Here is a 288,358-nt window from a genome sequence, read left to right on the forward strand (position 1 = left end):
GGAGCCAACAAAGTGTGTGCCAAGTGCCTGAGGCAGAGACATTGGGACCTCTAGGAGATGGGAGCAGCCCAGATGTGAAAAGAGCACAGCGGATAATGTATGGTTTTTGAGGCTGCTGAATGTGGGGAGGCCATTAACATTTTTTGAGGAGGGGTACGGTGTATATTTTAAGACCATCATGGCTGCTGCTGGAAAAAGGAGGGGCAAGGAGTTGGAAGAAGGGTTAGGGTGGACCTGGAAGGGGAGGACTCCCTCAAAACCATGCCATGAGGGTATTTTAAGAACAAGGGAGAGGTTGAGTGTGTTAATTGCCATAAGAAGCTTCCAAAGCAGCTCTTGAACCTGACAACGCGGGGCCAGTGATGACCCCACAGGGTTTGGGATGGAAACTAGTTGGGGAGAGTTGACATGGAGACCTTACTTGCAGACCTGCTTAATAAGAATGCAGTTGTCAAGGGAATGGGAAAGATGGAGAGGGTGTTGTATGGTCTGAATGTTTGTGTGCCTCCTTAACTCATTTGTAGAAATCCTAACCCCCAAGGTGATAATATTAAAAGGTGGGGTCTTTGGGAGGTGCTTAGGTCGCAAGGGAAAGCCCTTGAGTGGGACTAGTAACCTTATAAAATAGGCCCAAGGCAACTTGTTCGTCCATTCCACCCTGTGTGCTAGCAGTGAGAAGATGGCGGTCTGTGAACCAGGAAGCAGGTCCTCGCCAGACACCGAGGCATCTGCCTGTGCCCTGATCTTGGACCTCCCACCCTCCAGAACTGTGAGTTTCTGTTGTTTATAAGCCACCCAAGTCTAGGATATTTTGATTTTTGTTTGTTTGTTTGTTTTGAGATGGAGTTTCCCTCTTGTTGCCCAGGCTGGAGTGTAATGGCACAATCTCCGCTCACTGCAACTTCCACCCCTTGGGTTCAAGCAATTCTCCTGCCTCAGCCTCCCCAGTAGCTGGGATTACAGGTGCCCACCACCACGCCTAGCTAATTTTTTTTTTTTTTTTTTTTTTTTTTTGTACTTTGAGTAGAGACAGGGTTTCACCATGTTGGCCAGGCTGGTCTCAAACTCCTGACCTCAGGCGATCCACCCGCCTCAGCCTCCCAAAGTACTGAGATTACAGGTGTGAGCCACCACACCCGGCTTTGGGATATTTTGTTATAGCAGCCTGAACAGACTAAAGACGGGGTGTACATAGGGCAGGGAATTGAAGGAAAGTGTTTTGTCATTGTTTTTGTTTTTGTTTTGAGATGAGGTCTTGCTCTGTTGCTCAGACTGGAGTGCAATGGCACCATCATGGCTCACTGCAGCCTCAACCTCCAGGACTCATGTGATTCTCCCACCTTAGCCTCCCGAGTAGCTGGGAACACAGGTGTGTGCCACCACACCTGGCTAAGTTTTTGGTTTTATTTATTTTTTGTAGAGACGGGATCTCCCTGTGGTGCCCAGCCTGACTTTGAACTCCTGGGCTTAAGCTGTCCTCCCACCTCAGCCTCCTAACGTGTTGGGATTACAGGCCTGAGCCACCATGCTTGGCCTGAAGGGACGATCTTGAAAGTGGAGCATACTAAAGTATCTGCGCACACTAATGAAAGTCATTCATCAGTGAAAGAGAGATTGATGATGGTGGTGGTAGGTAAGAGAAAGAATCTCACAGACATACACTGTCAGCTAATCAAAGAAGGAAAGCCGTGGGCAGTCACAAGAACATGTGGCCAGAATGCATGTGGAGCATTTTATACTGTTTCATGCTGCTCCTGGGATAAGAGAGACACTTCCGTTGTGGTAACAAGAGGGAAAGGCAGAGAAGATGGGTTTACAGATTTGGTTTGGGAGGATGAAGACGTTTCATTCCAATTGGTGGTTTTTTCTCCTCCTTTAGGAAGCATGAAGTGGGGTCAGAGTGAAGGGCAAGAGGAGAGCTGGGGTTGGGCAGACTGAGGCTGTCTGGAGAGATGATATGGCCTTAGTGTGGAGATGAAGAGAAAGCTTGCTAGGCAGTGTCCTTGGAAATGGGTGAGGATGATCTTGACACGAGTCCCTGTGCTGGGTATTTTTCCTCAGTAGCATTTAGCTGTGCAGTGTGTGGGGTTCATCTAGTTTTGGAAGACTGTTGGAAGAGTTATTGGTTGATTCAGATGATTAATAACTGAGTTGGACATGCTTTCCAAAATGCTTACGATTTCTATCAAAATATTCAAAGTGAATATGATGCCACAAGGGGAACCCCTGAAATCCATAGCACTTCCACAGCACTGACACGGCCTTCCCAGCTTCTGTATTTCTTTTGTTGGGAGCAAAGGCAGAGATGGAGACAAAGAACTGGAATTTAGACATTGGAGATTTCGTTTCTGGCTGCTACATTCCAGTGCAGTGTTACATGGTTCAGAAGGCTGGTAAGTAAAGTACAGTGAGTCCCATGACCAGTTTAGAAGTGTACCTCTCTGGAACTCACCTTCGTCTCAGAGCACAGAGCTGCAGGAAGCTCACGGAGTCACTCTCAGGTCACTTCTCGGAGTTAAAGTGGAACCACCTGCCCACCCCTTGCCCACACACACCTTCCTTCCTTAACCCTGCACCCCTCCGGTTTTCTTATCTCTTTCTTTCCTTCACAGCAGGCCTTCTACTTCTTCTGCCTCTCTCTTTCTTCCCTCTCCGTGAACTCTTCGGCGCCTTAAATGCCAGCATCTACCTCTCTGCAGCTGCACTCCCCAGGCTCTCAAATGACCTTCTGGTGGCTACAGCCGGTGGAAACTCTCCAACTGCCATCTTACTTGATTTGTCCTGTATTATTTCCACTGTGCTGTCTCCTGCTTAGTGAATTCTATGGGCTTATTCTCTCCTTAGTTTCCCACCTATCTCAATGGCAAATTCTTCTTGGTCTCTTTTGTGGGTTCCTCTTCCTCCTCTCACTCCTAAAACATCATAGGTCCCTCAAAACTTTGTCCTGAGTCAAATTGATGTCTCCAGCCAGGCTGACACTGAGGGCTATTCCTGTCCAACTAGGCAGCTCCATGTGTCTGTGTTCTATAAAGGCCTCAAACTTCATATGTTCAAAGTTGACCTCATCATCTTCTGCTGAACTGTTTTTGCAAATGTCACTGCTGTTCACCAGGTTCCTCAAGTCAGAAACCAATGGATCATTGTCAACTTCTCCTTTTATGTTTTCCTGTACCTCTAATTAATCACAAAGCCTCATCCAGTGTATATCTTAAACACCGCTCTCTGTTTGCTTCCCACAACACAACTGCCATCATTCTAGTACAGGGGCTTCTACCTCTCACCTGAAACATTAGTAACACTCTCCTTTCCTTCCCTCCCGTTTCTAGATACCTCTACATAATCTACCCACAACAGTGTCAATAGAATCACCTTTCTAGCATGCAAATTGTCTTGTCACCTCTTTGCAAGGAATTCTTCGGTGACTCTGTCTCACCTACAGCATATAATTTTTACCCTTTTAGAAGGACACAGAGGAATCTTTACAACCAGGCCTACACTTTAGACATAGGTCTTGGAGCCCTTGCCAATGAAGCATTTGGATCTACTTCTCAATAACCACGATCTTGCATGCCTCTTGGTCTCTGCATATGCTGTTCCCTTCCCCCAGCATATCCTCCCATGCTTGTCTGTCACATTAGGTGAAACATGTGCCATTTTCCTGGCTCAGTACCTGGAGGTCCAAAATGGAGGCTAGAGAAACAATAAGTACCAGAAACTGCCTACATTTAGAGCCAGACACTCCATCAAGGATTACTAAAGAGTCTGCACAATTTCCTTACAACCCTCAGCCATGACTCTTATCTTTCCCTGTGTTCCCAAGGATGGTAGAGAGAGGGAATCATTGGAGTCAGTAGTCACTGGCCTGGTGAGGGAATGCATGGCTTTTCCACTTCCTCACCATGGGGTAAGGAGGGCTGTTTCCCTTAAAGCCAAGTGTGTGTGGTGAGCAGCAAGAGAATCACCTGTAGAGATGAATCACAAAAAGGGAAGGCTGGTGTCACATTCCCTGACTGCACGCCCATGAAGCTGGAAACCTATTGGTCCACCCTTGTGCTGCCAAAGAGCAGAGGAGAACCTGGGGAAGGGATTCCAGGGGGAGCCTGACATGCGTCCTGGGAGTTTAGGAGTACACATGTATGTAAGTAGAAATGGATGCCTCCTCTGCCTGGAACTCTAGGGCAAGAGCCTTTCTGGAATACCCCTTGCCAGGAGAGGGAGTAAGAAACACACAGTTTAGTGTGCTTTATCAAGCTTGTCCAACCCATGGGCCACATGTGGACTAGGACAGGTTTGCATGTAGCCCAACACAAATTCATAAATTCTCTTAAAACATTATGAGATTTGCTCATCATCTATCGTTAGTGTTAGCATATCTTATGTGTGGCCCAAGACAATTTCTTCCAATGTGGCCCAGGGAAGTCAAAAGATTGGACACCCCTGCTTTAAATGAAGAGGTGATCTCATTTCAATTCTCTTTTTCCTCGGGGTATGTGGAAAAGGACTTCAGTGACTTCTGTGGGTATTGAGCAGAGAAGTTAGGTGAGAAACAGAGAGTAATTAGGAGACATCTGAGGCAAAAGCAGGCCCAACTTCAAGAGGAGATTGAGAGCATGGGCCACTGTCAGAACTAGACACGTGGCTGCCCCTTTCTGAAGGGGTCATCAAGGATGGGGGAGGCAGAGGTGAGCCTGAACTCACCCCCTAAAACCACACATGCTGCGTTTGTAGAGACCACCATATCAGTAGAGGGCACCAGCGTCAGATTGAACCAGAGTGGACCAGAGGTGCATCCCATCACCATCACTAGTGGGACAATGGATGCTCAGCATAGCCTCAGGTTTCCTGTATGTTTCCTTCAGTCTTCATTCCTGCCAGAGGCAGACTCAGGAGAGGGAGGAGAAGCAGGTGTTCCAGGACTAGATCACAGTCTTCGGTCCAAGTCAAGGTGCTGGCATGGGAGGGTACAGAATGGAAGGAGAGATTTAAATTGCACATGTGTGCGTGTGCCCTACACCCATACAAACACACATAGAGAGTTTTAGGCATCAAGAAAGGACTTGGAAAAATAAAATTAAATGATTCCGGTGCTTGAGAGTCTCTATAGGCCAACCTATCTTAGGTTTTCTTAAATCAGAACATACTGATATGATAAAATGATACAAAATTGGCAAGGACACACAGGATATTTTGCAAACTTAGACTAATGTAGTGAAATATTGGCTCACTGACTAGTTAATTCCTCTAAGAAATCATTCCAAATGTATTCATATTTGTGTTAGTTCTTTCAGGCTGCTATGATAGAATACCATAAACTGGGCAGCTTATAAACAAGAGAAATATATTTCTCAGAGTTCTTGGGACTGGGAATTCCAAGATCAAGGCACCAGCAGATTCTTGTCTAATGAGGGCTTGCGTTTATCTAATGAGGATGATAGACAACACCATCTAGCTGTGTCCTAAATTGGTCCAAGGAGTGAATGAGCTCCCTCGGGCCTATCTTACAAGGCTACTAATCCCATTTATGAAGACTCTGCTTTCATAACTGATCACCTCCCAAAAGGCCTCTCTCCCAATTACCTTGGAGGTTAGGATTTTAACATAAAAATTTGGGGGGAACATGAACATTCAGACCGTAGCAATATCCATTTAAACATAAGAGATATTAAAGGAAGAATAACCTATCAAAATGGTTGAAATTTTGAACAAGATATGTAATATGAATCAATGATCATCAAATCAAAATCAAGATGTACCTCAAGGCAATAGTAAATTAAGAAACATTTATATTCATCAGTAAGCAGATGGAAAGCCATGGATTCGTGCATAAGCCAGTCACTCTCAGTGATTCCCAGTATTTTCTGATGAATCGCAGCGTTTTTTAAAGCCAGGCTGTCAAGAATTAAGAAACACCAACTTTATAATGCAGTTAAATATTTTTCTTATACTTATACTTTAAATGCCTTCTAGAGAAAATAAAAATAGCATAAGATTTTTGCTTTGTTTTGGTGGAATTTTGAAAAATAAGGAGCTGTACTATTCTGTGAGATACCCTCTGTGAACCATTGTGTGGTTTAGAGCACTGATTACCCACATTGTGGTCCAAACAATGGGTTTGGGATGTTGCTTCAAAATCTTAGTCAGATGTTTTAATGAAGAAATCAGAGAGTTAAATATTAAATAGTATGGACTTTTAAACTGAAAGTGAGTAGCAACTTACTAAATCTTCCCCAATGTGTTGAGAGACGGAAAATAGGGATTTGAGAGAGAGTACAGTTGAATCCATAGATTGGAGAAAAATATAAAATGATTTACATTTTGACCACCCCCCAAGTTAATACTTCTAAACAAACCAGTTATTTAACACCGTTTTTCAGTAGTTTTTTAGTTAACTGAATTTCTTGTTGTTCAAGATTTCTGTTCTTTGCTTTTTCCTTTATATTAGTTTTCTATCGCTGTGTAACTAATCACCCAAAATTTGGCAGTTTAAAACAACATTATTATCTCATGGTTTCTGAGAGTCAAGAATTTGGATGCAGCTCAGCTGAGATTCTAGGATTCCAGGCCTTGCATGAGTTTATGGTCAAAGTGCCAGCTTGGGCTGCAGTCTTATCTGAAGACTCAAGTGAAGGGAGATCTCTTCCAGGCTCCCTCATGTGGTTGTTGGCAGGATTCAGTTCCTCATGGGTTGTTGGGCTGAGGGCCTCAGCTCCAAGCTGACTGTTGGCTAAAGGTCTCCCTCTATAATAAGTGGGCCTCTCTACAGGGCAGCTCACAACATTGTGGCTAGCTTCCTTCAGAATGAGTGAGTGAGAAAGTGTTAAAGAGAGAAGTCACATTTTTTTATAATCTAATCTCAAAAAGGACATCCCATCACTCCTACCATGTTCTGTTCATTAGAAGTGAGTTAGTACATCCAACCCACACTCAAGGGGAGGAGATTGCACAAATTCATGAATAACAGGAGGTGGGGATCACTGCAGGTCATCCTAGTGGCTACTAAATCCTCTCTCCCATACCACTCCTTTCCCTCTACATTTTTCTCCATAACTCCCAGTCTCACCCAGTGACCTGGCTTCCTATTCTTTAAGAAAATAGATGGTAAGGTTTTCTTTTATCTTTTTCCAACTAAGTCTCAAATCTTCTTCATCTTCAGCCATTATCTTCTTTCCTGCTGTTATCACTGACAAATCGCTCTTCTTCTTGCCCTCCCCTGTCACAAATAAAAATGTCCCTAGGCCTCCTTGTTCTCCGTAAGCTATCATCTCATTATTCTGCTCTCTTGTACGTAAACCTCTTTGAACAAGTTGCCTTTACATGTTCTCTCAACACCTCAATTCTCATTCACTCATTGGCCTTAAACATGCTTCTGCCTCATTACTTTATTGAAATTGTTTTTTTCAAGATCACCAACGATTTCTATGTTGCTATATCCAAAGAGCATTCCTCTGTCCTTGATGACATTCAACATGGTTGGCCATTTCTTTCCTTCTCTCTTGGTTTCCATGACACCACACTTATGTGGTTACATATTTTTTTTCTAACCACTCTGGTCACTCCCTTCTAGGCTCTTTTGTTGGCTTCCCTTCTATCCAGGTTCTAAATGTTGGTATTTTCCAGGGCTCAGCCTGTGTCTTCCCTTTTTCCACAAGTGACCTCATTCATTTCTGGGGTTATAAGAACCACTTAGCTGTGGGTGAACCTGAAGTTAACTTATTCAGCCAATACATCCTCTGAACTATAGAATGGGTTCTTTAACCATTTACTTGATAACTCCATTTGGATATCTGAAAGGGACCTCAGGCTGAATGTGTATAATAGAACTTCTGGGTTTTCTAACTTCCCTCTCCCTAACTTGTTTCTCTCTAGAATTCCCTGCCTCCATAAATGGAGCTAGCAGCCAACCTGTTTGCTCAAGTATAAATCTTTGGTTCCTCCTCTTCCTCAATCTTCCTTTCCAATCTATCCACCAAGTCCTGTAATTTCCCTATTTTCTAAATATATGTCCAGTATATTCCACTATTTCCATCCTAATCTAAGCCATCTTCTGTCACCTGGCTCACTAGAGTAGCTCTCCATTGACATTCCTCTGCAAAGAAGCCAATTAAAATAATCTATTGACTTATATTTCACTTGGTGAAAACCCTTGGGTGCTATCCCTCTATCCTTTGAAAATCTAAATTTCTCAAGGTCACATATGATATGTCTCTTGCTGATCATCCCAGCCTCAGATCACCCCATTCACCGTGCACTTACTATGTGCTAGCTATGTTAGCTTTCAGCTGTTCTGAAGCCCACCAAGTCTCTGTCATTCCAGGCCTTTGCACATGCTATTCCTTCAGCTTGAAATGCGTTGCCTCATTATTTCCCCATGGCTGGCTCATGCGTTTACCAAAATAAGTAATGATAGATTTACTCATTGTCCATTTATTGCTTACCTCATTAGACTGTAAAGCCCATAAAGACAGAGACCAAGCCTGCTCTGTTCACACTTGTATACCCAGCAACAAGCACTTAAAAAGTATTCAAAAAATATTTTGGTAAACAAACAATCTCACAGTCTCACATTCATGCTCCAGGTCTCAATTCAAATCTGCCTCTTTAACAACCTTCCCAGCCCAGGAAGCCTTCCCAGATTCCTTCAGACTGACCCGCGGATTCCCCTCTCCTATATGTTATTTATGTATTTTACGTGCCTTCACTGGAGCAGTTGCTGTGGTGTTGAGAGTTCCTTGCACGTCCATCTCCATGATAGCCCATAAACTCGTTGAGGTCAGGGACCTTATCTTTTCATCTCTAAAACCCCAAGCCTGCTTTATAGTGCCTGGGGTCCACCCAGCAGGTGCTCCACGCACGTTTGCCTAATGGTGTTCTGAGGGTCCTTGACAGCAGCCCTCTTCTGGCCCTTGGATGAGAAGAAGGAAACTTTTTTCCTGGCTCAGTCATGAAACCCAGGCCCCTGACTGCTGCCAGCTGCCTCCCTCTGGAACCTGCAGCAACCTGAAGCCAAGTCCGAGCTTCTCTGGGAAGTGCCCCTTTGAGGCCCTGAGATTTTGCTGAGTGAAACATACTTACAGTAGGAAAGAACATAATCTTGCAAAGAATGTTTCTTGAGTGCCTCTGCTAAAAGGTAAGAGAAAATGACCTAGGGCAAAGGTAATTATTGCAAATGGTTAACATGGAGCACACACTTTACTAACCTTGTAAGTGATAATAACATCACTTTATTAATTGGATTCAAGCAGCATCTTTCTTTCCCTTTGGTTCATTTCAGATGACAGGGACAGACCCCACTCTTTCCTTAGCAAAGTGTGCCCTGGTGACGGCAGCCCCATCCTTCTGGCATCGTCTGGAAGAGCTCCTTTTTACCAACGCTGGGGAGTCTGAATTTGAAGCAGGTGTATGAATGCATTTGAAAGAATCTCTTCCAGATGCCAGAAGATTCAGTTCTGGAGAAGGACGTGAAGGAAAATTATGAGAACAAGTGTCCTATTCACATGCTAGGAAAATAAATGTTTTACTAATCCTTAAATAACATTTTACTCTGAGGTGTATTGGCAAATTTTAGTTTTATTTTGGTATGAGAGTCTCATTTTTGGGAGTGTGATTTATACACATTTAAGCAGCAGAGGTGATTGCTAAAATTAGCTTCTGTCATCCCATGCTAATGTCCGTATAGGAAGAGAATAATATAATTTTAAAGTCCTGACATTTTCATTATGTTTAGTGGATAATTTACTATTTATTATCATTGGATACAATGTAGTTTAATCATTAAAAATGCACATACTTTCCTATGTTTCTCAGCCTTCTCGTGGTAGAGAAAGTATGCCATCAGAAAGATGGCCTATGTGTTCTGTTTCTCTACTCAAGGCTTAATGAATAAAATTCCATCATTAAACAAATATTTGTTTAGCACCTTTTCGTGTGCCAGGCACTGTGCTATGTGCTGGGATACAACAGAGCTTACAGTCTGGATTTTTGGCTAGGTGGAAAGTGGGGTGTGGTGGATTCTCACCTGTGCAAATCAGACTGGATATCTGGGGAGTGACTTAAAAGTTAGCTATGTGTTACCTGTTCTACCCCATTCACTTGTTTATAGAGTAAACTCACAAGCCTCTATAGGAAATTTGGGGAAATAATACCATCTAAGAGCCCAAACAGTAGTTTCTATTTATATGGAATATACCATATGGATCTTATTGGAGTAGATTTGGCATATTTAATGCATTTGAATCAAGTAAAAGGAAAAATCAGCATGTACTCATCAGTGCAGAGAAATAGTGACTGCATTCATTACATAGTCATTAGACAAAACTGTCCTGGAGCTAAAATTTTACTGCAATTAATAATATGATCTGTAGATAGTAAATTCTCCCTAGACAGTAAATTATCTGGGTATTTAGAAGTTGATTCCAGGGAAGCCCTCTCATCCCTGAGGGCCTGACTCCCCTCTCCCACCAAGAGACACCTGGGGACCTGGGGAAGGCCCTTCTGTCTCTTCAGGCAGCACCAGCAGGAATCAGCGGGAACCCCAACCGCAGCAGAAAAACCAAGCAGACCAAGATAACCACACAAAGCCTCTGGAAATTAACTTGCCTTTGGAACCATCACCCACAAAATTAGGCCAGGACCTGCATGCTGAACCTAAACAGGACAACTTCCTGATAAAATACAATATGTAAATAGAACTCAGAGACTGTTAGCATAATAGACAAAACATCCAGGATACAATAAAACATCACCTTCTTACCAAGAACCAAAACTTCCCAACTTAAATGAGTAAAGACAATCAACTGTCCACATCATTAAGTCATCAAGGAAATGCGAATTAAAACAACAGTGAGACACTACTACATCCCTGTTAGAATGGCCAAAATTCAAACAATGACAACGCCAAAAGCTGGTGAGGACACGGAACAACAGGAACTCTTACTTATTGCTGTCAACCGCTTTGGCAGACAGTTTGATGGTTTCTTACAAAACTAAACATTCTCCTACCATATGATCTAGCAATCACACTTCCTGGTATTTATCCAAAGGTGCTGAAAATTTATATCCACACAAAAACTTGCACACAGATGTTTATAGCAGCTTTATTCATAACTGACAAAACTTGGAGTCAATCAAGATGTCCTTCACTAGATAAATGAATAAATAAACTATGGTACATCCAAACAATGAAATATTATTCAGTGCTAAAAAAAATGAGCTATCAAGCCATGAAAAGACATGGAGGAAACTTAAATGCATATTACTAAGTGAAAGAAGCCAATCTGAAAAGAATACACACTGTATTGTTCCAACTAGATGACCTTCTGGAAAGGCAAAATTATGGAGACAATAAAAAGATCAGTGGTTGCCAGATGGTGGAGAGGAGGGAAGGGTGAATGGGTGGAGAACAGAGAATTTTTAGAGCAGTGAAACTACTCTGTGTTATACTACGGTGGTGGATACATATCATTACACATTTGTCCAAATCCATAGAATGTCCAACACCAAGAATAAACCCTAATGTAAACTATGGCCATTAGATGATTATGATGTGTCAGTGTAGGTTAATCAGTTGTAACAAATGTGCCATTCTGGTGCAGGATGTTGATAATGGAAGAGGGTATACATGTAGGGGAGGCAGGCAGTATGTGGGAACTCTCTGCACTTCCTCTCAGTTTTTCTATAAACATAAATGCTCTAAAGAATACAGTTTAAAAAAAGACAATCAACTGACAGCAACACCAAGAACAATCAGATGTAGGCATTATCCCACATTATCCAAATCATCAGGAATTTTAATGCAGCTGTCATAAAAATGCTTCCACATTTAATTACAAATTGTCTTCAAACAAATGAAAAAGGAGAAAATCTCAGCAAAGAAACAGAAGCGATTAAAAAACAAATGGAAATTATAGAACTGAAAAAAATATAATTACAGAAGGAAAAAAATCTTCTGGATAGGCTGAACCGTAGAGTGGGACAACAAAGAACATAATCAGTGCACTTCAGAACATATCAATAGAATTCGTCCATTCCGAAAAACACAGAGAAAATAGATGGTAGGCGCAGTGTGTGTTGAGGGGAATCAATAGAAACTCAGGAATGTAGAACAATAACACAAGATGTAACAATTTACCATCAGAATCTCAGGAGGAGAGGAGCAAGAGAATCAGACTCAAAAAATGTTTGAAGAAATAATGACTGAAAACTCTCCACATTTTTTGAAAAAAACACACGTATATGTTCAGGAAGCTAAGCAAATCCCAAACAAAATACACCCAAAGAAATCCATGTGAAGACATGTCGTAATTAAACTTCTGGGAACTAAAAGTAAAGAAGTCTTGAAAGCAGCCAGGGAGAAACAATTCATTACTTCCCTGGGGAAAAACAATTAGAATGATGGTAGATTTCTCATCTGAAACCATGGAGGCCAAACAAAGTGGCACAACATTTTCAAGAACTGAAAGAAAAGAACTGTCAACTGCAAATTCTATATCCAGTGAAGCTATCTTTCAAGAATGAAGAGAAATAAACTAATTCTTAGACAAAAGAAAATTAAAAGATGTTGTTGCTAGTGTACCTATGCTTAAAGAATGACTAAAGGGAGTTCTTCAACCAGAAAGAAAATGATAAAAGAAAGACTCTTGGAGCATCAGGAAGGAAGGAGGAAGAATTTAAAGAGCAGAAATATTGGTACATACAATCGAATATGAATTTCCTCATGAGTTTTAGAAATCATATTTAGGCCAGGTATGATGGCTCATGCCTGTAATCCCAGTACTTTAGGAAGCCAAGTTTGGGCAAATCACCTGAGCCCAGGAGTTTGAAACCAGCCTGGGCAACATGGCAAAACCCCATCTCTACAACAAATACAAAAATTAGACAGGTGTGGCGGTGCATGCCTGTAGTCTCAGCTAGTAGGGAGGCTGAGGTGGGAGGATAGCTTGAGCCTGGGAGGTTGAGGCTGCAGTGAGCCATGAGCATGCCACTGCACTGCAGCCTGAGCAACAGAGAGAGACCCTGTCTCAAAAAAAAAAAAAAAAAAAAAAAACTCATATTTGATGGTTGAAACAAAAATATAATACCATCTTATATGTAAGACAATGAGATAATAATATTTAATAGTGGGAAAGTAAAGGGAACTAAGTGAATTGAACCTCAACTGAAGTAGAAATATGTTGATACCAATAGACTGTGATAAGTCACAAATGTATATTTTAGTAACCTGAGCAACCAGTATGAAAGCTATACAAAAAGATAACTAAAAAATGCTATCAATCAATCAATCAATCAATCAAGGTGGAATCCTAAAAACAACGTGCAAGTAACCTACAGGAAGGCAAGAAAAGTTGACACTAAATTTAACATCTTTATGTAATCCCATAATTTTTAGTTAAAAATGAGTTATGGAAAAACTCAACACTAAGTGGCATGAGACAATGTGTAAGGAAATAGTAAATTGGGAGCTAAGAAGCTTGTCTTTGGTAATAATTGATGTAATATAGATTAATAAATTAAATCCTGAGTAAAAACTTAGTGATATAATTTTGTCCTTACTAATCTAATTGGAATAAAGGCATGTATTAATTTTGTTTTGTTTTGTTTTTTTGAGACAGAATCTCACTCTTGTTGCCCAGGCTGGAGTGCAATGGTGCGATCTCAGCTCACTGTAACCTCCACCTCCCAGGTTTCAGCAATTCTCCTGCCTCAGCCTCCCAGGTAGCTGGGATTATAGGTGCCCACCACCACACCTGGCTAATTTTTTAAATTTTAGTAGAGATGGGGTTTCACCATGTTGGCCAGGCTGGTCTTGAATTCCTGATCTCAGGTGATCTGCCCGCCTCAGCCTCCCAAAGTGCTGGTATTACAGGCGTGAGCCACCACGCCTGGCCCAGGCATGTATTACTTTCTACAGCAAAGAAGGTAACTGAGCTTTAATTATTACATCCTAAGATTAAAGCTACAAGAATGCTTTTTTAAAAAATTAGCTTTAATTTTAGCATAATTTTAAATCTACAGAGAAATTGCAAAGATAGTACAGACAGTTCCTGTATGTCTTACACCCAGTGTCTCCTATTATTATAACACGACATTTTATGTCATAATTAATGAATCAACATTAACATATTATTACTAAGTAAACTCCATACTTTATTTCAATTCTATAAGCTTTTTCTTAAAGTTCTTATTTTTGCTTCAATAACTCATCCAGGATACCGTATTTATAGGAGTCCTTTGAAAATGAATACTTAATGGCTAAACTTCCTATCTTGGAAGAAATTTTATATTCAGAGATGGAGCTATTATGTTACTACATAGGGAACCTTGTGGGAAGGCTATTAGGAGACTTGTCTTGAAGCTGTTCTTTCCCAGCAAGCCCTCTGAATGTTTATTATGAGTATTATGAGAGGGTTTTGTAGTGTGGTGCTGATGCCAAAGCTTTTCCAGGCCACTTTTTTGGCATGGTCAGCATATTAACCCACAAACATTAGGGCATGAACACGATCTTCCTCAGCCATAGTAAATTCACACTACTACCCCCGGCTTTGTGCAGTGGGAGGGACCTACACGGAGAATTTGTTGCATGGCTTGTTTTTCCATGCAACGTGCACATCCTCATATCATCTGGGTTTGCCTTCAAATGTGTCCAGAATCCAACTACTTTTCTCTACCTTCACTGTTTCCATATGAGGTCCCCTACGAGCCGTTATCATTTTTTGTCTGAGCATAAACAGTTTCCTGACTAGTGTCCCTGATTCTGCCCTGGCAACTCCATAGTCTGTTCTCAACATGGTGGCCTGAGAGACTCTTAAAATTTAAGTTGGCTCCTGTCACTTCTCGCTTGAAACCATCTAACAGCGTTCCCATCTCACGCTTGTTTGTTGTTGTTCTCATACTGACTTTTTTAAACCAAAGTTTTTATTGCAAAGTAACACACGTATAGAAAGCATACAGAGTCTCCGTGTAGCACTCACGAAATGATTACAATGGACTACACCTGTCTAACCACCACCCAGGTAAGGAAATAGACCAACTGTTGGGAAACCCCACGTGCTGTCATTCGATCAATTCTCCCACTCTTCTCTCCAAAGGGAACAACTACACTCTCTTCTAGATTAGGTAAGCCTGTTTTTGAATTTTATGCAAACAGAATTACAGTATGTGTTTTTTCTTATCTGGCTTCTTTTCCTCACTGTTATGTTTGTGAGATTTTTCCATGTTGTGCCATCTCACGTTTATTTAAAAGCTCAAACCTTCTCCAAGGTGTCCAGTGTCCAGAACCCTGCAGCACCTTGGCCCCAATTCCCACCCTCCTTGGCTTTCTGATCCAATTTCCTACTGTTATTCCCGCTCATGTCCTCTGTTTTAGCCTCACTGGCCTTCTTGTTCTTCTCAAACTCACCAGGCATGACCCTGCCACAGAGCCTTTGCACTTACCATTTCTACTGCCGAGAGAGCTCTGTCTGCAGGGATCCCCATGGCTGGCTCCACTGACCTTGTCAGGTCTCTGCTCAAGAACCGTCTTCTCTGTCAGGAAGTGACGCCTTACCTGACCATCCACACACTCCCTAGCCCCCTCCCCTCTTTGAATTTTCTCCGCAGCACTTATCACCCTACTATATTTGTGTTAGTTTCCCATTGTTGCCAAAACAAAATATCACACATTTAGTGGCTTAAAACAACACAAGTTCATTGTCACAGGGTCCCACAGATTGGAAGTCCAGTAGGCTAGGCTCCCTTCTTCATTCTGGGTCTCACCAGGCTGACATCAAGGTGTCACCTGCCCTGGCTCTTAACTGGAGGCTCTGAGTACGAATCTGCTTCTAGGTTTATTCAGGTTGTTGAGAGAATTCAGAATTAAGATTGGGGTTGCTGTTTTCTTGCTGGCTTCTAGAGGTTGCCTGAATTCCCTGGCGTATGGCCTCTTCCCCTTCAAAACCAGGTTCAAAAATCATAAGGACCAACATCCTGCCTACCACAGTATACTTTCCTAGTTACTTTGTTTACTATCCATTTCGCCATCTAGAATCTATGTGCGCAAGGATTTCTGTTTGGTATCCCAAAACCTAGACCCCTGCCTGGCACATAGGCATGGAAAGATGTGTTGAATGAAGATTGGGTAATTAGCCTTTCTCTTCTTTTCAAAAAGCTGTCAGTGACTTTCATTTTAACCTGATTTTACCACCAGTGTGGTTTTCCCTGGCTCCATGTGCCACAGGTTATGGCTTTGCTAGTTAAGGGGATTGCTAACAGGATAATGTTATATTTTCAGGTTACCTCCTAGTGACACAGAGACACATCCACGACAGGAGGTACAGAGTGGGGTCACAAGATGGACTGAAGCTCTGAGGCCAGCACAGGCCAGGGAGCCTTATGCACCCCAGTTGACCTAAGTGTCCAATCATTTCTTGGAATAAAGCTCTTCAGGGACAGTAAAACTAGTCATGGAAATGTGTTAAGCATTGTTTTGCTCAGAAAAAAAAAAAATGAAGACTTAGTCTGCACATGTTAATTACTCAATGAAAATTTCACAAATGATTTAATCATCTGGATGTCTCAAAATATTCCATTGCTTAATATTGTGTAGACAGCCTAAATCCTAGGATCATAGAGATCTGAGCTTGTGTGAAAAGTTTGAAACACGTACAAGTAACAGATTTGCTATTTGTGTTACAGTGTGGAAAAAAATCTCTGGAAACAGATTTATGTATTAGTTTTTCACTTTGCCACCAGATGTCCTTCATGAGTAGGAAAATATGATGACTTGAATGATATTTTGAAGTGTGAATGCCCAGCATTTTTGAGTAGACAGTGAAAGCGGAGTGTGACTGAATGTAAATGTTACCACAGACTTTTGGATGAGACATGGCTTTTGAAGGCTGTCTTACAGGTGTAGCTTTCAGAAGCAATACTTATTTCACTCGCAAATTTTCATTTCTCGTACTCTGCAACCATTTACCTATTTCCACTCAAAACTAAATCAATATTTTAAAAATTTGATCAAATTATTATATTTTGAAATTAACATTAAGAAGTATTCAGGTCCTTATGCTAATAGTAAAGATAAAAAGTTGGTCTTTTGAGTGGAACTTCTCAAGAATTCATAAGGCTTGACCTCAGTCTTGTAAACATGACAGCCACACAGTTTAAATGATTTTTTTTTTTTTTTGAGACAGGGTCTCGCTCTATCACCCAGGCTGGAGTGCAGTGGCGTGATCTGGTGATCTGGGCTCACTGTAACCTCCACCCCCCTGGCTCAAGCGATCCTTCCACCTCAACCTCCTGAGGAGCTGGGACTACAGGCGTGCACCACCATACCCGGCTAATTTTATTTATTTATTTTTTTTGGTAGAAACGACGTCTTACTATGTTCCCAGGCTGATCTCGAACTCCTGGGCTCAAGTGATCTGCTCACCTCAGCCTCCTAAAGTGTTGCTATTACAGGCATGAGGCACCATGCCTGGCCAAGATATTTTTATTAAGTTAATTCTGAAAGGAGCAACTTACATCTTCAGGAAGTGCAGTTGAAAGGGGCCAATGTAAAATTTAATATAAAACCCAAGACTGAAGTTGCAGTTTATTGCTAATACTATAATATAGAATATGTGTTTAATATGTCAAATTAATAAACAGCATGTTTACAAAATAGAAACTATTTGGTCAAGTGTGTTATAAATGTATAACAGAAACCCTCATAATATATAAGGAACAAGGACAACTACAGGTTTAAAGGATTTGTTGTGTGAATTACATGGTGCCTTAATAAACACTTGAAGACAAAATTCCCATCCTATTCCCGCTATCACTGGAAGTATGGGATGAACCTGTGCTTTTCGGTGAGGGTTCCTCATTTCTTCATTAAGTGGGGCAGGGAGATGGGACAGGAAACCTATTGCCAGAAAACTGAAGGCCATCTGCATGAAATGTCAGCCAAGCAACCAGATGTTTGATGTGGATTGGCTCCCACATCCGGCTTCTTGATCGAATTCCTCCTCTTTCCACCCAGATGTTTTAGAAACACTCACAGAGAACTTAATGAAGCTTGTCCCAGGCCCACAGAGGAAGGGGCGGTAATATTTTGGTGTCCTGCAGGGGGCGAAGTTACCTCTAATTTTAACAAGTCGGTTCATACATTCCAGCGGACTTCAAAGCCAGATCTGTTTCTGTCCCTCCAACTCCACCCACCACGTCTCCTCCTCTTGAATCACGTGTGGACGTTGTCTAGCTCCCTGTCCTGAGGCTTCCAGGGGAGCACTGGGGGTGTCTAATGGGGAAGGGTCTCAGAAGCAGGGAGTAGACAAGGTGTACTTTAGGGGATTTTTATCCACCTGGAGATCTAATTGGCTTGGAGAAACAGTAGTCCCAATTTTGAGGCTATTAAAATCCTAGAACTGTATCTCTTTTCCTGTCCCCTTTTTCCCAATGGATACAAGGGCTTGCCTGCATGTGTTCCGCAAACATGATGCGCACATGTTGCGAGTCATAGTGGAGAGAAGAGGAGCACATCCTTAGTTGGATGTCACTGTCCTTGTGATCATTATAATGTCTCACTACACATCTTTTTTGGGGGCTTCTTCTGGCTCTTAAGGGAGATGTGTGTTCTCATGTTCATCACCTGGAAGCACCCTCAACACCTCCTCATTCTAGCCCTATTCGACAGAAACTGAGGGTCCATCTTGGTGGGGTAGGAAGCCTGCGACAGACCTGAATCAGAGTTGCTGCTCAGATGTTTAGTTGATAGTCACTTTAGACTCACGTCATACGAACCCATCTACTTCTAAGTGTCTAAGGAAAGGGAGAGATTGCGTGTGTGTGTGTGTGTGTATGTGTGTGTGTGTGTTCTGCACTAGGTCCACCCCATAGATGCATATACAAGTTGAGTATCCCTTATCCAAAATGCGTGGGACCAGAAGTATTTCAAATTTCAGATTTTTAGATTTTGGAATATTTGCATATACATAATGAGACACCTTAGGGATGGGATCCAAGTCTAAACATGAAATTCATTTATGTTCCATATATATCTCATATACATGGCCTGAAGGTAATTTAATACAATATTTCAAATAATTTTGTGGATGAAAATTTTGACTGTGTTTTGACCACGTCCCATCCTATGAGGTCAGGTGTGGAATTTTCCATCTGAGGCATCATGTCAGCTCTCATAAATCTTTAGATTTTGGAGCATTTCGGATGTCAGATTTTTGGGTTACGGATGCTCAACCTCTACAATAGGTCGGTCACACCTTGATTTTGTGTTTGAAATGACATAGCCCCACCAAGGTGCCCTCATCCATGTCTGAAATGTTGAGTTTCCTGTGTCTTCCCCACTGCCCTCATAGGTGGAAAGTCTTTTACTCAGCCTGCATCTCACCAGAAGTCTTATGAAGAAGGTGCAACTAGGTTTTAAAAAAGGAGGCTCTTGGCAGGAAGCCTAGGTGTATTTGCTGGAATTTCAGACCTTCTGAGCAGAGCTCTTGGCTGCTGTGGGGCACTGCAGTGAATTTATGTCCCTAACATGTTCCATACAGAAAAAAGAAGTGACAGGGCTCTTGAATTCTGAGGATCCTGACATCCCAGACGAAGTATCGTATTATCTTTTCAGATGGAAGAAATCCCTGTAGAGGTGGTTAAAGACTGGCATTCAGGGGTGCTCAGTTTTGTGACCTGAAATTAATAGCTATCAGATATTTGTAGAAATAAAGACTCTTCTAAATGACCACTTGTGTCTGGGCCAAGACAGAACTAGAAAGAAGGACTCAGTGGGTGGTTGGAGGTAAAGACTTTTACCCATAAGAAATAGATTCTTGGAAATAGGATAGGAATGCTTATAAGATTTGGACCAGCAGAAAGCCTATGATGTCATAAATTCATGAATCCCACAGTCTATAATCTATTTGACTTCACTCTCAAATGCCTAGGACCATTTGGACTAAGGCTGGCAAGTCAGAAAACTGCAGTTTTTATTTTCTACGCCACACGATTTTCACCAGGTAAAAAACCTTAATGTTTTATGTGAATTTGCTTCCACGATCCATAGACGGCTGGATGTTCTTGGGCGGGTAAAGGCAAATGAATTTGCGTCCTCACTGGCAAATGGTGTTGTTGGTGGTGTTATCTTGCCTAAAGTCCGCAGCAACCTGTGTTTCAGGACCCTATCTATTGTCCTGACCATTCAGAGTGCATGCCAAGCCCCTGCTCTTCCTGGAGTTATCTTTATCACCTCTCCTCAAGTTTTATCTTGCACCATATAAGTCACATTGTATTTCAATATTAAAATGCAACATTAATAGATAAGCTGGAGAAGCACTGAGTCATTTCCAAGAAGACAGGGGACGATTTTTCTAATATATTGTCTGAATACACCCTCTTTCTCTTGGGTGTAGCTTAAGAAGCCAAACCAAAGCCCAAATGAACAGATAAGTCAACACATGCGACCCCAAACCCTCAGGACGCTGGCTTGGGTTACATGTGGCCCTCTCTGTGGTCAGTTTGTGAGTAGCCTTCCCAGAGGGTGTGTCCCAACTTCCAGCAGCTGCCGTGGAAAGCCACGTGTCCGCTAAACGCCTACATTACATCAATAAGAGAAACTAAGGAAGGGATGGAAAAGCTATCATTTTTCTTTTCTTCCTCAATTCTGGCAGTATGGTGATTTAATCGCTGTTATTATTTTTATTTAGTTAAAGCATCAACTTAGGCCTTTTAAACGATGGTAAAAGAGAAAGTTTCAGATCGGGGGGTATTGGTCAGATCATTCTTACTAGCGACGACCTCTTAGCCTTTGACACCTCGCGGCTCTCCGCTTGCCTCCAAGAATTCCCGGGTCTTGAAACCTACGCGCGGCGGAGGCGACGCCTCTCGGGAGAGGGAGGGTGAAAGAAGGGGCGGAGCTATTTAAATAGCCCGCGAGCTTCGGGTCCCGATTGGCTGCTAGCCTGTCGGTTACCGCGGGGCGGGGAGTCCCGGGGCTGGAGTGCGGTACCTGAGCGCGGCGCGCCGCAGAAAGCCCACGTTGGCCGCTGCGGGAAGCGCGGCGTGGAGAAGCTGGAGACTGCGAATTCCAGCGCCTCCGCCGCGGCTGCTGCTGGGTGCACTGGCCCCCTTCCTTCCCATCCCTTCTGCGAGCGGGTTTGCTGGGCAGCCGGGCGAGCGCCGAACGGAAAGCAAGATCCTCGCCGCCTCCACTTGAGGCGTGCGGCGCGCGGAGATTTTGAGGGGGAGCGACGGTGACCGAGGGCTCAGGGGCGCGGAGTTCGTGAGCAAGAACGAAGTTAAACCTCACGGAATAGACTGGCATTTGGGGACGCCTTGTCGCCGCAGCGTGGGCCCTGCGCCGGGGTAAACTTCACAGTGGCCCTGCAATCCAGGGAGGGGCGTGCGCCACGGTGATGCCGGGCATCTCCCGCAGCTAGTGAGCCGCCCCGCTACCCCGCCGCCCCGGGTCCCACTCAGCCGCCAGGGAGGGCGCGGGGCAGCGCACGTGAGCGGCCAGCGAGGCCCAGAGTGACCGCGCCGCGACCCGCCCAGGAGCCAGGGCGCAGACTGCAGCGCAGCCCGGACTCGGACGCACCTGGCCTGTACCGCGCGCCTCTAGAGACCTGCGCGGGGCTGTGGGGCTCCCCTTCCTCCCCTCCAAGCGGTTCTCCCGGTGATCGCCCCTTCGCCACCCCTCTATCCTGGGCAACTGGGGGCGCCCCGGACGACCATGAGAGATAAGGACTGAGGTCCAGGAAGGGGAAGCGAGCCCGCCGAGAGGTGGCGGGGGCTGCTCACGCCAAGGGCCACAGCGGCCGTGCTCCAGCCTCGCTCCGCCGCTCCACGCCTCGCGGGATCCGCGGGGGCAGCCCGGCCGGGCGGGGATGCCGGGGCTGGGGCGGAGGGCGCAGTGGCTGTGCTGGTGGTGGGGGCTGTTGTGCAGCTGCTGCGGGCCCCCGCCGCTGCGGCCGCCCCTGCCCGCTGCCGCGGCCGCCGCCGCCGGGGGCCAGCTGCTGGGGGACGGCGGGAGCCCCGGCCGCACGGAGCAGCCGCCGCCGTCGCCGCAATCCTCCTCGGGCTTCCTCTACCGGCGGCTCAAGACGCACGAGAAGCGGGAGATGCAGAAGGAGATCTTGTCGGTGCTGGGGCTCCCACACCGGCCCCGGCCCCTGCACGGCCTCCAACAGCCGCAGCCCCCGGCGCTCCCGCAGCAGCAGCAGCAGCAGCAGCAGCAGCAGCCGCCTCGCGGAGAGCCCCCTCCCGGGCGGCTGAAGTCCGCGCCCCTCTTCATGCTGGATCTGTACAACGCCCTGTCCGCCGATGACGAGGAGGACGGGGCGTCGGAGGGGGAGAGGCAGCAGCCCTGGCCCCACGAAGGAGCCAGCTCGTCCCAGCCTCGGCAGCCGGCCCCGGGCGCCGCGCACCCGCTCAACCGCAAGAGCCTCCTGGCCCCCGGACCTGGCAGCGGCGGCGCGTCCCCACTGACCAGCGCGCAGGACAGCGCCTTCCTCAACGACGCAGACATGGTCATGAGCTTTGTGAACCTGGGTAAGGATTTGGGGTAACCTAATGACGAGAACATTTCCCCCTTTTCAGTCCCGGGCCCAGGGGGTGGAGTGAGGGAGTGGAGGAGCTCCCGGCGCGCGGGTCCCGCCTGGAACTCTAGAGGACGCGGGGACAGGCAGGCTGTGCTCTCGCCACCTGCGCGGCGGTGGGCTGCACATGTGCTCCCCCGCGCAGCGGGCAGGGCTGCACGCCGAGGCCCCGAGAGGCGGCTTGCCGGCCGGGACACGGGACTCCGGGAGCGCTGTCCCCAGCGGGCGTGTCTTTGCGGACTCCCTGAGCACGTTCCGCGCTTTTTTTTTTCACTCTTGCCCAGCTCTGATCAGGTTAACTCAACTGCAGCAGGAAAGTCCAGCCTGAGTGTGGCCAACCTGGTAAGAGGGCTCTTCAGTACGATTATTCCCTCTAAATTGACTTCTTTTGCCCCTTACCTCAGAGTGCAGTTTTCCCACCGAGACTTTTAGGGAATCCGACAGCGGTTGGGAACTTTGAAAACTTGGCATGAGTATGTTTAGAGGTATCCACGGCACTGGGAGAGGTTGCAGAGGAAAGTCCCGAAAGCACCGCAGAAGGCGCTCGGATCCCGCCCGGGCGGGGCTCGCTCCTATTTGGGGCGGGATGAAAGCTCAGCTGGGGTAATCCATCCTGTGCCCCCGCTCACATGCCCTTGGCCATTGTCCCCAAAGGCTGAACCTTTGATCGATGCAGCCTAAGCTGCACGGGCAGAGAAAGGGTGCGGGGTAGGGGCCGGGGTTGGGCGCTGAGCTCCTCTGAACCGGTTGCCAGGCAACAGAATGGAAATTCAAGGGCGGCTAAATCGAGCTCCGCCACAAATGTTCTGTGGCAAACCCGGACCGAGTCACATCGCCCTTTCTCCCCCCTCCCACCCCCTTGAGTTTTCTCATCTGTAAATCAGAAGGGTGCGAAGAAGACTCTTTTCTTCGGAGTGAGCGCCTCCGGTTTGCACTGCTTTTCATTCATAAGCTGACTTAATTTAGCGCAGACATAGGATGGAGGGACGCGCTGTCGGCGGGCAGACCAGGTGTGCAGTGGCTACGCCCGGGATGGGTGCAGCTGCGTGGCGGGGTGGGTATTCGCGGGCCTCCTTCCCATGTGAGACAGTGGCTGTGCCCAGGCCCTGGAGTGGGTGAGCAGACACTCGCCAAAGGAGCACACGCGTCTCCCAGCCACGTCAAAGACGCTCGTCTTTTAACGGCATTACTTACCGGAATGATTCCCGCTTAGACTATCTGGGTGATTTCTTTACCAGCCTATCTATGATTCCCAACTCCGCTGAGCTTTGAGGGAGAGAACGTGGGGGGTAAGAGCCAAGGGGGGGAGGGGAGGATGTGGAGGCAGGACGATTGGCATCCAAGTGGTGCAGAAATCCTCCTGGGAAATTCGTGAAACAGAATCTCACAGGGAGTCCAGGCTCAGGGCCTGCCAATCTGGCAGCTTGCACTGCCCGAGGTTCTGATTGGACAAGAATTTTCACAATTTATTGGAACCAAATCCAAGGTTGAGCCACCTCCAGGAAGCATTCTAAGGAAATTCTCATGCCAGTCAATAAAATTTGTAGTGGGTGGGGGCCAGGGTGGCAGAGGACCAGCGCTGTTCCTTATTCTAACTTTTCTGCTGCTTCTGACTCAGTAAATTCCTCCCCTTGCCCTCTTCCTCTCCTCTCCTCTCCTTCCACCCCCCTCCCCCGCCCCCAGGTTTCCTGGCAGCTTTGGGGAAATGTTTTATTGCCTTTTGGGGGTAGTCCTAACCTGGACAACGGGGAGGAAGACTGGCACTCCTGGCTACTTCACAGAGAATCGTGTTACAGTCCTTGGGAAAACAATTCCTGGGCTTGGACCGAGGTTCTCAGGATTAGCTGCCCTGTAGCATCACCCAGGGGACTTAGAGATCTAGGGTTATTAGGGTCACTACGTAGACTCAGATCAGTTACGTCAGAATCTTTTGAGGATGGGGCACAGGCATCATTTTTTTTAAAGTACCTTAGGTTTTTCTAAAATGCTACCATGGTCAAGAAACACTGGCACAGGAGATCCTCGTGTCTGAAGGAAATGGATACATTATCCCAGTAAGAGATGAAGAGCAAAACTTTCAAACATTGCTACACATTAGAATCACCTGGGTGTTACGTGGGAGGTGGGGGGGAACACCTTAAAAAAATCCAGATGCCCAGGTGTCACTCCATATCAAATCAGAATGTGTGGAGGTGGAAACCAGGTAGCAGTATTTTTTGTACAAAAATAAAGAGTATCTCCTAACGTTGCCCAGGCTGGATTCAAACTCCTGGCCTCGAGCAATCCCCCTTCCTCAGCCTCCTGAGTTGCTGGGAAGATAGGAGTGTGCCACCATGCCCAGCAGTGTCAGTGTTTTGTCAAGATCTCAGGTGATGTCAGTGTTTGGAAACCACTGCCTTAGATGGTATTTGAAATTTCAAGAGCTGGGCCTAAGGCGAGTTTGTAAAGTACAGTCACATTTACTGTATTTAGTGACCCCCAAATTCCCCTTATTCCTTTGCTTCTCTGACACACTGCCTCTGAGTCACACTGCTTAAAGCTGGCTGTCAACTAATCCTGCTAGGGTGATGTTTTAACATATTATCTCCTTAGGGATATTAACATTTTTCATAAAGGATTTTGAAAGATATAAAAAATATCTCCTGAAAAATTTCAAGAGAACTCACCCAGTAGTGCAATTCCGGGCCCCAGGACAGGCTGACATGGAACTGAAAGAGTTCTAGGATGGGAATTCTACCCCAAGCCCCTCATATCCCATCACTGGGCTCCTTGTACAAGTTATAGCTACTGTAGGTCCAGTTCTGGACTCTATACTGATAGTATGAAGAGAAGACCTTTTGCAGGTAAGTAGAATCCAAGCAGCAAGCCATGCCACCTGCCAATGAAGCAATTCTATTTCATCTTAATCCATTTAGCAGCAGGAAAGGGGTATTTCATCATGAGAGGCTAGAATGGGGTAAAATCTGATTGCCATGACTCTGAACATAAGAAGGACAGTTCATTTGAAAAAAGTTATTGCGTACCAATGTTGGATTCTCTATATAGGGATACTGGAGAATTACAGATTTCCTAATTGGTGTCAATGCCATGTTAACTGCCATATTACCTGACTCATCTATTAAAGAATCTACAGAAAGATAAACATTACAGCACTGTGTTTTAAAGTACTCTTATACCTACTAGGTTAAGTAAATTACAAACTGGAAGTACAAGGGAAAGTATTACATAGTTGTAAACATCCGACTTCCCTGGGACTGGGGGAATAATTTACTCATGAAATACATTTGAAACACCCTGAGCCTTGTAAGCCAGCCAGCCAATCAGGAAGTATGAATCAACAGGATAAATTTCTCTCTCATAGCGCAAGTGCTGGTCATCTAACCAGCTCATTGTTGTTTATGTTGACTGTTTCAAACTCTTTCTGGGTGAATAGACTGGGATGTGTCACCTTCTAAATACTAACCGTCTGCTGCCTGGGTTGCTGGTGTGCAGAGTGCCTGGGTGAGCTCGTGAACTTGCATTCACTCAGGGCCACAGATGCCATTTTCTATTTGTTTTCTAATGCTAAAAATGTCTTGGCAGCCTAGTCAGCATCCCTGCCAATTTGGTGACCTTGGAGAGGTATCCTTCAGGTCTTAGCTTAAAATTCACCTAAGAGAGACCTTCTCTGCCACTCTGTATTTTTAAACTGGTCATGCCTCCATCCCACCCACTTCTGTACCATGACAGCGCTCTGCTTATTTCCTTCCTTGTACTTATCACACGTTTTTTTTTTTTTTTTTTCTTGTTAAATTTGCTTACTCATTTGTTTGTCTCCCCCATAGGATGTCAGCCTCTAAAGGCGGAAACCATTCTAACCTACCACAGTAGCCCAAGTGCCTAACATAATGCTGACCCCATGGAAGGTGCTTTGAAAAGACTGAATTAGTGAAAATATAGACGTAGCCCATACTTCAAATTCATATTTCACTGATCTGGAAGATTTGATTATTTAGAAAGGTATACCTGATTTTTGTTGAGGAAAAAGTTTAAAGTGAAGACATTTAGGACAGGAAGGTTCACAGTATTTGAGGTAAATCATCATGCTTTATTAATATACCTTTTTTATTAGTCACCTATAAGTATGTTAATTTGTAATATGCATTACATTTGAGAGTAGTAAAAACATTTAATTAAATATCTGCATTTCAGATTTCACTTGTTTATTTGAATTCACGAGGTATTGATCTCCAAATGCTAGGATTAAATGGAAATTTTAAAAAACTCAAATGATGCTCAGAAAAGGGAATCAGTATATATTAGTACAAGCAGCAAGAAATTTGTGCTAAAAGTAGTGGCAATCTTCTGAACAAAATTACTCTTGGGAAACATAAATGAGAAGAAAAATGGAATACTCCCTACTTGTATTTGTAACTAGATATGCTGCACTATCTCTTTCTCCTAAACATAGCATCAGTAGTACTGTTTTTCGTTTAAGCTACCTGTACTTATGAAGATTTTTGTTAGCAGAAAATAAATCCATGCCTGCAAGCTACTCACAGCAAAAACAGTTTGGAGAATTTGGTTGCAAGAGTGTGATTCAAAGAAGCAGTGGATGTTCTTCTAAAGAGATTACAAAGAGTAAATCTGAAATTCAGTGGCATTTCAACAAAAAAAAAAAGTTGTACAAAGTGTTCTTAAACTAAGATCAAAGGGCAAGCAGATACCATTGTTCAGACCTCAGATGGTGTTTCCTCTGGGTGTCCTTCTAAGAATGGGTATAAATCCTTTTTAAATGTGCTGAATCATGGTTTGTTCCTCTATTTGAGAGCTTACCTCTGATCAGCTTGGAGGAGGGCTACCCTGGGATAAGAATCTGTTTAAGTACAAAAACAATGTTCAGTGCTTTATTTAGCATGTAATAATTTGTTGTCTCCCTGTGTCTTCGGAGAGTTAACTACTTTATATGTTGGATTTCAAATTGATATTTTACTTGACTGTGAATATTGGCTATCAAATGTAGTATAGTATAGCAAACTAAAAGATAGCAGGTCTGCTATCTTTGCCTCATTCTTGTCTATTTATGAAGGTGAGTTAGACAAGGAGAATGAAGAGGGTACAATGTCTTGCATCATTAAGCACCTTTCTGTAACTTTTTCACAAACCAGTCCTTCACTTTCTGCCTCCCATCTTATATCAAAAATGAATTATTCTAGGGAATGACTTTTTTTTTTTTTAAATTTTTGAGACAGAGTCTTGTTCTGTCACCCAGGCTGGAGTGCAGTGGCGAGATCTTGGCTCACTGCAACCTCACTGTCTCCTGGGCTCAATCAATTCTCCTGCTTAGCCTCCCAAGTAGCTGGGATTACAGGTGTCTGCCACCACACCTGGCTAATTTTTTTTTTTTTTTTTTTTGTATTTTTAATGGAGCTGGGGTTTCACCATGATGGCCAGGCTGGTCTCAAACTCCTGACATCAAGTGATCTGCCTGCCTTGGCCACCCAAAGTGCTGGGATTACAGGCTTATGCCACTGCGTCCGGCCAGGAATGACTATTGTTTAACTTAGCACAACGTCATTACAGTTTTAATTTTTCTACTTTGATCTTTATCCTATTTTTCTTTCTCTTCTGATCAGAATTTTAGTCATTTTGCCATCTTTGGTTCTTCTAGTAGTGGGAAGAAAAGTAGACAATATTTTAATTAGACAATTTTGTTTTTTGCTAGGAGTTTTAATAAATATCTGAGTAAAAGGAATAGAAATCACTACAGAAACTCCCTAAGGTAGGAGTAGACAATTTACCAAGTCCGCATTCATGCAAACAGCTGTTACACATTAACCATCCTGTCCCACCCTCCCGAGGCCCACAGCACAACGCAGCCACGTGCCCAGCAGCTGGGCTGCTCCACCGTAGGCTGTCACCTGGGGGGTAGATATAGGGGATGGCTGGCATCTTCTCTTGTCTTCCCCACAAGGAACCAGTGCGTTGTGTTGTTCTTATTTCCCTGTTTTCATCATGACAGTGGAGTTAACTTTGCTCAAATACACTTTCTTTTCTGATCATACTCTTACCTTCTCTTCAACACCCTCACTCCCATCTCTGATCCAGCTTTTACCCACTGGAAACGTGTGAGTCAGAAAACAGCACCAGTCTCTCCTGGAATATATGAAAGTGGTGATAGTTGCATGAAGGGGAAGGAAAGCCATCACCACTTTAGTGAAAATTAGAGTTAACTCTAATTTTTCAGTGCCATTAACCTCAGTGCCATTAACCTCTGAAATTTTGAGAGTACCAGAAGTTCTCAGAACCTGCATTCCCCCTGTTCACCTTTTGCTACAAGCATTAGAAGTCAGTAACACATTGTGGGTCACTGAAGTTTATCAGATTTTTTGTTCAGTCACTAGTGTTTTGAAGATTTTGTTCTCTATACTTTTTTTCCAATGTGACTATATAGTATTTCCACACCCTATGCATAAAGTTAGAGTCTGAAGCCAGGCTGGGAACACAGCTACCATCCCTAACATGGTTTTTCTGGGGACACAGATGCCCCAGCAACAGAAAACCCATTTGGGGTTTATTGGTTAAATGAGTTTGGGATGACTGGTGAATGCATGTTCACCATAGATCATAGAATTTAAAGCTTAAAAAGTTCTTGGATATCATCTAATCTGTTTGTTTGCAGTTAAATCTGTTAGATGTTTTCACCATTTTCTCTTTACTGCTGTTACCTCTTAAGGTTGAGGGACAATCCATGGAAACACACAGAGATCCTAGTGCATCAGAGCAATAGGGCTGTTGGCCAGGCCGGAGTGGATAATGAAGGAGAAATTACAAAAGCAGGCAAGACCCGAGGAAGCCCAAATCTGGAATTGTTGGGGTTTTCTCTTAGTGGATAGCATCTTCTCCAAGAACTCTACTTTTAGAAAAGAAAATGCTATGCATATCTATAAATATCCTCTTGTTTGGTATGCCAAAGGACTGTTGACCCCAAAGAATTGTTTTCTGCTCTGAAATTGAGTTGAAAACCACGTTGCTTTGAGCGGCATTGTTCCACTGATATCCACTGATTCTCTTCCTGCCCTTCCCATCTCCATTATTAAAGAGATCAGGTCCATAATAGAGATGATATCTAAATTATATCAGGTAATTCCTTGATGGGTCCCCACGGTCTCGTTATCTCAAACACAGTCCCAGATGACTGGGTCGAAGAATCTCCTTCAAACATTTTTGCAGGATGAGGTTCTGGTTCCAAGTGGGAGAGCCTTCCTGACTCTCAGATTCATAGGCATACGCCCTTGATGACTGAGCCTCCTGCTGGCCAGGTCAGGATTGTCCTAGGCCTGAACCGTCCTTGCCACACAGTGCCGATTATATGTTCAGATTGTTTTCTCATCACTAAAGAGCTCAGTTGGCGACCAGGAGGAGTGGAGTGGAGTGGATTCACAGCGGGCGGAAAACAGCGCCCCTCGGAGGCAGAGTCCAGGAGCCCGCTCCGCCCTGACCTCCGATATCCGCCGCAGGCCTTATTATCACTCTCCTGCCACTTGCCCTTTCACCGTCCAGAACATCTGCGTTTGTTGATTGTTGTTCCTGTGTTTACAGTCCTGTTGGTTTCCTGTACATGAACATGGGCTGGAAAAAAAATTCTGATTTGTGTCTCAGCAGAGCCTGAGTGAACCATATCATTGGTGAGAGTTGTTTTAAGTGCTGATTAGGCCAGGCGATGTTTTATAATATTAGCCTTGCTTATTCTCTGAGACCAGTTATTTTCCGTCCCTCCTTTTAAATCTATGAATTACATTTAAATAGTCCAAAGACAGAGTTTTGTAAACTACAAAATTAAGGACTAAAAGTTTTTACTTGACTTTGATTTTTATTCAGATTTATTTGTAGACTCTCGTATCAGAGTAAGTTACCAACGGAGAAGCTGTACACTTTTTATAAAGAGAGGGTTTTTTTTTTTAAAGATCGGTTTGAGGTTCACAGCAAAATTGAGCAAAATTTTGCAGAGATGTCCCATGTACCCCCTGCCCCACAGGTGTACAGGCTCTCCCGTTATCGCCCAGCAGAGTTTGGTATCTTTGTTGCAATTGGATGAACTTATGTGGACACATCATTGTCACCTAAAGTCTATAGTTATATCCAAGTTCACTCTTAGTGTTGCAGATACTGTGGATTGGGACAAATGTGTAATGACATTATCCACCACTACAGTACCATGCCGAGGAAACTCCTCTGCCCTACAAATCCTCTGTGGAGAAGCTGTACATGAAGCAAGGAAAAACAAGTCAATGAAAGTATAAAAATTCAAAATACGCAGAGTTTGGAGAAAGAATTATAAAATACCTCAGTTGAAGAATAGTTTGTTTCTGGGGTTTTACTAAAGGGGTCCCTAAAGAAGTAATTTTGATTGTCTATGACCATGTGGGATTTATTTTATAGTGCTTCTATGTGTTGACAACAAATCCATCAGAAATCTTTCTTCTTTTCTTTCTTTCTTTTTAAGTCTAGGAGTTTAAAAATCTTTTTTCCTCCACATAGTTTCACTGAGGTGTCTGTCACCATAGTACCTAGACAATCCCTCAGGCAGAGATATGAGTGATTAAATTTCTCCCTGGCTTGTGCCCTGTTTGATCCATGCTAGGCAGGATTTGGGGGAGTAAAATAAAGAAGGCTGAAGAATGAACAAGAATTACAGGAATTCTGTGCTTGTGAATTATTAAAATTTGGGGGGTTATTAGGGGAGAGGTTAAATATTTTTCCTTCCTTTCTGAAAACTTATATTAAAACTTAATATGACTTTAGAATTGAGAAACTGACAAAAATCTCTTCCTGGCCCCAGAGGCAGGATCAGGGGACTTTAAAAGGCTTCCTCAGGAGAGGCTATTTAGATCAGAGTAAAACTAAATTAATAGAGACGCCATCGATTCAGAGGTCTTTGTAAGTGATATATCGAATAGGCTTATTTGCCTTTAGACTGTTTTCTACGAAAAAGAGCTACACAGGTTAATGGTAAATAAATACGAGAAGACAATAATGGAAACAAGAAATGTGGTAAATGAGGAGCAATTCATTTGAGGGCGATTAGGGGTTTGTGTTTATTCCTTTACAAATATTGTGCAGGTGAGACATTTAGTGAATTCTCTCCATCTCTCTTCACGTCAGTTACTCATTGTAGTGGGGTATTACTGAATTCTAGCTATATTGCCCACCTCTTATCTCCTACCCTAGTCTGCTCCCTTACAGAGGAAACCTCTTAAAAATAGGGAAGAGGGCCAGGCACGGTGGCTCACACCTGTAATCCCAGCACTTTGGGAGGCCAAGGCAGGTAGATCACTTGAGGTCAGGAGTTCAAGACCAGTCTAGCTAACATGGCAAAACCCTGTCTCTACTAAAAATACAAAAATTAGCCAGGTGTGGGCGCACACCTGTAATCCCAGCTACTTGGGAGGCTGAGGCGGGAGAATCGCTCGAACCCAGGAGGCAGAGGTTGCAGGGAACGAAGATGGCACCACTGCACTCTAGCCTGGGTGACAAAGCGAGACTCCATCTCAAAAAAAAAAAAAAAAAAAGGTAAGAGCTTGGGGCCGTGGCAATGTCAATGGGCTTGAGAAATTCAGCCTTGTCTCATAACATCTGACTTAGGATGTGCTGTGGTTTAATACTTCTCTGTGGGAGTTTAATGGAGCAGAAATAGAGGTGATATCTATGGGCAGGACTAAGGTATGAAGGGAAGAGTAAGAAGGCCATAGGTGCCTGGAGCCAAAGATATCTGGAGAGTTGCCTTTCTCCCCAAGGGCCACGGAGCCGGCCTTTGCATTTTTATGGGGTCTGTTTAGGGCAGAGCCTCCTAACACCAACTCTGATTAGTGGAGATCGTTTGACCCTGTCGTTATGCGTGCACATTCCTGTCATCATTGTAGATGATCCCACAGGGCTGCAGGGGTGAAGGTGGTACCCAGTGGATGTTAGCGTCCCTTTCGGTCTTGCTTTCCCTTTTTTTTTGCCTTCTCTTCTTTTCCTCCCGTTAATAAAATTGGCAACTCCATTGCACTCATTTCCACTTTCATATGTGCTCTTACCCATAGTTTTGGAGCCTTTATTATGGATCTAGCAGAGCAGATTATACACGTGCACAGAGTCTGGGAGTTTTCTACCACAGAAATGACTCGTTTTCGCCCACTACAATGGTTAAGTAGCTGGTTTCCTTGACGGTCCTGGAACATGCTTGTGATTGGTTTGTTATAGAGGAATGAGAACTGGATTAAGATCCAGGAGGCTTGATTTTGGCCTCTAGTTCTCAGTATTATTCTTTTTTGGTAATATCTTCTTCTTCTTCTTCTTTTTTTTTCTTTTTTGTAATATCTTGTTCAAACCACTTAATCAAATTTCTACGTCTCTTTCCTTGTCTGGAAACTGTATTGGCTAGATCTGCATTTTCCAAAAAGTTACTACCTTTCCAAAATGTTCTGCAAGAAAAGACTGTAGAAGCACTTTCTATTCTATTCCTCTCTTTGAGGTTTACAAATCTTTCTCCTGTTAATGCCCTGACAAGGCCAGAAGTAAAGACGCCTGCTAACTTGGTTCAACAGAGTTTTGTTTGAACTGACTTTTACTGTTTAATCCCTTTTGGCTGAAACCCCCTTGAGTCAGACCCAGGCCTCTGTGCCCCTACACCCACTCCTGAACCTTCTCCTGTTGTCCTCATAGATCAGGGGAGGGACCCCAGGAGGCTGTGTTTCCAGCTGCTTTGCTCTTCTGTGGCTCCAGCTCTCTCTGGATGGGTCTCCTTTTTCCACCTTATGCTAGGGACCCCTGGGCTCCCCTCTCTCCTTCATGAGAGGGAACGTGGCTTCCTGCAGTTGACAATCCATGGGCTGCCTCACCATGACCTGCTTGGCCGTGTAGCACTCCCGCTTCTGTGCCACCAGATCCCCGTGTTAAATCCCCTCTGTTGTAAACTCTTGCAGAAGGTTCTGTTCGTGGTTGTACTTTAAGAGCTAAGGGCTCTTCATTCCCTGGATCACAGTTGAGAAATCCCAGACTAGGTAATTCCCCAGATGATACTTTAAAAAATTTTTGGTAATACACCTTAATTTGACACATTGACATACAAGGAACTGCTTAAAGTGTACAGTTCGATAAACTTAGACATAGGTAGGCACGGCTGCAACTGTCACTGCAGGGAAAATAGTGAATACATTCTGAGCTACACTTGAAAGAATCTCCTATGCTAGGGAATGAAATCATCACTCCTAATACACAGGAAGTGCTGTGCAAAGTCCCATCTTTCATTGACATTATGGCTCTTCTTGCTTTTCTCCTATGGGCTTTGAACATCCTTAAGAATGGAATTTCCTAAAGATCCTCATGGCTTGTGTTCTTGGATCAGAGAACCATGGGGTCAAATCTTCTTAGGGTCAAGTCTGTTCTTGGCAGCTGGCCTTTACCCTGTATCTCACTTTCCACATTGATTTTGGGAAATAATAATACAAATAGGCAGACCTCTTTTCTAATTTTGAAAGCAAGTGTCTGGGAGTAGTTTTGTGTTGTGGTGATGCTGTCAGCATTTTGTCTCTAAAGACTGAAATTTAAAAGATTTGATCCTGCCGGAACACAACACAAAGATGCTTCCCTGTGTTTCTCTGTTTCTGTTTTAAATTTGGGCAATTTGGGTAGGGCACAAATCCAAGAACTCTAGGAAAGTAGACTCCAATTTACCCCTGACATTTTCCCTATCCTCATCCTTCTGCAAATGTTCTGGAAGCTTAAATAGAAATTGCATTTTTTTTTCTGCACAAAAATACAAGTATTGTATTTCTTTATGGCCTTTTGCCTTAAAGAATGGCTGATGTCACTTGTTATCTTATTATCTCAGCAAGGCAAATACACTTGTATGGCTGCAAATATGCAGTAAGAACTAGTAAATAGTAAGATAGGGGAGAATTTGGAGGTTTTTGGAGAAAATTGATATTTAGAGTAATGTTAACTGAATATTCCAAATAGCACCCAGTCACGCAATAGAACAGTTTTGGGAAATAACTTAACTGTCCCCTACCGGCCCACCATTTGGGGATGTTACTCTTTCCTTCCCACTGTCTCCTCTGCTCTTGTGGTCTGACTTCCATCCCCATCCCTCGGCTGCAAGTGTTTCATTGAAGGCAGCTAATGACTGTGTCCTGAGTCCTCATCCTCCTTTCCAAAAGCCTTGATCATGTTGACTATGCATTTTTCCCTACTGGGCTATTCTTTAGCTCTTCTAAAAAATCCTCTCCTTAGTTTCTACAATACGGCCTGCTCACTCTTGGTTCCTTTCCTGTCTCGAAGATGCTGCTATATTTGGGGATATTTTCTGAAATACAACAAAAGGTTCAGAAGGGTTGGCATGTGGCAGAGACCTGCACACTGGGCTGAGACAGGACACAGGCAGGGAGCTGGGCGTAGGGAGGAGGTCACACCCAGCTGCAGGAGTAAAAAGATAACATGTGGCCAAAGGTCAGGATGATGGGCATGTACCAGGCTCCCAGGTGACCTGCCACCGAGGCTCGGTGGCCTGGTGGTAGCCGTTGTGTTCAGAAAGTGAGATGGATACAGCTGCAGAGATGTCCCCCAGCTGTGAATGCCTCCTCATGTGTCTGCCTTCTCTCTTATGACCCATCTGTTCAGAGCATGCCCCAAGTGTGGTCCCATCCCAGACCCATGCAGCGCAGCTTTTCTCAAACTTTGTGCAAGAACCACTTGGTTTTTCAAATTTTCAAATTTTTGTTTTAATTTAAATTTTGTGGACCCATACTTTTGCTAGAAAAATGACATGAAAAAACCCCGAAATATGTTCAAAATCAAGCCTCGACTTTTAATCATTAGGTTCCATTTGTAGAAAGTTGTCAGTCAACTTGCTATTAAACTGTCTAAACACTCCATTTCTGTACTCTCGTTGCAAGCTGGTAACAAAGTTTGTGGATCAGCACAGATCTATTAACAAACAGCTTCTTGGACCCCACCCCTGACTTGGGGGATTTGGGTGTGGGAATCTGCATTTTAACAAGCAGTGGCTGAGGTTTGGGAACCACAGTGCTAGTTACTCAGGCTTAACTTCAATCTTTGCCCTCATGCCCACATCAAGTCAGTTGCCAGGCTCAGTGATCCTGCTTTTGAAATCTCTTACTCCCGCCTTCCCATCTTCTTTTCCATCTATCCCTAAGTTCCCTGCACAAGGTCTTTATAATCGTTGGCCTTGACTGTTGCAGTGGTCTCTCTGCTGCGAATCCAACCCTGCATCCCTGCTAGGTTGGCTTTTCTGTGGTGCAGGTGTGATCTCTTAGTCCTCCTCCATCACCTTCTCTGGCTCCTGTGGCCGCTAGCTTAAGCTGATGTCTCAGGTCCACCCTGTCCGTCTCCTCTACTCATCTTTTCATATACTGTTATCTAGCCAGCACACTCTGCTCTGTGATTTTGCCTGTTTACCTAGTGAAACTACCCATTGCCATGTTCTCAATTTTGTTTTTTAAGCCCCAGCTCAAATGCCATCTCGTCAAGAAAGGCTTTCTGAAATTTGCTTACCCTCGTGCCATGACTCCTTGGAAGAACAATTGGGGCCAAATGACAGGGGACTTATCCTATGCAGAGAGGCATAGAGCAGCATTCTATTTTATTTTTATTTTTAGTAGAGACGGTCTGTCTCTCACCCAGGGTGGGATGCAGTGGTGCAATTATAGGTCACTGCAACCTTGAACTCTTGGGCTCAAGTGATCCTCCCACCTCAGCCTCTTGAGTAGCTGGGCTACTAGGCATGTACCACCATGCCTGGCTAGTTGTTTTAATTTTTTGTAGAGACGGGTCTCATTATGTTGCCCAGGCTAGTCTCAAACTCCTGGGCTCAAGCGATCCTCCTGCTTTGGCCTCCAAACGTGCTGGGCTTACAGGCATGAACCCCCAGACCCAGCCTAGAGCAGCATTCTAATTTCTGATGTCTGTTTGCAGCTGAGCTCCATGTGGCTTCAACGAAGGAGTTGGGAGCCTGAAGTTCCAGTGTTGGCTCTGCTACCCCTCAGCTGTGGGATTCGTTGAATCACCTTCAACACTGACTTCTCTGATTCCTATCCTATTAAAACGTTTTATTTATCTTTGACACATCCCCCCTCCCCCCAAGTGCCTAACGTGGTGCCTTTCCTTACTTGATACTCGATAGGTGCACACTGGGTAAATGTAGGTCAGTTTCTCAAAAATAAAACCGGTGTATGCCGTCTCCTTCCATTCTCTCATTACAAATAACATCAAGCATTTGAATGAGAGAATTATACACTGTGAAGCATGTGTGCCGTTGTAAGAAATGCTCATCAAGTTCCGTATGCGGCAGTGGTTATAAAAAGGGAAAAGAGAAGTTACCTTCCTCTCGCAGGGTGTATGTTCTGTGACTTTCTAACATTTTTTAAAAGGCTTCGGGAAGAAGAAATATTATTTTCCTTCTATCTGATGTCATTGTGACTTTAATAAGCATGAATACAAGTCAGAAAGACATGCTACTGAGTCTAAATTTAAATTTCCTGGCTGTGCCAGGCAGAAAGCTTCGCGCTTTCGTGCATGCGAGGAGGCACGACTCTTCGCGCAGGTGCCGCTGCAAAACACTTATCTTGTCAACCTCCACTTCAGGCTGGCAGGCTTGGCATACATTGTGAAGGTGTTAGACATTCCGTTTACATAAGGACTGAGGGGTGACATAATGTCTATTGAAGCAAAGTCACTTAGCTCCCCACTAGGCAACAGGGAGCATTTAAAAACTGAAAACTGATCAAAGCTGTGGGCAGGATTGAGATACCTTTACCCAGGGGGCGGGTGGTCTCTTGGTTCGTTGCCCGAAACAGATGTGCATTATTGCCTCACTGTATTTCCAGACTATTGGTGAAATGAATCAGGCAGAATTAAACCCTGAGTGGCCAATCCGGAGAGCCTGCTGAAGTGGGCACAAGTGCGTCCAAATAGGTTGGAAAAAATGTCAAATCAGAGTAGGCACATACAAGATGTGATGTTTCTCTTTTTATGGACTGCTATAAAAGTTGTTTAAAATTAAACAACTCTTCAGTACTTAAATTATGTATAATGAGACAGGTAGGTCCTGGAACAGAGACCTTTCCCTCCCTCTTCTTATCCCACTTAAATTTTGCACTCCCTACCAGAGTATGTGAGATATAAACACTTTCATTTCCAGGATATAGTGGAGTCTTAGGATGGAGCAAAGGGAGAGAGAGATGGCTTGACACAGACCACAGAAGTAGCAAATATGTTTCACGTTTTATTCCATGAACTTCAAGGACGTAGCAAGGGGAAAATGAAAATAATTTCAGATGCATCTGTCCTATCAAGTGGTAATCTTCTGTATTTTTACACTTCCAAAATATTTGTAGATATAGAGGAAAGTGTATTCTATAGTGTATACTCCCTCCCCCCCTCCCAAATAAGTAGTTTATTGTTGTTTTGCTTTTTATTTTGGGGGGCTGTATTTAGGAACAAGAGATTGTATGTAATGTTGCATTATTCAGGATTGACAAGGTTAATGCGTTTTGACAATTGAAATATCTGTGCCCTCTTTTTCCATTTGGCTGGCTTCTGTGAGAATCATTTATCTTGTGCCTGTAGGATGCAATCTAACTAGGGCACTGCTATTCTCCTCTCATTGTTGGATGACATGAGATGCTCTTTTCTGAAGCCAATGGATTGGGCATCTCTGATTTCTTGTTCACCTAGAGGAGTTTGTTTTCAGGGCAGGATAAATGCTTGTTTATTCTCATGCATGCATGCTCTCCCTCCCTCTCTCATTGAGTGTGATGTTTTCGTGGCCGCTTGGTGCTTGAGACCTGGCTCATAGGAAGCTGAACTCAGAATCAAAACTTCTCCTGAGGTGCCACCTAGCATCGCTAACCCCAGAGATGACCGGGGTGGCCCCGTTAACACTACACAAATAAAATATGTCACCAGAACATTTCACTGAGATGAGGAATTTCTTTCCATGATTCTCTAAGGTTCAACTGTAGTACATGCTGCTTTTTCCTACTGGGCAGCAAACATGTTTTACTAAACTCTTACCTAAGTGCTTTCTGTTTACAATTCCACAATGAATTCCTGGCTTCCTTCATGTTGATTTCTACAAATATGGTGATTTACTTCCACACCTTTTTGAGGAAGCAAATTCCAAGTTGTGATGCATCTTTTAACTTTTACCAGCATTTTATTGTGAACAAAATTTCAACATATGGAAAAAGGGGAAGATTGTATAGCAAATATCTGTATCCTCCACTTAGATTCTGTGATTAACATTTACTGTATCTGCTTTATCAGGTATCTATTCTGTTTATCCATCCGTTTTCCCATTCAGCTGTCCATCTTTTTTTTTTTTTTTTTTGATACAATTCAAAGTAAAGTTGCAGACATCACCGGACACGTTTGCTCATGCTTGTAATCCCAGCACTTTGGGAGGCCAAGGTGGGCGGATCACCTGAGGTCAGGAGTTTGGTGTCAAATGTGAAGCCCTGTCTCTACTAAAAATACAAAAATTAGCCTGGTGTGGTGACGTATGCCTGTAGTCCCAGCCACTCAGGAGGCCGAGGCAGGAGAATAACTTGAACCCAGGAGGCTAAGGTTGCAGTGAGCCGAGATTGCACCACTGCACTTCACTCTGGGCAACAGAGTGAGACTCCATCTCAAAAAAAAAAAAAAAAAAAAAAAAGTTGCATACATCAGTACACTGCTTTCTAAATAATTCTGCTTGCCTGCCATTAAAGTTCAATGTTTACAGTTTTTTGAGGTAAAATTTCTATACAATGAAATGTACATTTCTTAAGCATACCATTTGATGAGTTTTGATGTGTGTATACACCAGTGTAACCCACACCTCTGTCAAGATACAGAACATTACTAGAAAGTTCCCTCAGGCTGCTTGTTATCTGCCCTAAGCATGGGTGGTCCAGGAGTCACCCAGAACGTAGGACCATGCCTCTCTTCATCTTTCCTTTCCGAGGTTCCCTTCCTTTCTGGGATGCCCCAAATCTGTTCTCTGATTCTCCAGGCAGAAAGACTGCTGGTTTCCTGTTGGCATTCCTGCTGGCCAGCCTGGTGCAGACCAGGCCCTCCCTTTAAGCCAGAAGTCATGAAATTGGGAAATATATCCCGTGCTGTTTCCTGCTTCCAGTGTCAGTGCTCAGATGTGCCTGGTTTTGGTCAATCTCCAGCATCTTCAGGTAGCCGGGTGTTATTTTTTAAAAATCATTTTTGCCAGAGTTTATGTTTCTAATCTGTGGGCAGGTCAGTCCAATAGGATCTTATTGGCCATTGCCAGACATGGAACTCTGTTCATGGTTTTAATAATGTTTTGTGTGTGGAATGCCCAAAAGACCTATTTATAAAAGGATTTCAAATAGCCTATGGAGGAAAAAGTGTATAGGTCCTGTTGCTGCATTGTGTTATGTTCTGGGAGATGCAGTGACAGTGTGTCTCTAACCAATTGGCATCTGAGGACTCCCTGAACGAAAGGGTTTTTGTTTTGTTTTGTTTGGAGTCAGAGTCTCCATCTGTCACCCAGGCTGGAGTGCAGTGCTGCAATCATGGCTCAAGGCAGCCTCAAACTCCCGGGCTCAGGCGATCCTCCCACCCTAGCCTCCCGAGTAGCTGGGACTACAGGCATATACCACCACACTCAGCTGTTTCTTTTTTTTATATAGACATGGGGTCTCACTCTGTTGCCCAGGCTGGTGTCAGATTCCTGGCCTCAAGTGATCCTCCTACCTTGTCTTTCCAAGGCACTGAGATTACAGGCGTGAGCCACCATGCCCAGGCTTAAATAAAAGGTTTTTTAAACTCAGGGAGTGTCTTCAGTGTTAGACATGACAGAGTTAATTTGGTTGTCCAGTGTTTATTGATCCCTTTCAAGGCACTGCATTGAGCACTGACTGTAGTAGGGAGGGGGCAGGATGAGGATACAAATAACAGGAAGATGTTGCAGCTGACTTGAGGGAAGGAGATGCACAGATGGCTGGCCCAAACAGAGCATGATTGTGTCTATGATAGAGGTAAAAAACAAAAGAGGCCAGGTGCGGTGGTGCACACCTGTAATCCCAGCTACTTGGGAGGCTGAGGCAGGAGAATCACTTGAACCCGGGAGGCGGAGGTTGCAGTGAGCCGAGATTGTGTCACTACCCTCCAGCCTAGGTGACAAGAGTGAAACTGTCTTAAGAAAAAAAAAAGAGAGAGAGAAAGAATATTGACGGAGCACCAAGGAAGGTATGGTTAAGTTCAGGGTACGTGACATTCAGGCTGAGTGTGGAAAGAGAAATTGGATTTCCCTTGGTAGGTATAGAGGCAAAGCCTTTCCCGCCCGAGGAATGCACCAGGGGCAGGGTTGATTCGATGGTGCTCTGGGAGCCGTGAGAGGTCTGAGGTGCCTGGATCCAAGCGTGAGTGGCTACTGGTGGTGGCACAGGACTCGGCAGGGGAAGAGATTGCAAAGGTAGGCTGACGCCAGATGGTGAGGGATAATGAAGCCAGTCTAAGGAGTTTGGACTTTATTTTGTAGGCAATGAGGAACTATTTACAACTTTTTAGTAAGACTGTTGAATGACTGATGTGTGCTTTGGGAGATATTCCTGGCTGCAGTGTGGAAAAGGCCTGAAATGGGAGACCAACTGGGGCATTTTTTGCAATTGTCTAGGTAACAACCCCCCCCTCCGGCCATTTAATCTGTATTTATAGCATTTGAGGGTCTTTTTGAAATTTTAAAATAGTTTACATTTTTTTTCCTTCCTGCAATTAAATGTAGACTGTTTAATCAAAAGGGGCAATTAGGTGACAAATTCGTGAATTGCACCCAAGAGATTAAAACTTGTGGAAAAAGTACTAATTCCAGTAACTAAAATCGGAGAGGTTACAATTTAAATAGACATTTAAATAGACTTAACCTGGTCCTCCTGGAACTCTTTTCCTCATTCCTCCTTACAGTTAAAAACACACATTTGTGAGCTGGTTGCTTAGAATTAGGAGCGTCATCTGCCGTCAGGGTGCAGACAGTATTCCCGTCTTTGAAGCTAGTTGGCCCACGGGGAAATTTCGTCAGCGAGCTGGGCCTTGTTCACAGGTGCTCAGCCACTTGAAATGACCAGATTGAAATCCAGCTTCATTTTCCACCTGGTTTGTCTCTACTCTGTTGGCCACTCACACCTGTTCCAGGTAGCATGCGAGAGCGCTGTCATCTCCTGGGGGTGGGGATTAGTCAGTGCCAGTTCAAACCGGTGACACTCTCCTCCTTTCTACCTCCTGAATGAATCCCATAAGTCCTGACTCTTAAGAAGTTTTATTTACCAAGTACAATCCACAAAACTTCATTACCTCGGTTCCCAAAAACAAGGGCAGCCCTGTATATGGGAGATGATTTAGAGAAGTTTAGATGTTCGATGTCAGTGTTTGCGGTAGGCGGGATTCCAGCCCTGTGGGCTTTGCCTCCTGGTGTTGCATCCGTGAATATACCACCATATATAGCAAAAGGGAATTATGGTTGCTGAGCAGCTGGCCTTAAAATAGGGAGATTATCCTGGATTATTAATCACATAGCCCCTTATAAACGGAGAAGAGGAAGGCAGAAGAATCAGAGGGATTTGATGGAAGAAGAGGCAAGAGGGACCTGAAACATGAGCACCTTTGAAGATGGAGGAAGGGGTCCCAGGCTGAGGAATGCAGTGACCTCTGGAAGCTGGGAATGGCCCTGAGCTGACAGCCAGCAAAGAAATGGGGAGCCCAGCTGTGTACTTGTGAGGAGCTGGATTCTGCCAACAACCTGAATGAGCAAAGGAAACATATCCTCCCTCTTCCCCCCAGAATGGAGCACAGTCCTGCTGACACCTGGATTTTAGCACAGGGAGAACCCTGTTGGACGTTTTTTTCTTTTTCAGACAAGGTCTTGCTCTTTTGCCCAGACCGAAGTGCAGTGGTACAATAACGGCTCACTGTAGCCTCAGCGCCCTGGGCTCAAGCGATCCTCAGCCTCCCCAGTAGCTGAGAGTACAGGCATGCACTACCTTGCCTAGCTAATTTTATTTTATTTTATTTTATTTTATTTTATTTTATTTTATTTTATTATTTTTTTAGAGATGGAGTTTCTCCATGTTGTCCAGGTTGGTCATGAACTCCTGGCCTCAAGCGATCCTCCTGCCTCAGCCTCCCAAAGTGCTGGGATTACAGGCATGAGCCACTGTGCCAGGCTATGGACTTCTAACCTGCAGGCCTGTGAGAGAATACATTTGTGTTGTTCCGAGCTGCTCAGTTTCTGAAGGCAGCAATAAGAAATGAGTACAGTGTTATTCATGCAGGGCTTTGTTCCCTTGGAACCTTTTAAATTGGAGTGATCTGGGATGCTGGCAGTTGATTGGCAGGTGTTGGAGTCAGACTGTGTTTGAATATGGGCCTTACCCCTTGGAGAGTGTTTGGTTTTAGGTGAGTTTTCCTCTCTGCGCTCCAGTTTAGCACTGTGAAATGGAAATAATAACTGCATTGAGTTCTCAGGGTGGTTGGGAGGATTGAGATGATACATGTAAAGAGCCTAGCCCAGTGGTTGGTACCTCTTAAGTACTCAGTAGTTATAAGCTTTTATTAGAATTGTTTGCAATAAGGGGCCATTAAAAAGATCTTCATGTTCCATACCTGTCACACTATTTCAGACATCATCCTCTTATGCTAAGAGCAGGAAACCATCAAAAAGAAAACTGGAACACTTTAGGCAGCACTTATTGGGTTTCTAAGTTCTAGAAAGCACTTATATATGATGGACCCTCTGGCATTTGAGCAGATCATGCTTATGAGAGAAACGTATGAAGGTGAAGCATTATGTCAATGCGGGGTAAAATGAAGTAGGACCCTTGGGGGCTATACCAGTTTGGAGGACCACAAATACCCCATGAATAAGCTCAGTTCCTACAGTCAGCTTCTGACTGGGGTGGAGATGTTTCCAGTTATTAGGCTTACCAAGGTGAAAGATCAAGATTCATTGATAATGTCCAGATAATCATCATGTCCTGAGAAACATTTCCAATTCCTTAGTCGTGCAATTTCAGAATTTAATACTCCCATAATTTCCAGAGTCCTCTAATGTTCTTGCATCTCACGATACCCCCATCTCTAGGATTGTGAATTTCCTGCTGTGTTATGATGATGTTCTAATCCTAGAATCAGTAGAGGATGAATCTGTCAAAGCAAAAAATCTGGAAATCCTGTATTATTTAGCTACATGAGGTGTCTTGGTAAAAGAGGCAAGATCTGTAGTATCACCATTTTGATCTTCCACATTGATGCTACTGGTATTCTACCCTTCAGGACAAGAGCTTAGCACTTTCCTGCAGATTTCCATTGTCCACAGTGTGTTTCATCTACAAAAGGCAATCACTGATGAACCCTTGTACCTCCACTGGGGAGGGATGGAGATCAGGATTCCACGTCACCAATATGCTTTGCAGAGTATGAAGCTGTGCTTAGCTCAGATGGCCAGTATCAGGAAAATTCAGCATTTTTCTAACCAACTGTTGTTTTATCTTATGAATATTGAGACTCTTGTAAATGATCATGTTTCTATATTCTTTGGCCACTATGAAACTCAGAGCAACCTCTCTTTATCATATGATATTTATTATCCTATATTAACAGTATCTTATTTTCTTGCCCCATTTTCCCTTCATTCCTATTTCCACATATGTTCAATGTTTATTCCATAAAATGGTATTTCTATAAGTTGTCTTAGATCTATTTTCAGAACGAGGCAGGGGCAAAACAAATTACTGCTCCAAATCAATAATAAATGGTCAAAGGAACTATAGCCTGTTGTCATGGGATCCAGTAGGTCCCACACCTATCTCTATGGTCGTGCTTTTGGGATCTCCTCTGAGGATGAGCCTACACCCTGTATTATGTCACCATGTGTGTGGGACTGGAGTCTTTTGCCAAGTGGTTGTGTGTCATGCACAGCCCTGAGTGCAGATGGGACACCGTGATATTGCCTGGTTGATTCATTGTGAAGGCATCACTACCAGGTTTGACTTGACTTTAAACTTTCTTAAAGTATGGTTTGTGGATAATGGGCATCAGAATCAATGGAGGGGCTTACTCCCAGAGATTTCAATTCAGTTTGTCTGATCTGGGACCAAGGAATCTGCATTTTAAGAAGCATCCCACATGGTTTTTAATCAAGTGGTTCATGGGCCAGAGTTTGAGAAGTACTGCCTTAAAGGGTGGGTAGGATTTAAAGAGGAAGGGGTATGCACTTCAGAGGATGGAACTGGTGGAAACAGAGGCACAGATTCTGGCCATGTGCACAGGGGGTGAGACAGGATGCTTAAGGGTGGGTGCCGTGAACACTGAGGGTTCTTTTACTCACTGTCAATGCCATTTGTAGATCTACATCAACATTGAAACATTCAACGTCAACATTTGAGTGTGCTAGCTCAAACGTTTTACATGCTGTGTGCCCTTGAACATCTGGGTGCCTACTGTGTGCTGGCTGATTTGCCAGGTGCCAAGGATCCTGAAATACTAAGGCCACATTCGTCTAAGAGCATGCTGTTCCGAAGGAGAGGCTGATGTGTAGATACATGGAACTTCCGAACTACAGAGGTACTATGATAGAGATATGTTTGGGAGAATATCAATGAGGAAATGATAAGGGCAGGATGAGGAAGCAGAGGAGATCTGAAACTGAAAGCTGAGCAGATATTTTTATTCTTTGGAGTTTCTGAAATTGTGCAGTGCAGTGTTTTAGCTTGACATTCTCACAGTGACTTTTGCCATAACAATAACTTTTATTTTTATTGGATGGTTTGCTTGTGTTTTACCTGTCTTTTGGCTGCTTAATTAAATGACCTACATAAATGTAGCAGCCATGACTAGGTGTATCTTGAGATTTTTCCAGCTGGTTTTGGAACTTGAAATTTTTTTAAAAAAATTTAAAGTCCTCTTTGACTTTTTATTCCCTATTCTTAAAAAACAAAATGACCTTTATTTGAAAGACTTAAAATGGTAAGATTCTAAATAACTTGGCTATTTTTCGTTTCTTTTTAAGTCAGGTTTCCATGGTCATCAAACACTTTATGACTAAATATAAGCTAACCTCCTCACACTTGTCCACTTCTGCCCATTCTGAGATGTTTGAGCTGTAATTCTGCCCACCTCGCTTCTTGTCCTGAACTGTATTGGCAGTGATGTTGGATGGATCCATCTCAGGATACAGCTTAAGTGACTAATTTAGAGTGAGAGCTAAAATTCTCAACCTACTTATCCTTGGCTACAACCCAAAGCTTCAAATGTTGTTGGATTACTCTCTTCCCGGCCATATTAAGCTCAGAGCCTTTGATGTAGCTTGAAGGCAGACTTGACCAAGTGGTATTGCCTCCCGCTGATATTTAGGTGGAAGCCAACACCATAAAAATGAACATTTTACTAAGAGTGCTCGCTCTACTACCTGCAAACCCAGCCAGTTGCTCTGCCAAATTGGTCAAAGAAAGAACTGGCTTGAGAATTGCAAAGTGTGTTCCTCTGGCAAAGAAATGGAGCTCACATCAATCTCATGGGGCTCCCTAACTAAAATGTAGTAGACATGTCAAACACTTTAATTGGAAACTTCCAAAAAATACCCATCCCAAACCTTAGTTTATTTTAAAAGCAATTTTGTTAAGAAATGAATAACAAGGATGAATCTTTGACATCTTTTTAAGCCTTACTTTATTCTTCCACTAGCCCATCCACCTGAATTTCTAGCATACAATATCTAACCGTGCAGCAGATATTTCAGAGTATATAATTGGGTTGACACATATATTTTCTGCCTCGGCATTCTCTGTAAGGTTGCAGAAAGATCTGGCAATCTGGATTACACAGAAACATCATTAAATTATATTTACAGATCTCTGTGGAACAACCATAGCAAGTTAAGACTTATAATGGCCACAGAATTAGACATGGCTGCTGTCCAGTGGAGTCACTGCATTGGGCCAATTACAGATGAACTGGCAATTAGAAGATACCTAGGGATCTCCTTAGCGAGCCTAATTTTCTTAGTTAGATTGTAAGATGTTTTCTTTGTTAGTCAAGTGACTATTTTTCAAGAAGTCTAATCTGGACCTCTGAGTAATTGATGACATAAAATGCTGCAGAATCTCAGAAGTGATTTAATGGTGTACCTTTGAATGGTGCATACATCTCCTTCAGCACAGTTCTAAGCCGGGGGTCCTTTCAGAGCTGCTTAAACACTTCCAGCTACAGGAAACTCACTACTTCACAAAGACACTTCATTTGAATTTTGTACTGTGATCATTGATAGCTTTCTGTTCAGTGGAATAATTTTCTACCTCCTTAAAACTTCTTAGTCCTTGGTTATCCTTCTAGAGCAAGGGTTGGAACATTTTTCTTAAAGGGCCAAATGGTAAATATTTTCAGCTTTGCAGGTGTGATCTTTGTCTCAGCTACTCAACTGTGTCGTGGCAGTGCGGAAGCAATACGTCAACAGACAGACATGGCTGTATTCTATTGAAACTTTATTTATAAAACTAGGTGACTGGCGCATGAGCTGTATGTAGCTTGGTGACTCTCATTTTAGACCTGTGTAATCTAGGTCCTGAAAATGAATTACTCAAACTCTTAATTCCAGGTTGGTTCCCTGACATTTAAGAGGCATTTGCTCTCCCTTTGTATGGGCCTGATGAGTGAACTAAGAAAGTTTATCTAATGCCATTCAACTAATCTTATCAAAGTTTTTAAAGTCCTATAGAAATGAATTTGTAACTGGAATTATCTGCGGTTCTAAATATGCACATATTATTATGGAGTTCAATTTTTTGTTTGTTTGTTTTGCTTTTTAAAAGGAGGTCATTTTTTGTGTATGTAATTTTGTGTGTGTGTGCCAGAAAGCCATGCCTTCAGGAAGGTGCTTTTAGTGTTCCATCATTGAGCTTTCTGGGTGGGAGGTGGCCATTTGGAGGTGAGAAAGATACAGGTGAACAAAAATCTTTGCTCTAAAAGTGTAGACTATTTTTATGGTTCTGAATGCAACCCTCCTTTCAGAGCTGTGGATTATCATTTAGATGTCTGCACAGAATAGCTACCTGAAGCATTGCCCATGTGTTTCCCCCCTTTTCTCTTGGCTCTTCTATAGGGCTGTGGTAGTGCCAGCATATTATCTGCTGGGTATAATAAACACCTACACCTAGCTCCAGGGATGAAGAAACTGGGTCAGCCAGGAGTCAGCCTATCATGCTGCAGAAGCTGGTAATATTAAGCCCAGAACCAGCCTCATTTTAAGATTTTACATTATATATGGTAAGAGCCCTGCTGATGTTAAAAAAAAAAAAACTGGTTGGAGTCCAAAGTAATTTTAGACATTAAAGAAAGGTTTCAGAACATTTTAAGTCATGTGTATTAAAGCTAGCCCTGACCTCAATCAAGCACCTGCTACTTAAATTGATCAAATGGTCACTGGTGAGCCCTGTCTCTTCTATAGTGACTTCACCCCAGTCACCCACTGACCTTTGCTCAGCACTTTCTCCAGAGAGGGGAGAGTGAAATGAAAAACTAGATTTGGTGGGAATTGTTGTTCCTGGTTAAAATGAAATGTGTGTATCCCTGCTACTCATATGTGGTCTGTGGACCAGCAGCAGCTGCCTCACTAGGGAATGTGTCAGAAATGCAGCATCCCAGGCACCTTTAGATCGGAGACCTGCATTTACAAGACCCCTAGGTGATTCATAGGCACAGTAAGGTTCAAGAAGCACTGATCCAACCCCACAGCCTTCCTCCTGCACAGAGGTAACCCAGCAGGGCCATCTTTGTTTCAGAAGCACCCATATTACAAAGAGCTTGAGTTATTTTGGGGAGATAAGGTAAAGGAGAGATGTCGTACTTCCAATGACTGTGAAACTTTGCCCAGAAATCTACAAAATGAAATTATTCTGAGTGCTAGAACTGTAAGTACTTTCATCACTCTGCTATACAGACTTTTCTAAGTAAGCATTAAAGGATATACATTTTCGTCTAACATCAATTTTTTTGATATGTTGTGCTTTCTATTTGCATTGAGTTCAAAATATTTTTTAAATTCCCCTCGTGATTTCTTCTTTGACCTGTGGATTATTTAGAAGTATGCTGTTTAATTTCGAAATATTTGGGGATTTACTGATTTCTGGTTTAATTCCGTTGTAGTGAGAGAACACTGTATGACATCAATCATTTTAAATTTCAGTCTTATTTTAAGGCCATAATATGGTTGATCTTGGTGGATGTTTCCTGTGCCCGTCAAAAGAATATGTGCTCTATTGTCATTGGGTAGAGTGTTCAATAAATGGCAGTTAGGTCAAGTTAGTTGATAGTGTTGTTCTTGATTGCCTGCCTTCCTTTCTTCCTTCCTTCCTTCTTCCTTCCTTCCTTCCTTCCTTCCTTCCTTCCTTCCTTCCTTCCTTCCTTCCTTCCTTTTCCTTTCTTTTCTTTTTTCTCTTTTCTGTTCTTTCTCAGCGTCTTAATGTGTCACCCAGGCTGCAGTGCAGTGGTGCACTCATGGCTCACTGCAGTTTCTCCCTCCTGGGCTCAAGTGATCCTCCCACCTCAGCCTCCCAAGTAGCTGGGACTACAGGTATGTGCCACCATGCCCGATTAATTTTTGTGTCTTTGGAAAGATCGGATCTCTCTATGTTGCCTAGGTCTCAAACTCCTGAGCTCAAGTGATCTACCCTCCTCGGCCTCCCAAACCACTGGGATTAGAAGCATGAGCCACCATGCCCAGCCCAAGTCTGTATTGGCTTTCTTTGTACTTGCTCTATCAATTACTGAATGTTGAAATCTCCAACTATAATTCAGGATTTGTCTAGTCTCTTCAGCTCTATCACTTTTTTTTCCTTCCTGTGTTTTGAAGCCCTATTCATGGGCTTCAAAACAATCCACATTTAGGCCTGTTATATCTCTGGATGAACTTGATTATTCAGCACTACATAGTGTCCCTCTTTGTCCTTGATAATAGTCTTTGTTCAGTAGTCATCTTTGTCTGAAATTAATATGACTACTCTAGCCTTCTTTTGATTTGTGTGCACATGGCATAATTTTCTAACCTTTTTAACTTATCTGTGTCTTTAGTCTTTATAAAGTGGGTTTTCATAAATAACATAGAGTTAAGTCTTGTTTATTTCTTGAAGCAATCTAATAATTTCTGCCTTTTAATTGGTGTGTTTAGAATATTTACATTTAACGTGATTATTGATGTATCTGTGTGTAAATCTACCATCTTGCTATTTGTTTTCTGTTTGTCCCATCTGTTCTTTGTTCCCTTCCCCCACCTTTTTCTGCCTTCTTTTGATTGTGTATTTTTTATGATTTTATTTTATTTCCACTGCTGGTTTATACCTTTATGTTTTATTTATTTTTAGTAGTTGCTCTAAGGTTTATAGTATATGTGCTTAACTTACCACAGTCTGTTTGTAAATATTTTACCACTTCGTGTATAATGTAAGAATTTTACAACAGTATACTTCAATTTCCTTCTTCTGTTCTTTGTACTACTGTTTTCATATATTTTATTTGTTTATGTTACAAACCTCATATTATATCAAGTAGTCAATCACATTTTAAATAAATTAAAAATGAGAAAAAAACCTCTTACGTCTAACCACCTATTTATCATTTCTCACACTCTTTATTCCTTTTTGTAGATCAACATTTTTTAAATCTAGAATCATGCTCCTTCTGCTTGAAGAACTTCTGTTAACTTTTCATGTAAGACTGGTCTACTGGTGATAAATCCCCTCAGCTTTTATTTATCTGAAAAAATTCTCTGTCTGTATCGTGGAAAGATTTTCACTGGGTCTATAGTTCGAGATTGACAGTATTTATTTTCCTTTCAGCACTTTAAAGATAGTGTTTTACTGACTTCCACCCTGGATGGCCTGATGACATCTTGGTTCCTCTGTACATAAATTGTCTTCTGGTATCTGGCTGATTTTTAAGATTTTCTCTTTATACTGGTTTTCAGAAATGGTTTTATCATGTGCCCTGGTGTTGTTTTATTTAGGTTTATTCTGCTTGAGGCTCTTTGAGTTTCTATCTGTGAGTTTATAGTTTTATTTAAATTCAGAAAAATTTGGTTATTACTTCTTCAAGTCACTTTTTGGCTTTCCCCTTTTGTCACCTCCTTCTGGGTTTCAAATTACCTGTATGCTGGACTCCTTTATATCTCATGCTTCAGTGTTTTATTTTGTTTTGTTTTGTTTCCTCTCTGTGTTGTCTCATTTGGGCAAGTTTCTATTGCTATGACATCAAGTTCACTAATATTTTCTTTTTCAGTATCTAAACTGCTGTTAATCCCACCTAATGCATTTTTCATTTGACTAAAAGTTTCATTTGCTTATTTTGTATGTCTTGTATTTCCTTCTCATGTTCATGTTTTTCTTTGTATTCTTGAGCATATATTTGTGATTTATAATAGCAATTGTAAGGTCCTTGCCTTACTCATTCTATTACCTCTTATTTCTGAATCTGTTTTTATTGATTGATTTTTCTTTTAGTTATGAGCTATTTTCCTATATCTTCAAATGCTCACTAATTTTTGAGCATGCAAAGATGCTGTGTGCTGGATTTTGTTATATTCCTTTTTAAAAAGTCAGATTTTATTCTTTTGTGCAACGAAGTAACTTGCAGATCAATTCGATCCTTTTGAACTTTGCTCTTAAGCTTTGTTGTGGTGGATTCAGACAGGCCGTTATTTTAGGATTAATTTATCCCCTCCTAAGAGACATTCTTTTAAGAACTCTACCTAATACTCCATATATTATGAGGTGGCTACATTCTGGTTCTCCAGCACACAAACTTTCCCCAGCCTTCTGTAAACTCTGGTAATTTTTTTTCCTACTGTTTTCCCATAGTTCTTTCCCTGCCTTGGAGGTTTTCTTTGTACACAAGCAGTTCAGAACTCAGCCAAAGGTTAGAGAAGACCCCTCTGTAGATCTTTGGAGCTCCCTCTCTATGTAGCACTCTCTTTTCCAGTAGTTAGCCCTGAAAATTTAGATGACTTGACCTCCCCAAACTCCAATCTCTGTCTTCTAAAATCGATGAGATTATTGGACCCTATTTGGTAGCCCTCTCCCTGGGCTGCCACATAAACATATAAGTATCCTTCCATTTGTGAAATACATAGCATGGTGTGTTAGTTTCCTAAATCTGCCACAAGTGGATGACTTTAAACAACGAAGTTTACTCTCTCATAGTTCGGGAGGCTAGAAGTCTGAAATCAAGGTGTCAGCAGGCTGTGCTCCCCCTGAAGACTCCAGGAAGGATTTTGTTCATGCCTTTCTCTTAGCTTCTGGTGTTGCTGGCAATCCTTGGCATTCCTTGTCTTGTAGAAGCATCACTTCCATCTCTACCTCGGTAGGACATTCTCTCTATGCCTGCTTATGTGTCTCTTTTTCTTCCCTTGTAAGGACATCAGTCAGATTGGATTAAGGGCCCACCCTACTCCAGTATGACCTCATCTTAATTATATCCACAAGGATGCTGTTTCCAAATAATGTCACATTCTGAGGTTCTGAGAAGGACATGAATTTTGGGGGGACACTATTCAACCTAGTATGTATGACAACTGTGAGTCCCAAAGTTGCTTTGATCCCTTGATAAGGAAATTCTTTATGCTGAGATAAGACTAGTTTCAGATATGCTGCCTGCATCACTTCCAGACTGCTCTGTCTACGTCTCTGCACCCTACCTGGTAATCTGTCAGTGTTCTTTCATAATTATACAATGTATCCACAGCTTCATCTTCATAGATCAGGTGTGCCTCTGAATGCCCTTCGTAGCTTCAGTCATAACTGCTCATCATCACTCTCTGACCCTGCTAAAATGACCACTCTGAGAGTTTGCGTATTTTAGAATCCTGCCTCTAATTATCTTCACAAGTTTCCTTCGTGGTGCATTTCCCTAGAAGTGGCTCCTTTTCCAGATCGAAGTTCTGCAGATGAGAAACAGAATTACAGTAGATTACTCTTGCTGGTAGAGAAGAATGCCCCTGCATGGGGAAGATGCCAATCAAATATAACATTTTCCGCAAACGTTTTGCATATTGCCTTATGTTATAGCCCAGCTTCTTTCTGGAAAGATGACAGTCCATGCAGCCCCCAGCATCTTTGTGAATTCGTACTGAGAATGTGAATGCAGACTGAGTAGCCACCAGACTTAGACAAGTGATCTCCCAGCTATCCAGGCAAGGAGCTGGATAAAGAGACGATGATGGTCACTCAAGGTTAGAAATAACTGGCAGAATCAGGAATAGATTTAGTGAGTTTTGGCTCAAAACTCACCGCCAGGCATTTTTTTTTTTCAAGACAAAGAAATCCATCGGGGTTTCTGTTGGGTCCTTGCAGGACCTTACTAGATTTGTGTTTGGAAAATTGCCATACCAACAACTACGGTTTGCAACCAAGCCTATTTAAAACAAGATCAACAAAACCCCTCTCTTCCCTACAGTACCTTGTGGTATTTGAGTGTTAATTTTGACTTCTTTTGAATAGCTGTGGTGGCAGTGGCTAAAGGGTGAAGCTTCAAGATGCCTTAGAGGGTCAGTCATAGAAGGCGGCTTGCCAAGCCTGACACCGAAGAAAAACGCAGCCCTTGGGTCCAGCTGTGCCTCGCAATTCTGGCATCCAGTCTTTTCTCTGACCCAACCGCAAACCCCTTCACCCTCTCTCCACCCCCTTCCACATGCTCACATGCACACGAGGTGGAGCCACTGTCCCCTTCTCTGTGTGCTCCCTTGTCCACGGATGCATTTGTGGTTGAAGGGGAATCAGTGCGGCCGTGGGAGAATACAGGTCCTCATGTAAGACTAACATGAGTGGTCTGTTTACTCATCTGTGCTTCCCACTAGACCAAGAGCTCCTAAGAGCAGAGATTGTCTTATTCTTCTTTATATCTTCAGTGTCCAGCACAGTGCCTGCTCAGGACAGCCATTGAATGATCCCCTGAATGGTTACATGGTACAAGGAAGGCTTCCCTTAAAGAATGTCTTGCTACTGTCTTTGGGATTTGACATGCAGTGAATCAGGAGATGATTCTTGAAGTTTCATATCCTTTAAGTTCCTCATTACCATGTATAAGTATGTATGCTTGATACTAGTAATCTTACCAGGAACCTGGTGTCCCCAGGAAGGTCATACATTGCCACAGAATCTTGCCAAATGGTTCCTTGAGCAGTTCTAGGTGGAAGGGACCTCTGCACACATGAGTGGATAAAAAATGCAAGCAATGCTGTTGAAAGTTAGAACTCAGCTTTTTTTTCCCTTGAGGTCCTCAGCCACCACCCAGCTGCTGAAATTCAGAACACTTTGGTTCTAGTCCTGGTTCTAATGCGCTGGTGACCTTCGATTCACTTAACCTTTTGCAGACCCTAGTTTTGCCTCATCAGCAAAACACATGCTCTTTAAAGCCCTTATAACTCTAAACTCTTGCCTTGAACCTGCTTTGAGTTTTAAGTAATGAACACATGAGACTAAACAAATCAGATTTTAAAAGCTTAAGTGAAATAAAATAAAAATTTTTTTAAAAAAGGAAGTGAATATTAAAGACTGATTTCTTTCTTTTTTTTCCTCTTTTTCTTTTGAGACAGAGTCTCGCTCTGTCACCCAGGCTGGAGTGCAGTGGTGCAATCTCGGTTCACTGCAGCCTCTGCCTCCCAGGTTCAAGCAATTCTCCCACCTCAGCCTCCCAAGTAGCTGGGATTACAGGTGCCAGCCACCATACCTGGCTAATTTTTGTATTTTTAGTAGAGATGGCATTTCACCATGTTGGCCAGGCTAGTCTCAAACTCCTGACCTCTGGTCTGGAACTCCTGACCTCAGGTGATCTGCCCACCTCGGCCTCCCAAAGAGCTGGGATTATAGGCGTGAGCCACCATGCCTGGCCTCTTTCTCAATTTTATCTAAGAAACCAGAACCTCACATCTTAATTTTTATTTTTTAACTTTTTTTTTTTTAAGATACAGGATCTTGCTGTCACCCAGGCTAGAGTGTAGTGATTATAGCTTACTGTAGCCTTGAACTCCTGACTTCAAGTAATCCTCCCACCCCAGTCTCCCAAAGTGCTGGGATTGCAGGAATGAGCCAGTGTACCTGGCCTTCAAATATATTTTTTGAGGTGGTATGATAGACTAGTGAAATTGAAACAGGAAATATGAAATTATAATTTATTTGTTCCTTTTCCTGAGTATCTTTGTCAGTCCGCATGTGAATTAAAGTAAATAAATCAGAGTAGAGCGAGGAACACCATCTCTCCACCTTGACTTTGCTGCTCTGGGTGACTTTGGGCAAGTAGTTTAACTCTCTTGGACCATAGTTTTATTTATTTATTTATTTATTTGTTTGTTTGAGACAGAGTCTCACTCTGTCACCTAGGCTGGAATGCAGTGGTGCAATCTCAGCTCTCTGCAAACTTTGCCTCCCGGGTTCAAGTGATTCTCCTGCCTCAGCCTCCCAAGTAACTGGGATTACAGATGCCTGCCACCACGCCCGGCTAATTTTTGTATTTTTAGTAGAGACGGGGTTTCGCCATGTTGGCCAGGCTGGTCTCAAACTCCTGACCTCAGGTGATCTGCCCGCCTTGGCCTCCCAAAGTGCTGGGATTACAGGCATGAGCCACTGTGCCTGGCCAGACCATAGTGTTTTAACGTGTGAAAAGTAGATGTCTGGTGAATAAAAGTCAAAGGAAAGTTTTGAATGCATCACAAACGTCTCTGTGAAATAAGTGTTGTTATCACGCGGGGCCTCCAAAGTGAGTTTTCTTCACCTCGTGCTGTAATTAGTGAGTAGAAAGTCTCCAGTTAATTTTGTAAAATATAAGCCATTGCAGACGTTGTTCTTTCTCCCTGGATTAACAACTCCAGCAGATCTGAATGGCAGTAGCACATGTTATTTGAACGAGGGTCAATTTGGCCTTTGCCTTATATTCGGCATTATCGTTACAATGCAATACAATATCCTCTTCAAGATTCAAGCTTTTTTCTCTTATTTTATGCTTTTCTATGTCACAGTTCTCCAAGACTATCTTTGGATTACTTATACACACAGCTGTTTTATGAGACTCTGTTGGAGCTTATGAGTCAGATTACTGTTACCAAAATGTTTGTGAAATCACTTCTTAAGTCATATATTTGCATCATGTACAACCTGTTTGACAATCAAAACATTATGCCCTTCAGCACTTGGCTGGTTATGATAGTAAGTTTTCCAGTAGAGTGTTCCAGCATAATATAATTGGGCAGTAGACAGAAGGAGCACAGTATATTATTTTAACATAGAATTCCAAGTGCATTTCTCTTCTTGTAAGATTGGGAAGGACACATAATATTCTGTAATAGACTCAGGGTGATCAATTAATAGCATAGAAAAATTCCAGTGCAGCTGGGGCATTACCAAGTGCAGCCCTGGAGCCAACAGGGGTGGATGGAAGGATGGACTGGCTGCAACACAAGACACAGATGTGGCCACTGACACAGCACTGCCTGTCTGTGTTAGTCAGTATTTCAGGCACCTGCTGGCACTGGCTGTTCTTTACTTGCTCTTGGCCAACCTTTAAGGCCCATCTTAAATGGTGGCTCCTTCAAAAAAGCTTCGTTGACATCTTCAGAGTAGACTCAGAGACTCCCTTTCCTCAAAGTCTTCATAGCATTTTCTTTGTACTTTCTGATCGCTCAGTTGTCATTTGTCATTTGTTATCGTCTCATTGCCGCCACTTCTTGTTACTCCTCTTGGATTTATTTTATTTATTTATTTATTTATTTATTTATTTATTTATTTATTTATTTTTGAGATGGAGTCTGGCTCTGTTGCCCAGGCTGGAGTGCAGTGGCATGATCTCAGCTCACTGCAACCTTCACCTCCTGGGCTCAAGCAATTCTCCTGCCTCAGCCTCCCGAGTAGATGGGATTACAGGCACCCACCACCATGTCTGGCTAATTTTTGTATTTTTAGTAGAAATGGGGTTTCACCATGGTGGCCAGGCTGGTCTTGAACTCCTGACCTCAAATGATCCACCTACCTCAGCCTCCCAAAGTGCTGGGATTACAGGTCTGAGCCACCTCACCTGGCCCACCTTGGATTTCCTAAAAGGAAGGAGTTGTATCTTGATTAAAGTGTGAGTGGTCAAGTGTCAATGCAGTTATTATATGTTATTTTTCAAAGGACACATCCAAATTCAGCCAGTGACTTCCTGGGTTGACACTTGAAGGTCTGCTTTAATGATCTTGAAGGTTTGCTTTAATAGTCTTTCACAATAGACTGACTTTTGCTAAGGCATGACGTGGGGGAATTCAAAACTTTTTTGCAGTCAGCCTTGCCCTCTTGGAGTTTATGACATTATAGATATATATATATATATAACATATATACATATGTCCTAAGTGCTAGCTGAATAAAACAGCAAATAAATTCTATAGAAATATAAGCTTCATCCCCAGCTTACTAAATATTCTTTCTAGCTCTGAACATGATTGCATCTGTAACAATGCTTATATTCTGATTTAGTAAAAAGATGCAACTCAGTGTGCATGTCTGAGTGTGTCTCCAAACATTTTAAGTGTTTTTCCAGTGGCCATAATATGTCTTATCAACACATTGTTTTTCTATCCATATTCTCGCAGTTCTTCTCCAGGGGATAGGAGTATGTTGCTAGAGGGGATCTTAATAGTTGGCTTGATGTTTAAGCTGCCGGGCGATGCAGATGTGCAGCCAGCTGAAGTCCGTTTTGCAATGACGGTATCCTGGGAGTCTGGAGGAGAAGCCTCTTAACGACTGTGAGATGTAGCCCCAGCCCATAAAACGTGGCCGTGCGGCAGGGGCCCAGCTTTACACCTGACCTCTAAACTCCTATGCGCCTTTGCATCCTCACACTCTTCTTTGCAGATACTCCTATGAATTCTGCAAGTCTTGGTAAATAGGTTAGCTTTTAGAAACCCGTGTTTTAAAGTACAAAGCATGCATCTCAGAAGTGAGTTTAGAACTTGGAGAAAGTTCTCCAGTGTTTTCAGCCTCCACTGTCTGCAGCCAACCCCAGGGGAGGAATAATATAAAAGAGAACTCAAAGAAACGAAAGCACAAGATACCCCTTTACTTTGAAACAAGAGGCCTGTAAGTACTCATGTAAAAAGTCTTGGTAAAATTCTGTGTTCTTACAGAATGATGATCCTCTTACTTTAAAAGTTATGGGGAGGCACTCTTATGGGAATAAAAAGACACCAAAAACAAAACAAGAAGAAAAAGTGTTTTTCTAAACAGGAAAACTTCAAGAAAACATCCCATTGCCTTTTATGTCCTAGCCTTTTATCCTATTCTTTTAAAACACCAATTAAAAAGAAAGAGGCTGGCGGGTTTCATGCTAAAAGCTATTTGCTACAGGGGACAATTTGCCAGATATGAAAGTGTGGTTTGTGGGTGTTGACATTCAGGTTTGTCCTATCACGGCTGGGCAGAACCTCTGATGGATTCCACTGGGCTATTTACTGGGCTGACCCCTCTGAGAAGTGGGGACACTGTCACTCCATTTTAAGGAAATGGCAGGCTCAGATGGTGAATGCAGGTATGGTCCTTGGCCCCGCTAAAAGGAAAGAAAAAAAATCTGTCTATAGAATGTGGAGCAAATAATACAAGTTTGCCCTCCATGGTGACCTTCTCTCTACCCACCCTCTTGGCTCACACCGATGGCAAGTTATAATTGGACTACAAGGACCAATATATTGTGTAGTCTAGAGGGGAAAATGCCAAAAGAAAAACTCTGTTGGATCAAGCGTATGTGTCCTGCGTTCATTTCTAGGTCTGTAAACAAACACAGCTGTTGAGTGAAGGATCTGTCTTCAGAAATGGTGAAAAAACAGCCATGCCCTGCCAGTGAGAGCGCAGCAGGGGAGAGTTGTTCCAGGGCTTGGGAGGAGCAGGCGGGGCGCAGCAGGGCTGGGACCGTGTGTCTCCTCCGTATTCCAGGAGAGGCCATTCTGTGTTTTCAGCTGAGGCTGGTGGAGCATGGAGAATGATGAGTGTGGGAAGGTTGGGAGGGAAGAGGATTCTGAAATTTCATCTGCTTTCCTCAAATGAAACCTTTGTTTAACATACAAGACCTTGGCTGCCTTTTTCTGGAGGTGGTGGAAGGGAACTTGTATCTTTTTCTCGACTAATTTTAAAATAATCTGCAACTTGGAGTAACAGACATTGGAAACTCATGGGTCCAGCAGCTTGTATTTATATAAATTACTGCTAATTTATATCAATTACTGCTAAGATGAAGTCTTAGGCCTCACTCCTGTCTCTTTTCACTCTCTACAGCTAAAACTTAGGTAGTATCTATATTGTGTAGAGAACGTGCTATTGCGATGGACCTGCCATTTGCACATCAGATGTTCGTTCTGATGGTGCCATATGGAGGTCAGATTTCTGCACCATGATGGACCTCCAGCTTTTGGTTGCCTCCGAGTCCCCGATTCTTTTTATTAAAAAAATTTTTTTAGAGGCAGGGTCTCACTATGTTGCCCATGCTGGATTCAAACTGTTGGACTCAAGACATCTTCCCATCTCAGCCTCTGGAGTAGCTGGGATACAGGTATGAGCCCCCACGCCCGGCTGCCCTTCACATTTTTATTGCCGGAAGTGCAGGTCCCTCAGCAGTAGCTGATGCAGGAGGAGGCCCAAAGGAGAGTAGGGGAGTGAGTCAAGGAGGGATTTACTCTATGCATGGAGATCTTCTTGGCTTGGCAGTTGATGGCTTGAGGGTTTCCTTCATGCCTTCATTTATATAGTAGACATTTACTACATACTTACGGGGTGCAGGTAATTCATTGACTTCCTGGCCAAATTTTTTCTTGATAGTGGGAGGCTGGTCGTAAGTTTGAACTGTGGCTTATTTGCAGTTGTATTCCTCCCTGCTCCCACTTGCAGTGTCGTGTTCAATAAATCACTGCCCAGGCATGGACCATTCCCGAGACTTGTAGGCCTCGAGTTTCCCCATGATTGGTTGATACTTCTGCCTTCTGATTGGTTGGGTGAGTTGGCTGGTGCACGGATGCTAATGAGCCCAGGATTGTGGATTTATTCCCCCAAAAGTTTAAATTAGTTTCCCAGAGAGGGGGAAACCCCAGTTTGACCACATTTATTATTTTATTTGCTGCCTCAGGATTATAGGAGGGACAATGTAATAATGTAATAATCTAATAATTGGAGCAACTCTCAGCAGTACAGGTAAAGAAAAAAAGACTCCCCTCAAAAACAAAGCAATACAAAGCTGGGTCAATTATTGCTTAGTGCAGTTAGGTTACCTTGCCCCGTGACCACACCTGATATTAATAAGGGGTGTGTAAGTGCATCAAGAACACACATTAACCAAGGTACATTTCTCACCATGTCAGCAGCATCATCTCCCAGGGGGAGGGACCACCCCGAGTCCTCCTCTGATTATCACTCATGGGCTTGACCCTCTTTTAGCACATGCTGCTAGACGGCAAGCATGTTTCCTGTGGCTGCTGTCATGAATTACCACAAACCTAGTGGCTTACAACAATGCGCAGTTACTCTCGCACAGCTCTGTAGAGCAGAGGTCCGGCATGAGCCTCACTGGATTAAGATCAAGGTGCTGGCAGGGCTGTGTTCTTTCTGGAGGCTCTAGGGGAGAATCAATTTCCTGGCTGTTTCCAGTTCCTAGGAACCGCTTGCATTCCTTGGCTTGTGACACCCTCCTTCAAGTTCAGATTTCTCTCGGTTACTCCCACTTCCATCACCACATTTCCTTCTCTGACTCTCCTGCCTCCCGTGTTCCCTTTTTGGGCCCATCTGGATAATTCAGGATCCTTTCTTCATCTCAAAATTCTTACCTTAAGCATTCCTGGAACATAGTCACAGCTTCCAGGGATTAGGATGAGGACGTCTTTTTTTGAGGGGTGGGGAAATGGCATTTTTCCATTGGCCACAATAAACGTAATGTCTTTACAATGACTCACAATTTTTAAATGGGAGATTCTTTCTGCATTTAGTGTGTGCTTCTGGTTGTTTTTTGTTTGTTTGTTTTTTATTTGGCAGATGGAAGAAAGATCCTATGAATGTTGAGGACTGTATCTTGTCTTCTGATTTTCTGAGTGGCTTTGCAATCTACCTCTAATAATGAGCTAAATAAAGTGGATTAAAATACATCACTAGGCTGGGTGTGGTGGCTCACACCTGTAAACCCAACATTTTGGGAGGCTGAAGTGGAAGGATTGCTTGAGACCAGGAGTTTGAAAACCAGCCTGGGCAACATAGTGGGACCCTGTCTCTACAAAAAATGTTTTAAAAAAATTAGTCAGATGTGGTGGTGCACACCTGTAGTCCTAGCTACTTGGGAGGCTGAGGCAGGAGAATCACTTGAGCCTGGAAGATCAAGGCTGCAGTGAGCCAAGATCGCACCACTGCACTCCAGCCTGGGCAACAGAGTGAGATCTTGTCTCATAAAAAATAAAATAAATAAATAAAAAGAAATCACTAATTAGAAGGTATATAATTCATAGACTATTTCCTTGCTCCTAAGTGTAGACTTGTTTTAAAGAATAGCCTACATAATTAAATAAAATCAGTTATATATTTTGAAGGCATATCTTTTATGTCTTCATGGTACATGTGAAGACATTTTAGCTATCATCCCTATCCTATTGGTGATTTTATTGCTCCATTTCAAAGACTATTTTTTAAAAAGTCAAACAAAATAAAAAAGCATCAAATACCTTCAGACTTAGGATTGGCCCAGTAAGGTATAAATCAAATGGATATGGAATAGTGTAACATTTTTAAGATGTTTTATGCTTATTGTGCTTTTTATAAAAGATAGCAACAGTCTTCCAATGAAGTCGTTCATTTCTGTTGGTACAGTTAGAATGTGTGTCTCTGGATTGGTCTCTTTGAGTTTCTTTTGGCATAGAGCAGTATTCTCACCCTGCATGATCATCGGAGCACCTAAGGTGTTTTGTAAAGTGTAGGTCTGAGCCCCACCACAGAGATTTGAATGCGGAATGCAGTAGGTTGTGGAGGTGCGGGGGGAGCATGAAGCTTCTCAGGAAGCCTAGTTCTCAGCTGTTTTTCTCCAGATACAAATCTGTAACGTTTTGTATTTATCTTAGGGTGAAGATTTCATACTGTGAGCTCATTCAAGCCAGAGATAATTTCTTATCCAGGAACCAGTTGGCAAATCTTTTGTACCTGCTTATTTTAATTTCCTACTTATTTAGTCCTACTTATTTTAATTTCCTGATTTGATCATTCCAACAGCCCCACTACATCTGAGTCTGCTTTTGGTGCTTGTTCTGTCTCTTGTGTTTTTTGCTTTTAGTGTGCCTTGTAATTTTTGTTGAGAGCTGGACATGATGTCCTCGGTGAAAGGAATGGCTGTAGCTAGGCCTTTGGTCAAGTGGAGGTAATGTGTTGGGGAGGGGAAGCCCTCTGTGGTCTATGATTAGGTCTGGGCCTCTTTAATGAGCCTGTGCCCTGGGCTCAGGTTTTTTCTTTAATGAGCCTGTGCCAGAGACTGAACCTTAACCAACTGCTGTTACTTCCAGTGCCAGAAATGATATATTACAGTCAATAAATGTTGCATAACAGCTCATGCTCAGTGGGTCTTGGGTGGGACAGGATGGCTGGAGGTAAGTATTTTCCTTCAATTCCGGGGAGGCAAGAGCAGGCAGGAAGTGCGCATGTCCCTTCCCCCAGGTGGTTTGGGCTCCGGTTTATTAGTTTCTCCTGAGGGCAGGCCTTGTTAAGAAGAACGGAGCATTCTGGCATGTTGCAAACCATTCCTTTTCCTCTCCCGTTGTGAAGTATGAAAGGATTTTTCTCCCACATTGACTCTGAGGACCTGGTCCAGCTCTTGGAAGTAAAACCTGTGAAAGCATGCCCCTCCCATGACTGGGTGCCCTGGAGTTTTTCACTCCCAGACTTGTCCACGCTGAGCCTCCAGCAATTCGTCACTTAGGATTCGGGGTTTCCCTGGCGTTGGTTCCTATGGAGGTTTCTACTCTGGTAAGTTTGCGTCTCTGTTCGGCCCTGGGCAGAGCTGGGTCCTCTGGGTGTTTCCAGGCCATGGGTTCTGGTCTCTTTGCATCTATGTCCCAAGGCTGTCTTCTGGTATTTGCCACCTGCTTCTGAGCATGGGTCTCGAGCCTCGAAATGGCCTCACCTCAGCTTCCTCAACGTATGTGCTCACCATTCTTTTCCCCCCGTTCTTACTGATTCTAGTAGTGGTTCCTCTGAAAAAAGTCACTCCACCCAGCCTGGCATCTTTTTGTCACTTCTGCCCAGTCTCACAGGGATGTGAGGGGTTTCTGTTTATTTCAACAGCTTTCTAAGAGTGCCGATTTAATCCTGCCTCATTATTTTGAGCGGTAAAGGAATATTTCTCCCTCTCTTGAATTCCTCTAATACTTTGTGGCTTTCTTGTGCTCATCACAGCTTACCATGATCTCTCATATATTATAGTTATTTGTGTCCTTTTCTACCACTTTATAAACTATAAAACCAAGAGGCCAGAGACTGAACCTTAACCAATTGCTGTTACTTCCAGTGCCAGAAATGATATATTGCAGTCAATAAATATTGCATAACAGCTTTACTGTACTGACTAGATACAACAGTTCAAAAGGAATATACACTTCTCCCCAAAACTAAACATATTCATTGCGTATGTGACGTGTTAATATGCTAATGCAGGTAGGAAAAACAAAACCCAAACCAAACAAGTTTTGCAAATGTCCCAGGTAATTTCTAAATGAGACTGGCTAAAGGTAGGGGAATTGAGCGAGCTGTTGAGAAGGACAAAGCGGAACTGCACTGATCAGCTCTTCAGAGCCCAGACTTGCCGGAATGATGAGCAACCTGAGAATTGTTTCCGCTAGTGGCTCCCAAACTTTATGTTAGAATCACCTGGAGAGTTTTTAAAAGCCTGATGCCCAGGTTGCACCCCATCCAAATCAGGATGCCTAGGGGGTGGGAGCTTGGCATCAGCACGTTTAAAAAGCTCCCCAGGTGATTCTAGCATGCAGCAGAGTTTGCTGTCGCCTGACTTTTGCATCAGATGCATTGAGTGGGGGTCAAGTTCTGTACAGGTGTATTTGACCTTACACCCTTGTTAACAAGACCTCTGCAGGGTTTTTGTTTTTCAGCATTTTCTGGCCTTTGGATTTAAAACTTGAAAGACTTAACTGGAAGGATCACGGGTAAATCAAGCATGGAAAAACCCTTATGGTAGTTGCCTTAGGGTTTTGGAATTTCAGGGGGAAGAAACCGTTTAGAAAAACAATTCTTGTTACAATGTGTAAAAATTGTAATTTCACAATTACTTTTAAAAGTCAAACAAGACAGTCTATGATGCAAAGAGGTTGATCTTGAATTTTTGAGTCCTAGCGCATATTTGCAAATGCAGATAGTTTTTCTTTCCATTATTCATAACTCTTGTCTTTCACTGTCTAGGACCTTGTCAAATAGATCATAATGACAACAGGCATCCTTGAAAACCAGTGACTTGTGTAAACAGATTTTCTAATGTTGAATCATTCTTGCATCAATAAACCCTTAGTCATCATATATGATTATTTTAATAGACTACTATTTTAGCATCTTTGGATGTAGTCAAATGAGGTTGCCTATGTCCCCTCCTCTGACATCCCTCCACCCCCTTTTTAAATGCTGCTTGTCGGGTTTTCGTATCACGGTTATATAACCACTTGTAAACTTCAAGAGTGAGCTTGGAAACTGCCTTTTTCCTTTTTTAAAAAAAATGCTGCGGAGCAGTTTAAATAATACAGTATAAGATTTATTTAAATAGGAAAATAAGCCACATCCTGTTTTTAAGCGGTTGAACATACTTTCAAGAGAATTGATATCTAAATGCTTCTTCAGTGATGTGACTACAGCTTACATCATTGTTAACTACTAGGTCCTGGTGGTTTGGTTCAAATAATAGTGAAAGAAAAATCCCTTAAGGAATGACTGGAACCACATGTAACAATTGGTTCTGTCTCTGGGCCTTGTGACCTACTCGGTAAAGATTGCATAGTCTCGGAACTGGGAATTTTTTTCACGCTTTGTCTTCATCTGAGTCCTAGACATAGGTTGGGACTGGAACAAAACCTCAGAGGGAGGGATTCTGGATTAATGGATGTGAATGTGTGTACTTGGAGCCATTGCTGTCAATTTAACATCCCTGTTGGTTTTATCGTATTACCCACACCCTGTCCTAAAAGTGCTCCTTGTTTTCTGAATCTTTTTGATTCTGTACATCACCTGGGGTGCCCGTAAGGCTTCCTGAGCTCCTTTCCAGATTTACTAACTCAGAAGTTCTAGGGAAGGGGGCTGGGGAAATCTGTGCAGTCAGCAGTTATACCAGGTGATCCCTATTATTTGAAATTCATCACAGCAGTGACTCCTAACCTTGCCTTGCATTACAATCTCTGTGGAGCATTAAGAATCTTGATGCCCAGGCCTCCCTTATTGAGTGAATCCATCTCTGTAGGTGGGGCCTGGGCATCAGGATTTTGTAAACATTCTGCCAGCATTGAGAGTCATTAAGTTTCAGCATTCTTAGGAACTGAGTGGTATTATTTGAGATCATTGTCAATTCTTTGGCTCGTTGGAAATTCAAGACTGGGTATAACTGAGTAGACTCTGTGTTTTTGCATAACAGAAATGAGACTGAGATTCTCTTCTCTGATTTTTATTTTTTACCTCCTCGTCTCTCTTGAATTTAATTCTGCTTAAAATCATACTGGTCACCCAGTTAAGCTGCTGCAGAAAAACAGATGTGTACCTGACACATAGTAAATGTGTGATAAACGTTACTTACTGTTACTGGAATCCAGATGTCAGCTGGGCTTGTCCAGCTCCTTAAGCTGATTGCATTGAATCTCCAGTCCATGTCCTCAGAACATCTGCTAAGTTGGGTTTGTGGGACTCCACTGGCCTCTGCCGTGGTGTGTCTGCTGCTGTGCCCACAGTTCTGCACTGAGTTGACCCAGGTGTGAAATCACCCCTCCTTCACACAAAACCCTCATAATAATACCATATGTATATAGCACCCACATCAGGTAACTGCTGTCATCCCCACTTTGCAGATGAGGAAACTGAGGCAGAGAAGTTACATAACATTTTCCTAGATTTTTCAGTAAGTGTGTGGTGGAGCGGACATTGAGCCCAGGCATCTTGGCCCCACAGCCTGTGTTGAGGTTTTGTCGTCATGTTTGCTGGCCTCTCAGCAGCATTCTACTGAAGACTTTGGCAGGGCATGGAGGGGCGTTCCACAGAGAGTGGTGGAGGGCAGGCTGTACAGCAGAAACCCAAAACTGCACACCAGTCGTTCCTTTCCTCAAGTCCTTTTAGGTCAGACGCGGTGGCTCATGCCTGTAATCCCAGCGCTTTGGGAGGCCGAGGCGGGTGGATCACCTGAGGTCAGGAGTTCGAGACCAGCCTGGCCAACATGGCGAAACCCTATCTCTACTAAAAATACAAACATTAGCCGGGCTTGGTGGTGGGTGCCTGTAATCCCAGCACTTTGGGAGGCCGAGGCGGGTGGATTACCTGAGGTCAGGAGTTCGAGACCAGCCTGGCCAACATGGCGAAACCCTGTCTCTACTAAAAATACAAACATTAGCTGGGCTTGGTGGTGGGTGCCTGTAACCCCAGCTACTTGGGAGGCTGAGGCAGAGAGAATTGCTTGAATCTGGGAGGTGGAGGTTGGAGTGAGCCGCGACTGCACCATGGCACTCCAGCCTGGGTGACAGAGCGAGACTCTGTCTCAAAAAAACACTTTTTAGCTGTCATGCCTCACCCTCTTAGGGTCACCCCTGGGAACCCCACACTCCCCTCCCTCTATTTTACAGACCACTCTGCTCTCAATGTGGATAACCAAACTCATCCAGGTCCTCAGCCAACAGAGTGACCTCCAGTTAATGAGACACCCTGTATCGTCCTGTCATTGTTCACAGTGAAGGCATGGTCCTGTTCGTTACTTGTCTTTCTCACATACAGAACTGTACCTGTTGGGATCTTTTCCTTGGTGACTTTAGAGCCTGCCTTAAAGGCCCACAGCCCAATCTGTCAGTAATGAATTTATTTATGATGAAATTATAAGGACTGAGGGGATCAGACCACTCTAGTCAAACAGCCAGAACATTCTCTCCCTGTAGATGGGGCCAAAGCAAGCCAACTCCCAAACTCAGTGCCAGTTTGTTGATTTACAATGAGGATGACAACTGCCAATGGGACCGAGCACCATGCCTTTCTGCCAGTGCGTCCTCTCCCTCCGGGCCAGTGCCACGGGGCTAAAATTATAACCAAGAACTGGTTAGGCAAAACCAGAACCAGGATGCGAGAAGCAATGAGACTTCCAAAATTTGGATTTCTTCTCAGAATCCATGAGGCTAAGTCTCCTCTCCCTCTGGACACTGCTTGGGGAGAACGTGTCCTGTCTTTGTCTCTGGACCCTTCTATCTAAGGTCCCATGGCTGGCAGGTGACAGATTCCCCTTCCCTAGTTGGTGTTCCCATTCTCACATTTCTTCTTTAGCTATTTTACTGAACATTTGATCTGATTGACAGGCCTGGGAACCACTCTATCTCCTTGTGGTGGTTTAATTTGTCTTAATTGAATTCATTATGGGTTGATTTTAAAATGCAGTTTTCTGAAGGCAATTTTCTCTTATTTCCAGAGTCTTGGAGGGGACTCTTCCAAGGCCCTCCAAGGGCCCTGTGTGCCGTTAACAATCAGGAAAATGGCAGAAGAAAAATGCTTAGATGAACGTAGCAGATGCTCTGTTATGAAATTTTGCCCAGCTGATGCCTGATGCTGTTTCTGTGATGCTGTTTCTTGTACCTGCTCCCGAATGGTGCACCTAACACCCCAGTGTGACCCTCCCTCTGCCCTTCATCTCCATGTACACACATGTATACAGCCCAGGAGAACTGGTTCTGTAGATTACGCCATTTTAGGCAAAGCCAGATGAGTTCCCATGTTCCAAAAGGAATTAGGGAAGGGCCGGAAGAGCAGAGAAGACCTGTTGTTAAGTGTTTATTCGCCATGGTGCATTTTCCTAGTGAAGGTGGTTAGGCAGGGTTCTAGGGAGAGACTGGAAGGCAGAGGTCGCTGTGGAGAGTATCCTACAGACCAGATCAGAAATAGGGGAAGGGATGAGTAAGCCAATCTACATCATGCGTAAACATAGGCTCGGAAAGGATATGCAAATGACTCATACAATAGCAGAATGTGCGCAGCAGCTCTGTTTCCATTCAGTGTATTTTCTTTCGGAAAAAGCATCCAAAAGTTTTAAAAGGAATAGCAATAAAGAGACATTTGAACAATGGTTAAATTTAAGCATAGGAGTTAAACATTTAAATATTCTAAGGGAAGCCTTCTAGTTTAACTGAACTATATTCATGGGACCTTTTCAGAAGCAGTTCACTAGATTGCTTGGGATTTCCACGCATTTACTACCTGACTTTTGGTCATCTTGTGTAGGCTAGGGTTAATGGGACAGGTTCTCCGCTTCATTTCTTTCTCTTCTGGGCGATACTGTTTTCCTAGGCTGTTTGGAGTTTTTAGATAATGGCATTTTATCCAGTTGGTCGTTGTTCCTTGGGAATGTATGAAATGTACATTCTTTGAACATCACCTCTGTTATTTATCCAGGGAGACGTGGTCATTCCAGCCTCACCTGTTGGAGGAGGTAGAGTCCTGGGCCAAGGTGGGAGTGGACTGCAGTTAGCAGTGGCACCTGGACTTCACGGAATGGGTCTTAGAGGCTAGAACAAGGTAGTTTTTTGATGAAGAGAGACACATGGTGCTCAATCCACGGCAGGATTTGGGTGGCTCCCTCAGCCTGGGGGCAGAGAAAATTCTCAGTTTGCTTGCTCTCATTCCAGCTCTCTACCTTCCACCCAAGAGAGCATAGCAGGCTGGGTGCGGTGGCTCACACCTGTATCCCAGCACTTTGGGAGGCCAAAGCGGGCAGATCATCTGGGGTCAGGAGTTCCAGACCAGCCTGGCCAACATGGTGAAACCCCATCTCTACTAAAAATACAAAAAATAGGCCAGATGTGGTGGCAGGCACCTGTAATCCCAGCTAATCGGGAGGTTGAGGCTGGAACCCGGGAGTCTGAGGTTGCAATGAGCTGAAATTCCACCACTGCACTCCAGCCTGGGAGATAGAGCAAGACTTCGTCTCAAAAAAAACAAAACAAACAAAAAACGAAAGCATAGCAAAATGCAAGTAGGTGAGTAAGACTGGTGCTAACACAGAATCAGCCTTGAATTCATCTCATTTCTAAAAAAAAAAAAAAAAAAAAAAAAAAGTAAGTCTTTTGCAAACTCCAGTGTTTTATTCCACCTGGTTATGACTCACCGTAGTTGAAAACCACCAGGCTCAAAAGAGGCCCTCAGAAGGGACTGTGAGCTGGGCCATTGCTCAGTAGCAGGCAATCAGAAGCCCAGAGAGGGAGGCAGTTGATGTCAGGGTGGTCACTGGGCATCACCAAGTAAGAGGGGCTGGGAGAAAGCAACAAGCAGCCAACAAGACCCCGTCAAAGGATGCAGGGATATTTGAGTGCTTGTCATGAACCTGGTCCACCAGGCACTCTAGGGTATCTCCTCTCATTTCATCCTGTAACATCCCTGGGTGGTACTAGAATCAACAGGGCCCATGGCAGAAAACTAAAGCTCAGTGTGCTAAAAAACCTCATGTAGATTCATTCAGCTGTCAATGGCCCAGCTGGGATTTAAACCCATTCCTTTTGACTGGAATTCCAGCATTCTTCCCGTCACAGCAGAGCTACCTACTTCCCTGGCGGCAGGGGCAGGAATCCAGCTAAAGGAAGGAAGAATGATGGTTCCCAGGAGTTCTGGAAAGGGAGAGTAGAGGAGGATCTGTCTCAAAAACAATATCAGGGAGGGGCGTGTCTCTGGAAGGGTGTGGGCGTGGCCAGAGGACATGGAGAGAGTGCTTGCTAGTGCTGTCACCAGCCTTCCCCTGGGCAGGAAGTGGGGTAGATGGGCATCCGGCCTTCAGTCCTCAGCTGAGCAGCACACTGCTGCTGTGCCCGTCATTTCTGTGGAGGCTGGGGTGTCTGGGAAGAGGGCTTCTTGGGCTTGCCCTGGGATTCTGTAGAATGAGGGTGATTCAGAAGGAGACTGGAGCTCCTGCTCCCTGCCTGCCAAGGTGTTTGCCTTGTGGACAGAACTTCCTCTGGTTGCTGGAGGCAGCACGTGCAGTAGGCCTGGTGTGCCTTGCTGTGCTGCAGAGGTGGCGAGCTAACAACTCCATCCCCCATGCCCCGCCACAGCCAGCCCCAGCTCTGGATTCGATTTGCGTTTCCCCAATCAGATGTACTAGTGGAAGATTTGAAGTTGGAACCAACTTGGGGGCGGAGAGAGGCAGGTGCTTTTACTCGTTGGTGCTAATCTTGCAAGCCCACTGAGGCTCTGGGGCCAATAGGTCCAGCAGTGGCTGCCTATTTCCCTGGTTGTGCCCTGTGTGGTTCTGGGACCAGTGCTGGGGAGTGCCTTCCAGAGGGTACAGGTAACAATTCCTTTGGCAGGCCAGTTCCTGAATGGTTCTAAGCATTATAACTGGAGGACCAGCCTAGAGTCTGCCCTTTCAGCCCTTCTTCTGATCTCGTAGCCACCTAATTGCCTAAATTAAGATTCATTTTGCTTCAAGTTGCTAGGTTGGGTTTTATCTGCTACTGAACCCTGACTAATACAGATGCTGCTGCATGGTGGTGCCCAAATGTTCTCCCTGCTTGGATCGCAAAGCGAGCAGGGCATTGGTGCTCCTGTGAGGATCTCCCCTTCCTCTCTCCCTCCTCTCCTCCTTCCTCCATTATTATTTTATTTTTTAAAAACTTTTTACTTTGAAATAAGTTTCGACTTTTAGAAAAGCTTAGAAGCCATGTCGTTAAATGGTTTGAACTCTTTGGATGAAAGACTTTATGGCAACAGACATGTTTTGCAACAGCAAAACCCGAAATCTCCACCTTCCTTTCCATCTCTCCCATCATAAGGTGGGAGTCTGCCCCTCACCTTATCCCGTAACAATAGCTCTAGGGTTATAAAAACTAGAGAGAAGGAGCAAAATATGCGCAATAAGTCAGTGCCAGTTACTCTCAGAATTTGGGCAGGAGAGAGGGACACTAAGAAGCATTGAATGTCTCAGCAAACTGTCACAGGAACAGAAAACCAAACACCGCATGTTCTCATAGGTGGAAATTGAACAATGAGATCACTTGGACTTGGGAAGGGGAACATCACACACCGGGTCCTATTATGGGGAGGGGGAAGGGATTGCATTGGGAGTTATACTTGATGTAAAGAACAAGTTGATGGGTGCTGACAAGTTGATGGGTGCAGCACACCAACATGGCACAAGTATACATATGTAACAAACCTGCGTGTTATGCACATGTACCCTAGAACTTACAGTATAATAAAAAAAAAAAGAGAAGAAGCATTGAATGTGTCAGTCTAATTATACGACTCTGGAAGTGGTAGAGATTTGGGGCTTATCAGGTCCAAAGAGGTAGTGACTGGCCTAAGGTCCACAGCTGGCTAGTAGTAGGAACTGGGATAGACCCCAGATCTTCCAACTTCCAGTCTAGGGTTCTTTCCACCTGCTGCCACATGGGAACATATCCTTGGGAGGTTCCTAAGGCATAAGGGATCAACATAGTACATTTGGCAGGGCGTGGTGGCTCACACCTGTAATTCTAGCACTTTGGGAGGCTGAGGCAGGCGGATCACCTGAGGTCAGGAGTTTGAGACCAGCCTGGCCAACACAGCGAAACCCCATCTCTACCAAAAATAGAAAAATTAGCCTTGGTGTGGTGGCTCACACCTGTAATCCCAGCACTCTGGGAGGCTGAGGAGGGTGGATCACTTGAGATCAGGTGTTTGAAACCATCCTGACCAACATGTTGAAGCCCTGTGTCTACTAAAAATACAAAAAGTAGCTGGGCATGGTGCCGGGCACCTGTAATCCCAGATACTCAGAAGGCTGAGGCAGGAGAATTGCTTGAACCCCTGGGAGGCAGAGGTTGCAGTGAGCTGAGATCGTGCCATTGCACTCCAGCCTGGGTGACAGAGGGAGACTCTGTTTCAAAACAAAAATTAGCCAGGCGTGGTGGCACATTCCTTAGTCCCAGCTACTAAAGAGCTTGAAGCCTCTTTTGAACCCAAGAGGCGGAGGTTGCGGTGAGCCCAGATCGTGCCACTGCACTCCAGCCTGGGTGACAGAGTGAGACTCCGTCAAAAAAAAAAAAAGATCAACACAGTACATTTTCCTGGACCCTCAGTGTTCTTTCCTTATTGAAACAAACATGCATATTGCCTTAGTTCCTTTTTTGTTGCTATAACAGAATGCCACAGGCTTGGCAATTCTAAAGAAAAGAAAATTGTTTGACTTACAATTCTGGAGGCTGGGATGTTCAAGGGCATGGCACCATCGTCTGCTTGGCATCTGATGAGGGCCTTCTTGTTGCGTTATTTCATGGCAGAAGGTGGAATGGCAAGAGAGTACTCAAAGGAGAAACAGAGGAAGGGAGCTGAACTTACTCTTTTATCAAGAATCTACTCCTGAGTTCACTAACCTACTCCCACAATAATGGCATTAATCCATTCATGAGGGCAGATCCCTCGTGACCTTATCACCTCTTAAAGGTCCTACCTCTCAACAGTGTTGCGTTGGGGATTCAGTTTCCAACACAGGAACTTTGGGGGGACACCTTCAAACCATAGCAGCTATATGGAGGAATATAATGGAAATTAACATGAATGTTTGAGATAAGGCACAAGGTGTTAACAAACTTGTGGACTTTAGGCTAAGCTGGAGATCTCTAGGACATATAAGTTCTCTCTCCCTTGCTCCAAGGATGATGACCTTGGTAGTGAATGTTGAGGGTCTCAGAGCTGCTGAAGTGGCCCTGAATGGCTGTGGAGACCAAACTTTGATTCTGGAAAGATGCAGAACACCCATGGTGTTCCCCATGAGCTTGGGATTTAAAAAATAATCTCCCATGTGCTCTCAAAGCATCAAGCAGATTTTGATTTTTATCCATAATACATCCCTGTTTATTGTAATGTAAAAATGTTTGTGGATTATCTCCTAGTGATTAAAATAGGAGGAAGATGGGCTCATTAGTCTGTGTCTGCCTGCCTGTTGTCAAGTAATCAAGGGACCAGGTTCATGTCCCCAGTTGTAGGAATGTGGCAAGGTCAGCTCTCTGACTCTGTTACCCTATCCCTTGCTCGCTTCCCAAGTCAAAAATTTCTTTATCTACTTGGCATCTGGGGTCAGGTTCTTCTTGATTGTTGGAGATAAATTTGCTAATGTTCTTCATCAACTCCAATGACTTAGTTCAGTATTTATAATCTGTTTTCTGTGATTCCAAAACTAAACATTTGGGGTAGCAAAGAATATACCATTCTCTGTCTTTTCTTTCCTTTTCTTTTTTTTTTTTTTTTGAGACGGAGTCTCACTCTGTCGCCCAGGCTGGAGTGCAGTGGCGCGATCTCCGCTCACTGCAAGCTCCACCGCCTCCCGGGTTCATGCCATTCTCCTGCCTCAGCCTCCCAAGTAGCTGGGACTACAGGTGCCCGCCACCACACCCAGCTAATTTTTTTGTATTTTTAGTAGAGACAGGGTTTCACCGTGTTCACCAGGATGGTCTCGATCTCCTGATCTCGTGATCACCTGCCTTGGCCTCCCAAAGTGCCGGGATTACAGGCGTGAGCCACTGCGCCCGGCCCATTCTCTGTCTTTTAAGAAGAAATTATATAGTTTTTTCAAATAACTTTACTTTGCACTCGTTCTACTTACATTAGAATGAAACAGCACTTCATCTACGTCCATACCACCCTGAACGCACCCGATCTCGTTAGAATGAAACAGCACTTCAAGTATGTTTTCTGTGCTTTTCTTTAATTAAAACAATTAACTAAAATACTAGATGATGTTTGTCTTATAAGCAAGAGAGAGAATAGAAGGTAAATTTTGCAATGCTTGGAAGTTGTTTGACTTCTTAGGGGCAGTTACCTAAGTTGAAGCAGAAGTTAGAGCTGAGTTAAAGAATTTAGTCACTGAGATAGTTGCCCAAGTTATACATGCAGACATTGAGCTCAGAACTTCCACCACTGCCTCCCTTCCCTCATTTTCTCACTTTGGTCCGAGGGCTTTATCTAGCTGATCCTGGACTGGAACATTTAAAGGGGATTTTATAGAGACTTTGATATAATAAAAGATGAATCAACAGTAACATGAAGCAAAGTTGTCTGGCTTAGATGTATAGCTTTTTTCATGGGTCCCCAGTAAAAATGATGGTGCCCAACAAACCTTTATTTAGTTGGCAAGTCATGTGCCCGTTTCCAGTCTTCCAGGAGGAAGAACCTCATGGTGTCAACCATCTAGTCATTAGTATGACTTCCTCAGAGTCACTGCTTCTCTAAAACTTGTTCCTATGTGTCATTCCCCAACTTTACTATTGGTAGTTGTCAAATTAGAGTATTAGGTACAAATACTGTGTGTGTGTGTGTGTGTGTGTGTATGTATTTTAGAGACAAGGTCTTGCTCTATCACCTAGGCTTGAGTGCAGTGGTACAATCATGGTTCACTGCAACCTTGAACTCCTGGGCTCAAGCAATTTTCCCACCTCAGTGCCCCAACCAGCTGGGATCACAGGCAGGTAGTATATTTTAACATTTTTATTGATATTGGAAGCCACTTAGGTCTGTACCCCAGTTTACCTTACAATAATAGCAATGAAGAGAAGGGGAGAAGATATAAAAGAAGGCATATAGTAGGGTGAGAATTGGATTCTTAGAAATACTGCTCAGTGTGGCTACAACTCAACTATCTACACCCAAATGTTTTCTTTGAAGATCAAGCCACCTACATTACTACAATATGGGGAGGACATAATGAGAAACTTTGTGGTATAGAGCTGAGAATGGCTCCTAAGCCTTCTAAATCACAGCCTTTAGGGCTCCCATGGGGAAGTAGAGTTCATATGCCATGATCTAGGAAGGATATCTCCCGCCTGAGAAGGTCATCCTTGGAACTGGCAGGTGCCTTCTGGATCTGTGCGTGTGGTGAGGGGAAGGAGGTCAGAGGTGCTGGCTGAGTCACTCGGATTAGCCCTAGTGGTGGCAGGTGGCCTTCATGTGTGTTTCAGCTGCCAGACATGCACATACTTTAAACAGGCAGCCTTCAAGGCAAGGGAGAGGGGACTGGATGCAATTTTATGTGCTGTGGTTTTGAAAATGATACAAGTAATACATGAATACTTTCTTCCAAGTGTTCTAAAGCTCCCTCAGAGTGCATCTGTGTCAATGGAATGCCCCCGCTCTGGTTCCAGTATGGGGACTGGGGAATCGCAGGTACAGAGGAAATTGAACTCCCCGGAGGCCAGTTGGGTAAGAAGGAAGTGCCATGTTTCTTAGAAGACTTCTGGTGTTTGCAGATTTGAGAAGGGAGGTGGGAGAGGACCTTAGGTGAATATAAACACATAAACCAGATGAAGACCTCTGTCTTTCCAGCATCACTAGTTTAAAAACGGGAGGAGAAAAAGCTGAAAGTAAAGCATAAAACCCCAGTAAACACATCAGAACTACCAAATTAGTCCTCTGCACAAACACACCTTTATATTTAGAGCTGGAACCACTTTGGGAGTGACCTTTCTCGGAGGTTGCTGGCTTGGGCGGCAGTGGGACTCTCCCAAGTGACAAACACTCTTTAGAGCCCCCGTCCGGGACACCACTGTATACATTAGTTCATGTTTTCTTTGGCTTAAGGAATGTGAAATAGTGATGGCATTGCCCTTCTGTTTTTCCCCCTTTCCCAAAATGAGTGCTAATAACTTTTATATAAGGAACATTACCTGTTAGCTCAGAAGTCTGGTTACATTCTCCCAGGCAGAAGTGCATCTCCCTGGAGAGGGAGACTGTGCCATTTGGAAATTATTTTAAATTACTGTTTACTGACTGTCGGCGACCATCAGAGCACAGTAGGAAACTTTGTAGGGAGAGGTGTGTAATAAAAGGGGTGACATATCTTTTAGACACCCTCCTCTCAAAGCAGTGGGAGTACACAGGATAAATGCACGTTGTAGAGAAAGAAGTGTGTATGGGTGCAGAACTTTAAAACACAAATATTACTAACAGCTCACATGTATTGAGTGTACTCTGTTCCAAACATCGTACTCTGTTCTTTAAAAGTGCTTTCTCATTGAATTTCCTCAATCCTTGAGGTAGTTGCTGTTATTCCTATTTTAGAGATCAGGAGACTGAGGCTTTAAAAAAGTTCAGTGCCTTGCCCAAAGTCACACAACCAGCAGTGGCAGAGTCCACATGTGTCTGACTCCAAATCCCATCCCTTGGTCACAAGAGGATTCGGCCTCTTTGTAACTGAGCACATGTGGGGAGCCGCTTCCCAGACATTGTTTCTGTGGCGGTAAACTTTTAAGTTTCATAAACTGAGGCACAGGGTAAACTTGAAGGAGAAATTGGAACTGTGTCATAATTTTAGGGTTTCAGACCTAGAAAAGAGTTTGGGATTATCTTGTCTTCACCATTCACTGTTTCTGCTGGAGTCTGTATGAAGTGACTTCTGCAAAGTCGCTAAATGAGTCAGCAGCAGAACTTGAATCGCGTCTGGACACCAGACTCCACCTTTCTGCCATTTGGCCTTCATGCTTCCCATTCCAGGAGGGCACTGTCTGTCATTTCTGTTACCTCTTTTCATCATTCGGTGTTTACTCATCTTCTGGCCTCGCTGATTATTTTCTCCTGTATTCCTATCTTATTTCTCCAACAAGATTATACACTGACGACAGGTGCTGTGCAACTTCTTTTTCTCCAGGCTCATAGTCCACTGCCTCAAACAGGTAGGCACTCAAATACGGTGATTTTAGTGTTGCATTAGGTGTGCCATACAACCGGGTCTTTCGGGAAGCAGTGTTTCCAGACTCAGCTCTGGATCCTGAGGGTCTCCCTAAGGAGCCGAGTAGGAGGACCCATTCTTGCCCTGTGGCCCAGGCTATAGCCCAGCAAATATTTGTGGTGAGTGCCCACAATATTTTATTGAAGTGTCCCCAGTGCCAGGCAACCATGGTGCCCTCTGGGGGATGCTCAAGTTATTACCTCCACTCTACACCTGGGTGGATTTAAGCTCTAGTAAGATTTTAATTTGTAAATAGTGTACTTATTTTTTTTAAATTTTTATTTATTGAGATGGAGTCTCGCTCTGTCTATACTGCCCAGGCTGGAATGCAGTGGCGTGATCTTGGCTCACTGCAACCTCTGCCTCCTAGGTTCAAGTGATTCTCCTACCTTAGCCTCCTGAGTAGCTGGGATTACAGGCGCCCACCACCATGCCTGGCTAATTTTTATATATTTGGTAGAGATGGAGTTTCACCACATTGGCCAGATTGGTCTCGAACTCCTGGCCTCACGTGATCTGCATGCCTCGGTCTCCCAAAGTGCTGGGATTACAGGCGTGAGCCACTGCGCCCAACCAATAATGCACTTACTAAGAACGATAATAAAATGCCATTACTCTTACATAGAATGTTCTCTTTGCCCAAGTGTTTTCAGGTGCACTATTTCATTTCATCTGTACTGAGCTCTCATGAGGCCATTATCCTTATTTTAGAGACAAGAAAACCAGTGAAGAGGGAGAGGGGTACTCAAATAGCAAAGAGATGCCATCCGAGGTCAGGAAGGGATTGATGAGAAACAGCCTTTTCCTGGTACCTCCTTGGGGCTTGCTATGTCTTTTCGTGGTGTCTGGTGAGTGTGTTTGGGTGTGTATGGGCTTTCTTCCCTGAAACCACAGGCCACCTTTGGGAAACCAATTTACAGCTCTGGTTCACCTCACTCTACCTTACTTCATGGGCTGTGTGGTTGAGCATGTGTTTGAGTTAAGTAGGCTCTAGATAGCACACACACTCATTTATTTCTGTGCTTCCTTCGCTTCACTGTAGTGCTCATTTGTCCAGGCTTATTCTAGGGAAGTGGGAATAACTGTTCTTGCATTTGTGTTGTGTTTCTGTGACCAGTTTAATTCTGCATCTCCTAGTGGGTGTTAGACTGTTCACCCACCACAGTGGCACTTCTAATTCTTTTAAAAGAGCGAGGGAGGCCAGGCATGGTGGCTCATGCATGTAATCCCAGAACTTTGGAAGGCCAAGGCAGGTGTATTGCCTGAGGTCAGGAGTTCAAGACCAGCCTGGCCAATATGGTGAAACCCCATCTCTACTAAAAATACAAAAAATTAGCCGGATGTGGTGGCTGGCCCCCGTAATCCCAGCTACTCGGAAGGCTGAGGCACAAGAATTGCTTGAACCCGGGAGGGAGGCGGAGGTTGTAGTGAGCTGAGATTGCGCCATTGCACTCCAGCCTGGGCAACAAAAGTGAAATCCCTTCTCAAAAAAAAAAAAAAAAAAAAAAAAAAAAAAAAAAAAAAAGCAAGGGAGACTCTTCAAACTTAGTTTCTTTTAATCCTTGACTTAATATACTTTTTTTTTTTAATGTCCCCCAGACAGCTTCTAATTCAGTAAGGGATCAATATATATTTGTTAAATGTGACATAGATAATTCTAATTTTATTTTATTGTTTATTATTATTTATCATTATTATTTTGAGACAGTTTCACTCTGTTGCCCAGACTGGATCTCCAGGGCTCAAGCCATCCTCCCCGCTCAGCCTCCCAACTAGCTGGGACTACAGGTACCCCCCACCACACCTTGGCCTCCCAAAGTGCTGGGATTACAGGTGTGAGCCACCGCGCCCGGCCAACAACTCTTTTTTCAATCTGTACCTCTTAACAACTTCCTAGTCCGAACAGTACAGTGCATCATGTTACTGTCTTTTATTTGCCCTAACACTATCATTAAAGCTATGTCCATGGTTATTTCTTGTCCCCTCTTATTGAATATTTAGTATTCAGTAGTCAAGAGACTGTTTACATTCTGCTTAATCCTCACCAAATGTCTGCAAAATAAGTAGTATCATTACTTTTATTACCACTTTACAGATGAGGAAGCTGAGGCACAGAAAGATTGAGTAATGTGCTAAAGTTCACATGGCCAGTAAATGGCAAAACCCATGCTCCTTCACACGTACCATACCACTATCTCTGTCAGCTTCAAGGTGTGCTCCTTGGGGATGTGGGCTGAGGCTTAGTGAGCTCGTCTGTTTTTGCTGTATTTGTACAGATTCAGCCTTAATAAGCACACAGCAGGCCTGACTGTGGGAGGCAGTGTGGTTTAGAGCAAAGAGTATGGCCTTTAGCATTTGTTAGATCTGGCTTTGGATTGTACTCTGTCACCCACTGCCTCACCACATTATTTAACTGAGTCTCTCCATTCATTCATTCATTCATTCATTCATTCATTCATCTCAGTGTTCACTGAGTGCCTATTGAGTGTCAGGAACTATGCCCAGTGATACAGTTAAATAAAAAACAGACATGGTTATCAATCGAGTAATTGTAGTACTGAGTATAATGACAAACTGAGTGAAGTTCCCTGAATGAGCAAAAGCCATTAAGGAAGACTGAGAGGTCTGGGAAGGTTTCCTGGAACAAATGGCACTTGGTCAGAGGCCCCATGTCAGTGGGGGAATATGAAACTCTTGGAGAACTGAAAAGATGGGTGGGAAGTGCGAGGTCTTTCAGGCCATATTCAGGGTCTCCACCTTCTTTCCAAGAGCTGTGAGTAGTCATGAAAGTGTTTTAAGCAACTGTAGTGAGGATGGTAGGAGCTGCCTTGGTCACATTTGGAAGGGATGGAGTGGACAGGGGGCCAATTAGGAAGCTTTTTAGTAGCTGGGTTGAGAAATGGTGGTGGCTTGAATGGCAGAGGAGGTGGAGAGAAGCAGATGAACTTGAGAGGTTCACGGGGCTAACTGCCAACAAGACATGGTGATGGATAAGATGTGAAGGAGTGCCAGAGGGAGGCAAGATGCACAGGCTTCCAGCTCGCCAACCTAGAAGGAAGGCACCTTCTTCATTGAGGTAGGGAACTAGATCTAAGAAGGCCCCCACAGGTTGGTGGAGGGAGATTGTAATTGGGGCATGCTCGTGTTGAGTTTGAGGTGTTTTTGAGACATCAGGGGGATTGTTGAGTACACTTTGGTTGATAGAGTTTTGGAGGTGGAAAGAGAGGTGGGGTAGGGATAGGACTTGGTGCTGTGTATGTACAAAGTAACTGAAGCAGGCCAGGCACGGTGGCACACGCCTGTAATCCCAGCACTTTGGAAGGCTGAGGCGGGCAGATTACCTGAGGTTAGAAGTTTGAGATCTGCCTGGTCAACATGGTGAAACTCTATCTTTACTAGCAATACAAAACACGCCAGGTGAGGTGGCACATGCCTGTAGTCCCAGCTACCTGGGAGGCTGAGGCAGGAGAATCGCTTGAACCAGGAGGCAGAGGTTGTAGTGAGCTAAGATTGCGCCACTGTACTCTAGCCTGGGTGACAGAACAAGATTCCATCTCAAAAAGAAAAAAAAAGAAAAAAAACCCAAAGTAACTGAAGCAGTGGGCATAGATGAACTTGCCCAGGAAAGGAGTAGAGAGTAGATGAGACAGCCCAGGACTGAGTTTTCAGAAGAAACTAAAAGGGAGTAGCCAGGGAGGTAAGAGGAAAATGAGGAGTTCTGAGAAAGGCCATGTCAAGAGGAAAGGCAATTAACAGTTTAAAATACTGCTGCTGAGATCTCGGTAAATGAGATCCTAAAATATGAGAACTTGAACTTGGCCATTGAACTTTGCAACGTGGTGGTAACTGACCATCGAGATCCATTTGATAGAGAGATCTAGGCAAGAGTCAAATAGGAATGGGTCAGAGTAAAAATAAGAGATAGGGAAATGCAGACATAGGGTCAAGACAGCTTTTAGGAAATCTGGCTGTGAAGGGGAGGAGAGAGAAAAGGTCTGCACTGGAGAGGATGCACAGCAAAGAAGCATTTGTGGCATTCGTATGATTAGAGAAGGAGAGATCTGAGTGTATGTAAATATTCTCCGGGAAGGATCCAGTGGAGACAGAGGAGCTCACTCTCCAGGAGAGAGAATGGATGATTGAAAATGTAAAATGGAACTATCTTCTTCATAAGACTGTTGTGAAAATGAAATGAGATGCCATGTAAAGTGTCCAGAGCAGTTGCTGTTCCTGTCCTCTATGACGCTATATATTTTTACTGGGTCCTTTCTAAGGTTCCATCTTTCTGGGTCTGAAAAGTCTTAATTATTTTTTATTCCTCTTTGCCACTTAATTTCTTTATATAGAAACATGGTTTTTATTTCTTTTCATTTAATTAGGTCCATTTTAATAAAGGGTATAGGAGTTTACAACTCAAAACAATTCATAAAAACTATTAGACACATACGATAAATCAAGGTGCAAGGGTGCAATAACATAAATCCAATGGTCTGCAAATAAGAGGCATTGCAAAAATTGTTAAGATTAACTGTCATGTTTTCCCCCTCCTTTCTCTTGTTCACAGCCTGAGATTATGTACATATTGTTTTCTGAGGCCTGATGACCTCAATACTCCTTCTGACTGGGGAGACCTCCTCATTCAGTCCATTGCAAATAGTCAGCAGAGGGAGTTCACCTTTTCTTCATGGAATGAGCATGGTCCTTGTCCTTTATTATTTGGTTTCTGTCTCCTAACAAATGACATTAAATATTCCCTCATTCAAAACATCTTGCAGGCCTTGTGGAATTCTGGTCACTGTTGCCCTCCGAATGCCACACACGAGCCCTCAGGATGAGCCCTACAGAGTTTCATCCTTGTGGATAAGAAGATGTGTATTTGGGAATGAGGCTAAAGCCATAGCTGATTTCCCCCAACATGCTTTCTATTTCTATTTTTGTTAATCTTTTTAAGTTCATTTTTTTTTATTATACTTTAAGTTCTAGGGTACATGTGCACAACATGCAGGTTTGTTACATATGTATACATGTGCCATGTTGGTGTGCTGTACCTATCAACTTGTCAGCACCCATCAACTCGTCATTTACATCAAGTATAACTCCCAATACCATCCTTCCCTCCTACCCCCTCCCCACAATAGGCCTTGGTGTGTGATGTTCCCCTTCCCGTGTCCAAGTGATCTCATTATTCAATTCCCACCTATGAGTGAGAACATGTGGTGTTTGGTTTTCTGTTCTTGTGATAGTTTGCTGAGAATGATGGTTTCCAGCTGCATCCATGTCCCTACAAAGGACATGAACTCATCCTTGTTTTATGGCTGCATAGTATTCCATGGTGTTTATGTGCCACATTTTCTTAATCCAGTCTGTCACTGATGGACATTTGGGTTGATTCCAAGTCTTTGCTATTGTGAATAGTGCCGCAATAAACATACGTGTGCATGTGTCTTTATAGCAGCATGATTTATAATCCTTTGGGTATATACCCAGTAATGGGATCACTGGGTCATATGGTATTTCTAGTTCTAGATCCTTGAGATCTCTAGAACTAGAAATTGCCATACTGTTTTCCACAATGGTTGAACTAGTTTACACTCCCACCAACAGTGTAAAAGTGTTCCTATTTCTCCACATCCTCTCCAGCACCTGTTGTTTCCTGACTTTTTAATGATTGCTATTCTAACTGGTGTGAGATGGTATCTCATTGTGGTTTTGATTTGCATTTCTCTGATGGCGAGTGATGATGAGCATTTTTTCATGTGTCTGTTGGCTGTATGAATGTCTTAAGTTCAATTTTTTAAATAATCTAAATGGATCTAAACATTAGCAATTTGCTTAAATCATCTTGTATATTATATAGAAGTGTTAGATGCATTTATTTCTAGCCTGCTTACTCTGTATTTCACATAGGAACCAAAAATAGTCTTTCCTTCCTCCCAGTTTCCTTTTGTGCTTGTTGACATTTTTTTACATTTCATCATTAAATTTATGACTTATCTTCTTGTACCTCTGCCCTGCTTATTATCTAAGTCCATCCTATCTATTTTTAAGGAATGTGAAAGTATGAAAGTCATCGTTAGTGCCAGTTCTTTCCAAATGAATTGACTGTCTTTTCAAAGTTCTCGATGGGACTGTGTGTGCGTCTGAATGTGTGTATGTGTCTGAGTGTGTGTTCGGATCATATGATAATAAAGAGTTCAGAGTGTTATCACAAGTGTTATTGCAAAATAAAGCTTCTCTATGCCAGGATAAATTTTTTAAAAATTCATGTCTCAATTCAGATATGTTTTCCAGAGTTGCTTTTAAAAAAAAATAACACATTTGGCAAAATTCACTTTTTCTTGCAAACTCCTTTGAACTTTAAATGACAATGTTTTATATGAGCAAGGGGGAAGATCAAACACAAAAGAGAAGGAAGTGTAGTAAGTTGATCTTGGACCATACTTTGAAGTGGTCTGTTTTCTCAGTAGGATGCTAACCTACAGCTAATAGGAGCAGCTGAGGGAAGGAGGGACCAGTTGTCCCCATGGAGCTTGGCAGCTTTCTACCTTGGGATTACACAGTCACCTCCTCCTTGCTGGGGCTGCAGAGTTTATGTTGAGGAAGTGAAAGAAGGTTTGGTGTTTATTACAGTTTGAGGTGCACTTTTCACTCCAGGAAGGGGAAGCCCCTAGAACTTTTCCCATGTAGCAAAGGGTAACCAACGCTTGCAAACCGAGAAGTGTAGTCATGGAGATAAGAAAGTTTAGATGAATTCTGATCTCCCAGCCCCAAGCACCTGTTCCAGGTAGCTAGAGGCAGGGGGCCCCTCAAGGTTGAAGGTGTGTGGAAGTACACCAGATAGCTTTTATGGTGGTCTGCTTTTAGCACTTTATAAAAAGTGACTAGTACTTGTCTTCTACCCACTAGTGTCATAAGAAGTAAAGAAGATAGCAGGTCTACTAAGTTGGGTGTTCTTCAAATAGATGATGTTTAAAAATGCAAGGAATTGTTGCTGTAATTAATCAATACAGCTGGGAGTGTGGTGGCTAATTTGCTTGTTTCTCTTAATTTCTTTTCATGTGTCATAACTGAGTGCTTGTTTGTAGCTTCCTTTGTAAATCAGAAGAGTTGTTTGGTGTTAGAAACTCAGAATTGTCAGACACAGTAAGATTAGTTGTGTTTTATTAGTTGTGTTATATTACAGGATTTAATGTCAAGCCTGTCATTCTGAGTGATGAGAAACTGGGGAAGGCGTCCTTCACTTACAGTAAGAGAAGGAGGCACTTTTGTTTTCAACTCCAATTTGTTCTGAAGCTATTAAAGGAATAAATGGAGGTCGTGCAACATGATGACTTTAGACTCTTCCCATGTCTGCTGCTGGAAGGAGAGTGAGGAGCAGCTTAGTATTTTGTTGTGTCTTGCAGACTTCTTTTGCCTTAAAAAAAAAAAAAGTCTGTTTATGGAGGGGGAGGACATGGCTGAAAAAACACTTGTACATAAAACAGCTGTTAAGCGAATCTCCACACACTGAGATCAAGAGAACGTGAAGAAATATGTCCTTCCGAGGACCCTTTTGCCAACTTGGAGCCTCCCTCAGAAAATAAATACAGCCACGCTACAAGTTTCTGGTAACTTAGTTACTGAAAAATAAATTGAGCTACTTAGACCCTTGAACCTTTATTTAAAAAAAAAAAATCTCTGAATTCTATTGCAGTGATGCAAAGGAAGCCAGAGAAACTGCAGAATGTTTCTTTGCCCTTTTATTAACGAATGTGCCCCTAAAGAGTCCTGAAAATGCAGGAGGCCGAAGCCCCGGCCTCCTAGTAGAGGGAGAGCAGGTACACGCGTCTTTGGTCTCTAAGCTCCATCTGCAATAAGGAAAGATTGCCTGATGGCAAAGTTTTCTCTGGATTTTTTTTTCCTTCTTTGTGACTTGCTGTGGTGAAGGACAGTTGTGCTCAGTGGCTTCCAGAAAAGCTGGATGTCCCATCATGATGGCACATCTGGGCACACCATACCTCTTCTTCACACTACTGGGAACACTGGAGAGGACTGACTGCCTGTGGCATATGCTCTGTGCTTGGAGTGTTGTTTGTGAAAGATGAGGTCCCTTTAAAACCTCATACTCACACTTAGAGAATTCTGGTCGTGTGCTACAGATGTTTTACAGTTTATTTCCAAACAGCTGCTTTTCCCTTCTTTAGTCTGTTTTTGTGTGTGTGTGTGTGTTTTTTTTTTTTTTTAAAATAAAATCCCTCTGGAAACCTTTCAGCTCACATCCTTGGCAATGCTTCCTTAGTAAAAGTCCTTGCATTCTATGCCATGACATTCTCCCAACCAGCACCTGTTACTATAGGCAGGTCGTCGATTTAGCAGGTTGCTGTTCTGTGAGTTAGAAGTAATATTGTGTATGTGGATCAGAACTGGAGATTCAATCAGCCTAGAACAGACAGCCCCCAGTGACAAGCAAGCCCTCCCTAGCATTTCGCGAGAATACACAGAAAGCAGAAGGGAAAACTTGACTTATAATGTATGAGTCTCACTCGGAACATCAGGTAGAAACGTCCCAGGCAGGTGATTCAATCCATGGTCAAAGCAGGGAGGGTTTCCCTGAGGGCACAGCAATTTGACACGTTTGTCCCATTTCAAACTTCCCCAGCAGCCAGCTGTCAATAATATCTTTGACCTTCAGAGGTAGGAAGAGCAGGAATAATGAAGATCCACAGATGATCCCCAAATCGTGGCAGTGATTTTCACATCCTTCTTTCTCATGATCCTTTCCCCGAGAGCTGCCTTTTCTCCAAACTAAAGTGACGAGTTTAAGTTCAGCCTCCTTTTGTTTCTTTCCCAATAATCCTCTGATAAAGATATTAGGAAGAAGTGAAAGTCCCATCGAAGAGGGTAATATCAGGGAGGGAACAGAAATAGAGTTTGGGAGATCATTCCTTGAATAACTAAGTGTTGATCGGCTCTTAGGAAAATGTGTTGATTTGTCTTCTGGCCAGTTGTACATATGCAGATACACCATCTGTACTGAAAAATGTGCATGAATTTCTCTGGAAGTGCCTGAGTGAGTCAGTGTCTGAAAAGAAGCTACACCTCTAAAACAGTTATCAAGTATTTAGGGATGAGGTGCTGCAAAGCCAAGAGAGTGAAAACAATCCTTCAAGGCGTGTTTGGCCAGCTCTCAAAAATCTTAGACAGTTGCAACACAGTCCTTGGCTCGGACACTGGATTTTTCCCATTCATGTACTTTTTTGACAGATGAATTGTTGCAGGCTGCAAAAAAAGCTCTAAGAGGAATCTGTTAGACTCCTCACTCAGAGCAGGGATCTATTTGCTCGCAATTCTGTTAGCAAACCAAGGTGCCATTTGCTTTGTGTGGTGTGCTACTTGGCCACTTTTTCTTAGCCGTGGCTGCTCTGTCTGAAAGAGTCATGTTCTCATTCAGCTCTAGCATATTTGCATGTTAGGTTGGAATGAAGATTCTCAATTTAGTAAATACTAGACCCTAGTATAACTTCCCTGAATTCCTGCCTCTCAACTCCTATGGAATGTTTGCGGCTTTCATTATATTAATAACAAGATTTCTTGCACAAAAACTCACTCGATCTTGGCACTTTCTTGCTAGAGCCATCCTTCCTTTTTGCTGATTGGTGGGTTCACATTTATTTTTGGCATGATTTTTTCACCTTCTGGATTGCTGACTATGGTAGATTGATTTTTTTCTTTTAAAGAAAAGCAAGTCATTTTGGTGAAATGATCAACCCAGCCTGATATAACTTTAAGTATAATTTCACACCACATGTAATAAATGTGACCCTTTAGAGATACTAGAAACTGATGATGAATGTTTACTTATAAGAATAGTTTAGACTCTCAGATATGGGCAGTCTTTGCACAACTCTGGAGTATATTTCTCGAATCACTGAAAGAAGATGGAGTCCTTGGAAACACCTTGCCAGGGGCTCAATCAATTACCTTTCCATCTGTAAGTGTTCTTGGCCAAAGTCTGTGTAGTAATTATTTGAGAGCATTAGTGATTGACCACATGTTAAGGCTGTAGCTCAAACCAGGAGTCATCATAAGCATCCAATATGGAAAGAACTGGGGATCATACTTCAGTCTTTCCAGCCAAACTATGTGTGTACCATCACTAACTTAGGAAAAACAGTGTATGCTATTGTGTGCTGGTATACAATGGGGAAAATGACTGGCTGCCTTCAAATACTGTCTTCTGTGTCTAGGCTCAACAACGGTGAACCCCTTCATATGTTTTTATGCCAAGAACTAAAGAATTTTAAAAATAAACTTGGGTAGTTTTAAAAGGTATAATATTCTATGAATTGTAACACTGTATATAAGCTTTAAGTGTATTATCATCAAAGAGTCAAAGTTACGGACTTTTCTCCATACTTGGAAAATGTTCATCATTGTAAAACAAATGGCAGCAAAAGCAGTCCTTATGATGAAGCAAATCAGAAAGGTGACTTTGTTTTTAAAATTTAAGTAAATATGTTAACATGTCTTTTCAAATAATCATCTTGCTTCTGAATTTAGATTCCTAAGATATGTAGATAGAAAAGGCAAGGGCTTTGCAGTGAGTTTGTCACCTGGTAGAAATAAGATCCTTCCTCACCCCTTATTCCATCCTATCTCTTTTTTTTTTTGAGATGGAGTCTCGCTCTGTCGCCCAGGCTGGAGTGCAGTGGCCGGATCTCAGCTCACTGCAAGCTCCGCCTCCCGGGTTTACACCATTCTCCTGCCTCAGGTTCCCGAGTAGGTGGGACTACAGGTGCCTGCCACCTCGCCCAGCTAGTTTTTTGTGTTTTTTCAGTAGAGACGGGGTTTCACCGTGTTAGCCAGGCTGGTCTCGATCTCCTGACCTCGTGATCTGCCCGTCTCGGCCTCCCAAAGTGCTGGGATTACAGGCTTGAGCCACCGCGCCCGGCCTTTTTTTTTTTTGTTTAAAGTGTTCTGTGCTTTGCTCTTCACGGCTCTTTCTCAGGAATGCATTCTCAAATTACTCCTTGTATTTGGCAACCCAAGGAGCTTTTTCCTCCAGCTTTATTGAAGTATAGTTGACAACTAATTGTACATGTTTAAGGTATACAAGTTGATGATTTGTTGTACGTATACATTGTAAAATATCCAGTACAATCAAGTAACATATCCATCACCTCGGTGTTGTTAACCATAGTCAGCATGCTGTATGCTAGACCTTCGGAACTCGTTCATCTTGCACAGCAGGGATTCTGTACCCCTAGCCCTAGGTCTCCCGCAAGGCTTTACTACACTGGTCAGCGAGCTCCAAGATTTGGAAGGGGAAGAGGAAAGGAGAACTGAACAAGCAATCTCAGGCTAATCGGTTTCAGGAAAGAGTTCATATGGAAACAGAGGTTCTGGAAATGTAATCTACTTTTAAGAATCAACCATACCTGTGCCTCCTCCAGAAAATCTTTGTAGTGTGTGACTCTTACCAGGCATATATGTGGAGGAAAAGGTCAAAGAAAAACATTTCCGAAGATACTGTGAGAAATAAAATTGTATTTTATCATAGAATTCTAAAAGGTATAACTGGGGGAGTTTAAACGGGTAGAAAAATGGAAAGAAGAATGAGACCCATGAGATGGTAATTCACGTGGATCGTTGATGTGAAAATATGTGGATGATATTGAGGGGCAGAGAGACGGACAGTCAGGCTGGCAGGTGCTCCTGGAGTCTCATGGAGAAGGGGTCGCTTGCTCCCCAGCAGCCAGTTCCAAAGTGTCGTGACAGCTTCGTTTCTGGAAGTAGTCTGGGCTGGTTAGTAGTCATTTCCCAGCTTATGGGATTTCTGAGACTCTCCCTGGCTGGCCTTTTAAAAATGTATGACCCTCCTATCCTTTCAAGATGAAGCAGGCTCTTTGGGCCCTCTGATGCCCCTTGCCAGCCCACGCTGAGCCTGTGGGACCTGGAGACAGGCAGCTTTTCACACCTTCTGGATTGCTGATTATGGTAGACTGATTTTTAAAAAAAATAAGAGCAAGTCACTTTGATGAAATGATCACCTCAGTCTGATAGAACTGGGTCTGCTGCAGGAGCAGGCTGGCTGAGTTCTCTCTCCGAAGACCTGGCTCTGCTCTGTTGCTGCTCCTCAGGGTTGCCAGTGCTGCTTGGCGCTGTTCGGTGTCTGTGGAGGTGTTGTCTACGGCTGTTCCCTCTGTCCATTTTCTTTAAGCAATACATGCCCCCTGCTCCTTTCCAGAAATCACTTGTATTTTACTAATTGCTACAGTCAGCTTTCTGAACCTGGGCTGCTTATTTTGATGCTAGCTTGAGAACACACACCCAAGGCTGGGTGCAGTGGCTCATGCCTGTAACCCCCGCACTTTGGGATGCGGCAGCAGGTGGATCTCTTTAGCCCGGGAGTTTGAGACCAGCCTGGGCATCGTGGTGAAACTCCATCTCTACCAAAAAATACAGAAATTACCCGGGCATAGTGGCGCACTTCTGTAGTCCCAGCTACTTGGAAGGTTGAGGTGGGGGGATGACTTGGGCCCTAGAGGTGGAGGTTTCAGTGAGCTGAGAACACCCCACTGCATTCCAGCCAGGGTGACACAGTGAGACCCTGCCTCAAAAAAAAAGAAAAAAAAAAAGAGACACACACACAGCTGTTCTTGTTGGGGTGTGTATATATTAAGTTTGTTTTCAAGTAAGCTTCTCTGCCTCCTGCCCTTCTACTGGGTGATAATTTTTCTAGCACCTGGCAGGGACAGCAGGTTGATGGTGTTGGCAGAGTTTGTCCATGGCATCATGGTCCTTGAGGCTTTTGTAGTATAAACAAAACAGAATACCACACAACTACCAGTTCTCTCACTCCACAGGATGCCACCACATGGCCCAATACTCCTTCCTGCAGGTCTGTCCTTGTCACACGGAGGACTCTAACACGATTGACTCTGTTGGGTCAATTTCTACTCCCAGCTCTTCTAGCCTCACAAATCCACTGATCTCCCTTTCCATTTGCATGTTCGAGTCCACCCTTTCTGCAGGCTCCTTCCCGTAAGCCTTTATACACGCTTGAGTCTGTCTTACAGAAATCTCCCTTGGCCTCTTCCCCCTAAAGCACATGTGTTCTCTCCCCTCTCCTCAGACAAAATCCAAAAGTGTTGTCTACACTCATACTTCCCTTCCTTTTCTCTTCTCTTCTGCTGCCCTCGACTCCTTGGCCTCTGGTTTACCCCACCAGAGGGTGGAGGGGGCATGGTCACTTGCGTGAGAGGATGGCAAAGTTCCTTCTTTCTTAAAATATGTGACTTCTACATCATCCCAGAGCAAATCATATCCTGTTCCACTACTTACTTAACTAACGTCAATGACTGTGGACGATCCTAAAGCATTTTCAGTAGACCCGTGAGTCCCTCCTTTGTGTTTGCATCCACTCCCACTGCTTTGGTGAGATGGCTCAGTGACCCTCTCATTGCTACATCTTCTTCCTGTTGGGAGCAGCATCTTCCCCTAGCTTCTGTGCCACCCCATCTCTGTCTGTCACCTCTACAGTCACTGCCTCTGGCCCCTTAAATGTTAGTGTTTTTCAGGCACTGCCCTTGGCCCTCCCTCTCTGCTTCTCCATCTTCATGGCAACCTCACCTCCTCCCAGCGCTTCAGTTGGTCCTTGAGCTGCTGCTGCCCCTTAACCCAGAATTCTGTCTCTGGAACTTTTGACTCTCCTAATGGAGCTCTGAACGTCACTACCTGGAAGTCCCAGAAGCCCCTCAAATTCAGCATGTAGGAAACTTATTTCCTTGTGGCCCTCATGCCTACCCCTCTTTCTGTGTTCCCTCTCCAGCGAATGACATTGCCATGTACTCAGCTTCCTAAGTCAGCAAAAAGGGCTTTATATTAGATTCCTTCCTATCTGTTGTTTTATTCCTAGTTGCAATGGCCAAATCACATCCTTTCTACCTCAATATATTTTCTGTCTGTCTACTTATTTTTATCCTTTCCCACCCTGTGCCTCCTACTTAAGAATCAGAACCCTGGAAGACTTCCTTGACCTCATAAGAACAGGTTAGATTCTTTTATCAGTCAGAGAAACAGGACCAATGGATGGATGGATGGATGGATGGATGGATGGATGGATGGATGGATGGAAGGAAACTTATTTTAAGGAATGAATCGTGAGGCTGACAGTTCAAAATCCATAATTGTGGGAGGAGGGTGCTAATATTTCTGAATCTGTAGGACAGGCTGTAAAGTCAGACAGGAGGTGATGCTTAAGTGTCGAGGTGGAATTTCTTCTTATCTGGGAAACCTCCGTTTTTGCTCTGAAAGCCTTCAACTGGGTGGATAACCCCTACTCACATTATCAAGGGTGGTCTCCTTTGCTTAAAGTTAACTGATTGAGGATGTTAACCTCATCCATAAAACACCTTCACAGCAACACCTAGATTAGTGTTTGATTACATACCTGGGGACTGTAGCCTTGCTCAGTTAACATGTAAAACTGACCCTCACAGTTCTCCCTCTGGGTGGATGTTTCCACACCACACATCTTCTAACAAGTATTTTACTCTATTGAAGTGGGCTGTGTACACATCTGTGTCCCCCACGGGACTGCAGACAGGTATTATGTCTTGTCCACCTAATGGCTGCGTAAAATAAGAATACACACAGATGTACACAGACTCAAACAGATGCAAACACATAGACAGGCACACAGGCATACCCAGATGCGTGTACATATCTGAAAGTGGATGAATGAATGCATGTTCTTAGCCTTCTATTTTTTCGTGGATGGTCTGTAGGAAGCAACATTCTAGTAATGCCAAGCCAGTAACAGAGGACATTTGATGGCAGGGAATGGTTGTCAGATATGAACAATGTTTCAATGGGCCCTACAACCAACATGTCAAAGCTTACTGTAGCCTAGGTCTGGATTCAGCCATAGCAGACAAACTGCAAGAGGGAAACCAAAGGAAAGATGAGCCCCTTTGCAGCTGAATGTTTCACACTCAAGGGTCTAGTAACATAAACTAACTATTGACCACCATGTATCAGATGGACAAATATCCTACATGATTTTTTCCTTGTGTAGCAACTATGCATTTTCATGTCACAAACTTGCAAGAAATAGAATTTCTTTATCATCTTACAAATTGGTTTGTCTTACATGCCCCACTTCTGCCTGATGGGAGAAACTTAATGTAGTTAATGCCAGGAAAACTCAGTTGATTAAGTTTTTTTTCAGTTAAGTCTTAATACTCCTGTAGATGAATGGATAAACAAACTGCACATCCAGATAATGGGCTGTTATTCAGCACTGAAAAGAAATGAGCTTTCAAGCTACAGAGGGATATAGAGTTTGCTCTACATATTATTAACTAAAGAAGCCAAACTGAAAAGGCTACATACTATATAGTTCCAACTGGACAACATTCTGGAAAAGGCAAAACTGTAGGGACAGTTAAAAACATTAGTGGTGGCCAAGGGTTTGGGGGAAGGAGGGCTGAACAGATGCAGCCCACATGATTTTTAGCACAGTGAAAACGCTGTATGATACTGCAATGGTAGATGCATGTCATTATACGGTTGCCCAAACCCATAGACTGTACAACACCGAGAGTGAACTCCACTGTCAACTGTGGACTTTGGGTGATAATGATGTGTCCGTGTAGGTCCACCGATGATAACTAATGTACCACTCCGGTGCAGGATGTTGATATGTGGGAGGCTGTGCTTGGTGGGAGGTGGACAGGGAGCATATGAGAACTCAATATAGCTGTGAACTCAAAAGTGCTCTAAAAGATAAAGTCTATTAAAAAACAAACTATTATTAGTCCTCACTGGGGTTGCATTTCATTTATGAGGAGTTCACATGGATTCAAAGAAGTGAGAGGCGTGTGACCATCCTCAGTGACCATCATTCCAGATATCCACGGGCTGTCAGTCTTCTCATCTTGTCCCCAGGCACCGCCTTCCCTCCACCCTGATGCCTGCTGATGTGTCTGTGTTTCTGCCTGAGCCCCAGCCACCTAGTCCAGGCTCGCATCTGCTGCCATCATACTGCATGGCATTTTCGGAGCTGCCAGCTGCCTATTCCCCAGCACAGGATCCACAGACCTATCTGGGAGTTCTGTTGCTCTCATTCGCAATCTCTGTCCACGGGTAAGGCTCATACTTAGAGGCCCGTGGCACTGATGCTCTTCACTCTTGCTCCTTATTGTCCCTTGCCTTGGAGATTCTTTCTGTGTCTGGGAAGGAGTGGAGGGAGGTACACCTGGCTCAGCGCATTCTGGCAAACCTATTACTTATCAAGGGTCTTGAGTTTTGAAACTAGAAAGCCAAAAGTTGGGCTCTTTGGTTCTCTTGTTCTGCTGTAAGGATTTCTCTCTGGAATAATGGGTTGCTTCATGTCTACTAGCCCAAATGGGAAAGTGTCATGGGGTAAAAACAAGAGTGTACACTTTGGGAGGCCAAGGCAGGAGGATCCCTTGAGCCCAGGGGTTCTAGACCAGCCTGGCAACATAGCGTCTCTACTACAAAATTTTTTAAAAATAGCTGGGTGTGGCGGCTCATGCCACAGAGGCTGAGGCAGAAGGATTGCCTGAGCCCAGAAGTTCCAGGTTGCAGTGAGGTATGATCGTGCCATGGCACTCCAGCCTGGGTGACAGAATGAAATCCTGTCACAAAAGAAAAAAAAAAAAAAAAGAAGAAGAAGAAGAATGTAAAGGATGTGGGAAAGTAATATGTTAGTTGATACCTTACAATAAATTTGCCACATTTACAACCTTAGGAGATCGTATTCTCAGCCCTAGGTTGAAGGTGAGGAAATGTGACGCAGGGAGTTGGAAGAGCCTTCACTTGCCCAGGGTCATAAGTGATAGGACAGGGATTTGGACACACATTGGTCTGACTTCACTGTGCCATACTGCTCATAAGAAGAGAACGTGGAGGAACGATCACTTTCTAAGGGACACCCAACTCTGTGAAAAGACAAGACCCATTTATAGTATTTCTGAATCCTAGAAAGGCTCTCGCTATTCTACAGAGAAATTTTCCAAGACCTCAGGATTCTAATACTATCCATGGGAACACAGGAGTCCTTGACAGGAAACATTTATGTTTTTCCAGTGTTTATTAAACTGCAAAATAACAGCCACCCAGTTAAGGAAGGAAAGCATGTTGACCATCTCTTTGCCAGGCACTGGAGATAAAGCTCCTGCTGTGCGCTGGGTTTTGCAGACATAAAGGAAATGAAGCATAGTCCCCGTGTCTGTAACCTTTCATGGGGAAAAACACAGAGGCAGGCAATTTTCATTCATTCCCACTCAGATTTTGAAAGAGGCATGCGCAAGGGCAGCCAGAACCCCAAGGAAGGACCCTGGCCTGGTCTGAGATGGTCAGTGTGGGTTCTTGAAGGACAGAGTCAAGTCCTAAGAAGAAGAAGGAATTGGCCTAGGAAGATGATCTAGAGTGTGACTGGGGAGTGCTCCAGGCTGAGAGGATGGAGAAACAAAGCAAGGCAGTGGTAAAATAGCCTTGTTAGTTCATGGATTTCATGGATCCCCAAGGCAGAGGGATGTGGCTGGACAGAGAGGCAAGGTCCTGGCTACAAAGGGCTAGTTTGTCATGAAGCCACTTAGATTCAACCCCACAGCTGATGACAAGCCATTGAGGGAGTTTAATCAGGAGTGATGTGACCAGACTTGTGTTTTTAGGGACACTGCTGGGTGGCAACGAAGAGAGTGCATGGGATAGAACTTGGAAAAGGAAGGCCATCACATTGTCCAACAGAGAGATGAGGGCCTGGGCTAAGGTAGAGATGGAACCAATGGAGAGCAGAAGACAAAGCCAGAAAACCCCTGGGAAGTCAAGTGAGTGGGACATAGCGCTGATTGGAAAGGGGAGAACGATGGTAGAGAATGAGGTGTTGAAGATGACTCCTGGGCACCCATCTTGAGTGTATGGGTGGATGGAGGCGCCTCTAAATGAGTTAGAGAGTGAGGAGCAGAAGTAGATTTTGGGGAAAATACGATGAGTTTAGTTTGACGTATGTTGAATTTCAGGTGTCCTTGGGAGATGGCAAGTACAATTGGAGTCAGTCTATCATTTGTAAGAAAGGTGATAGAGATGTAGGATTGGAAGTCTATAGCCTGGAGTAAGAGTTAACACCATAAGGGCAGATGAGATTGCCCAGGGAGAGCACCCAGGGTGAAAATGAAATGGTTCTTGAGATAGACAAAGAAGCAAGCAGTGAAGAGGATCCTGGGGAGGAGGTTGGACACAATCAGACATTTATGGAATCTCAAAAAGGGAGGAGGCCAGTGGGATCAGTAATGTCAAATTCTGCAGATAAGTCCTTAAAAAGAAGAGTGCCATCTGGATTGCCAGAGGGAACACATTGGTGGCCCAAGGGAGGAATGTTTTGGCAGATTTTATGAGAATGAAGCCAAACTGCCACCCTCATGGCCAAGATGGCCTTGATCCTATTGCAGGAAAGTCCCTTCTGTGCTTGGTAGAAAAATATAGTTTTTCACCCTGTTCCCCACACTGTTGCATTAAGCATGCTAAATAGCATCACCCCCTTCCTCATCTATAGAAATATTAATCTTAGGCTTTGTCTTGCTGTCACAATATTTTAACTAATTTTTCCTAAGTTCTTATCAGGTACCTAATGGACATTCTAATGAGAAAAAAACATCCGTATGTCCTAAACCTTAACTCTGAGGGTATCTTCATAGTGAAGAAGTTTCTATTTTGCCAGAAAAGGTGATACTTATAAAATAAATGTTGTTTTCTCTTTTACTACTTAGTAGAACCAATAGATAATGGAATTTTAGTTTCATTTCATACAATGTTTACTCTGTAAGCAAATTAAAGTGACTTTTTTTTTTAAACAAAAGAAGATTGCTATATTCACCATTGAATCAAATCTTTAGATTTCCAAATCAGTGAACTAGTTCTGTGAAATAATCATCTTATCCATAGCTATTCAAATTTTTCTGGATAATTTGTTCTGTTTCCCAGATATCGGCACAGTCGTAGGTTCATAAACAGAACTCCCACGAGTTGTTTCTGTTTCTCTTTGTCGTGTGACTTAGGGTTTATTTTTTGTCAATTTAAATTGTAAGAATCTGGATCTCAGTGTCTTCTTGAAAGAGTACTTTATTATAAAGTACTACCTATTTGTAATATGTTTCAATGTAGACTAACCAACCCAATAATGAGTATTTGGTAAAGCAATAGGAAACTTTGCAGTAACTACAACAAATATACGTCATCATACTCTTTGTGGAGATGACACGCTGGAAATTTCAGGTGGTGCTTATTTTTAAATGTATGCTCTATTTAATGTGTCCCTAAGTTCTCAGTCTCCAAAATAAATCTAGCACGGGCAGCACCCCCCTCCCATCCGCCACACAAAACATGAGCTGTTACACATCCCAAGCAATGAAGTGTATAGTCGTTTCAACTTTCTCTTGGCATCTGAGGCTAAGGAGCTAATATTCTAAGAGGTGATGTATTTTAATCCTAATAAGCACCTAAGAATTCATTGAGTGAAAAGTTAAGGTTAGCAATCAACCTTGGCAAACTGATGCTTATAAATTATACCAATGTGAAATTGTGTTTGAGGTGAGAAACAAGAGTGGGTGCTGAGAGGGAGTAATAAACCATCCAACTGTAAATGGCGACATTTCATCACACCACTGTTCTCATTGGACATTATTCACGAGCATACTTTTGATTTATTTTTCTCAGTGGGTCTGTAAATCTCTTTCTTGGAGTGCAAATTGCATGAGTAGTAAGTTCCATGTGCCAGGAGATGGCTTGGTTCATCTCTTAGACCTTAACTTTATTAATAACAGCAACAAAAAGAAGAGATGGATGCAAGTTTTAGAGAACCTCAAAATGAAAAGCAAATTTATTCTAGATCCTACTTTTTTGTTTTATGTGTATTTTTCTTTTACTAAACAATCTTCTCTGGTAATTTGTTCCATCATGATGCTTTGAGAAATGTAGAAACTGGTTATTGAAAAGATCAGATGTATACATTGGTTTGTCCTTCCCCTAAGATGTGGTGACTTCCACTGCCATTGTGTTGTAGATCTTGTGCTTCTGTCATTCTTTCCCTTAAGCTAAATATGCTCTAGTACTCTCTATGAGTCTAATATTACAGTCTGTTAACTAGTCGACTTGTTTGGTGGGGTGAAGTACCAAGGAAACCAAGTCTTGGACTTGATGATGACAAAAGTCAACCTATATTCCACATATGTCCATATCTCTGCAGAGTCCATTAGGCTTCCTGTATTTGAAGGCCACAGGGTATACTTTTAGGCCACTCAGCCAAGTTCTTGCCATGAGTCACAAAGTAGAACCAGATGTAAGACCAGAGGGTGAGGACTTTGAGCCCAGCGGGGACCACAGGGATGGTCTGGACCACTTTCCTCACCTTCCGGATGTTGCACTGAAGCCAAAAGAGGTCAAGTCCCTGTTCATAGTCATGCAGTCCCTTAGAGTTGGTTCTGGGTGACCACCTTTCCAGTCCAACACTGTTTCTGGTACAGTGTGCATGGGCATCTCAGCAAATATCTCACATCATTTTTGCAAATGAGCAAAACCACACTAATTTAGGGTTCATGTTCTACCTGTTCCCCACAGTCTGCTTCCTACTCCCAATGCCAGTGACATTTCGCCAGTCCCATTCATCTTGGGGACAATCCTCAGATGTTCCTTCCACACTCACTAGGCACTGCTGCATGCCACACACTGTGCTCAGGTTGCAGGAACAAAGACAGACCTCCACCTGTTCATAAAAACCATTTCAAAATAATCCTTGCCACCACACCACATGTAGCATAAGGAAAATTATAAAGTAATTCCCTTAGACTTAGACTTTGTAATAACCAGCTCAGGAACCAGAGAAACCCCTGCTAGGGTTAGAGGTAACTTTATTTCACAGATTCCATGGCCAGACGCCAGAGTGATCCAGAGAAACTCGGAACATGGTCACCAGTGGGCCTTCTGGCAGGCCTAGGGAGATTGGATCATCTTATGACATCATTTTTAATTATTACCTCTTGACCTCACTCACTTTCTCTCAACACATCATGTAGTGGTTTTAATTGGTCAGTAGCTGAAGAGTAACAAGCTTACTCGAACTTTCCAACATAGAGCATGAAAACTTTGGCTACTGCAAATTCTAAGGTTTTGGATGGCAAAAATCTGGCAATGACTCCAAAGGAGGGAGAGAGGAGAGAGCAGCTTGTTCAATGGAATAACCTCATTTTAAGGCCGGAGTGCCAAGCTAATTTGTTGAAATTACTACACTCCATTCTCAATTATCCATCTCAAGGTTTATTTATGTTGTAGATTTGCGATGGTCGCCACATCTCAGCCAATCAAAGTAGGGGACAGGGTCAGGTGCTAAATCAGTAATTCTCTATAAAGTAGAATTCAGAAAAGTGCTAGTCACTTGGATTAATTCAGGGAAGTCCTGTTCAGATTATTGAAAAGATCAAAGTTATGATTTCTTTTTTCAAAGAGGGGCTATTTGATTCCAACTGAATGTTAGTGTGCCAGTTATTGAATTCTCCTGGGCCTTCCTTATGAATAAGGAGTATAGACCATGATCAAATTTAAGGTCTCTTCCAGGCAGACATCCTATAAGAATATAGCTATTACTTTGAAATACCTACAGCAACTGGTAATGAGCTGGCAGAGTCGTCCTCACCACTCAGCTTACTTTAATAAATAAGCAGCCGTGATTTATAGTTGACAAGAGCACCAGCCAAAAACTATTCTCCTTGACTTATATCGTAGTCACACTGTTTATATATTAAAAAAAAAAAAGAGAGAGATAATGTCTCTGGTGCTTAAAAGCATATTATCATAGAGTCTTTAAAACTTGCAAGGATCTTGATTTTATTCCCAACTCTCATTCACAGTTGAGCCTGTGCCCTGACCTAGGTGTCATCTGCATTTGCTTAAGGAATCGATCACTTATTGATAGGTGCAAATGTTGAAGGGTCAGGTGTCATCAATAAGCATACATTCCCAAATCACGAAGTCCTGAATTGATGAAGCTCTGCATGGTTCTTTTGGAGTTGTTTATATTAACTTTATCAGGATATCTTCTCTCATCCAAAAGAGATGAGTGTTATTACGATAAAGGTAGGGGTGTGTGTGTGTGTGTGTGTGAGAGAGATCTAAAAGAAGCCACCCTGGCATATGATTTCTTCCCTCCTCACATACCCACTTCCAAACATGTCAGATTTACTGCAATCCTTTATCTCAGATGCCTGTACTATAAAATGGGATAATCCTTATCTTTCCTACTTCACAGTGAGTAGTGGAGACAAATGAGATAGTAAATAGGAACATTCCTTGAACTCTTAGGGAGAGAGCTTTTATATACAGACTTTAAAAAAGAGATAACTCTAGTGGAAAATTTTGTAGATAATCAATAATGTCCATAAAATGTTACATTAGATCTCACATCTCCTTCACTGAATGGCCTTTGTCTCTATAGCCTGAGTGTCTCACAAAACTTCTAACATTTATATCCTGAAAAAGCTCTTCTTCTGTCCCTCCCCTGCCTGTGGTGTCTGGGAGGCCCAGTCTAAACCATGTCTGGGTGGCAAGGTCCTTTGTTCTCTTCTTATTAAGCTCTGGGGGGTTGATTGTAGCTCTCCCCTACTATAAAAGCAGCTTTCTTTTCCTCTAGGGTTAGGGGATGGATTTATATATTTACTTCTAGTTATCCTGGGGTTCCTTTTATTGTTCCATCTTATTTCCATATGCAGGAGCACAATAGAAGTATTTATTGGACTTTGTTTTACAAACCAACCAATAAATTGATTCAATAAAACTTCATTAATTTAAAGAAATTATATTTAACCCACATTTTCTAGGATTCTAGGGCCAGTGATTTGTCATTTGAACTGGCCAGGGTTAGGTATTCAGGCTGTGGTCATAAAATAAAGCAGAGGGGGGCCGCATGTCCTTGACTTTGGCTCCAGTCAGTCAAGTTGGTCAGTGCCACCATGTGTACTTCTGTGACAGCTTGCCGCAGGTACCTAAGCTTTTCAGAACTGAGACTGTTCTCATCTGGCCACTTAATTTGGAGGAAGATATGTATCTCAGTTCCAGAATCCAGTAACGAAGGCAAAAATGAAGCAAAATATTTCTAAATTGATGATCTCTCCTGCACAATGAATAGTATTCGTTCACTTTGGGTGGCTTGGCATCAACTTTTTAAGACAGCATTTATTAACTTGAACCAAATCCTCTTAAAAATTTTCTTGCATAATTTCCAAACTGCTCTGTTTACTGTTTTCTTGAAGACCAGTCCTCTTGTGTTTTGGCATTGGCTGATACTATTGGACCTCAATCCAGTGCTTCATCGCTGAGCAGTGACGCACTGAGAAACTCGATAGAGAAGCACCTGCAGTGAGTGACGCTTGGGTGGACTCTGCCAGGCTGGATCTGAATAAATCCTTAAGAGCAAACCCAGGTGAACAGGAAATCATTTCCTTCTGGTCAACACTGAGCTCTGAGATCCATAGTGATCAAATGCGGAGGCCCAGGACAATTGGGTGCTGCCAAGTCACGTTTCATCCACAGGCTTGGCATCACCTGTGACCTCAGGGGGTTCTGTGAAATAGCTCAGGGGCTGAAGAAGTCTGTCCAGATAATCGAGTAGTGTCAGAGGAAAATTTCCCCACCACTTTTCCCTCCCCGTCTGGGAGATGTGTGCCAAACTGGGGTGGGTGGGAAGCCGAAGTGGCTCGCAAAAAGCAGCATGAACACACATGCCTTCTGCATCTTTGCAAGGTTTATGGAGAACTGAGACACGGAGGTGCTGCTCATGATTTAGTGGGCTTCTGAGCCACAGTAGACACAACAGATGTTGTTCTTGTTGGCAGAAGCAACAGCCTGACTGATATCAAGCAATTTGGGGTGCAGATGGTCCTATACTACCACTGATGAATCTGGTCAGCTTGCTCTAGGTCAGGGAGACGTAGGCACTGCCCAGAAATTCATAGAAGGCCCCTTCTGTCAGGGAGATGTGGAGCGCCCCCAACCAGACAGAGATCCAGAGGGTACATTCCAAATCTGCTTCCTGAACACAGAGGACCTGCCAACAGGCCATTTAGAAGGCATTTGGTGGAATGCTCAAGAGAAATGCAGCCTGGATGAGAACCTTATGTGAGCCATTTAATTTGCTACCTAACTCAGTTCATCTCTTTGTGTCTGTTATTAAAGAAAAAGCTCTATTGCTTACAGAGATTTTGGATTTAAGAGAAAAGGATGATTGATTATATAACGGAGCCCAATGGGAAGAGTGTCTTATTTGATGTTTTTCCTCATTCAGTCAGTAAATGTTAATTGAGGACCTCTGTGTTCTCAGCACCAGCTATGATGGTAATGAAACAGGTGTGGTCCCTCACCCCTCCCTTGAGGCCCATTCAGTCATATGATGGAGTAGCATTCAGAAACCGATGATGGGCCCAATAGCTGTTCTCTCTTAAACTGTTTCCCAGAGGTTGTAATCCTCACAAGTAAGGGCTCTTTAATAAAGCAGTCAAAATGAATGGAATAGGCACAGTGCTCAGCACAACACTGGATTTGTGGCAGGGTTGAGTGAGGACAACACTATTTGATGGGCTTGCATCAGGGAGGAAGGAAGACAGGGCAGTCACTTGATGAGGAGGGAAGGGTGTTGCCATCAACAACAACCTGTGCACATTCTGAGCAGGTCACTGAAAGGAGAGGGAGGTGGCAGTGTCCTCGGATGGACTGAAACTAGTCCTTGGATTGTCACCTGACAGTGAACGGTTTCCTCATCCCAGAGAGACATTCTTAGGCAATTGCCTTCTTTCCAGATGGTGAGACTGAGTAGGTCTGGGGCCCATCTGGCCTTCTGGCTTAGAGCTGAATATGCGGTAGGGGAGGAGGGGGTCAGACAGTCACTTATTCATCCACCAAATGCTCAGAGAATGCCTGCTCCCTGCAGGTGCTATGGGATACAACAGATGCTAAGAGAGATGTGGTCACTATACCGATGAACCTTTCATTCCAAGGAGGGAGACAAAAGCAAGTCGACCTGGGGAGAAAAGCACTTCAAGCTGTGATGGGTGCTAGGAAGGAAGCCTGCAAAGGCCTTGGTGGGAAGATAGTAGACTTGGGATGGGGTTGGCCAGGGCGGGTCCCTTCTTCCCAAGGAAGAGTGGCGCAGGCAGAAGGAGCAGTGTACATCCATCTCAAGGTAGAGAGACCGTGACTGGCTCAAGCGTGGCTAGACCATCTGTGGTCAAGAGAGGTGGGATAGGTTGCAGAGGGAGGTGACCACCAGATCACTGAGAGTTTTAGCTTTCTTGAAAAAGAGTCCGGATTTGGTCCAACTCGAATCCACTGAAGGGTTGGAGTATAGCTGCGATATCATCCTAGATACTACTACCACGTTAATGGTTTCTGTGGGTGATGATTCAACACTCGAATCTTAGGGGGTTCCCCACTGCCTTCTCATTGGCATCAGCTTGTCTTAATCTTTCATTTCTTCCTATCCTGCCCCTTAAGCTCCAACCTAATGGCAGCCTCTGCTCCCTACACACATTCTACTTCAAGCCTTTGTCCATGCCACTGTCTCTACCTACAGAAAACTCCCCACCCTGCAAGGCCCGGTTCACGTGGCTTCCCCTTCACCGTGCCTCTCTTTTGTAGTTTTCTCGGCCCAGATGTGATTGCTCTTCTCTACCAGCCCTTTGTAACTTATGAATACCACTATATTTCATTGATTTCAAGATGCACATTTTTTTTTCCACATTTAACTCCCGAAATCAGGTCGGGCCTAACAATTGCTAGTGTATTGTCGTTTAATTGGCCATGCTTTTCTTCTCTTAGCAGTGACATAAATGAATGCTGCATTTTACCATCACTGGCATCTTAGATTGGATGAAATATGGTAATTAATTTTTACCAAGTACTACAGTAATCAATATAATTGCATTTTCCCCTCTTGAAATCAGATCTCTGAGCATGGGACCACATGGTCCCCCTTTCTGTATCCCAAGGTAAGCACACTTTTTGACATGCAAAGTTGGTGCCCTCCAATGAATATAAAATGCTAAATGAGAGGAAAATGTGGAGGAAACAATAAGGGATTTGTTCCAGCTGGATCCGACACACTAAATTGGAGCATTATGAGATATGGAAACATCTAGAGAGGGGTGGGTGACCTGTTTAGTAGTGAGCCCAAATGTCAAGCTAAGGAATTCTGATCTCTCAAGGATTATCCCAGACTGTAAATTACAGGCAAAGCCATTGGGTAGGAAATTAAAGCAGAGGTTAAAGTAACTTTTTTTTTTTTTTTAACTCTCACTTAAAACTTACATATTTTAAAAAATTACCTCCTCTTCTCATTAGCCATCTGGCCATGCAAACTGGCTTTCAACACTCCTTTCTTTCTTTCCTTTGCTTTTTTCTTTATTATTCAGTAGAGGTGCTGGTTTTATGCATAGTGATTGTCAGAACAGAGTTTTCAGGCAGCTCGATGACTATTGGGACCAGTCGCCAAAGTCCTTCATTTAAATGACCAATTTCACATTCAGTCTGGACTTCAATGGGGATGAAGATTTTAGAACCCGAAGACACATGGGGAATGCTGGAAGTCTTTTTCTCTTTCCCTATGAATGGAAAATTCATTCATTCATTTAGCAAACATCTGGTGTCTTTTACATGCCAGTCACTGTGCTGGGCTTGAAGAATACACAGATAAAAATATGCTCGGTCCCTTCACACAGCTTCTATTCTAAACACAAAGAGAGTTTGTTACTGGATTATTTATACAGTGTCATGTATAGATGTATATAGACTACCTTCTGTACTGGATTGGTTTAAATTAGATGATTTCCATGATGGGACTAGAGGATTTTAAGAATATCTTCCAACTCTTTGTACAACTGACTTTTTTTTTCTTAGTGTATTAAAAAACACAGCCATTGCACAGAAATAATCTCCCACTTTCCAATCAACCTAATGCTTGTAAACGCCCTGTCAGGTCACACCAGAGGGATGAACTATTTTATAGAAAACAAATTACTATTAAATCCTAAGCAATTTTATTGTTGAAAGTTTAACCCTATTTGTATAATACTGTTGTTGATGTGATGTAAATTTTCTGTGCCCATTTCAATGTTTTGTGCCTAGTCTACAGATTCTGTTAGATCCAATAGACAAGGAGTGACATGAAGGATTATGAATCCTCCCTGAGGTCTTTCCCGTGTAAAAGAGCTTTGTTGGTTGCTCATCTGTCATCTTTTCAGTGGAGCCAGAATAATCGCTGAGCTCACTGTCCATATCTTATACAATATGGACTTCATAAATGTTATCTTTTGGATTACAGAGCTGCACACTGACACACAGGTATGTGAAGAGATCTGTATCTATTCAACACACACACGATTATTATCTTGGTTGTAGTCACCTTAAAAAGTAGAATGAAATTTGTGTTATTTTAATGAGAGACACTGAGATACTGCTATTCTTTGTGGCTTTCTATCAGGTTCATTTAAAGAAGCAAGCCGGTCCTGCTGTCTTATTTTAATGGTTTAGGAGGATGGAATTTTAATTGTGTAGATGCAGCAGATCCTTTGGAAGGAAACCAGATCTACCCCCATTAGAGTTTTGTGGAGGTTTCAAGTAACAGCAATGAATGTGAATCAACCAGCGCCTATTTCGTTATGACTGGGGGAAAACAAACAGTGTCAATATTTGGTACAAGAGCTTTTCCGTTTTAAAAGAGCACCGTGTAAGGGCCATGTACAGCAAAATAAAACCCCACAAAGAGAATTTTGAGGGTCAGTAGATATCATAAAATATTCTAGCACAGAAATCAAAAGACCATTAAAATCTTAAATATGCCATGATTTGAAAAAATGTCCCAGTGAGGCTTCCCACACTAAGCGAGGTCATCGTAGAAGGCACATTTGAATCTGTTTATCTCGGGTTGGAATGACACATGACTGCAGCCACATTCAGGCTCATTACTGCTGAAGTGTGAAGTGTCCACTTTGAAAGAATGCATTCTTTCACACATAAAGATTGCTGCATTCTGAGATGTGGGGTCAGCAATGTGGTTGGATGTTTTTTAGGAGATTAACATCGAACATATTTTCTACAAAGCCTGCTCAACAAGTTAACCACTTGGTGCCAGCCTCCTGGGGGCCCAGGGGACATGGGGCAAGCACTGCTCTGGGGATTTCCAGCATCCTGAGTCTTTCCCTCACCCTCACACATAGCGGATCAGGGTCTTCAAGTGCAGGCGACACATACGTTGTGATCCACCTCAACTTGATGAAATTGATTTCTTAGTACCTATCACTTCTACATGTGAATAGGCAATCTATAAGTTACATTTCCTATGTCCCATTTTTAGGATTACTAACCAGCTTATTGCCTGTGTGAAGACATCTTTATAACTATTTGCATTCTTCTGGTGAGAATTTATGTAGCTCTTCTCATGTGTAAATTGCTAAACTTTTTCTTCCCCTACCTGAAATTTTGACTTACATGCGTATGGCTTTTGTAATCGTATGAATGTATTCTATTGGCTATTGATGGTTTCTGTGATTCTAAGAAACATATACTTCTGATCCTGACAACCAGAAAAAAAAAAAAAAAAAAAGGTGTTTAAACAAAGCAAGTACAAAGTCATTACAGAGATTTTTTTTTTTTTTTTTTTTTGCTATGGACTATTCTTAGTTATCTTTCTTTTCTTGGGTTGGACAATTTTAAATATTTTATACATCCTAATGAAATTAATATTTTCCACTTTAAAATAGCTCATTTTGTTGAACTGTGATTGGATTGCTAACTAATTTTTAAAAGAAAAATATAGTTTAAGATTAAAGTTTCATGCCTTGTCAAGAGGCCAATTAATGTAGCACAGCGAGGCAGGTAGGAAAGAAAAACTTCACCTATCACAAGGTAGGAATGGGTTGGTTGACATTCCCTGTCTTCCATTTAAATCATACCACTGAATTGAAAGTTGTCCCTAGTTTTAATAACCTCCTGACAAGAGGATTCCACTGTTTCTCTGCTATCCCATTTCAATATTTAACAACTTTCTAGAAGTCTAAGCATCTCTTGCTTCAGCTTGTCAATTTTTCTGTTATTGTTAGGAAACAGAGGGTCCTTCTCTTATGTAATACTCTCCTTATGATTGTGGTTGGGGAAGAGAATGGTGCCCCACAGGAATCTTAGACCTCCTGTTCCATCTCCATCCTTTCAATACACACAGGGTTCTCAAAGTGTGGTCTCAAAGTGTGGTCCACAGACCAGCAGCATCAGCATCTCCTGGGACCTTATTTTTTTGTTTGTTTTCGTTTTGTTTTTTGAGACAGAGTTTTGTTCTTGTTGCCCAGGCTGGACTGCAGTGACGTACTCTTGGCTTACTGGAACCTCCATCTTCCAGTTTCAAGTGATTCTCCTGCCTCAGCCTCCAGAGTCACTGGGACCACAGGCCACCACGCTCGGTTAATTTTTGCATTTTTAGTAGAGATGGGGTTTCACCATGTTGGCCAGACTGGTCTCCAACTCGTGACCTCATGATCCGCCTGCCTCGGCATCCCAAAGTGCTGAGATTACAGGCATGAGCCACTGCGCCGGGCCGGGACCTTGTTTAACATGCACATTTTGAGGCCCAATCCCAGACCTACCAATTCAGAAACTCCGGGAGTGGGTCCCACCAATTTGTGTTTTTACTGGCCCTCCAGGTGGTTCTAATGCATGCTAAGTTTGAAAACCCTTGTTATATTGGAGGTTAGAGAGAATCAGTCAGAACGAAGACAACAATTCAACTACCCTAAGAGGAATGGACAGTCTTCACCTTCCATTGTACTTCAGGTACATCTTGACGACAACCGAAGAATGCAGACATAAGTCTGCGAATGCCTATGCCTGCAATTGATCACAGTTCTTTTTGTATTACTAAGGGAAAGTCTTTAAATGTTAAAAGAAAATATGCATATAAAGTGATTGCACTTAAAATTAGTCAGCTTGGACTTTGGTTGGTAGAAAACGAAGTTCTGCAAAATCTGAAGATTTACTGATAGGTGGATGAGGAAGTATTTCTGAAATCTATTAATCACGCATTTCATTTACCAGAAACTACTCAGAGCCTCTTGGGGGGACCATTGCAAACTTAACAAAACCAATTGCCTGAAATTTCTGCATTACAGATAACTTCTTCAGACTGCCAGTTCTGAATTGTCAATTTTAAACTTTGCATTTATTCTTAGGACATGGGAAGTCTAAAGAAGATTTGGATGTTCTCGGAAACGCTTTCCTTCTTCATTTCCAACTAGCACCAAACTTTTGTCCAATTTTATTTACCTTCAAAGTGTAGGCTGGGCACAGTGTCTCATGCCTATAATCCCAGTGCTTTGGGAGGCCAAGGTGTGAGGATTGCTTGAGTACAGGAGTGTGAGACCAGCCTGGGTAACATGATAAGATCATGTCTCAAACAAAAAATTTAAAAATTAGCCCGTGTAATGGCATGCTTTTGTGATCCTTTTGTGATCCTAGCTACTCAGCAGAAGGATTGCTTAAGCCCAGGAGGTGGAGGCTGCAGTGAGCTATGATAGTGAAACTGCATTCCAGCCTGGGCAACAGAACAAGACCCTGTCTCTTAAAAAAAAAAAAAAAAAAAAAAGCAAACTAGGTGAATGTTCAGCTACTCTGATCAGAGGCATCCACTTCTCATTAGCGTTTCTGTGACATGAGAATCCTGAGCAGATGTGATCATGAGGAAAATTTAGGGCTAATTTTTAAAAATATATGGGTTTGGTGAGGGCTCCATTTCTTCCAATGGGTGTATAGTACCCCCCCCAAAAAAAACCCTTATAAAATATGTTGACTGAAAAATGCAAAAGTGATAACTTAAACATTCATCCTTTAAAAACTTTTGGCTTGAGTTTATTTCAGTGGAACTTTCTGGTAGCTTTTTGCAACCTGTAATAAACTCATCGGAATGAGTGGGAAATAGATATCATATGTTTCCTGAGCCTTCCTTGGATCCGTGGCCAGGAAAAAAGCTGCTTTTCAAGGGGTTAATGGTGTCCAAACCTTATTTATATTTGTGTGATTAGGGATGTGCAAAATGTGCCTCTTGCACTCAATCCAGGTTTGTGGAAGATTAGCTGTTCTAAACAGAAATGGAAGAACAGCCCAGAAGAATTGTAAAAAGAATGCGTAGCATGAGCAACAGGATTTTTTTTTTCCTGTGTGTGGCTATGTAGAGGCGGAAAAGGATGAAATGCGGTTTAAAAATTAAATGCAGACTAACTGCTTTCCTCCTCCGAAGAATGCCAGAAAACATTTAATCCAGGAGATACTCCTGACCATTGACCACATTCCACCCACCACCATTCAGTCGGAAGCTTCAGACTCTGTAAACTAGGCTGACATGGTTATTACTGCAAATGCTATTTGTTGATTTTTCAGGGTTGACAGCCCAATGGGTGAACAGTGCATGATTGAGTACGAATTCATACTGCGTTCAACTTGCAAAAAAGACTTGCTACGTACAAAGTAACCTCATCGGTTTGAATGCTTAGGAATTTTTCTAGGGAACAAAACATTATCAAAAACAGCAAAATTAAGGGAAACTGAGTAAGATCATTAAATCCTGTACAGAGACCACTTATTCATATATTTGTTCACTGAGCAAATATTCATTGTTACCTATTATGCACAGCTAGAGAATGTTAGTCCAAAGTTTTCAAACCATTTTTTTAAAACAAATATGTTTATATATCCTCTACAAATTCCTAAAGTTGGATCTTATTTTCTTGGTTAATTGTATGTATTGATGGGGAAAATTTTTTAAAGTCATTATATTCAAATAGATTTCTTTGATTCACTGGAGGATAAGAATTGGACATTTGCTCCAGGCCAACTGTTCATCTTATCCATAAACAGCAAAACAGTGTCACTCAAGTTGTGGGATAACCCCCAACCCACCCTCAAACTTTAAGAAAACAGCTACATAGATATCATTATGGAATTCTTAAAGCTCCAAGGGGTATTAGAAGACATCAGTTCAGTATCTTGAATTTGCAGAAGAGCTCACCGAGGCCCAGTAATCATAGCTCAAGTGACTTCCCCAAGACTCCAGAGGCAGGTGGTGGCAGAGCCAATCCCAGGAGCCGTGGTTGGTCTTTTCTTGTGTTTCCTGCCAGGTCTTCTGCGTGCACTAAACTCTTACCGAGGTACTGACTTGGTTCCAGACAGGTGCATGGGAAGTCCCTGTCCTTGGGTAGCTCACAGTATTCATATTTGTCTTAGATCTTTCTTCCTCGGATATTACGAACTGGAAGCTTATGAAGTGTGAAAATTAACCAAAGGATCTTAGAATCCTTCAGATTATGTTCTGAGTCATTCATTATACTTAATCGTATTCATTGTATTTTACTAAAAGAATGTTTATAAAGCATGACAATACATTTGTTCTTGAGAGAAGGGAACATTCAAAGTATATGCTAGATTTGGCTCTTTCTTATCTTGCTTCTCCACTACCTAGGCCAACACTGATTCTTGGCAATGGGGTCTCTGAGAGGAACTGTCCTTAGCTACACGATCCTGTGGGTATGTCAACAGTGGAGTCAGGTGGGGCTGTGATTCAAACCCTACCACAGCCATACTTTGAAGCCTGAGTCTGAAACTGGGCCCTCATTGAAGTATGTTCAATGTGTAGGGCCTGATAGGTGCCCCCATGTGGCCCCCAGGGCCCCCACCAGGGCCTGATAGGTGCCCCGTTACCTCAGGACAGCTCATGCTTCATTACTGATCAGTCCCACTTAGTAAATCTCAAGGCTCATGCTCAAGGGCATCAAAGGCCAGTGTGTAAATGGGGGCTATTCTCATCTTGAGAAGGCATCCACCTGTCAGTATGTAACAGGCTGCTGACACCCGTCAGCCTACATTCTCAATGACCGTAGCAATGATTCCCAGGTGAACAAAGCTGCTCCCCCAGGCCCCCTTGCTCCTGGCCCCAGAAGTCCAGGACACCTCTCTTAGGTGCATGGCTTCCCAAGCTCCTCTGGGGGTCTTGGGTTGGGAAATACTTGACTGGGGGAGAAAATGGGAGGCTATCTGGAAGGAAGGTCTGATTCGGAGGGATCTAGCGCTGGCGCGGTAACTAGTTGCTATGTCCTCCTTTCCACTGGTTGCTATGGGGATGAGCCCCTGTTCAGGCAAATGTGTGTTCCCGGAGAAAAGCGTTTTCAGTCGGCAATTTCTGACCCACCCTTTGAAACGACTTGATTCGGATACTGTTTATGAAGCACTCTCCGCTCTGAAATGGGGCCTAAGTTCAGGACAGTCTTCTTTTCTGCTGTTTCATTTGACTGTAACGGGAGTTACACAACTAACACAGGGTATAATTTGACCTAATTGATTCCAGGCATCTTCATTGTCTCTCTAACATCTTCCTCCCTTCTTTATTAAATTCACATCAGTTCACATTTCCCTTGGTTAAACTTCCAGTTAAACTCTTGCAGAGATGAGAACGCTTTCTGCAGATAACTTCAGTAATGGAGCACTTAATTTTCTTTTTGGGTGATAAAAAGCCTCTGGTGATGAAAATATTTACTTAAAAAAACTGGGATTCTTAACCAAATGAAAAATGTATATATGAAAATTACTGCTCTGTAAATAGTTAGAACAGGGTAGTGCCTCTGCTCAGAGCTTTGTATCAACATAGGCAGGTGTTCAAATGGAGAGAACAGGGTGGGGGGCCCAAACCGAGGAGACTGAGTTTCCAAATTCAACATTTAGCTGTTTTGGGTTAGGGTTGAGTTAGATCAAGGCTTGTACATTTTATATACTTTGACAGAATTGTGTTATAATTGGATTGAGAAAAATGGAAGGACTTTAGGGAGAGGGAGTAATCAGTGAATCCATCTGCGTGTTCTCAGAACTCAGTGAATTAATTCCACATAGTAACTATTTTAAATTTTCAATCTTAGAAAAAGGTTCCTTTGGTTTGCTTGATGAACACTATCCATTCCAGCTTTTGTGAACATTGGCCTAGACACATTTGAAATTCAGTAGACTTTGGGCAACAGAAATTTACACAATTAAACTACTACAAACTAGAAGAAAATAAAGGTGATGGTTTTCACTGGTCTCTCAATGGGGAAAAGCTTTCTGGCTATAAGTAATAGACTGTATAATGTACGTGTACACATGTAGATATGTTTCTTACACATACAGTATACATAAAGAAATACCTAGATATTAGGTGACATAAAATTTTCAAACTCACGTCAAAATATAAACAAAATTAAACATATACACATTAACCCTTTGATATATTTGTTGCAAATATGATAGACAATAAATATGACAAAGACCTATTCTTACATAAAAAGCCCATATAAATCAAGAAGAAAATCAAGAAGAAAAGTTGAATTTAAAATATGTAGAACACATGAAAAAGAAATGGAGAAAGAATTATAAATGCCTGTGGTGTATTTTCAATGGCTCTGTGAATTTCATTATTGTGTTTCTGAAAGTGCCGTGGGGACCTCACCCACACTATTGATATGATGTCCCATTTGTGAGGACCCACACCAGGATTTCCCTCAGGTCTGGGCTTTTCCTGGGCTACCTTTCTCTGAGTTCTGTAACTGGCTACGTATCTGTGTTTTCAGTGATTTCCGCAAAGGTAAAAAAAACATGCTGGGTCAGGTGTGGTGGCTCACGCCTGTAATTCCAGCACTGGAGGCTGAGGCAGGCGGATCACTTGAGGCCAGGAGTTCAAGACCAGCCTGAGCAACATGGTAAAGTACTGTCTCTACAAAAAAATATAAAAAATTAGCAGGTATGGTGGTAGATAAGGGATCTTCATGACACATAATTTGTATATCTCTGATTGTATTTCTCTTCTCTCTTCTCTAGTTTCTCATTTATTTTTATGATGATATATTATTTGATTTTTATGAAACACCTTCAATACTTTGTGGAATGACATGGGTTTTAAGTAAATCATTACATAAAAATACATTTGAGGCCAGTCGTGATGGCATATACCTGTAATCCCAGCACTTTTGGAGGCCAAGACAAGAGGTTCCTTGACCCTAGGAGTCTGAGACCAGCCTGGGGCAACATAGTGAGACCCCGGTCTCTACAAAAAAAATAAAAACAAAAACAAAACCAACTGTTTAAAAAACTAGCCGGGCATGGTGGCATATGCCTGTAGTCTCAGCTACTAGAGAGGCTGAGGTGGGAGAATCATTTGAGCTCAGGAGTTCAAGGGTGCAGTGAGCTGTGATCACACCACTGCACTCCAGCCCAGGTGACAGAGTGAGACCCTGTTTCAAAAAAAAAAAAAAAAAAAAAAAAAGCCAACAAAACCCAGTATAGAAAATATATATTTGAAAATTTCTATAGCTACTCCATAGCATCTCCCTGCAATTTATCTTGGTAATTCCCTTGATTCTGAATACTTGAGTTGGAAACAGTCACTTGAGGGGTGACGCCCCTCAACCCTACTACCCCATCAGTCACTCCCTTTTCTGATTTCTTCCGTGGAGGGAAAAGCCCAGCTGTTCTTAGATGTTGCGACCACCAGTGGCCAGCTTGGGGGCATCTAGCTAGTCCAGTCCTTCCTCAGGTTGTTGGAAGAATTCAGTTATTGCGGTCATAGGACCGAGGTCCCCCTTTTCTTGCTGACTGTCAGCCAGAGCTGCTCTCAGATCCTAGAAGCTGACTGTATTTCTCACCAAGTGGCCCTTTCCATCTTCATAGCCAGTGACAGCTTATTATGCCTGGGGTCCCTCTGCCCCTCTCATCGGTTACCAGCTAGAGAAACTGTGTGCTTTTAAAGAGCTGCTGAGATTCAATTAGGTCCACATGGGCAATCTCCCTTTTGATTGTACTCAAAGTCAACTGATTAGTAACCTTAATTATATCTGCAGAATCCCTATTGCCATGTCACATAATCAGGACATGACATCTCGTCATGTTTATAGTCCTGGGAATTAGGGCAAGAAATCTTAGGAGTCTATTTCAGGCATTTGCCTAAAACAGCCAGATGTCAAAAACTCTTAGCTTCTCTTCATTCATAAGGTTGCATTTCTTGTACTCCTTCATTTCTGTCTTCCTGTTGTTTGCAAACTTTTGCTTCAGTTTTGGAGTTTTTTTTCTTCTTTCACATACAGCGTACAATATCCTTTTAAATCTTATCCTTTGTTACAGTCTCTGAATTCTTCACTAGTAACTGTAGTAAGTATCTCTCTCTACCTTTCTCTTCCTCTCATTCTCTTTCTTCAAGCCATTGGCAGGAGAAATGTAATGATGTGAGAGTCAGGAGACCCATACTCCAGTTCCTGTTCTGTCCCTACATTGAGTATGTAGCTTGATCTTAGTGTCTTGGTCTCTTCAATCAGTAGTGACTAATAATTCTCTCTGTTTAAATGAAAACACATGGACACAAGGAGCGGCACATCACACACTGGGGCCTGTGAGGGTAGGGCAGGGGAGGGAGAGCATTAGTACAAATACCTAATGCCTGCAGGGCTTAAAGCCTAGATGACAGGTTGTTAGGTGCAGCAAACCACCATGGCACATATTTACCTATGTAACCTGCACGTTCTGCACATGTATCCCAGAACTTAAAGTAAAATAATAATTTTCTCTGTTTAGAGTATAAAATGAGCCTATTTAAATGTCTTTAAAAATATTCAAATTATGTGATGCTAAGTTCCTAAATCACCTCTTGTCAGATTATTCTTCCTTTTCTGGGATCCCTTCTCTCATGATATGCCCAAGAATTCCTGGGACTTAATCAAAGGATCAGCCTTGGTTTCTCTTACCAAGCTATTAGTCATTACTCAAAATACCTCCTGGAAGCTGAGGACTCCAGACCTCTGCCAAGTGCTGTGGCACCTAAACACTGATGAACTTGGAGGTATTTTTGGATGTGCAGCAACTGCCTCTATGGGTGCAGACTAGCAGGGTGACTAAGAGCAAGAACTTCTGAAGAAAAAATATCTGGGCTTGAATCTTGGCTCTGCCACTGATAAGCTTTAAGAATTGGAGCAAGTTTCACGTCAGTAAATTAGGATAATAATGGGAATTGAGAGAAATAAATCAGATGTTTATAAAGAGCTTATCACTATGCTTGGCACATAATAAATGTTTAATAAATAGTACCTACTGTTACTTTTGCTGCTAAGAATTAACATGGCAGTGGCAAAACCTTAGTCTTGGTTGAAATTACAGTATTATGAAAACATTTTGGAGGTTAAAATGATCATAGAAGGATCACACAGTTGAATTGTAAATTCAAAAAGTTTTAAATACTAAAATTTAAAAATACAAAATACCAAATTTTTAAAAATAGAGAACACACACTGTAATTAGACCCCTAAGAAGGGAAGAAAATGGCTTAATTCATTCCTGTTATAATTAACAGTGGGCGTTTAACAGTAAAGATGTGCTTCGTGTTAACATTTTCCTTTGTCTCCAGTTGCTGGACTTCCTCATACAACCCATTTATCCAAAAATAGAGCAAGAGGAAATAGAACATAGTAGCATTGTAGAAATAAATAGTAGTTCTGGCTGGAAACCAAATGGTTGGCAGGGGCATTTTACTAATCACTGGTGTATTGATATGGCTTAAGCTGTGCTTGTTGGCAAAATTGTTACAGTCTGACTTGGTGACTCTTCAGGATGGGATTGCGATTTTATTTTAGAATATTTCACACAGTAAAGGACTAAGGAAGTCTGGCCTCCTAGGTTGCAAAGCCATCGGTTAGTAGGTTAGAAAATTGCTGGAGAGACGTGTGTGCGCACTTTTACACCATTGTTCAGCATTAATTGAGGATGTATTCTGACAAATGGATTAAGAAGGGAACAGGAAATAGTGGAAACAGAGAAATACATAGAAGTAGTTGAAGAGAATGGAGTTTACATTTGTGTAACTTGTAGGTTCTTCATTTAATCCCCTCCATAACCCACAGAATGGATATCCTCCCCATTTTAAAGGTAAGCAACTTGGAGGTCAAAAAAAACTCTTCAAGGTCACACTCATTGATAAGTGGTAGAGCTGGAATATAAACCCAGGTCTGTGTGACCACAAATCCCATGCATTTTCCACTAATTTGACTTTAGATATGAAGCTGAAGTAAAATTGGGAAAGTATCAGTACAGTCAGCCATGGCATCGCTGGTGGGGGAGATGAAGTTAAAGCAAAATTTGAGATAATCCCTTCGGGTGGAAGGGCTGTCAGTTAAATCCCCATCCATAATTGCTTTCTGTTCATGTTGACCTTTATTGTAGACTAATGGTTTGTTTATTAAACTGTGAAAACTAGTTTTACTGGATTACACAGCAGAGTATACTTTGTTTTGGTAGTGATTGTTTTTTCTTTTATTCTTCTTTTTTTTTTTTTTTTTTTTTTTTTTTGAGACGGAGTCTCGCTCTGTCGCCCAGGCTGGAGTGCAGTGGCCGGATCTCAGCTCACTGCAAGCTCCGCCTCCCGGGTTCCCGCCATTCTCCTGCCTCCGCCTCCCGAGTACCTGGGACTACAGGCGCCCGCCACCGCGCCCGGCTAGTTTTTTGTATTTTTTTAGTAGAGACGGGGTTTCACCGTGTGAGCCAGGATGGTCTCGATCTCCTGACCTCGTGATCCGCCCGTCTTGGCCTCCCAAAGTGCTGGGATTACAGGCTTGAGCCACCGCGCCCGGCCTCTTCTTTTATTTTTTAACCCCTTAATGTCAGTTTTCCCTTGCGAGAATAATATTAGATTCAAAAACAACAACACTATGACGTTAGGGGAAAATAGTGTAGAATGCTATGTAAGCAGAAGTTATTACTCTACTGTCTTTAATACGGAGTATTAGCTGGTCGTTCTTTTTTATTGTGGCAATATTTCAATTACTAAGACCAGCTCCTTCAGTTAACCAGGATTGTCTGTTGTTCTGAACTCTACTCGGAAAAGAGAGAGATCAATAAACTCAGAAACAAAGGCAAACAAAGATGCACGCCCTCACCTTCTCATCACCAGTCCACTCGAGAGAAACCAACTTTCAGATAGTTCAGTCTATTTTTTAAATGCCTTGCTTTTTAACTTTACAATTTGCAACATGCTTTTAAGCATGTTAATGAGCTCCTTTGATTCTCACATTGTTTGTATGAGAGAAAAAATAGGCATGTGCTGTTCTTCCCAGGTCTTCTGGTGTTCAAAGTTCTGTCAACTAAACAACACTGGACTTCTTACCTTTTCAGTGGATGCTTATGTGGAGGTGGTGCAGGATGCTCAATTATTAAAAAATGAGGTGCTTATATATTAAGGTCAAAAACTGCCTGATGTTTTAAAGCTGAATTAGATTTAGCCTTTTGCTAACCAGGATATTCGATTATCTAGAACGTCTCCTGTAATTATAGAAACGTGGTGTTGTGATGGGCTTTGGGAATCATCTTGTACAAACGCCTCACATTGCAAAGTGAGAAACTTGAGATTTGTGGATGGCAAGCCATCAGTCAGCGTGTCTGGGTCATCATGTTGCAGGCCCAACAGGTGGGTAAATTTAGATCAGGTCACACATTTTTAAAAACACATTTATAAATGGACTGGATACTTGAAAACTTCTAAAAAGCATAAAATAGACCAAATCCGTGCCTTAGACTGTTTTGTTCTGCCGATTTTTCTCAGAATTTACAAAATACAAAGGATTGCAGCAGATCAAAAATAAGCAAACACAGACGAATTAGGGCCCGAGAAGCTTTCCAGATTTTCTGATCTCATTGCCCTGCAAGTGTGAAAACGCGTTTCTAAACATTTCTTTTTTTAATGTCAAGATGAGCGTGGCAACCTCGTGTTTGTTTTATACTTTTGGGACATTTTATATTCCACTCTGCTAAAGGGGACTTGGGGTGAAAAAATAGAAAAGATTTTGGAATCTTTAATACTCCCTGTAGAAGCATGTTATTTATCTTACAGCCACAACTTGTGGAATATTTCAGCACTTGTAATTCTGATTTGGAAAGTGTTTTTGTTTTCTCCTTCCAACTTGCTAGCAGCTGTAGGCAGTAACTGACGTCTTTATATAAGTTGCACGTTGTCGACACAGATAACTGGACAAATTCTTTAGAGTGGCCTGGCACTTTTAGAGGCTTTTCTTCCTGCTAGACGGTGTTTAATCATGAACCAGCCCCTAGAGGGAAGTGCCTCTAGCTGTCTCCATCACAAACAAAGGCAGCACATCTGCTCAAACCAAGGGGCCTCCTCCAGGGCCTGAGGCCCTGGAGCCTTGCCTTGTAGCCCTTGCTTTCCAAGCGAACAGGGGATGTGTAGCCACTTATGATCTGACACCCCATACAACTGTCAGGTCACATGCCTGATGCCTAGGTCAGAGGCACATCACTTTTAGACACGTTGATACTATCAAAGGAAAAGACCGTCAGGATCTGGGGAAAGGAGATCTTTTTGAGCCAATGATTGCATTTTATAAACACGTGAAATTGGCAAGACATTCTTTCCAGATTTCAGAGAGGGATATCCCATGTCCAACCAGGGTAAGACATGAGTAATTAGAAGGAGAAACATTGTTCATAATGACAAGGTGGAATGTGAAAATTGGCTGGAGCAGAAAGGGGGAAAAAGACAAGCTGCAATGTGAGATTTAGGCACACATACAGGCGTGTGGTGTCTTTGTGTGTGAGTACATATGTGAGTGAGTGTGTGTGTTCATGCGTACATGTGCGACCTCTAGTCTACCATATCATGTGAGGCTTTATTGAAGACATGTTCTATGACAGTAGGGTGACCAATTTGTCCTAGTCTTACCAGTCTGTCCCAGCTTTAGCAGCTGGAGAGGATGATCAGATGAAACTCAAACCTGAGTGTACCGGGTATAATTGCATATATATTTCTTTGTCTCCACAATGAATTTGTATAACTTGTAGGTTACACAAATTGCTGGCTGGTCAATTTATGTGCTAATGTTTTAGGGACTGCATGGCTGATAACTGTATTTTTTTTTTTTTTTTTTTTTTTTTTTTACTATCAGATCCAAAAAACAGTTGAATTTGAATTTGGCAAACTGAAATACACAGGGAGAAGGAGAAGTAAAAAAGGGATGGTAAGGTGAAAGAAAGGAAGAAAGGGAAGGGGAAAAGGCCTCTAAGCCCCATTGGGAAGGTCCTGGTAATGTCACTGAACCAACATGAGCCCAACCACAGGAACCAAGAATCTGCTCTAGAAATCCTGTTTAGTTGTATTTAAGTTTTTTCCCTCCGGTTACCATTTTCTTCCAAAATTCAGCATGTAAGTGAAGATGGTCTTTAAATCCCAAATGTTGTTTTTCCATCTTCCAGCTGGAGTTGAGGTAATACTGTGATATTCAAACAGAAACAGAAGCTGCATTTTTGGGGTTTTTTTTTCTGGTGGCATTACCATAAATTGGACTACAGTGAGTAATCTTTTAATCAGATGGAAAGAGGCATTCCAAATATGTTTCTAGTCATCTGAGAGTATTTAACAACTTCTTTAAGGAATAAAGTTAAGAGTTGGTGAAAGTGGGGATATTGGTGGTCTGTTTAAGTGATACACTTTTAAACGTTTTGTTATAAATAATGTAAGTGTGTTTTATTACAAATAGAATGTATTTATTATGAAGAATTGATAAAATAGAGATAACCACAAATAAGATAATACAAATTATTCATACTCCATCATCCAGCTAACTACAATTTTGTTTCAGCCTTTTAAAAAGTGTGTGTATGTACCTTTTAAAATGTGTGTGCATATACAAATGGCATCACCCCATACATGTGGTTTTGTAAGTAAATTTTTAAAGGTTTGTTCTCTTGTTTTGAGATTGCTTTGGGTATCGCAGCATTCCTAATACAGGACTAAAGCTTTCACCTCAAGATGATAGATTCCATCCCAGGTGTGTTGGTAGTGGTTTAGGAAGCTGCTGGGAAGCTCTGACCAAAACTCCACAGACCTCGTAAATCGAAAGCTCTGAGAAAAGTGTTTTTCTGGCTCTCAGGACGTGCTGATGACTGTGCATAAGCTCTTTTTGCTTCACGTGACCCCTTCTGTCCCCAACAAAGGGAGCTCTGCTTGGTGGTCTTTCTAGCGCTCCAGTTGCCTTGTGGCCTGGGAGCCCTCAGCATCTTTCTGTTTCCCGGTCTGGAGGGAGTCAGGTGGGGACAGTGAACCAGAGCCTGGCCCAGCTGCTCATTCCCCGAGGCAGGTGAGCATGCCCTGGGTGGAAGCCTGCAGCGCATTTTTCTAGGAGCTGAGTTGCTCGTTCTTCATCTTTCCCTTATCCCCTAGCACGTGTGTCTTAGGCAGCAGTCCCAACCTTTTTGACACGAGAGACCAGTTTTGTGGAAGATCATTTTTCCACGGACCAGGTGGGGAGAGGGATGGTTTGGGATGAAACTGTTCCACCTCAGATCACCAGGCATTCGATTCTCATAAGGAGCACACAATCTAGATCCCTTGCGTGCCTGGTTCACAGTAGGGTTTGTGCTCCTATGAGAAGCTAGTGCCCAGGCTAATCGGACAGGAGGTGGAGCTCAGGCGGAAATGCTCATCACCAGCCATGCACCTCCTACTGCGCGGCCCAATGCCTAACCGGCCACAGACCAGTGCCTCCGGTCTGCAGCCCGCGGCGGGGGGTTTGGGGACCCCTCTTCTATGGGACATCATTCTGACTCTTGTGGGCTGTTTCTCCAGTGGTCCCTTTCTTCCAGGGCAACTTCAGCCTTCTTGAGCTGAACATGACACCAGCCTTTTAAAAGCTTTCCACCTTGTTCTTCTATCCAGGTCTGGCAGTTTGACCCAAGGACGGTGGGAATTGGGGCCCTAAAGGACCCTCCTGTCCCCACGCAGGGGTGGCTTCACCTAGGCCGAGTGGCAGAACTGATGTTTGCTTCTGGGTTCTTGCATTGTGCCTATCACTGCTGAGCCTTGGGCCAACTCTTTTGTCATCTCTGCTCTCAGAATTACGCAAGTGAGCTGGTCACGGTTGCTCATACCTGTAATCCCCACACTTTGGGAGGCTGAGGGGGGAGGATCACTTGAGGTCAGGAGGGCAGAATAGTGAGACCCCATCTCTACAAAAAACTGAAAAAATCATAAAAGAAATATTAAAGAATGACTCCTGTAGTTACCTGTAGGCATCGTAGTGTAATGATGACTGTATGAGTTTGGGGTCATGTCCCAGTTCTGCCCTCATCAATCACATGACCTTGAGAAGTTTACTTTCTTCTTTGAGAGTCAGTTTTCTCCCAAACTGCAATGGATGTAGTAATGGTGACTACCATGTGTGGTGATTATAAAGACGCAGGAAGACAGTGCATGTGTGCCACTTTGCAAACCATTTGGCATACTGTCAGGAGTCAATATATTCATTCCTAAGACATTCTCCACCATCTAAGACTGTTCAACACAAGGCACGTTGAAAAAGTCTATACAAAAGGATTTGGCTGTTTGGAATGTGAAGGGGAAAGTTGCAGGGAATGAGATTTAACCTAAAATAGGGCTTAACGGTTATGAATTTTAACTATCCACGTTCCCTCTACCCAGTGAAACCATCAACTGACTGCACATTGCCATGGACTGCGGGAAGGACCTTTGTCTTTTTTTTTTTTTTTTTGAGACAGAGTTTCGCTCTTGTTGCCCAGGCTGGAGTGCAATGACGTGATCTCGGCTCACTGCAACCCCCACCTCCCAGGTTCAAGCGATTCTCCTGCCTCAGCCTCCCGAGTAGCTGGGATTACAGGCATGCACCACTATGCCCAGCTAATTTTGTATTTTTAGTAGAGATGGGGTTTCACCATGTTGGTGAGGCTGGTCTTGAACTCCTGACCTCAGGTGATCTGCCCGCCTCGGCCTCCCAAAGTTTTGGGATTACAGACATGAGCCACCGCACCCGGGAAGGACTTTTAAGCAGCCCCAGCATTTGAAATGGGATGTGGTCCGCAGAAACAGGGTGCATTCTTTTCTCTGTCGTCTTTGTGCAGTTGCCTTTGTGCACTGGATCAGGTCCCTGAAATCTTCTTGCTTCTCTTCCCTCCTCATGCCTGCAGCCCAGTTCCTGAACCACCTTGTCTGGCTCTGATTGCAGCCAGCAGTGGTGCCACCTCACTGTTCTATTTCTGTGGCTTTTATTTCTATCCTGGGAGTGTATGTACAAACACCTTCTTCCCCTCCCTCAAGCCCACCCTGGCTCTGAGGTCTCCATCCTCTTCTTACGGTGCTGTCGAAACCCAGACGCTCTCCTTTTTCTCACTACCTTTTAGATTCTCCATCCTAATTGTTGAGAACAGCAGTACAAAATGAGGCAAAATGGTACAAGTGACCAAAAGGGTGATGAGACTTTCAAAAACCCGAATTCCAGAAGGCACCAGTGCCAGCATTGAGAACGTTTTGGATCTTAAACCACAGTAGCTAGTTCCTCCAGGCCATTCCCTTGTGGAAACCTCAGCAGGACCCCCCATGCTATAGTAGGATTGGTGCTGGTGTGTGTGTGTGTGTGTGTGTGTGTGTGTGTGTGTGTGTGTGTGTGTGTGTGTGTGTGTGTGTGTGTGTGTGTGTGTGTGTGTGTGTGTATGTGCCGGTAAATAGGGCTCCTTTATTTCTAGCCCTGGTCTATTTTGAAGTTTCCGAATTTAGAATGACACATTATAGCAGGCCTGCTTAACATTCTTGTAACATTCTGAACCCCAAGTTTTTCTGTCTTATATTCTCCCAGACCCCTCACTTTCTTTTTCCATGGAAAATGTTCTGAGTTGGGGGATTGCTGTTACCACCACAACACATCCCAAGCAACATTTCCTGAGCATCTCCTGTAGATGATGATGAGGCTGACCGAATTGTGGACTCTGCTTTGTTCCAAGGCAGTGGACAAACAAATCACACCTTCCACTTACAAAATATTGTACTTGATACTTCTTGAAATGCTGGCACGTTTATTACTTTATTTTAGCATTGGACAGCTCCTTGAGGCAGATGAGTCGTTATCACCTCCCTTTAGCCAATGGTGAAAATAAATTTGAGAAGGTTTCTTAAAGAATTATTGACTATCAGCTATGTTGCATACACATGGGATATTAAAAGGCACCACACAAACTTCTTGCACTCATGAAATGTGCATTCTAGTGGAAGAGGTAACAATAAATTAATAAATTCAATATAATGCCAGATAGTGACCAATGCTGTGGAGATGTGTATTTTAAAAAGCAGGCGTTTTAAGAGGATGGAGTATGACCAGACACGCTGTGTTAGGTGGGCAGGGAAGGTCTCTGCGAGGAGATGATATGTGAGCAGAGATGTGAGAAGGGGAGAGAGAACGCTGTGTGGCTGTCTAGGGTAAGAGCATCTGCACTGAGGAAATAGCACTTGCAAAGGTCCTGTGGCAGGCGCCTGGCTGGGGCCTTCAGCATTTCCCTGCTGAGAAGCTGCATCAGTAGAATGAAGCTAGGTCAGAGAGCAAACCAGGGCCCTGCGTTGGATTAGGCTTTGTGCACCACCCTAATGATTGCAAAAAATATCCTGAAAAGGTTTTTACTCTGAGGAGGACTTTTGAGGGTTACCTGCTGGGAATGGTATCATCTGGTTTATATTTCAAAAGGATCATTCTGGCCACTGTGTAGAGAATAGGCTGGAGGGGCAAAGTAGAACCAGAAAGACATGTTAGGTGGCTATTGCAGTGGTTTGGATGACAGATGATGATGGTTTAGTCCACAGTGGTAGTGGTGGAGGTGGTGAGCAGATTGGGTTTGCATAGAATTTGAAGATAGGGCAGGCAGGATTTGCTGGTGTCGTGGAGGCAGGTGTCCAAGAAAGACAGGAGTCAGGGGGACCCTGAGCTCAGAAGAATTCAAGAAGTCGTATAGTCATGTTGTGGTTGGCTGAAGACAGATCTAGACTTCCTGATTGGCCCAGATCTCCTGGCGATCTTTCCAGAGCCACTTTGAGCAAGGGCAGTGAGTAGCAGGGGTCTCCGTCTGGCTTGGCACCTTCTCCTGGAGGCTACTGTGAGTCCTCTAAGAAGGGACTCTGTCTCTGTCAACCCACCTTTGACCACAGACGTTTACTGATCCTTTCTGATTGATAAACAATAGAGGAGGAGGTTGTGTGATCTTTTAATTTATCTCAAGGATATCAAAGGGGAGGGGAAGCCCTAATTGAATATCCAGCTAAATAGGAAGATACCATTACGTCTATTTGTAGTATATTTTAAAGTCTGTTTCATGTGCAACTGTGAACTACACAAAGGTAATCTGATAATCCCAAAAGGGTAATCTGATAATCCCAAAGGGTAATCTGATTATCCTAAAAGCTTATTAACATACCTTGTAGATAATAGATATCCAGTTAGTATTTGTTGCATTTAGTGATTTGTGGTTGAATATGGAGTGTTGCTATTTTCTGGAACCTTGTATTCAATTCTCTGCCCTATATTTGTGGTTAGAGTCACGGGTGGGATGAGTGTCAGTGTTTCCAGTATTTTCCAGATGAGGAAAGTGAGATGGGAAAAGGGGGAAAAGGCATTTAACCAAGGCACTTCACACCACTGGCTCATTGTCGATCAAACAGGCAGAAGAATCTTCCTGCTATATCCCAGGCATTCACTATCAGGATTCACACCCTGCTGTATCAGTGAAAAATGTGTAGACTTCAGCTGGATGAGGTGGCTCATACCTGCAATCCCAGCACTTTGAGAGGCCGAGGCCAGAGGGTTGCTTGAAGCCAGGAGTTCGAGACCAGTCTCGGCAACATTGTGAGACCCCATTTCTACAAAAAATATTTTGAAAACTAGCTGGGTGTGGTGGCCCACACCTGTAGTCCCAGGAGTTCAAGCTTACAGTGAGCTGTAATTGCATCACTGTGCTCCAGTCTGCACAACAGAGCAAGACCCCATCTCTAAAAGGAAAGAAAAAGAGAAAGAAAGAATGAATGAAAATGTATAGACTTTAATTCACACTGACGTTCTAAGTTTTTCTTTGGTTGGCCTTTATTGACATTGTTATGTCACAACAAAATCTGGCCATCTCTGAGAACTTATAAAACTTCCGTGGTTTTTAGGCCAGGTGCAGCGGCTCATGCCTGTAATCCCAGCACTTTGGGAGGCCAAGGCGGGCGGATCACCTGAGGTCAGGAATTCGAGACTAGCTTGACCAACATGGAGAAACCCCATCTCTACTAAAAATACAAAATTAGCTGGGCATGGTGGTGCGTGCCTGTAACCCCAGCTACTCGGGAGGCTGAGGCAGGAGAGTTGCTTACACCCGGGAGGCGGAGGTTGCAGTGAGCGGAGATCCAGCCTGGGCAACAAGAGTGAAACTCAGTCTCAAAAAAAAGAAAAAAAAAAAAAAAAAAAAAAAAAACTTTAGTGGTTTTCAGAGACAAAGTGTTTCCCCAAGTTGTCATTTGAAGTACACACCACTTCTTCCAACCACATGGGCATCAGCAACTCCACTGTGACCGAAAGGCAGCCTGTCTGAGAGAATATTCCCAGCCTTCTTCCCTATCCGCATTTTGAGGCAGGGACACACGACAGCAAAGTCACTCCAGACCCTGATGTAAAATAACTCCTCTGTCCACCACAGTGGCCAATATTTCCTTTTCCTGCCTTGGCCCTGCCTGGTCACATATGCCAGCTCTGCAGCCAGAGGACCCCCAGGGATGAAGTGGGCTCCAGGTACCCTGTGAGTTGAGACCACGGTCCCCCAGAAGCATGCATTGGTGCCTGCGGGCGGTTGGCAGTGATGGCCGGCGGTGTTATGTGTCATTCTCTCTCTGTCTGCGAGTCTGGTTGGGTGGACTTTCTACTTGGTTCAAAAAGCTCTCAGGAATCAGCTTCCTGTTCTCTTACAGGTTGCTTCTAGTCAAGTTTCTTCCGCTGTAGGTTTCACGTTCACTTCTTCCTGTTCTTACTGTCCTCTGTGGCATACACCTTTGATGTACTGATCTCCCAGGTGGCTTCCTAATCCTCAGGATGCAGCAGAGGTCAGAGGAGCAGTGTGACCATGCACCTGGAGGGGCCTGAGGAAGTGCCTTCTGTTAGCCCAGGTTTGAATGACCTGCAGGCTAGTTATGTTATTCAAGACTTACGTTGCACTGGGCTCCTTACTGCCAACTTCTGGGCATTTGAAGGTTATAAAAAGAGAAAAATCAAAACTCAGACCATCAATTGCACTGATTACTAATCCCTTTGGTGGGAGATTTTGCGGGAAAGACGCTAATAGTCAAAGGTGGGTTGAATAATCACCTGTGACTTACCTCATTCCGATTTTTCTTTTGACTGCTTATTGCCAACACCAGATAGGAAGAGCAAAAGGCAGAGCAAAGCGTTTGCCGCAGGTGAATCAAGATGTAGCAGGATCTTGTCCGAAATATGCACAGCCACACAGTCACCTCTCGTGGGAGCACAGTCCTGTGTGTTTGTCTGTCCACGCTGCATGGCTGATTCCTTTCTTGATACATGCTTCCTGTCTTTTGTGGGGGAGGTACTCCTTGGCATCTCCAGACAGACCCCTCTCCGCTCCTCTCCTATCTCTTGTCTTCTTTTTGCCCTATGAGCCATGATGTTTTAGAATTTCCATGCTTCAGTGAGGCTGGAATGTTGGTACAAATCCACCACAGCCCTGCATCAACCTGGAAACCAAGGCAGCTCTTCTTGGGGGCTTCCTGCCCATGTCTACAGCTTTCTTCACTTTCTCCCCAACCTGCGGAAAGGCCTGTTTGCTGATCTCATCAATCTGTGATTTGAGATCTTGAAAGAACCAAGATCTTGTGACTCGGCAGGGGGAGCTACCCGCCATGTAGCCCCACCCTGTGCCCGCCCGACCCCCGTAGCCCCCTGCGCGGACCTGCTGCGCTTCAGGGGAAAACAGAATGTTAAGTGGACAGTTTAGCTTGGACTTAATCCGGAGGCAAATCAAGTAACTTTAGATACTCTCTCCATTGTGTTCCCAGGAAGATGAAGTGAATCACCGGAGCGAAGAATGTGCTCTCTGGTGCTACACCAATAATAAAGTACAATGTTTTGAATTAGAGGAGGGAGAGAGAGTAACTGAGAAACCTTTGGCTGGTCACTTTGTTATTCCTTGTAGCTCCCCCTTCCCTTCTCTCAGATACATGCTTGGATAAGAATTTTCTTCTCCAGCGCAGTATTTCCTAAACTCAATCCTGCAGTAAAATGACAAGGCCGTGTTAGACATGGAAATTATTGCAGAGCAACAAATCCAAGATTGTTATTTCACCAAAGGCCCCAGGAAGTGGAGATGAAGAACTGTGAGAGTGTAAGCCTCCAACTCAACCCAAATATGTTTTTCTTGCCCCACTTGTTAATTAGTAAATCAAAACCAAATGAAAAATGCAAATAAGCGCATGCCACGAATCTGTCATACTTGAATGTTTCCCAGTTTATTTCTGTCTTTCTGACTTTATCTTATCCATCATTCTCGTCATCTGTGAGTAAAAGCACCCGAAAGCACCTTGGTAGAGTGGAGTCAATTTGGGTCTTATAAATAAAACTGCCTGAGAAATGACAGGATTCAGGTGGAGATTATTTAGTTAACTCAGAAGTTAAATGATTTGTATTTTGTAAGAACAGAAAGACGGGAGTGATAAGGCACTATTTTTTCCCACTCTTTTAAGTTTCTTACAGGTGTTTTCTGTTTTTGTTTTTTTTTTCTAAATCATATATTCAAATGCTCGAGCCTGGTGAATTTTTTGTTTGCTTGCTTGTTTTTGGTCAGTTAGGAAACATTGCCTATTCAGATAGACATTTACAATCAAATAGGGCTGAACACACCAGCACAGCTGTTGCTCAAAAGGGACCAGGAGGCCTGGTTGCCCCAGAAAAGGAAAGATATTCTCCAAGAACGGTCCTGGGAGAAGCATTTTGTTGTGTTTTTGCAAGGACGTGGGGATCCAAGTTTTGTCTATTAAAGGAAAGGAATGGCCCGTTCTGTTTGTGTGTTCAGAGCGCACGGCTGTGCTCGGAGACGTTCATGCCCCCCGCGGTGGTATTTTTCCATCCTCTTGTTTCGAACCCCTGGGCATTTATACACATGTCCTGCACACAGCTCAGCATCTGCGATCACATGGTGGTTTAGAACTGAGGTCTTGGTTCTAAACTAAGGAAAGAGTCAAGTGTCTGTCCCTTGCTGCTTCCAGGCCAGGCCAGCCAGCTCTTGAGAAGTGTGGCTCCTTCAGGTCATTCATTCAACAAATACGTACTGGCCACTGCTTTGTGCAGGTACTGTTTCGGGCACTTGGACTGCATGACGAAACAGAACAAAATTCCCTGCCTTCCGTTGTGGGGCATACATTGCAGGGGAGTTTAACCCTCAGCAGGAGCATGCCTGTTTTCTGTCTCACTGGCTACCGTTTCGGTGTTGTTGAGGTAAAGAGGAACAGCCGTGTGCAGATGCCCCCGATTAGGGACGTCTGGCCACGGCTGCCCAGGGCTCAGGCCAGCCTGGGCCCGTCACGCGGACCAGAGGTTGGACAGAACCATGAGAAAGGACTCTCCCCGTGTCCCAGGGCTTGGCACGGTGGTGCTGCGCTGCGAATAATAGGCCGTCTGATGTGGTGTAACTTAATAGGAATATGAATCCCCAGTAACCCTGGGAACCAAAGCAAGGAATTGGCCTCTCAGTTACTTTTAACTTTCAAAACTTCAACGTTTCCTTAAACCAAATAGCTCCATTGTCATGGTCAGAAGTCCACTGTGGAGAAAGGCAGGATTTAGTGTTTATTTAAGCTGCCACCCAATGGGAGAAACTGTTGCCCAGTGGAGTTTGACTCTCAATTTTTCAAGGGATGATCTTCCATCTTGTGGATTTTTTATGCATGTCTTCTCTCTGTCTTTCCTTCCTTCCTTCCCTACCTCCCTCCAGAAATTTTGATGGGAGCAGGAAAATATATTGGCCAGGTAAGGATGTATATGAAGAAAAACCTTGATGGTAGGGATCCTGATAAGTAAGGCTCTTAAAAAGAATGCAGTTAGCCAGGCACAGTGGCTCACACCTCTAACCCCAGCACTTCGGGAGGCTAAGTCAGGAGGGTTGCTTGAGGCTGGGAGTTCAAGACCAGCCTGGGCAATATAGTGAGACCCCATCTCCACAAAAAAATAAAAAGGAAAACATTAGCTGTGCATGGTGGTGTTAGCCTGTAGTCTCAGCTACTCAGGAGGCCAATGCGGGAAGATCGCTTGGGTCCAGGAGGTTGAGGCTGCAGTGATCTGTGATTGCACCACTGCACTCCAGCCTCGGCAACTGAGGGAGACCCTGTCTTAAATAAAAATGCACCATCTGGTGTCATGTAGCACTGTTGGGTGTCTGCAGAGCATTTTGGTCATAGGGTCTTGTTTCTCTCCCACCTCTTCGTATATAGATGTTACTACCCCACAAGTTGAGGGAGATTGGTCACCAAATCAGTAAACATGGGCAAATCCATAGTAAATGGGTTATTGATATTACATTCCATCATACAGTAAGATACTATCATCTTTGTTTCCAGATTTTATGGTCACTCTATAGAAGCTTCAAGGCACTGAAAACAGTTAAGTCATTTGATGCAGTTAAAAAGAGACATTGCTGCCTTTTGAGACATACTGAGCCTGATGGTCCTGTGTTCTTCTCTTCATATTAGACTCCCGACTTTCAAAAAAGAGACAGTCACCATTTGACTAGGGCTTATCACTTTTCAACTTTTCCAGGATTCTTTTGGCAAGAGCATACCCTCTCTCTGTCTCACGTGAGCTCGCTCTCTCCACTCTCTCTCATATCCGTGTTCAATATTCCTCCCCCTGCCCCTCTTCCTACAGTGTTGCCTCTGAGGTATCCTTTTTTCTTTTGACTATCCTCAGTCTACAGACTGTCTATTTCTCCTTCTCTTAGTCTCTCTGTGACTCCCCTGGATTAAGCCTTGTTTCTGCTCAGACTCAGCAAATACTCATTGTGAGCCTACTATGTGCCAGGTGCTGTGCTGGGCTTATCACGCAGTATTCACTGATTCTCCAGCCTCTGTCTGCTCGGAGGTCCTACATAGTTAGCCCTGGAGTGAGGGTGTTTAGCTAATCCCCTTGTGTTTGGGGTGGGCTGTACATGAGCTCTGATGGACCATCTTCAGCCCCTCCAGAATGACCTCTGAGGAATCAGTGGCTGAGAAGGAGAGACGGAGAGTGTATTAATCCATTTTCAAATCGCTGTGAAGAAATATCCAAGACTGGATAATTTACAAAGAAAAAGAGGTTTAATGGACTCACAGTTCCACATGACTGGGGAGGGCTCACAATCATGACGGAAGGCAAAGGAGGAGCAAAGGTACACCTTATATGGCGGCAGGCAAGAGAGAGCATGTGCAGGGGAACTGCCCTTTATGAAACCATCAGATCTCATTGAGACTCACTCTCACAAGAACAGCACGGGAAAACCCACCCCCACAATTCAACTACCCCCCACCAGGTACCTCCCACAGCACATGGGGATTATGGGAGCTACAGTTCAAGATGAGATTTGGGTGGGGACACAGCCAAACCATATCAAAGAGGAAGAGCAGAAGAGAATGGAAGAGGTATATGCCCCCAAAGAACTGAAAACACGTACTCACATACAAGTACATGCATGTTCATAGAAGCACTATTCACAATAGCCAAAAGGTGGAAAGAGTCCAAATGTCCATCAATGGATGAACAGATAAACAAAATGTGGTGTGTATCCACACAATGGAATGTCACTCAGCCATAAATAAGGATGGAATGCTGATACATGCTATAACATGGATGCGCCTTGAAAACATGATGCTAAATGAAGCCAGTCACAAAGGATCACATGTTGTATGATTGTATTCCTGTGAAATATTCAGAACAGACAGATCCAGAGAGGCAGAACACAGAATGATGGTTGTTACCAAGGCCGCAGGGGAGGAGGAAGTGGGGAGCTTTTGCTTCACGGGCTTTCTGTGGAGGCGATGAAAATGTTTTGGAACCATTTAGAGGTACTGGATGCACAACATTATGAATGTACTAAAATGCCACTGAATTGTCCACTTCAAAATGGTTAATTTTATGTTATGTCAATTTTACCTCATTGAAAAGAATGAAAGATGAAGGCATGTGTTAGAGGTCTATTGCTTTGAATTAAGGATGCAATTTAGAAATCTGGCCTGACTTTCCTATGCATGGTGACCTTATGATGTGGCTTGAGTATAATTGAAGTAATTTGAGTGGATTAATTTTCTTCCTTGGCTTCTTAAAATTTAACATGCTTGAAGTTGGCATCCTGAATTTAGCATGCAAAGCAGTATGTGGATTAGTATTCTGGGCCAATAGTGCTGCTGCTTAAAAAAACAAACCCGGACAGATGTGTTGAGCAGGTTCTCCAGCTTAGCTGTTTGCATCTTGGAGAACTGTTCCCGGGTCCTGGGGAAAGATCACTAAGGCTGGGGTCAGAAGCCTGAATTCTGTTCTGCCTCCTTATGCCCATGGGGGATACTGCAGAGCTCAGGAAAAAGCACGAAGCAGGACCCAGTCCCAGCTCATACATGTGTTCAACACACATTCTTGGGCACCATGTACTAAGCCCTCTATGGGGTGTGTGAAGGTGAACATGACATGGACCCTGCCTTTGAGAGACTTGCAGCCCAGCAGGTAAGGTAGACACGCAGACAGCTGATCGTTCTGGTGTAAGGTAGGGGTTTGATGCTGAAGATCTCCATGGGAACTTATAGAGGTCTAGAGTTGAGGATACTAAAACTACCTGGGGGTGAGGTTTGCTGGAAGAAGGCAACTAAGGAAGGCTTCCTGGATTCAGTCTTAAAGAAAGATTTAAAATATTGCTGAATTACTGCAATAAACCAAATGCTGGTTTCCACTCCCCTGCAAATTCGTATCTTGAAACCTAACCCCCAAGGTGGTGGTATTAGAAGGTAGGGCCTTTGGGGGCTGATTAAGCCCTCATTAATGAGATTAGTGCCCTTATTAAAGAGGCCCCAGAGAGCTGCCTCACTGCTTCCACCACGTGAGGGCACAGCGAGAAGACAGCCGTCTATGAACCAGGGAAGAGGCCCTCACCAGCACCTTGATCTTAGACTTCCAGCCCCTAGAACTGTGAGAAATACATTTCTGTTGTTTGTGAGGCACCTACTCTATGATATTTTGTTACAGCAGCCCAAATGGACTAAGACAGTTACCCATTATGTATTGCAAGTAGGTGGTTAGAGTAGTAGCAAAACAGGAACTGTTAAAACTGAGTGAAAACATGCTTACGAAGAGTTTCAGTTTGGTATTTTGCACCAAAGCATGAATAATTATAAGAGAAGTAAGAACACTGATGTACCTACCCTTGTTTTATGGCTTTAATTATTTAGGATGACATAGGAGCACCAAGCCTTTTCAAAATTTGGGTTCTGTGACAGTCTCAATCCAGGAAGTGAGAAGGAAAGGTCACTTCAAGGGCAAGGATATTGTATGAGGAAGGTGCAGTCATGAGGTCCTGGGCAGTGTGGCGGGACAAATAGAGCAATTTAAGACCTTCAAAGGTAGAGTTTAAGGTGGGAAAAGGTGAGGAACAAGGCTGGGAGGTGGCTGTGGGATACAGGCTGAAGGGCTATAGGCAGGCAGGCCTGTTGCAAGTCAGACTTGTGACCCTGGTACTAGCTGCAGTGTGGAGAGTGGATGGACATGGAGCAAAACGCGAGGCAGTGGGACCGAGGCTCTGCATAAGGGCAGTGGTAGTGAAGGTAGTGGGACCCACTGGATTTGAGATACTTCTAGAATGGTGCTGTCCAGTAGAACTCTCTGAGCTGATGGAAGCATCCAACGATGTGCTCTCCAATACCGGAGCCACCAGCCACGTGCGACTCTTGAACACCTTCAACGTGACTGATGTGACAGGAACCAAATTTTACATTTTAATGTATTTAAATAGCTCCCCGTGGCTGTAGCTTCTATATTGGACAGTGTAGTTCTAGAAGGTAAAAGCACCAAGAGTTGATGATTAATTGGGCAATTGAGGGTGGCAGGGTAGACCGAGCTGGAGACAGAGAGGCAGGTTAATTCACGGGGAATGATGAGTACCACTGTGTGCATGTTGGCTCCAAGTGCAAGAGATACCTGGGGGAAGAAGTATGCCCAGCAGTAAGAAAAGCCTCTTTGGAGAATGCTGGGCTGGAGTTAGAACTTTGAGAGCTTTCAGTGTTAAATATGAGAGGTGAGATCATAAAAGTGAGTAGCACAGGGAAGCCACTTCATTACTTTTGGCCTCAGGTTCCTGTTGATTTGATGGCGGTCATAATATTTGCTCTGTCTACCTTCTGGGACTATTCTGAAAAATTCAGATGAGATTACGTGCATGAAAATGCTTTGTAAACTCTTCAGACATTAGGCAGAGTTTACAACATCTTTAGGAGTGGAGAGGAATGTGTCCCACATGTTATTTTCCAAACATGAAAGATAAAACAAAGACTTCAAATTCTGGAAGTATTGCAGAGTAGATCATCTGCAGGGCCTCCTGCTAAAAAACGACAAGATCCAGGATAAACAAAAGCAAACTTGCCTAAAGTATGAGTGTCACGGGCTCAGGGACAGCTTTCAGGACTCCCCTGTGGGGGTTTCCATGAGCAAACAAACATAAAAGTTAGGTTTCTGTGAATGCAAAGACCAACACTACCGCTGATCCTGAGACCAGCTTGGAGGCTGGGACAGGGTAGGGGGAGCTGTCCCTGAGGTTCCCACATTAAGCTGGGACTGTCAAAGGGAGATAAAGTGGTTCTGGCTGGTGGTGTTCCTCACAAAAATAAATGCATATCTTTTTTTTTTTTTTCAGGAAAGAAAAAAAAGTAGCCCAATTTAAACATTCAGGATGAATTTCAATTAAAAACTACCAAAAAATCAAAAATCTTAAAACACACAAGGAAATGTACCACCAACATATATATCCTCAGAGTGATGGGAGAGTAATTTCAGTCCACGAAGAACTTCACATATGGGAGAACAGGCACCAAGTTAGAAAATGCAAGACAATAATATAGAAGTACAGAAAGAATGATAGTATAATAAATAATAGTAAATATATGACAATTTACCATTGAAAATGACAGCGCAAACCAAAGAAAAAGGGAGCAATTTGAATTTTTTTTTTTTTTAATCATTAAGGTGGAAAAACTAGAGTGTGGTGACATGCACCTGTAGTCCCAGCTACTTGGGAGGCTGAGGTAGGATCACGAGCCCAGGAGTTTGAGACCAGCCTGGGCAAAATAGCAAGGCGCCGACTCAAAAAAAAAAATAAGAACAAATGAACAAAACTCACTAATAGATGATTTGAACTACACATTAAACAGTGAAGGAGAGAATTTGTAAACGTATAAATAGAAGATATTATCTAAATCTAGTCCAGAGATCAGGAGATAAATGGTGTAAAATCAGTAGCTAAGAGATGTGAACATTAGAAAGTCTAATGTATATCTAATTGTCATTTTTGAAGGAAACTCTAAAACAGATGGCAGAGAGGCCATAATTGATGAGTGACTGGTTGAGAGTTTTCCAGGACCGATAGGAGCTAGGAACCCACAGACAGATGAACTACGACGGCATCTGAGCAGGGCAGGATGAATAAAAAGAAACACACAAATAGGCACAAAACACTGTAGCAAATGCAGCCTACCAGAAGACAGTGCCATTGTCAGTGGGACCACAGAACCCAGATCCCCCAGGAGGGAATGCTGAGTCTGAAGGGATGAATACAGGCTGAGAGTTCTTCTCTTAGTCGTGGAGGATATTGTGCCGGTTGTTCCTCGGCAGTGGTGTGGGAGGATCTTTCTTTTTCTCTTTAGGCTGGCCCATCTGTGTTTTGACTGGAGAGGTAGCAGTTTTTCTCAAATTTGAAAAAAGGCATGTTGTATAGACTGATTTTTACTAAATGCGGTCTGATTGCTTCTTGAAGGCAGCCCTTGTAAGGGGGCAAAAATGTGGTTATTTGACATTAATGGAACTCTATCAAGGCCGCGATTATTCATTTGAAATCTTTCTTCCTGACGCATGTTTATTGACTTCAGTGCCTGAGTGTGCTCCCTCATAGAAGCCAAGGTCTACTACTAATTTCCATAATGAGACGTGTATAGTGGTAGCTACGAGCATCACCCCAGTTGTTTTTCTTTCTTTTTTTTTTTTTTTTCCCGAGATGGAGTCTCGCTCTGTCACCCAGGCTGGAGTGCAGTGGCGTGATCTCGGCTCATTGCAACCTCTGCCTCCCGGGTTCAAGCGCTTCTCCTGCCTCAGCCTCCGGAGTAGTTGGGACCACAGGCCTGTGCCACCAAGTGCTTCTGGCTAACTTTTGTATTTTTAATAGAGACAAAGTTTCTCCATGTTGGCCAGGCTGGTCTGAAACTCCTGAGCTCAGGTGATCTGCCCGCCTCGGCCTCCCAAAGTGCTGGGATTACCTGTGTGAGCCACTGTGCCCAGCCTATCTCCTCAATTTAAAGTGACATTAGTACCTATATTTGGGTATGAAAATGGTTTTAACTTGATTTTTTAAAAATAATACATACCTGGTTCACACCTGTAATCCCAGCACTTTGGGAGGACGAGGCGGGCGGATCACAAGGTCAGGAGATAGAGACCATCCTGGCTAACATGGTGAAACCCCATCTCTACTAAAAAAAAAAACAAAAACTTAGCCGGGCGTTGTGGTGGGCACCTGTAGTCCTAGCTCCTTGGGAGGCTGAGGCAGGAGAATGGCGTGAACCTGGAGGCGGAGGCGGAGCTTGCAGTGAGCAGAGACCACGGGCCACTACGCTCCAGCCTGGGCGACAGAGCGAGACTCCATCTCAAAAAAAATAAAAAAAAAATATAATAATAATAAATGATTATTAACCCTTTCTACTAATGATATATAGGTGCTTAATGTCCTAAAGCTCTTTACAATACGTGCACTGGATATCTTCTTAAAAAGTCATTTGGAATAAAAGGGTAGCCCCAGAGAGTTTTGTTGTTCTGGATCTGGATTTGGGTGGTGGTAATATGGATCTATACACGGGATAAGGAGTCATAGAATAATACACATACATAGTCAAAAAGTCCTTGTGAAAGCTGGTGAAATCAGAGTGGGTGTGGTCTAGTGAATGTATTGAGCCAATGTCAGTTTCCTGGTTTTGATCTTGTACTTCAGTTATGTAAGATGTTACTATGGAGTGAAACTGGGTGAAGGGTGCATGGGGCTTCTCTACTGTTTTTTCAACTACTTGTGGGACTATAATTATTTACAATAAAAAACTAAAGTTTAAAAATGTCATTTGTAGCATGGCAGCCAGAAAAAATAAATTCTTCTTGATATTTGTGATTCTTATAGAACGTGAATACAAATACTTAGAAATATTTGATGAACCCTGGAAGGTAAAGTCTTTCATTTCACCTTGGTCAAAAGTGATTTGGAAAGTTCAGCTCAGTGTCAGTATTACTATTCAAGGTTATATGCTTGCAACATAAAAGTCAAAAGGCCGCTGTCATTACAACCCTTGGAAGACCAGCCAGAAATGTCCTTGTTGCTTAAAATTAAATAAGCTTGTGCCATAGCATGAAAAATTGCTTACATTAGTCAGTGGAATGACCATGTTTCAAAATAATTTCAAGTTTGGCGTATAACTGTAAATGGAAATGTGAAATATTTGGAAAATGTAGGATTTATTGGAAATTACTGTAAATGTCTTAACTAATCTAGACTAAACCAGAGAGTAAGTCCAGTTAGTGAGAGAATAATGAATATGTGATTACTTTTAGAGTAAATGTATTAAATTGATTGTTCTGTTCTTTTCCCTCTCTGTTGTTCTCCTTTTTATTTTCTCTTTTATGTTTGTAGTTTGAGATAAGCAGTGTCTTTGTTTTTCTCTGGACAATTGTAATTGAAATAATTCAGACTTAGATACCATTCAGAAAATATCTATATTAAAATATCTTTATTAGCATCAAACAAAGCAGTAGTGAGAAAAAGAAAAATCTTTTGACCAAGGAAAAGTGAACGTACAAATTAATATTAGGATGGAAAAGGAGAAACAACCATAGATAGAGCAGAGATTAAATAATGAGAGGATTCTACGAAAAAGTTTATGGTACTAGTTCGCAGCAACCTGGATGGAGTTGGAGACCATTATTCTAAGTGAAGTGACTCAGGAATGGAAAACCAAATGTTGTATGTTCTCACTTATAAGTGGGAGCTAAGCTATGAGGATGCAAAGGCAAAAGAATGACACGATGGACTTCGGGGACTCAGGGGAAAGACTGAGGGGGGCTTAGGCATAAAAGAACATACTGGGTTCAGTGTGTGCTGCTTGGGTGATGCACCAAAATCTCAGAAACCACCACTAAAAACCTTATCCATATAACCAAACCCCACTTGTTCCCCCAAAACTATTGAAATAAAATAAAATTTAAAACAAATTTTGGCAACAAACTTGAAAAATTAAATAAAACCTCTAGAAAACAGACACTGACTTAAAAAGAAACAGATTCAATATTTCTGTGTTGAAAGGAAAATGAGTAATTTAAAATGTCCCCCAATAGAAAACACCAGAATCAAATGATTCTAGAGAGAAGTCTGCCAGATTTTCGGGAAGTATATTCTTGAAAAGAAGGATCAGAAAGGCTCCCCAAATTATTCTAAGAGAAAGTGCAGTAGTTCCCCCTTATCCACGGTTTCAGTATCCATAGTTTCGGTTTCCACAGTATGTTCTTGGGGTTTGAAAACAGTTGAGTATAGTACAGTAGGATATTTTGAGAGAGAGAGAGACCATCTTCATATAACTTTTATTACAGTATATTGTTGTATTTGTTTTATTATTAATTAATTAATGTAAATTTTACATTTATTTTCCTAGGCATGCATGTATAGGAGGAAACATAGTATATATAGGGTTGGCACTATTCACTATTTCAGGCATCCACTGGGGGCCTTGGAAGGTATCTCCCTCAGATAAGAGGGGAAAATTGTATAACTTGAAACCACGCAATGCCGTAGGAGATGAGAACATCACCAGTCTCACTTACGAACTCAAACATAAAAATTCCAAATAGTACATATGAAAGCAACACTCTAAACTTTCTCATTAGGTCCAATGCTTTGCAATATGTCTCTTGTTTTCCTATTATTTAATCTTAACAGTACTGAACTGGACTCTAACATCAGACTGAAAGTCAGAGTCCTTGCCGCTCTCCTGATTGCAAAGGCAGTGATGTGAATGTATCATCATTAAGAATGTCCTTATTATTTTTTTTTAATATAGACTCATTATCAGGCTAATGGAGTTCTTTCTATTCCTAGTTTGCCATAAAAGAGGCTTAAGAAATAGAATAATGAAGTGTCATGAGTGAACACTGTTTGGCTCCTGATTTCAACAAACAAAATTTAGACAGTTGTTTAGATATTTGAGGAAATTGATCACTTTAACAATTTTATTATTATTATTTTACGGAGACAGGGTCTCACTCTGTTGCCCAGGCTGGAGTGCAGTGGTGTAATCATAGCTCACTACAGCCTCGCACTCCTGGGCTCAAGCAGTCCTTTTGCCTCGGCCTCCCAAGTGGCTGAGACTACGGGCAATGCCACTGCACCTGGCTGCTTTAGCAATTTTTAAGTGTACCGTTCAGTGGCATTAAGGACATTCACACTGGTTGTGCCACTATCACCACTTCCTCTCCAGAACTTTTTCCTCTTCCCAAACTGAAACTATGTACTTATTAAACATGAACTTCCCATTCCCCTCTCCCCCAGCCCCTGGTAACTACCATTCTCCTTTCTATCTCTATGGATTTGACTAGGCTTGGTACCTCATATACGTGGAATTATACAGTATTTGTCCTTTTGTGGGTGGCATATTTCACTTCACATAATGTCCTCGAGGTTCATCCATGTGGTGCCATGTGTCAGAATTTCCTTCCGTTTTAAGGTTGAAGAATATTCCATCATAGGTCTGTACCACATTGTGTTTACCCATTCATCCGTCAATGGACATGTGGGGTTACTTCCAGCTTTTGGCTATTATGAATAATTCTGCCATGAACATGGGTATACAAATATCTGTTCAAGGCCCTGCTTTTAATGCCTTTGCGTATATATCCAGAAAGATAATTGCTGGGTCAATGCTAATTTTATGTTTGTTTGAGGAATTGCTACACTATTTGCTACCGTGCTGCGCCATTTTACATTCCCATGAGCAAAGCACAAGGGTTCTAGTTTCTCTAAATCCTTATCAACACTTGTCAGAAAATGCCCATATTTTTAATAGATCTCTATGAAGTATGGCTGAAGAAGGAGAGGAGTTACTGGTCACCATTGCCTGCACAGCAGCCATGCCCGCCTATGACACATAAGCCATTCACCCACTGACAGGCAGACGACCCTCCGCACAGGCTGCCTTGCTCTTAACCATAACTAGGCCTAGGTTTTCCATGTGAGTCTGCCTGTACAACTTCCAGCATGTCTCTAAAAAGGAAATGGAAAGGAGGAGAATGGAACACTGTATGATTTAGTGATACACACATGGTAGTAGAATTGTTAGGTTTTAAAGGGCAAGGGAAGGATAAACATTCCTGGTGTGAGGTGCCTTTGGAGAGAAGCAGTTGGAGAGGATCAGGAAAGAATACAACAGTCTCAGTCACTCTCTGGTTTTCAAGTTGGGTGATGGTTTCCTTGATGCTTTATTATTATGCTTCATTACCTCCATAAATTGCATACATCCTTTTGTATGTATAATTACATAATTTACATTTTAAATCTTAAACCAGCGATTCTTATTCCTTAAGGCTTTTGTTCCTACATGTTGGCCAAAGGTCTAGGACAGATCAGAAATTTCCACTGGTCTAGTCTGAGGCAGAAAGGAGAGAAGGAAGTGGGTTTTATAAAGCCGCATTTGTGCATTATGTCCTCCCTATTTTATTTAGTATTGAGAGGACTTTTAGAAATGCAGTGGTAGAGTTAGAGCATGCAATATGTTGTTTTGTTTTTATTGTCCTTAAAAACAGCAAACAAGAAGCAGATAACCTTGTGTAAGGTGATTACCATTTCAAAAACTGTCTTGACTGGTCCTTGAAATTTAAAAATTCTAGGAATTATTGCCTCAGAGAACACAGCACTGCATTCAGGAGCCACCCACCAAGGCTGATGCTCAGTGAGATTTCACTGACTGCACTTTCACAGAATGCCTCACTCTGATTGAAAAAGCTAATTTAGAGGGAGCAGCCGTCAGCCCTATCTGTAGACTCGTGAATACATTTGGATTACTCAGCAAAGACATACTCCAAGCTCCGAGAACCTGGATTCTCAAATAACAGCCAGTGATGATCATGGCTAACATTGACTGGGCATTGACACCATGGCATTGGCTATTTAGTATAGATTGTCTCACCTAATCTTTAGAAGTGTTATTATTTCCATTTAACTGGTACTGAAATGTTAATATAATTTTAACTCAGCATCATATAGGTAAGAAAAAGAAAAGCTAGAATTCAACACCAGTGTCACAGTTTGACATGTCACCAACACTCTTGACTACGACTTAATTGTGACTACATCTGACCCCATCATCAGTAAGCCAAATGCTAATGGGTGTAAAGTAGGTACTGAGGGCTGAATTTGGAACTCAGCCCTCTCCCTTTCTCTCCCATTGATATTTCTTGAACTGTCTGGCATTTGAGGAGTCTTGACTCATATAGCTTGAATTGCTGAGCTCATTAGAAACATTACTGTTTTACCATTGTGGTGTTCAAGTGCATATATAGGCAGTAACCTAATTGTATTTATTTCTTATATCCCTATGAGACATTAGCAAACGCGCTGTGAAAATTCAAACGCAGGCAAAAAAGTGAGGGGAAGGGAGGAGTTCTGAGCAAACTTCATGAGCAGAGTGAGGAAGGTGGTATAGCTTTGAGGCAAGAGGCACAGGAGCAGCTTAGAAGACCAGAGAGTAATGGGATGGGTGGCAATCAGAGTCTCTTGGATGGCACTAAGGAAGCCATGCATTTTTTTCCAAGAAGGATAAAGGAAAAGAAAGTTCAGAGTGCTTCACGATAACATTATTTTGGTAGAGGAAAAATTGGAAAATCCACATATGAGGCAATGGGTTCTATTTTACGTTCTAATAAAATGAATGCTTTGAACTGTGCTTCTGTTTTCTCATTTTTAGATTCTTTATCTCCTCACATCTTCAAATCTGTGAGCTTTTGCCAAGATTCTTCCTTAGTCGTACATATTGCCTCCCAGCATTGCACAATCGTTATCCTTAAGAGTTGCATGCAATTTATCCCCTTCCTGGCAGGGTTAGACTTCCCTTCTCTCTCCTCCCTCCTCTTGTCCTCCAGTCCCCCTTTCCCTTGTTGTGTTAGTTGCCTATTACTGTGTGACAAGTCACCCAAAACAGCGGTTTAAAACAACAGCAAGTTACCGTCTCTCACAGTCTTGTGGAATGACCAGGTTCAACTAGGTGGTTCTTCAAGGTCTCTTGTGCAGCTGCAGCCAGGTGGTGGCTGGGGCTGAGTCAGGCAAAGGGCATCCAAGATGGCGTCTTCATAACACTTCTGGTGCCTCAGCTGAGGTGCCTGGGGACAGGCAGGACAGCTTGTGTGTTCTGTCTCTCTCTTCTCCCACCCACCCCCCATCTCTGTTCGCCTCTTCCACCCCTCTGTGTAGCTTTGCTACATGGCTAACTTGGGCTTCCTCACAACATGGAAGTTTCAGAGTAGTCACACTTCTTATATGACAGCTGTCTTTCCTCAGACAAGCATTCCAAGAAGCCTAAGTGGAAGGAAGTTCAAAGCTTATGACCCAGCCTTGGAAGTCATTCAGCACCACTGTTGAAGACTTTCGTTCTGTGGGTCCAAAACAGGTCATAGAGCCAGCCACAGAGCCAGCTTAGAGTCACCGAAGGGAGCAGACCACCCACGGGCACGGATGCTGGGAGGAGTGGTTTACGGGGGATGGCATACCTCTCAAAAGACCAGCTACCACATTTCTCCTTTATTAAAAATGTCTGCCCCTTTCTCTGCTCCTTATAACTGAAATATCTTAAAGTTACTGTCTTACATCTTATTTCTTATATTTTTTCTCAAGGTTTATAGTAAGGAAGTTTATTGAAAGACTTCTTTGAGGAATTCTTATACATGCTCTCCAGCGAATTTTAAAATATTATTTTCATTTAGTAATATTACAATTAGGCCTCCAAAAGGCTCTTTGAAGAAAAGCTGTGTGACTGTTTTTAGAAAGTCTCTTTGGAAAATCAGATTTGATTCACTTTTTAACCAACGATGATAACATATCAAACTTAAAAGGCAGATCGGTTTTAGGGAAAAGTGATACACCGTCATGTGTGGGTGTCCTTGGGTGAACTTCCCAACAATATTGCTTTTCATGCGTAGCCACTAATTAGAAAACCTGCTCTCTTGTTGGGGCTAAACTGTGGTTTACTTTTCTGGCTGGACGTCTTTTTGCTTATATTCAAGCTTTTACAGAAGCCAAAGCTTATTCTTTTCTAACCTCAAAATAAAAAAAAGGTCTCGAATCTAAAAAATGTGTTGTGTAATTAATGGCAGTTTCAGAAATTCTTTTTAAAAAATCTTGTACCTATAGATGGCTTAACTTAGCTTCTGCAAATGCCATTGAGGACTTGGATTCTTCTGGGGAGTTATTAGCTTTTCTTTTCTTTCTTTCTTTCCTTTTTTTTTTTTTTTCTTAAAGAAGCTAAATCTCCAAAGCTTTTCTCTGGTAATTATGAAAAACAACATGTGTAAGAGAAAGTGGGAAGTTGGAGGTAGCTAATAATTATTTTTTCTACCCACAAACCTTGGGAAAACTCTGCTAAAAGGATTAATTTGCTCATGCGATTTCACTTTGGTTGTCATTAAGGAAAAACGAACAGAACAGCAAGGCAAAAGTGTTCCTGACTCTGGGGAGAAGAGTCAAGGGTTTATGGTGGGAAGCAGAGCACTCCTTTTTTCCTTTTACAGCAATTATAAGTGAGGCATCTGAAGTTTGATATCACGTTTCTCACACAGGACTTTGTATAGACATCTAAAAGCTGACTGAAAAATCATCAATAATTGCAATTTCTCATTTGTCTTCATGCAGGAAAAAGATTGTATTTTAAAAACGTATTTTTTCTAGCTTCATTGTGATGTAATTGACAAATATTGTATGTATTTAAGGGGTACAATGTGATTTGATATACTGATTATACATTAGGAAGTGATTACCACTATCAAGCTAATTAATGTGTTTATCACCTCACAGAGACACGGCTTTATTTTTTTGTGGTGAGAATGTTAAGATCTGCTCTTTTAGAAATTTTAAGTATACAATACAGTATTATTAACTCTTGTCATCATGCCGTACGTTAGGTCTCCAGACTTCACTCGTTATGCATAACTGAACCTTTGTACTATTTGACCCTTTCCCCGGTACTCCTCCCCTCTCCCAGCTGCTGGTAACCTCCGTTCTATTTTCTGCTTCTGTGAGTTCCACTTTTTCAGATTCTGCATATAAGTGAGATCGTGCAGTGATTGTCTTTCTGTGCTTTGCTTATTTCACATCACATAACATCCTCCAGGTTCATCTATGTTGCAAGTGGCAGAATCTCCCTCTTTTTTAAGACCAAATACAAATGCATTTATGCACATACCACATTTTCTTCATTCATCCTTCACTGCACAATAGGTTGATTCCATATGAAAAAACCTTTTAGAGTCTATCCTTTCCCTGCAGTTTTTTCTTTCTTTCAATGTAAACTGTGAGAAAATGGCAGTGGCTCTGTTGGTGATTTCCTTCCACATCTTCGTGGCATCTACATGCAGATTAAATGGGGTTTCCAGCAACTTCTCGGTGTGGAGAGTCCCCCCCGCTCAGAGGCATGAGGCCTTCAGGATCTACCAGTAGGAGGAAGGCATAAACATTTCCACTGAACAAGCAAAATGTGAAGACCCTTTACACTTCAGGCCGAGGCACAATGCTTTGCCTACCCCCATTCCCCACCCTCAGCCATCCCCACCAACATTCAGCTCAGGGCTGTCCCTGGTTATGTTGACTGCTGATGGTGACACGTGAACCAGCCTGAGGAGGGAAGAGTAGCTGGGAGGAAAGGGGGCCAGGAGGGCATAACGGGGCCAGGATGGGCAGACGGGTTCTTCTTCATTGCTTCATTAATTCTCACACCTTTTCCTGTGAAGTCATATTCTTCCCATTTTTGCAGATGAGAAAACTTTTTAAGCCAAGAATTTTCATAACTCTCTCTATGCAAATTCATTCAAATAAGTATACAAGCGGAAGTATTTAAACTAAATAAAATCTAAGAATTTTGCTTAATCTCGGGTAGCATGAAGGATTTTCATCTCCTCCTCATGGGCCAACCAGTGATCTGTTCACTAGCTGATCCCCCGAATAAGCTGTGGGTAACTGGTAATCCAGGTGTGAAGTCAAACGGGGAAACTGGTGAGGTGAGCCCGTGGCACTTAGTCAAGTAACAATAGTTGTCACTCTCTCTTGTTTAATCTTATAGTGGAGTACGACAAGGAGTTCTCCCCTCGTCAGCGACACCACAAAGAGTTCAAGTTCAACTTATCCCAGATTCCTGAGGGTGAGGCGGTGACGGCTGCAGAATTCCGCATCTACAAGGACTGTGTTATGGGGAGTTTTAAAAACCAAACTTTTCTTATCAGCATTTATCAAGTCTTACAGGAGCATCAGCACAGGTATGAAGGCTCGAGAAAGCCCCAAAGGTGGGGCTGGCCCCCGTTTCCCACCTTTTGTCATGACAATAATCCCGACTGTGTCTGTGCGGGGTGACTTGGAGCTCAGAGGCAGCGTGTGAGTACCATGAGGTGGGTGTTCTAAATGGGAGTGTTTAGGTGGTGAGATCTTTTGCTATTTGATTCTCCAAATGGCTATCTTTTCCTAAGAAAGCTGGCGAATGTATTTATTATAAGCATCCTTTGTGATCAGATAACTCCATCATTTATTAGGGATAAAATGTTTTCACTATTGTTTAGTCCTCATTTGGAATGACAGGTGAGGGTGGCTAAAGTAAATTCATACATTAAAATCATATGATGCTTGTAAGTGGTAATAATTCCAGTGAATACAGGCTTTGTATTTGTGCACATAAGATACACATACACACGTGTATCTTTGAATAAGCTTGTGTGTGATGGATTTTTTTTTTATCATTTGGATACAAGGGAGCAATAGACTTTTTCCATGTCTGTATTATTCTTGTTTCCTGAAACAAGGCCAGACCATTTTACAAAAGAACTGCAGTGAAGCATGTGCATGGAGCTGCCTAGCAATACAGAAAAACTTCCATGGAATGATTGCTGGAGGACTGCAAGGGCTGAGCGATGAAGTTTTAGAGTAGTTAGTATAGAAGAAGTCAATACACAGAAGCCAGTGACCTCGAATTTTGCTTAGTATTTAGGGGTCAGTTTAGTAAGTCAGTGAGAATCAAGGCCTTTATGCACAGTAGATTAGGATTACCATGTAGTTCTTAGTGTGTACAAGGTGGAAATTAAGCAGGTGATGTGATGGTCTGGCAATCATATGGCAGCCACAAGGGTAAAAATGAAGGGAAGTGAACATATAGAGGGAGGGAACTCCACGCTTCCAGACTCCGTAAGGGATTTGTCAGCTTTGGTTTGATAAACCAAGTCTAGGTTCCCGCTCTTGGTCTTATGAGTCTATTGATTTCCCAAGAATTTCCAAAGGCTTAAGAATGACTTTAGTTTTTCCTGAATGTATTGATCTGTGTGTGGGTCTGTCACAAATACACACACTGAACCCATAAGGAACATTAATTTGCCCTGTGAAAGGTTCATTTTCGTTTTGAAAGCACTGCCAGCATCCAACCCTTGCGCATATTTCAATCTGTAATGGGGAAACACGGGAGGAAAGACAGATGCCACGCTTTGGGACATTTCATGGTGTGAACGTACATGCTGCTGGTTATAGGTAATTTATAGCTAGGACAGCTGAATAATGAGTAAAATACAGCCATTGTGGTATCTTTATAATGGGCCACAATTTTGGAATGAAAGGGAAGTCTTCTGATATCTGACTCTCACTCCTAAATAAAAGTATATTCAGTGGCTATACTACTGAAGGCCTCTGTTGAAAAGTACATTTTTTGTTGCTAGATTTTTGTCTGTTAATACTTCAGAGATCACTGGAATTCACTGACTCTTTGGAACTGTTTTAGCCATTGATTTTCAATCTGCCTAATTATTTATTCCATTATATTTCTCTGGTTAGAATAACCTACTAGCATCTTTTTGGCTCAGAAATATATTAGGAATACATGTTTTTCTCCGTCCTGCAGGAAAACCTTTATAGTGAAAACCTTAGGCTGGGAGTTAAGTGACTATGGCATTTAAAAAAATTGTTATTTGTTTTAAAAAAGAGAGAGAGAAAGTTAGCAGAACATTTGTAAGGTTTATACTGAACTCCAGCCAAAAAAGAACAGCTGCCCTGTGCTTAGGATGGTGGTGTCATACTTCCTCGAGGCCAGCAGTGAGTTTGGAAAATAAAACCCTGAATGGTCCCAATCTTTGATGACTCTTTATCAAAGCAGAGGGTTGTAGTTTCTTTGCCTTCTAGGATGGGAGCATTTGGCACCTGTGTGTGTTGTTGTTGTGCATAGGAGAGGGGAAATTCTGGGAGAATTGGGAGAGTTTCATGCTTTTGAAGGGCTCTAGTTTGGCCAGGAAGAGATTTTCTTTTCTTATCTGTGGGCCAGGAGCCCAGGCCTCCTGCCGCCTCCTAGCGATCTTCCAGAGACTTCCAGATTCAGCTGCAGGACTCCTTCAGGGGAAGGTTTGATCTCCCCATCTGTACCGTCTTGGGGTGTCTTGGCTGAAAACAATTCTCCAGGCTTGTGAAGAAACATATTTGTCCAATCTGTGTTTAAGTGAAATTTGTAGTAGTTGATGGATTAACTCCATTTAACAAGTGTTTGTGTTGCAAAATAGTTGGCCTCCTTGAAAAAGAAAAAACAGTCGGGGTTTTAAATGCTGAGTCACACACTCAGCTGGGGTGGCAGAAGTTACGTGTCTGGCCTTCTGATATTAAAGGCGGTTACAAAGCCTGACCCAGGGAGGGTCAGGGAAGATTCTTGCAAGATGGGCTTTTGCTGTGAACTCTGCACAAACATGTTCCTTTGACTGAAAAGAAATCACTGGACCAAGTAAGTTTAAAAAGAAAAAAAAGGTGGATACTTGAATAGACGGTGCTTTTAGTAAGAACAAGTAAACACTTGATACTTCACTCAAAAGTTGAGAATAAGCCCTTAGATGGAGTCTAAGTCATGGACGATTTGAAGCAACTCATAGATTAGAATGGAATCAGCAACCTAATAGTGAAACAGTTTTTGCAAAAATTGTAGTGGCAACGGGAATCTGACTTAACTGACTCCATGTTGCTTCTACTTGGCTAAACTGCTCTTGATCATTCTTGTGCAGAGGCCATAGTGGTCCTTTCCTGGAATGGATCCCCTCCATGTTTAAAAATTGAAACTGTATTTGTAAAGAGGTCACAAGGTTAGAATTATGGTAGGGGGTTGGGCTTTGCTAAAGAATAGGCAGAGTTAAACAGTGACCTGCCATTGACTAGCTTGCTTGTCCATAAGTTGCTGACTGCCCCAGAATCATGTAACTGGGGCTCACAAAGTGTGTAACTTCCCCAACTACACCTATAGATAACATCACTATTGTGAAATCTAAAGAACTGGTCTTCGAGGTATTTTTCAGATTTAGTGTTTTGGCAGTCCACGAGATGCCACCTGGTCCCGAGATTCCTTCCCAGGAACTGACTCAGCTGTGTGAAGACAGTTTTAGACACCGCTGTGATTTCATCCTCGGTCAATCAGTGATTTCAGTTCCCCAGCTCCCTGCCTGCCAAAGTACCCTAAAAAACCCTAGCCTCCAAATTCTTGGGGAGGCGTATTTGAGAAATACCTCCTGTCCTACTAGTTGGCTGGCCCTATGATTATTAACCGCTCTTTGCTGTAATACCTGCTGTTTTCAATGCATTGGCTTTTCTAGGCAGCGGGCAAGAAGAACCCATCAGGCTGCAACAGTAGTCTGCATCTTTAAGCTTGAGTAGCACAGGATGCCTTTGTGCTTTTTTTATTTTTAGAAGTTTACTCCATGGTACTGCATAGTGGTTAAAAGATGACTTTGGTGTTAAAATTTGGTGTTATAAATCATTGTGTCCTTGTGATGATGCAGGTGAAAAATTGCATTTATATAGTAGTTATAGTTTGGAAAAGGCCTTCTCTTACGTTTTCTCATTAGGGTTTTACCATGACCCGATCAGATAGACAGGGCAGGCATGTTATCTTTGAGAGAACAAAGTATGGCACATATGAATTTTGCCAAGACCAAATAATTCCTAAACTGTTGTCTGCTGTGCTTCCTAAAAGTCACTTCGATGATGTGGGTACATTCTCAAGATAAAGATGAAGTACTGGAAAGAGGTAAGCAACCTCCTTATGACACATCCTAACACCTCCATTTCCTTAGGTTTGAAGCAGACATCCCAAGGACGCTTCTGTTTGAATGGCAAATGAGAGAGTTTCATAGGTAGTGAAGATCTGTGTCTGTTAGAATTCAGACTCTGGTACTTGGATGTCTAAGGCCTTCCCACAGAAAACCTTGTTGATCTCTTGATCAACCACTGGTCTATTAACAGCTTTTCTAGAGGAGGGAGTAGAGGGGAAGAAAGACTGGAATAAATATACACAAAAGTATGATGTATTTGTCAGTTTACTTCTTTACTATTTTTTCTGTATTGCATACTTACTAAGCTGACTTCACACCGGGAGTATAGAGTGCTCTGAATAACTTCTGACCTTTCATAGTCACGCACGGTAGCATCATGAGTACATGCTTTTCACAACATGCACTCATGACCTTCATTCTGTAGCACCTTTATATTAATAGTGACATTTTGAGGTCTTTAGAGAATATCATTTTCTTCTACATTTTTTATTTGGTTAAAGGCATACTTTTACTGTTGTAATTGAATTTTGTATACCTAGAAGTCAAAGAGCATCTCTTGAAAGCCAACCAGAAATTGTAACAGACACGTTCAATATCTGAATCATGGTCCTGTTTGATCCGTGAATCGGCCACACTCATCTCTGCTAGTTTTGAAATTCCGCGTTCTGCTCTCTGTGTTTTGGCATTTGTGTTGCTTGGCAGTGATGATCTATCTTCTGTGCGTATGATCACTTTTCTTCTCCATGGTCTATCATGGTACAGTCCTTTGGGAGACATTTGAAGAATTACCAGATTTAAAATTTATGTTCCATTTAAGCAATATTCCAACTTACTCCTCTGTGTAGAAATAGGTAAGGATGTTTTTTGTCATTTGATTTTAGAGTTTGGTTTATATGTTCATCTTAACTTCAGAATCCTTAGGATCTGAAGAAATGCATCTTAAAATCAAGGAGGGAAATGCTGCTCTATAGTTGGTTTTCATGTTTTTAATACATTTTTATTGAAGTTAAAGCTACATATAAAATTTACCATCTTTACCATTTTTAAGTGTATAGTTCAGTGGTAATAAATTTATATTCTTTTCTTCCCCCTTCATCCCTCCCTCCTCACTAAAACAGGAAGATTTCCTCAGGCCAGCACAGAAGGTTGCTGCTGGAGTCTCCAGGAACAATCCCCGACTGAATTATTGCTTTAATTTTTGACAGAATTCACAAAATTTTACCTATTTTACAGATAGAATATAATTGTCCCAGGAGAGAAAAGAGTAAAAATACATTTTCCAGAATTTTTAGTTTGATACCGCACTCTGAACCATTCACAGAGATTGGGAACACAGGAATAAGCAGGGGAATGAAGATGAGTTCACATTTGCACGTTTGAGTCATGGTGTGAGTACCCGAGATGATGTGGGATGTAGAAGTTTTGAGCTCAGCAGAATGAGCTAAACTACAGTAGGAGATTTTTGAGACTATAGGTGAGCCACTGAAGTAGATTACATAGACCAGATGTGTAAGAATAGAAAACCTAATTGACCCTGTACCATTTATTGAAAATACTATCTTTTTCTCATGTAGTTTAGTGGCACCTTTCTCATAAATTAGGTGACTGTATATGTGTGAGTCTGTTTTTTGGATCTTTATTCTGTTCCATGGGTTAATTTTTCTCTTCAATACTCCACTGTTTCAATTCCTTCAGTTTTACAATAAGGTTTGATATCTGATGTGTAACCTCAAAATTGTTCTTGAGACTTTCTTGGCTGTTAATGGCCCTTCACATTCCCATATAAATTTTAAAATCAGTTTGTTTCCACAAAAAATAAAAACAAAAAACTTGCTGGGCTTCTGATTGGAATTGCATTAAATCTAGAGATCAATTTGGGGAAGGTTTACATCTCACCAATAATGAGTGTTTCAATTCAAGAATGTGGTATTTACTCAGGCCTTCTTTAATAACTCTCAATATTATAGTTTTTGTATGTCTTGAACATTTTTATTAGATTAATTTTAGGTATTGAAGTTTCTGATGCTATTATAAATGGTATTATTAGTTTTTTTTAAAATTCAGTGCCTAATTGGTTTTTGCTCACATATAGCATACCATTGATTTTTGTTTGCATCCAGAAACCTTGCAAATTTACATGTTAATTCAAAGAGTTTTTCTGCATGGCCTTTTGGAATTTCTGTGAATATAATCTATAAATATTTTATTTTTTCCTTTTCAATTCTATTTTTTATTTCTCTTTTTCTTGTTTTATTGTGCTGGCTAGGATGTCCAGTACAATGTTGAAATTGTTCAGATTGGCCGGGCGCGGTGGCTCAAGCCTGTAATCCCAGCACTTTGGGAGGCCGAGACGGGCGGATCACGAGGTCAGGAGATCGAGACCATCCTGGCTAACACGGTGAAACCCCGCCTCTACTAAAAAATACAAAAAACTAGCCGGGCAAGGTGGCGGGCGCCTGTAGTCCCAGCTACTCGGGAGGCTGAGGTAGGAGAATGGCATAAACCTGGGAGGCGGAGCTTGCAGTGAGCTGAGATCCGGCCACTGCACTCCAGCCTGGGCGACAGAGCGAGACTCCGTCAAAAAAAAAAAAAAAAAAAAAAAAAAAGAGTTCAGATTTCTGTCAGATATTTTAATCTCAGGGCATTTCATCATTAAGAATGATGATTACTCTAAATATTTTTGTAGATAACTCTTTAGTAGATAAAGGAAATTCTTCTCTTTCTAGTTTTCTAAGAGTTTTTTAAAATTAGGAATGGGCGTGGATTTATCAAATGTATTTTTCTGAATTTTGGGACAATCATGATTTTTCTCCTTTATAATGTTATGTGTCTGCCATATTAAATGACTTTAAATGTTAAACTAACCTCACATCCCTGGAGTAAGTTCAGCTTGTGATTTATCATTCTTTTTATATAAGGCTGGATTCAAAGACCATATCTGATAACTTTGCTATCTGGATCACCTATGGGTCTATTTCCATTATCTGTTTTTTCCCTTAATTTTTCCTTATTTGGTTTTATTTCCTGGCGAGCCTGCTAATTTTCCATTTATGAAATTCTGGTCATTATTTAGGAAAAAAATTCTAGATGCTGTTCTCTCCTTCCAGACTAGATTCAATGTTCTTCTGTAAGGCAGACAAAATATGGTCAAATCACCTTTTTCTTTTTGTTCCAGTTTAGGCAGGGTTTAAGGATGTATTAAGGCTTATCTGTTTCTGGTTGTCCCTTTCTCCTAGAGTTTATCCCTTTCAGCTAAAAGTCTCAGATGCTGGGCACAGTGGCTCACATCTATAAATTCAGCACTTTGAGAGGCCGAGGTAGGAGGATTGCCTGAGCCTAGGAGTTCAAGACTGGCCTGGGAAACCTAAGGAGACCCTGTCTCTACAAAAAAAAAAAAAAAAAATTAGCCAGGCATGGTGGCTCGTACCTTTAATCCCAGCTACTCAGGAGGCTAAGGTGGGAGGATTTGTTGAGCCTTGGAGGTCAAGGCTGCAGTGAGCTATGATTGCACCACTGCACTCCATCCTGGGCGACAAAGCAAGAACTTGTCTCAAAACATTTTTTTAATTTTAAAAATCTTTAAAAAAAAAACAAAAAAACAAAAAAACATAAAAGTCTGGAATGTTTACAAGAGCCCCCTTCCTTGGTGGACTCTGCACTCGATTTTTTAGCTCCTCAGCACTGTGAGATTGCCAAACCCTCTGCTTTGCTTTTGAGCCTCTAAACAGTTTCTTTCTGCTTGTTTTCTCAACTCCTCATCCCATATAAACACAGCTTAATATCTGGCAAATACCTCACATGGAAATGTTGGAGTTCAAGGAGGCCAGGACTTGAAGAGCCAAAGTCCTAGAGGAAAGGGACTACATCGAAGTGAACCAAACTTCTATGAGCTCACTTTTATGAGCCCATTTCCATGCAACCCCTTTTTTTTCTGAGACTTGAGCTCTTCTCACACACTAGCTGACTTGAGTTTTGATTTTCTCCCCAGCCAGTGATATTGCGTAAAGCTCTAAGCCGTTACCACTTGCTGGTTGGTGTCTGTGCCTCATACTAGAATTATCAAATGCCCTGAAAGGAAAAGGCAGCGGCAAACACAAGGCTCACCTTAATGCATTTCCTTTCTCCCTGAGGTCTTGAACCATCGAGTGTTACCTTGCTTGGTTGCTCTAAGAGAACTTCAAACAAGTTTGTTTTTAAGTTAATTCAGTTTTTTTAGTGGGAATGTTAGTTTGATACATCATGACCAGAAGCTTAAGTCTTTGAAGTATAGTATGTTTTATCATTTTCATTTAGAAATCTTTTTAATGAATCCTAACAAATGTTGACATTTGGTTCAGTAATGAAATGGCATAGACCTGGAAACAAGATCTGAACCCAGTAGTTGATCCAGTGCCAGGATGGCGGAGAGTAGTTTCTTTAGAAAAGCATTACCTATGGACTGATTGCTCTGTAAAATCTGTTGGATTTTCAGTGTTGCCTGCTGAAATGAAGACAAAAGTTCACCCTTTTTAGATACCTGAGATGGGTTTCTTTTTTGAAGAGAAGGGCAAATTTGAGAAAGCCAAGATGGGAGAACACTATTATAGTTTGGGCAGAAGAAAACCAAAGCCTTTTATCCCTGTGCCCAGCCACACCTTTTTCTCTTTCTGTCTCTGGCTTTCACAGGTATGATCCTTAGGGACTCCTGAAATCTTACTGCTGACCTGATCATCTCTGGCTCCCTCTGTGTGGGCCTCAGGCAAGCAGTGAGCTTTTCAGTATTTGTTCCTTTGCCCCTGAAAAGGATAATACAAGTGACCCATGGTTCAGGTTATGTAACTGGTTAGTTTCATCTTCCTAGTCAAGGGCATATGCCTTATACCTAGAACAGTCTACTTGGGAAAAAAAAAAAAAAAAGACAGTTCAAGGAGCTATCAGACCTTCTTGTTCCTCAGCCTATGTTCTGTTCTTCGTAAGGCACAGGGTAGAAGAGAATGTTATGGAGAGGAATTAAAGTTATAAAGAATCATATACACTCAATGCTAAAACATTTTATGCTGGCGGGGAGAGGCAGTGGGTGGTGGGCAGGAGATGCTGTTCTTTGGAAACTGCTTATCTACTTAGTAAACGTGAAGAGAAAAGAAAATGGATTTTTATTTTGGAAACTATGCCTTATATTTATCATTCATGCCCAGAAACAGATCGCTTTGGTTACGTACGTCTCCATACTATGTTGTCCAGCTTTGTGGGAGGCAGGCCATGCCAGTGGTTAAGATTACTTTGTAACCCCATAAATAGGTACATCTACTATGTACTCATAAAAACTAAAAATAAAAAACATTTGTAAAAGATTACTTTGTAATCTTTTAAAACATCTTTTAAAAAAAAAAATCAGTAGCACTTTTACTATTTCATTTCTCCACCTTGGACAGGAATGTGGAAATGTAGGGTTGGTGATGAGAACTAAAACATGTAAGATTTGCATGTCACATGTTTAAAAAGTAGTGGGGGCTGGGTGCAGTGGCTTATGCCTGTGATCCCAGCACTTGGGGAGGCCAAGGCAAGCAGGTCATTTGAGGTCAGAGGCTTAAGACCAGCCTGACCAACATGGAGAACCCCCGTCTCTACTAAAATACAAAACTGAGTCAGGTGTGGTGTCATGCACCTGTAATCTCAGCTACTTAGGAGGCTGAGGCAGGAGAATCACTTGAACCCAAGAGGCAGAAGTTGTAGTGAGCCAAGATCACGCCACTGCACTCCAGCCTGGGCGAAAGAGCAAGACTCCCTCTCAAAAATAAATAAATAAACTAAATAAAAATAACAGGTGGCAAACTCCACACTTGATCACTAGTGAAGGTTAGAGTATACCCCAGTGTATGGAAGCATTGTTGTGTTTATGTGGCCAAAGAGAACACACTGGGTAGCCGTGAATTTGTATAAAGTTACCATCCTCTTTCTCGCTCTTCCCCTGCCTTGGGCACATAGAACCAAGACTTCTAATAACACTGATACTTTGGACTCGATCTTACCTGCAGTTCTGCTTATTAGCCTAATTCGATGACTCCCTGAGCGTTAAGCCAATCCATAAGACACACTGACTTGTGGAGCAGCCTACATTTGGTTTGCACTGTTTTGGGGAGAGGAGCAAGAAATGTTGAGGGCAGATAGCTTTCAACCCTAAGTTCACAAAAACAGGCACAGGTAATACCGCTCATATTTCATGGAGAGGTAGTCTGGCTTTAGGTCCTGGGCTCACAAAGTGTGGTTCTTAGACCAGCAGCATCAGCATCACGTGGGAACCTGTTAGAAATGCAGATTCTCAGGCCTCTCCCCAAGCTTCCTGAGTCAGAAGCCCCAGGGGTAAGGGGCAGCAATCTGTGTGTTAAGCCCCCCAGGGGATTCTGATGCAGGCTACACTTGAGAACTGCTGGTAAAAGAGCACGTACAACACGTGAGCCAAACTGCCTGGGTTCAAATTCCAGCTCTGCACTTGCTGGCTGTGTGACCACGTGCAAGCCGCTTAATCTCGCTCTCTTTTTTTTTTTTTTTTTTGAGATGAGTTGTGCTCTGTCACTCAGGCTGGAGTGCAGTGGCACAATCTCAGCTCACTGCAACCTGCACCCCCCAGGTTCAAGAGATCCTCCCACCTCAGCTGATGCCCAGCTAATTTTTTTATTTTTTGTAGAGACAGGGTTTTGCCATGTTGCCCAGGTTGGCCTCGAACCCCTGGGCTCAAGTGATCTGCCTGCCTCAGCCTCCCAAAGTGCTGGGATTACAGTTGTGAGCCACCATGCCCTGCCCACTTAATCTCTTTGTGCCTCAGTTTCTTCATCTATAAACCTGTAACAGCATTAATAGTATTTACCTCTTAAGATTGTTGTGAGGCATTAATATATGTAAGAGCACTTAGAACAGTCACATAGTAAACACCACGTTAAGGTTTGCTATGTTAATATTCTGACAGCAATGTGATTTATATTGGTTTGTTAAAGATGAAATAGCCCCTACAGAATCAAGGTGCATTTGATATTTGAAACATCCCTTCATATCATGCTAGCCATTGAGTGAAAATTGAATAATATCAAAGACTGTAAAAAAATGCAAGGGTAACCAAATAATAATAATGTTCATTCATCTTCATTACTCAAATGTGTATGTGTACATGTATGCAGCAGTTTGCTCCTGTTTGTAGTACTCTATTTTCAAACACATGATGCCTTTTCTATCTTTCTAATGGTAAAAGTTTAAACATAATCTATACTGTACCTTATGTAAGGAAAAAGTAAAAAGCATGAGCTTGACTCTTTAATTTTCTAAAATGAAAATGGATTTTTTTTACTTTCATTCTATTTGAAAATTGAATTTTTCTTATTGCAGAAAGTCGGTTCCTCTGTGTCTGAAAGTTGTTTTGCATTTTAATTTAACATCAAGTCCAGATGCACAAATGCAAAGGAATGTGTTACGAAGAAATAAAGAACAAGACCACAGAGTCACCTTATTGAGTATTTTGTAAATCTGCTCATTTTGAATATATAAATGCCACTTTATCAAAAGCATTTTTCTAGCAAAATGGTTAGTAGTAAACAGTGTTGTACTTTGACCCGGACATTGTGACCTGATGGGTGTGTGGTTTGTCAGGAAAGGGTCAAAGCCTATCCACCAGGAGCTCAGGCACCTCCTGCCCTTCTCCGAGGGCAAAGGAGAGAAAGGCCTGCTGTGTGTTGGCAATGGTGCTCTCGGTCTGTCGGCCCAGTGGTGTATCACTGATGTGGGCATGCGCCTTGGAGGCTGTGTGATGGGAGGGATACGCAGGGATAAATCTTGCCCACAAACACCAATTCTACAAGCCTTTGTGAGTGGCTTTCTCATTCATCAACTCTAATGCCAGGGTGAATTTTTGAAATTTTCCAGAAATCTCTTATTAGCTGTATTAATTTGTTAAGAACCTCATTTGCCTGGGATGACCACAATATGAGGAATATCATGCTCTAAGGTTGGAATAACATTGAGAAGAATAACACTGTTACATCCTTGAAGATCGGAAGCGTATTCATCATGCAAATATAGGGTCTGAGTTAGTTGAGAACAAAAGAGCTAATAACTGCATTCAAAATTATCTTCCCTTGTTTCAAGATTTTCTTTCATGGTTTGCCAACTTGAGAGGATGCCACCTCAAAAGGAAGGTCCAAATAATCTAGGCATGGTGATGATTTTGGCCAGTCTCCAGGATTCTTTATTAGTGACACACATTTTAGGTGAGAACATCTCTTCTCAACTCTGCCGAAGTGAGATTTAGAAGGGAAAGCTTGTTTGTCACGTGGCAAACTCAGATGCATCTTCTTCGAGGCTACACTTTTACAGTCCGCAGACTCGGAAGGCCATGTATCCCTGAGGCAATGTTAGTAGATGCGGGTCAGACCAGAACTGTTTTAGTGATTTGCCATCAATAGCATCTCTTCAATATCTGAGTTGTTGGAAGCTTTGAGGGTGAGCCCATGAAGTTATGTCTTAAAGCTTCATTCCTTTTTCAAGTTCCTCTCCCTGGTGGTGTGAGCACGTTAGTGATGTTCTCATGCTGGACACAGCATTCTGCTTGGAAGGAGCAGGGCAAGGTTGGGAGGGGGGGGTCACTGGGGCTCCACCCCAATGCCACCATCTGCAACCGACACCAGCCATCTTGGGCACCTTCCTGCACACACCTCTCATACCTACCTGACCCTGATGGAGGAGGCCTACTGGTGATTGATTGATTGATTGATTGACCAGGCTGGAGTGCAGAGGTGTGATCATGGCTCACTGCAGCCTCCACTTCCCCGGACTCAGGTGACCCTCTCGCCTCAGCTTCCCAAGTAGTTGAGACTACAGGAGTGCACTACCATGCCTGGCAAAGTTTTGTATTTTTTTGTAGAGGAAGGGTTTCACCATGTTGCCCAGGCTGGTCTCAAATTCCTGGCCTCCAGCAGTCCTCCCGCCTCAGCCTCCCAAAGTTCTAGTATTATAGGCATGAGCCACTACACCCAGCCTTCCCAACTGGTGATTTTTAACCTGTGCCTGTCCTGTGTATCTTATTGTATTTTCTGTATCCAGCTGACTTTAGCATTTGTATGCGGTAGATTTTGGTCCCTTACTTTATTCTGAGCCCTTGGACAGTACTTTCAGCCTCTGCCCTGTCTGCTTCATGACTCTACCTTTTAGATATGTGACGGCTAAGGGCCTGGGCTCTGATGAAATTCCATTTGCCCCATGTAACAGCCATGTGAGCTTGAGAGCTTCCCTGGGGCTCAGCTGTACAAGAGACATCATAGGTCCTGCCTTTTCTGGCTGTCCTGAGGAATAAAGGCTGTTGACACAGTCAATACTCCCGGTTCCTCTATCCCACTTGGCCCAGTTATCTTAAGTCCATGCTCTGCCTCACTCCCCTTCCAAAGGCCCCGAGCTTTCTAGATCTAAACATTGAAGTCCAAGCCTTCCTCACTGCCATAGACCCCAGAGAGTTTTTGTCTTTCAAGGCTCAGCCACTAGACTGCACTTGTTGACCTCACAGGCCTCTTAAGCGGTGAGAACAGGCAGTGTTCTCATTGTATGATTAGAAAAAGTGTGCCACAGAACAACGCAAACTCATGGGGCCCCAAAGTGACTCGGTAGCAGAGTCGGGATGGAAACTGGTCTCCCCACATCCAAGAATCCACACTGACTGCAATTGCTTTGTGTCATGACGGGTCATCCTCATCTTCTGCCTTTGCACCAAGTTTAACTTTTGATTCATGTTCTCCCTCTTTAATTCATTCCTTCTCTTTCTGCCCTTCTCTGTCTTCCTCCTCCTCCTTGGCTGATGTGCATCTGTCGCATTCCCCACTTTCTCTTGGACAAGGCTGCCATTTTCTTTATCTCAAACCCTGATCTTTAAAAATAAAAGCTCATTCTGCCAGCTGTGCTACCCTCACACTTTGAACTGTATTTCTCTGTATCCTCATTATAAGTCTTTACAATGTAGGTGCCTAATCTAGTCGTCAGAGGTAACTCGGCATGCGCTCATGGGCCCTGCCTTGAAGGCACCCTTACCCCCGAGGTTCCTACTGGGTCTTGGCGCTGGAGAGTGCCAGCCACATTCTGCCCGTGACACCTGTGTGTGCTGTGCTTCCTCTGGGGCTGGGGCTGCTTTCCCACAGTGCTGTCTGTGTTATTGCTGGATAAGGGTCTTCTGTGACCTTCCAGAACAGAATTGATGTCCTCTTACATCTGAACTTCAAAGCCTTGGCCTTCCAATCTCTGCTTGCTGTTTTCCATGGACACCGCCACCCCCCCATCTCCCTGCTAACAGTTGTTACCTCAGTGATGGGGGGTAATTTGTCAACAGGGGGTGTGACGCATCCACATAGGAGGGAGCTTTCAACCGGGCAGGCCAGAATGTGGCCTCCCGCAGACTCTGTTAAGCAGCTGAGTAAACGACTTTTAGCTGTGCCTACTGTTTATACTTGGAAAAGACGTCAATAGAGTTCCCTTCTCACTCTAAGTGGCCATGGAGGCAGGAGAAACTGTTTGCTCCTCCTCTGAGAAATCTAACCATTTGAACTTGATGTTTCAGTGGCCTCATAAGTATCTGATGGATTAGAGATGAAGTTCATTCATTCATCACAGGCTATCTTTGGTAATCACCTCAATGAGACAGTATGTTATTATGGAAAGCTCTTTGAATCCAAAACTAAGTCCTGTTTTTTCACTTACTAGCTTGAGATCTTGACCACATGATGGTAGCCTCGTGGCTGAGTCTCAGGTTCCCCAGCTGTAAGGTGGAGACAGTGACACTTTGCCTAGCTTTTAGGATTGGTGTAAGGACCAAGCAAAGAGAAGCAGATGAAAGCATTTTGTAACTTACGTAAATGTATACTCATCTTAAACTTAGTATTTAATTTTAGTCATTTTTCTATCTCTAAGATATTGCAGCAAAATATTTCCAATACCAGGAGCTTTGAGTCTTTCCATGGCCAAAATATAGCCCTTCCTGTCATGGGAGTCCCAGGCCATCTCATTCTAGTGGCCGTGGGATGGATACACAGATTCAGGTTGTCCCTAAAACACACAAAGATGACCGTCCCTGGCACTGACCTATCAAAAACCACGGGTGAACGGAAGGAGACCCTCACGCCATCATCCCACAGCCCCTGGATTATGTTAGTTTAAAACTGTGAGAAATGTCATAGTCTTCCCTGAGGAGCCTGATGGAAGGAATGGATTCTATGACTTCGCCTCAAAGAATCCCAGCCGTAGCTCACAGCGGTGCTGGGATGAACTTTATAATCACTCAGCATCCACCCCCAGCTACACCGTCCATATGGGGAAGGACTGGATACTCACTGCAGACCATACAGAGGCCTTAATTAAAATAGTAGATGATTACTTAGGCATGTGATGTGACTTCTTGTTTCTCCTTATTTCACAGGAACAAACGTGAAGATTTTCAGTCCCAATTTCAAAAAAAGAAAAAATGAGCAAAGCCCAATTTGTAAATGCTCATATGGATCCTGATTTTTATCTTTTATTAATCCTGTTTCTTGCTGTCTCCTACTTTCCCTGCTTTTAGAGCTTATTAGCCATAAAGTAAGCTAGTCACTAATAAATAGTATCATAAATGTTTAAAATACAGTAGAAGTAGGAAAATTTAAATGCCACTGCACTATAGCCGAGGTGACAAAGTGAGACCCAGTCTCAAAAAATAATAAAGTTTTTTAAAAAAATCATTTATTTGTAATTTATCCTAATTCACAAAAAGATCTGTCATGAGCAGCACCAGCAAGATTTTTGGTAAAGTTGAGAGGGTCTGCCCGTGTCCAGGTGAAAGCTGATTTCTAGGAAGCACCTTATCAGGTGTACCTGTCTCTCCTAATTGTGTCATGCCTGTGTCCTGGGTGGTACCACACCTTTCAGAGCTACGGCAGGTCACTGTGCTTGTGCGTCACCAGTGGATGTGATCTGACTCGGGCATTTTTTATCGTGACGCTGAGACAGGACAGAGTGGGAAGGAGCTTCAGGCAGTGCGCTCTTCACCGGGCCATTTTTTCTTTCTTTCAGAGACTCTGACCTTTTTTTGCTGGACACCCGCGTAGTGTGGGCCTCAGAAGAAGGCTGGCTGGAATTTGACATCACGGCCACTAGCAATCTGTGGGTTGTGACCCCGCAGCATAACATGGGGCTTCAGCTGAGTGTGGTGACGCGGGATGGTAAGTTATTATCCACAAGCCCCCAACATCCAGCAGGTCATCAGTTTCACGCATTTCCCTTACAGCAGCTGTGATAGAACCGTGGGCTATAGTCAAGTCCTCAACTTCAGGATGGCCTCATTTACTGATTCCGCCATGACTTACATTGAGAACCAAAACCGTTCCCGGAGGCTGCCTAGACAGGAATTGAAAACAGGCTTGGGCCACTTGGAGACAGCAGAGTGGTAATGTTTCCAAGAGGATGGCGATGGGACGACAGCTTTCCTAGGCAGAGGCAGGTTGCGGGGGATGCAGCGAGTAAGAGAGAGGCAGGCGCATCTGTTGAAATCCTGACGGATGAACAGGTTTGCAGTACCCGCTCCTCCTGCAGCATCAGAGCCAGCAGCCTGAGGTCCCCACTGCTGATCCGTCCAGCAGGGAGGGCGGATTCATAATCTAGCAGAAACAGGAGAGCCCAGGAGTTCACACCACTCCTTCATGTGATTCCGAAACTTTGAAAGGAGTGCTTTGATTCTGCCAAAAGGTGCCATCCCAGGAGTGCCAACCAAGGTTTGGGGATACGTGATTTCTTCTTCACACTCATTCTTAATTATTAGCACTTGGGAAACTAGGAAGTATCCCTTAACTGTTGTAGCTACAGGAATAAGTTTCTGTGGAATAAAGAGATGCATGCTTTGATTTGCCTTAAAGGAGTCCACATCCACCCCCGAGCCGCGGGCCTGGTGGGCAGAGACGGCCCTTACGACAAGCAGCCCTTCATGGTGGCTTTCTTCAAAGTGAGTGAGGTCCACGTGCGCACCACCAGGTCAGCCTCTGGCCGGCGCCGACAACAGAGTCGTAATCGCTCTACCCAGTCCCAGGACGTGGCGCGGGTCTCCAGTGCTTCAGGTGGGTTTGTGGGGAGCCTGCATTTCCAGAAAGCCTTCTTGGCCTCAGAACAAAAGTTGTGTCCACAGTTTCAGATGCTGAGCAGCTTCTGCACAGCAAATCCAAAGGCAGGTAGGCGTCATATGCATGATGGTACCTTGTACAGTCACAGAACATCTACGTGGGTTTGTGAGGGCCCTCAGTGTGGAACACTTGTTACCTGAAGACCCAGGCTGCAGGCATCATGACTGCCTGTTGATCCAGACAAGCATCTTTCTGTTTGGTTACATTTCTCCAACTCTTTTTAAAATTCCTATCAAAACCCTGGGAGCACCTAGTTTCTTTTTTCTAGTTGCGTTATGCTGGGTGGTTATGATGTACAAGCAAACTTGGTACACTTGTGTAATATGAACTTGTATGTGTCAGTGCTCTTGGCTAGAAGGGAAGGAAGGTCAACTCAGCCCCCTAGGATGGATTTCATTGGCTCATTTAACAGAGAGGTTCAGGGGTTCTATTTTTTTTTTTTTTTTTTTTTTTTTTTGAGATGGATTCTCGCTCTGTCACCCAGGCTGGAGTGCAGTGGCATGATCTCAGCTCACTGCAAGCTCCACCTCCCGGGTTCACACCATTCTCCTGCCTCAGCCTCTCGAGTAGCTGGGACTACAGGCGCCTGCCACCATGCCTGGCTAATTTTTTGTGTTTTTAATAGAGGCGGGGTTTCACCATGTTGACCAGGATGGTCTCGATCTCCTGACCTCGTGATCCACCCGTCTAAGCCTTCCAAAGTGCTGGGATTACAGGCGTGAGCCACCGTGCCTGGCCGGGGGTTCTGTCTTTAGGCATGGCTGGATCCATGGGCTCAGATAATATCAGGAATCTCTCTCTTTTTCTGTTTTTCTATTTTTCTTTGTTGGTGGAATTCTTAGTAAAACTATCTCTATATGGTGGCCAGGAAGGCAACCAGTGGTTCCAAGATTTTGTTACCCTTGGCAACCTCAACCTCAGACAGAGCCCTTCTTCAGTAGAAATCCGGGGCACAATCCGGTTGGCTTGGCTGGGGTTGCGTCCCTCACCCTGAAGCACACTGCTGGGTGGGGAGTGCTCTGATTGGCCAGACCTGAACTGTGTGCTCATCCTGGAGCTAAGGAATAAGATGAGTTCTGCTCAGAACAGACACATTCAAAGGGCAAGAGAGAGAAACCAGCTCTACTGCCTGAGTGTCAGCTGAGTGGTCCTTCAGAAATGTTCTCCCTGGCTGGGTGCAGTGACTTATGCCTATCATCCTTGCACTTTGGGAGGCTGAGGCAGGCAGATCACTTGAGGTTGGGAGTTCGAGACCAGCCTGGCCAACATGGTGAAACCCATCTCTACTAAAAAGATTAGCTGGGCGTGGTGGCATGCACCTGTAATCCCAGCTACTCAGGAGGCTGAAGCAGGAGAGTCACTTGAACCCAGGAGGCGGAGGTTGCAGTGAGTCAAGATCTTGCCACTGCACTCCAGCCTGAGCGACAGAGCAAGACTCCATTGCAAAAAAAAAAAAAAAAGTTCTCCCCAATGCATTTTTAGGAAGTGGCATGGAAGTCCACCCATGGAAGCCCAGAAGAAGGGAGAGTGGATGTTCCCTCCCCACAACCAATCCCATAGCTAGTGAGGATCGAACGGAAACCTGACACTTCTGAGTCTAGTGCGGGTGCTTGCAAGTTCTGAGTTCTGGGGTCCTTTGGCTGTTTAAATAGCTTGAGAATCAACCATAAAGGTGAAGATTGGCAGTGGGATTTGCAGTCAGAGAACTTGTTTCCCTCGTTGCTACCCTGTGATTTTGGACACATTTGATCTGTTTCAGCTTCCGTTCACTCACCTGTAAGATGGGGGTGATGAATGCCTTGCAGATTTGCTGGAATTAAAAGCATCAAAATCTGGCTCATAATAGCACTCAAAGATTATTTATATGCCATTGTAGGAAGGAGGTTCTCAGGGCACATGTTGGGATCCCTGGAAAAGAAGTAAAACAATTCTAGAGGATGCATTAATTCTTCCAGGTAATTGTACAGAAATGTCATTTTTGGTGGCCAGAGTTAATGCAGCTTCCCAAAGCACCGATTTCTTCTTTGGGAAGCAGTGTCTCCATCTTGGGTTCTGACTTAAATAAACTGTCTCTTTCACCAGTAACTTGGATGTGGAGCTTGAGGATCCACCACCCAGTGTGATGTGACATTTTGCTTCTTGTCATCCTGGTGTTTCTTGGAAGCATCGCTCACAGCACGGGTGTTCCTGTATTCACCACTAGAAACAGTCAGGGTTGGGGTTTTTGAAAAAAAAGAAGAAATGCTTGCTTTCCTTTATTCACTTCATAGGCAGCCTGCTGAATAGAGTTAATAATCTCAGTGTTTTCCTTCGGGCTATGATGATGAAGTCTGCCAATGGTAGGCTTCAATTTATTAATGAACTGTGGTCAGTTTGGTACTGGGACCTCAGACATAGAGGCATCTCTTGAAATGTTGATTGCTTTTTAAAATCAAAATTTCACTTGATTTTATTCGGCATCCCCCCACCCAATGCACACACTAATGTTTTTAAATTGAGAAAAGATGTTGTGTCTGATTTTGATTTTAGCAATATCAACCAATTATTTTCCAAGTCCCTTTCAACTTTTTTTTCAATTTGATGAGTTTAAATTAAATATGGATATTCAAGTTGATCTAATTGGTAATAGGTGCAAGTGTCTCTGTTTTTCTCTTGGTCTCCCCGACTGCCTACCTCCCAAGCCAGTACTTCCAAATTTGCTTTGTCCCTTTCAACAATACAAAGGCAAAAGGGTTCATACCAAATCTCTCTGGCCTCACCTATTGAAAGGCCCCCAAGAAAGAATGACGACGAAGGATGCTCCCTCCTTCTCATTCTCTTCGAAGATCCTCTAAGTGATCTGGGAAATTGCTCGTGTCTGCCCCACCGAAGCGCTTCTTTATGTTTTTGGCTCTTGCCTCCTTATTTATTCTTCCATTAATGGGAGTGGACATGCTGAGGAAGAGATTCATCTGCCAGAAAAGATTTCCAGAGAGATGGCCTGCTACCTGGAGAGAGGGGCTGTCTGGTTTTCCTCTCCCTCGGGGTCTCTGTGAGGCCAGATGTTGCTGGGCCTTCATGAACCAGGGAGAGATGTTACAGTAACAGAAAAGTGGTGTCCTCTGGTGTGACTGCAGGCAGACTTTCTGCTTGTCAATCTTTTGGAAGGTGGAAGGAAAAGATTTCTTTGTCTCGGCCGGGCGCGGTGGCTCACGCCTGTAATCCCAGCACTTTGGGAGGCCGAGGCGGGCGGATCACGAGGTCAGGAGATCGAGACCATCCTGGCTAACACGGTGAAACCCCGTCTCTACTAAAAATGCAAAAAATTAGCTGGGCGAGGCGGCGGGCGCCTGTAGTCCCAGCTACTCGGGAGGCTGAGGCAGGAGAATGGCGTGAACCCGGGAGGCGGAGCTTGCAGTGAGCCGAGATCGCGCCATTGCACTCCAGCCTGGGTGACTAAGCGAGACTCTGTCTCAAAAAAAAAAAAAAAAAAAAAAAAAAGAAAAGATTTCTTTGTCTCTGCTGCCCCCTTCTTCCATGGCGTGCTCCCAGGGAATTGATAGTTCTCCTCCAAAACAACCACCACCAGAAGCAGCCCACCAGGGATCGTCCTGCATCTGGGTAAAGAAGTTAGCATTCATTCATCAAATTGCCTGTCATCAGGGTGAAACGTGGCAAGGAAATAAGAGGCTATTTTTGGAATTGAGCTGTCTATGCCTGAGACAGCAAGACTAGTGCACAACAGGGGAGAGTCCAGGAGCCCCACCGCCCACCAAATTCTACTCGAACATTTGTACTTGGCTTTCAAGCTGGACTTTCCAAACATGTGCACTGGATAGTGGTTTGGATCGACGTCTCCCTGGATGGCTTTCACTCGCCCTTGCTTCTCTGCAGCTGGCTGCTCTAAATGAAGGCTGGATGTTGGCTCTGTTACACTTCTCTGGGGGCTTGGATAGCCTCTGCATGGTATCATTTATTGTTTTTACACATGTTTGACTAGTCCTGGTCCTAGCCGTCCTTGCCTCATTGGGGATTTCAACCAATCTACCAATTCTTTTTCAGCCTCCATTTCTTACCAGCCTGCTGCTCTTATAGCACCTGTCCTCAGGTTCTGTAGTTCCAGTTTGGTGGTCTCCTCTACTTGCTATCATTCACCCTCTTTTATGGTAGCTCTCACTTGGGGTTCACTATTTTATCTTCTGGGGGGCTGTGATACCACGTGGCCAATCCATGACAAGGTCCATGAACAAATGGCCTTGAAGTTCCACTGGGTGATTCTAAATTTTCATTTGGGTAATTTTCCAGGATCTTTCCAAGACCTCTCTTGAGACAGTGTAGCTAACGCAATTTCAAGTCAGCCAGTAAGTCTGAAGTCTGCTCTGCTGCTGCTGTGATGCAGAATTGGTCTTTGTTTTGATAGATGACAGTTTGGAAACATCTGCACTTTAATGATTCCTGTGAAATTGGAGTAGTCGCTTTCAGTCTTGATGTTTATGTTGTCACTACCAGCTCTGCCAACTGTCTATGACTCAGCAGCCTCTTGAGACCCTGTCTGTCCTTTAGAATGAGTCTGCCATTGCACTAATGCCACCTGTTAGCATTTCTTTTTTGTTTGTTTTTGAGACAGAGTTTCATTCTTATTGGCCAGGCTGGAGTGCAATGGTGTCATCTCAACTCACTGCAACCTCCTCCCAGGTTCCAGTGATTCTCCTGCCTTAGCCTACCAAGTAGCTGGGATCACAGGCGTGCACCACCACTCCTGGCTAATTTTGTATTTTTAGTAGAGACGGAGTTTCACCATGTTGGCCAGGCTGTCTTGAACTCCTGACCTCAAGTGATCCACTTGCCTCGTCCTCCCAAACTGTTGAGATTACAGGTATGAGCCACCACGCCTGGCCAGCATTTCTTAGAGTAAGTTCTCCTTCCCTCCTTTTCCCACCCACCCAAACATGTATCTTTAAGGACCTTGGGGGAAAATGTGGCTCTAGTACATTCAGAGATTCTGCTGACCTTCTTCTTGATAGTTTACATCTTCTGTCCTCTAAGCTTCCCGGTTAGAACCATTCAGTAGGCTTTCAGCATAAAGTAACTAGGATTCATCTCTTGCAAAACAACTGTTTGAGTAGTTTATTATAACTGTGCAATCTTTTGCTGTACATTTCAAGGAAAATCCAGCCCAGACCGGGAGTCTCATTGTTACAGTGTCCTCGCTCTTTCACCATTGGCTTCCATGGGTTGGGGATAGCCAGAGCTGACTGGGCTGGTCCATCACAAACATTCAAAGCTTGGGAGGAATAGACACGGCTCAGGACTATAAACTAACAGTTTATCGTTCTCCAGGAAAGTTGGGAATTGTAATTTGTCATCGTGATCTTAAAGTTTTAGGGCCTGCAGCTTGGCTTGCAGATGTCTTGGTTAAGTAGGGCTTGGTTCAGGGCTTCCTATATGAAATCAAACCTTACTTCTCCATAGACATGGAGGACAGGCATGGCAAATAGTGATCTAAAAGTTAGAATCACCAAAAAAAAAAAAAAAAAAAAAAAGAATCAAAAGCTTCACTTATATCATGCTCAACTCTCGTTCGAGGATAATGGCTATCAAAGAGTGAAACAGACTGGAAAGTTCCCTCCTACCTCCTCCCAAGGTTCACTCCTTGCAGATGTGCAAATGGCAACAATTCTGAAAGGCATTAAGAAGAGGCTTATGCAGGTACCGTGAGATGCCTAAGTCGTTCCCAATCATTGCCAACCCTGGGAGGGCACTGGGGCCAGGAGACTCGGTCTAGGAAGTGGCAGAGAGTATAGAAGGTGCTTAGAGCACAGAGGGTGTTAGAACTAGGTCTTCAAAGGAAACCTTTGTCTATTTGTAGGACAGTTCCATATTCTTTTAGAATCAAGACAAAGGCTGAAAAGAGACCAGAGTCCCGCCCAGATTAAATGGGGCCTTTTGAGATCCTAAAATCTCCCGGAGCAACCAAAAATTAGGGCCCTGCTCTTGCTTCTCAATGTTGACCATCCAAGTTATAAACAAAATCTAGACTCTGAAAATCAAACTGTCCACCCCCACCCCAACCCCATCAACTGTTAGGAGATTATTGACACCAGAAATCAAAACCCGAGTGTGGTCCCGGGCCTCCCATAGTGTCGGTGGCACGAGGAGCTGGCACCTGCCGCACATTCCTCAATGGCTGTATTGATTCTGCTGGGAAAGCGGGAGCGAGAGGCTTGCTTTGGATGAGATGGGGCCGATAAGGCCCAGAGATATGGAAAGAGCAGCCAGGCCCACGAAGACAGAGGTGCCGCTTTAGCAGCCTCTATGTGGCCCCCACCCGTGTCATTCTAGGAGAGAAGGGAAATTAAAGTAGTGAATTATTCCCTCTGAAAAACAAGTTTCCTTTGGGAAGAGTCTGCAGCCTGAGCTCGGGAAAGCTGGGAAATACATGTGGAGCATGCCGCTTTGTCCAGCCCCCTGCCGTGCTGGTATTTTCTTGGCTGTGTGTGACCTGCTGAGTGGGGACACCCGGCTGAGCTGGCAGGGCCTGTGGGGTCAGCCTAGGGCAACCCGAGTGGCCCCTCTGCAGAAGCCCTGGTGAGGAGACGGCTCCCTGCCCACCTCTCTCCCTCTCCCTCCTTCTCACCTGCTTTCTGTGGTGTCCCTGACATTCTCTCTCTTCTGCCTTTGTTTCCCTTCTCCCTGTCTTGCCCTTTGTTTCTCTCTCCTCCTCTACTGAAGTTGCAAAGCACAGCACGCAGGGTCACTGGGACCCAGGCTGGCTCTGGCTGCCGTGACTCAGCGCACCCGCCCTGGGAGCCCCAGGCTTGCTGCAGCGCCCGCGTCCTGTCATGCTCACAGCAGCAGCTGCGTGGTGGCCCTCCAGCCCCGCAGTGCAACGTCCCCGCACAGTGCCTGCCTGAGAGTCAGGATAGTGGCTGCGCCCTTGCCTTCTCCTCTGGGTCTCATACCTGTGGGACTCCTGGCCTCCATTGCCAGGGAAGCCTGCCTGTCACTGGCCGGTCATGGCATATAGAGATGGAGCTTCAGAGCTAAACAAACAGTGGGCTCCTTTGCACTTCGCTGTGTGCGTGGCTTTTCAGGCGGGCCAGATAAAAAGGATGCTGGATGGAAGTAACCCAGGTGTTATCCTTAGTGTGGGGTGTGACCCCTGCATTGGGGGTATAGGCAATGTGTACAGTGCGTGTACTGCTGCCTGGGGACATGGCTTCTGTGCGGAAGTCCCAGCCCAGCTAGCCACCTTCTTTTGGGGCCAAGGGTGCCCTGTCCTCACTGCACTGGATGAGAGAGCTGCTCTGCAGTTTTCGGTTTGCCTTGGGACGATTAGGATGCCCTGCCCCATCACAGTCACATGGGCCCAGACAGCTTCCCGTTTGTTTTCTCCTGTAGAATGTCTCCTCAGTCATCACAGGGGAGCCAAGGACTTAAGGTTGGGGAGCAGAGGCTGTCAGCAAGGAAGCTGATTGTCAGGGCCAAGACCCAGCAACTGAGATGAGAACTCCCCACCAGAACTGAGCGGACTGTAGGAGCTCAGCAGAGCCTGTGTGGAACGTGCACCTGCAACAGGAGGAACAGGGGCAGGAAGATGCTAGCGGACAGAGAAAGGGGATCAGCCAGAGGCATGTGTGCTGGGAGCTGCAGTATTTACCCCTGATGGCCCCCAGGAAGGGAGCTGTGCCCCTCCACCACCACCCTCAGAACAGGACTCTCAGATGTGAAAGCTCAGTTGTGTCTCAAGGACAAGGAGACTCCATCACTGTGTCCTCTCTCCCATCCATCCGCTGGACTCCAGAAAAATGCACCTCCATATGGCTCCTTTCAAGTTGGCCCCCAACCCCTCCCAGGTGTACTGGCCCCCAGGTAACCTGGAGGAATGACAGATAATGAAAGACACACCTGGGGCTTGGGAGAGGGATGTCAGAGCCATGGCTGGACCTGATGCTTTATTCCAAAATGAATTCTGCATTGGAACACCCCGGTCTCTTATGGTAGAAAATGGCAGGTACTTCCACACGGTCCCGCCATTGGGAATGGATGGGACACTTAGGCCTATTTCTCTACCACTGAATTCATTGTGCAGAAGGCCTGAATGACATGCAAGCCTCCCTTGGCAAAGTATTGGAAAAATGAAGGCTAAGTATTGGAAACATAAAGGCTTCATAAAGGACATGCTTTGGGCACCACAGCTGGGACCTCTCTGCCCAACTCTGTTCTCCTTCTGAGGGGGATGGTGCCTGTCTCTGCCACCTTCTTTTCCACTACAGATCATGGAGATTCTTGCTGAAGAACTTTCCTTAGGGAAAACAGGCATGTCTGTCTTGGATCATTTAAAAAACAAAAAAAACAAAAAAACAAAACAGGTCTTGCTCTGTTGCCAGGCTGGAGTGCAGTGGCACGATCTCAGCTCACTGCAACCTCTGCCTCCCAGGTTCAAGTGATTCTCCTACCTCAGCCTCCCGAGTAGCTGGGACTACAGGCACGTGCCACCATGACCATCTAATTTTTTGTATTTTTAGTAGAAACAGGGTTTCATCATGTTGGTCAGGCTGGTCTCAAACTCCTGACCTCAAATGATCCACCTGCCTCGGCCTCCCAAAGTGCTGGGATTACAGGCATGAGCCACCACGCTCGGCCTGTCTTGGATCTTTGGAGTTCATCTCCATCCCCGAAGGGAGTTTTAGAAGCTTCCTGTATGATGAGCCCCACTTACCTGTCCCACACTGTGAGATGAAACTCATTTAAATCTCATGTCCAAAGCCATTTTTTTTTCTACAAATACTTTGTGTGTGTGTGTGTGTGTTGAGGGGTTATAAAGGAAAGCAGAATGTTTTATCATGGTTTTTGCTTCAGTGGCTTTAGGACAAATTAAAAGTCAACTCTGGTGCTAGAAAAAGAAAAAAAACTTCCACTTAAAATCCGTGTTCAAATATCTGTAATGTTCATTTGGAGAAGAGAGGAAGGATTTGGGCTTTTTAATACTAATTGTACCTGAAGGTTTCCCTATGGAAGCAGTTTATTAAAAGGGACAGAAACCTGTGCTGCTAAAGGCAATTAACATCTGATATATTCAAAGCTCAAAAGTCTTGGGCCAGGGGAGTGCTGCTCCCTGCGTAGGAGCAGGCCAGGGAGTTACCTTCTGCTTATGGAAGGAATCGTCCTGGGGGGCTTTTATGATTGTTGGATTTTGTCATCTGTGTCACCTGATCACTCAACAGTTTTTTGCCCAAACCCACCTATGGCTGGGCCCTGCTTGTCCAAGTTGCCCTGGATAAGCACCTGGGGCCTTGTCTTGAGGGGGAAAATCGCCTCTGGGCAGCTGGTGCCCCTGCCCTCGAGGGGGACCAAATTTCATTGTGCGTTCAACTTTGAAAAAGCCAGATCCCTTGAAAATGTCTCTCAGAACCAATACTGGGCCTTGACTGCAGCTGTGTCTGGGGCTGCTGGAGAGCCTTGCTGTCCCAAGACAGACTTGGTGTCTCAGCAGGGCAATAGCACTACCTGTGTGTGAGCCTCTTGTCTGGAGGGCAGCCGTTCCAGTTCTGGTGTCACAGGTGCACGTGGACAGCCAGGGGCCTGATCTCTGTGACTTTGACTCATGGGTCTGGGATTGGGCTGAGAACTCTGCACTTTAGAGAAGCTCCCTGATGATTGCCAGTATTCGGCATAGGCCACCCACAAGTCACACACTGAGAGCTCCTGTCCTGGCAGCGGGGGAGGCTCCTGTGTCTTGGGTCTGCTTCTCTGATTTTTGGTTTGTTGCCTCTCTCTAGCTCTCTCACTTTCTTTCTCTGCCCTGCCCTTGACTGGTGAACCCATTGGGGCAAAGCTGTGTTACCTCCCTTTGTCCCACTGGAGTGACCATGTTCCTGTTGAATTGTCACCACATACATTTCCACTGGCCCTCTTCAGCCCATTCATCAAAACCAATACCAAGGGCAGTGGGAGTGAGGGGAAAGATTTTTCTGTAATCTGTCAATCTGTTAAAAAAAAAAAAAAAAAAAAGTGTGTCAGTGTAATTCCATGCAGAACCCAGGGTACCGACCCTGAATTGCAGACACAAGTCTTCCAAGGAGCGTCAACCTTCACAAATATTTATACGTTCTTTGCCAGCACTCAACGTGGAATTATAAGGAAATTTAAGCATGGCCTGAGAGTATCTGTAGGAAGAAAAACAGGAGAGTTGAATTCCTCCCTTTCCTCTCTCTGGCCCTGATCCTTACTTAACAACAACAATGCCAGTGTCTGGCTCTAAAAGAAATAGCTGTTCTTACAGAGAAGCTTCTCTTTGTTGAGCATTGAGAGAGTCAGATCAACAGCAGGTTCACAGAAACCCAGAACTGCTGGTGAAGTTAGAAGCAAAGCCCTTTGACTATGTCATCTTGGTTCCATCCAGCAGAGAAAGAAACTGGAAATCCAGACATAAAGTGGTCTCTGCGTGTGTTCTGCCAGCAATTCTTCAACACCGATTAAGTGTCCTACAATTCAATCCAATTCTTTTTTTTTTTGTTTTGGAGACAGGGTCTTGCTCTCTCACCCAGGCTGGAGTATGATGGCATAATCAGGGCTCGTTGCAGCTTCAACCTCCAGGGCTCAAACAGTCCTCCCATCTTAGCCTCCCAAATAGCCAGGACCACAGGCACACACCACCATGCCCAGCTAATTTTATATTTTGTAGAGACAGGGTCTATATTGCCCAGGCTGATCTCAAACTCCTGGGTTCAAACGATCTTCCTGCTTTAGCCTCCAATAGTGCTGGGATTACAGGGATGAGCCGCCACATCTGGCCTCAGTTTACTTCTGATGATAGCCACCTGGAGTTAGTTTAGCCACAGACCCAAGTTAAAGAGCAAGGTCCCCAAGGAGACTGCTTTCATTTCAGACACCAGGCACAAGTGAGGTCCACAGGGCAGCCATGCTTCTGTCTGTCTTGCCTACAAATTTGGGAGTTCATATGACCGCCCTTCACGTTTGATAATTTGCTGGAACAATTCACAGAACTCAAGAAAGTGCTATACTTACTCTCATAGTTTTATTATAAGGGGTATGACTCAGGACCAGCCAAATGAAGAGACTCTTAGGCAAGGTCAAGGGGATAGGCATGGGTAGGTGGAGCTTCCACACCCTTTTGGGTACACTGTCCTCTTGAAACATCAGTATGTTCACCAACCTGGAAGCTCCACTGAGCCTCACTGTCTAGAGTTTTTATGTGGGGTTAATTGCTCTGCACAACTGAATCACTGGCCACATGATTGAACTCTATCTCAAGCCCCCCAGAGGCCAGGCTAAGCCAAAGTTCCAACCCCCTAATCTTGTGCTTGGTTTTTTTGGTAACTAGCCCCCATCCTGAAGCCAGTGAGGCCCTAGAGAGAGTGTGGGGCTCACCGTGTACAATCTAGAGCCTCAGGAGCGTAACAGAGACACTCAGGAAAGTCCAAGGGTTGTCAAAGCTTGGTGCCAGGAACTGGGGACAAAGACCAGATATATTTATTATTTTCACACTGCCCATGTCTGCTGGACCTTGGAAAGAAAGTTGTTGGTAGAAATCTTTGCTTTTTACATGACCAGATGGTGCCAAGATGGGCTTCGTGGAGACTTTGGTCCCTAACACAGAGAGGGTGTTTTGGAGGAAGCTTACTTCACCAGCAGAATGAGGTGGGATGGGGAAAATTCCAGACTCAGACTGTAAATAGTGTGATCATGTAGTTTATCATCTAACCCAGGACACCTTTAAGAGCACAGGATGTTAGGACCTTGGGGTCTTCAGGAGACCCCCCTGCTGCACCCATCTGGCGGGAAAGGAAAGAGTGAATGGAAGACTGATGGAGGAGGGGGCGGGTAGTTAGGAGGGCCAGGCCTGGCAGTACCACACATGCCTTCTTCCCCACATTCATGGGCAGAATCCAGGCACATGGCCACACCTAACTGCAATGGGAAATGTCGTCTGGCTGTGTGCTCAGGAGGTTGATAGAGGATGTGGGTTGCCAATAAACACGTCGCAGCTGCCACATGGTTGTTCCTGGAATATGTGAAGCCGGATGCTTCCTCGGGGCCTCCACATTGTCATTCACACTCTAGGAAATTCTCTCACCCCAGATGGCCTCGTGCCTCACTCCGAGGCTGCTCCTCTGCTTAGAAGATACCTTAACAGAAGGACAAGGCCAGGTGAAGTGACTTATACCTCTAATCCCAGCGCTTTGGGAGGCTAAAGCAGGAAGATCACTTGAGCCCAGGAGTTCAGGACCAGCCTAGGCAACATAGAGAAACACCATCTATACAAAGTATTTAAAGAATTGGCCGGGTGTGATGTACACCCAGCTACTCGGAAGGCTGAGGTGGGAGCATCACTTGAGCCCGGGAGGTGGAGGCTGCAGTGAGCCATGATCACACCACTGCACTCCAGCCTGGGCAACACAGTGATACCCTGTCTCAAAAAGTTTAAAACCCACAAAAACAAAAAAAATCCAGACAAACTTGTCAACACTACGTGAGATAGCACACTGCCACTCTGCACTCTCTATGCCCTAACTATTGAGTAATAACTTGGCTAGTTGGGGTTTTTACTAGTCAGAATTTTCCAGAGAAAAAATCAATAGGATATATAGAGAGATATATATAGGAGGATATTTATTATGGGAATTGACTCAGGCAATTATGGAGGCCAAGAAGTCACATGAGCTGTTGTCTGCAAGCTGGAGAATGAGGAAAGTGGGTGGTGTAATTCAATCTGAGTCCCAAGGCTTGAGAACCAGGCAAGCCAATGGTGTAAGTCCTAGTTAGAAGTCAAAGCCCTGAGTACTGGGGAGGGCTGCTGGTGTAAGTCCTGAAGTCCAAAGCCCTGGGAACTGGGAGCTCTGATGTCCCAGGGCAAGAGAAGACAATGACCCAGCTCAGTAAAAGAGAATTTGCCCTTCCTCTGTCTTTTTGTTCTCTCTGGGCCCTCAACAGAGGAGATGACACCTACCCGTGTTGGTGAGGGCAGGTCTACTTAGTCTACTGACTCAAATACTTATTTCTTCCAAAAGTAGCTTCACAGACACACCCAAAAATAATGTCTTACCAGTTGCCATGCTCAGTAGCTTAAACCTGTAATCTCAGCACTTTGGGAGGCCAAGGCAGGAGGCTTGCTTGAGGCCGGAGTTTGAGACCAGCCTTGGCAACATAGTGAGTCCCCATCTCTACGTGACAAATTAGCTTGTTATGGTGACCCATTCCTGTAGTCCCAGCTGCTTGGGAGGCTGAGTGGGCGGATCACTTGAGCCCAGGAGATCAAGTCTGCAGTGAGCCGTGATGGTGCCACTGTGCTCCAGCTTGGGTGACCTAGCAAAACCCTATTGCAGAAAAAGATGTTTTATCAGCTACGTGGTCTTTCCATAGTCCAGTCAAGTTGATACAAAATTAGCTATCACAGTGCTCTAGATTGCACGCAGTAGAAGCAGACTCTAATGAAAGAGAAAAATAACTCAAGGATACCAGAGAACTTACCAATCAACAAAAAGGCTGGAGACTTAAATTCAGGAAATCAAGGCTCAGATCTAGTCATGGGACAATGTGCTTTGGATCCCACCAATGGGGTCATCACCCTAGATACTGGCTGCCATTCTGCCCATTCTTGATTTCACCTTTGAGTCACTCACTCAGGTTATATACTGCAGGGTGGAGACATTTGATTGGCTTTGATGAAGTCATGAGTCCATACTTCAGATGCTAGGGGACAAAGAGGGGAGCCATCTGTCAAGGGAAATGGGGCTCTGAACCCCTCCTATCTAGGTATTCCCCCACGTGGGAAGTGTTCCTGAAAGCTGGGTAGCAAAAGCAGTAAATATCCACTACAGCTGGGTATGGAATTCTAGATTGATGGCATCATTTTCATATTATTTAATTTTTTAATGTGTATTTTTGTTAAGTTTGCTATCCAATTTGTGTTTATTTGTAAATAATTTTTATCTCTGGGTTGCTTTTAAGATTTTACGTGTTTGATATAGTTTCACTAGATGTGGCTAGATAAGAATGTATCTGATCTACTTGGAACTCACAGGGCCTTTTCAACTTAAAGATGTTTGCCTTTCTTTAGTTCTAGAAAATTCCCAGTCATTATGTCTTCAAATACTACTACTCCCCTATTACTGTCTTCAGAAATTCCTATTAGAAATATGTTGGACTTTTCATTCTCTCTTCCATGTCTCTTTACAGAGAGAGAGAGTCATATATTTTGGCTATTTGACTCTGCGCTATATTTGAAGAGATTTGAAGAGATTTCTTCAAATATACTGTGGGATTATTTAATTCTGTCTTCAGTTGTGTGTAATTTGATGCTCATCTGTTTAATGTATAGCTAATCTGTTAAGTAATCTGTTTAATCTGTTAATTAGACAACTAATGTTTAACCTGTTTAATCTGATTTTCAGTTATATCTAATCTGATTTCATTGTTATTTTCAATGATTATGGTTTTTATAAAGCTCTATTTAACTCCTTTTACATCTACCTGTTCTTTTTTCATGTTTTTTCCCTATAATTTTGCTTTAGGTTTCTAATCCTTCTTTTCTTCCTTCCATTATTTTAGGTATTCTTCCTTTTTTTCTCCAGTTTTTGTTGGTTTTTAGTTTTGTTATTGTTTTGGTATTCTTCCTTTAGAGCTTAGTTCAGACGACTCTTATCCACAGTCTCTGGGGTCCTCTGGGTCCTCCCTTGCATTCCAGCCATACTCTTGCGAGACTTTGTGTGGTTGATTCATTTTTGTTCAGGGGTTCTTTTCAGTAGGAAGTTTCTGTCTCATGGTAATAAGTGGTTGATTGTGTTTTACTGAGAGTCCTTGTCCTGCATTGTGAAAATTTCCCTCCAGGGCTTCTCTGGGATCCTTGAAGTTACAGGCAGGGTGGTTCTATTGGGTAACATAGGCAGGTGGAGAGGATGAATAAATTTGGAATTATAAACCACCTAAAAATGTTGCCCATCTCTTCTCCCCGTATAGGCCACTGGCCTGAGTTACTGTTTGTCCCTTTTCCTTAAAAAAATCATGAAATCTGGTGGGGCACAGTGGCTCACACCTGTAATCTCAGCACTTTGGGAGGCTGAGATGAGCCGATCACTTAAGGTCAGTAGTTCGAGACCAGCCTGGCCAAGGTGTTGAAACCCCATCTCTACTAAAAATACAAAAAATTAGCTGGGCATGGTGGCTCACACCTGTAGTCCCAGCTACTCAGGAGACTGAGGTAGGAGAATTGCTTGAGTCGGAGAGGCAGAGGTTGCAGTGAGCCGAGATCGTGCCCTTGTACTTCAGTCTAGGTGACAGAGCAAGACTCTGTTTCCAAAAAAAAAAAATTTGCATGTTCTCTCCTGCTTCAGAGCCAGGAAGACTGGGAGTTAGAAGTTAGAAAATCAAGTTCAAACAGGCTTTCAACAATTAGGTGACTTATTGGCTTATGTAGTTGAAAAGGGAAGGGATAGCCTGCAAATGACCTAGGCTCTTACACCCACTGACATCTCACATTAGATGACCTTTCTCTAAAAGCCTTCTCCTTGCCTTTTATCCTTCCATCCTCTCTAGAACTCTCAAACACAACTCCAGATTGATTAATCCTTTAGAACCACAGCTTGAAATGTTGCTCTCCAGCTCAAAAGCCTGCAAAGGCTCACTTTGAGCCGCTGGTGGGAAGTCCGAAGCATTGTGGTTGGCAGCCTAGGCCATTCATTTCTCCAGCTTTATCTCATCTGACCCTGCTTGACACATCCTTAAATCCATTCCAGCAGAACTCCTCTCTCTTCCTCTCACTCCCACTCTGAACTGTCCCTTCTCTGAAGGGACATTTACCTGTGGCCCTTGCCTATGTGATACTTGCCAATGGCCTTTGCCCATAGCATCCCTGTTCTGGTTTGTACTGGAGTTATTTGGTGTCTGTTTCACACCACCCCTTTGTTCACTAAGTTCTTGGAGGAGGGAAGCCATGTCTGACTTACCTTCTATTTGCCGTGGTGCCAGGCAGAAGGCATGTCAGAGAAGAATCGCTCCAGTGAGTCTCAGTGAACCGGGGCCCTCCCAGTGCTCTTGCTGGTGAATGAGTGAAGCCAGGCTCGCGGTTCCTGTGCTGCACAGGGTGGGCATGTGCACTTCGGCAGAGTCTCATGAGGAACCACTGGCTCAGTATTATCGCATTAGCACACAAGGGCTCAACCCTGGCAGTCAGGTGGGAGTACAGCCAGAGAGAGCATTGCCCCTGCACGGTGTCTCCCTCTCCCTCTTCTCCTGGTTAGGCCCCACTCCATCATTACTCTTCCTTCAGGATACCCTCCTGGCCTGGCAGCTGTCTTTAAAGTCCCTGTGCAGCTTCAAAATGGTCCCTGTTTGGACGGCAGCAGATCCTGCCTAGGACCATTGTCTGATCATGTGAATGTGACGCCTTCCCAGTCAGGCGCCTCCGGGGTGTACCGGGCAAGTTGGCCCAGTCTTCCATAGGCCTTGCATGCAGCAGGGCTCACAACATACCTCTGTTGCTCAAAGGTGTCCAAGTCACCCTGTGCCCAGTACTGACCCCAGGGGAGACAAAACAGACTCCATAAGACATTCAAGCCAACAGTCAGGAACCTGATATAGCTGTTGGGTGGCCACACTTGTGTCTAGGAGGCTGTCCTGAGCCCAGTATGGCGCCTGGCATGTGGCAGACTCTCTGTGAAGGAATTAATGAGTTGATGGGTGCGTCTTTTGATCTCCTCCAACAGATTACAACAGCAGTGAATTAAAAACAGCTTGCAGGAAGCATGAGCTGTATGTGAGTTTCCAAGACCTGGGATGGCAGGTGAGTTCTCCAGACATGGAGGACAAAGGTCCTTTCTCAGCAGTTTACTCTCATCTGAATGGTGGCAGCCATCACCAAACACCCAGAGCTTGAAGGCTGAGCTGCTTCCTTCCATGGAAGTCCTGAGGAGCCCTCCCCAACGCTCAGGCTCCTGGAGTAAGGCAGAGGAAGCTTAGTCTGTGGGGACCAAGTGCTCCAACACCTTCCTAGGGTGCCTGAGCTCTGTGATCCCTCAAAAATCAGTAGCCACATTTCCCAATACTCTTACCTCATCCTTTCACAGCCCATAAGACATATATTTATTTGGGCATTTAAACGAATTTTAATTGAGACAGGGTTGGAAAAAAAATTAACTGATGGTTAACTTCTCCAGTGGCTACAAACTGGCTCACCCACACGATGCAGAAGCACACACGTTTGCCCCATACCTGAGAGCCATCACTAGTTTGTAAGGAAGGCAGCAAATTTCATCATAGGTGGTGAGCAGTAAAAGATAGCTTCCATATGCAGGTGGCACTACTTCCACAGGAGCACCGTGGGCTCCTGGAGGGGCTCTCTTGGGTCCAAGCACATATTGCTGGCAACCTACATGCTTCCAGGTAGCAGCTGAGGCCCTGTGGGCCTCTGCAAGGAGCGAGGGTTCTGGGGTCAGATCGACCAGGTTCACTTCCCAGCATTGCCAATCAAATTCCTAAGCCTTCCTGCATCTGTCTCCTTGCCTGTCCAATGTGAAAAATACCTTTTCACAGCATTCCTGAAAAGCACAAATCGTGTGAGAAGTGCATGCTAATCTTTTCTTGCTTCCTTTGCATTAAATCAAGGACTGGATCATTGCACCCAAGGGCTACGCTGCCAATTACTGTGATGGGGAATGCTCCTTCCCACTCAACGCACACATGAATGCAACCAACCACGCGATCGTGCAGACCTTGGTGAGCTTTCGGAGACTCTGTTTTCTAAGTGGGAGTAAGCTGAGACCAGGTGTCATTTCTAAGGTACCTTTCTCCCCTTCTGTTTTGTAACAGGTTCACCTTATGAACCCTGAGTATGTCCCCAAACCGTGCTGTGCGCCAACTAAACTAAATGCCATCTCAGTTCTTTACTTTGATGACAATTCCAATGTCATTCTGAAAAAATACAGGAATATGGTTGTAAGAGCTTGTGGATGCCACTAACTCGAAACCAGATGCTGGGGACACACATTCTGCCTTGGATTCCTAGATTACATCTGCCTTAAAAAACACAGAAGCACAGTTGGAGGTGGGACGATGAGACTTGGAAACTATCTCATGCCAGTGCCTTATTACCCAAGAAGATTTTAAAGGACCTCATTAATAATTTGCTCACTTGGTAAATGACGTGAGTAGTTGTTGGTCTGTAGCAAGCTGAGTTTGGATGTCTGTAGTGCCAGGTCCGGTAACTGCAGAAAGCACCGTGAAGCTCTTCCTCCCCTCCTCCCCCAAAAACCCACCAAAATTAGTTTTAGCTGTAGATCAAGCTATTTGGGGTGTTAGTAAGTAGGGAAAATAATCTCAAAGGAGTTAAATAATCTTGGTTAAAGTATCAGCCTGTTCAGTACTGTCTATCAAAGGTAGATTTTACAGAGAACAGAAATTGGGGAAGTTGGGGGAACGCCTCTGTTCAGATTTCATTCCCAGGAAGTTCAATTTCATACATGACCCACAGCCCAGGCCACAGCCAGGGCTCCATGGGGCGCCTTTGTCTCAGTCATTGCTGTTATATGTTCATGCTGGAGTTTTGTTGGTGTGAATATATACTTATTTCTGCCAAAAATACCATTTCTACACCTCAGTCCTCCATTTGCTGTACTCTTTGCTAGTACCAAAAGTAGACTGAGTACACTCCGAGGTGAGGCTGCAAGGTGAAGGCAATGCTGCGCCTCTCCTTTATCAGAACGGTTCTTTGACCAGCACATTAACTTCTGGACTGCCAGCTCTAATATCTATTTCAGTAAAGCAGTTCTCTGCCTGTTTACTATACAGCATACCATGCCACAAGGTTAGAACCAACAAAGAAGATAAAATGAGGGTGCCCAGCTTATAATAGCGATAGGGGGATAAGCGTGCTGTTTATGAGCTGAAATCATGATTTCCTTTGTAGAAAGTGAGGCTCAGATCAAATTTTAGAATATTTTCTAAATGTCTTTTTCACAATCATGTACTGGGAAGGCAATTTCATACTAAACTGATTAAATAATACATTTATAATCTACAACCGTTTGCACTTACAGCTTTTTTTGTAAATATAAACTATAATTTATTGTCTATTTTATATGTTTTGCTGTAACATTGAAGGAAAGACCAGACTTTTTTTTAAAAAAAGAGTTTATTTAGAAAGTATCATAGTGTAAACAAACAAATTGTACCACTTTGATTTTCTTGGAATACAAGACTCGTGATGCAAAGCTGAAGCCACGCTTGACAGTTGTGCTTCTCTAGGAGGTTGGGTTTTTTAAAAAAAGAATTATCTGTGAACCACACATGATTAATAAAGATTTCCTTTAAGGCAGAGGTTGGTTGAGATGCTGCTGTTATCTTCTGCCTCAGACAGTATAAGTGGTCTTGTTTGTAAGATTGCTACCACCAGTTACTTTGGGCCAAGTATCCACATCCCCTTGCGCGTGGGAGGTGGGTGAAGGGTGTTGGACGCAAAGTGGTTATTACGGGAAATAGCTCGATGGTAAAAGAACAAACACCTTAGAGCTTAGTCCTATAAGTGCTTATTCCCGAAGGAGATAGTAAAAGTGTTTAATCACAAGGATAGCATGAGTTACAGGACACTGGCATCAACAGCTGCCACAGCCGTGCACACCAGGGCCAGAGCAGTCCCGCTGACATCTGTCTTTGGTCTTGAGCTCAAATGCATCCCATTCTTCATACATTAGAAGGTCGACCTCCTTGAAGCAGACCAAGTATAGCAAGCGTCTAAAAGGACTACTGAGGAACAGAATCTGGAACTCTAGTTAGGGCCCTCCAGCAGGGCTGCAGAGCCTCCCTGGACCCAGGCCTGAGAAAGCCTGTCTGGTCTTGTCGCCCCAGGTGACAAATACAACTCCTTGTGGAATTTTCCATGCCTACCCTTTCTAAGGAAGACATCCAATCTTAAAGTTCACATAGACTGGCTTCGTGTTTACATGATGAACTAAAGAAACGTTTCACCCCATGAGAAACAGAAGGATCCCTGAACAGTAACTGATTTGACAAGTATGGACACGTAAAGTTATGGCATCAGCATTGTCTTACTCAGGCACAGTCAGAAGTAACGCTGCTTTCATTATGGCTAACCTCTCACATTGAGAGAATTATTCACAGAAACAGAAGCTCCAGCAGTGGCCGTGAAGGTATCTTCCAGAGATGTGGGGTTTTGCATTTAAATCTGCTCCATGCTACAGACCAACCATAGTACTGAGTCAATTGTGACCTTAAGATCAGAGGAACGGCAATACTGTCACAAGGCCACCTTTCCAGAATTCGTAGGCAGTTAAACTATGCTTTGGATGTGCTTTCTTTCACCAAAATCACTCAACTCAGGAACCAAAAATAGTCCAGCAATTTGATTTCCCTCAACTCTATTTCAGTCTCAAAGGAAACCATTTAAATTTCATCAAGAGACGGTCAAAGGGGATATATCGCCACTGAAAATACTTAGTTTACACAGTGACCATGAGTTACACATTTACTTGGAGAAACTTAATAAAGAATCTGTAGAGTGTGTTGGCTTGGAACACACACACACACAAAGAAGATACCACACGCTTAGTATGTTCTGCTTTCTGAACAGCCACCACCGGGAACCCAGTGGCCTCTGTGGGACTGAACTCCTAAATGCGGGGTGCAGGAGCCGGGCAGGAGAGGTGACTTCCAACTGTGTTTCTAGAGTTCGTCTTTCGCTTGGCCCAGGACAAAGCGGTGTAACGAGTCAAGGTCTCTGCCTCCACTGTGCTCGCTGACTTTCTTCCCTCCTCGGAAAAGCAACAATGTGGGGTAGCCTCGTACCTTAAACCAAAAAAGAAAAAAGTTTGCAAACCAGCGGTCCAGATCACATACAAATTGCTTCCTAAATAAAACCAGATACACCCCTACTGTCGTGGCTGGAAAATTCTGTGGCTAATTTTTAAAGGTATATATTCCATTAAAAGAGGAGCAGACTATTTAGAAAGCAAAGCCGTGGGGCACTTCTGAATTCAAAATGACATCATTGAAGATCAGCATCAAAGGAACGATTTTACCCTAAAGTAGACCCTTTCAGTCTTTACTGTGCCCACGATCACCTGCGGATCTGGTGAAGATGCAGATTTGGATTCAGCAGGCCTGGGAGTCTGCATTTCCAACGACCTCCCTTGCAATGCCCTGGTGGTCCGCAGACCAGACCATGAGAGCAAGATCCTCTTGAGGATACATTTTTCAGTTGCAACTCATTTCTAAGAATTTTAGGGCACAAGAAACAACTGGTATCTTTTAATGATAAGGAAACTATGTCTGGGTTATGTCTATTCTCCATCTAAAAGGCTCCAAAAGTGTTTGAATAACGCAAAAGGAGAAATAAAAATGACAAATCTTCCAGGCCATCAGATTGTGCTAACAGCTTGGAATGAAGGCAGTAGTTAACCCAAGCACAGGACCGACTTGCTGGCATGGCCCTTTCAGAAAGGAGGTTATGTTGAAATGATTCTGAGATTCAGCCCCTGCATTTTAGAATGCTGGCTTATGTGTGGAAAATGAGCGACTCGGGTATTTATGGCGAAGGCTACAGATCACTGGTCAATCATCAAGAGTAGCGGTGTGGGAAGCCCCCCAGTCTATGGTGTGGGGTCTGTTACTTCATGGCCTTATACTCAGACAGCAAGGCCTGAAAACCTGCACTGAAACATGGATACTAACTAAAAAGTGGGCGGAAAAGAATGCCTTTCCTTTGAGAGAGGATCTCTTTTGCTTCTCAAAACAACTCAAAGGGGACATAAAAGCCACATTGTTGAGAAGATGAGGGCAGAGCGAGTGATCGTGGTTGAGGCACAGTTCCCTCGGGATCTGCTCCCATAAGCAGCCATCCGAGCACCCACCGAGTACTTGCTGCAAATACTCCGTTCCGCAGTGCAGTCTACTTCAGCGATCTTGACGCCTGCCAGGCCAGGGAATTCCTTTCTAGAGAGTTCCTCCCAAGTAGGAGCCAGATTCTTACAATGACCGCACCTAGGAAGAGAAAAAGGACAGCTGGTTGAAATCCTGGGTTGAGATCATTCACCTACACTTTGCTGCCAAGACAAGCCCTGCTGCTTCTGTATGGGACAAACACGTGCCTAGAAATTTGTAAAATACCAAATTCTCCCCTGGGTGCACATTAACTCTTCCTCCTCCTCCCATCCCAAACGAAGAACCCAAACGTTGATCTAAGGTAGACTTTCAGACAACGTGACAGAAGCAAGCCAGTCTGAAAACAAGTTGAGATTCTGAGACCATTCCCATGCCATGGTGAACTGCACTAACTGGTTTATGAAAGCACCAGGAGCAGAGCAACAGGGAAGACAGCAGATGCCACACAATTTCTTAAAAAGTCACTTGAATGCCAAAGACATTTTAGATTTGATCGCTTAGGGTCTCAGAAGTTCAAAACCATTTTAAGGCCTCCTTGGTACTTCAGCGATTTGGGGTGAGCATCAAGGCCATGACTAAGTTTGGTTCAAACCCTCCCTTCTACCCGACTCTGTTCCCTTGTCTCTTCTGACCCCCTCCTGCCGTATGGATGGCTCCCCTTCAGCCAAAGGGAATCCTCTTTCTTGATACTTGATCTATGGAGCTTTAGGTTTTTAAAAGTTGAAAATGATTTGAAAGGCATCGCTACGGTTCGTTTGAGTCCTGTGCTTATTAACTTTTTACCCCTACAGTTAGTTTCTCAGGAATATGTGGAGCATAACAAAAAGAAAACTGGCACCTTTTATCATGTTTAGATAAAGAATTTAATGTCCTAAACACTCTGCTTTTCCAAATGGATTGTTTTATTTGTGAAGACAAAAAGTTACTCCTATTTTTCAGCTGAGGGAACTGGGGTTCAAAGGAATTAAAGGACATTCACGGTAAGTCTTAGAACCAAGGTTGTCTGGATCTCACACTATCTGCAATTCATTTCTGCTCTGGTCTCCAAGACCGTATGGCACGCAGGTCCAGGAAACTGCGTAGCACACTGAATGGCTCTAACAGACTCTACTGGATTTCTCTACAAAAGAAATCTGACTACTTAAAAGAACCGAGGAGCAAAACTACATCATGACACTCATTGTTTCACAAAAAAAAAAAAAAAAAAAAAAAAAGCCATCTATTTGGAGAAGTGCAGATACCACAACACTGAATATGGCCATCATAATTTGCCTCAATTTTTATGTTTTCTCCCAAGTTGATAGAACTTTACATTAGCCTCATTCTCCATATATAATTAAGGCCACTGAAGTTTAACATATTTGAATAATGATAATGGTTCCTTATTTCCTACAACATGACCTACATGTAAATGTAACACGTGCCCAACATTGAGTCTGGAGGGGTGGCAGATGAGCTGGAAAACATGATGTGACTTAGTACACATGAACAAAGTAGTTTCTAATTAAACAGCCACTTACCATGGAGCATAAAACTTGATGAAGGTTATTCCTTCTGCAATGGTGTCATCGAAGTTATTTTCAGTGAGTGCCAACACAGTGCCCTTCGAGGGAGGGAAAAGCCACAGTTCAAGTACATCCCTTAAAGTTGAGCAGGGCCATGCTTTGGGATTGCAGATACACGAATCAGTAATTTTTTAAAAATGCTGTTATGCAGGCTCCAAAGTCACAAAGAAATACCTACACAACCTGCATTTCATAGGCTATGTACAAAGGGAGGCTGGCAGCCTCTGAAGGGCAGAGAGATCAGTACAAGTCCCTGGGTCCCAAGCCTGGGAGATGCGGTGAGGAGGTGGCTGGACACTGTACGGGGGTGGTGGGGGCAGGGGCTGTCTTTTGGGGATGAGGCAGGTTGAAAACTCCCAGGCCATTGTTCTGACAATGCTCCAGGGCTCTGTGGTGTGGACCAGGCAGCCCTGGGTGTCTGACGCTTGAGTCTGCACCTCTAGGCTTGGAGTCTCTAGGACACCCACTGAAGTCTGATCCTCAGCTGCTTTTCTCACTGGCCACCCTGTTCTCCTAGCACCCTTTTGACATCCTCTCTATGCAACAGAAAGAACTGAGTTACAATAGCACAGGCAATGATACGTGGTTTATATTGAACATAAAAATGGAAAGCAGCCTGTTCTAAGTCAATGCAAAAAATGTTGATGGAAGCTCTGGCTGGAGAATTTAAGGGAAAGGTGCTACATGGTAGTCTGCTTTAAAGCCATTCTCCCTTGACAGTTCTTTACAGAATGACGTCTATGTGTTTCTCCAAAAATGGACCTGCGATTCTCTCCTGAGAGCAGGAATGGGATGATTTATCATGTGGCTAAGTGTACCAGGGCTGCTCCATTTGAGCTGGCATCGAGTAACATATGTCAGTGACGGAGGCCAAGCGGGGCCATTGTGGAACACTACCATCTTTATGTCCAGAAACATGACGCCGCACGCACTGAAAAGACCCACTTCATGGTGGAAAACTGTATTATAAATAGAAACGGTGCTGTGATGAAAACATCCATGGTATATAATTATACTCAATTTGGGATGACCTTTGTAACCACCATGACACACATACTCCTCTAACATATGTGGTCCTAACAACTACAAAACCAGCTGCTTGCTTCTTCAACCAAAACATCAACTTTTAAACAACACTCAGGCCATCCCTGACCTACAAGAGTCCAACTAGGGATGGGGCCGTGGGGCTGAGGAGGCCCTGTATGGCCCCACCCAGTGAGAAGGGGGTTGGTGGCTCCACTGGTTTTTCCAAATCCCATCTCCTGGCCTTCAGGCGTGGCTTCTACCTGAAGAGGATGACACAGGCACTCTCGTCCAGTGCAGACCTCCTGCCGTAGCCCCAGGATCATGGATGGAACTGCCATTGAACACTGCCACCTACGCAGCCGACAGCCGTGAAGATCAACACCTTGAAAACCAAGCTCATCCCTTTTCCTCGAGCTCTAGCTCTGGCCCTGCCCCTGTGCTAGGTACCGTCCTCCACCAGATATGCAGGAAGGAGACTCGTCTCGGACTCTCCCTCCTTCTCCTCCCCGCTGCCCAGCAGGCTGGACTCCTTATGCTGGCTTTCTCCTCCTCACCATCCCACAGGCACGGCCGCGCCATGCGACGCATCATCTTTAATGGCCTAATAGAGCAGCTTCCCACCCCCAGCACGTGTGCATGCCAGTCATTATCCTACAACTCCACTCTGCACAGAACTTCCGTGGGCTCCCTGTGAATATGGGATACAGGTCGTAATCCTTGGCCAGCTGCCCACATCCTCTCAACTCCAGGTCCTCTCTCACTCTCAGGGATCCTACACCACACCCCGACCTGTCTCCCACTGTCTTCCCCCAGCCCCAGCTCTGGCCCTGCGGACACGCCGGCTGATCTCTGCTGGTGCGGCGCCTCAGCGGCAGCCCTGCCCAGCCTATCTGTCCAGCACAGATCCCATCAGTCAGCTCCTTAGGGACACTTCTTGCCCATTTGCCCCCACTTCTCTCTAGCAACCAGCCCCGCACACATTTCTGCCCCAGCCCCCTGCCATTGGCTTCTGTGTCTTCTCACCATTTGCCTCAGAGACCTGTATGCTTCAGAGGCAGGAAACCGGTCTTATTTTTATTTCCTGGTGGCCTAGAATAGTGCCTGTGATACAACAAGGGCTTGATAAAGCAGAACAAACGAATCTAAAACCTCCTGCTATCTGAGGGGAGGAAGGAAACCCCTCAGTGTGTCAGGACGGCCTAAGCAGGTTACAGCTACAGTCACTAGCCTGATCCCTGTGGATGCCCTCTTGCTTACAGGTCTTCTAGGGCCTTTACAACAGAGGTGAAAGGAAATGCCCGGGACAAGGTAAGGAATAGAATTGGGGCCCCAGGGCCAGCAGCCAAGATTTCACAGCAGAAACCTGCCGAGCACAGTCATCCTTTAAAATGAAGAGGAAAGGAAGGATTCTCTAGAGATTTTTGACACCAGATATTGTCTTGGGATTTGTCTCACATCCATTTCATGTTTTTAAAAGGGAAGCTTTTGTTTACATTTACCCCTGAAAGCATGCAAAAGTTGACGCAAAATACGTGTTGAAAACGCAGCTATAGCCAACCGTCAGAATGACTCTGTCCCCAAACTGTCATTTTGTCCAAAGCATTTGAGAAGGCCCTCTGAGGGTGGGTGGTTGGGGCCGGGGGCCATGGGCCTGCATGGATCCCGACCCCAGTAGGCACCCACCTTGTCAGCCTCGGGCCCGGCTGCCAGCACCGGGGCCTCTGAGGGCTTGACGGTCTCCGTGGCTCCGGTCTCTGTGCGCTGCAGCTGCAACTCCACGTACTCCCTCAGTGACTCCAAATCCCGCTTTCCCTTGTACTGATCCACCTGTCCAAGACACGGGCACACTGCTGAGTGAGTCCACTTAGGTGTTCTGAATCACTTAAGCCTTCCTCCAACCCCTGCTTGCCCAGGTCGGATCTCCCAGATGTCTTAGCTGTGGTCCTAAGTCTGCATGTTCGTATTTAGACGGGAATGTAGAGAGGATAACTGAACGCTTCGGCTTTGGTGAGAGAACTGTACAGGCCCCTCTTCCCTCCGTGGGGTTATACATCACGGAAGTCTGGGGCGGAGGCCTGCCAGCGAGCTATTGTGCTGATGGGGAACTCTGAGCTGCTGACCATCGGCCAGGGAAGGAGGGAGAGAGGCAGAACCGGACCAAGTGCAAGCCTTAGCTCTGTTCAAAGGCCTGAAGGTTTGTGTTCATGACCAGAGCACAGTTAACCCTATGACTGTAAGATCTGGGTTATTCTAGTGATAACTTGGGCCACTGAAATGTTTCAAGGTAGTGTAACAAATGAATTTATCTCCACAACCCGAATCTTATCAATTAAGAGAAAGACATTTGTTCCATTATACATATTTCTCCAAACCAGTGCCCTAACAATCAAGACTGGCAATTCACTGTACCCATTAAACCACTCAGTAGCTCAGCCTGATGGGGTTAAGAGATGAAGAACTCTCAACACCTAGAAGGGCAGACATACCTTTTTCCCATCTCGGAACCAGAGAAGAGTGGGGTAGCCACGAACCTGGTTTCCGGAGCAGAGTTCATAGTGCTGTGTACAATCAACCTGAGAATAAAGGCAGATCAACTTCCCAGTCAGTTTCTTCATGGACCTTCTTGCTAATGGGACTACTGGATGCTTTGTACTTTACAAATATTCTTTTCAAAATCCAGATTCTGTAGCAACTCTGCCAGCAAGGTGCAGTTTTTGAAGAGAATGTTCCTAAAAGCTACGCTAAAACATACCTGAGCTAAAGGGAGTAAGGGAAAGATTTACTTTAGAGGTAAGATGTATTGTATTAATAGCTCAGTTAAACGTGCCAATTTTTAGGAAGCAACACTTCAACTCAAGCAAGTCAAGTCAGCACCTGGGAGCTGGAGTCAGGGTCCTAGCTTGACATTTGCTGGTGGTGGTGCTGGTGGGAGGGGTTAGCCTGGCTGTCGGTGTCTGGGACCCAGACCAGTTCACATGCCAGCTTAGAATTTCCTCTCATGCTCGGGCTTAGAGGGTCTTAAAATCAAGAGGGAGCAAGAAGTGAATTTTAAACAGGAGTAGTTGGTATATAATAAAGGTAAGACTGAAAAGATGTCAAGATTATAATCCGTCCTTAATTCTATAAACTGAATTTACCAACAAGCACAGCTCTTCAAGCTTTTTATTTCATTTCAATCTCAAAAAGATTCCGCTTGCCCAACATTTTCATGAAACATCTTGTTCTAAGTCATTGCTTTCTTTTTTCTTTTCTACCAGCACGAAAATCGGCAGGACTAAGTTGTTTTTCACTATGTCAGCAAACGGGGGTAAAAATACTATTTCAACACCTAAGACCCATCAGACAGCAGCTGAGGTGCAGAACTGAAGTACAGCAGGCCTTAGCCCAAGGTCGGCAGAGGACAAACATTTTTAAGGGTCCGGTGTAACCCAGCCACATGTGCCAGGGATGAAGGGCTTCAGCACGGTCACCTAGGCTTGTGTCTGCTGGGATCCTCTATGGACATAAACCAAAAGAATCTCCCATAAAATTTCATACAATCATTAAGTAAGGATACAAGGAATGGGGTAAGACAGTAGACAAGATTATTTTATAATTACTTCCCCGCAATGTTCAATAAATATAAACTGATAATCATAACATGTATAATTAGTATATATTATCATAAGCGTTTAAGAGGCAACAGTGAAAAATCCATTTAACTGACAACAAAAGTGATTGCAACTTACTAAGCATCCGCCCCGTGCTGAGCATCACACTAAGCAGTGTACTTTCACCTGCCCAGACACCACACAGTAGATCTTAGCTCAGTTTTGCAAAGGGGGAGACCAGGCGTGGAGAGGTTTTGCCCAAGGTCAGCCAGCCAGGTCCACCCAATCCCCAGGTTTACGCTTTTGACCATCTCACCATCCCAAGTAGATCATCCTGTTAACCATCATCCAGTCCTAGACATGCAGCGTTACTTTTGTATACAAATCAGCCCCGTGGCAAGGTAGAAAAACAAGATTTTTAAGAAAGGAAATCTATGCATGGTGTCTGGTGGGTGCTGGAAAGTGGACAAGAATAAAAGTGATATCCCTGGAGCTACACTGGATATTTCCAGAAAATCCAGTTACACAGAAGTTGTCAGACATCACTCTTGGCTTCTCTGTATAAAGTGGGAAACCCTGGAAAGAATCCCAGGCACAGTGCAAACTGAGGGAGGGTCTTCTACATGCCTGGGTGAGCACAGGGCCAGGGTCCTTTTAGAGAGGGCTCTTGGGTGAGGTCGAACGTGGATGGTCTCCAAGTTCGTCCAGTGAACATTCTACAAGGCTCGACCCCGTATCTTTGCAGAACGGGCTCTGGGGCTGCCAATTCAGATTTGGCCATCTCTTCAAAATAAACAAAGCAGCCGAGGCCATAATTTATCTCTGGGCTGTGGAAAAGTCAGCAAAACTCAAAATCAGGCTGCCATCTGTGAAGGTGAAATGAATTATCAAGTGGCACACTAAATGGAATTAATAAATCAAGTTTGCGACTTTGCACACAGAATGAATAATGGGCCACTCTGCTAATTAATCCAGCCCAAAGCAGTCCATTTCCAGTTTAATAAGGGCTTTCACTCACCTTGCCAATCTTGACAGTTTCGGAATGTTCAAGGCCCAGAGCCAGCTGCTCCCAGGTTGGAGCCAGAGCTTTGCAGTGACCACACCACGGAGCGAAGAACTTGATAAAGTGGTCGCCTGGAGTGGAGAGCCACGGCAGAGATGGGGGAAAGAGGAACTGTAATTTATGTCAGACCTCACTAGAGAGTTAATTGAAGAATCAGATCTTTGTCCTGCTTAGCAAATCTCAGTTCAGCATGAGCACTTTAATTGGTACAAAGGGACTCCATCAAATGTGTTTCTATTCATGAGTTCATAACAATACTCAAAACCAAATTTGTCATCTTTGATGGACAATCAGCAACAACTCATTATTTGGAAAACTGTAATAAAGGGAGAGAATGAGGCATTTCTCCCACCTCTCCCATATGCACTGCACCACTGAATAACCAGGTGATAAATGAGGGCGAGTTTCTCTTGGTTAAAAAATGACGGGACACTTGAATGAGTCTCGGCACTTCGCAGCCCTAAGGAATGAATGGACCCAGGCCCTGCCCGTCATGGTCGCCCACATCCCAAAGAGAGACAACTGGACACTCTGTGCCCCCACCAGCTATGAGGTCTTCCTGTGCCCCCAAAAAATATCACACTGAAACTGATTCTGTCCCCAGACCCAACTACCAATTTACAGGAAATAGAGAAATCAGGGAAACATGTAGACCACACTACGGGGACACAATTAGCAAAGTCTGGACCACGGGGAGCTCTACAGGTGAAACCACCTATGTCTTCAGCAAGAAAGAGAGATGTCTGGAGAACACGCAGGTTAAAAGAGCCTTAGAAGATATATACACACACACGAAACTACAGTGCTCAGGAATGCGCACTTCAGTGATGAAACCATAAAAGGAGTCGTGATATGGTTTGTCTGTGTCCCCACCCAAATCTCATCTTGAACTCCCACATATTGTGGGAGGGACCAGGTAGGAGGTAACTGAGTCACGGGGACAGGTCTTTCCCGTGCTGCTCTCGTGATGGTGAGTACGTCTCACGAGATCTGATGGTTTTAAAAATGGGAGTTTCCCTACACAAGCTCTTTTTGCCTGCCAATATCCACGTAAGATATGACTTGCTCCTCCTTGCCTTCCACCATGATTGTGAGGCTCCCCTGGCCACGTGGAACTGTGAGTTCTTCATTAAACCTCTTTCCTTTGTAAATTACCCAGTCTCGGGTGTATCTTCCTCGGCAGTTTGAAAACGGACTAATACAAGTGGTTTCCACAAATGTCAGGAAAGCGCCTTCTTGGAGAAGAAGGGCGGGCGGGCTGAGCCCTGGATGGGACACGGGAGGCTGGCAGTTTTATTTCTTGAACCGGACAGTAGTTAGTGTGACCACTCTATAAAAATTCATTAAGCCCTACAACATTTGTTCTCTCGATCTGTATTACATTTTATCATAACAAAAAGTTTAAAAAGTAAAACATCACCCCCTTGGCTAGGGGACACACACACACAGAAAAAACAAGCCCTCACAGCATCATTCTTTGGACACAGGAGGTGTTTAGCTGTTCTACCCTGACATCGGGCTGATACCAAACTGAAATCAGGCTGTGGTCAGGGAGAGAACGAACCAGTGGCATGTGGCTTGGCCTCTGAGCAGGACTGTGCCACGCTAAGGCTAACAGCTACTGCCTCATCAGCACAGCAACGATGCACCTGAAGAAAATGGTGCAAAACTTCCTTTAAAAGTTAACAACTTCCATTTAAAAACGTGCAAGGCTGAAACCGTGTGCAGGTGCACGGTAGATCCTGCACTGTAAGATGGAGACAGGCTCTCTGGGAACCTAATCAGAGTACTGATGGGAAGCCAGCAAGGCCAGGAAGCCACCATGGTGCCTACACGACACAGCTCTGTGGCAGTGACCCACTCAGGGAGGCGCTGGCGAGTGGCACTTGGCCACCCCTAAGGAATGAATGGACCCAGGCCCTGCCTGTCATGGTCGCCCACATCCCAAAGAGAGACAACTGGACACTCTGTGCCCCCACCAGCTATGAGGTCTTCCTGTGCCCCCAAAAAATATCACACTGAAACTGATTCTGTCCCCAGACCCAACTACTAATTTACAGGAAACAGAGAAATCAGGGAAACATGTAGACCACACTACGGGGACACAATTAGCAAAGTATGGACCACAGGGAGCTCTACAGGTGAAACCACCTATGTCTTCAGCAAGAAAGAGAAAGAGATGTCTGGAGAACACGCAGGTTAAAAGAGCCTTAAAAGATATATACACACACACGAAACTACAGTGCTCAGGAATGCGCACTTCAGTGATGAAACCATAAAAGGAGGCCTGTTACAGGCCTGCCAGAGCCGGTCTGTAACAGGTGATTCGGGAAACACATCCTGCTCAGAGCCCAAGCCAATTCCAGCTGCAAATGCACTCCCGTAGCAAAACAGCTGAAGTTCCACTGTCAGGGCACCAGTACGGATGCAATAACAACTTTTAACAAAATGGGAAACGGCTGAAGGCCTTATGATCAGTTACTGTGGACAGTAAGTGTGGTGGGGGAGGGCTTCTGACTCCCAGCAGGCACAAGTCACAAGGCCAGAGGCAATCCAAGCCCTTTCTCACGTTTCCAAGCCAGTCTTTTAAGGGGATTTCTCTCCATGGTAGCATTTGGTAATGGGAGTCAGCCAGGAAGCCAAATTTGCTTTCAAGTCATTCGGCGTTGGGCCAAGTTTTCTGAAACACATCTACGGGTGAATAAAGGACACTTACATATTCACATTGGAAATTTAATGGGGATCATTCTGATATTAGGAGACCATTTTCAAAAAATGGGATGTAGTATAGAAAGATCTTTTAAGTGGAAAGAGTAACTAATTTGATTCATGTTATAATGGTGTCATTAAATTCTGGGTTTTGTTTGGTTGTTTTCTGAGATAGGGTCTCGCTCTGTCACCAAGGCCGGAGTACAGTGGTGTGATCACAGCTCACTGTAGTCTTGACCTTCCAGGCTCAAGCGATCTTCCCACCTCTGCTCCAGGAGTGCCTGGGACTACAGGCACACGCCACCATACCCAGCTTTTTTTTTTTTAAATCTTCTGTAGAGACAAGGTCTTGCTTAGGCCGATCTCGAACTCCTGGGCTCAAGCAATCATTCCACCTTGTTTTCCCCAAGTGCTGGGATTACAGGCATGAGCCACTATGCTCAATCTCAATTCCATTTAGATAGGGAGAAGCTTTTGTTTCTGCCTGAGGTCATTAAGCATATGATTACCATTAACACACAGGCATACCTCTGATACTGTAGGTTTGGTTCCAGACCACTGCAATAAAGATAGTATCACAATAAAACAAGTCACACAAATTTTTGGGTTCCCTAGTGGATATCAAAGTTATGTTTACACCATAGTCTATGAAATGTGCAACAGCATTATTTCTTTAAAAACAATGTACCTTAATCAAAAAATATTTTATTGCTAAAAAGATGCTGACAGAGGGATACAAAGCAAGCACAAGCTGCTGGAAAAATGGCTAGACCTGCCAGATGCCGGGCTGCCAAAATCCTCAATCCGTAAAAAATGCAGTATCTCCAAAGTGCAATAAAGTAAAGAGCAATCAAGCGAGGCGAGCCTGTCAATAAACACTCTTAGCCAAGGATGCACTGTCCAGCTAGCATGTGGGTAATGAGTGCTTAGCATCAGACTTGGCATTTCCATAAGGGCACAGACAAAAGGAGAACTCATGTTTAAGAGGAGGTGCACTGAACAACGGTCCCAACAGCTCCTCAAGAGTGACCCTTTGTCAGTGCCACTGATGCTGCTAAGAGCCCTTGAGTGGCAGGAAGGAAAAGCCCAGCACGCCAAGGAGTAATAGTCAGTGGTTCTCTGAAGCTGGCACCAGGACCTCCCCCTTACCTTGTGCGACGTGCAGCTCAAAGTTGCTCGCTGAGAGCTCATACAGCCCCTGCTTGAGCTCAGGGGCTCTGGGCGGTTCCACTTCTGGCTCTGGTGTCTAACAAGAGGAAATAAAACCGTCATGGGTATGTCAGTGGAGACACAGGGAAACCACCCAGGAGGTGACTGTGTCTGTGGGGAACCGCCTGCAGAGGCCTCCCTCACTCAGCAACCTGGAACCTTTGTATGATGCTGCTGTGCTGAGTAAGGGCAGTCAGGAACTGATCTCATCAAGCCCTCCGGAAGCTTCAGCAAAAAGCCTCCCACCAGCCTCACCCTCAGTGAAAGCTCTAGGTCTCAGGCTCCAGGGCAGCCAAGTGATAGCTGTCCCTATCCCAAAACCCAACCAAACAAAGCAGACAACGTAAACGATAGTCTTACCCTACACCCTGTCCTCTTCTTTGAAATGTGCTTGGATACTTCACAAAGAATACAAAATACAATGCCTGATGGACATATTCTGAAGGGGACAGCACTTGCAGACACGAGGGTGCCCAGCACAGTGACTCACGCCTATAACCCTAGCATTTTGGGAGGCTGAGGCAAGAGGACTGCTTGAGCCCAGCAGTTCAAGACCAGCCTAGGCAACAGAGTGAGACCCCATCACTACAAAAACAATTTTAAATTACCTGAGCATGGTGATGTGCACCTGTAGTCCCAGCTACCCGGGAGGCTGAGGTGGGAGGATCACTTGATCCCAGGGCTGGAGGCTGCAGTGAGCTGAGAAAGCACCACTGCACTCCTGCCTGGACAACAGAGTGAGACTCTGTCTCAAAAAAACCACAGATACCAACGTAGCAAAATGGACAAAGCTGAGAATGAGAAACTCAGGGACCAGGAGGGCCTGGGTTATCCTTCCTTCACACAAATGACACGGAAAATTGTGAGGAAGACACAACTGTGGAAGACAGATAAAGAGAAAAGGAGGTGATGAGAAGGAAAATGCAGGTGAATGAAAGGCGACAGAGAGAAAACCATGGCATGAACATAAGCTGCACCTTCAAGAAAGAAGGTGATTCACGTGACTAAGTCTTGTACAGAAAGAGGGGGAAAGGGGCTTTTCAAAAGACGCTTCTGACAGGACCCAAGCAGACAGCGATGCGTGCAGCTGTCTAGTCACAATCCTACACTTCTCGACTTTTCAGACCAGGTACAGCTGTGGCTTCCAACTAAAGTAACCAGAAATGAGGGAAAGATAATGGAATCACTGTTCTGCTGCAGACACACGAGTATGTATTACTCAGCTTTTATCTGGGGGTTCATATTCCTGTTAAAAAGAATATCCAAGCTAAGTTGTTAAAGGCTTTAAAAGTGCTGACAGTTCAAAGCTGTGCAGGGCTGGAATCATAAAGAACCGTAAAGTTTCCCTTCTGCTGCGAGCGTGTCAAGACTTTCAAAGTGCTAAATACCCACACGAAAGAATGCCCGAGGGAAGGATGGCTACGTGAACAGTCAGTGAGTTCACATAAGGTGAAATAAAACACTGTGTGCCACTCTCCATGAGATGTTCAAGGGCCTTTCAGTACGAAGTGTTCATTTATGGCACGTGCAGGGTGCCCCTAGTTGCTTCCTGGGTTCCTGGCAGACTGCAGAGCAGTCCCCCGGCCCGGGAACACCACAGTGCATCCCAGAAACAGGTGGCGTCTCACCTTGCAGTGGCAGCATACGCTGATATGGTTCTTAAGAAAGCAACCTGGCACTATTCATCAAGAGCCATAAAAATGATCTTGTTTTTTATTCTTGGCCTTACAATTTTATGTCTGGGAAGACTATATTCTAAAAATATCACTCAAAAGAAGAGGGGGGAAAATGTCCTTTACAACGATAAACTTGTTCCCTACAGCATTACTGATGATGGAAAAAGTATACATAACCTAAATATCCAGACAGAATCAGAGTTGAATTATGGCAAATCCACATGATAAAATAATGTAAGACATGGTCAATATAAAGACCACATAAATATATAAAATCATTAATGAGATGAAACATGTTTGTATGATTATAACTGTTCAAGAAAAAATACAGAAGCAAACATGGAAATATAAAAATTGCAGTAGAATGTACAAAGTGACAAATTGTCTTCTGAGTTTCTTGAATATTGCCACAACACTTTAAAAAAATCTAAATTTATCCCACATGAATATTAAAAAATGTAGGTACTAAGTTACTTAGGTATACAGATAAAGAACTTTCTTTAAAGTTTTCACTTAAAAAGCTAAGAGAATTCTGGTTTGCAGTATAAAGTATGCACACTTAACCTTTTCCACAATAAGGCATATGGTCATTGTTTCTAGCATTTATCTGGGACCTCCTATTGCTGGGAGACACTACAATATGGCAAGTTAGGTGACTGTGGTTCTGGGGTGGCATGGGGGGATTCCACACAGCCATCCTGCTCCCACACTGAGGAGACAGAAAGTCCCTTGCAGAGCCTGGACTCGGCCTCTCAGCCCTTCCCAAACTGCAGGTGAGGCCACCACCTCCACTAAGGGAAATGGGCTGTGAGATGAGGTCTTTCTGCCATCCTGATACTGCCTGCCGGTTTCTTGAATAAAGCCATCACAGAAGACTGGCTTTTTTGGTGAAATTTATTTGAGGCTATTAACTCCTCCTTCAAATTGGCTTCCTACCATCCAATATACATGTCCCCACAAAGACAATATTTTCATAAAGGAAACAATGTCAAATTTAAATCTGTATGAAAGTCACACCTGCTTATTCAGCTTTCTTGCCAGGACAAAGATGCAAATTTCCTGAGAGGTCTGTGGTTCTCCCTTTTAGCTAAAGTTAGGTAAGTCTCTGGTTCAGTGACATACATCACACACCAACAGTCTCCACCACACAGTTCAGAGAGTCTTTTTTTTTTTTTTGCGACGGAGTTTTTGCTCTGTTGCACAGGCTGGAGTGCAGTGGCGCGATCTCGGCTCACTGCAACCTCCTGGGTTCAAGTGATTCTCCTGCCTCAGCCTCCCAAGTAGCTGGGATTACAGGTGCCCACCACCATACCTCACTAATTTTTGTCTTTTTTAGCAGAGATGAGGTTTCACCACATTGGCCAGGCTGGTCTTGAACTCTTGACCTTGGGTGATCCACCCACCTCAGCCTCCCACAGTGCTAGGATTACAGGCGTGAGCCACCGCGCCCAGCCGAGTTGACAGAGTCTTTACAGGTGAGGGATGGAAGTACTGAATCAGCAGCCAAGTTTCTGATCAGATCATCAGAGAAGATGGGGCAGAGCGGAAGAGCCGCACAGACACACTGGAAAATGGCATCAGTAAGCGGCAAAGCTCCAAAAGGACCACCACAGACCACCTTCAAATCAGTGGGCGCCTAGCTGGTACAAGAAGGTAGTCCTAGGTCTTTGTTGAAATTGAAAGTACAAAGACTTCAGATGCTCTTCCTAGCTCATCAGGATCCTACAGTGTAGGAACACGGGTCTTCTTCCAGTCCCTCTCCAACACACCAGCGTGACCCACCAGGTCTACCCGGACTCCCGGGGCCTGAGCGCTCGGCATTAATCAGAAGAAACCACCCACAAAGGGACACTTAACCAGTGGTTTATGATCATGATGATTTATAACAAAGTGAAGACTTCCAACATCAACTGGGAAGGGGGAGGATTATAAATTCTTTTTAGTACGTAATATTCTAAGAGTCTACAATCTCCTGATATTAGCCTTAGTATGGGAAGTGCATTAAGACACAGAGTATTAACGGTACAAAATGATGTTATAAGCAAAGCCCATTAGGGACTCAGGGACTGAGCACCGAGAAGAAAAGGAAGGATCCACCCTACGGGTACAGCTGGCGGGCTAGGCCTGAGCCAGAGGACTGCAGGTGGTAGAGGGCAAAGGTCGGGGGGATGGGAGGAGGCTCCAGTGCTGGCTTGGATAGGAGATTCTAGGCTGGGCCCAGCCCTGACCCCAGGTGGTCCAGAGTCAGTCTCAGATGCTGGGGAACAGTTGTGAACTGTATTACCTGTGACGGTGACAGGCTGGCAGTGTTAACAAGCAGTAAGTGCTTATCTGTGAGACCACACAAGTGACTTCCCTGAAGAGTGACTACAGCCAAACAAGGTGCAGGTGGCGGGAGAGACAAACACCAAGATGGCGGTAACTGTTGAAGCTGAGGGTTTAGTCTTCTCTTGACTTTTGTGCACATTTCGGTATTTCCATACCAAAAAAATGTTTGTAAAAGTTCATCTGTACCTATAATATCAATGAGCTCTAAAAAAAAGTAGAGTTGCTTTAAAATGGCAGCCTGAATCATTAACTGCAACTGGCCTCTGCCCCGTTACATATTACCCCAAAGACGCAGGCAGGGAGAAAGGGAGGGAGGGAAGCAGGTAGGCACTCACCGCTGGCTCCTCGCTCAGTGTCTGCAGCATCCAGTTTTCCAGTGTCTGGAAATCCCGAGGACCCTGGTACTTCACAGCTTCTTGGCCTGGCTTGAAAAGCTTTAAGCTGAAAGAATAGCAAAGGATTAGGCAGAGCAAAAAGAAAGTTGTGTTACCAGAGAGCAAACTCATTTAGTGAGACAATTAGAAAATGGGCTGTCAAGGGGCTGAAGCCAGGCACACATCCGCTCTTCTCTGATAAAAAGGAAACAAAACTAATGTTCCAGGAGGTAATACATTTAGTTAATCCTAAACTTTTAGAAGTTTCTGATTTTATTCAAGGAAAACTAAAATGAGGTGAAAACTTCCAGCCTAATGCTGTGAGTGAAGCCTTAAAAGCTGCAAGCATTCAGTGCTCCTCTGCAGCAGCCTCGGGCCTTCCCCGCAAGCTACTGTTACGCTTTCCCGGCTTCAGCAGTTGTGTATGTGTTCAAATTAGGACCGGAGTAGATACAGTGTTGTTTCGCAATCAAGGTATTCTTCCAGGCCACCCTGGCAGGTATTCAACTCTTGCAAAGCATGAATATCCAGTTACCGTGAGAATTCAAGTTTCCAGCTATAAGAACATCCGTGACATTGACTGATGCAGTCCATTCACCTCCCCATAGAGAAGGAATCTTTTCTTTTTCCTACAAATGTTGGCCTCTGAAGGAATCTGCAGAGAGGATATGGGAGCAGGCTCTTTAACCATAAGCGAAAGCCATCACCAGAGGATGAAATTAACACTCCCAGTTCCTGCATCCCTCCAGCAGTCATGGGGAAACATGCTCTAATGCACTAGATAAAAACTCACAGACTACTAATAGAAAAAAAAAAAAGAAATACCGAGTACCATTTGTTGGCAAGCCTGCTCATCTAAAACACCCCTGCCACTTCTACAGCACGTATGTGGATTTTGTGAGTAGATGTCCAGCGTACAGTATCAGAATTGTAAGATGGCAACATATGTAAAAATCGGACATGAAGGTTTGAATAGTGTCTTAGTTCAACAACAGCTATAACAGAAGACCACAGACTGGGTGTCTTAGAAACAACAGGATCTGTTTCACCTAGTTCTAGAGACTGGGAAGTCTGAGATCGAGGTGCCAGCAGAGCCAGTGTCTGGAGAGGGCTTTCTGGTTCACAGATGGCGTCTTCTTGCTGTGTCCTCCCAGGGCAAAAGGGGAACAGAACTCTCCGGGGCCTCTTTCATGAGGTATGTAACCCCATTCATGAGGGCTCCACCCCAATGACCTACTCCTCTCTAAGGGCCCACCTCCTATTGCCAGCCTTGGGGATCAGGGTTTCACCTATGAATGCTGGGGGACACCAACATTCAGTCCATAAAAAATGGCTAATTCTCCTTAAAATGAAGTCACATGGCTAGATTAGGCTTTGAAATGAAAACAGGCATACTGGCCTTACCCAGAACCTAAGATGGTACCATGGGGCATAGGTAAGGTCCCTAATGTGTCTCCAATGCAAAACATACACCCAGCTTCCTCAGCAGCTCAGTCTCATAATCACAAAAAACAGCCAAAACTTAACTAGATTTGGCCAGTACACTGGCTACTTCACGAAGTTCAACATGATAAGCAACTGCAACATCTGCGGTGACAAAGATGATTGCCCTCACCTAGCCTGGCGCCTCCCCAGGCTCCCACAAGGTGTGTTCCACACCTGGAAACAGAAACTGCTTCCTGCACGGCTCTGCCTCCCACCAGCGCTCTTCAGGAAGGGAAATGGGTGGATCCTCAAGACATCAGAAAGGAACAGGGACTGTCACACTCATTCCTTGTGTCTTTGCTAAAAGTAAAATACAGTAAGACCTAGCCTATGATTTTTGTAATTTGCTATTCATTTGAGCAAAACAAAAAATTAAAAAAAAAAAATCTCTTCTTGTTGTTGGACTGAAAATCGTTCTAACCTGCCCAAGAAGTCTGAGATTCTTCCTCAGTAAGTTCACAGAGCCCAGGGATAGATTGGGCACTTCTGGTCCAGACCCTCCAGTCAGTTTGGGGCATCTGACTTCAATTCTCACTGTCGAGGGTGGTGAGGAAGGCGATGGAGACTGGGCCACAGGGTACAAGCCCAAACAAAGTATTGCCCCAGATTTCTGCTATTACCACGCCTCCACACCGGCATCTGAGTCTCCTCTTTCAAGGAGACAGCAGGGAGAAAATCCCCATGTAGGTATTGCCTTGGCAAACAGCATGATGAAAGTTCTATTACTGTAGAGAGTGTTATGAGTTGAACTGTGTCCTGCAAAACAGATCTGTGTAAGTCATAACCATCAATCTCAGAAGGTGACCTTATTTAGAATAAGGTCTTTACAGAGATACTCAAGTTAAAATGATGTCATTAGGATGGGCCCGAATCTAGCATGACCGGTGTCCTTGTAAGAAGGGTTAATTTGGACACAGAGAGAGACACACACACACACAGGGAGAAGGGCACATGAGGACAGAGGATGGCAGTGATGCATCTACAAGCCAAGGAATGCCAAAGATGACCAGGAAACCAAGAGGAGCCAGGACGAGGCAAGGAAGGATTCCCCTACAGGTTTCAGAGGCAGCATGGCCCTGCTGCCGCCTTGATTTAGGACCTCTGGCCTCCAGCACCGTGGAGAATACATTTCTATTGTTTCTGGCCACCCAGTTTGTGGAATTTTGTTATGCACAGCCTAGGAAACTAACACAGGTGGTTTCCCCCGTCAGTCCTGCCCTGCTGTAATGATTCACGACTGGCCCAACAGGAAGACCTCAAAACATTTTCCTGAGCACAGCCAGCCATCTCTAGGGGGCATGGGAGCCCAAACTCCCTACCCCTCCAATCCTTTACTCCAGTTACACTTGCCAGGGAAGAATGACATGAAAGCTCATGTCCTGACACATGCCTGGACTCAGGCAGGTACAACATCTTCTTCAGGCCTCACAACCACCCTATGGGATGGGTACTTTCTTGGAGGAGTAAAAGCTCACTCAAGTCCATCTACAGATGCCCCTACACAGCCACATTTCATACAGCACATTCCACCTTCTGCATTCTCGGGAGCTTCTGCAGGGCGGTGATGGTCACAGAGGTTCCCTCCCAAACTGTGTTCAGTGTGATGTAAGCTTGTTTTTGTTCTTTTTAATAACACAAACCAGCCCATGGTTTACTTGGGGAGACCAGATCTTCTCATTAAAAATCTAAACACATGATCCAATACGGGCCTTTTTAAATTTGTGACTTTTTAAATTTGTGATGGTTGTTGGTGAATACCAACTATGGAGTAGCTGATATTGCAGCTAATAGCTGTTATGGCCAGGCTTAGGCGGAAGCCTTCGCTTCCTTCTCTGACGCCCCATTAACACATACCACTCTCAGCTCCATTACAGGTCCTGTGCCACCTTCCCCGTGGCATGGTGTGTGGTGCACACAGTCTCAGGCCACAGATGGTCAGCAGGTTAAGAGGAAAGACACCACAGCCAGCCCACCCCGGCTGCCCCTGAACTTTGACAGCAGCAGGCTCTCCACAGGTAAGCATTCACCTCCTCGCCCTCATCTCTGCTCACTACCTGCTGCTTTGGGAGGCTCTTGATCCATACTTTAAAAGCAATACTATAAAGCATAGAAGAGTTAATGCTTTTTTTTTTTTTTTTTTTTTTGAGACGGAGTCTCGCTCTGTCGCCCAGGCTGGAGTGCAGTGGCGCGATCTCGGCTCACTGCAAGCTCCGCCTCCCGGGTTCGCGCCATTCTCCTGCCTCAGCCTCCCAAGTAGCTGGGACTACAGGCGCCCGCCACCTCGCCCGGCTAGTTTTTTGTATTTTTTAGTAGAGACGGGGTTTCACCGTGTTAGCCAGGATGGTCTCGATCTCCTGACCTCGTGATCCACCCATCTCGGCCTCCCAAAGTGCTGGGATTACAGGCTTGAGCCACCACGCCCGGCCGAGTTAATGCTTTTATGTAGATACAGATAGTAGGCAATTTTATCTCCATTGATCTGATTTAAAGTAAACCCAAATTATGGCACTTACATTAGCAAGTAGTCACCAAAGACCAAGAATTCCAGAGTCCTTTGTGGAAATGCCCACATTTCCAGACGGGAGGGTAAACCCTACCATGTATCGGGTGTGCTCAAATTGGTGTCTGCACACATTCCACGTAAGTCCCATAACAATGTTTGGGGGATCACCTTACTTACGGGTTAAATGATGAGGCCAGAGCTGGGTGGTAAGTAAATGGGAGAGCTGGGATTTGACTATGACTTCTAGGTTCATGCCTAGAGCTCCCTCCACTTTTCTGCCTCCCAGGTTTGAATATAAGCTCCAATTTTATGCTTTATTGATGGCCCCCTATAATACCCAATTAAGCAATAAATTGTATAGAATTGACTTCATTCCTCAATTGAAACAAACAGCAAGGAAGTGACCGTGGCAATCCCTCCACCTCCTTCAGAAACAGCTTCTTCTCTCTTTTGAAGAACTGCTTTTCCCTCCAACACTTGGCACATGGTGTGAATGGGCATGTGTCTTGCTATAAGGTCCTGTTTCCCTGGCCACAGTGACTATTCCTGGAACGAACACTCCAGCCAAGCAGGGCCAGTGAGTGGTGAGCCCTTCTGTGCAAACAGATACAGGCCTGGAGAGCCGTCATCTCAAGGGAGGCGCAGCAGAAACAGACCCCCGACCCCTGAAGCTGGGTCTCAGAGGTTCCTCCACAGCCTTTTAAATAGTCCTTTCTTTCTGTTTAATAAGAGAACAATTATATTTCTAGAATTGAGAACGTTTCAATTTCTATTTCCTATAACCAAAAAAATTCTTCACTGTCAAGGAAGTAAGTATCATCGTCTGTCAGACTCTATACTTCTTTCCAACAGAAACAGCCCTGTGGGAGTCACACGGGAAGGAACTATAGGAAGGGTGTTTGCGAATAAGAGTCACTAGAAAAAGCAAGCCAAAATTGATGACAGTCTACGCACACTGTGTAAAATGTACCAGTGAACATCTAGCATGGCGGGGCCACCATTTTCGTCTTGCAAACACATTCTCTTATAAACACGAAAACCCAACACTGATGAATTAAAGGTTATCCAGAGTACGAAAGGCATCTGAAATAGACACAGCGTTAAATGCAATTTCTCCCTAATGACAGGGACTGCCTCCTTAAATTTAGTATCTCTTCACTCCTTTACCAAAAGTTTAGGACCTTCTTTGTAACCAGGAACCACCTGGGAAGTGTGCCCCCTTTCTTCCGACTTACGTGGGGTATCCTCGCACTCCCTGGGCGGAGCACACATCGGAGTGGGCCGTGCAGTCCACTTTAGCCACATAGACTTTGGCATCTTCCATGCTGTTATATTTGTCTCCCAGGTCATTCCAAGTTGGCTGCAGCCGCTGGCAGTGTCCACACCTGGAACAAAGCAAGAGCACAAGCGCACTGAGTACCAGCTCACAGGGCAGCTGGCCCACAATTTCAGCCCTGTCCAGGAGGCAATGGGGCTCTCAGTCCTTTCTTTACACCACTGCAGATGGCAGCTCCTGGACCAGTACTCCAGGACCTCTCTCCCCTGCTCCCTCCCCTCCAGAGTCGCTGCCCTGTTCTCAGCATGAAACCTCGGCCTTGTGCCAGCATTAAACCTAGCAGAGTGTTGTTCTGGATCCTACTTGTTCTGGCCCTGCTGACTTCCCACTTGACTTCTATTCCAGAGTCCACCCTCCTTCCCTTGCGGCCTAGTCCTGAGCCCTACTGCAGCATCTGCAGTGTTCCCAAAGGGCTATCGCTTGGTTTGGCCCTGGGACACGTTCTCTGACACTTCCTCTGTAAACTCCACCTAACTAAATCTACCCGCCCTTCAGGTAGATTGGGTGTCACCTCCTCCAGCAAGTCTGCCCTGACTCCCCGGGCCATTCAGTGCCCCTTCTCTTCTCCTGCCCTTCTGGAAAGCCCCTCTACTCCTCCCTTGACAGTAGCTTAGCACCTCCTGCCGTATCTGCTACTTTTACTCACAAACCAAACAGCGACAAATACAAGGCAATCTCAAAATTTACTCAATTGCAATTTTCTCCAATGAGGAGGAAAAAAAAATTTGTGGCCACCTAAACTTCTAGGGTTGAAGTAAGCAAACGTCTATAGTATTTATTGTATGAATTCAGTTATGTACAAATAGTTTTAAATCACCTATCATTTAAAAGAGTATATTAATTAGGCTTCTTCCGTGCTTCACATTTCATGAGGATATCAGCATCTTTCCCAACACTAGATCTTGAGTCCTACAGCTGACCACAGCTCTTCCCGCATTCTCAGGACAGTATGTCCACAGTGCCATACCTGAATTTTTAATGAGACAACCCTAGAAACTTTATCCCAAGTTTCAACTACAATCCCATAGCATGATGACACATGGATTTGTTATTTAATATGGTAGGTATACACTGATGCCTACAATATAACCACTTTGCTGTATCGCTTTTTTAAATGCTTTTTTTTTTTAAATAAAAACACTTGCTTATAAGAACACCCAACGCTTAGAATTGTGACTTCTTCCTCAAAATAATTTAATAATCTGTTAAATCTTTTTTATTTTCTGACAGATTACCTCAAAAATAAGCATTTAAGTTGGATCCAGTGGCTCATGCCTGTAATCCCAGCACTTTGGGAGGCTAAGACAGGAGACCTGCTTGAGCCCAGGGGTTCAAGACTGGCCTGTACAACACAGCAAGACCCCCCCATCTACAAAAAGTTTTTAAAAATTAGCCTGGTGTGGTGGCACACACCTGCAGTCCTAGCTACTTGGGAGGCTGAGGCAGAAGGATCACTTGAGGCCAGGAGTTTGAGGCTGCAGTGAGCTATGATCACACCACTGCACTCCAGCCTGGGTGACAGAGTGAGATTTTGTCTCTTAAGAAGAAAAGGATTCAAGCCAGGCGCGGTGGCTCACACCTGTAATCCCAGCACTCTGGGAAGCCAAAGCTGGTGGATCACGAGGTCAGGAGTTTAAGACTAGCCTGACCAACATGGTGAAACCCCATCTCTACTAAAAATACAAAAATTAGCTGGGCGTGGTGGCACGCACCTATAATCCCAGCTACTCAAGAAGCTGAGGCAGGAGAAGAATCGCTTGAACCTGGGAGGCGGAAGTTTGCAGTGAGCTGAGATCATGCCATTGCACTCTAGCCTGGGCAACACAGCAAGACTCCCGTCTCAAAAAAAAAAAAAAAAGAAAAAAAGGATTTAAAAGTAGCACTGAAAAAGTCTGCCTCAAGATAATGTTTCTTCCCTAAACAGCACTTTCTTGGCCAACTAAGAGAATCCCTGCTTTATGAGACACTCAGATACAAAAAAAAAAAAAAAGCACAGTGAAACTATACATACAGATTTAACTTCTGTAGATTCAACAAAGTGAGTTTGTGTGGCAGAGAGAAGGAAACAAGAAAAAAAGGCAATTCCCACAGAACCCTAACGTGTGTGCAAGCTGGGAGATGTGAGGTTTTTGTTCCTCAGCTGGTCTTGGTTCCTGCGTGCTTCTCATGGCATGAGCATTTCTCTGACTATATTAAGTGTGACCTGCCGTCTAAAGACAGGTTTGAGAACTAGTCCATCGGTGTTTAACCAAAGCAGCCATGATAGTTCTAATGCTGGAGGAAACGCTGGCAGTGAGGACTTACTGACTGACTGGGGCGGTGTCCAACAAGGTACCTTCCTAAGGGACTGTCAAGGGCAGTTCTGACCCTAGGGGACTTTGATCAGTTATGCTCATTCTGGAACTTTAGAACTCCTCTGCAATCTTGACGAGGTTTTGTTGTGTTACCGTGTTTTGTTTTGTTTTGTTTTTTGTTTTGTGTGTGTGAAAACACAAGATTAGATTAAGAATGAGAATAAACAATAAGTAAGTTTGTGCTACACTAAATCAAAACTGACCTTTCTGGGCCATCACCAAGTTGGATGTGCCCTTGCTCCTGGCGGTGATGGGGCCACAGGTGCTATCTAGTTGGCCGTGTGGCTACAGCACCCAGCTCTGAGACAGACAGCTGCATTCACAAAGAAGCCTGTGGCCAAGAAGTAGAGCAAAGCTACCTGGTCCAAATCTTGACCTCACTGTCACCAGGTTCGGGGTGACTCACAAACTAGCCATACAGAAGCTGTGACCGGATGTTGGCACAAAATCTACAGCAGTAGGACAACCCTGCAGCTGCCAAGCTCAGGGCAAAAATACACAGATCAATGTTTTTGTTACAGGGGCTCCAGCCCCTTAATCACACGTGGGCTTTCACCATTTGACGGCAGCAGAAACTGGAAAAAGGTATGTGTGTTGAGGGGGAGTCCACTGAGTATTCTATCTGAGGTCTAAAGGCTCAGCTGACCACTCCAGGACCTCCTTCCCTCCCCTGCAAAGGCCCCTCCAGAGTCACCACCTTGTTCTCAGCATTACACTTATTAAGCTGTTGTTCCAGGTATTGTTGGTCCTACTTGATCTGGCCCCCCTGACCTCCCATTTGACCTCTCTGTCCACTCTGCCTCCTTTCCTGGCAGCCTATTCCTGAGCCCTACTGCAGTCATCTGCAGTTTTCTGAAAGGGCCCTCTTGAAAGTCCAACTTAAACACCATCATAGAAACCCACATGTCTCTATTTAAATATTTGTAGTAGACTATCAAGAAGTCAACAAACAGACTGCGCGCAGTGGCTCACACCTGTAATCCCAGCACTTTGGGAGACCAAGGCAGGTGGATCGCAAGGTCAAGAGATCAAGACCATCTTGGCCAACATGGTGAAACCCCATCTCTACTAAAAATACAAAAATTAGCTGGGTGTGGTGGCGCACACCTTGTAGTCCCAGCTACTCAGGAGGCTGAGGCAGAAGAATCGCTTGAACCCAGGAGATGGAGGTTGCAGTGAGCGGAACTTGCACTATTCCAGCCTGGCAACAGAGCAAGACTCCACCTCAAAAAAAAAAAAAAAAAAAAAAAAAAAAAAGCCAACAAATAACAACATAAACAGTTAATTTTTTGGGAAGCATCCACCTAAATGTCTAGAAGCCACATATAATGGAAAAGGAATTTACTTAATACCAAGTGTCCAGACGTGCCAGTTTTCTCTCTCACTCAGCCCAGGACTAGCTGGTATTTACTGCAGAGATTCTAACTTAAAATTCCTTTGGCACTGCAGGGACTTATTACATCTACATGTCAGTTTTTCTTTAAAAAAAAAAAAAAAAGGAAAGAACGAGGTGTGATGACTCATGCCTGTAATCTCAGTACTTTGGGAGGTCAGGGCAGAAGGACTGATTGAGGCTAGGAGTTTGAGACCAGCCCGGGCAACATAGTGAGACCCTGTTCCTACCAACTACAATAACAAAAACATAAGCTGGGTGTGGTGACCTGTGCCTGTAGTCACAGCTACTCCAGAGGCTAAGGCAGGAGAATCACTTGAGCCCAGGAGTTAGAGGCTACAGTGAGCTGTGACTGCATACCACCGTGTTTCAGGCTGGGTAACAGAGCAAGATCCCATCTCTAAAATAAATAAATAATGAAGAAAGAAAAAAGAAAACCCATGGACAGATTTATTCCACTGAAATGGGCTCCAATTAAGTAGTATATTTAATTGCAATAGTTGCTGAGAATACTCCTGTACAGAGAGAAACTGTTAATATTGCCTGATTGTTTTATGTTACAAAGTAATTTCTGTACCACTGGTAGTTCTAAAAATTCGAGTCAGTTGGTTCTTGGGAATTTGAAACACAATGTACTTCATAGGTACATTGTTAATAAACCCACACCGGTCCAAAAAGTTGATTTAACTCCAAATGGACTGAAACACAGTAACAGCCTGAATGCAGGGTTAAGAGAAAAACGTTTCTCCAAGTTTGAAATGTACAATTTCTGAACTGGCCATTTTTCTTAGGGTACCTTGTCTCTATGCCTTCCTACATCCCTTTCCCAAGTGAGCCTTTGCTTAGCTCCGGTGAAGAATACCAAGTTCTGCAACAAGCACCTGCAGGCTATTCCAACCTCTCAAAGGTCTTGTGTCCTAAAATTATGGCTTTTCTGCCCTGGCCTGTGATCACTTCCCTTCCTCGGGGCATCCTAGCGCTGGCAGGAAAGCTGTGCACATGCTTGTGTGAATGACAGGAAGCCCTTCCGTGGGATGAGTGCCAGGGTAGGGGTCTCTCAGGTCAGCAGCGAGGCCCACACCAAAGCCCCGCCCAGAGAACCAAAACAGGAGGGACCATCTGCTCAACTGAGGGGCTTCTCCGGATCTTACACATAACAAGTGACCTAGCCCCGAGAGAGCAGGGGGGAGGTGACAGGACAGCCTGGAGTTGAGGACCAGTGGGCTCCGGTCAGAAAGCACACCCACCCTGAGCTGCGGAGAGGTGGGGGGGGGGGCGGGTCCAGAATTCGCACTACCTTGGTCTTTCCGGGGTAGCTCGGCAACCCTCCTCTGCCTGGACCACTCCTTCCTATCCCATAAAACACGCACAAAGTGGGAAGCGACACTTTCCTGAGTTCTATTTTTCAATTAAAGCCTCTGGAAGGGGACGTGCCCGCCGTCTAAGTGTCCCAGCCCACCCCGGTGGCCGCGGCAGCAGCAAGGCCGCTCCGGTGAGCGCACGTGGCCCACGGGCAGGCCGCGCGTCCGGCCGGCACAGGAAGTTTGGGGCTCTGGGCAGGGACCGCGGGGTGACATTTGGACTCCCGGCTGCCCGAAAGGGCGACGACCCCACATTCCCCTCCCTCGGTGCCGAGGTCCAAGAGGGGGTTGAATTCAGGAGCGCGACACAGGGCGGGCTTTTCCCGGCTGTCCCCTCGGGGACCGCCCCCTCCTCCCGCACCGCCCCGGCCGCCAAGCGCCACGTCAGCCGCGAGCGCCCGGCCCGCTGCGCTCACGCCCCCCAACCCGGAGCCCCAAGCCCTCGGTCCCCTGCAGTCTCCGGCTCCCGGCCCCGAGCCGCGGCGCCCGCGCCCCACACCTCCCAGCCGGAGCCCCGAGCCCGCAGGGTCCCCGCGCCCCCAGTGCCCACGTCCCGCAGCCCTGAACCCCGAGCCCCGCGCCCGTAGCGCACACGCCGCTGACCGGAGCCGTCGGCGCCCACGTGGCCCCCGGCCCGGGAACCCCCGCCCGCGGGCATAAGCGCCCCACGCCCCCCGAAGCGGCAAGTGCGGGGCAGGGCGCCGGCCTGCGCGGCGTTACCAGGGCGCGAAGAACATGACGAAGTGCGCGGCGCTCTGGATCCCGTGCGTGAACATGTCGGCCGTGTACAGGTGCTTGCTGTGCGGGTCCTGCCCGTCCCCGCCGTCTGCCGCGGGGGACCCGTCCGCCGCCGCCGCCGCCTCCTGGGCCCGGGCGCCCCAGCGCCCGCCGCCGCCATGGCCCAGCAGCAGCAGCAGCAGCGCGGTCAAGGCCGACGGCCGGGCCAGCAGCGGGAGGAGGCGTCCTGGGCGCGCGGGCATCGCGGCGGGGCTGGGCGCGCTCTCGCCGCGGCCGCCGGTCCCCTCGCAGCGCCCGCCCTGCGCCCCGCCCCGGAGAGGCCGCGCCCCTTCCTCTCCCCGCCCGCCCGCGCCGGCGCGCGCTCGCTACCCGCCCGAGGCCCGGGTCCGCGCGCCGGGAGGGAAGGGCTGGAGCGAGGGACCGAGTCTGGGAGGGCCCTCCGAGTCCGGCCTCCTGCGCTTCCCACCGCGGGACGGCTCGCCCCAATCCCGCGAGGCTCCTGCGCCTCCGCAACCCAGGCCCTCACCCCTTTCCCCGTGGGCCCGCTACGCTCAGAGCGGCGGTGAACACACAAAGTAACGATGAGGCCAGCGGGAAGCCACAGAGGGGCCGGTCAGCCTCGGCTAATCACAGCTCACACAAGCACTCCGGGATTTCAGGCCAAAGGAAGGACAGAGCTGCTGTCAGCAGCAGAATGTAGGAAATCAGGCAAAAGACGGTGCGGTTTGCACCTGAATGAGTCAGATTCTTGGCCAGCTCTCAACTGTGATTCTAGACCTGGGCTCAGAGAGGTGATGAAACCCGCTTACCAAGTGAACCCCTTGCTGGTTACCCCTGCCCGGCCTTAACTCGGGGATGAAGAGGAAAGAACGTCAAAGCGGCCTCTTCTAGACAAGAAGGCACCTAACAGGACTGGCTGGGGTCCTACTGTGCCCTAATTTATCCAGGTTACTAAAATGAATGACAGTACGCCTGCTCTGGCTGAACTCAGCCTTGTGGAATGGCCGGAAGGCATCCCTGCCCGGCGCCTCGTAACTCGCACCTGCACACACACCTTATAGCAGATGGTCATCGAAAGTTCCAGCCCTACCCAGGGGATCTGAGGCTAAATTAGGGAGAATCACCGGGTTGCTTTCCGGGATCCTGCCTGCTCTTTGATTATCCTCAATCCAGGAAGCCCCAGGTAGTTAACTCCTGGCTTGGCAATGGGACACGCCCACTGTCTTACCTGTCATTATTCTGCTCCTGCCTTAAGCCCAGCCACTTGTGAACCTTTAACCATGGGTTGGCAAACACCAAAACCATCAATCTCCCTCCTAAGTCTGTTCTCCCAGCCACTTAAGCTTGAAACATGGGAGGCATCTTGCATTGCTCGCTCTTTTCCCTGTGTCTCAAAATTCAAACCAACCGCATTTCTTGTAACCATGACTTCCTTTCAGCATTCTCAGTGTTCATACCCTGAACAGATCTGAAGCCTGGCCTATTGCAATCGCTTTCTAAGAGTCTCTTTCATTCACACGGCTGGAAAATTAATCTTCCTAAAGCCTGCCTTTGACCAAGACAGTTTGCTGCTTAAACTTGGACCAACACACCACCAATGTCCCCATGGCCTTGGCCTATGGGATGAAATACTAATTCCTGGGGCAGCCATTCAAGGCCTTCCGTGATGTGGTTGCATCATACTTTGTGTCCCTGTGAAACTCACTCAACACTAGAAATCCAGGGATTCTCTCCAATAACTGTTATTGCCAAATTCTAATCCCTGTGTTCTCCAACACCTCATACCTCCCAAACCCTTCCCACAAGCATCGCCATACACTCTTACAGCATCAGTGTCTTTCGTTTTTAACTGAAACACAGTTCTAGGAGCTCCCTCAAGTGTTGGCTCCTCATTCTTTCACACCTGGAGTCCCTCAGCGCCAGGAAGTAAAGCCTTCCTGGTTCCCCATTGCTCCTTCCAAATCCTACAAAACCCTCAGCTCTCCTTAAATGGATGCTACTGGGCATGGCACCCTCTGCCCTGCCAGTTCCTGTCGTTTTTTCACATCACTCTTCCTGGTTCAGTGAAGACTTTGGTTCCTGGCTCACAGTGTTCCTGGCTACCCCTTTCCTGTCTTTCATTCCTGGCAGCTCCAGCATCCAGGTGGATGCTCCATCTACCTTTCCCTCAGTAACTCCCACCCAAAAGGGAGACCCTAGCACTTGTCATCACCAGCATCTGCGCCATCTCCAAAATCTGAAGGCATCCATTCTGCCCAGCACCTCTTCGACTGGCAATCTGCTTGCTCAAGAAACCCATTTCTGCAATGCTGCTTCCTCATCATGACCTCTGAGCTACCTACCCCACCATCTTCTACAATCCCCTCGCAGCCCAACAGACTGCTATGTCTTCCCTTGCCTTTTGGCCAAGTTACAGCCCATGGAGTCTCACCCTTCACTTCCTGTCCTGCCACATTCTCCCCACAGATGCTGGTGAGCTTTGTCTCTTTGGGTTCCCTGTGCCTTCAACCAGGTAGCCAAACTCTGCTGGAGAAAAATCGCACAGTCAGGCAGCATGTCTCCTTCACATTTGTAAAAATAAGCCTTAAATTCCTCCTCACCCCTGCCCTAAAACCGACTACATCTCCCTAGGCAGTGTGCTGCCCCCCTTTCTGAGATGCTTCCATATTTCCACTGACACCGCCCCTCCTCTCCTCTCCCCACCCCACCCTGTCAGTCGCCATCCTCTCAGCTGCCAGCTTTATCTCATGTTTCTAAGAAAAATGAAGCCAAAACCACGAGCTCCCTTATTCCTCCCCCGCCAAAACTACACACCCCTGCACAGGCGCCTTTCTCTCTGGCTACAAAGGAGCAAGTCAGTATACCCCTGCCTGGCAAAGCCCAGTCCTCCGGAATAATGCCCCTCACAGACATCCAGGTCCTAATTCCTGAAACATCTGATTGTTTCTTTATACGGCAGAAGAGACTTTGCGGGTGTGATTAAATTAAGGGTTGTGAACTGGAGAGATTACCCTGGATTATCTCGGTGGGTCCTAAATGTGATCACAAGTGTCCTCATAACAGAGGGGCAGAAGGAAATTTGACTACACAGCAGGAGGCGACGTAACAAAAGCAGAAAGAGATTTGAAGATGTTACACTGCTGACTCGGAAGATGAAGGGGCCAAGAGCCAGGAAAAGCAGCTCTAGATGCTGGAAAAAGCAAGGAAATAGACTCCCCGCCGAGCCTCTGGAGGGACCTGCAGTCCTGTGGACAATTTATACTCCAGTGCAACTGGTTTTGGACTTCTGACCTCCAAAACTGTAAGAGAATAAATGTATGTGGTTTTATGCCACCAAGTGTGTGGTGTTATGGCAGCCCTAGGAATCTCATATGCCCTCCCTGCTCCCTGCTCAAAGGCTTTGTTCTTCAGCTCCTCTCTTTCTCTCCTGCACGAGTTACTCATCACACCTTCCTACTGGACCATTTTCATCAGTGTATAAGCAAGCTTTAGTGTCTCCCAACTTAAACATTTAAAAATTTTTTACTCCCTTGTCCTCACATACCCCCAGTTACTATCCCAGTTCCCTAACTTTCCTTCACAGCAAAACTTCTTTAAAGAATTAGAAGGCTGGGCGCAGTAGCTCACGCCTGTAATCGCAGCACTTTGGGAGGCCAAGATTGGAGGATGGCTTGAGGGCGGAGTTCGAGACCAGCCTGAGCAATGTATTAATAACAAGACCCTGTCTCTACAAAAAAAATCTTTAAAAATTAGCAGGGCTCAGTGGCACATGCCTATAGTCTGAGCTACTCAAGAGGCTGAGGCAAGAGGATCATTTGAGCCCAAGTGTTAGAGGCTGCGGTAAGTCATGATTGTGCCATTGCACTCCAGCATGGGCAACAGAGTGTGACTCCATCTAAAAATAAAAATAAAAATAAAAAAGAATTATGTGTATTTCACTTTCCATTCATCCTTCAGCTCATGCCACTCTGACTCTCAAACCTGCCACACACCAAGTCTTCTCAAAGTCACTGAAGATGTCCACATTGACAAGTCAAATGAACACTTTATGTTCTTCATCTTCCTGGGCTTCTCAGCACATTGGTAAAATTGCCATTGGCCCCATCTGAATCCACCATGCTTTCTGCTTCTCTGATCTACCTCCTGCCATCCCCACGTCATTCCTCAGGCTCCTCAACCCAACCTTTGATATCAGTTTTCAGCGCTTAGCCTCCAACCCACTTTTGTCTCTCTACACTCACTCCCTAGGTGATCTCATCCATAGCCATGGCTTTAATACCATCTATATGGTGATGCCAAAGTGTACATTTGCAGCCGAGGCCTCTCTCTGAGCTCTCACTGTCTACAGGACACCTCCTCTTGTTTGTCCTGCAGGTGTGCTGAAGCTGACCTTGTGCTTCCCCGAAGCAATCTGCTTGTCCTCCGATTTCCCCTCCTCAGTAAATGGTGCTTCCTCGCTGTTGCACAAACCAGAAAACTGAGTTGCAAACTTTGTCTCAAACTCCTGGCCTCAAGTGATCTGCCTCCCAGAGTGCTAGGATTACAGATGTGAGCCACCGTACCTGGCCTCTGAGTTGTAAACTTTGTTCCCCTTTTTCCTTATTGCAGTGCCTTGATCCCCGCCTCCTACTCCATCTCCCCATCAGCAAGTCCAATCATTGCCATCTCTGAGCCACAGCTCCCACTGACTGATTCCTCTCCAATGCTGCCATATCCTTCTCTTCCTTTCTGCTACAGTAGCCTCCTGAATGTTGTTTCCACCCTTAAGTCCTTCCAATCCATCCTTCATCCAGCAGCTAGAATTGAATCATGTCACTCCTTTGCTTAACTTCCTTCAGGGGCTTCCCTTCACATAGAGTGAAATTCCAGCTCTTTGCCTTGGCTTGCAGGGGCCTTCAGGAAAGATGCAATCTCATCCCATACCACTCTGCCCTCTGCTCGCCTAGATTCTAGCCATTTGGGATGATTCTAAATACCCTCCCAGCATTCCCCTTCTCAGGTCCTTGTGTGTGGTGCCCCATGCTTGTTCCCTTCCTGTTTTCTGTGACTGGACTCCCTGCATGCTCAGGTCTCTTGCCCCCACGCCACCTCCTCAGTGCCTGGCGATGCCTTTTCCAAGCCCCTCTCTGCAGCAGCCTTCCTCTGCCCACTGAGCTCTCGCCAGTGCCACAGTTTAATTTTTGCATATAACACTTTTTATCATTTGATGCCATTTTGTTGCAGACTTAGCTAGTTAAGGTGGCCGTCTTCTCCATCAGTAAGCTCCCCGAAGGCCAGGGGCTACATTCACTGCTCTCTCCCTAGCACCCAAATGCCTGGATACAGTCGAGGCTTAACAAGTGTTGGATGAGGGAACCCCTCTTTCTAACCATATCTCTTTCCCAGACTCCACTAAAACAAACAGTGCCTGGCACCTTCTCTCACATGCGGCCTTTCCTGCATGACCCGACCACCACTCCACACAAGCTGCTCAGCGTCATCTTCCTCTGAACTCCCAGCCCTCCCAAAGGACTGACATGCTGCTTCATATGGTAGCAGCCACACATGGTCCTGCTTAGATTCCCATCGCCGAGCAGCTTGGCTTCCAGCTCAGAAAGCCTAAAAGTGAAGATACAACTGAATTTGTACAGCAATGAAGTAATACAATGTTCTCAGTGAAAAATTCCCTGACCTCCAGCTGGGGTTAGGCTTCCTGCAATAATGTCTTGTCCTTTCTCCCCATACCCCTTCACAGAAGGGTAATTATTTGGTTGTGTAATTTTTTGTTGAGCCTCGGACTTTCCCTCTAAACTGTAAGCCCCATGGCCTGAGAGGTGTTAACATGATGTCTGGTACACAGCAGGCATTTAATACCTGATACGGTTTGGCTGTGTCCCCACCCAAATTTCATCTTGAATTGTAACTCCCACAATTCCCATGTGTTGTGGGAGGAACCCAGTGGGAGGTGATTGAATCATGGGGACAAGATCTTTCCTGTGCTGTTCTCATGATAGTGAATGAGTCTCATGAGATCTGATGGTTTTAAAAAGGGGAGTTTTCCTGCACAAGCTGTCTTCTCTTGTCTGCTGCCATGTGAGACGTGCCTTTCACCTTCTGCCATGATTGTGATGCCTCCCCGGCCACCTGGAACTATAAGTCCAATAAACCTCTTTCTTTTGTAAACTGCCAAATCTCAGGTATGCCTTTATCAGCAGCACAAAAACAGACTAATACCTGTTTGTTGAATGAATGCATGAAGGAATGGATGAAAAGTCACATCTGTCTACCCTCAGAGGATGGCTTGCTTGAGAGAGTCCCCCCTCAAAATCATGTCCTTTCCCAAGCAGAAGAGGCAATAGGTATGTCGGTCTGTATTGTTAGAAGTTAGTACTACTTCTAGCAAAATAGTATTGCTACACTGCTTTCTTTTTTTGAGATAAGAGTCTTACTCTGTCACCCAGCTTGGAGTGCAATGGCATAGTCTCGGCTTACTGCAACCTCTGCATCCTGGGTTCAAGTGATTCTCCTGCCTCAGCCTCCCGAGTAGCTGGGACTACAGGCACGGCCACCACACCCGGCTAATTTTTTTATTTTTAGTAGAGACGGGGTTTCACTATGTTGGCCAGGCTGGTCTCAATCTCCTAACCTCATGATCCACTCGCCTCGGCCTCCCAAAGTGCTGGGATTACAGGCGTGAGCCACCACACCAAGCCTACACTGCCTTCTTATTGCAAATCTACAGCCTTCAAGGAGCTGCACTCCCTCCCCACAGCAGCCCTACAGGCCTTGGCAAAGCCTCTCGTTGGAAGGTGTCCTCATCCCAGGGAGCACATGAGAACTGACATGGGAGGAATGGCTACTGAATGGGAAAAATACAGCTTTTGTTTTCCACCTCCAGAGGATAACACAAGACCCAAATGTGATGTAACGTTGTCAAGACAACCCCAGGCCATTCAGAAACTGAAATGCCACCATTTGAACCACTTTAACAGGTGCATCCTGAGTTATTATTGGGCTAAAAGCACTGCTTTTAGGCAGGTACTGAAGCATTTGCATCCTGTTGTTCTAATTTGGTCAGAACACCCTGGTAGGTGCCTCTAAAGAAGAAGAAAAGCTGTGTTTTCTTGATGAGCTCATGTGACCATTCAAATGTGATTGTTGAGAAGCAGGGAAAAAGCTAGAGGATTGCTCTCATCAGAGAAAATCTAAAGAAAAAGACCAAAGCAAATTCTCAGGCTGGAGTGACCCAGGGAGTAGAGCTATTTTCAGTGTATTGAAATGGTTAATGGAAAGTTCATATTTACTCACTACTCACAAGTTCCTTGGGCAACACAGCCTACTAAACAATTAATAAGCACCAAAAACCCACATTACATTATAACATAATAGATTCAGGTATTTGGCAGATAAAAGCTTTTAAAATCCACATGGGATCTGTGAGGTCTCGGGGGTGGGGGGTGAGGGGCGGTGGAGAATAAAGAGAGTTTCTTTGTTGACTGGATCATGACCACTAAGCTGAATGATCTGTGCTGTTTCTCAAAGTGCACAGAACACTCGCTCCAGCTCCCACGAGCTCATTCAGTCTGTGCAAGTGCTGGCTCTTCTCCTTCACGCCCCTGTCATTCTCCCAGCTCTTTGTCTGCTAGATGCTATTACAGGAGTTCTTCTTTCTCCCAAAGTCCCCAGGTGCAGGGCCAATAGGCTGATCCAGAAGCTGGTGCTCACCAGCACCTGGATTTAATAACAGGAGAGAAGACTTCTCCTTGAGGATGCAGGTTGCTCACTGAGTCGTTCCACTCCTCTCTCAGCTGTGCTGGCCTGCAGTGATGGCCTTGGCCGTGGGTCTGTGGCATTGCACTCGGGCATGGGGATATGCCTCTCACAGCACTTAGGGGCCAGCTCTTCATAGCTGCCTGAATTCCAGAACACTATTCCAAGTTCAGAATCCAGGACAATGTTTATCCTACTGGGGGTTCTCCATTCTGGCTGCATATTGTAATCATCTAGGTGTTGAAAGCGATACTGATGGCTCTGTCCTACTTCCTAGGGCTGAGAAGCACGGGGATTGGAGGAGACACAGCCAGGATCTCAGTCCCTGGTGCTCCTGTGGAGGACTGTAGCAGGGCTCTGAGAGCACAGATGTGGAGCAGACCACCAAAGGAATGCTCATGTTTGCTGGAAGTTAATAGGTGTTTTTTAAGAGAAGAGCTCTGGCTGAGACATGTTTGAGGAACACTTGGTTAGGGTTAGGGTTAGGGTTAGGGTTAGGGTTAGGGTTAGGGTTAGGGTTAGGAGATAGAGAAGCCGGGAACAATGCCCAAATTAGACCGCAATACTGCTCAAATTGGATCACAATACTGTCACCACTGCTACCACCTTGACATGCAGATTCCTCCTGTCCCACCTCTGGTACAGGACACTATATGTGACCACGGGAACCTCTGCAACCACTATCCTGCAGGATGGAGTTTGCATGACTCCTGCTTCTTCGCAAAACTAGCTTCCAATGGAAACCTCACTGCAGTAGGGCTCAATGGTCTATGCTCTATCCTTGTGGGGGTTAGGTCAGAGGCTCCACAAACACAGGAAAGGTGTCCAGTGAAGCTGGCCAGCCTGAAAGAATGTCAACTGTTGATACACTGAGTCCCTTTTTTTTTTTTTTTTTTTTTTTTTTGAGACAGAGTTTCACTCTGTTTCTCTGGCTGGAGTGCAGTGCTGCAACCCTGACTCACTGCAACTTCTGTCTCCTGGATCCAAGCGATTTTCGTGCCTCTGTCATTGGAGTAGCTGGGATTATAGGCGCACACCACCACACCAAGCTAACTTTTGTATTTTTAGTAGAGACAGGATTTCACCATGTTGGCCAGGCTGGTCTCCAACTCTTGGCCTCCGGTGGTCTGCCCACCTCAGCCTCCCAAAGTGCTGAGATTATAGACATGAGCCACCACGCCTGGCCAATACACTGTGTCGTGTCTTGAAGACTACTTAAGAATTGGTTGGATGAAGTGCTAATGGAGGAAGAAAGAAAAAGATACAAATTTATTTCCTAAATGATTTATCAGACATTTTTATTTGTGATGGCACCATCTGAATCCCTAAAAGTGTCCTATGCAGTGTTTCTTAACTTATTTGATTGTGGACTCCTTTTTATTTGTGGTGTCTCTTGTGTTGATAATCCTCTGTAAAACACTCTGTGAAGTGTTAGATATAGAAGTTTGAGTCATATTTCACATGGAATGATCAATGTCTGGTTTCCTTTGCTTATTATAGCTGCAACATCTCCTCTTCCATTGTGTGCATTTAATTGCAAGAGAATTCACTCAACGAATATTTATTGGATCTAGTCCGTGTCAGGCACCATTTTAGGTGCTGAGGATCAGCAACAACTGAAATAGACAAAAACCCTAGCCCTAATGGAACTTCCATTGTAGGTAGGGAAACAGCCAATACATAAGATATAGAAGATAAATACTATGTTAGCCAGTGGCAGGTGCCCAGAAGAAAACAAGGCAAGGAAGGAGGTGTGACGTGTCAAGGTTCAGATGGGATGGCAGGGTTTGGATAGGCTTATTGGGGACATGGCTTTCAAGTAAAGATGTGAGGGAGTAACACATGTGAATAGCTGGTTCCAGCTGAGGGATCAGCAACTATAAAGGACTTACAGAGCGAATGAATAAGAAGGCAGTCCAGAATGAGAACAATGGTTTTTACAAATGAGAAGGGAAGTCCTCAGAGGGTTTTCAGAAGAAACACGAGAGGATCTGGCTTCCAGTTATTTCTACAGCATGGCTCTGAGAGCTGTAGTGAGGAATGCGAAGGGGGCAAGGGCAGAAGTGAGGCTACCACTCAGGGAGCAATTACAACCATCCCAGCACAAGATACTGGTGACTCATACTAAGGCGGAGGTAGGCGGGTGATGAGAAGCAGGTTCCGGGTCTCTTTTGATGTACATGCCAACAGGATTTGCTGACTGAGCAGATGTGGGCTGAGGGTTGTGAGAGAAAGAGAGGAGTTAAGGATGACACTGAGGCGTTCAGCCAGAGCAGCTAGGAGCACTGAGTTGTTATAATCTGAGATGGGAAACAGGTTTTGGGAAAGAGTTGCTCAATGTTGAACATATTACACTGGGGAAGTCTGCAGATACACAGAGTGGGCAGATGGCTATTCAAGTCCAGGGCAGAGATGCGGGCCAGATATAAATTTGAGAGTCATTAGCATTTGATGGTATTTAAAGCACTGAGACAGGAGGAGATCCCTGTGGGAGTGAGTACAGAGGAGGGAAGAGGTTCAAGGGCTGAGTCCTGGGGCACCTCACTGTTTTGAAGACCAGGAGATTAGGAGGAATGGGAAATAGAGACCGGCATGGAGTAGTCAGGAAGGCAGGAAGAAAACCTGATTACTGTTGTCCATAAGCCCAGAGTAGAAATGTTTCAAAAGAGGGAAGGAAAGGCTGTTTCGAATCTGCTGATACATCTTGGTTTGCCCCCAGACAATCCTGGTTTACACCTACTGACATGGTCTAGTCGTTACTCCCAGCCATTCCCCCTCCCACATGTCCCAGTTTGGATAGTACATTGACAGGGCATCCTGCGGACAGTTCACGTGTAACGAGCTCTAAGCACTCACCTTTGGATGTGGAGACCTTGGTAATAGTAGTTTTGGTGGACAGGTGGTAGTAAAAATCCAACTGGAGTGGCTTCCAGAGGGAGAAGAAAGGAATTAGAAACAATGAATATAACTCTTTGGGAGAACTTCTCTCATAAAGCAATGGAAAAGAATACAATAGTAACTAAAGCAGAGAGGGGGCCCAGAGGGTTTTGTGTTTTTGTTTTTGTTTTTTAACATGAAAGAAGAGTCAACATGTTTGATTGTTAGATGACCCAGAAATGAAGAAAACATTGGCTTCCACAGGAGACAGACGGGAGAATTTCTGGAGCAGTGCCCTGAGGGAGTGCAGGAGGATGTCACCGGTGAGTAGTGGCAGAGGGTGGCTTTCCAAGGAGCCCCAGTGGTTGTCTGTGATAAGAGGAGGGCAGGTACAGTGGGTGGGCACACATCCAGAGAGGTGGGTCCAGGTGGCTAATGGTAGGAGCTGGCACCTGTCCCCTCCAGTGGCTTCTGTTTTCCACTGTAGTAGAAAGCAGTATCATGAGCTGACACTGAAGACAGGGGAAGTGCTGGAGGTTTGGGGAGGGCAGCAAAGGTCTGAAATAGAGGTCACGGTGAGAATGGGAGAGGGAAGGAAACAGGCAGTTTGGTATTAATGCCTGGTGGCCTTGAGGCTCCACTTGATGTCAGTGTGACATACCCGGATCTTCTCCAGGTATGTTCTGCTGTGTGGTTCAGTCACACAACAGGCAGCTGGGTTTAGTCAGGCTTATGATTTAGCTAAGTGAGGAAACAAAGGCAGAGGGCGGCAACAGAGGGAGAGTGTATGTAGGGGAGAAATGATAATACTTCACTATGGAATTTAAGCAGGGAAAATTAATAAAACCTTCATCTTAAGAAGTTGTAATACTCAGCCTTGTATACACACAGTAAACAAGCTCGTTACCTCTTTGACATGTTGATAACTTCCAGTGGGTCACGTGTCAGTTAATTTATTGAGAAGTAATATTCTATGCCTTCCTCTCTATATCTAATATGACCATGCGGCTCAGGCCTTCGCCACCTCCTTCATGGATTATCTCCACAGTGTCTTGGCCATGACTCCTGATTCCATGTGCTCCCATCCAAACATCCAAACAATGTACAATTGTTTGGGCCAGGATCATCTTGAGACAACAGCTTTATCATCTCACTGCTCTGTCCCAAAATAAAGAATAGCTCTGTATTTCCAATGATATCATACCACAAGTCCTCTGCCTGGCTTCTGTAGCTCCCTCTACTTATGCAAACTTGTCTCTGACATTGCATAACTCTGTTTCAGACAGGCTTACTTTCCTATTGTTCCTGCCAGATGTGTGTCATTTCCACCTCTCTTCGTTTGCTCGTGCTGTGCTTTCTGCTTGAAATGCTCTCCTCTCTGCTTTCAAAATCCTATCCACTATACGTGGCAGACAGCAATAGTGGTTGGTGCAGGAAGAGAGGTAGGACTGGAGTGGGCCAGGAGTAAAGACACACAGAGACACATATATATATAATATATACACTGTGTGTGTGTGTGTATATATGTACACACAGTGTGTTTATATATATTTTATATATATATGTATATATACACACACATTGACTCCTGAACAACGTGGGAGTTAGGGGCACTGACCCGCACACAGTCGAAAATCCATGTGTAACTTTTGACTCCCCAAAACTTAACTACTAATAGCCTACTGTTGATCAGAAGCCTTACAGTTAACATAAACAGTCAAACAACACACATTTTGTAGGTTATATGTGTTATATACTGTATTCCTCCAATAAAGTAAGCCAGAGAAAAGAAAATATTATTGAGAAAATCATACAGAAGGGAAAATACATTTGCACCACTGTGCTGTATTTATCAATACCGTAAGTTTATGTCATCTGTTTACAAGATGCCTCACCTGTCTGAAATGGCGGCAACCACAGCTGCAGACCTCAGTGCATATCAAACAATTCAACTTTTTTCTTGTAATGTCATGACTTTTCTCTGCTTCCTGGGAACCCTTCCGGCATCCTAGTGCTGCTTTGTACGGGTCCCCTGGTGTTATTCCAGGTTTATGGTATTGCAGCAAACACAATGAAAAATACATGAGAACCACAAGATCACTTTTTACTGTGATACGCAATTTACCGAAGAGACGAACTGCTTGAAGGGAGATGATAAACATCACACAGCATTTGAAGCTGATACAACACTTGAGCTCACTGCAATAGCTATAGGAGGTGGCTGCAAAATTATTATAGTAGTACAGTACATGCTACAGTTAATTTAATGCAGTTATGATTTAATACTGCATCTTTATGTTTGTTTATATGTCTCTTGACTGAGAATGGTGCCATGTATGGTCTGTAAGTGTTTACATGCATGAGTTTTGATACATTTTAACTTTTTATAATAGTTTTGTGCATATTTTATGGTAGAAATGATAAAATAGAATCTACATATATTTTATGTAATCATGACATACCTAGTTTTTTCTTAATTGTTAAGTATTTCTAGGTTATGTGCATATAACTAACATTTGCATTTGAATTTCTGCAGTAAGTTTGTCTTCATACCACTTCTGTAATTTTGTCATTGAAAAGAGTTTCAATGTAGTTTTTAAAGGACTCTTCCTAGTTGATATTGGGCAGTAGGTATTTTAAATTTAGATAAGAATACCTTTTGACCCAGCAATAGGTCCAGGACCTTATCCTTGGGAGATAACTTCACAATTTCATTGCAGCATTGTTTATAATAGCAAACGATGGGAAGCAAACTGCTACCCTTCAGGAAAGTATTGAGTAAATTAAAAATGGCATATTTAGACCATGTGCGATGTGCACAGTGGTGTATTTTAGTGGTTCGTGGTGCAGCCTCTGCCATCAGACTACTGAGAGGCTTGAATATCAGCACTACTCCTGGCTGTATAACTTCAGGTGATTAAAATGTTCTGTGCTTAAATTTCTTCATCTGTTAGAGACTTCAGAGATTTTTTTTTTGTAAAGAAGAGATCAACTATTTGAAACCATGTCTGGTTCCACTTAGAGTATAGAAAGCAGGAAAAATTTTTCCCCTACCCTAATAACAGAAAAATAAACTACAAACAAAACAAAACAAAAAAGACCATATCTGCTACAACATGATAACTTTTCATGAACTCATCAAAGAGCTGAGGGCAGAGGGCAACCAAATATCCTTAAATCCAAGGAAAGTCAGGCTTCTCCAAGGAAAGATGGAGCACCCTCACTGATTTCTCTGTAGCAGAGACCAGGAGGAAGAGATGCTGGGACTGTACAAGTGGGTAAGAAGAATCTGGCTAAACTTTATGATTAAGAGCAAAGGTCAAGTGTGGGCTGGCACAAGAATACAGCACCCCTGAGAGCTCCAGACACAAAGGGAGTTTGCACTCACATGCAGGACCTTCTACTGGGCCTCCACTAGATGCTCATGAGAAAGTCTGGAAGCAGAGCAATGAGACCAAGGGAACCTTCTTTGGTGGTGCAGACCTGAAGAATGGGAGTGGTTGCTGTTGTAGGAAAGTCACAAAATCCTGACAGGACTCTCCTCTCCTATAATTATATTTTAGGTTTCCAGGGCACTGGCAAATTTGGGGGAGCTGGGAAAAGGGTAAAAAGAAAAAAAGTAACATGCTCTACCCCTGTAGAAGGCACAGGAAAGAGTTCTGGGTCCAGGGTCATATATATGACAATATGAATAGGGGTCTGCAACATGTGGGGGAGGGGCGAGGAACTGTCCTATTCAAGACCCAGCACAGATATGAGGCAGTTTGGGAGTCACTGGGAAGAAGAGCAGGATCACTGAGAAAGTCCCATTCCTAAGACCTAGGCAGACAGACTTGCCTAAGACTGAAGCTGGATCTGGACAAGAGAGAACCTCCCTTCCCTCTCTCCACCAGCAAGCAAGCAACAAGTAATGAGCAACAGCAATCTGTTTCCGTGGAGAGGGCAAGAGCATGGAGATAGGCCTCCCCATCTTTGTCACAAACAGGTAAGACTGAAAATTGAGGGTGAAGCAGGAGCTCTGAGAACAAAACTCCTGGAACCCCAGCCTCCACCCTAAGCACAAGGTAATGCTAGAAAAATTGAAGCCAGTGATGTACTGAAGGTCACCATAGCAACAACAAAACTCAAACCCACCTCAACTCCTAAGTAGATTTACTCAGGAGAATGTAATATCTCATAATATAGCATTGCCAACACTAATGGCCTAGCACAGGAGGCATGCCCACTTGCAGGAATAAATACTATTTACCATAGTGTTGGTTATTCTGTACCTGATGCCCAATATTCAATCAAAAATTAGAAGACACACATGGAAAACAAGATAAAAACAACCAAAGTCAAGAGACAATGCAATCAACACACCCAGACTCAGGAAGAACCCAGACATTAAAGCTACCAGATGAGGAATTTAAAATAATTATAATTCATATATTAGATGCTCTAGGGGGAAAGTGTCAGCATGCATTAAGAGATGAACATTTTCAGCAAAAAGATGGAAACGGTAAGAAAAAGTCAAATGAAAATACTAGGGGATTTAAAAAATATATTAAAAACACTTTTTTAAAAAGGAAAATACCAGGGGAAAGAAAACCATTGTGACTTAGCTGACTCTTCAGTAGACTTGAGAGAACCAAGAAAAGAATCAATAAACTTGGAGATAGGATATTAGAAATCACCCAACCAAAACACAAAGAGAAAAAGAGTTAAAACACACCACACACACACACACAGAGAGAGAGAGAGAGAACATTGAAGAGCTGTGGAACAATATCAAATGATCTAACAATGAGTGGTTACAATCCCAGAAGAGAGATATAATTGTTCAGAGAAATATTTACAAGGAATTTTTCAAAATTAACAAAATACATCAAACCACAGATCCAAGGAGCTCAGAGAATCCCAAGCATAAAAATAACAAACAAATAACAACAACAGCAAGATGGCCGATAGGAACAGCTCCAGTCTGCAGCTCCCAGTGTGATCAACGCAGAAGACGGGTGATTTCTGCAATTCCAACTGAAGTACCTGGTTCATCTCACTGGGACTGGTTGGACAGTGGGTGCAGCCCAAGGAGGGTGAGCTGAAGCAGGGCAGGGTGTCGCCTCACCTGGGAAGTGCAAGGGGTCAGGGGATTTCCCTTTCCTAGCCAAGGGAAGCTGTGACAGACTACCTGGAAAAACGGGACACTCCTACCCAAATACTGCGCTTTTCCAATGGTCTTAGCAAACGGCACACCAGGAGATTATATCCTGCACCTGGCTCGCTGGGCCCCACGCCCGTGGAGCCTTGCTCACTGCTAGCGCAGCAGTCTGAGATTGAACTGTGAGGCAGTAGCCTGGCTGGGGGAGGGGCATCCACCATTGCTGAGGCTAAAGTAGGTAAGAAAAAGTCAAATGAAAAGCAGCCAGGAAGCTTGAACTGGGCAGAGACCACCGTAGCTCAACAAGGCCTACTGCCTCTAGACTCCTGTGGGCAGGGCATAGCTGAACAAAAGGCAGCAGACAACTTCTGCAGACTTAAACGTCCCTGTCTGACAGCTCTGAAGAGAGCAGTGGTTCTCCCAGCATGGCGTTTGAGTTCTGAGAACAGACAGACTGCCTCCTCAAGTGGGTCCCTGACACCTGTGTAGCCTAACTGGGAGATACCTCCCAGTAAGAGCCGACAGATACCTCATATAGGTGGCTAAGCCTCTGGGACAAAGCTTCCAGAGAAAGGATCAGGCAGCAATATTTGCTGTTCTGCAACCTTCACTGGTGATACCCAGGCAAACAGGGTCTGGAGTGGAGCTCCAACAAACTCCAACAGACCTGCAGCTGAGGGACCTGACTGTTAGAAGGAAAACTAACAAACAGAAAGGAATAGCATCAACATCAACAAAAAGGTCATCTACACCAAAATCCCATCTGTAGGTCACCAACATCAAAGACTAAAGGTAGATAAAACCACAAAGATAGGGAGAAACCAGAACAGAAAAGCTGAAAATTCTAAAAATCAGATCACCTCTTCTCCTCCAAAGGATTGCAGCTCCTCACCAGCAACGGAACAAAGCTGGATGGAGAATGACTTTGACGAGTTGACAGAAGTAGGCTTCAGAAGGTCGGTAATAACAAACTCCTCTGAGCTAAAGAAGGATGTTCGAACCCATCGCAAGGAAGCTAAAAACCTTGAAAAAAGATTAGATGAATGGCTAACTGGAATAAACAGTACAGAGAAGACCTTAAATGACCTGAAGCTGAAAACCATGGCACGAGAATGTCGTGACGCATGCACAAGATTCAATAGCCGATTTGATCAAGTGGAAAAAAGGGTATCAGTGATTGAAGATAAAATTAATGAAATAAAGTGAGAAGACAAGGTTAGAGAAAAAAGAGTAAAAAGAAACAAACAAAGCCTCCAAGAAATATGGTACTATGTGAAAAGGCCAAATCTATGTTTGATTGGTGTACCTGAAAGTGACGGGGAGAATAGAACCAAGTTAGAAAACACTCTTCAGTATATTATCCAGGAGAACTTACCCAACTGAGCAAGGCAGGCCAACATTCAAATTCAGGAAATACAGAGAACACCACAAAGATACTCCTCGACAAGAGCAACCCCAAGACACATAATCGTCAGATTCACCAAGGTTGAAATGAAGGAAAAAGTGTCAAGGGCAGCCAGAAAGGTCGAGTTACCCACAAAGGAAAGCCCATCAGACTAACAGTGGATCTCTCAGCAGAAACCCTACAAGCCAGAAGAGAGTGGGGGCCAGTATTCAACATTCTTAAAGAAAAGAATTTTCAACCCAAAATTTCATATCTAGCCAAACTAAGCTTCATAAGTGAAGAAGAAATAAAATCCTTTACAGACAAGCAAATGCTGAGAGATTTTTGTCACCACCAGGCCTGCCTTACAAGAGCTCCTGAAGGAAGCACTAAACATGGAAAGAAACAACTGGTACCAGCCACTGCAAAAACATGCCAAATTGTAAAGATCATCAATGCTATGAAGAAACTGCATCAATTAACGGGCAAAATAACCAGCGAACATCATAATGACAGGATCAACTTCACACATAACAATATTAGGCTCAATACCCCAAGCAATACCTGCAACTGAGGATTCTTCCTGGGGAGACCGCAGCCCATTGGCATGGCTCAAGAGTTTGTGAACAGCAAAATCCAGCCTGAGAAGGTGGTTGTGTTCATCAAGCCCACCTGCCCATACTGCAGAAGGGCCCAAGAGATCCTCAGTCAATTGCCCATCAAACAAGAGCTTCTGGAATTTGTCGATATCACAGCTACCAACCACACTAACGAGATTCAAGATTATTTGCAATAGCTCACGGGAGCAAGAACGGTTCCTCGAGTCTTTATCGGTAAAGATTGTATAGGCAGATGCAGTGATCTAGTCCCTATGCAACAGAGTGGGGAATTGCTGACACGGCTAAAGCAGATTGGAGCTCTGCAGTAACCACAGGGCCAAGAAGGTTGACGGGCCATCTTGGTTTTCTTCTGGATGTGCTCTTTGGTTTTCAGAAGACTGTGACAAGTTCTGGCCCAGGATTCCCTCACTGACCCTCAACTGTTCTCTTTGGCACACGTTTCTTACTGTTCTCCACGTGTCGGCATGTCTCTACCTCTAAGCCAGTGTTTTTCAACTATGTTTATCCAGACTCCTTCTTCACAATGATGAATCCATAGTTGGTTATCTGCTACTGTCCATTAGCTGAAATCATTTTGCTGCTTGACTTTATGGAGTTTGTATTATGAAATCAGTGGGTATTTTGGTTTTTTTTGTTTTGTTTCGTTTTGTTTTTTGAGATGTGTTCTTTCAAACTACATGCATCTCTCCACTCAACCCCACCCTATCCCATCCCACCTTGAAAATCACTGCTCCGAACCAGTGTTCTCCACCTTGTCCTCCATAGATCTCATAGGAAATGTTCAACAATTCTGTGAAAGGTCACAGGACCCAATTGGAGAAATCATATGAAAAGCATAGTTGGTCTTGGCGTCACATGGATCAGAGGCACAAGTGCAGACAGAGGCTGTGGTCATGCGGAACACTCTGTTATTTAAGATGGCTATCCAGATAATCCTGAACACTGTGTATTTGTTTGATTTAGACTACCAGCAACGATTAAAGCACGAAGTGTAAAACATCTGAGAAAACTTACAGCCCCCTACACCAAGAGTGTATCTGTGAAAGAGCCCCCACACTTTGAAAACTTAAGAATCCCTTATGAAGTTTGCCTGTTCTAGAATTGTAAGATTGTTAATTTCCTTCTTCAGTCTTTAGTGACAACACTTAATTTCTTTTCTAATAAAAAAAACCTGTAGATGAAAAAAAAAAAAAGCAATATTAACCTTAAATGTAAATGGGCTAAATACCCCAGTTAAAAGACACAGACTGGCAAATTGGATAGAGTTAAGACCTATCACTATGCTGTATTCAGGAGACCCATCTCACGTGCAAACACGCACATAGACTCAAAATAAAGGGATGAAGGAAGATCTACCAAGCCAATGGAAAGCAAAAAAAAAAAGCAGGGGTTGCAATCCTAGTCTCTGACAAAACAGACTTTAAACCAACAAAGTTCAAAAGAGACAAAGAAGGCCATTACATAATGGTAAAGGGACCAATTCAACAAGAAGACCTGACTATCCTAAATATATATGCACCCCATACAGGAGCACCCAGATTCATAAAGCTAGTCCTTAGAGACCTACAAAGAGCCTTAGACTCCCACACAATAATAGGAGACTTTAACACCCCACTGTCAATATTAGACAGATCAATGAGACAGAAGGTTAACAAGGATATCTAGGACCTGAACTCAGCTCTGCAACAAACAGACCTAATAGACAACTACAGAACTATCCACCCCAAATAAATAGAATATACATTCTTCTCAGCACCACATCACACTTACTCTAAAACTGACCACATAATTGGAAGTAAAGCACTCCTCAGTAAATGTAAAACAACAGAAATCACAACAAACTGTCTCTCAGACCATAGTGCAATCAAATTAGAACTCAGGACTAAGAAACTCACTCAAAACCGCACAACTGCATGGAAACTGAACAACTTGCTCCTTAATGATTACTGGGTAAATAACAAAATAAAGGCAGAAATAAAGATGTTCTTTGAAACCAATGAGAACAAAGACACAACATACCAGAATCTCTGGGACACATTTAAAGCAGTGTGTAGAGGGAAATTTATAGCACTAAATGCTCACAACAGAAAGCAGGACAGATCTAAAATCAACCCCCTAACATCACAATTAAAAGAACTAGAGAAGCAAGAACAAACAAATTCAAAAGCTAGCAGAAGACAAGAAATAACTAAGATTAGAGCAGAACTGAAAGAGATAGAGACACAAAAAACACTTCAAAAAAAAAAAAAATCAATGAATCCAGGAGCCGGTTTTTTAAAAAGATCAACAAAATTGATAGAGTGTTAGCAAGACTAATAAAGATGAAAAGAGAGAAGAATCAAATAGACACAATAAAAAATGATAAAGGGGATATCACCACTGATCCCACAGAAATACAAACTACCATCAGAGTAAATACTATAAACATCTCTACATAAATAAACTAGAAAACCTAGAAGAAATGGATAATTTCCTGGACACTTACACTGTTCCAAGACTAAACCAGGAAGAAGTTGAATCCCTGAATAGACCAATAGCAGGCTCTGAAATTGAGGGAATCATTAATAACCTACCAACCAAAAAAAGTCCAGGACCAGACGGATTCACAGCCAAACTCTACCAGAGGTACAAGGAGGAGTTGGTATCATTCCTTCTGAAACTATTCCAATCAATAGAAAAAGAGGGAATCCTCCCTAACTCATTTTACGAGGCCAACATCATCCTGATACCAAAGCCTGACAGAGATACAACAAAAAAAGAGAATTTTAGACCAATATCCCGGATGAACATCGATGCAAAAATCCTCAATAAAATACTGGCAAACTGAATCCAGCAGCACATCAAAAAGTTTATCTACCATGATTAAATGGGCTTCATCCCTGGGATGCAAGGCTGGTTCAACATACGCAAATCAATAAACGTAATCCAGCATATAAACAGAACCAAAGACAAAAACCACATGATTATCTCAATAGATGCAGAAAAGGCCTTTGACAAAATTCAACAGCCTTCATGCTAAAAACTCTCAATAAATTCGGTATTGATGGAACGTATCTCAAAATAATAAGAGCTATTTATGATAAACCCACAGCCAATATCATACTCAATGGGCAAAAACTGGAAGCATTCCCTTTGAAAACTGGCACAAGACAGGGATGCCCTCTCTCACCACTCCTATTCAACATAGTGTTGGAAGTTCTGGCTAGGGCAATCAGGCAAGAGAAAGAAATCAAGGGTATTCATTTAGGAAAAGAAGAAATCAAATTGTCCCTGTGTGCAGATGACATGATTGTATATTTAGAAAACCCCATTGTCTCAGCCCAAAATCTCCTTAAGCTGATAAGCAACTTCAGCAGAGTCTCAGGATACAAAATCAATGTGCAAAAATCACAAGCATTCTTATACACCAGTAACAGACAGAGAGCCAAATCATGAATAAACTCCCATTCACAATAGCTTCAAAGAGAATAAAATATCTAGGAATCCAACTTACAAGGGATGTAAAGGACCTCTTCAAGGAGAACTACAAATCACTGCTCAGTGAAATAAAAGAGGACACAAACAAATGGAAGAACATACCATGCTCATGGATAGGAAGAATCAATATCGTGAAAATGGCCATACTGCCCAAGGTAATTTGTAGATTCAATGCCATCCCCATTAAGCTACCAATGACTTTCTTCACAGAATTGGAAAAAAATGCTTTAAAGTTCATATGGAACCAAAAAAGAGCCCGCATTGCCAAGACAATCCTAAGCCAAAAGAACAAAGCTGGAGGCATCACGCTACCTGACTTCAAACTATACTATGAGGCTACAGTAACCAAAACAGCATGGTACTGGTACCAAAACAGAGATATAGACCAATGGAACAGAACAGAGCGCTCAGAAATAATACCACACATCTACAGCCATCCAATCTTTGACAAACCTGACAAAAACAAGAAATGGGGAAAAGATTCCCTATTTAATAAATGGTGCTGGGAAAACTGGCTAGCCATAAGTAGAAAGCTGAAACTGGATCCTTTCCTTACTCCTCATACAAAAATTAATTCAAGATGGATTAGAGACTTAAATGTTAGACCTAAAACCATAGAAACCCTAGAAGAAAACTTTGGTAATACCATTCAGGACATAGGCATGGGCAAGGACTTCATGTCTAAAACACCAAAGCAATGGCAACAAAAGCCAAAATTGACAAATGGGACCTAATTAAACTAAAGAGCTTCTGCACAGCAAAAGAAACTACCATCAGAGTGAACAGGCAACCTACAGAATGGGAGAAAATTTTTGCAATCTACTCATCTGACAAAGGGCTAATATCCAGAACCTACAAAGAACTCAAACAAATTTACAAGAAAAAAGCAAACAACCCTATGAAAAAGTGGGCAAAGGATATGAACAGATACTTCTCAAAAGAAGACATTCATACAACCAACAGACACATGAAAAAATGCTCATCATCATTCACCATCAGAGAAATGCAAATCAAAACCACAATGAGATACCATCTCACACCAGTTAGAATGGCAATCATTAAAAAATCAGAAAACAACAGGTGCTGGAGAAGATGTGGAGAATTAGGAACACTATTACACTGTTGGTGGGACTGTAAACTAATTCAACCATTGTGGAAAACAGTGTGGCGATTCCTCAAGGATCTAGAACTAGAAATACCATTTGACTCAGCCATCCCATTACTGGGGATATTACCCAAAGGATTATAAATTATGCTGCTATAAAGACACATGCACATGTATGTTTATTGCAGCACTATTCACAATAGCAAAGACTTGGAATCAACCCAAATGTCCATCAATGACAGATTGCATTAAGAAAATGTGGCACATATACACAATGGAATACTATGCAGCCATAAAAAAGGATGAGTTTGTATCCTTTGTAGGGACATGGATGCAGCTGGAAACCATCATTCTCAGCAAACTATTGCAAGAACAGAAAACCAAATACCACATGTTCTCACTCATAGGTGGGAACTGAATGATGAGATCACTTGGACACAGGAAGGGGAACATCACACACCGGGTCCTATTTTAGGGAGGGAGGAGCGGGGAGGGACAGCACTGGGAGAAATACCTAATGTAAATGATGAGTTGATGGGTGCAGCAAACCAACATAGCACATGTATACCTATGTATCAAACCTGCACGTTGTGCACATGTACCCTAGAACTTAAAGCATTAAAAAGAAAAAAGGCTTATGGTAAAGTAAACACACACACACACACATAACAACAACAAAAAAATACATACCTAGGCACATCATATTCAATGGGTAGGTTTTAAAAATGTATGAATAGTATGGTGTCATTTGTAAAAACTAATTGGTCTCTTTTGGAAAGATGATCATCAGAACGTTTACAATGATTCTTTGTGTATAATGATAGCTCAGAAGAATATATGTCTACCCATTCCAAGAATACAACATCTCAAGATTAAGACTTCTATTGAATATCTTTGAACTAGACGACACAATAGGCACATTTTATTTCCTGTCACCTACCCCTTCTTCCACTCTGTTTATGTTGGATTTCGGACAACATTTATTTTCAAGTTATTATTTTATGTTATTGTGAAGTAGGTTCACTGTGCACTGGTTGCCAACTTGCCTGAGTCCAGTGAGACAGAACATGCTCACATGCAACAAGTTACATGAAGTGAGTTTATTATATGCAGACAGGCAGCAAGAGGCAACATAAGCCTGGGCTCCCTTATGAGCTGGTCCCCCAAGGCTCAGAAAGCTGCTTGGAGAGATGGAGTCTTGAAGGTACATGCTGTACTTGCACCACAGCTGAGGGACCCTGAAAGGCAGCCCTCCCTGGATTATATGTCTCAGGGGCAATGTGTCACACTAGGCTAAAGCTTTGCAAGACATCCAGCTTCTAGGGAGAGAGGAACAAAGCCTGGGCAGTTCCTCCATAACTCAAGGTGTTACAGTCCTTAGGCGGGACAGGAGCAAGGCCCACGCTGATTCAGGCAGTTCCCTCCATCTCAGAATACTTCATTCTCAGCACATTCTACAGTTATTCTTGAGAACCATAAGCAAAAAGTGAAGAAGGTTGGGTTAATCGTAAGCCACCAGAAGAATTGCCCTGAAATTATATAAACGTATATGTAGACTTTCAATATACATTTATTAATATTTGAGTCTATGGTTATTTAAATGTTCACTACAGTCCTCAACTATGACTTCACTGTTTTGAGGGTTTTACAGTTTGATTAATTACTTGGTTTAATACAGCAGTCCTTCTTGAACTTTAATATGCATATAAATCACATGGAGATCTTGATAGCTTGCAGGTTCTGATTCATTGGTCTGGTGTGAAGCCTGAGTTTCTGGTTTTCTAACAAGGTCCCGGGTGATGAGATGCTGTTGGGCTATGGCCCATAGTTTGAGCAGCAAGAGGCTACTTCTCTGAGAGCTCTTCCCTCCATGAAGAATACATGGATTGTTTATTCATGAGCCCTTGAATCTTTCCATTCCTGACAGGTGAAAACCAGCTTGGTTATGTAAGGAATTTTGGATCACAAAGTTTCTCCCTCAAAACTCTACAAATGTTGGTTGCTTCACTGATTTTAGCATCTATATTATAATTTTGAGACCAATCTATATTTCCCTTTCCAATCTCTCTCTCTCTTTTTTTGGTGTATGACCTTTTTTCAAGATGTTCTTTATTTATATGTAAATTTCAAGTTTCACCACGATATGTTCAGTGTTTGACTCTCTTCATTTTGTCCAGTGCCCAGTGAGCTATTTTAACGGAAATATTTAGGTTTCTACGACTTTTTATATGTCTTTAAATATTAATTTTTCATTCCATTTGTTCTGGTGTTTTCTTCATAAATACCAATTATCCACATGTTTTATCTCCATCATATGGCCATGAAATCCCCCATATTCTTTTCTCCTTTTTTTGGCATTAGTTTTTTGCATTATGGCAGATATATTTTTTTTTCTGGGCTCTCTTCTGTATGACTGAAATAGTTCTTGGCAGGGTTGATTCTGCTCTACTGGTTCTGATGCATTTTGAAACTTTAATGTTATCTGTACAGCTCTGAAACACTTCCTCAGTGCCCCCTTACTTCCCTTTATGGTTCTGCTTACGTCTCAGCTGAGTCTTCTGTTGACATGTCCTCTCACGGTTCATCTTACTTTAGGGAGATCATATTTCTTGAATGCCATTGAGAGTAAAAAGCAGATGCTGTCTGAAATTTATTTTTTGCCAACAATATTTTTCAAAAATAGATTTCAAAAATATTTCAAAAATATTCCAGGAGTCTGGAATCTCTGAATCTTACTGGTGGGATGTCATGATAAAGAATCTTTTCCTAGACACCATGTTAATTTTGTTCTTGCTTACTGATTATCGTTAATCCATCGATCTGTTTGAGGACAGAGGACAGCATGTGAGCCACAGGCTATGCTGCACAGGGAACTCTGTCTCTGTGTCATTGCGCCTCTGTTCACAGAGAAGCCACTCTGCCTGAGAAGCCACTCTGACTGATAGCAGGCTTGCTGTGACCAGGCCTCCAATCTGGCACACGTGTATCTACCTGTTCAGTCTCGTTTTTCTATATAGCTTTCACTGTGCCAACAAAGACTGGCCTTTCTGTGAGCCCCCATCCAGGGATGCTGCTCCCACCAGGACCAGCAACTTCTTGTTTCGGCTTGGGGGTCCTCGCTCTGCAGCCTCCAGCGCAATTTTACCAGACTGTTCATCACCACAATTAGGATCATCTTTACACTGGGAAAAGCATAAGATCCTCTCCCCAGAGGCACAGAACCACAGTTCTTCACTAATTGCAGTCATCTGGACCTCTGAGTTCCTGCATTGACCTCCCAAAACAGGGATCCTGGCAGGATACCTAGACTGCCTTCACCTGGAGCTTTCCAGGTATCTTAGTTCATTCGGGCTGCTGTAACAATACCACCAGACTGGGGGGCTTAGAAACAACAGAAAGTTACTGCTCACAGGTTTGGACGCTGGGAAGTCCAAGGTCAAGGTGCTGGTAGATTCCGTTTCTAGGGAGAGCTTCTTGCTGTTTCACAGATGGTGCCGTCTTACTGCGTCCTCACATAGTGAAAAGGGGAAGGCAGCTCTCTGGTCTCTATTATAAGGGCACTAATGCCATTCACAAGCACTCCACCCTCGTGACCTCACCACCTCTCAAAGGCTCACCTCCTAACACCAGCACATTGGTGATTAGGTTTCAACATCTGAATTTGGTAGGGACACAAACATTCACACCACAGCCCCAGGTAAGTCTCGCAGCCCACTCTTTCCTCCAGAACTCTACCCTCTAAGCCTAGAGATTCACAGGGAACAGAACTTTGCCCATCACTTCCCAGGAGGCTGTGTCATCCCTCAAGGTGGGACTTACTTCTGCCGTTTTAACGACTTTCTTCCTTAGGTTTCTGTATAAGTACAGGCTTTTGCTAAATTTACATTTTTTAGGTTATTTATGTAGAATTGAGTGGGGAATTAGTGTTTAGAAATAAATTGTGTCCCCAACCCAGACACCTTTACCTGAGAGACCCAGAACATCTTTTTCAAATGAAAGAACAGACCGGGTGCAGTGGCTGACGCCTATAATCCCAGCACTTTGGGAGGCCGAGGCAGGTGGATTGCCTGAGGTCAGGAGTTCAAGACCAGTCTGGCCAACACGGTGAAACCCCATCTCTACTAAAAATACAAAACAATTAGCTGGGCGTGGTGGCGTGCACCTGTAATCCCAGCTACTTGGGAGGCTGGGGCAGGGGAATTGCTTGAGCCAGAGGGGTGGAGGTTGCAGTGAGCCAAGATTGTGCCACTGCACTCCAGCCTGGGTGACACAGCGAGACTCTGTCTCAAAATGAAAAAATAATAAATAGAATATAAAAAAGCACAATTATCTTAGGTGTAGTGATTACAACAGTTTTTGTTTTCCCTTCCTTTTCTCTTAAACTATATGATCCTTCCAAATTGCACATTCTAAACCTGAAAATTTAGATTTTTTGTACTTTTTGCATTGTAGAGTATATGGACTGTAAATTGGACACTGCCTTCACAATTAATCTATCTGTAAATTTATTTGCTTTAAATTAAGACGTTTCAGCAAACTTTAATACCTTCACTAACCAATGAAAGACTCCTCAGTCCCCATTGTATTTTATTTAATAAATAGCTGATTTAGAAATATCCTACCACTTATTACGTGTACACTAATTCAGAGTAAATTACCACCTGTCTCTGAAAAAGAAGTTTCTCAGTGCTTGATATTCAATGGTCTAAAGATGCATCAGTTTATTCCTTTTAACTGCCGAAGGATACTGCATCACTCAATACATCTATTTCACTGAATGCACATACCCAGACTTTCTCTGTTTGAGTCAAAATTTCTGGTACCAAAGACAATAAAATTAATTTCAAAGTTACTTATAAACAGAACCCCTTATGAAAAGCTTAGAAAAATATTTTTAAAAACAAGTATATTTTTCTTCTTCTCTCTTTGCTATTTAGTGAAGTTATAACTCCATAGAAATAAAAAAAAAATTTTAGAGAATTTTAGTTCATATTTCTTTTCTTTTCTTTCTTTCTTTCTTTCTTTTTTTTTTTTTTTTTTTTGAGACAGAGTTTCTCTCTTGTTGCCCAGGCTAGAGTGCAATGGCACAATCTTGGCTCACTGCAACCTCTGCCTCCTGGGTTCAAGCGATTCTCCTGCCTCAGTTTCCCAAGTAGCTGGGATTCCAGGTGCATGCCACCACGCCTGGCTAATTTTTGTATTTTTAGTAGAGACAGAGTTCCACCATGTTGGCCAGGCTGGTCTCGAACTCCCGACCTCAGATGATCCGCCACCGGTCTCCCAAAGTCCTAGGATTATAGGTGTGAGCCACTGCGCCCAGCCTTTATTCCATATTTCATCTCCTGTGGCTATGTCATTGTCTTCTTTATCCTCTCTTTTCAGTCCATATGTGTAAACATAAAAGGTTAAGAAATTTGAAGAACTGATTGCATTCAGGTAACAAAATCAATGTAGTATCTTAAGTCTTCAGACTTATTAATAATGGGAGAACTGTGAAGCCAAGAACTTTTTGGCCAACATAAAAATTAGGTCTTAGATACCTAGTATTTACTCAGTTGTGCCTCCTCGCTCAGTGTTTAAACAGAGAAGAACCTACAGCCTCACACACATGGGTCAGACATAATATAAAATACACCACATGCATTTAATGATGGACAAACCCTAGTGATGTAAGTATAATTTTTCTGCTCAATTAAAAAAACTCTGCATTTTTTCATAAACACAAATGTGATGTTTGTTGCTCCAGCCAAACCCTGACACCCACAGTGGCAACCGCCCTTTTGTATCAAAGGAAGAGTGGTGGGGTTCTGAGGTGTGTTGTGTTGCTATGTGCAGCCGAGCAGCTCCACGATACCCCACCAGAAAGAGCTACTTGTCGGCAGTGGTAGCAGCTCACATCTGTGTCACTGAGGCTGGAGGAGTCTGGAATTTCTGAGTTACAGGGCTGTCTCTGCCAAAGACTTGCTGGCAAAGTTTTTTGTCTGCAAAACAGACACAATAATGAGGGCCTCATAAGGACTTTAAGGAGTGCCCTCCACCCTGGAAACTTCTGTTGGCAGAAGTGAAGGGAGAAATTAACTCTTCCCCTAGGAAAAAAATTTTTCCATAGCAGTTCTAAACTTTGTCCCTTGTGTAGGACGATAAGCGGTTTTTAAATGCAAATAAGGCTAGTGATGGAATTTTACAGTAGAGCTATAAAGACAAACCCAAATGGTGTCATCCTTGATATTTTCTCTTTTTTTTTTTTTTTTTTTTTTTTGAGACAGAGTCTCACTCTGTCGCCCAGGCTGGAGTGCAGTGGCACAATCCCGGCTCACTGCAACCTCCGCCTCCCAGGTTCAAGAGATTCTTCTGCCTCAGCTTCCAGAGTAGCTGGAACTACAGGTGCGCACCACCACACTGGGCTAATTTTTGTATTTTTAGTAGAGACGGGGTTTCAACATGTTGGTCAGGCTGGTCTCGAACTCCTGACCTCAAATCATCCGCTGGTCTCAGCCTCCCAAAGTTGCCGGATTACAGGCCTGAGCCACACACCCAGCCCGAGATTCTCTAGTGGTCCTTCCCAGTCACACCACGGCAGTCCTGTGCAGTGAGGCCGAGAGCGTGCTCACTTTAGCTGCGGGAGACACGGACTCTGAAGATGCTCTCTGCTATGGGCCACGTTGTGCTCCTCCCAAATTCAAACATAGAAGTCCTAACCCCCAGGACCTCAGGTTTTCCACAGAGATAATTCAGTTAAAGGGAGGCTGTTAGGTGGGTCCTCAGCCAGTGTGACTGGTGTCCTTACAAGCAGGGGATTAGGACACAGAATCACACAGGGAAGACCACCTGGGGACATGGGGAGAAGATGTCACCTACAAGCCAAGGAGAGAGGCCTCAGGAGAAACCAACCCTGGTGTTTGAACCACCCAGTCTGGGGTACTTTGTTATGGCAGCCCCAGCAACGTAAACCACCTCTAAGTCTTCCCCCGCTTGGCAATACTGAGCCTCCGAATATCCTTCCATTTTGGAAGGAGACGTGAATCCCAGGAATGAATCATCGCTGGCTCCCACTAGATGGCTTCTGCCTAGGGATACACAGCTCTTTGAGGGAGGCACCATTTTGTTTGTTTGTTTGAGACGGAGTCTCACTCTGTCCCCCAGGCTGGAGTGCAGTGGCACGGAGGCACCTTTTTTCTGCTGTCCTGGTGAACTTCCTTTTTTTCTTTCCCTCTCTGCACTTTTTAAATATAACACAAGACAAGACTGAGCAGCTAAGAGAGCTCCAGCACTGTCCCGCTGTCCAGACGGGCAACAACCTGAAGTCCCAAACTGCTCAGAACTCTCTGCCGGTGACTCTCCAGTGTGTGTCCCAGGGGTCCAAGTGACACACTTTTTACACAAAGTATAGTAAAGCCATTTCTGATAGCCACAAAATAGGCATCTTCTGTGAGTCAGGCAGTTTTTGCCATTTGTAGAATAAAGGAAGTAAACCTTCCTTTGGTTCACATTTTAATCCACAGTCAGTCATGTCAGCCTTTCCTATTCATCTAGGAAACATCTTGTCAGCTGACACTTATTCCAACATCAGGAAGCTTCTTCCGCATTGCACTGTGAGCTGACAGTATCTGCTTATCATATACTGTTGTTACATTTATTTGTTGGGATGTTTCTCCAGATGTGGAATTATTCATTGTCAAAGGTGCTCAGCCTTGCAGATCTTGATAGTGGTTATAGGAAATGTTGTCTTCAGATTGGGAAATACTCACTTGGTCCCCCATGGTTATCAGCTGTGATGTAAGTGCCCCCCAGCCTTGTTGACTAAGGGGAATTTGCATGGCGGGCCGGCGGTTTCTCCATAGGCTGTTCAGGAGCACTTCTACCCAAGCTCACGCTGGGCCGCCATGCAGGAACAAGACTCATGACAGGGGCTCTACTGACAGGGCCCAGCCGCGCCACCCACGCCTGATCTCTCGAGGCCTCCAGAGCTCCTGAACTTCTCTCTGACTCACTTGCAACAGCAACACTTCTTACATTATACTTTTGATATTACTTTGAAACAAGCAAACCAATTAGAATGTGCCTTGAGGATGTACTAAGCTCACAGCAAAATCTGTTTTGTTTTCACAGCTGTGCTCACACGCTTGAATGATGCCATTTCGAGGGAGATAGCATGATGTAACGTTGACGACAGCACAATTGTCATCCTGCTAAAGAGTATTGTGAACTCAATGGAAATGAAAAGTGAGGCTGTCATCTGTAAGCTTAGATCCCATTTATGGCAATCATCTCAACTTCTGCGCAGGGCGCACAGTGGAAATTGCTGCAAGCTGCTGAACACGGATGACATCATCTTGCCACCCACAAATGTTATGGGTTTGACAGCCCAGAAGATGGCATCCCCTAGGAGGAATGCAGCTCCAACTAAGTGGACAAGTTTTGTGTGTTTGAGAGGAAATCGTTTCATAAAAGTTATTCTCCTCTCCATTTTCTCTTCGGGTTTGGCAACTGACACTACAATGAAATTATGGTCATGACAAGGAGCCATTAGCTTTCTCCAGAGCCACGAGCCACAGCTCCCTCTGCGTGGAATGATGTGAGTTTGGAGCCCTTTCCCATTAGAGCTTTCACAACTTGGGACTCTAGAGGCTAAGATTTAAACCAGTGCCTATGCTATTGTGCTGTTAGTCCTTTGCAATTTTTCTCTGCTGTACTGCTAATCACCAGGGCTTTTCAGTTAGGCCACCAGAGCTCATGCATGTCAAACAGCTACTGAAGTTGTCATGGATCATAAAGACAGTGTTTCCTGCCTGCTAATTCTGCAACTGCTCTCCTGTGTTTGATGGAAGGCTGAAAATATATATTTTTTTAATGCTCAAATTATCTTCCATTAAAGGACACACAGCTTCTTTACATGACCTGGAGCTGCTTCTACCTGCAACTCTGGAGTCACAGTCATTCCAGATATGCTATTATATCCATATTATGGAGCTATGACTTTCTAGTAATCATAAAAGTGGAAATAAAAGAAAAAGAGGTAGATTCCACAGAAAACAAAAAGAAAAAAAGAAAGAAGAAAGAGAGAGAGAAAGAAAAGGAGAGAGAAGAAAGGAAGAGAGAGAAAGAATGAAAGAAAGAAGGAAGGAAGAAAAGAAGGAAGGAAGGAAGAAAGGAAGGAAGGAAGGAAAGAAGGAAGGAAGGAAGGAAGGAAGGAAGGAAGGAAGGAAGGAAGGAAGGAAAGAAGGAAAGAAGGAAAAAGGGGCAATAATAGAAGCACCAAAGCCATAAGCCACCCTGGATATAAATAAGGCACCAAGAGATTTTAAAAAAAAAAAGAATTCTCTGGTCCCTCATTTATTAAATCTCAGCACTTGGTCTGGCCAATATAGGGTTAGTGGAAAAACTGGTTTTAATAACATTTTAATCATCAGTGTCTGTCTTCACTATCCACAACTCTACTGGTGGCTTTAAGACCAATGTATTTCAATATCAACCACCCCCGCAAAATGGGGCTTTACCATTACCCTTTTAGGGGCAACTGGCATTTCTGAACCCCTGCACTGTCTTCTCTGCCACAGCGCCACCTTTGGTAAGGAAGACTATCGACTACTACTCGCCATAGTTTGGAATGACTGAGCACCGTTCCCCCAATCTTTACACCTTCAGTGTGTCTCATCACCCTGGGGAACGTTTGGGGAATGCTGAATCCATAGGACCCCTTAGTGCTCACAGAAAGGGTGTCAACAACACAAGCATGTCAACAACACAACGTACTACTTAGAAAGAAAAAGGACTGAAAATACTGAGCCTTTAAACAATCTTCTCTCCCTCCTTGCTGCTTGCAGACTGGATTCCGTCACCTTCCTGGCCCGGCCCTGGGCTCTCTCTCATCTTTGTGATCTGATTATCATCCTGTTACAGCAGTGAGCTCAATGTACCTTGTGTTAAATTTAAAAAGAAGTGTTTTCCCAACTATAATGCAAATTCCTTGGGAGCAGCAATCACCACTTGCTAGTCTTTATATTGCCATACAAAGAAACATAGTCCATTTTCTGTTGCTTACAACAGAATACCTGAAACTGGGTAATTTATAGAGAAAAGGAATTTATTTCTTACAGTTATAAAAGCTAAGAGGTCTAAGATCAAGGGGCTGCATCTGGTGAGGGCCTTCTTGCTGGTGGGGACTCTCTGCAGAATCCCGAGGCAACACAAGTCATCATGTGGTCAGGGGGCTGAGTGTGCTAGCTTACATCTCTCTTCCTCTTATAAAGCCATCAGTACCGCTCCCATGACAACCCAATTAGTCCATTAACCCATTGATTGATTAATCCATTCATGAGGGCAGAGCCCTCATGACCCAATCACTTCTCAAAGGCCCCACCTCTCAACACTGCCACCTTAGAGATTAAGTTTCAACGTAATCTCAACAGAGGAGACAAACGTGCAAACCATAGCAGAACGTGCTCAGTAAATGTTTGTTGTACTGAATTATGCTCTCAAAAATGTTACCGGATCTGAGGCTCAGATTTAGCCTGAATAAATCTACTGGCTCATAAATTTACCCTGAATGAAACTACTAGAGCATGTGTTTTATTCATAAACTTAATATACATATTCAGGTAGGCACCATTCCTTATATAAAATCTGATATATCAGAATTTTCAGCTTTTCAAAAGTTAGTTCCTGTATATTACATAGCATGTTAACACTGTGTACATTTACAAAAAGTGTAAGTACAGAAATAAAAACTAGCCTCACAGTAGCGAAAATTATGTTTTATGATCAAATAAGCTTGCTGAAAACATATGAAAAAAAATCTTTGCTTTCAAAGCTTTTTGGATTCAGAATAATGAAGGATTGTGGAACTACAGTTGAAGAAAAAATGAGTTACTTCTTTTACATTAAACTTCTATAACTGATTTAATATTCCTTTTAAAAAATCCTATTTTATTTCTGTACACTTTCATTTTAAAATTACAAGTAATCTATTAAAACATGCTCGTTACTTAAAATTCCACCAATGGAGATAAAGCAAAGTCCTCTTAGATGGCCCCCCTTTTCACCTCAGTTTTCTTTCCACAGGAATCCCTTGGCCTCCTGGTTGCTCCACAGGCACTCACCAAGGCACAGAGCAACACCTTGTCTTTCTAAAGTCCCCTCGCAAAGCACCCTCACCTCCATCTTCCCCCATGACCTCTTCTCACTGCATTCCTTGGAGGTCTATAAGGGAAGCTGTATTATTCTCTGTGTTGAGAGGTGAGAAAAATCAGAGTTAAGCACATCAAGATTCTTGCTTCCTGTGATAGTGCCAACAAGTGGAAAAGAAGGAACTTTTCCAAATATTCTGTTTCCAAATATTCTATTTCCAAATATTCTGACCTTTAGCATTCTTTACATTTTCTGTCATCACAACCCAAATTCTGCTATTATGTGTATTCCCAATACCATGTCTATAGCCAGGGGTCACTGGTGTATAAACAACTTCTCATCTAGAAGGATGATATGGTTTGGCTCTGTGTCCCTGCCCAAATCTCATCCTGTAGCTCCCATAATTCCCACATGTTGTGGGAGGGACCCGGTAGGAGATGATTGAAACATAGGGGTGGGTTTTTCCTATGCTGTTCTCGTGATAGTGAACGGGTCTCATGAGATCTGATGGTTTTAAAAACAGGAGTTTCTCTGCACAAGCTCGCTCTTTGCCTGCTGCCATCCACGTAAGATGTGACTTCGCTCCTCCTCACCTTCCACCATGATTGTGAGGCCTCCCCAGCCACGTGGAACTGTGAGTCCAATTAAACCTCTTTCTTTTGTAAATTGTCCAGTCTCAGGTATGTCTTTATCAGCACATAAAAACAGGCTAATATAAAGGGGGTCTCCTCAGATCAACGTAGGTCAAGTTATACAGGTGTGCTAGGGACCTCCCTGCTTCCCCCACCCCTTTCCCAATTTAGCCTGGCAGCTTCACAATTTCCTGGGAGTTCTGAAACACTTCACCAACAGAGATTTGCCAGATTTCAATAATATCCCATCCTATTCCACAGTCACCCCTTAACTGGACAGTCCGTTAGTGCTAAAGTCGCCTTTGCATTCTCACAAATGTGTGAAGTTCACCAATTTTGGTTCTCCAAAATCACCTTTCTCAGGATCATATTTGTATTATGACTTTCAACAAAGAAGGCAGATACTTTCACATATTGTCTGTCTTTAAACTGAATTCTAAGAAGAAGGAGGAGGCACTCTTATTCTTCTGCTACGGATAAGCTACATAAGCTTCCATGGCTTATAGTCTGTGCTTTCCCATTCCAGAAACACATCTGCTTGGCAATATAGAAAGGCCTTTCCCATTCAGGAAAGAAGTTTTCTAAACATTCTGAAGCATAAACATCTTCAAATATAACATCCTTGAGGCAAGTAGAGAAAGTTCCCAGGAACAAAGGGTAATCATGAGAGATGAGAGCTTATTTTATTAATCCGGTACCACATACAGTCTGTTAAAAAGAGATTAGTACTTATTAAGTGAATCTGGTATCAGTGGCTGCCCTAAATAGAACACATTATTTGGCAAGAGCTCTTAAAGAACTTGTCCTACCTACACAAAAGCAAAGAAAGAGTAGTATTAGCCATAGTGTTCTTAGGAAGTGGTTTCTCATTTTAATGATCTATATTTTAGAATAAGTGCAATGCTGTAGAGTATTTGAATAAGCTATTTGCCATCATCAAAAGTAACCCCTTGCAATCATTTTGCTTTTTTTAGAATGGATAATCACTTTCTTATACAATAGGGGTGACTTTTAAAAAATCTTTTATTCCTCATTAAAATATTTTAGCTTTTTCTTGGGGGAGATAAGGATAGAAAAGGACAAGTAGCTTTTTCACTGGCAATTTTATTTTATTTATTTATTTTGTTTTGAGACAGAGTCTCGCTCTGTTGCCAGGCTGGAGTGCAGTGGTGCGAGCTCGGCTCACTGCAATCTCTACCTCCCAGGTTCAAGCGATCCTCCTGCCCCAGTCCCCTCGTAGCTGGGATCACAGGTACACAGCACCATGCCTGGCTAATTTTTGTATTTTTAGTGGAGACAGGGTTTCGCCATGTTGGCCAGGCTGCTCTCAAACTCCTGACCTCAGGTGATCCACCCACCTCGGACTCCCAAAGTGCTGGGATTACAGGTATGAGCCACCATGCCCAGCCTCATTGGGAATTTTAGAAGAAAGCACTACTGTATATAATTTGGTGTGTTCTAGAAAACATTGTAATAATTCTATTACTAGACCAACTCTTATTCAACTAGAAATGATGGGGAAAATTTTTTTTTTTACATATTCCCAAGCATTGTTAGTTCTTTGCTTAAGTCCCATATTTAAACAGGAATGGGTTTCACTTTCTGCTATCTCTGATCATTCTTAGCACTAAGCGGGGCTAACCATGATTTAAATGGCAGATGGTAGAAAGAAGGGAAGTCTGAAGAGGTAAACTGAGGCCTGGTCAGAACAGCAGGGGTGGTTTGACAGAAAGGAGCCAGATTTGGGAAACTCCCAAGTGACATCAATAAATGACAGTGACCAGGTGAGGTTGAGGGAAAGGAAGGGGCTAAGCAGTATTCTGAAGTTTCTAGATTGAAAGCCACTTTGAATAAATAACTTAGCTTTACTCAGGAAGATGGGAAAGAGGGAAAAGGAAAAAGGCAAGTGAGAAGCGAAAGGATAGAGGAAAGTTGTGTGGGAGGCTTGAGTGATGGAGCTGAGAGTGGATGCTCTGACTTGGAGAGTCCCTAGTTCCACAGGTGAAGGGTGCAATGTTTTGTCCAGTCAGCTCTGAGCCCATCCATCCAACTCCTCACTAATTCTCAGAGCTCCTTCTCTCCTCTCCATCCTCTGCATCCGTGGCCTTGGTTGGGGGCCTTCAGCTTCCCTTGCCTGACTTTCCAGCTACATCCTTCCCCTAACTGATTTCCCACCATTCAGTCTTATCTACTGCCAATCCTTTAAATTCCGATTCCAATTTCATACCATCACAGCATTGCTAAAAATTGATCAAGGCCCAACTGCTCCAGAATAAAACCCAAATTCCCAATCTCCAACCTCTGCCTCTTTTGGCTCTTCCCACTCCCAGCCATACATTGTCACTCCCAAGATAATGAAGTCCTCCAGGTTCTCTGAGCCGGGACGGGTTTTCTCTCATTTCCAGTTCTTTTTGCAGGCTGCTGTCTGTCTACAATACCCCTTTCTGGTATGGCCAGCTCCTTCCGTGGGACTCAGTTGTTGACTTCCTCCAGGAATGGTCCTTGATCTTCTGGCCTCACTGTCGGGCAGACACTTTTCTGCTACCTCTTCACACCACTGGGAGACTATTTATTTCATTGTCACCTGTTGATTGTCTATCTCCCTCCTGACAGCGGAAGCTCAGAAATAGCATAGATTATGTTTTCTCCATTTTTTAAATTTTTTGTAGAGACAGGGGTCTCACATAGTGATGTTGCCCCGGCTAGTCTTGAACTCCTGGGCTCAAGAGGTCCTCCCGCCTCAGCCTCCCAAAGCTCTGGGATTACAGGCATGAACCACCACATCAGGCCTTTCATTTTTGTTTCCCCAAGGCTAACACAATTCTGCCACTCTCCATAAAGATTTGTGAATTAAAGACAGAGGTGGCATTGCTTCCATTTCAAGGGGAAAAAGGCTCTTGCATGAGGGTGGAAAAGCTGCTTCCAGTTTACTACTTGTCCTATTCCTTGTTAAAAAACAGCAGTGAGGGGCAGGCAGGTGGCCCACCCCGTCTGCCCTTACATGGGACCTGAATGTGCCACAAAGGAGGGCTATGCACAAGGGAGAGCCAGGTTTCAGGAAGCTGCTCACCCACCCCCATTTAAAAATTCTATCTTCTTTCAATTACCCAAATGTTTCTTGGAACTCTTAGTTATAATATAGTCAAGTATGGGTATATTTTAGGGAGAGACCCTGAAAGGAAAATCCGTCAGAGACTGGAGAATTGTCGGGCAGGGGCACTTGGCAGCAGCACTGGGTATATTCGGAGGCATAACATTTCCTACCATCCAGCCACCCAACAGGAACCTAAAGGAACTGAAAGAAAGGCAAACACCAAAAATATTAGTAAAAAATGATAAGAATTTGGGAAACCTGTATCTACCTTTTCCATGTATCTTGAAAACTGTTAATAAAGATTTTTTTTTTGAGACAGGGTCTCCCAGAATGGAGTGCAGTGGCGCAATAGTGGCTCACTGCAACCTCCAACTCTCAGGCTCGATCAATCCTCCCACCTCAGCCTCCCAAGTAGCTGGGACTCCAGGCATGTGCCACTACACTGGGCTGATTTTATAATTTTTTGTAGAGATGGGGTTTTGCCATGTTGCCCATGGCTGGTCTGGAACTCTTGGACTCAAGCGATCCTCCCACTTCAGCCTCCTGAAGTGCTCGGATTACAGGCGTGAGTCACCGCGCTCTGCCTAGTAAAGATGGCTTTAAACATGGAAGCATTATAAATAACTAAAGCAACTTGAACTGCCGTTTTAAAGTTGAATGCTTGATTGCCACTGAAAAGAGCACAAGGAAGACTTTTTTCCCAGTTACTATCATCCTTTAACAGAAAAAAATTCTTTGTAAGGACTTGTAGCATATAGTAAGTGTTTGACACATGATTGACAAATGTTCTTGCTGAATATATATAAATAAAATATTGTTTTCAGTATTATATAGAGGGGTATATATATGCTATAAACAACAGTAAGAATAAGTTTAGGACTACTAAATATTATTAAATATTAAATATAATCACTTAATCTATATTACATGTTGATAGTTCACACCACCCAGGTCATAGTTCATTTAATGGAATAGCACTTTTTTTTTTTTAAAGTTAGTGAGAAAATAAGCTTATGCTTATTTTATCATCAATAACTAACTTTCTTTATAAAATTATAGGTATATTCCAATATATCATACAATTAGGGAAGTACAAATCATAGTAAAGAAGTAGACAAATTGGGAAAAGTTACATTTTTAATGAAAAACTTATTTGAAAAGCCACATCAATATTTATAACTCAATGTACAATACTGAGAGTTAAAATATTTTACAAAGAATTATATTCCCTTGGGCCCAGCTAAATCTACAGAAGCTGGAAAAGTGTCCTACTTCAAATTAAATTCACAATTTTATTTATACCTCAAGGCAAAAAAAAAAAAAATCATTTTTAAGCCACAGGCTTTTAAACCACAGTCAAAGGACATTTATTGAATGCCATACATTGATGGCACTAGTTTTTTAAGCCTTAAAAAGATTGTTACCTAAGAAAATATTCCTGGCCGACTCTAATTGCTTTTTTTAAATGTGTAGGTACCAGTATGAATTCAGGAAGCCCATTATAAATGACTCGTGAGTAATACGATGTGGAACAAAATGAGACTCTCAGCTAGCATTCAAGGCAGACCAAAGTAAATACGCAACTCCTTTCCCACCTTCTTAACTAACAGAGGTAATATGATTATTTCAATTTAGATAAGTTCGCCAATGTGCAGATAATATTTATCTTTTTTTATTACAGCTTGATTCTGTAAAGAAAAAGTAACTACTGTTACTAGTCATCTACCAGTTAATTCCTTTTTCGAAGAACCCATAAATGAGTCTAATTGTTTGTTAAAAAGCTAAGGAAAGACACTCAAATACTTAGTTATAATTAGTTAGGTTTTTTTTTTTTAACCTGCGTTCTTGGTATTTTTGTGAAAGCAATCTTTTAAAGTTTCCAATTACACTATATCATTTTCTCAAAGGGACAAAACAAAGTCATAAATATGGTAGCATATTTCAGAATAAAATCCAAATCATGAGACCAGGTGCTACGGCTCGCACCTGTAATCCCAGCACTTTGGGAGGCTGAGGCAGGAGGATCCTTTGAGCCCAGGAGTTCGAGACCAGCCTGGGCAACATGGCGAGATCTCATCTCTACAAATAATAAGAAAATTAGCTGGGCATGGTGGCGCACATTTGTGGTCCTAGCTGCTTGGGAGGCTGAGCTAGGAGGATTATTTGAGCCCAGGCAGTTGAGACCGTGATGGTGCCACTGTCCTCCAGCCTGGGTGATAAAAGCAAGCCCCTGTCTAAATCAACCAACCAATCAATCAATCAATCCACATTATGAGAGAACTGGAAATCGTGAGTCATACAGAGGCTTGAGGTCAAATCTGCCTGGACCAGTATTCTTCCTATTCTTCCTTTTGTCTCTCTAAATGGAATTTTTACATTTCTTCCATATTTACCCAAGACTCATTTTCCTTGGTCTTAAAAGATGAACTTCTTTTGAGTTAAGGGAATATTAGAGTTGACCTCTTTCGTTTTTTATTTTTACTTTTTTTTTTTTTTTTTAAAGAGATGGGGTTTTGCTGCATCATCCAGATTGGAGTGGATTGGTGTGATCATAGCTTACTGTAACCTCAAACTCCTGGGCTCATGCAATCCTGTGTCTCAACCTCCCAAAGTGTTGGGATTACAGGCATAAGTCACCATGCCTGGCCCTAGAATTAACCTCTTTAATGTCCTCACTGCTTGATATGAACACTGCATGTGATCTTGGTATTTTACCCATTGTTGCTGGACAGCAAGGACACATAGAGGATCTACACACTCTCTTTGGTGCCAATGTTGAGAGTATCCAGAACCTTCTGGGGACTTTTCCAGAGATGGTAGTGGATACTGTGTGTCTCAAGATGCCCACAGCCCACAGAGGCATAAGGTCCCAAGATGTGACCTCCACATTCAGATACCCCCACACTGCCAGCTAGACTTACTTCTCCTCCTAATCTTTCTTGATGATTCCTTAGCCACGTGTCTCAGAGCTTGGAGGTTATGGTGAAGGAAGGGGCCTATGTAGAAAAATGTTGCGGTGTGGGTTTTAAACTATAAAAACGTTCATTAGGCATTTAAGCCTATAAAAACTTAATAGAATTATTCCTTTGAGCTGAAAAAAAGGCAACCACATAGCCTCCCCGAGTGTTTTAAGTAGGTATCATGAGCCCAATAAAGCGTTCCACAATTTTGCCAGTCAGATGAGTTCCCAGCAACTCAGAATCTGTGGCTGCTGCAGAGGCAGCCCATGAGTGATGTCATTCACTCTGTGTACTAAATTAACTGATTGTTTACACTACTGAAAAATACCAGATAATCATTAAATCCATTTTCTTGTGGACATATAAACACTGAATGCAAGAAGAATATCTCTTGCAATATCTATTAGTAGACTAAAAATTGCCCAAGTCCTGGTGATCAGAACTCTTTCTAATCATTGATCCTATGAAAATAATCTTGGAGGCTGGGCACGGTGGTTCACGCCTGTAATCCCATCACGTTGGGAGGCCGAGGTGGGCAGATCACCTGAGGTCAGGAATTCGAGACCAGCCTGGACAACATGGTGAAACCTCGTCTCTACTAAAAATACAAAAAATTAGCCGGTGTGGTGGCACACACCTTTAGTCCCAGCTACTTAGGAGGCTGAAGCAGGAGAATCGCTTGAGCCCAAGGTAGATGGAGGTTGCAGTGAGCCGAGATCACGCCACAGCACTCCAGCCTGGGTGACAGAGAGAGACTCCATCTCAAAAAAAAAAAAAAAGTACTTGGATATAATTTATATATATATCTGTGTGTGTGTGTGTGTGTACACATATATTCACACAGTGATATATAATATATATAAATTATAATGTTTATTAGAAATAGAGTTTCAGAATAGATATTTACTGTTTATCTTGCAAAGGCAAGATAAATAAGTTTGATATTTTTAAGAAGGAAAAAATAAAAAACTTACTTGTAGAATTGTGTGAGAATATTTGAATTTCATGTGGCATCAGATTACTGTTTTCCTCTCAAAAAAGTCTGTATCTTCTGAACAAACTAAACTGCATATTAATCACATTGTAAATTTTTTTAGAATTATTTCTTATTGGCTTTTATATTCTCAGAACTTGGTCCCAAACAAATACTCTATATTGATCAAATGAATATGTTAACAAAGCCTTAAATACGTTTCAGACAATCTAACTTTCCTACTACATTACAATTAAAATACCCTCATCTACATTAAGAAACACTTCTCTCTAGAAAAAAAAAAAACATGTAACTTGGACAAACCAAGAGGATAGACTGTATAATGGAATATTATTCAGCCTTAAAAAAGGAAAGAATCCTGCCATTTATAATAACGTGGCTAAACTTGGAGGATGATATACCAAGTGAAATAAGCCAGACACAGAAAGACAAATATTGCAAGATATCACTTTTATGTGGAATCTAAAAAAAAGTCAAACTTAGGAAAACCGAGAAAGGTCATTTCCAGGGGCTGGGGGAGGGCAGAGTAAATGGGGAGAAGTTGATGGAAGCGTACGAACTTTCAGTTATGAGTAAGTCCTAGAGCTCTAGTGTGCAGCATGGTGACTGCACTCAGTAATACTGCACTGTGTACTTGAAATTCACTAAGGGATTGACCTAAAGTGTTTTCACCACACACACAAAGAATAACTATGTCAGATGATGGGTATGTTAACTATGCTTGTTTGTGGCAATCATTACATAAGACATGCTACATCAAAACATCATGTTTTACACTTTCATCTTCTATTTTTCAATCATATCTCAATAAGCCTGGAGGGGGAGGAAAGGATAGTGTTTAGAAAGTGGCTTCTACGGGCTGTTTACCATTGTCTTCTTCTATGGAACCAAGAATATAATTGTATAATAGACGTTTAAGTGCTTTGGGTTTGGGTGAATTGGCCAAAGGTAATGCTTGTGACCATGGGTTAGAGTGTTTCCCCTGAACCACGAGAACTGACCTGAAAGGAACCAGACAGGGTATCCTTAGTCTGTAACCAACTGAACCAGCCAAGCAAGCTCAGCAGTGCCCGTCAGCCTCAGTGACTGAGGACTACTATGTGTCAGGTCAATGAGATATCCTGCAACTTGCCCACAATAGAAGGATGGGGCCACCTTTTACTCTCCTTTTTATCTTTTTAATTTTTTTTTTTTTTTTTTTTTTTTTGAGATGGAGTTTTGCTCTGTCACCCAGGCTGGAGTGCAATGGCGCGATCTCAGCTCACTGCCACCTCTGCCCCCCGGATTCAAGAGATTCTCCTGCCTCACCCTCCTGAGTAGCTGGGATTACAGGTGTCCGCCACCATGCCCGGCTAATTTTTGTATTTTTAGTAGAGATGGGGTTTCGCCACATTGGTCAGGCTGGTCTTGAACTCCTGACCTTAGATGATCCACCTGTCTCAAAGTGCTAGGATTACAGGCATGAACCACCACGCTTGGCTTCTCCTTTTTAAATGAGAATGGTTTTGGGGACCATATGTTCCTTGAGTGAAACATTCCTTATAAGCAGCCTACACCATTCACCACCACGTAGTTGTAGATTTTAGCATCCTTCCATGTGCACAGGCTTCTCCTGCCTTCAGGAGTTCACACCTGAGTGGAATCCACCCCGTAGGTCCCCGGAAAGGCTCAAAAGCTCCTCTCAGAGCAGGAAGTTATTAACTCCTTAATTTCCCAGGCTAATTTTGCAGACTAGTCACAGAAAGGAAGCTCTTGATGTTCACAGTGCCCATGTGGTTTTCTTATTGAAAACCCAAGTGTCCAGTAAATAATCCCGACTACAAAGCAAAGAAGAAACATGGTGCTTTAAAATAAATTCCAGTGATTCAAAAGTTTAGCTATTGCTTTTAGGAGTTAATCACTCAACGACATATTTCCTTTCCTAAATAAACATTGACTTTTTGACATCTGGTATTGGATCTCTCATGTATATGGGTATGGCTCAGTTCCTGGAGAGAACAGAGATAGTTACACAGAATGGGCCATCAGGCCACACCTCAGTGTACTTGCCACTAGGACGTTAATAAGGGACGTACAGTAGTGTCACAGATTCCAGCCCTGCAAGTAGGGCCATGAGAGGAAAAGTGGTTGTTTTTTGTTTCATTGTCAATATTCAATATAAGAAAAATGAGTTGAGCATGGTGGCTCATGCCTGTAATCCCAGCACTTTGGGAGGCCAAGGTGGGCAGAATTCGAGACCACCCTGGCCAACATGGCGCAACCCTGTCTCTATTAAAAATACAAAAATTAGCTGGGCATGGTGGCAGGCGCCTGTAATCCCAGCTACTCGGGAGACTGAGGCAGGAGAATCACTTAAGCCTGGGAGGCGGAGGATGCAGTGAGCCAAGATCGCACCACTGCACTCCAGCCTAAGTGACGGAGACAGACATTGTCTCAAAAAAGAAAAAAAAAAATTAAGATAAATGGTTCTTAAACATGAGAATGGCAGGGGAAGTTGGAAAGTTTTCTTGTATTAAATACAGATTTGATTTCGTTACTCCACGAGAGTCATTTTAGCACCAAGTATATTAAATGATGACACGAAGAAGAGCTTCATATGCTGAAGAGATCAACTGACAACCCAAACTTCCATAGATTCTCACCTTCTGTGGCTTATTATAGCTCATTTTCCTTTCAGCTCTTACAATCTCCCACTTTAGGAACTGAAATTCTTCGGAATTTCCTGTGATTATGTTTTCTAGTGTTACGGGAAGGAAAACGATCTTTGGGGTTAGATAACATATAAAGTTGAATGCTGAATTCAACAGAGATCTTAAAATACAAGTCCAGGAATGAAAGGGATTAAGAATGTACACCTGGGGATAATTAATGTAGACTATAACTAGGTTCATAAAACAATTATAAAAATTGTTTTTGAAGAGAAAGCTTATTAACTTTATTTTAATATTCACAATACAGATTTGAGACATTTTATAGGAGAAAAACCACAAAGTTCTAATCCTCTTTAAGAACTAGGATGGGTCTCTTCATTGCTCACAGGCTGTGAACTAAACTTTCATTTCATTCAACAGTGAGTACCTACTATGTGCCAAAAAATGTTCCCAGCAGTGGGAATGTTCCAGAGAATGCCCTTGTTCCCATGGGGTTTACAGTCTAGTGAGGGAGACAGTTAGTGTACAATAAATAAATAAGTACAAGATCTACATACAGGATTATAAGATTAGGCAGTGCCGAGTGTTAAAAACAAAATAAAACAGGGCAGCATACATTTATCTAGTGTAGTTGCTGCTTTGGCATCCATTTTGGGCCCGCCATAAGTTATTGAAACCCGGTCGCACCCTGTCACCTTTGGTCTAGTTAAAATGTTCCCTCCCTGTGTGGTTGTTTGTGATACAGCCTGCCTGCTCTTCACCCCACAGCTGCTGACCACAATAAAACCTAATGATCAACACCAAAGTTATGTAAGTTCCCCCTTTTGCACATTTTTAAATTTAATTAATTAATTTGTTTGTTTTTTGAGTCTCGCTCTGTCACCCAGGCTGGAGTGCAGTGCTGCAATCTCGACTCACTGCAACTTCCGCCTCCCAGGTTCAAGCAATTCACCTGCCTCAGCCTCCCAAGTAGCTGGGATAACAGGCGTGCACCACCAGGCACTGCTTTTTTTTTTTTTTTTTTTTTTTTTTTTTTTTTTTTTTTTAGTTTTAGTTTTAGTAGAGACGGGGTTTCTCTTTCTTAGCCAGGCTGATCTCAAACTCCTGACCTCAAGTGATCCACGAGCCTCTGTCTCGCAAAGTGCTGGGATTAGAGGCATGAGTCACTGTGCCCAACAGCGTTTTTTTAAATTAGCCAATCCGCAACCCCACGGGAAACCCTAAGGAATGATGTCCACGGGTCTTAATAAAGGCGTAATCCCAGAGGTCCTCTCTCTTTCGCTCTCCACTCTCTCCCTTACTCCCCTCTCTCCTTTACTCCCCACTCCCTTTCCCTGGTTGAGCTCCCTGACACCCCTGGACTTCTCCTTAGCCTCCTGTTGGCAACTCTGACCTTTCCGGGATCTGTAAGTTGTACATTTCTTCTGTTTCAGTCATTTTGGTTTCATCCCCTCCTTTTGTCTCACTTGATGGACTCATGTGAACCTAGCTCTGCCACCCCACCCCATCAGGGCTCTCCCAGAGAGTGGCTTCTTGGGTTTTGGCCAGTGTGTGTGTGTGTGTGTGTGTGCGCGCGCCACAGTCTCGCTCTGTCGCCCAGGCTGGAGTGTAGTGGCCGGATCTCGGCTCACTGCAAGCTCCGCCTCCCGGGTTCCCGCCATTCTCCTGCCTCAGCCTCCCTAGTAGCTGGGACTACAGGCGCCCGCCACCACGCCCGGCTAATTTTTTGTGTTTTTAGTAGAGACGGGTCTTCACCGTGTTAGCCAGGATGGTCTCGATCTCCTGACCTTGTGATCCGCCCGCCTCGGCCTCCTAAAGTGCTGGGATTACAGGCGTGAGCCACCGCGCCCGGCCAGGTTTTGTCCACTCTCAAGGTGGAGACCTCAAGACCAAATTAGAAAGAACCACAGCAACGGAAATCACAACACAGGGTAATGGGATAAAAGGGAGAAAGAGAGGCACTTCAACATCCCTATATTAGCCTTGACAGCTCAATTCATCAAAAAATACAGATCGAATATATAATACATATAGAAATGAAAAATATAATTAAAAGTACACATTATTTCATCATAACAAAAAAATTAAAAACTAATTTAAAAATTTTGGTTAAAAAGAGCTATTTAGAAAATGTTTTAAAACTTTTTCAAATAAGTGGCTAAAGGGGAAAATTTACACTATAGTTACAATTATTTAGAAGAAAGTATAAGAAAATATAAGTAAAATTATAGGAGACAAATTTTGCTCTTTGAGGCAAAGATTTTCACAGATTTCCCAAAAATAACATAAAAATCACTTGCCATAAAAGAAAAGTTTGATAAATTGGACTTCATCAAAATTAAAAACTTTTGCTCTTCAAAAGAAACTGTTTTCTGGGGAGCTGAAGGAAATGTGCATTATCTTGATTGTGATGATGGTTTCAATAGTGTATATATGTCAAAACTCATCAAATTGTACACCTTAAACATATGTAATGTATTGTGGTCAACTATACTTCAATAAAGTTGCAATGAAGAATTGGAAATAAAGGCAACGTGGCAACTAAATAGTATTTTTTTGTTTTGAGACAGGGTCTTGCACTGTCACCCAGGCTGGAGAGGAGTGATGCCATCATGGCTCACTGCAACCTCTGCCACCCGGCTCAATTGATCCTCCCCCTCAAACTCCCCAATAGCTGGGACTACAGGTACATGCCACCATGCCTGGTTAAATTTTGCTAAATACGACTTTTTAAAACATGAACTAATTGTTGAGAAAATTAAAAGGCAAGCCATCAACCAGGAGAAAATATTTGTAATTAATGAGTCTGGCAAAGCACTTAAATTTAGAAAATATAAATAACTATTACTATTCAACGATGGAACAAACAACACACAACCACACAGCCCATAAACTAAAGAGATTGGCACTACCCCCCGAAATGTACAAATGACCAAAAATAACATGAAAAGATGCTCACTATCTTTAGTCATCAGAGAAATGCAACTTAAAACCACAAAGAGATACCATTATACCGAACCGAGAACAGCTAAAAATAAAAAGACTACTAATAATCTCATTTATATACAAAATCTAAAACAAAAACCAGCTCATAGAAACAGAGAGGAGAATGGTGGTTGCCAGGAGTTGTGGGTGGGGGAAATAGGGAGATGTTGGTCAAAGGGTACAGAGTTTCACTTACAAAATGAGTAAGTTGGCAGGGCACAGTGGCTCACACCTGTAATCCCAGCACTTTGAGAGGCCGAGGCAGGCAGATCACCTGAGACCAGGAGTTCAAGACCAGCCTGACCAACATGGTGAAACCTCGTCTCTACTAAAAATACAAAAATTAGCTGGGTATGGTGGTGCACGCCTGTAATCCCAGCTACTTGGGAGGCTGAGGCAGGAGAATTGCTTGAACCCAGGAGGCAAAGGTTGCAGTGAGCCAAGATCACAAGATCACGCCACTGCACTCCAGTGACTCTATCAAAAAAAAAAAAAAAAAAAAAAACAGTTCTAGAGACCTGATGTACAGTACAGTAACTGTAGTTAATAATAATACATCATATGCCCGAAAATTGCTAAGAGAGGAGGTCTTAAGTATTCTCACTGCACGGGCACGCATGCACACACACACACCCCCCACAAAAGGTAACTATCTGAAGTGACGAATATGTTAATTAGCTTTTGATAATCATTTCACAATGTATACATGTATCAAAAATCATGCTGTACAAGTTGAATTATATAATTTTTTATAAATTATACCTCAATAAAGTTGAAAAAATAGCTTCAAGTTATAAAACATAGATATGTATAAGGATGTGAATATGAATATATATAAATAATTGATATAGGAAAAATACATATACACAACTATATGCACATATACATTTCCTATTGAAAAGAGGACGGCACCATATCTCTCTGTGTTGTCAAAGCAGTGCTTGGTTAAGAACACGCCCCATCTACCACCAGGCAATTCAGGAAAAACAATGAGTGCTTTGTTTTTATGATGAGAAGGTAATGTATATAGTCTGCCACAATAATTTTCTGCTGTCTACTTTTTTTATACTTATAGCTACTCTGATAACTCTTTCTAGAACATTCTCAGAATTAGTTCTATCCAAGCTCTAGCCTGAATGACACTTTTACCTCTCAAATAAACTGCTTTTCCTACTGCCTGGACACCAAAAAAGTCCAAATAAGTGACCAAGAAATGGAAGCACCCCTTTGAGTGACTGAGGAAGGGAAGAAATTAAATGAGCCAAGTCAGAACTCTCTCTAGGGTGAAGGTGAATGGGAAGCGTTGGGAAAAGTCATTAACACTTTGATCAAATGTATACATTTAAGATTTGTTGTTTTTGCTAGACTCCTTCCAGGCAAAGCATACGTTAATAAATGTTTAAGTGTATTTTTCTTAAGTTCATTGCAGCTATAGAAATTGTTACATAATGTGGAAGCCCCTGCCAAGTTTCTAGCTCCCAATTTCCTGAGATGTATAATTACATGATTTTTATTTTTATTTTTTATTTTTTTGAGATGCAGTCTCACTCTGTTGCCCAGGCTGGAGTGCAGTGGTGCTATCCTGGCGCACTGCAAGCTCCGCCTCCCGGTTTCATGCTATTCTCCTGCCTCAGCCTCCTGAGTAGCTGGGACTACAGGTGCCCGCCACCACACCTGGCTAATTCTTTTTGTATTTTTAGTAGAGATGGGGTTCACCGTGTTAGCCAGGATGGTCTCGATCTCCTGACCTCATGATCTGCCCACCTCAGCCTCCCAAAGTGATGGGATTACAGGGGTGAGCCAGCACACTCGGCCAGAATTATATTATTATATTATTTTGATTAAATGATTTGACTCCATTTCTTCTGTATTAATGTTGATGTATCTTTCAGTGCATACTTGATACTTAAAAAAAAAAAAAAAAAAAGACTACCAATACCAAGTGTTGGCAAGGATGTGGAGCAACTGAAACTCTCCTGTACCGCTGGTGGGGATATAAAATAAAACATCCACTTTGGAAATGTTTGGCAGTTTCTTACAAAGTTAAGGATGCACTTAACATATCACTTAGCAAATCTGCCCCCAGGATTTTGCAAAAAAGAGATGGAAACACATCCACAAAAGACTTGTCTATGAATATTCACAGCAGCTTAATTTAAAATAGCCAAAAGGTAGAAACAAGAACAACTCGAATGTCTATCAGTGAGTGAATGCATACACAAGTTGTGGTATGTTCATATAGTAATAAAATGCTACTCAACAATAACAATAAAAGTACTGTTGATACACAGAACAACACAGATGAATCTCAAAAACAGGCTGAGTGAAAGAGGTCAGATATAAATATTCCACTTATGTATGCATGATTCTACTTCTCGCAGCTTTCTGGATGGATGGAAATGTTCTGTACCTCGACTAGGGTGCTGGTACATGGATTTATACATTTGTCAATACTCATCGAACTGTTAAGTGTACACATTTTATTGTACATAAATTGTACCTCAATAAAGTTTATTTAAAAACACAAAAAGCAGCCATTCTGTTACAGCTCATTGTGTAGGAAAGACATGTATACAATTTTGATGTGCTTATAATAATTACAGTGCAAACCATGCTAAGAGCACAAGCATGAAGAATACAAGCACACACCTTCATATAGCCAAATCCACAGATTTTCACTTAACAAATTGACTTTAGAAACATTTTGAGTCTTTGCTTAAAATTCCTCAGATACTCAAAATGGATAAAATTGGAAGACAGGTTAGGTTTTGGTTAATTTAACTATGAGTAAATCCACAAATAATTTATATTAGACACCTGCTATGGTCTGAACATTTGTGTGCCCCCAAAATTCCTATGTTGAAGCCTAATCCCCAATGTGATGGTATTAAGAGGTGATTAGGCCATGAGGAGGATTTGTGTCCTCATGAATGAGACTAGGGCCCTTACAGAAGACGGGGCTTGTTTGCCTTTGTATCGTATGAGGGCACAGCAAAAAGCCACCATCTGCAAACCAGGAAGTGGCCCTTCACCAGGCACTCAATCTGCTGGTCCCTTGACCTTGGACTTCTACCTTCCAGAACTGTGAGATATAAATTTCTGCTGTTTATAAGCCACCCAGTTTATGGCATTTTGTTATAGCACCCAAACTGACTAAGATAACACCATAACAAACACCAAAATACTGGCTGCAGGATGTCACAGCAGCTGTGAGGTGGATTCTAATCCTGGGTCCACCACACTGGCTGCACAGCCTTGGGTCAGCTATGGAACCATTCTGAGCCATAGCTTCCTGTCTACTGTGTAAGTTTGTGAAGGCTACATTAAATGAGGAAACCTATGTGATGCTTTTAAAACAGTGGCTGTTGGCCAAATGTGGTGGCTTATGCCTGTAATCCCAGTACTTTGGGAGGCCAAGGTGGGTGGATCATTTGAGATCAGGAGTTCGACACTAGCCTGGCCAACATGGTGAGACCCCACCTCTACTAAAAATACAAAAATTAGCCAGGTATGATGATGGGCACCTGTAGTCCCAGCTACTCGGGAGGCTGAGGCAGGAGAATCTCTTGAAACTGGGAGGTGGAGGTTGCAGTGAGCCAAGATCATGCCACTGCACTGCAGCCTGGGCGACAGAGCGAGACTCTGTCCACCACCCCCCAAAAAAGACAGTAGCTGTTATCAAATAAGTCCTCAACATAAGTATGTAATGTTATTACTATTGTCTTGGGACATTTGGATGAGTTCTGTCTGGGAAGGCAGATGCTCCTAGTACAGTCCTATGCCTGCCCTTCCTGGGTTTGCAAGTACAGAGAAAAATACACAGGAATTACCAACCCCATCAAATATATAGATTCAGATCCACACACGCACCATCAGTGTCTTTAGGAATACATAACAGGAGTACCATACAGCTAAACTTCTCAGGTAGGGGTATCACCTAGTGGATACCATTCCAGTATTCCCATCAGAGGAAAAGGAGCCAAAAGGGATCAGGATCGAAGGGAAGAGGGAGGTTGAAAGCAAGTGAGAGGGTACTGAAAGAAGAAGGTTGAAGCATCACAATTTGAGAGGCAGAGACAAATTAGAAAGAATTCAGAAGGAGGAAAAGCAGGTTGGTGAGGGAATTTGCAAAACTTGATATAAAAATCTTCACTGAAATCAACGTGTTCCATCTAGGGATGTGATACATGAAAGATTCTGTAGCCTGTCTACTTGCCATGCGTCCCATCAGATGCACAACTACTTCCAGTGCATAGAGAGAAATTTCAGCCCAGTAAAAGGAAGAACTCTCTAATAGCCAGAAGTGTCCAATATTGGAACCAAGAGCCCCAGGAGTGAATGAACCTGGAGCAGGGGTGGGGGGCTCTACCTGGAGCCTTAAGACCCTGTTGATAGAGCAGTGTTGGGAATTGCTGTCTATTTCTATTTTCTTGCACTGATACTATTGATTCTCTCCGGTGTAATATGTTTTCTACAGGCAACTTTTCATTATTCACGAGCAGGCTATTCCTGATGAGTGGTTAATGAAGTCTTTATAGAGCAGGCGATACCCTAGTAGTATAGCTAGGGTAGTGTTCCGGCTTGGGAGAAATTCCTGTTGACTTTCTAACTTCCTGTGTGAATTCATCAGGGTATAGCTATCAGTTTGGCAGGAGCTCAAAGGAGAAACACCTGAAAGGAATCCCAGCTTATCCTTAGGATATGCCAGTGGGACTGCTGTGTACATTTCTATTTCTCTCCACTTCCATTTCTCAGTGTAATGAGTGAGATGGGGAAGAAGGGAGCGAGAGTCTTGCCAGGCCATACAAAGTGATAGCCCAGTATGGCATGGGGAATGGTGAGCACAAGGTGAGTGGAAGGACCAGAACAGGAAGTCAGAGGAATTTTTGGAACTTCTAGACAAAAGGATTTGCATACAAGTATTTTATAATCGATTACATTAAGTTGGATTAAACACATTATTCTGATGTATCGATGCAGTTGACTAGAAATGGACATACCCGTATTTCAGATGAGTTGCTATTAAGGACTACAACAAAAATGTATCTTTAAGCCACAGTTGAGACTTAAAAAAAAATCTCTTTATAAAATATTCTGAGCAAGTTGCCTTTGGTGTTGAACATACTCATATTTGGTCTCAGTCCAAAAGTGATTGTTTTCCCCCTGCATGACTTAATAATACGGCATTCAGTCACCCAGGGGCTGCCTATAAAAAAGCAGCAAATGCCTGCGAGTGCTCCTGGCCCCCAGCGTACTTCCCAGGTCACTGTCACTGCAGTGCTGGTGGGGATGAATCCCCAGAGGTGCGCTCCCCACCAAGAGGCCTGAAAGCAGAAGGGCCTCATGGAGGGCAGCCAGGCTGCCTGTGGCCTGTGTGCCATAAAAATAGACTCACTCGCCACCCTATGTAAACAGGAAGGTTTAGTTAGGAAGAGAGAAGGGGAGGGAGAGGGAAAGGGAGGCAGTGAGAGGCTGAGCCGTGGAATGTAAAGGAGCAGCATCAAAAAGGCTCAATCCTGAGCTATCACTTCAGCAGGAAACTCATATGGCCCCCAGGAGTTCTTTTGGGGACACTGGTCCCCGTAGTGTCCTCAAAAGAGCTTCTGGGGGCCATACAAGGGTAGGATGTAGTAACTTGGTGGTGTGGTTTTATCACACTGGCCCCCAGAAAGGATGTCAGGGCTCTCAAGGCAGAAGGCTTTCCTGATGTGAATAGCAAACTCAAGCTGGACAAATTTTGGCCCAATTTCTCTGATTTCAGAACTTGACTTAAGATCAAATGCTGCCTCCTCAGAAAGGTCTTCTCTTTCTGACCTAAGCTACACACCACCTCCCATCACTCTCTATCACCTTAGCCTAACATTGTTTTTATAGTCTTTTTTTTTTTTTTTTTTTTAGACGGAGTCTCGCTCTGTCGCCCAGGCTGGAGTGCAGTGGCGCGATCTCGGCTCACTGCAAGCTCCGCCTCCCGGGTTCACGCCATTCTCCTGCCTCAGCCTCCCGAGTAGCTGGGACTACAGGCGCCCACAACCGCGCCCGGCTAATTTTTTGTATTTTTAGTAGAGACGGGGTTTCACCGTGGTCTCGATCTCCTGACCTTGTGATCCGCCCGCCTCGGCCTCCCAAAGTGCTGGGATTACAGGCGTGTTTTTATAGTCTTTATCACAATCGAAAGTTATCTTGTGTATCTGTATACTTATCTGTGGCCTCAGCCTCTAGAGTGGGATTTTGCAGAGGATGGGTGCCATGTTTTGTTAAACACTGCTCCATCCTGATGCTAGAACAGTACCTGGCCTGGAAGAGGTAGTCGAGACTGGATAAATGAATAAACAAAGGCTCAAATGAGTGAATGGATACACTAAAGAAGTAGGCCAGGAAATGTTGCTTTGAGGGATGTATAGAATAGATGAACAAAGAAAAACAAGAAAGAAAAGGAAAAAAGAGATTAGCTTGTTTGTAACCTGCAACCACCTACTATCTGCCAAGTCTTCCTGCCACTCCCATTCTACGCAGCCACCCTCCAGGTTTAAATGCAAAAACCTGCTTTGCAAGATATCTAGTGGCAGTTTGTTGAGGACCCAGGGAGCAGTTCCCTCAAACACTACTGGTGATCTTAGATTCAGATGGGCTGAGGATGACTAAATGTGTACTTGCAATACAACTAAAATCTAGTCCAGAAATTCTTGACATACTGGAATCTCTGGGAGAAAGGACAAGTAAAGAAGTGTATAGAGCTTAACATGACCCAGATTCTAACTGCTTTGTTTGCTTTGGGATTTTTAACACTTAATAAGCAGAAGTATGTTCAAAAAGGCTAGAGAGTAATCTAAATAATGCAGTCAGACAAGATGTATAGAAAATGTTAATAATAAGAGAGAGTCAAGGGTTAACCTAAACTTTGGAGCTCTAATGCCCAGGAGCGAGGTGGTTTTTATTGATCATGGGGAACTTGGGAAGCTAATTTGGGACATGACGCTAAGCATAACTTTAAATTTGCTGAAGTTGAGATGACAGCAAGATATACTGCAAGATTACAGTAGCCTATAAGGAAGCCAGTAGAAAGGTAAGAAAGTCACTAATGAGAACCTTATACAAAATCTGTATAACGTGGTATAATGGAGACCACAGATCTAGTCTTCGTTCCCTGTTCCTGGGGCAGAACTTCAAAAGCCCTTGGAACTTCTTGAATGATAGGAATTGTTATGCTAATGAGGTGATCCATGGTAGCCCATAGCTTCAAGATGGAGGTTGGTCACCACAAAGACCAACTGTGTGATTAGAGTGTTGGAATTCTTAGCCAGTCCAACCTCCAGGGAGAGGAGGGGACAGGTAGAGACAGAGTTCAATCTTGTGGCCAATGATTTAATCAATCATGTCTATATGATAAGGCCCCAGTAAAATCTCTGGACACCAAGACTCAGTAGAGCTTCCTGCTTGGTGAACAACTCAGTGATGTCCTGGGAGGGTGATGTGCTCAGATTCCATGGAGGAGGATATGGATGCTCTCCATCTGGGACCTTCCCAGACCTTACTCTGTAAGTCTCTTCCATTTGGCTGATCTTGAGTTGTATCCTTTATAATGAGACTATAATCATAAGTACAGTAGTCTCCTGAGCTCCTACTCTTACCATGTGAGATGCCTGCTCCCCCTTCACCTTCCACCATGATTGTAAGCTTCCTGAGGTTTCCCCAGAAGCAGAGTAGATGCCCAGTGCCATGCTTCCTGTACAGCCTGCACAACCATGAGCCAATTAAACTTCTTTTCCTTATAAAATTACCCAGGCTCAGTTATTCCTTTATAGCAATGCAAGAATGGCCTAATGCACAGAGCCTGTACACATTGCTTGTATATGCACATATGCATTACACAATAGTTGCCAGGGTATATAGGGAATTTCCGAGGCCTACCTTCAGGTGGAAACATTATTGAATTTTATATTTTATTTCTTACCATTCTGAGTCACAAACTGTCAGTTATTAAGGAATTCTAAATGTTATAATGGATAATAATTTTGCTTACATCTTTTTCAAGAAATGTAGAGTAGGATGATCACTCTTGTATGTGACATTAAATATATGTATCACAGCCACTTAATCAAAAATAAAAAAACTTAATCTTTAAACTTTAATATGTGAAATTACAGGCTCTGGGGAAATCTAGAAAAATTATATCTCTGTTTAATTCTTGAAACTCTTTATTCCTTTCATTCTAAGATGTCACTAATATTAAGATGATGACAGACTTTGGGGGAGCTAGAGAGAAAAGGAACACTCCCTCATGAAATACAGATGCTCCTTGACTTACAATGGGGTTACATCCCAATAAGCCCATTGTAAGTTGAAAATACCAGATGTTGAAAATGCATTTAATACACCTAACGTACCAAACATCATAGCTTAGCCGAGCCTACCTTAAGCATGTTCAAACACTCACCTTATCCTACAGTTGGGCAAAAATCTTCTGGCAATGCAATACACTGTTGAGTATTAGTCATTTAGCCTTGTGATTGCATGGCTGATTGGTAGCTGTGGCTCACTGGTGCTGCCCAGCATCCAGAGAGATTACCGTACAGAACATGGTATTGCTAACCCAGGGAAAGAGCGAACTTCAAAATTTGAAGTACAGTTTCTACTGAGTGCCTATCACTTCCACACCACTGTAAAACTGAAAAATCATTAAATTGAACCATCATCAGTCAGGGACCACCTGTATAAATATCCACTGTAAGATATTATTCCACTTCAGCAAAGGGAGCATGCAAAAAATTTGAGTGCACCTCAAATTTCAGAAAATACAGTAATATGGTAGGAATTCAGATTGTCTTTACTTCTTTTTAACTTTCAGATGATTTGCCTTAAATGTTTTGAATGTAATCACTTTCACCTTACACAATTTTCTTTTCCAAAAATATGATGGTCTGAAAGCAGAACTGTATTTATAATAAAATGTCCAGATTGGGGTAAAGTGGCTGAGATAAGACAAGGGCCAATTTCATTCTATAATCAGCAGTCTGAAAATTCTAAAAAAACACTTAATTTTCTACATTAACTGAATTTTGGAAGGCAATTTTTCACTAACCACATCTTAACACATTGTAGACTAATAGAAACCAGCTTTTTCTCATATATACATGTAAAATGCAGGCCTTCTATGGAGCAAGGAGACCTTATTGTCCCATGGGGCACTATTTTACTGTGTGAAGAAAATCACTGAGAACAAGACACTATCATCAAGCCTATACAGTATCAGCTTAATGGACATGAAAATAGGGGGAAACGGGAATAATATCAAAGGATGTAAATACTCAGAGTGATTTCCATGCAGAAGCTGGTGTTAACAAACAGAAACACTGAGGCCTCTCAGGGCAGCAGCTCATGGAACAGCCCCTGATCCCAATGCAGCAAGGGATGGATGGTGGGTCGCTTTGCCAGCAGCCACCTGCAACCCTAGGGCTTTTAGACGATGGCATCACTTCCCACCTGTCCCCTAGATGGCTGGCCCAAAGGAGGCAATATCCACAAAATTCATGATTATATTTTATGGCTCTGTGAACGAAAATCCCCTTATAACAAGTAAGTCAACCTTCTCTCTTTCTGATCTTGAAATTTCTTTGGGTTATCTATGCGAAATTAGCAAACCACCCAGTGCAGGAAATGGCACTATTGAGTTCAGATGGCGAATCACAGCCTTGCTTAGACCAAGAGACTAAGAATGCTACAAGCAAAGTGTGTGGTCCTTACCCAAGCCTAAACAGTCTAGCTAAGCTTCACCTTGACTTGCTGGAAACCTGCTGAAAATAGGCTGTACGATCAGGCTTTGATCGAGGTAAGACTCACACTCTGACGAGGTCCCTCTTTTCAGGAGGTTTAAGTTACCAACATTTAAAAACAAACCTATCCACATATTATGAAAAAGGGGTGCTGTAAAATCTGAAGCAAAGAACATTCTGCCTTTCTGTAGATGACCTAATTAATACAATACCATGATAGATGCCTGATAAATACTTCTGGAGATGATGCTGATTATTTTATAGTGCTGTCCAAAAGTGAATAGGTGTTAGGTAAGGGGAAAAAATATACAGCCGTCCCTTGGTATCCATGGGGATTGGTTCCAGGACCTCCAGTGGATACCAAAATCTGTAGATGCTCAAATCCCTTATAGAAAATGGCGCTATATTTGCCTAAAATCTATGCACGTCCTCCTGCATCCATTAAAAATCTCTAGATTACTTCTAATACTTAATATGGTCCAAATGCTATGCAAATAGTTGTTATGCTGCATTGATGCTTATACGTGTTATTTTTTGTTATTGTATTGTTATTTTTTTAATTGTTTTTTTCTGAATTTATTTTTTTCTCCAGACAGAGTCTTGCTCTGTCGCCCAGGCTGGAATTCAATGGCGTGATCTCGGCTCACTGCAACCTCCGCCTCCTGGATTCAAGCAATTCTCCTGCCTTAGCCTCCCAAGTAGCTGGGATTACAGGCACACATCACCATGTCAGGCCAATTTTTGTATTTTTAGTAGAGACAAGGTTTCACCATGTAGACCAGGTTGGTCTTGAACTCCTGACCTAATGATTCGCCCACCTTGGCCTCTCAAAATGCTGGGATTACAGGCATGAGCCACTGCGCCCAGCCTTTTCTGAATATTTTTGATCCACACAGTTGGTTGAATCTGCAGATGCGAAGCCTAAGGGTAGGGAGGGCCGACAGTACTGTATTTATACATGGTGTAATTAAGTTACTTAGTACTGACATGGGAGCTTTCATGTTGAATTGTAAGTCATTAGGTAAATATTAACTATGTATCAAAATTCTTATAAAAAAGCAGGTTATGAAATTTGCTTTGAGTCACTGTTGAAGAACAAGCTCTGTGACTTTGAAAAATGATGAAACAGAACTCATCTTCCTTACTCCCCACTGTCCCTGAATTAATAATGGTTAATAACACTGACATTGCCATTCAGGACTTACATTGTACTTTAGCAGTTAAGTGATGTATAGTACAATACTGAGCTTGTCATGAAAACAATCACTAGTTTAGTTATTATAAAATATGTCTATGAGACTATGAAAGGCATTTTTATCACAAGTTTACAACAGAATCTTTAAAGGTGATGTTTACCTGTGCATCTAATGACTTGGGCTAAAGAAGGCTCCAAAGCAGTGTAGCCCATCTCTGCATCTAAATGGTGTAAGGCAGGTGAGCCCCAAAGTGGGGACTTAGCCCACAAGGGTTCTTGGCTTTGCCCAGGAAAGAATTCAAGGGTATGCTGGAGGTAGACAAAAACAGCTTAACTGAAGCAGCAGTGTCATACCTCCATGACTGCTCCTGCATATCCGGGCAACCCCATAAGCAGAGAGAAGCCGCTCAGGGCAGCTTTGCAGTCGTATTTATACCCACTTTTAATTATATGCAGATTAAGGGATGGTTGATGCAGAAATTTCTAGGAAAGGGGTAGTAACTTTTGGGTCATCGGACCATTGCCATGGAAAGGAGTGGTAACGCCCGGATGTTGACATGGCAATGGTAAACTGACATGGCACACTGGTGGGCATGCCTTATGCGAAGCTGCTTCCGCCCTGGTCCTCTTTTAGCTAGTCCTTAATTTGGTCCAGTGTCTGAGCCCTGTCTCCTGAGTTGAGTTCCGCCTCCTACCTCATGAAGGCAAGGTTAGTGAGTGGAACAATTAACACTAGTTTCAGAGGCTCTTTAGGCAGCTCAAAACAAGCAGGTCCAGTCCTAGGCTACTGTCAATTGCCTCTCTAGGTTATCAACCCCATCCTTTGAGAGTCAAGGATGTGTCAACCATCGAGAGAATGATTTATGTGGCAATCAAACCCTCACCTTGTCAGATAATCATGCATTTTTTTTCCCAAGAGCAATGGAAAGTGAGCAAACTCTTCAAGATGAGTTGCTTGCATTCTTTTTTTTTTTTTTTAAAGTTAAGTACTCTTAAGGTGACGGCAAGGAGTGGTGGGGGGAAATTAAGTACTCTTTACATGACCCAGGAGTAAATGAGATCCTTTTGGCAAACCTCAGAATGTTGGATCATGTTGACAGCATGGACTGGGCAACCAGGAAACCATGTGCGAATTGGCTGCTTCATCCCTTTTTCCTTTTCTGTGTCTGCCAGGTGGGGCCCTGAGTTCGGAGCACGTCTGGCTCTCTGCGGCATCCTGCCTGTTATCTCTGTCTGGCAAACCACCACTCCGTGCTCCCAGAACTTCAGAGCCTTCCAGGGCACTGATGATAAGTTATTCTCAGCCCGCTGTGCCAAAGGTTTTTTTGGCCGAGGGACTGAGGAAGACCATTGTTGTCGCTGGCTGTTATCTCTCGAGCCGACTCCACTTGGCAGAGGCACAAGTCCATCTCTCTGGTGTGGAACAAGGCGCTGGGCTCTAGATGAGTCAACACGTTAATAAACAAGAGGCATGGAGGAAATAGCAGCCAGTCTCGAAAACAAAAAAAAGAAACATTTTGAAGTGTACTGGATGCCGAGATGTTTGTCCTCCATAGTGCAATCCTGCTTTATCTCACTCCACAGCCTTCCTATCAGAGAAATGGGGAAGTTAATAGTTTATCAAATGTGAATCGGCTGTAATGTTTATGCATGACTTACATAGCATGGAAAGTATTTTTTGGTGCTGGGGGTACTGTTTTCTTTCATTGCAAATTTATATCTTTGTCATTCATCTCCCTTTTCGTCAGACTACATATTTTAGGAAGTCTTCTGTCTACCAAGACGTTTATTGTCTCCTGAACTTATCCCCATGCCATCAGGGAAACCACCCCGTCTGTGGCTCGGCAGTGCTGGGAGTGAGATAAAAAAACACCAAGCTTTCCCCTAATGTAGACAGAGAAGGAGGATGGAAACCCTGCTCTGGGGAAGGTCCTGTCTCTGAAGCAGAAGATCAGGGCAGAGGGAGAGCATGCTGTACCACACGTGTGTTCCCTGCAAGCACAGCGTGGTGCTGTCACGTAAACACTGGCCACGGCAACCAAGCAGCCACAAAGCCCTGCCTCTCATCACCTGCATGGGTCACTGTGATGGCTCACACCAGGTGCACCAACACCACACTCTGGTGATTTAGCAGGAACCCACAGATTCTACAAGAGATGGGAGCTCAACTGTTGAAAACACAGTGTGTCGCCATTAGGATTCTTGGGGAAATGCAGGTGGAGGAAACCAACTCTAGTCCCAGGGCAACCTTTGCTTCCAGAGATCCAGAATGTACAAGAGTGCTCCCTAAGCTTGCTCTGGACTGGGAACACAGGGGAGACAGGGCTTCCTAGGGTGACTCACAGACACCTTGTAGTAATCCTGTGTTGACAGTCGTAAGAAGGTGATCATACCTCTGTTTCCTCCAGAAAATCCTGGGTTCGTCCTGCCATATGTATTAGTGATGCCCACTTTCATGCTCAAAAGGTGTCTTCATTTGGATGACAAATGCTCCTCTCGTCAGTCCACTGCCTCATGGAACTAAAGATCAGCTTCACTGATGCCACAGCTCCACTATTAGGGCCACTTACCACCTGCACTTTCTTTCAGCAAATGCATGTTAAGCACCTGTGGGGCATGCCCTTTGCCTCCCACTGTGCTTGGCAGAGGACAACATGAATATGATGGGCCTCACCACAAGCCTTAGTCTAGTCAGAGAGACAGACACCTCAGTAGATGACTACAGAGCCCTGTGTTAAATGTGACAGCAGAGGCACACACAAAATAGGACCGCAGTGTCTCCTCTCAATGTCAGTTTAGTGAAAGAACTGCCCACTCATTTGAAGAATTATCTAGGGGATGTCCCAGCTTGCAAGTGGGGATGGTAGTGCTGGAGTCAGCAGTGTGAGCAGACAGAAACCCAGAAAGCCATGGACTAGGTGTGTTTCTTGCTGTGCTTTGGGAAGCGTCATCAACATCTGGAGAGCAGACTGTAAATGGGGACACAGAAGTGCTCACATTTTCCCCTAAAGATACGCATAATTTTGTGATTTAAATATTTACTTCTGTTAGTGCTTAGCTACTACAGAACATATAAAATAAATCTACTCTAAAGAAGTTAAGATCCAGGTGTCTTAGTCAATTTAAGCTGCTATGACAGGATACTATGATTTGGGTGGCTTATAGAAAAGAGAAATTTATTGCTCACAGTTCTGGAGGCTGGCAAGTCCAAGATCAAGGCCCTGACAGATTTGTTGTCTGGTGAGAGCTGCTTTCTGGTTTACAGATGGCACCTTCTCACTGTGTCCTCATGTGGTGGAAGGGGGAAGGCAGCTATCTTTTATAAGGGCACAAATCCCATTCACGAGGTCTCCACCCTTATAATCTAGACATCTCCCAAAGGCCTTACCTCCTCATACTGTCACCCTGGGGCTTAGGATTTTTCTTTTCTTTTCTTTTCTTTGAGATGGAGCCTCATTCTGTTGGCCAGGCTGAAGTGCAGCGGCACGATCTCAGCTCACTGCAACCTCCACCTCCTGTGTTCAAGCGATTCTCCTGCCTCAGTCTCCCAAGTAGCTAGGTCTACAGCCATGCGTGACCACGCCGGGCTAATTTTTGTATTTTCAGTAGAGACAGGTTTTGCCATGTTGGGCAGGCTACCCTCAAACTCCTGACATCAGGTGATCCACCCATCTTGGCCTCCCAAAGTGCTGGGATTACAGGCGTGAGCCACCTCTCCTGGCCAGGGGCTTAGGATTTCAACATGTGAATGCAACATGTGACCAAGAGACTAATGACAAAACTGCTACAATCAAAGCATGCAGTCCTCACCCAAGCCTAAAGAATCTAGCTAAACCTCACCTTAGCCAGCCAAAAACTCGCTGAAAATATGTGTATGACAGCCAGTGAACATGACTTTGATCAAGGTAAGACTCATCACACTCTGATGAGGTGTCTCTCTTCAGAGAATTTAAGTTACCAACATATGAAAACAAACCTACCCACATATTACAGAAAAAGGGATGCAAACACTCAGACTGTAGCACTAGGCATGGAGTTTAGGATTAAAAAGGAAAACTTCTGATGATTCTATTTTTACTCATGCCCACTGGAGGCAGACCTTCCTCTCAGCAGTCTTTAGCACTGATGCAAAATGTGTAAAGTATTGAGTTTTCTCATTATCTTTTGAGTGGCTGAGTTGATATGCATGCATTTTTAAACTTTGTTCATTTCATGCACTTTCTACGTAGAACATCTGATATGGTTTGGCTCCATGTCCCTACTCAAATCTCATGTTGAAATGTAATCCCCAGTGCTGGAGGTAGGGCCTGGCAGGAGGTGATTGGATCACGGCGGTGGTTTCTCATGGTTTAACACCACAGGGCCCTTAGTGCTTTTGTCACAATAGTGAGTGCTCATGAGACCTGGTTGTTTAAAAGTGTGTGGCACCTACCCCTTCTCTCTCTTGCTCCTACTCTGACCATGTAAGACATGCCTGCTCCCGCTTCGCCTTCTGCCAGAATTGTAAGTTTCCTGAGGCTTCCCCAGAAGCTGAGCGGATGCCAGCATCACACTCCCTGTACAGCCTGTGGAACTGTGGGCCAATTAATCCTCTTTTCTTTATCAATTACCCAGTTTCAGGTATTTCTTTATAACAATGTGAGAACAGACTAATACAACATCCCTCTCCCTCTTTTTCACTTGTTGAAAAGTGCCAATCTAAAGAACAAACAGAGAGGGAGACTCTCTAAAAGACAATTATGTTTATTTGGGAATAGGGGTTGTAATGGGAATATGCATGCCATAGTCAAGTATGTGCTAATTTAGGGAGATTAATTTAAAAACCAGATTTAAAAGGCTTTTAAAGGAAAATGAGGATTACATAATTGTTTTGAGATAATTATCCATGGCTACAAGGATCAATAGCAAGGATGGTGCCAGTCTGAGGCTAGACAGGCAGTTGCTAGGCAGACGTCTTAACAGAAGTGTTTTTGTGTGTGTTAGGGTTGCAATGGCATTTGTACAGGGTTGTGGTTTTTGCAAAGTCTTTTGTGGTAGTTCTTGTTATCAGGCATTCATGCATGAGTGCCCTGCATTCATGGCCTTCCTCAGCTCTATTTGTCAGGGTTTTTAACACAAATGACTCCATTTTGATTCTGACAACTTTCACAATGGCAAATCATAAGACCAATTCACAGGTCGACTCCTTAAAAAAAAAAATCCCTGATCCTACAAGGCAGGACTGGTCCTAATCTTATTCTGTACATTAATCCTTGATAGCATTTGTAATATGTTAGTGGATTGACTTTGACAAGTTGAGAGAAGAAGGCTTCAGTAGATCAAACTTCTCAGAGCTAAAGGAGGAACTACATAACCAGCACAAAGAAAGGACAAACCTTGAAAAAGAATTGATGAATGGATAACTAGAATAATCAATGCAGAGAAGACCTTAAAAGAACTGATAGAGATGAAAACCATAACATGAGAACGACGTGACAAATGCACAAGCTTCAGTAACCGACTCGATCAACTGGAAGAAAGAGTATCAGTGATTGAAGGTCAAATGAATGAAATGAAGTGAGAAGTGTAGAGAAAAAAGAGTAAAAAGAAATGAACAAAACTTCCAAGAAATATGGGATTATGTGAAAAGACCAAATCTACGTCTGATCGGTCTGCCTGAAAGTGACAGGGAAAATGGAACCAAGTTGGAAAACACTCTGCAGGATATCATCCAGGAGAACTTCCCCAACCTAGTAAGGCACGCCAACATTCAAATTCAGGAAATACAGAGAACACCACAAAGATACTCCTCGAGAAGAGCAACTCTAAGACACATAACTGTCAGATTCACCAAAGTTGAAATGAAGGAAAAAATGTTATGGGCAGCCAGAGAGAAAGGTCGGGTTACACACAAAGGGAAGCCCATCAGACTAACAGCAGATCTCTCGGCAGAAACTCTCCAAGCCAGAAGAGAGTGGGGGCCAATATTCAACATTCTTAAAGAAAAGAATTTTCAACCCAGAATTTCATATCCAGCCAAACTAAGTTTCATAAGTGAAGGAGAAATAAAATCCTTTACAGACAAGCAAATGCTTAGAGATTTTGTCACCACCAGGCCTGCCCTACAAGAGATCCTGAAGGAAGCACTAAACATGGAAAGGAACAAGAAGTACCAGCCATTGTAAAAACATGTCAAAATGTAAAGTCCATCGATGCTAGGAAGAAACTGCATCAACTAACGAGCAAAATAACCAACTAATATCACAATGACAGGATCAAGTTCACACATAACAATATTAACCTTAAATGTAAACGGACTAAATGGGCCAATTAAAAGACACAGACTGGCAAATTGGTAAAGAGTCAAGACTCATCAGTTTGCTGTAATCAGAAGATCCATCTCACATGCAGAGACACACATAGGCTCAAAATAAAGGGATGGAGGAAGATCTACCAAGAAAATGGAAAACAAAAAAAAGCAGGGGTTGCAATACTAGTCTCTGATAAAACAGACATTAAACCATCAAACATCAAAAGAGACAAAGAAGGCCATTACATAATGGTAAAGGGATCAATGCATCAGGAAGAGCTAACTATCCCAAATATATATGCACCCAATACAGGAGCACCCAGATTCATAAAGCAAGTCCTTAGAAACTTACAAAGAGACTTAGACTCCCATACAATAATAATGGGAGACTTTAACACCCCACTGTCAACATTAGACAGATCAACGAGACAGAAAGTTAACAAGGATATCCAGGAATTGAACTCAGCTCTGCACCAAGCGGACCTAATAGACATCTACAGAACTCTCCACCCCAAATCAACAGAATATACATTCTTCTCAGCACCACATCGCACTTATTCCAAAATCTACCACATAGTTGGAAGTAAAGCACTCCTCAGCAAATGTAAAAGAATAGAAATTATAACAAACTGTCTCTCAGACCACAGTGCAATCAAACTAGAACTCAGGACTAAGAAACTCAATCAAAACCACTCAACTACATGGAAACTGAACAACTTGCTCCTGAATGACTACTGGGTACATAACGAAATGAAGGCAGAAATAAAGATGTTCTTTGAAACCAATGAGAACAAAGATAAAACATACCAGAATCTTCTGGGACACGTTTAAAGCAGTGTGTAGAGGGAAATTTATAGCACTAAACGCCCACAAGAGAAAGCAGGAAAGATCTAAAATTGACACCCTAACATCACAATTAAAAGAACTAGAGAAGCAAGAGCAAACACATTCAAAAGCTAGCAGAAGGCAAGAAATAACTAAGATCAGAGTAGAACTGAAGGAGACAGAGACACAAAAAACCCTCCAAAAAATCAAAGAATCCAGGAGTTGGTTTTTTGAAAAGATCAACAAAATTGATAGACCGCTAGCAAGACTAATAAAGAAGAAAAGAGAGAAGAATCAAATAGATGCAATAAAAAATGATAAAGGGGATATCACCACCAACCCCACTGAAATACAAACTACATCAGAGAATACTATAAACACCTCTATGCAAATAAACTAGAAAACCCAGAAGAAATGGATAATTTCCTGGACACTTACACTCTCCCAAGACTAAACCAGGAAGAAATTGAATCCCTGAATAGACCAATAGCAGGCTCTGAAACTGAGGCAATAATTAATAGCCTACCAACCAAAAAAAGTCCAGGACCAGACGGATTCACAGCCAAATTCTACCAGAGGTACAAGGAGGAGCTGGTACCATTCCTTCTGAAACTATTCCAATCAATAGAAAAAGAGGAAATCCTTCCTAACTCATTTTACAAGGCCAACATCATCCTGATACCAAAGCCTGACAGAGATACAACAAAAAAAGAGAATTTTAGATCAATATCCCTGATGAACATCGATGCAAAAATCCTCAATAAAATACTGGCAAACCGCATCCAGCAGCACATCAAAAAGCTTATCCACCATGACTAAGTGGGCTTCATCCCTGGGATGCAAGGCTGGTTCAACATACGCAAATCAATAAACATAATCCAGCATATAAACAGAACCAAAGACAAAAACCACATGATTATCTTAATAGATGCAGAAAAGGCCTTTGACAAAATTCAACAGCCCTTCATGCTAAAACCTCTCAATAAATTCGGTATTGATGGAAAGTATTTCAAAATAATAAGAGCTATTTATGACAAACCTACAGCCAATATCATACTCAATGGGCAAAAACTGGAAGCATTCCTTTTGAAAACTGGCACAAGACAGGGATGCCCTCTCTCACCACTCCTATTCAACATAGTGTTGGAAGTTCTGGCTAGGGCAATCAGGCAAGAGAAAGAAATCAAGGGTATTCATTTAGGAAAAGAAGAAGTCAAATTGTCCCTGTTTGCAGATGACATGATTGTATATTTAGAAAACCCCATTGTCTCAGCCCAAAATCTCCTTAAGCTGATAAGCAACTTCAGCAGAGTCTCAGGATACAAAATCAATGTGCAAAAATCACAAGCATTCTTATACACCAGTAGCAGACAAACAGCCAAATCATGAATGAACTCCCATTCACAATAGCTTCAAAGAGAATAAAATATCTAGGAATCCAACTGATAAGGGATGTAAAGGACCTCTTCAAGGAGAACTACAAATCACTGCTCAGTGAAATAAAAGAGGACACAAACAAATGGAAGAACATACCATGCTCATGGATAGGAAAAATCAATATTGTGAAAATGGCCATACTGCCCAAGGTAATTTATAGATTCAATGCCATCCCCATTAAGCTACCAATGACTTTCTTCACAGAATTGGGAAAAAATGCTTTAAAGTTCATATGGAATCAAAAAAACCCCGCATTGCCAAGACAATCCTAAGCCAAAAGAACAAAGCTGGAGGCATCACGCTACCTGACTTCAAACTATACTACAAGGCTACAGTAACCAAAACAGCATGGTACTGGTACCAAAACAGAGATACAGACCAATGGAACAGAACAGAGCCCTCAGAAATAATACTACACATCTACAACCATCTGATCTTTGACAAACCTGAAAAAACAAGAAATGGGGAAAGGATTCCCTATTTAATAAATGGTGCTGGGAAAACTGGCTAGCCATATGTAGAAAACTGAAACTGGATCCTTTCCTTACTCCTTATACGAAAATTAATTCAAGATGGATTAGAGACTTAAATGTTAGACCTAAAACCATAAAAATCCTAGAAGAAAACCTAGGTAATACCATTCAGGACATAGGCATGGGCAAGGACTTCAAGTCTAAAACACCAAAAGCAATGGCAACAGAAGCCAAAATTGACAAATGGGATCTAATTACACTAAAGAGCTTCTGCACAGCAAAAGAAACTACCATCAGAGTGAACAGGCAACCTACAGAATGGGAGAAAATTTTTGCAATCTACTCATCTGACAAAGGGCTAATATCTAGAACCTATAAAGAACTCAATCCAATTTACAAGGAAAAAACAACCCCATCAAAAAGTGGGCAAAGGATATGAACAGATACTTCTCAAAAGAAGACATTCATACAGCCAACAGACACATGAAAAAGTGTTCATCATCACTTGCCATCAGAGAAATGCAAACCAAAACCACAATAAGATACCATCTCACACCAGTTAGAATGGCAATCATTAAAAAATCAGGAAACAACAGGTGCTGGAGAGGATGTGGAGAAATAGGAACACTTTTACACTGTTGATGGGACTGTAAACTAGTTCAACCATTGTGGAAAACAGTGTGGCGATTCCTCGAGGATCTAGAACTAGAAATACCATTTGACTCAGCCATCCCATTACTGGGGATATACCCAAAGATTATAAGTCATGCTGTTATAAAGACACATGCACACATATGTTTACTGCAGCACTATTCACAATAGCAAAGACTTGGAATCAACCCAAATGTCCATCAGTGATAGACTGGATGAAGAAAATGTGGCACATATACACCATGGAATACCATGCAGCCATCAAAAAGGATGAGTTCGTGTCCTTTGTAGGGACATGGTTGCAGCTAGAAACCATCATTCTCAGCAAACCATTGCAAGAACAGAAAACCAAATGCCGCATGTTCTCATTCATAGGTGGGAATTGAACAATGAGAACACTTGGACACAGGAAGGGGAACATCACATACCGGGTCCTATTGTGGGGATGGGGGGAGGGATAGCATTAGGAGATATACCTAATGTAAATGACGAGTTAATGTGTGCAGCACACCAACATGGCACATGTATACATATGTAACAAACCTGAACGTTGTGCACATGTACCCTAGAACTTAAAGTATAATAAAAAAAAAATATATATATATATATATATAAAAGCATTTAGTTGCTATGTAGTTAACGTATGTCTTGATATATTAGGGTTTACATCCTCCTAGGCTTCATGCTTCTCTTGCCTATTCTAGTTCCTTCTCCTGTACCTCCTTCCCCCTTCCATTATGCTTTCTTTTGAATTAAGTTGGTGTTTTAAAATAATTTTCTCCCATTAGGTTGGCATTTTATTATCTTCCACTACTTTTTAGTTATAGAAATTACACCATGCAGGCCAGGCACGGTGGTTCATGCCTGTAATCCCAGCACTTTGGGAGGTCAAGGTGGGTGGATCACTTGAGTCCAGGAGTTTGAGACCAGCCTGGCCAACATGGTGAAACCCATCTCTACTGAAAACACAAAAACTAGCCTGGCATGGTGATGGGTGCCTGTAATCCGCTACTTGGGAGGCTGAGGCAGGAGAATCGCTTGAATCTGGGAGGCAGAGGTCGCAGTGAGCCGAGGTCAGACCACTGCACTCCAGCCTGGGTAACAGAGCAAGACTCTTACTGAAAAAAAAAAAAAAAATTAATTTTATAAAAAGAAGCTAACATCATTAACACTTTTACTTCAAAATGCAAATGACTTTATAATACTTTAATTTTGTTTAGATCCCTCCTCATTTTTGTTGAGACTTTAAACAATTATGTTTTCAAATCCCAAAGCATAGCATTAATATCAGTTTTTGAAGAACAACATTCATTTGGATTTACTCATTTATTTACCCCATTTCTCTTGCTCTCCATTTCCTGCCCCATCTCTAAAAATCTGAGTCATTTTTCTCTTGCCCGAGAATGTTCTTTGGTGTTCCCTTCATTACAGGGATGCTTCTGGTAAATTCTCTCAGCTGTTGTTTACCTGAAAATGTCTTTGTTTCCTTGTCATTCTTGATAGTTGTTTTTGCTAGGGATAGAATTCCAAAATTCAAAGACTTTATTCTTCTGTCTTCTATTATTTCTTTCAAGAAGTTAGCTGTCAGTCTTATGATTCATTCTTCGAGGATAATCTCTCCTCACCTACTCTGTCACTTGGTTTGCTTTAAATCTTCTCTTTGCCTTTCAGCAGAATTTTACTATCAGTTTTTATTTATCTTATGTGAGGTTTACAATGATTCTTAAAACTGTAAGTCTTTCATCAATTTTGAAAAATTCTTAGCCATTATCCCTTGAAATGTTGCTTCTGTCTCATTTTCTCTCTCCTTTCCTTCCAGGACTACACGTTATGTTCTTTCACTGTATTCCCTATCTTTTCTTTTTTATGTATTTCATTTTCTCCCTCCCTTTCTTTTCTTTTCTTTTCTTTTTTTTTTTTGAGATGGAGCCTTGTTCTGTCACCTAGGCTAGAGTGCCATGGTGCAATCTTGGCTCACTGCAACCTCTGCCTCCCAGGTTCTAGCGATTCTCCTGCCTCAGCTTCCGAAGTAGCTTACAGGTGCCTGCCACCACATCTAGCTAATTTTTGTACTTTCAGTAGAGACAGGTTTTCACCATGTTGGCTAGGCTGGTCTCAAATTCCAACCTTCAGTGATCCACTCACCTCAGCCTCCCAAAGTGCTGGGATTACAGGCATGAGTCACTGCACCCAGCCTCTTTTATGTATCTTCTAAACTTTTATTTTTCTGTGCTTCATTCTACATATTTTCTTCAGATTTTCCTACTCCACTCCTTCTCTCTTTAGCTGTCTCTAATCTGCCATAAATCTTCCACTGAGTTTTTCTTTTGTTATCGTAATTTTTAGTTGTAGAACTTTGTTTTTTTATAGCATTTCTAGTTCCTGCTTAAGTTGCCAATCTCATCTTTTATTTCTTTAAATATATTAGTCAGTGTTACTTTAAAATCTGTATAGGAGAATGACATTACTGAGATATGGCAGGATCCCCTGTGAGTCCATTTATATTGTCTACTGTTTCTCTTGGTGTTTAGTCACATTGTCTTGACTCCTTATGTATATAATAATGACTGCCTGAATTCTGGACAGTACACATAAAAAATGAGAGAGAATTTAAGGGCTAGGACAATGATATATTTCTCCAAAGAGGAATATAAATTTGCTCTTTATAGACATCTAGGGATATTACCAATCTTGATCCCACCAGGGATTGAAGTGATTCACAGCTGAATTGCAGTGTCTGTGAGGGATGGTCTATTTCTATACACATTTACTCCCATGCTATATAGCCTTTCAGGGTCCCAATCCAAAGTTTTGGGAGGTTTGCCAGACTATTGTTGTATCAGACCCCAAACTCCGTTTTTTTGTTCCCTAGTCCATTGATTTGTCAAAAACTCTGCTAAGCTTATCAGACTCTCAGCTACCTCTAATGGAACATGCAGAGGTCCCTAAGGAAACAGTGGGCCCAGATGCTCACCTCTCTGTACTTCTTTCTTTTCCCAGATCTCAGTACTAATTATTCACTAACTTCTTAGGACTCCAATGTATCCAACCAAGTTTTTTAAAAAATTTATTCTCTGAGGAAGGTTGGTTTAAATTGAGTAGTCTGCCATAATCAAAAGCAAATCCCCATTATAAATATTTTATTATCACAACTACTTGTCCATTCATGGTAGCATGCTGGGGGCATAGCAGCACACATGATAAATTTCATATAAATTAAGTGTACAATTTCTGTCTCATAAGAGAATATATTTGTGGCATTATTTGTTAGCATGTCATTATCACAGGTTTTGACAGGATGGTAGGGAATACATATTATTCCTTAATTCCATAGGTTTTAGAGTATGGAAGGATCATGTAAATTCACCTAAACTCCTCCCTCCCCATTTCATAGAGGCAGTAACAGAGCCCCAGGGATGTGGAGTAATTTATCCAAGATCATACAATCAGCTAGTGGCACAAGCAGATTCTTAAATCAGTTATCACACTTCCTAGAGCTCTGAGTTCTTTCTTCCATGACACACTGAAGTGTTGTTTGAGAAAGCTTCTACACATGAATTGGAATTTCAAGTGTGTTTCTGAGACTAAGAGAGAAGTGAGGCTAGAGGACCGAGATGATAGGGCATTCAAGTCATTAGGTGCAACTTGAAAAAAAAAAAAAGGCTTAGGTAGGAATGGGTTGATGAGGTAAAGAAACTGATGGATCGGCTGGGCACGGTGGCTCACGCCTGTAATCCCAGCACTTTGGGAGGCCGAGGAGGGTGGATCACCTGAGGTGGGGAGTTCGAGACCAGCCTGACCAACATGGTGAAACCCCATCTCTACTAAAAATACAAAATTACCTGGACGTAGTGGCGCATGTCTGTGATCCCAGCTACTTGGGAGGCTGAGGCAGGAGAATCGCTTGAACCCGGGAGATGGAGGTTGCGGTGAGCTGAGATCACGCCACAGCACTCTAGCCTGTGCAACAAGAGCGAAACTCCGTCTCAAAAAAAAAAAAAAAAAAAAAAAAAGGAAAAAAAAAGGAAAACATGGATGGAAGCGGCTGGGTTGGGCGATAAACAGGCCGTGGCTAGGGAGGACAGAGGCGGCGCTCACTTCTCGGGGACTTTTCATGCCTCGTTTGTTTGTTTTTTTCAGATATGGCTTGGTCCTGACGCAGCGTCCAAGCAGCCAGCTTGAGCTTAATCCTTTGTGAAGGGGAAGGTCTCCCCTGCGGAAAGCGGTTAAACTTGTGGAGGGGGTGCGCGGCGGGAGTTCTCCCCCATGCCAGGCGAACGGTGCGGCCTTGACCTGGTCCTGTAGCCGGCTCCAGGGGTCTGAGGGAGGCCCCAGAGGGGACGGGGGAGGTAGCCCGGCTCCACGGGTCTGAGGGAGGCCCCAGAGGCGGCGGGGAGGCGGCCCGGCTCCAGGGGTCTGAGGGAGGCCCCAGAGGCGGCGGGGAGGCGGCCCGGCTCGACGGGTCTGAGGGAGGCCCCAGAGGCGGCGGGGAGGCGGCCCGGCTCGACGGGTCTGAGGGAGGCCCCAGAGGCGGCGGGGAGGCGGCCCGGCTCGACGGGTCTGAGGGAGGCCCCAGAGGCGGCGGGGAGGCGGCCCGGCTCGACGGGTCTGAGGGAGGCCCCAGAGGGGACGGGGGAGGTAGCCCGGCTCCAGGGGTCTGAGGGAGGCCCCAGAGGGGGCGCGGAGGTGGCCCGCAGAACACGGGTTCTGTAAAGAGACGTGGAGAAGATTCGATTCCGAGAAGAGGAAGCGCCGGGTGGAAAGAGAACCAGGCGGCTGAGGGGGGCAGGGCGCTGCCAAGATGGCGTCCGCCTCCTCCCAGCCGTCGTTGGCGGTCGGTTTTCCATCCTTGGATCCCGGAGTCCCTTCCTGTACCGTGTCCTCAGCGTCTGGAATCAAGAGCCCCATGGCATCCGAGGTGCTTTATGCCTCTGGCATGCCCATCAAGAAAACAGGCCATCGAGGTGTCGATTCCTCAGGAGAGACAACATATAAAAAGACACCCTCATCAGCCTTGAAAGGTGCCATCCAGTTAGGCATCACTCACACAGTGGGGAGCCTGAGTACCAAACCGGAGCGTGATGTCCTCATGCAAGATTTCTACGTGGTGGAGAGTATCTTCTTCCCCAGTGAAGGGAGCAAGCTGACCCCTGCTCATCACTACAACGACTTTCGTTTCAAGACCTATGCACCTGTTGCCTTCCGCTACTTTCGGGAGCTATTTGGTATTCCGCCGGATGATTACTTGTGCTCCCTCTGCAGTGAGCCGCTGATTGAACTCTGTAGCTCTGGAGCTAGTGGTTCCCTGTTCTATGTGTCCAGCGACGATGACTTCATTATTAAGACAGTCCAACATAAAGAGGCGGAGTTTCTGCAGAAGCTGCTTCCAGGATACTACTTGAACCTCAACCAGAACCCTCGGACTTTGTTGCCTAAATTCTATGGACTGTACTGTGTGCAGGCAGGTGGCAAGAACATTCGGATTGTGGTGATGAACAATCTTTTACCAAGATCAGTCAAAATGCATACCAAATATGACCTCAAAGGCTCAACCTACAAACGCCGGGCTTCCCAGAAAGAGCGAGAGAAGCCTCTTCCCACATTTAAAGACCTAGACTTCTTACAAGACATCCCTGATGGTCTTTTTTTGGATGCTGACATGTACAATGCTCTCTGTAAGACCCTGCAGCGTGACTGTTTGGTGCTGCAGAGCTTCAAGATAATGGACTATAGCCTCTTGCTGTCAATCCACAATATAGATCATGCACAACGAGAGCCCTTAAGCAGCGACACCCTTCAAGTGTCCGTTGACACTCAAAGACTGACCCCCCAAAAGGTTCTGTACTCCACAGCCATGGAATCCATCCAGGGAGAGGCTCGCCTGGGCGACACCATGGAGACCGATGACCATATGGGTGGCATCCCTGCTCAGACTAGTAAAGGCGAAAGGCTTCTGCTTTATATTGGCATCATTGACATTCTACAGTCTTACACATGTCTTAAGAAGTTGGAGCACTCTTGGAAAGCCCTGGTACATGACGGGGACACTGTCTCAGTGCACAACCCAGGCTTCTATGCTGAACGGTTCCAGCGCTTCACGTGCAACGCAGTATTTAAGAAGATCCCCTTGAAGCCTTCTCCTTCCAAAAAGTTTGGGACTGGCTCATCTTTCTCCCGGCGTACGGGCTCCAGTGGCAACTCCTGCATTACTTACCAGCCACTGGTCTCTGGGGAACACAAGGCACAGGTGACAACAAAGGCAGAAGTGGAGCCAGGTGTTCACCTTGGTCGTCCTGATGTTTTACCGTAGAATCCTCCTTTGGAGGAAATCAGTGAGGGCTCACCTATTACTGAGTCCAGTTTCTCACCTGTAGTTGGAGAGACTTTGCGTATGCTAACTACAAGTACAACCTTGGAAAACTTGAACGTGCAGAGTCAGAGTTCACCCATTAAGCGCAAAGCCTCAGAAGACCTGGTACGAGATTCTGCCTCTCTGTGATCCCAAGATGTCAGCCCTTGCCCCAGCAATGTGGAATTTTCTTCTACTTGGTCATCAAAAAAGGAGTGTAAAAGAAGCGAGGTGGGCTCTCCATCTTCTTCCTGAAGAAGAGCCTCCTCCTCTTCTCTGTCCTCATGAATGGGCATTAGTGCCTCGGACAGTTGAGGACCACAGCATCCCCTCCACTCCAGAGTTAGGTGGCACGGATTTTCAACTGGCTAACCTTGGCTTCCACAACTGAATTTTTTTCAGATCCCCATTCTTCATGCTGGAAATGAGATTACTAGACTTGGCAGTTTTCTTTCCCCTCATCTTTCACCAGGAACTGGACTCTTAATTTCCTCAGGACAGACTAGCTGGCACATTATCCCCACCTCTTTCTCTCTGATCCCTGGAAGAAGACCCCTGTAATCTCTGTAAAGGTTTTTGGGGGATAGGGGTGTTTAACCACCTCCCAACTTTTTTTTTTCCCTGAAAAAAGGAAAAAGCGCACAGCACAAAATTTCAAGCCAGTTTCAGATACAAACTCCAGAAGTGTTGATGAGATGCCTATTCGTAGGGTTCTCTCAGAAGAGCCACAGCGTCTGTGAAGAGAAAAGTAGTGATTGCTCTGCCAGAAGCAGCACCTCTTTAAACTCCTCCTCTCTTGATGAATTTCTTGAGGCTGAAGGAATGGAGAGAGTGGGACGTGGGGTAATCTTTACCCCTTTTGTTAAAACATGAGGCAGCCATGGGTTGGGAGATCATAGCCCTTCCTAGGCAGAATCCTATTCACTGCCCGGCTATAATGATTATTACTATTTTGCAATTTGAAATATATTCTGGTTGCTTTTCTAAAATATGAAGACTTACCAAGTGAATTTTAGATCATTCTCCAAAGGAGACTTTTTTGCTCTTTCCAGCTTTTCCAACAGTGTTCTCCTGTTTGTGGTGCTAAGGTGAAGAGGGGACACCTCGGTCTGTTTAACAGGCAGTCCGTATCTATGAGGCCAGCAAATATTTTCTTAAACTCAAGGGGAGACAGTGGATTCTTGCCTCGGTGAGGTCATTGCTATGCCATATGTCCTACCCCCCTGTCTTCATGCAGAGAAGTTGGAAATGGGGGCTACATATGTCCTCTCCTCCCCATCTACAAGAGTTGTGGTTTTCCATCTGATCCTTCCACTGTTGTCAGGAGAAGAAGGGGGCCTGGTATCTCAGGCAGATTGTTGAATTCCTATTCTACCCCTTCTCTATCCCACCCTGCCTTGATAGTAGGTTAGCCCATACCCCAAATAACTTTTTATATTAGATACCCCCAGTCAGTTTCTGGTGGCCTGTCTTTGCTGCCATGTTCTTTCTTACAAGAAGGAAAGAAACAATTCTTGCTATTTTTTTCATAATTTACTATTTATGATATATTTATGTGTTTTATTAAGGGCAGAGTTCTGTAAGGGGTGGGAGGGAATATTTGAGGGAGGGCTGAGTCTTAGGGAAAGGAATGGGAAATCCACATTTTTATGAAGTATCTCTATTTACCTCTACTTTGTATCATTCAGAAAAGGCAAATGCAATATAAAAGTGATATATGGTTTTAATGTAATAAACTTCAATCAGTTATTTAGGAAAAAAAAGACACTGATGGATCATTTTGATAACAATGAAGAAAGGAGACAGGGATAAGGAAAAGTTGAGGTTATCCTGTAAAGCATCTTAAAGCAGAAAGGAAGGCTCTTAGTTTGTAATTTAATACACCTGACTGTAATAATTTTAAAGCAGGAGTCAAGGAAGGAAGGCAGCTGACTATGCCATGTGTGTGTCAGCATAAGGCAAAGGCAGAGCAAGGTGAAAAGGCATGACCAGGAAAGATGATATTCATTGTCATAAATAAATGCAGAGAGAAATACATTTTTTGTGTGTGAAAAAGAACTTTTTTCTGGACCCATATACTTTATAAGCAAACTACCCAAACTAGTCATAGATGAATTTTCAATGTTTTTATATGAGTTCTTTCATGAGCCCAAAATACTATTTCTTACAGTGTGTCTTTCCATAACTTATCTGCTAATGAAGATACCTGCTAGAGTACCAGGAGCCTTAATGAGAGGCTTCTTTAATGTTATGTTACTAGCATCACTTCTGAGACACATTAATTCATCCACTCACATACTAAACCACTCATCTGAGAAGCACTTATTAAAATTTACGCTAGAACTAAGGAAACAGATAAAAGACACAATCCCTGATGCCAAGAAGTTGCCTGGCTTGCTGATGGAATTTCCTAGTACCCCATGTTATTCTTGGCTGCGCAAAAATTAGATTTTTAAACTTTTATTATTGTCTAAAATTATGGGTTATACCATTTAGAGAACAAAGCCTCACTACTGTTGCAGGTTGAGGTTACCATTGGGATATTAGGTATCAACACAGGCCCTATGACAGAATCTGTGTAAAAACTGTAGCCTTTGCATAAGGAAAAGTCTGTGTCACTTTTCCTAAAAGCTGTGTGAAAACAGCAAAATTATATCCTCTTTTTTTTTTTTTTTTGAGACGAGTCTCGGTCTCGTTGCCCAGGCTGGAGTGCAATGGCTCTGTCTCAGCTCACTGCAACCTCCACCTCCCAGGTTCAAGAGATTCTCCTGCCCCAGCCCCCAAAGTAGCTGAGATTACAGGTGTGCACCACCACACCCAGCTAATTTTTTGCATTTTTAGTAGAGATGGGGTTTCACCATGTTGGCCAGGCTGGTCTCGAACTCCTGACCTCAGGTGATCCACCCTCTTTGGCCTCCCAAAGTGCTGAGATTACAGGTGTGAGCCACTATGCCCGGCCAATTATATCTTTTTATTGCTTTCAAAGATCTTCATGACAATAAAGAGAGCCAATGCTCTATCCCAGAAGGAAGAAAATGGCCATGTCACTTCTGAATGTTTGCTAGGATGCTAAGGTAAAAATGGGCTGAGGATATATGAAAGCTAAACTTCAGGTGGCACTGTTGCTTATAAGTCAGTGAAAATTAAGTCACATTAAACATTCAGTTCCTTAGACACATTAGCCACATTCCGAGTACTCAATGCTTACATATGGCTAGTGGCTACCATATTGGACAACACAGATCTAGAACACTTCCACCACTGCAGAAATGTCTACTGGACAATGCTGGAAGTAACATGGGTCTCCTAAAAAGCTTCAAAGGTAAGGTTGTACATGGTGTCCATGAGTTTGAATAGCAAAGAAATTACCTTAAAATTATAATTAAATGTAATAAGAGATGTTTTTTAAAATTCTGTTAGAACTTCTAAACACATAATTTAGCCAAACAAAAATGATACAAATTTTCTCCTGGAACTTTGGGTGTTTGGGTCACTGTTTTGAATCTTGTCTGGGGGACAAGCAAGAGGCCATGTCCCTGTGTGTGGCCACCAGATGGGCCTGAGATCACTGACTGTGTTGTCTCAGAGTCATCCAGCTGCTGGCTGACAGAAAAGGGAAGGACATTCACCCTGCATGCATATACAGGCACACAGCCATACCCTGTCTGCCTGTTGCCAGCTTCCATAACATGGGGGAGAAACTTTTTAAAAAGAAGGTCTTCTTATTTATGTGACTGGACACTAAAAGTTTTGCCTTTGAACTAGTCACATGGAAGTAACAGAATGGACTCATCTGCAGTAGATTTTGGTTAATGCCATTTACCTGGCTCATGTTGACATACTACACTATTCTACACTCTACTTACTTGCTCAAATCGAAGTCAATTTGATGCATCCTACTCTTGATCTTGAAATATAAGACAGTACATGGGTGCAGCATTTCTTGGGTTATATGGATGAATGAGACCTAGAACAATGTGAAATCTGTTACTGGGGCCTAAATGAGATTGGCCAGTGCTGGTTTCTTTTATGTCTTCTGTCTACCCCCTGGTGGAGGGATTCATTACTAGTCAGAGCCAAAGAAGGAAAGAGAAAGAGAAAAAAGCATGAATTATTTCCTGAATATCTCTTCAGTTCCTCAATAATCTTGGGTTTGTTGTTTATACGAGAGTGCCAGCTCAACGGGAGAAGAGCTGAAACCCATTATTTCCCTTTGAACATGTTCTTCACTGGGAATGGCAGGAGGAGCAAAGCAGCAGGAGGGCTGTCCTGCCAAAACGCTGAACTTGGAACTGAAGGGGCCGTCGCTCTGGGTGTAAAAAAAGAGTTACGAGCTTTGCTGCTCTGTCAGGTCTGGAATCCTTCCCTTGGCTGTGGATAATACCTAATGATTCAGAGGAAGTACTGTCAACTCTTTAAAGCAGACCTAGCTAATTGTGTAATGTTATTCTGAGGCACTGGGAGAAGCCAAAAAAGAAGGGAGGCTGGGGAGAAATTCCTTCCTTTGCAATGATCAGCTTACATCCTGCACCATCAGATTTGATTATCCTTATCTTTTCTTGCATAACTACAAATGTTATGACTGGTCATAGTGACCAGACTTCCAAAAAAAAATCCAGCCACAATATTTGACTCTATGACTGCCTGTGGCGGTAAATTCCTTAGACTAGCTACATGCTGTGCAAAAAGCTATTTCCTTTGATTTATTCATTTCCCAGTTCTTAACTCCATCAGGTGCCCCCTTGATCTCACATTAGAGAATGAGGCAAAAGAAAAGAAAAGGAAAAAAGAAGTCTGTTCATTTTGCCTTATCTCCTTGCAGTTAGGCAATTTAAATATCCACTGACCTCTTTTGCTCATATTGCACAGCAATTTTTAAAATTAACTCCTTTTAACTAGCTCTTTTTTTAATTGAATAAGTAATACAAGGACCTGATTAAAAGATTTAGGCACTACAATAAATAGAAAAAGGAAAAGTAAGTATCCCTTCCATTGCAGACCTGCAGACCCTTGATTCCCCAGACCCTACCCTGAGGCAGTCATCAGTACCAGCTGCTGGTGTACACTCTAGAAATATCCAAACCCAAGCATGTATGCATTTTCTCCTTTTAAAATGTATCTTTCTTTTTCACATAATAACATCTTAGAGATCATTTCATATTATCACGTTTAGTGCTAACTCATCCTTTTTCATGGCTGCATGGTATTCCCATTTGAATATACCACACAATTGATTAACCAGTTCCATATTAATGGATATTTATGTTGTTTCTAGTATTTTTCTCATATGAAAAGCTACAACAAAGACCTCTGTACACATCTTAACATACAAATGCAAGCATATGCATTTATTTTCATTATTTATTTATTTATTATGGGACAGGCTCTTGCTCTGTCGCCCAGGCTGGGGTGCAGTGGCACAATCTTGGCTCACCCCAACCTCTGCTTCCTGAGCTCAAGTGATTCTCCCACCTCAGCCTCCCAAATAGCTAGGACCAAAGGCATGTGCCACTGTAGCCAGCTAATTTTTGTATATTAGTAGAGACGGGGTTTTGTCATGTTGCCCTGGCTAGTATCGAACTCCTGGCCTCAAGCAATCTGCCCACCTCAGCCTCCCAAACTGCTGGAATTACAGGCGTGAGCTACTGTACCCGGCCTAAGAATGTGTATTTTATTTTATTTTTTATTGTATTTATTTTTTTGAGACGGAGTCTCACTCTATCATCCAGGCTGGAGTGCAGTG

At 43.6% G+C, this 288,358-nt stretch overlaps 2 protein-coding genes and 2 pseudogenes across 3 annotated transcripts; 3 read left to right on the forward strand and 1 right to left on the reverse strand.

Moving 5' to 3' along the window:
* The first annotated feature begins 20,983 nt into the window (after window positions 1-20,983).
* On the forward strand, window positions 20,984-179,539 carry BMP6 (bone morphogenetic protein 6). The gene is made up of 7 exons (XM_050787452.1): window positions 20,984-22,515; window positions 143,089-143,281; window positions 159,128-159,276; window positions 159,967-160,164; window positions 176,934-177,010; window positions 177,832-177,942; window positions 178,036-179,539. Exons 1-7 carry the CDS (start codon window positions 21,852-21,854, stop codon window positions 178,183-178,185), a joined length of 1,542 nt encoding a protein of 513 aa, XP_050643409.1. The 5' UTR covers window positions 20,984-21,851; the 3' UTR covers window positions 178,186-179,539.
* A 1,032-nt stretch (window positions 179,540-180,571) lies between these two features.
* Window positions 180,572-209,109, reverse strand: TXNDC5 (thioredoxin domain containing 5). The gene is made up of 10 exons (XM_050787453.1): window positions 208,814-209,109; window positions 202,885-203,034; window positions 197,623-197,728; window positions 193,224-193,320; window positions 189,321-189,436; window positions 187,199-187,285; window positions 186,396-186,539; window positions 183,642-183,724; window positions 182,091-182,220; window positions 180,572-181,026 (listed from the first exon to the last, which is right to left on the reverse strand). The coding sequence occupies exons 1-10, from the start codon at window positions 209,071-209,073 to the stop codon at window positions 180,904-180,906; spliced, it is 1,296 nt and encodes a 431-aa protein (XP_050643410.1). The 5' UTR covers window positions 209,074-209,109; the 3' UTR covers window positions 180,572-180,903.
* Window positions 209,110-226,537: 17,428 nt separating this feature from the next.
* LOC126952668 (glutaredoxin-1-like) lies at window positions 226,538-226,992 on the forward strand (annotated as a pseudogene).
* Window positions 226,993-281,033: 54,041 nt separating this feature from the next.
* Window positions 281,034-284,223, forward strand: LOC126952655 (phosphatidylinositol 4-phosphate 5-kinase type-1 alpha-like; annotated as a pseudogene). The gene has a single exon (XR_007724989.1). The product of XR_007724989.1 is annotated as a phosphatidylinositol 4-phosphate 5-kinase type-1 alpha-like (transcript).
* Window positions 284,224-288,358: the final 4,135 nt, after the last annotated feature.

The sequence above is a fragment of the Macaca thibetana genome, chromosome 4 (genome assembly GCF_024542745.1).
Source record: "Macaca thibetana thibetana isolate TM-01 chromosome 4, ASM2454274v1, whole genome shotgun sequence".
Lineage (NCBI taxonomy): Eukaryota > Metazoa > Chordata > Mammalia > Primates > Cercopithecidae > Macaca > Macaca thibetana.

Excerpts from the sequence above, each read along its gene's own strand:
- TXNDC5 (XM_050787453.1), bottom strand. The coding sequence starts at position 209,073 with ATGCCCGCGCGCCCAGGACGCCTCCTCCCGCTGCTGGCCCGGCCGTCG. Across the intron at positions 189,437-193,223 it reads TGAGCTGCACGTCGCACAAG|GCGACCACTTTATCAAGTTC; the intron begins GTAAGGGGGAGG and ends TCTCCACTCCAG. Across the intron at positions 183,725-186,395 it reads CCGGGCCCGAGGCTGACAAG|GGCACTGTGTTGGCACTCAC; the intron begins GTGGGTGCCTAC and ends CCTCCCTCGAAG.
- BMP6 (XM_050787452.1), top strand. The coding sequence starts at position 21,852 with ATGCCGGGGCTGGGGCGGAGGGCGCAGTGGCTGTGCTGGTGGTGGGGG. Across the intron at positions 143,282-159,127 it reads TTACAGGAGCATCAGCACAG|AGACTCTGACCTTTTTTTGC; the intron begins GTATGAAGGCTC and ends TCTTTCTTTCAG. Across the intron at positions 159,277-159,966 it reads GAGTGTGGTGACGCGGGATG|GAGTCCACATCCACCCCCGA; the intron begins GTAAGTTATTAT and ends TTTGCCTTAAAG.